The following is a 231,720-nucleotide window of genomic DNA, read 5'->3' as shown; positions in this document are numbered from 1 at the left end:
ATATATATATATATATATATATATATATATATATATATATATACTGTACATAATAAAAATTACGTAAAAATAAATATTAAAATAAAAAAATAAATAAAACAGTGTGTGTGTGTGTGTGTGTGTGTGTGTGAAATGTTAGAAAGTCGCTCCTTATAGAGTCACTGATCCAAAGTATAGCTGCCTTCTATCGCCATCATGTTGATATTATGTGGTATTGCAGGTTTCTTCATCAGACTTTGAACTTGAAACAAAAAGTAGTTTTAAAAAATAAATAAATAATGAAACATTCTTTTATTCACATTTATTTAATTACAGATGAATAAAAACATGTATATAACTGTTCTCTCCTTTCATCTATGTATACCAAAAGTAAGTACATTTACTCAAGTACTGTTCTTAAATATGATTTTTAGGTACTTGTCAGTGACAACTGTCATTTTATGCAAGTTTATACTTCATCATAAATTTCAGAGGCAAATATTGTGTATTTTATGCCTCTACATTTACTTCACAACTAGTTACTCTGCAAATTGAGATTTTACACACAAAACACATGATAAGTTCATAAAATTAGTAGTAGTACTACTCAGGCCCAAATAAGGAGTTTTATGTAGGATAATTTAGTATGCCTTGTACTTGACCCTAAATTAGATAAATCTGAATCAGCTACAGCATGAACTAGCACATGCATAAATGAATATGGAATAACAATCCCATAATGTAAAGATCAAGGGAAATTTTTCTGCAAATTACTACTTTTACTTTAGATGCCTTAATTACATTTTGATGAAATATTCTTAACTTTTACTTACTTAAATAAGGCTACCTAAATGATAAAAAACTAACAACAATTTCTAGGCTACAATAGCATTCACAAAACTGAAAATGCTGTTTTAAAATCTGTTTATTTTATTTATCATTTCTATATTTAACAGGGACTATAAAGATAAACATTGTCATATCTAAATAAGAAGCTCAACAGATGTATATGGGTTGTCCAGCTGAAGATAATTAGCAGACCCACTCCCTGGTTTGGCTAAAATTGTCAAACAAGTGAACTGATAAACTAGTATCAGATAAAATAGACTGCAAACAGTTGTATACGGTCTGTATATGTGTGTATGTATTGTACATGACAATGCATTGAAATATGGTTGCGTATAGTGTGTTTGAGTGGAAGTACTGCCTTCTATCGCCCTCATGTGGTATTGCAGATTTCATCATCAGAGTTTAAACCTGCAGTTCCAGCTTTGCACAAACCTGCTTTGTCCATGTTTGTTACAGGTCATTTGCATAGTGATTTTCTGTGAATCAGAGCAGGAGTGGTCTAATAGGAACTCACAAACATCGTAGTGTAACTGTAACTGTTCTTTTCATGTCTTGGGCTCCACCCTTAAGGCAGGGCACACGTCACAGGTGATGTGACAAGCAGGTTCAGCAACAGGACAGATGAAGCCAGTTTTGAGTTACACATCAGACAGGATTCTGTGAAGACGGTTTAGAAAGAGCACTTTGTATCTTTAATTTTATCTTACAAAAACCCTTAAAAAATTCAGTTGAAACTTGTTTGTTTATTGTTTGAATTGCTCTGGACATGGAGTGGAGTAAAGGCCTGCATGACAGCTGTTATTGTAGTTTTTTATTGGCTCCAGTCTACTGAAAATACTTTTTGTTTTAAATGCCTTGGAACTTATATTTTCAGTGTTTCATGACTTGCTCTGGAAATACTTGAGATCTGTGTTGACCAGTGGAAATGGGGACCTCTGCTTTGTTTGCAGTCAGGACTGAGAGAGGAGCCTGTTGTTTGCTTCTGCTCCTTGTGCTCTGCGGCGTGGGAGGGAAATGTGAGCTTCAGGAATCCAAACCTGCGGCCGGTGTCAAACATACTCACAAAGAACACCAGGCCTTCCCAAATAAGGAAAAGCCAAGCTTTCCTGTGTTCTCGATGAACTACCATCAGATCCAGGTCCCCTTTGAGTTTACACTTTGGATACTGCTGGCCTCTCTTGCCAAAATTGGTATGTTTGGATGAAACACATGTGTTGAGTTTTATGTTTGTGCATAAAGAAGGGTTTGTATCAGAATAATTGCAGAAACATTGCTTTGTATAACATATATAGCCTTAATATTGGGGGCTGAAGGCCATCACAAGAGCTCAGAGGTCAGTCTTTTCTTCTCTCCAGGTTTCCACATTTACCATAAAATCACTGTCTGGATCCCAGAGTCCTGCCTCATTATTGCCATCGGCCTCATCGTTGGTGGCATCATACACTCGGTCAAAGAGATACCCCCTGCTGTGCTAAGCTCAAACATCTTCATTCTCTTCATGCTCCCACCCATGGCCCTCGACAACAGCTACTTCATGCCCACAAGGCTGTTCTTCGAAAACGCCGGCACGGTGCTGTGGTACTCGGTGGTTGGAACTATGTGGAACAGTATCGGCATTGGGCTTTCCCTCTTCGCCATCTGCCAGTTTGAGGTGTTTGAAATTCAAGACATAACCCTGCAGGTCAGTTAAAGTCCCAGGAAGAGCAAGAGTGTGTGCATCAGTCTGATCCCAGCTCAAGACCCTGGGTTTTCACTAAGTGGTTTCCTCTGATTGAAATGTCAAAGGTGATGTTTGTGTGTTTTTGATGCAATGTGTGGTATTTACATGTGAGAATTGATCCATTTAGTAGCTGTTCTGGAGCTTTCAATCATGTCAGATCATCATTATATGTGATATAACTGAAAGCTGTTGTTTCCAAGGTCACAAATAAATGTTAAAACATCAAAGAAACTTGTTTAATGAAATGTATGGGGTTGATTGTTCTCATGTAGTATGTATGATGCTTTGGCAATATTGTTGTTACATATTCGTGCCAATAAAGCTAATTTGAATTGAATTGAAAACTGTTCTGAAAATGTGGAAATCTCTGACAGTAAAACCTAACTAAAGCCAGTCCTTACATGGTCAAAAACCACTTGCTGTGCGCCACACTTGAACCAATTATCCCCAACCTAAAATAATTACTCCAACGTGCACCTTGTGGAGAAACGTAGCAAATAATTGAGACATTTCAGTATCTCTTAAGAAAATGTTTTAATAAACTTGACTGCTTTGACATGATAGAAAAGGCACTCTAAATGTTAATTAATAATTTTGGTCCCAAAACCTGACAGAGGGAATAAACCTTTCCACTCACTTCCCTGCAGGACAACTTGCTGTTTGCCTCCATCATCTCAGCTGTGGACACCATGGCTGCGCTGAATGTGTTTGAGGATACTGGAGTCAATGAGCAGATATATATAGTCATATTTGGAGAGGGACTCTTCAACGATGCTGTCACTTTGGTGAGTTCAGGGTATGTGTGTTTTTGTTTGTGTGGATTGTTTCTATAAAACTAGACTGTGGAATAGTCATCAGAATCAGAATCAGCTTTATTGCCAGGTATGTGTACACATACGAGGAATTTGACTCTGGATTGTACAATGCTCACGATGTGCTTACTTATACAATAATACCATAGATACAGTAATCAAATCAAACACAGGCTAAAGTATAGAGAACACATATATACACACTATAAGCAAAAATAGACAAACAGATTGAGACAATAGTACAATGAGCAGAGTGCAAAGGATGCAGGAGAAAATTATTATTACCATTAATATTATTATTATGTACATGTCGGAGGTGGATGTAATACACAGGTGCACATACACATACAAGCATACATGTACACAGTGTGATGAGTTCAAAGAATGCTGGAATAAATAAGTATTATGTGCAGGTGTTATGTACATGAGGTAGGTAGATTTGGTATACAGTATATACAATATGACAATATGAACAGTATGAACAGCTTTGAAATGGAGAATGATGAATAAATAAATAAAAGGTAAGTGGTAGCCAGTAAACAGGAATCATTGCACAGGAATGGTTCCTGACATTGTGAGTCAGAGTCAGCTGTTCATCAGAGTGATGGCTTGTTGGAAGAAACTGTTCCTAAGTCTATTGGTCATAGATTACATATAAGCAGGGTAAAGAATTATTCTTGTGATTTGAGCCTAGAAGTCCACAGGATATTGTTATATCATCATCACAAGTTAAATATAACATCTTCCTCCCTGACAGAGACAGAGTGCATATAATGAATGCCTCCAGGTCATCATATTCACATTAACCACTAATAGTTTAGATGCAAAGTATAAAGTAAAACAAAGTAAACCGATTTTTTACTGGGCTACAATTTGAGCGCCAATTTGTTTATATAGGCTATATTTGTTTACAGTTTGATAAATTAGCACCATTAAAAACATGCTGAATTAGCTATCCGCATCATGTACGCATGGATTTACAGACAACTATCACCGGATTACCTTGATACTGAAGAAAACAAAAATTTTTATTATTCTCAGGCAAGTTCTGGAGTTATATGGTTATTATAAGGTTATATAGACCTTAATGGACATACACTTTGCAACGTGATGACATCCCCAGGACATGTAAGTCACACTGCAGGTAAAAACCTGCATCATGTCTGTGTCACAAGATTTGGATGAGTTTTGACTCTGAGAAGCCTCAGGTATATCCCTTTGCAAAACATTTAAATGCTGAAGACATCTGTTGTGGTATGATCACTAAAGTGATCTTTTAAAACAAAGAATGCAACATTATATCAGTAAATAACACATTTCTCTGATTATAACATAACCAAAAGGTGTGCATTTGTTAAAAGGGGGGGGGGGGGGGAGTGGATCTGAGTGCCCCTGCAGTTTTCCGTTAATCTAGTTTGGCCAGTTCAACATCTACTGTTGAATGGAACTATCAACAATAATAGGCCCGCCTTTGTGTTAGCTGGGTTTCACTTGATAAGAGTCACTCATTGCTTCACTGACCATCTAACCTTGCACTGCACTGTATGTAATCTTTTTTTCTGTCTTTGTCTCCCAGGCACTTTACAGCATGTCCTCCTTTTTGGCAGACTTGCATGTTGTCGAATCCACTGATGTGTTTTTGGAATTTGCCAAGTTCTTTGTGGCGGCAATCGGCGGTGTCGTCTTCGGCCTTCTGTTTGGATTCGTGGCTGCCTTCACCACACGTTTCACCTACAATGTCTGTCAGATCGAGCCCCTCTTTGTCTTCGTGTACAGCTACCTGGCATACTTGCTGGCCGAGTGTTTTGCCTTCTCCAGCATGTTGGCGTGAGTGCAGGCCACACACAATTGTCTACAAAATACCTATTAATTTGCATCCAACAGGCAGTGGTGGACAAAGTAATGAGATAAAAATCTTGCATTCAGAGTTTAACTTTTGCTAGTAAAAGCACAGAATTATTATAAGCAAAATATATTTAAAGTATCATAAGTTAAAACACTCATCAGGAAGACAATTCTGGGGTTATGAGGAGTGTCTTTTTTTCTTTGATTTGTAAGTGGATTTGTGGACATACACTTCCTGTGATAATGATGTCCTGGGGAAGTGTACTCTGCTCGTGCACACATTGAGCACAAAAATGTGTTTTCTGGGAGTGGCTTTGGAGAGAGGTCTGAAAGGAGGGGCTGTGGTTTCTTTGGTTGGATACTTTCAAAATCTAGCTGTCTCTTGCTAGTTTCTCTGACATTGTCTACCCAAGCTTTAAGTCGTTAAGTAAAAAGTATTGTTTTTTTCTCAAAATTAGTGGGGGGAAATATCTGACCTTGAATTATTTGAACCTGTTTCTGAAAGAAACTGTTTTGTTTCTAGAACTTTTTCAAAATTAGAGTGAGAATTGTGAAAGACAGAACAGGGGATTGCTGCTTTAGAATCAACAAAAAGTCACCTTAATGAGACAAATCCAGTTGACTCTTATCGAAACAGGTGGATGGATGTGTAGAAATGATGGAAGATTTTTTTTTTTAAAGAAAACTTTTAGGACTCAATCACAGACAAGAATTACTTAGTATTATGAATACTGTGTGCAGTATGCAAAATGTTAATCTAAGTAACTCCAGTAATCACATGTAGTGGAGTGGAAGTATAAAGTAACAGAAAATAAATGTAAGTAAAAAGAACAATATTTCCCTCTAAAATGTAGTGGGGTAGATGTAGAAAGTACCTGTGTTCTTAAGTAGAATATTTACAAAGTATAAAGTTATAATCCTTCACCATCAACAAGTGTAAAATCATATTATCATTACAACATGAGTGGTTGGAAAGTTAGAGCTTAGAGAAACAGCCTCATGACTAGAAGTTGGCAAATTCAAACAACCGAGAAATCAATCCTTTAATTTAGTTATTTTTTGCTTCCCTTATACAGTTAATTACAGTATAGCTTACAGACAAGAGAGACATGCTTGCTTGGCTTTTTTCCAGTAGCTACAGTACATAATGTGGTCAAGACTTTACACAAAGATATGGATCTTTATCCTCTGGACCTTTTAGACATCTGATGCCTGCCATTTGTGCAACTTGTAAAAACATGCTTCTTAACCTAGTGTGAGGTTATGCAAGTTCAAAACGTGTGACACGTGATTCACTTCCATGAAGTCCCAATTCTCTTCCATGAATTTGTAACAATGACAAAAAGTGCTCGGTCAACATTCCCGCATGGCTGTTAAAAGAACTATGTGAACACTAAAGCGGAAATGTGACAAGTTTAAATGCATTTGTTATTTAACAACGTTAAACATTATAGGCTCAAAATATTTCTACAAGTTACCAGGGCTGGGCAGTAACTCAAGTAACACAAATGAGTAAAGAAGTTTGTTGTTTTTTTAGGAATGGTAACTTTTCACATTCCTTTTTAAAACTGTATTTTTACTCTTCACTCGAGTATTCTTTTGGGCCAGTAATCTACTTTTAACCTTGCTACATTTGCCATTTATACCTTCAACACAACTAGTCTGTTATCTACAATTTTTACATTAACCAAATGAGCTGCCCTCCAAGTTGTGTTAGAGAGCTTTAACTGGTGCACTTGTACCAGATATTAATGAGCTGGACAGATGCAAACATTTAGAAAATCAGGCAAATACCTTTTCAACTCAAGGTCTGGTTTTTCACTGCTCACTGTGGTGCCACTGGAGGCTGTGTAGGAAAGCAGCCTGCACCAGAAGCAATAGAAATACTTTCACCTCCCATTAATAGCGTATTTAGTCTAGGCAGAACAAATGTAGTCTACGAGCTGTAACATCTAAGTCAGATGATTAGTGGATTGATTCTGACATATTTAACGAATCATCTTTTTTTCTCAGAGTGAGGCTTTCATTTGATGGAAATTATTTAATTTGCCTCAGTTGCTATTTGTTTTATAGCAATGTCTAGTGGCGAATGTCTTAATGTTGCCGGTGAAACTGATCTTGGCTTTCACTCAGCAGGCTACCAGCTGTACCAGCTGAACAATAATTTTTGAGAAGCATAGGTAGGGAGCAAATATGGGTGGATCGAACAGTGCTGTTGGGCTTGGCACATGGCGCACAGGTCTCCACTTTGTATGGATATATATAGGTGAAAGAATTAATTCTAACCATCTATGATGTTCAAATCTATTATGCTCATAGATGGGATAATCATATTATATTGGGCACCTCAGCTCTGGGAGAAGGCAAATATGCAGCGTCCTTCATATAAAGTGGTTTAGTTGTTTACATGTCCATATCAAGATAACAACAGGCCCAGACAATAATAGAAGGCTTAGGCAGCAAGTGAGTATGATATTTTAGTGATCTTAACAATGTCTTCATTTAGAAAAGAAAAGTTATAATTGCATTAAACAGAATGCTAAATAAAAAAGCAGGTGAACAGTTTCAGGTTCCTGGGAATCAGCATCACTGAGAACCTGACATGGTCATCTCACACCTCCACGCTGGTGAAGAAAGTTCAGAAACGACTGTATTTCTTGAGGAAATTCCCATGCCAAGTTCTTGTCAGCTTTTACAGAGGAGCAATAGAAAGCAACCAGACGAGAAACATCATAAACTTGCATGGGATGTGCACGGCCCAGGAACGGAGGGCTCTGCAGCGGGTGATTAAAACTGCTCAGAAGATCATTGGTACCCATCTCCCGAGCATCAGTGATATCAGTGAGCTGATGTGCCTACGCAGAGCCCAAAGGATAGTAAAGGACAGTACCCACCCAGCCACAGCCTGTTTACCCTGCTGCCTTCTGGGAAGAGACATGGAAGTTTCTGCTGCCACACCACCAGACTGCAGAACAGCTTTTTCCGACTTTCCGACTTTTAAACCCTAATTCATCCACAGCACTGCTCCAGTGATGATAGTTTATTTCATTTTTTGTGTGTTTTTCATTTTTCAGAATTGCTTCTATATTAATGTATATTGTCTGCTAAGTAGCAGAAGGGAGTTACAAAACTCAATTTCACTCTATAACTTGTTATATTGTGACTATAAACCTACCTACGTACCTAAAATGAGAGATAAACATGCAAAGCAAAGTGCATTCCCTAGAAATAACCCCGTTGCACAGTGGCTGTTTTTAACCTGATGCACAGAGAGAAAAAAAGAGAATCCTGACCAAAGATTTTGGGTTTATTTGCAGGGCTATAAGTAAATGCTTAACCACACACTTTTATCCCTCCTTACAGCATAACAACATGTGCCATAACCATGAAGTACTACGTGGAGGAGAATGTATCCCAGAGATCCTGCACCACCATCCACCATGTTGTCAAGATAATGGCCGCCATATCAGAAATCATTATCTTCTTCTTTCTGGGTGTTGTTACCATAACAGCTGAACACGAGTGGAACTGGGCATACATCCTGTTTACGCTGCTGTTTTCGTTCCTCTGGAGAGGAATTGGTGAGAACTAAGAAGATCCTAACAAACTCTGTCCCCTTCCCCTAAGTCATCTCACATCACTCTTATTTTCTTCACACTTTGTCTTGCAGGCATTCTGGTGCTGACGCAGATCATCAACCCGTTCCGCACCAGCCGGTTCTCTTTCAAGGACCAGTTCAGCTTCTCCTACGGAAGCCTGCGAGGGGCAATCTGCTTCGGCCTGGTCTTCACTTTGCCCAGTAACATCAGGAGAAAGAACCTGTTTGTCACTACTTCAGTTGTCATCATTATATTCAATGTTTTCATACAGGTGAGATCTTAGGCAGGAAACTCAACTTTGCTTAATATGGAAGATATGGAAGATTTAGATGGCTCAAATAAAAACAAATCAAACACAGAAGTAAAGTGAGCAATAATATACATTGTTATATGTATTTCTTTTTTAAGCTTGCATTTGATTAAATGAAAACCACAAGTTGAAAGGACAATTATTTAGTTTTGCTGGAAATTTTTGGAGAGTTATTAAAGACAAAAGCTAAATAATTCTCCTTATAACACATTTTTCATTTAATTATGACAGTAAATGTATACATAAAATGGAAATTAACAATGCACATTGCATTTCAGTTTATTTCTTTACTTGATTTTATTTTATTTAGGCATTTTAAATCTCCCGTATATGAGAGGACTTTGATGGGCAGTTTTTATAAGCTAAAAAAGTTCATAATGTGTGTTAGTCCTATGATATTGGTTACCTGTCCATGGCCCTTTCTCTTGCCCAAGGCATACTGGGATCGGCTAGTATCGCAATATGTTTCATATATGAATTTGAATTTGGTTTTGTCAAAATCCAAAAAGTAAACAATTACTGTAGCACCCCCTATGTTAAAAAGTGCAATTTGAAAAATGCTACATCTGGAGACATTCTTCTAATCAAATTAAGGGCAAATTCAGTTAAAGTTATTTTAGCAGCTAGAGAGCCAGATATTTCCCCCAGCAGATGGAGGAGACCAAAAACCGAGCTAAAAGAGAGAGAATGTTGGACACAAACACAACTCCAAATGAATGATCATCTTGCTTTGTGACTGTTGGCTGTGTAAATATTTCGCCACATCAACTTAAAGATGATGATGTGTTAATAATTGTGTTCACAACTTGTTTCTGTATAAACCAAACAAAATAACACAGTGGAAAACATTAAAACTGAATAACACAACACAGATCTTTTACAAACCCTTCTTAAATGTCCTATCTAAGTGCTAATAATTGGTGTATTTACATCTATACATGAATGAGCAGCTTCTGTGGCCCTTTATATATTTTGTTTTCTTTCCAGGGCATCAGCATCCGTCCCATAGTAGAATACATATACACCAGGAGAACCAAGAAAGACCTGAACATCAGCGCTGAGATTCACACCAGGGCAAGTATCAGCTCTCACTGTAATGCAGCTGTTTGTCCATTCATATACATTGCTTTCCCTTCTTACCTTTAAAATATTTTTAATTCTTATTTTTAATGGATTTTGTCTCCAGCTGGTGAATTACATTAACTGTTCCGGGATGTGTGTGTTTGCTTGTGTTTTGTCCAGCTGATGGAACACATTGCTTGTGGTCTTGAGGACGTGTGTGGACAATGGAGCCACCATTACTGGAAAGACAAGTAGGATCTACCTATCTGTCTGTTCAATAGTTAGATTTTAGAAAAACATCAACTTAAAAAAATGTATTAATTTTGATCAACATCAAGATCACAAAGCTTGATAGATCAGTGGTGTTTATTCCTTTGTCTTTGTGTCAGGTTAAAGAAGTTTAACGACCGTTTTTTGAGGCGCATTCTGCTCCGAGACAAGTCCAGCATGGTGTCTTTGTATAAGAAACTGGAGCTGCAGAATGCCATGGAGTTACTGGACACACCTATTGGAGACGTGAGCACAGCGCCATCTACTGTTTCTCCACAGTAAGTTCTACAGCCTGATTACTTAAGTAAAAGTTTTTAAGTATAATCAGGAAAGTGTACTCATTGTATTAAAAGTAAAAGTACTCAAAGCAGAAAAAATTTCCCTTGTGACTAATTGAATTATTTTTACTCATAAAAAAGCAGGATTGTACTGTTTACTGTGTAATACTTATTAAATTATTATTAAATGCAACAAATTTTCACATTTGGGAAGGTAGAACCATGAAACGTTTTAATAGTTAAATTGTTACATCCAAGCATATTTCATAAACTCTAAAAAGATTTTTGCAAAAGTACCTAAAGCTGACACATAAATAAAAATAATAATAATAAATAAAAAGTACAATATTAGAAGTAGCATGAATGGAAATACTCAAGTAAAGTACATCAAAATTGTACTTGTGTAATTGTACATTCCTCCACTGATAATGTCTGTATTTGCTAATATTTGCATAAATTGTTTTGAACTTTGAAACCAAAGAGCTACAACCTTTCAACCAAAAAGTTATACTTTTTATTGCTGCTTATTAGAGATGTACTAGTCAATGTACTGAAACTGTATCTGCTTACTAAGTGTCAGTATGACTGCATCAGCTAAATGCATGAAACTAAATCTAATTTGCCTGCAGCCGCTGATGATGCTGTTTTCCCATCAGATGGAAATCTTTATCCTCTCCTAATTGCCACCCATCTTAATGTCGATAGTAATTGCAAAACATTACATTCAAGCAATATCTCTTATTCACCGTTCATTGCGCTCGCCTCATATCAGCAGCGAGTGGAGGGAGGCGTCTCGACCGCGGAAAACGTTCCTGGCTGCTGACGTGAGGAAAATGTACGACATCCTGTCTAAGAACATGTACAAGGTCAGACAGAAGGTAAATACAACACTTGCAAGGACACCTATATGAGATGTGGCCAATTATATTAAGTCTTGTGCTGATTTAATAGGATTTAATACCATTTCACTACTTAAATTCCTGATGACTACAAGTTAGCGATAAGTAGTGATACATTTAACTTTGGTTGACAAATTCATGATTAAAGCAACCTCATGAAAAATAAACTTATTTTAAATTGGTCAGACTTAATAAAACAACACTGTCATGGTCACGGCCGTGACTGCAAGGGTCCTTGTGTTTTCTCTCCCTTCCCCTGCTATTCTTGTCTGTGTCTGTGTCTGTACGTGGGAGTGGTGATCTCCACTCTCTCTCCGGCCTCCCTGTCTGCTATTCAAGCACACCAGGTTCTCATCACGCTGCTGCTTATCTACACCGGTACTTCACCCTCTCATCGCCAGGCTGTTCAGTCTGCAATACTCTGGTAGCTACCTCTCAGGACTTCCTCACGTTTTTTGTAGCTTTACGCATGAATATTCTGTTGTGTTATTCAGCTACTTAATTCAGTGTTTCTTTGTGCTTTAGGAACACACTCACCTGAGTGCCTGCTAGTTCTCAACCTGCCTCTCCAAAGCAACGCCCGCAGGCCACGCCAACCTCTCTCATTCATCCAGCCTGCTCTTCCACTCACCTACTGCTTACAAGCTTCTGCCTTCCCCAGAAACATCTCAGCTCTCTCCATCTCCACTGCCCGCTCCTCTTTACAATAAAAATCTCTTTTTAATTATTATTCTCAGTTGCCTGTGTCTGCTTCTGGGTCCAACATCTGTAAAACCTAACAAATACATTTTTTAAACTAGTATTTTGTGTTATGTGAGCATGACTTTTTACAGTTTTGAGCAAACATCACTCAAACAAGACGAAATAGTGCATTTGTCGAAAATCACTATTTTCAGTGGCAGGTGAATCCACATTTGATGCTCTAGTGAGTATCTGGGGCAACAGGTCGGTGTATGTCGGATTGCGTCAAAATAATCTACAGTGTGTGTTTTTCTTTTCTTTCTTACAGTTATTTTTTGGGGTTTTTTGTGCCTTTATTTGAGATAGGACAGATGAGAGACAGGAAATGTGGGAGTGAGAGAGGGGACGACATGCAGCAAAGGGCTGCGAGTCAGTCTAAAACCTGGGCCGCTGCAGCAAGGACTCTGGTCTTTGTACATTGGTCACATGCTCTAGCGGTGAGCTACCCGCCTCAGTTCATTGGTTTTCAATTGAGCTCTGTGGCACAGAGGAAGAAGCTTTATCAGGCTTTGATACACAAGAAATACTTAGCTGGATCAATTAATTGTTGGTTTTGGTCTTTTAAATGGATTTGTTGACACAAGATCAATAAATGATTCATATTTAAAGGAGCACAGTTATTGTTATGTCAGGGCTTGTCAGCATGAATTCAATTTAATATTCCAACCTATGTATGTAGATAGCATTTATGTTCAGCTCTCACCAAATACGTTTCCATGTTTTCCAGACAATGACTTACACCAACAAATACAATCTGCCCGACAACAGCCAAACCAGGGAGATTCTGATTCGCCGTCACACGAGCATCCGAAGCAGCGTCCGTGCTGGAAGTTTCCGCCACCTGGTGGGTTTCTGTTATAGAAGACTTAAAAAATATGTTTTTTTTATCCCTACCTGTGTTACCTTCACTCTTTCTCCTCTTCCAGGCTGAACAAAACGTCCCCAGGTCTCAAAAGTACTATTCCCTCCAACCTGGACAAGATCTGGAGACTGGCTTTGCCCTTAGAAGGAATAGTCATGGTTAATACAAATTTAATTTGGTCAGATAAATAAATCACAGTCTTTGTTCACTTTAAATTAATTGGTTATAAAAAAAAAACAAAATCAAAAATTGTTTTACAATAAACTAAATGCTCAAATACTATTATTTTAGGTGGTGGTAGTGATGTGTCCCAACTCTCAGCCCGTCTCCAGTCCTCTGGTGTGACGCCACGCTCCTCATCCCGCGCTCAGCTTCCCATGAGGAGGTTGAACACCATCGAGGAGTCTGGAAGTGCAGGCGAGCTGTCAGCCATTTCGGCCAACCCACACTCACTCTCTCCGGGGGTAGATGAGGTGAGGGGTCCTGGAAGCCTGGAGTCTGAAGGCAGGAGAGCACCAGTTATTGCACCCAGGAGGCGCTCTTCGGCTCGGGTAGACGGAGACGAAGATCCCACTGACTCTGAATGTACAGGAGAACAGGAGCAACCAGTGCATCCTCCCCAGCTCCCACCACCTCGTGGCTGGGTACCCGAGAACCAGGATCCCAGAGAAAATGGGACAGGAAACGCCCTACTTAGACACTCGTCACAGGGGTCTCGAGGCTCAGAGAGACCATGAACAAGGACAAAATGATCTTAACACAAAGGTCAAATTAGCTAATTGTAAACTTTGAACTGTAAAACAGAGCGTGGTTGGAAAGAGTTTTTATAATTATAATCACATCATGTTTTCTGCCTCTTTCTTAACTATGTTGTTTTTCCCACTGATGTTTGACTCAAGCAGTGTTGTTATTTCTACCTCATAAAATCTTTCCCAGAGAAATTTGTATAGTAAAAACGACAATGCAATATGATGTGCAGTACAACTACCTATACATATTACCATGTTCTCCACTGGTACCAGAGATGGGCACTCAATTTAGACTCAAGTCGAGACTTGACTTGAGACTTGACTCGGACTCGAGATTTGGGAATCCTAAACAATCTTTATTTTTGTCTGACGAGCTGAATGTCATTACCTTCCTTATTATCGTGTGTGACCTTATGCATCCGGTGCGCTCAGCCATGTGAGCACACCCGCAGCTGCTGTGCCATTTGTCATAACTTTGGCTATAATAATGCTGCATTCATCTACTCCTCAGACGGTCCCATTTCCCGAGTTGGGAGATCGTTCTTAATGTGGAAACAACATGGACGTTTTTGTATAGTGTCTGGATGATTGGTTATGTATGTGATGTTGCTACCAAAGTATACAGAAACAGTTTAACGCTTAGTGATTTTGTCCCAGATTTGTTCCTGCACCAGTCTACTACATTTTCTAAAACCACGAAAATATTGCTTTACCTGACTTAGAATTTTGTTACTATGTTACTCTATGTGGGCAGCAACTAACTGTTATGATACTACATGATACGCAATACATGAATTAATAAAAAGAAATTACATGTTTCTGAGCATTATGACATAAACTCAGTAAGTCGTGTACCAAAATTTTCGCACAATTTCGGAGGTGTCATTCCAACTTGAGGGGGCATTCAAGTCAATTTACCGGAGGGGAACTAATTTTTCCCGATTATTCTGACACATGAACGCAGGGTTACTTCACACAAGGCCCAAACAAAACAGTTGCTAAATGCAACACCAAAATAAGCATGCTGGATCAAACACATCAAACTTTATCAGGCACCTGGAAACACACGCGGATAGGTGGGTCACCTGAACGGTTAGTAAACATCAGCTATCTAATGTTAGCTTGCTACCAGCTTTGTAGTTAAGCAAAGTTAACTTGATTAGACTGCTTTTCGCAGAATAGAAAGAAAAGAAGAGAGAGTGAGTTGCTTGCTGGCTTTGCCATGACTATAAAAATGTTCGGCTAATGTAATCATCCACGTTCTGCTGCCACCATCTGCTGGCTAATGTTAAAAGACAATGAAATTAAATTAAATTCATTAATTTAATGTAATTACTTTAATTTAAATAAATTGTACTGTTTGTACTGCTTAAGTACAATTTTGAGGTACTTGAGTCTTCCGATTTTATGCAAACCGTTTTACCATTGTTATGACCTGGCTTGTTAAGGAGAGCAGTAACATATGATTGGGATTGAAAATGGAGGTGGAAAACAACAACTGGAATGGTTCTGGTTAATGCTGACGAGTTTAATTAACCACGGGAGTGCTTGCACAAGAAATACAAAAAAAGAAGAGTTGTACAGGTGCTGACAAACAGCCGTTAAACAAAATAAAACAAAAGAGGGTCTTATCCCAAAGACAGTTAACACTAGAACCGCCAGGGTTCGTTGTAGCCTATAAATATAAGAGCAATAGCGGGTAAAATTTAGCGGTCCTTAATAAATAACTCAATGTCTTGAGTAGGCTAGAAATGCATTGATTTTGTGATTATTTCTGCTACATGTTGCTCCAACACACTTTGGGAAACATTCAGCACCTTGGCTGTGCATTTCCTATAAACACCATCCCCATATTTCAGGCATTTACAGAATGTTTATTCTATTTTATTCATTGTCTTCACCGTGCAGGTTGATCGCTTGGGCTGCGCATCTGTGAAGGGCACGTTCACACGCAGCGGCTCTTTTATAGATGTTATAGCCTGGTTATATTCTAAACACAGCTGAATTTAAATGCAGCATACAATTTACACATTTACAAAATATGACTGACTGTTGTAGTGTTTTATAGGCGGTAATAATAATAGCCTCATAATGTCAGCTAGTTCTTACTGTTCTGCTTGTTTTTTTGACTCCATCGGGCATCCAGAGAATAACACAAAAGTTTGAAAGTCCAAATAAAACGAAACGATTATTATCAATTCCAAAATTCATAGTAGATTTTTACCCAAAGGAAAAATGTTTAATGATCACTTTTACTAAAAAATACACAGCACTGGAAAAGTTATAGCTGGTCAAAAAGCACACGAGGGAGCCGCACGCTCTCTTGAAGGGACCGCAGAACACACCTCTATCACAGCGAAAAACTAGGCTACTGCAGCATTAGTTTTGATGATCATGTAGCCTACACAAAAGCTATAAGCAGCAGCTTTTATGCATGTTTACTTCATACAAGTGGATCGCTGTCAGATAATGACCCCTCAGATGCAGAATCAACCTAGGACACAGCGCTCAGCCCCCACTATCAGACTCTCCTTCACTCACTGCGCTGAGCAAGTGTAAGGCCTGTAGTGGAAAAGGCGTTTCCAATAGCAACACAGAATGTTTATCTAAATGCGTGAAATGAACAGCGCTAAAATGACGGTATTCATCTACAGGGGGCAATTATACCCACTGGCACTTATTATAAATGCCCATTTTTTAAATCTGGCTTTATCTTGACATTTTTTAACAATAGGGGGTGCTACATAACACACTTTTAGGAGAAGTCAAAGACTGGGGGACTTGAAAATTATATTGAAACAAAGATACATACAATCAAAAAACAGCCGCAGGTAAATTTGACCTGTTGGCTCTTGGCTCAAAATACACTTGTTATATTCGAGAACAAAATAACCATAAGAAGTCAGCACCCATAAGCTCACTAAAAACGAATAAAGACAACAAACTAGCAGTTAGCCTATTAGTGATGTGCAGATCGGTATTGATATTTCTGACATCAACGTTTCTTGCTCTAGGATCGATACTAATATAAAAGGTTCGATATCTAAACACAGTCATTTAGAGTGAGTGTGTTTTATCATAAATATCTTACGGTCACACAGATGGTCTAATTATACTCGGTTGATAGGAACTACCTCTCCTTCGGCCTGTCAAAGTCATACTTTTGCTACGGCTCTGTGACGGAGCTCCTTTGAAGTCAGCCGCTGCAGCCCTTTGCCTTTACATTTCCCACGATTGAAAACTGACTATGGCTCACTGTAAAAGCAGTCACGTCTTCCTGTATTTTAGCTGTGAAGGTAATAATGACGCTGTGAGTGATGTGTGTGCAAAGACGGCAAACTTCGCTAAACATCTGAGATTAAGTCAGTAATACAATGATGTTATGAAGCGGCAGTTCTGAGCAGGATATTTTTATTATAATTAAAGAATATGACAGTAGTTTGATGTCTTGTCATTATGCAGCCTACTCTTTATTTCCATCATAAATACAGAAGGGGGAGGAGGGGGGGTCCCATTAAACTAAAAAGTACACCTGGTAGCCAAACAAAACAAACAAACAAAACAAAGTGAATTACAAGGACCTCTGTACTGACTGAAGCCACTCTGACAGGCAACACTATGAAATATAAACACTTTCTAAACTAAACACGATGACATGCAACTCAACAGTAACACAGACTGATCACTGATTCACAGCCATGCTGAAATGTGGACACACAAGCTATTTAGCAGCTGGGGTTGATTGGAGACTTCTGATTGGTAGGTTTAGTCTGACCAAAAACCGACGCCCGCGAACATCAACCAAGAAGTAGGCGGTCTCATCTCCGGAGGGACCAATCCTCGACGGGGATTCACACAGCTAGGTTTGCATAAACAGCAGAATCTCTAACGGGAAGAATACAATTTATACTCTGCCTTAATACTCTGCCTAACACCATATCTTATTTCCATTATACAGTAGTTTCCAGTTGTGTTGTCACAGTATTATATAAATAATAATACATTTTCTTTTTTATCTGTGTGTTATTCCACATATGATCATCATATCGTTGTCTTATTTGTTTATGCTTCAGTCTTACATTAAACGATCTAAGATAGAGATTTCCTCTAGGATATACATAGATCCAGTTAGATTATCTGATGCAAATGGATATGAAGTTATATTACACTATTGTATTCTACCATTTACACAGTACATTTGAAACCAGGCAGATGACTCACGGGTACTATTAAACTCAGGAAAGAGGAGATAGAGCACTAAACGCTCTCTCCCTCATTGCTATAATGTCCTTTTTTATTAGTCCATCTGACTCTCTGACAGCCTTCCATGCCCGCTATCATCTTTCAACGTTTACATCTTTGAATCATCCAGGCACCAGAGAGCCAAAGCTATGAAATATCTATTTTCTTTCTGTACAGTGCTTTGTGATTTTCCTGTTTTTCTATGTGCTCCGAAGAAACTTGATTACACTTGAAATTCAGTCTTGAAACTGGAAAGAATGAGCAGGGCAAGGTGTTCAAAGTAATGAAATAGCACTTTGGAAACAATTTCCTAGCTTATCTGCTGACACACAGGAAATGCGTGACATTTAGTTATACATGAGTTGTATGGGTGGGCATTTTTTCAAGGTATTGGTTGGTCTCTATATTAAAAAAAACAAAACTAAAAATTGTAAAACAAGTTACTGTAATCAAGAAAATTTTGATTTAAAAAATACTTAATAGTTAAATAATTTATATAGATAATTAAATTAAAATTTGAGTTTTCAATTTAATTTAAGTTTGCGATGGACTGGCGACCTGTCCAGGGTGTACCCGCCTTGCGCCTGATGTCAGCTGGAATTGGCTCCAGCCCCTGTATGCAGGATAAGCGCTTGACGATGGATGGATGGATGGATTTAATTTCAGTAGTTTTGATTTAATGTAATTCAATGTATTTATTTATATTCAACTTACTTGATTTAATTGATTTATTTTAATTCAATGTATTGGATCATTTATTTGTTGATTATATTTGAATAGGCAAATTAACTAATGACTAAAGTTATCAAATAAATGTAGTGTAGTAAAAAGTACAATATTTGCTTTGAATTATAGTGGCAGAATTCTAAAGTAGCAGAAAGTGCAAATACGTTAGTAAATGTACTTAGTTACATTACTTTTGAAGTTTACTCTCCAGCATCTCTAGCCAAACTGATTATCCAAGAAGAAAGATCTAACTAAAATTAATTAATATGTAGATTTTTTGTAGTGTATTTCTGCTTGCAGGCATCATTTTCCTGGAGAAAAACACATTATTTTTCTTAAAAGAAAAAACATCTTGGCATTTCATGTGAAATCGAGTATATTAGCTAACATGGAGCAAAAGTAATTCCTCATTGACTTAACTAAGTGTAACTCCCCCTAATTGGCCAACAGGCTCATCACACACCACTCTTCTTTGGAAAAGTGTTTGTCTTGATTACACTCGGCTTCCTCACCTCCTGCACAGCTTATCTAATTAAAGATGTTCCACTGCGATTAGTCGCATTTCATTATTGCAATTACTGAAAATCACCACACTATGAAATTAACCATTTTTTGTAATGGGAAAAAGAAAACACAACACGCTTTTGATAAATGCACAAATTAGAAATGTTATGATTAGTGGAACTTATGGTGAAAATATGAAGATAAATATGCAGGTTAAACTAGTGGAGAGTGCAGCAGAAACACAGAGGCATGTTAGTAAATGATACATATGTGATTTTTGAACAGGTATTTTTCTGTATTTATATTTGTTTAATTTGTATTGCCTTTTTAATGTCAGCTAAATATCCACTCATTCACTCCACTTGTCTGGCACAAGGATCACGGTTCACTCCACATTTCGGGCCCTATCTTGTGTCATTAGGTGCGTTGATGACTGCGCCAGACAAACAAGGAGCTGGCAACTGAGTAAAAACCACAACATCAAGTCGGACACAACGTGAGCTTACGGCTTATGTATGATCTTACGGCATTTGTAAAGATAACTGCCCCGAGACCAGGCAAAAGGTGGTTCCAACCCTATGCAGCCGGAGAAAAGCAAGTGCTTGCTCCTGCAAGGTTTTAATGTCACGTGATATGGTGACGTTTTGCAGCGCTGGCGAAGGTCAGATACAATTTCCAACCAGCATGCCTCACGTTAAGTCAGCCCTGCAAAGTGCCGCATGAAGTCAAACTCACCTATTGCTAGTTTCCAACAGACGCAGTTGTCATTTTCACGCCAAGTACCCAAGTTGTTTACGGAGCAAATGCACTTGCGCTCATCTGTGCGCCCATGGGAGTGTTGGTCTTAAAATGAGGTGTGGTCAGGCAAATCGTTGCCTATCAGACCATAACTGACACTGATGTTTGGATCGAGAATCGGCGATCAAGTCTGAAGTTGCCTTACACATTAAAGAATGATTCCCAGTCTCTTCCCCACAGTGAGGAATACAGTTTATTAATTTTATATTAGTATCAGATCGGTATTCGGCATTGACCAATAGTTGAATGGAAAAAGTCAGATCATGCATCCCTAGTCGAGACTCCCGTTGTCTCTGTTAATAATTGGTGATTTCAGGAGCAAAGGGATTGACTTCATCAGAGGGATTTACAGAATTACAGGCATTAAAATATGATACATAATGTTGGTCCAAAGAGAAATGTGTATATGAGCATGATCATTATCACACATACTGGAGTATATATGTCCTAAAACAGAAGGATAACCTGTACGAGGAAGAGACACTGTGCAAAATTTAACAAATGAGCTCTTAAAAAATGTTCTGTATAGGCAGCTATTCATCAGAGTCATTCAAAGAAGGAAAAAATAACTATACCATACCACTAACAAATACAGTCATTGTGTAGATAGACATGGGTTATTATGACAATATTGCTTCTTTTGTTTTTGTGGACGGGGTTGTCTGTGTTTCAGGACAGTGTTGTTTGTATCACTAACTAGTACTGTGATTTCATTGTTTCCCCAAAACTAAATTCTGGAAAAAAGTGACAATCCAGTGGTTAAAATAAGTGAAGAAATCATCTTTAGTTGTGACCATTTTGGCGAAATTTAATTTATACCAATAGTATTTTGTATTGTATTTATAGTATTTATTTTTATTTTAATTACTATTTTAGAGTAGCTGTGGTGCTAATGGAGATCCAAGAAATCATTGCTGATATACACATCAGCTCTGGTCCCAACACTTGATGTGAATACTGAATTATGTCTACTTATCAACAATCAAATTAATACACAAATGTATTTTAATTGTTTTCTTATATGAACTGTATTTAAAACAGAAACCCAACTTTTTCACTTATCCTAAAATGACTGTGCCAGTGGTGTAAGGTAGTAACAACGGGCCCCAGTGCAGGCCGTTATGATGGGCCCTTGGGCTACACTGTTACGAAGTACACACGCACACATGTTCATGTCTAGAAGGGAACCCTTAATTGGCAAATTTATGTGCCTTGCTTCCTTGTTTTGCTACGGTTTAACAACTGATAAGATTAGATGCATTAAACACCTAACCTTGTTAATTTAAAGCTCCTTAAATCGATTTCTTTCCATATTAACACATTAAATTCAACAGTTCTCTTTGTGTGCGTCTCTCTCCAACGCGTGCTGCTGCTGCGGCTGAGTTGCAGTCTCAAGTACCATCATGTGATGTATTTTAGAATCAGACTGTGTCACCTAGACTTTTGTATTTGCAAAGTACACAAGTCAAAGAGAAAATTATAAGGAGCATGGCCAATGCTGTCACTGTGAAAACACAGTGTAGGGGGTGTCCACTGTGCTGAAATGACACAGACTTTTTCGGGCAATTTCAGTACAATAACCTCCCAAATCACGACAACCACATTCCTCTTCGACAGAGAGGCAAGACATTATGGTGAATAAGAAAGAAAAGTGGCCTACTCATAATACAACACCATGTTCTGAAAACAGGCCAGCTGAGGTGCACACACTGTTAAATACTCAGAGGCGACCTGTCCCCGAAATAATAACAACCTTTACTCACCTATTTGAAAGGCATCTGATGAGCCTGCATTGAGCGAAATCTTTGACAATGTCCTCAGTAAACAATCTAATTTGGGAGCTTTGCGACCCTCTGCTCCTGTTCTTTTCTCTCCTGCCTCTTCTTCAAACTACTTTTATGTGTGAATAGCATGACTGCTAGCTTGCACGTGTGCTCTGCTAGTCTACTGTCAGAATTTACGTTTCACCCTATTTCTGGAGTCTTGTCGTCTTGTCACATGATCAAATTGAAACTTAAGATAAGGCATTCATTTACATATTACCCAGCAATCATCACTGCATTTGTCGGCTACGTGACACGAATACCAAAGAAAATAAGACTAAATTCATTCTGTGGAATCTGTGGAATAATGTTTTTTATATTTCACCATATATCTTATAGCCTACTGCTTGCTACAGACTTTTGTGGGTAAAACTACTGACTCACGTCAAAGGGGGAAATGCACATGTTTACTATTGACTGATAAACTGCTTTGTTACTATGAAATTGTCAAAGACCAGTCCATAACTTGGCGGGGCTGCTCCCGTCAAGGGCCCTCAGTACAGTGGGGGCCGGGCCCCAGTGCAGCTACAGTGTCTGCACTGTCTATACCTACATCCCTAGGCTGAGGAAAGCAAGTGGCATCAGTGAAGCGTTAAGAAGCCCTATGCATACAAGAGGTAAAAACTTCAATAACACTTGTTGTATACAGAACAACTTCATTGCCTTATGGGCATAGAAATGAGCAGATCCAGGCAAAGAGGTGATAATGTCATGGTGACTTTTTCATTAGTTATTATAGTGGAGTTTTGAATATTTCCAAATCTCTTATTTATGTGGATAAATAATGGATCTTATGGCTATCGCTCTTTTCATTTTCATTTTTATATTTATTTTGTATTATATTTTATTTTAGCTTTTACATTTAGAAGGTACAATTTAGACCTTTGTAAAGCATTTTAAATATATGCCACAATAAACTGACACATTTTAGGTTAATACATCCTCTATATAAGCTTAAGTAGTGCCTCCTAAATGTACTTCTCCTGTTTATGGACCAAATATGATAATTTTATAATTTTAATACACATTTTATTTCAGTGCTCTTTTTTCAATGTGTTTTATGAGGCCTCCGATGAAGTCCACAAGCTGAAACAGGTTGGTCTGATAATAAAGTTGTCACTTTCCTTTACTCTTTATACTACAAGTGTTGCTGGAGCTCTTCAAACTACTATTCTATTCTCCATGCACCTTTAGAAGTCGGTGATGTGCCAGAAATCCCTACACTGCTTCCTATGCATGCAAAAAAAAATGGTGAAATTCTTTGTCCTTGCAAAAACAATGCTACATGGACACTCATATTGATCAAACACTCAGCAGTGCCTCACAATCATGAGCTTGAGTATACAGTTATTTTTGCGTCTTGCACATAAAGACTACATATCAGTGTCTAATAAATTAGCTGTTTTATCGATAAAGAGCATGAGCTGGAAATTGGCCTTTGTCTTTATAATCTTTGGTATTAAAGTGAATGAAAAACAAATAGAAACCTGGCCAGTGAGAGTTTATATGTTTAAACCTGTACCCGCTCAATGACAGCGATCATATTCGCAAATAAATATGACTGGTGGCATAGAAAGTAACCAGCTCATCAAATATGAATCATAGTCATACATTTTTAATGGGGACAACAGTTTACTGTAACAAATAACAACATGTCTGGGAAATGGGATGAAGATTTAACATATGTGTGAATATGAAGTCAGAACAAAATTCATACATTTTCACATCCTGTCAGGGACTGATGTATGACCTGCACATGAGGTGTTTTATTACAGAAGTGCATGCCCATTCTTTTAAATAAATCTCATTAATTCTTACAAAATGACTGATGGCACCAAATTAAGGCAACTTAGTACTAGTACTAAACTGTAAATATACTCTCTACAAGTAAAAGTCCTATATTCAAAACTTTACTTTATATACTAGTTTAACCTACAGCAATGCATATACTATATATCATCATGTGTTTGCCGGTGAGGTGAGGTGCCCACGCAGAACCCAAAGGATACTAGAGAACAGTCCCCACCCAGCCACAGTCTGTTCACCCTGCTGCCTTCTGGGAAGAGATATAGAAGTTGCTGCTGCCACACCACCATATTGCAGAGCAACTTTTTCCCCGACGCTATCAGACTCTTAAACTCTTATTCATCCTCAGCACTGCTCCAATGAAAAAAAGTTTATTTCTATTCACCATTTTCATAATTGCTTTAGGGCTGACCCTGAATAGTCGAAGATTCTATGCTTTGATGGGCGGAGCCTGATTCGACTGTCAATCTCACAGTCGAAGCTTTGCAGCAAAACAGGGATTGTGCCATTTTGCCGATATGGGTGTGCTCAACGTCTGATTTTACATAGAACTACCAGTTATCTCCCAATAAGTTAATATACTGCCTATTACAATATACATTTCAACATATAATGCTGTAAATAACAATGTAAGTATAAGCTTTTAATAAATGTGGTGAATAAATCCAAAATTGTAACCCTAACCCTTGAGGAAAAAGGGTATGTGTGTGTGTGGATGTAGGCTATGTGTGTAGTGACAGAAGAGGAACACCTGCTGAAGAGAAGCAGCCTCAGCTTCACCGATGTTGTGCCGCGGGACGTTCGGATCATTATCACCATTGATGAACAACATAAAGATTATATCATTTTTAAATAGTAGGACTTGAAATAGACCCACGAGGAACCGCGACGTGCCGCGAGTTGTCAGCCACACGGCATGCACGCAAAACTCTGCACAACACCAGTGGATGACAGGCGAGCAGAGAGAAAATGGTCAACAATAAGCCTCAGTTTAGCTGTATATGTACAGTGTAAGTTGCACTGACTAACAAACAGAGACTAAAGCTTCACAAGATAAAAGCGGACCTACAGTGTTAATTTGACAAATAAATCTACCTTGTACCGTATACTTTGTAGCATCGCTGTCCTGCGAGAATAAAGTATCTATAAAATCCAAGGGTTTTTTAAAAATAGTTTACTGTGAAACTTCAATTAAAAGTCTAGTCTCAATTAGATGCCTGCCCCTTTTACTGACCTGGAGATGGCTACACATTCTGACAAATAAATGCAGGTCTCAATAAGAATTAGGAATTAAAGGCCTGTCCAAAATATAGGCAGGGTGAGTTCTGTGATTGAAGCATATAAATGCCCAGTTAATTAAATTAAGTTTTACAGTATTTAGCTTAAGAAGTAGGATTATTTTCTCAATCGCAAAAAAAAAAGTCTGATGTCTGTCTGTAAAGCTTGCAGTTGTCTCAAGACAGAAATTTGTTTTCAGCCAGTCTGCTTCTCATCCTCTACATCTTTTTAAATAAAGTGGATTCTCCATATCGGGCTTTTGGAATGGAATAAACAGCAGCAGGTACCCGTAGGGTCAAAGTTGGAGCTTAACATTCATTCATCAATGTGAGTCCTTCAAAACAACAACACGTCTTGTCAAAATGCCTTTCAGACAACACTAAACCCCTGCTGTAAGCTTTGAATACGAAATGCTTTAGATCTAAAAGCTCCAACCAAATGCCCGCAATATCTTCGCCTCCAGCAAATTTGCATTCTGATGAAGAAACGTCCTCATATGTGGGAGGCACTGGCAAACATCCTGGTTTATGAACCGTCTGTCAGCAGCACATACTTGCTGAAGAAGAGAAGGGAAGAGGAGAGAGGTGGGGACGGCATTCAAATGTGGCATTGAGACCATTTATTGCCAGAGACAGAAACAAAGGAAGGAGAACAGAATGTGTATTTAAACGTATCGCCTCTGGTGTAGCTTCAATAACAACGAGGGGAGAGTGTTTCCAGTGCTGCAGCTCTGCAGGCTTCAGTATTATTAGAATCAGTTTGTGCTTTGGTCAGCTTGGAGACAAGAAGCAGCCAGTTGGAAGTCGGTGGAAACTTTAAAATTGAGCTGCTAGGAGTCTAGAGCAGTGTTGGGAATTTTATTTGAACAGAGCATTGAGTGAAACTGAGGAGCAAAGATGAACCAAACGGCATCCGTCTCTCATCAGATTGACTGTCAGCCACACAAGGATACCAAGGTAGGATGGCTTTGTCCTCTCTTGCTTTTTTCTCATGCTTTATAAAACAACTGAAACACTCTTCTTTCACTCAACTGACAGCACATTAATATGTAACAGTCACCAAACTTTTGAACATATTTTTTAAGCAGGAATTACTTTATTTGAGCTTTCACACTCTCATAATAAGTATGAGCTTTGTGTGCAGCAATACCTCAAACAGTCAAACAAATCTTTTTTTGACTGTTTGACTTTGTAATGTTAGTTTATAAGTGGAGTATCAGGTAATAGCAAGTAATATGTTTTCCAACACGTCCGTGTTTTCTGTTCCCCATTGCAGCAAAAAAAGGTTAACCCTACCTGCTAGCGCATTGGCCTTGACCAGCTGTAGGGTTAACCAGTCGACTTGCATACAATCACGGTTTAGGCACACACCCCTATGATGGTTAGGGTTAAAGCCCTGGATATACTTGCTTTTTAACAATGCGCAGGTGTAGACAAGTGTCGCCAACGCAAACGGCATTGTTCACATACTTGCCAGCGTACTTTGCATGTACCTGGAGGATTAAACCTGAATCCACTAGGGGGTAGACCAGGACCAGGACATCCCTCGCTGACACCGGATAATCTTCCTCCGACAACCTCCAAATTTGCACATCGTAAACAAACCAAACATAGTGACACTCGAGCAGGTTGTAATTTTAATGAGACATCATAACGATCTCGGTAATTGCGGATTAGCTCCAGGAGTTTTATTGTAAACATCCCGCCATAAATCTCCTTTTTTAAAGTCTGCTGCTGACCTTGTTCTTCTTTTGCGTTTAATGGCGGTTGGCAAACCAACTGCATACTGCCACCACCTGGGCTAGTGTGGAACAGTAGATTGCTGCTGACCTGCCGATCAGATCGACAAATGTTCATGTGCTGAATTGCATCTCACGGACGCATAGTGTTAATTCTTGGAGACATGCACAACCTGCGCTCCAAAGGGACGCAGCATACGCGTGGCTGCCATCTTGTGTATGCGAATGCGTACTTAAAAGCAAGTATATCCATGGCTTAAGGGCTTCTGGGGAGCTGTCAAAGCTTTTAAACAGTAACATAGTTAGCTAGAACTAATGGCAACGTTAGCTAACGCTAGAGCAAACAGTAGCTAATACTACACAAAAATCACTACCTAAACCACTAAAAATAAACACTACAAAACGCAAAAAAACCCACCAAAATTATTGCTAACACTAGCTAGTGAACACTAATAATACTTCAAAAACCATCCACCATACCCACCACCAAGTAGGAATTTTGTGGTTATTTATATCCTACACTAGTGATGTGCCATACCACGTAACAATCCAATACCAAGTAATAACCAGGTTGGTATTGCTGATACCAATACTTTTTACGTATTTTATTTCTAGTTTAATGTGACCTCACCCCTCCCGTTTCTGTATTTATGAGAGAATTAAGGAGTAGGCTGTAACCTTACCAATTCAAAATAATAGCTGCATAATGACAAGACATCAAACTACTGTGATTTTCTTTAATTATAATAAAAATATCCTGCTCAGACCTGCCGCTTCATAACATCATCCTATTATTGTGACAGACTTAATCTCAGATGTTTAGCGAAGTTTGCGGTGTTGCCAAAGTATTTCACTGTCACTGTCACATGACTTTGACAGGCGGAAATAAAAGTAGTTCCCATCAACCGAGTATAATTAGACCATTCTGGTGACAGTAAGATACTTATGATAAAACACACACTCACTCCAAATGATTGAATTTAGATATCGATCCTTTTATATGAGTATCGATACTAGAGCAGGAAATGTTGGTATCAGAAATATCGATACTTTAGGATTGATCTGCACATCACTATCCTACATTTGGTGTTATTTCACATGCACTGTCACACGGCCGCAAGAGGTTTCTTATAATGTAAAATTCGGTTGTTTTAAGCCCTTCAACTATGAACCCATGTTGTAATTTTGTGTGTGAGGACAGGCTGTGAGATTTGTGTATTACAGTACGGATATTTTCTTATATAGATATATGCAAAGTTTTTTTCAAGGTGTTTTTCTGTAGTAGCCAAAAGTTGCAGTTTTCTTTAAGATGCTTAGAATAGTGTAATGGTACTGTAACTGCATCCTGGGTTTGCCTAACTGTGTAAACTTAAAAAGGAAACAATAAACGGGGCGATACCTTCTGAATTTAAACATTCTTATTTATTTAAAACATTTTGTTGTAACCACCAAACAACACACAAATAAAAGCCCTCCCTCCCAAATAAAGAAGAGTTGAATCTCACGCATTTGTCCCTCCCAGCTCCCTTAGAGTCAAGTTTAAGGATTTATTCATCTTGTATTGTGCCTGACTTTAGTGGATCATAATCTTATCGGGTATGGAATTAATCTGCAGATGCTCCAGTTCAAGATGATACACAACTTTTCTGTGGATGTCTGTCAGGGTTTGGTGTGTAAGGAAGGTTGGTGGATCCAAATGCAGGACACTGAGTGGAGCAGGTACAGTTCAGAGGATTTATTGAAGCAACAAAAGGCGACCACACTTACTGGCAGAGTGGCTGAGTTCAATGTAAACCAAAAATAAACCGAGTCCAAATTAAACAAGGTAATCCAACAGAAATCCAAAAAGGGTGATAATCCAGACAGCAGGGAAAAAGGATGACGAGCAAGGCCGGGTAAACACTACAACACCAGACAGAGCATATACACGCTACAATGACCGGACACAGACTGAGGAAACAAGCAACCATATATACACACACACACACGGGCTAACAAGCTGGGAGGGGATACACAGGTGAAAGACATGAGGGACTAATCAAGCACAGTGACAGGTAGAGTGACAGCAGGGGAAAACAGACAGATTCTAACAGATGCAAAACACAAGACCATACACTAACTGGAACTCAAAGCACTTAGCGGACAAGCAGGCAGAGGAATTACTGGGGGGACAGACACAAGCAAATCTAAATGCAGAAATACACTAAACATAATAAGGCAAAACTAAAACAGGACAGACAGGCAAACTGAATAATAAACTTAATAAAAAGGACAGACTATAACAGAACAATCAGAATAATAATGAAACTAAATAGATCACAAACCGACCCCCCAACAAGACACACTTCAGACCAAAAAGCACGAGCACACAGTGTAAACTAGACACAAGACAACAGACGGACTGAACCCCAAAACAGAGACAAAATAACAGATACAGAAAAGACTAAAAAATAACCTAACTGACTAAGAACTAACTTAACAGAGCAGACACGCCCACAGTGTCACAGATGTCAGATTTTGAGCCATGACAAAGGCCTACAACAGACTTGGTAAGCTTTGTTTTTGGCATAACCAATTGCCAGAAATGCCTTTTGCTATTTCGTAACGCATATTGTAAAATGGCAACTGCTACTGAAAAAATTAAAGTCTAAGCTTTAGGACAGGCTCGGTCAATAAAATGGGTTTTTAAAAATGATTTCTGATGAGTCCATTAGTATGCGAGGTTACCTGCGGACAGATGCAAACACACACGTGCATAATAATAATATAATTATAATAATAATTATTATTATAATTATAATAATACAGTAAAACGTTGTTTGAGGGGGTTCCAGGAGGTCAAAAACAGGAATTATTTATTTTTGTTATTTATTTTATAACACAATGACTTATGACTATGTCGGTCATGGGTTTCATACACTTTCTGTAATAAAACATCTAAAAGTAAAAATCCTATCAGACTGGGGACCCTGGGACAAAATCTTATCAAACGGACTTCCTTGATGTAAAAAATACTGAGAACCACTGTTTTAAAAGATAACGCTAGCAATATTCTACATTTTTCTTATTGTGGGCAAACAATAACCATGGTGAAAAACCATGAAAAGACCAAAACCAATCTGTCACAATTTTTTACCCCCAGTCTGTTAGGCACTCAGCCCAAACCCATTTGTTCTGACTAAAGTTGTAAACTTTGGGTTACAAAATATACTTAGATTATTTAAATGCTTATCCTAAAACAGAGGGGCACTGTAGCCTACATTAGATCTAAACAATAAGGTTTTATTTTCTCAACAGTGTGTTAGTCTGTTTGTCATTATTCAATTCAATTCAATTCAATTTTATTTATATAGTGTTTGTTGCTAATGAAGATTAGCTAAGTTGCTAATGATCTTCAAAAATGAATCACAGCTTTATAGTTACTTGTGGGGTGGTGATGGTGCAGTGGATAAGACTTTGGTGTGAGAGAGCTGGGCTCAATTTCCACTGTGACACATCCCCCAATGTGTCTCTGAGCAAGACACTTAACCCCTAGTTGCTCCAGAGGCGTGCGACCTCTGACATACTTAGTAATTGTAAGTTGCTTTGGATGAAAGTGTCATCTAAATGAATTCAAATGTAATGCTTACAATTTTACTTTAAACAGCTAGGCACTAGTTTTAGAAAACATCACTCAAATATGAGTAAATAGTGCATTTGTCTGGGACTATTTGCAGCAACAGATTAATGCATATTTGAATTATACAGTAATATATTAACCATTTGATCTAAAATATGGATTTTTATTTGAAATGAACACCCCACTTGAAAACCTATATGATATGATGAATATTTTAAATACAAACGATATCTATGAACTATAAATCTGTCATATTGAAACATCAAAGTGCATTTATACCTCTTCATGTTTTACGGCTGATACCTACAGTAAAATACAAGGCAGAGACACGGTGACAGCAGCGATGAGGAATAAAGGCTCCAACATTAAGGAGCTTCATTATTGCCTGCAGTTTATGCAAAGCGGTACTTAGCTGCGAGCAGGCAGGGAGACCAACAGTCAAAGTATAATCCTGCACAATCATGTGTTGCTGCAGCACCACAGCAGCAGGATGGGAGTAATCTGGCAGGAGCCAGATTCCATAGTTTATGCAAAGAAAGGATGTGTCATTTTTTTTCAAGGTACCTCCACAGGTACATGAGATTCTGTGTTTCTCATATTGTCAGCTGAAAAGAATGTTTTTCCAGCTTGACCACTGTGACTTTGACCCAAAATCAACTTTACAGCCTACACTCGTTACACAACAACAGCAATATTTACTTTAAATGAACAGGGATGCTTTGTTGCTTTTCATTTGCATCATTGAGTGGTTTTAATTGTGTCATTGATCATAGCTCAGTAACCCACCGTCAAGTGCTGCCTGCTTCATAAACAAGCCGGTGCCTCCTGAGATGCATTAGCTGTATATGAGAATTTACCCACCACAAAGCTGCTGATTCTAATGGAGAGATAAAGCACAGCAACAGTTATTATTAGCTTTCAACATGAATACAGACACATTTCTTTTTGTTATCAAATTTGAAGCATTTTGTGCTGTTTAATCACCATCATGTGGACCATGTTTGCGCTGAAACATAACAGTACATAACAGTGTTGTCAGGGTGGAAAATATATCTAAAACTATGAGCTCATGCTTAAAGTTAAAAATTGAAATGCCTCATTTTATCTTTTTTAATGCTAGACTATGTAACTTTTGTTGAACAGTTGCCTGTTGCCACAAGAGACAAATACAGGTTAATGTTAACATGGTGCAACCATAGAAGAAGTGGACAAGAGTAAAAAGAAAATCAACAAACGGATCGAGGTAAGGTTTGCTAACATTAGCTAACATTTAGCAGGCAAAAGCTACTGTTCATACTGGTTTATTGAAGTGCGTGTGTTTTTTTGCTTATGAATTCAACATTTAAATTACTAAAAGAAAATTATTAATAATATAATTTTCTTCTTTCAAAAGTTATATAGTCTCCCTTTAAAGTCCAGGTACCGGTCTTTTCTGGAGTTGCAAACATTTGCTGATGGAGACTGTGAGATGCAGAGAAAACTCAAAAAATAGCCAGTAAGTGGAAGTCAAGATTATTTGTGTCAAACTGCTGTTCCCAAGGTAGGTACATAGGTATAAAGACGTTTTCCAATCAGGTGTGGACAATAGGGCAAATAAATACTTACAGTGAGGAAAATAAGTATTTGAACACCCTGCTATTTTGCAAGTTCTCCCACTTAGAAATCATGGAGGGGTCTGAAATTGTCATCGTAGGTGCATGTCCACTGTGAGAGACATAATCTAAAAAAAAAAAAATATCCAGAAATCACAATGTATGATTTTTTAACTATTTATTTGTATGATACAGCTGCAAATAAGTATTTGAACACCTGAGAAAATCAATGTTAATATTTGGTACAGTAGCCTTTGTTTGCAATTACAGAGGTCAAACGTTTCCTGTAGTTTTTCACCAGGTTTGCACACACTGCAGGAGGGATTTTGGCCCACTCCTCCACACAGATCTTCTCTAGATCAGTCAGGTTTCTGGGCTGCCGCTGAGAAACACGGAGTTTGAGCTCCCTCCAAAGATTCTCTATTGGGTTTAGGTCTGGAGACTGGCTATGCCACGCCAGAACCTTGATATGCTTCTTACAGAGCCACTCCTTGGTTATCCTGGCTGTGTGCTTCGGGTCATGTTGGAAGACCCAGCCTCGACCCATCTTCAATGCTCTAACTGAGGGAAGGAGGTTGTTCCCCAAAATCTCACAATACATGGCCCCGGTCATCCTCTCCTTAATACAGTGCAGTCGCCCTGTCCCATGTGCAGAAAAACACCCCCAAAGCATGAAGCTACCACCCCCATGCTTCACAGTAGGGATGGTGTTCTTGGGATGGTGCTCATCATTCTTCTTCCTCCAAACACGGTTAGTGGAATTATGACCAAAATGTTCTATTTTGGTCTCATCTGACCACATGACTTTCTCCCATGACTCCTCTGGATCATCCAAATGGTCATTGGCAAACTGAAGACGGGCCTTGACATGTGCTGGTTTAAGCAGGGGAACCTTCCGTGCCATGCGTGATTTCAAACCATGACGTCTTAGTGTATTACCAACAGTAACCTTGGAAACGGTGGTCCCAGCTCTTTTCAGGTCATTGACCAGCTCCTCCCGTGTAGTTCTGGGCTGATTTCTCACCTTTCTTAGGATCATTGAGACCCCACGAGGTGAGATCTTGCATGGAGCCCCAGTCCGAGGGAGATTGACAGTCATGTTTAGCTTCTTCCATTTTCTAATGATTGCTCCAACAGTGGACCTTTTTTCACCAAGCTGCTTGGCAATTTCCCCGTAGCCCTTTCCAGCCTTGAGGAAGTGTACAATTTTGTCTCTAGTGTCTTTGGACAGCTCTTTGGTCTTGGCCATGTTAGTAGTTGGATTCTTACTGATTGTATGGGGTGGACAGGTGTCTTTATGCAGCTAACAACCTCAAACAGGTGCATCTAATTTAGGATAATAAATGGAGTGGAGGTGGACATTTTGAAGGCAGACTAACAGGTCTTTGAGAATCAGAATTCTAGCTGATAGACAGGTGTTCAAATACTTATTTGCAGCTGTATCATACAAATAAATAGTTAAAAAATCATACATTGTGATTTCTGGATTTTTTTTTTTAGATTATGTCTCTCACAGTGGACATGCACCTACGATGACAATTTCAGACCCCTCCATGATTTCTAAGTGGGAGAACTTGCAAAATAGCAGGGTGTTCAAATACTTATTTTCCTCACTGTACATATAACAACTTCATTTCTGGTCAGTTTCTGGTGTTGCAGTAATTTCCAGCCCTGCTTCTTAAAAATTACATTAATATAAAACTAATCTGCATAATATGTTTTTTTAAAAAGGTATTTAAAGTATTTTCATATCCAATTTGACAATTTTCAAACCCTCATAATGATTAGTATTTAGGATTTACCCTGTTTGGTTCAAGACCTTTGAAATATCTCACGTTTTCCTCCAGTTTTGTTTGTAAAATGTACACGCCCTGTGCCCACTCTGATTGGAGTAGGACCGTAACAGGAGGCTCATGGAGCTTGTGATTGGCGAGCAGGTCTGTCACACAAGGATGAATGTCCAGAAGCCAAATATATTCAGTTTACATTGGTAAAAAACACAAAAGAAGAACAGAAAAGAAATTACAAAATTTGAGAGGCTGGAAGCAGCAAATATTTCATATGTTTCTTGCAAAATGACCTATTGGCGAAGGCGCAATGGATAAGACTATGCCTATGGTGTGAGAGACCCGGGTTCAATCCTCCACTGTGACCCATCCACCATTGTGTCCCTGAGCAAGACAGTTAACCCTAGTTGCTCCAGAGGCGTGCGACATCTGACATGTATAGCAATTGTAGGTCGCTTTGGATAAAAGTGTCAGCTAAATGAATAAATGTAAACGTAAAAAATCACTTGATTATTAAATTCTCTGTTATAGAAGCACTGATAGTAGTTTCTTCTGTAGTTTTTGAATTGCAATAACAAAATTTCAGGAGAACAGAAGCAGGTCAAAAATGTGACTTTTGCTGTTTCAAAAGCTTCCATCCAGGCATGAATTCTTGTATCCATCATGCCAGAGGGTTGATTTTTTAGTAATTTAAGGATTTTACATGACATATAAGGCTGTAAATGTCGTTTAACTGTGGGTCTGATTAACTGTGTGTTAAAATGATGGTTGTGGAGTATATATTTTATCTGAAGCTGTCATTTTTTTCTTTAATTTCTATTCCCTACAACATACAGCAGATGCAACATCAGAAAAGCAATGCATTTTTATTATGTTGAAGTAGAACAAAGTGGAAAAAGTGTTTCATTTCATCCCAATTTAGAGAAAATTTGATTCTTACTTGAGGAATATTTACAATTTCATCATCAATATCTTTATCTCTCCCTCTGTTTTCTCATATTCAGTTGCTGCTTTGATCATGCTGGTTGTTGCTAAGTAACTTGTTATTCCAGGACATTTTTATCATTATATATATATATATATATATATATATATATATATATATATATAAATATCTCAGTCAAATCCCATTTGCACGGGGTCAAGAAAGTGGGAGTGTGTTCATATATTTGGCAGTGAGTCAGTTGTAAGAGCAACAAGCGTCATTTTAAATAAGGCGTCTTCTGAAACGTCTTTTATCTCTAGAGCTAGCATTGATCAGTTGACATGCTTCTTCTTTTTTGTGTCAGTTCATCCAGCACATAACTGAAAACATCTAAATTGTTTTGGAAAAGTCTGACCTTGAACTCAAAGACTGAATCAGAAGAAATGTGATGTATGTAGGAGTTTCCAGATCTGCCACAGGAAGATTAAGATTGTCCACCTGCTGGTGCGCCCCTGACACTGGAACACTATTGCATACATTAAATCAGCCCTATTCAATTGAGCCCCGCCCCCTTAGTTACTGTTGCTAAGTCTGACAAACTGTCGAAGCTGCCACTGTCTATTACTGCACTCCCCAGAGAAATATTGTCAAATTTGTTGGAAAAAGCGACCACAGAAAGATGCAGACAGTTTTGCAGTTGCATTATACATTTGAAGGTTGTATTCAGGCTGTTGAACTATCATTAAAAAGCAGAACAGTAGGGCTTTATTACGTTTCACATGCACTGCACTGCCAATCAAGGCTCAAATGTCCGACGATGACAACAACTACGCTCGTCGAGTAGGCTACGTGGTGCACAAAGTCTGTTTCCAATGCACTTTATCACATTTCCATTTTGTCAATACACCAACTTATTAATGTGCATGGAGTAGAGGTCAACCGATATAGGTTTTTTTAATGGCCGATGCCGATATTTATCATAGATAGATATCAAAACAAAGAAAGTTATGTATAATCCTATTATTCCATGCAGAGTACAATCTAAAATACATGTGATCTTAGCCAGTAACATGTTGTTTTAGATGCAATATTTATTGATTAATGAAATATAATAAATGAAATATATAATAAAAATACATACAATAGGTCATTCTGTAGTTGTAGAATGTGACTGGTGTTTAAGGGACAGCGAGGTGCAGTTAAACAATATATAATTAAAGAGGTGGTATTATGCTTTTAGGCTTTTTCCCTATCCTTTATTGAGTTTCTGTCTTTTTGTGCATGTAATAGGTTTGCAAAGTGAAAAAGCCCGATGTCCACACCAAAGGGAGTTCCCATCTCCTGCAGAAAACTCTGAACTGCCTGAAAACAGCTCATTTGTAGTCCAGCCGTTTCCCTTTCATCCCTGTGACACCGCAAAATGTGTGTCATAATGCTCGCCTAGCGGCTAGTCAGACGCGCCCTCAAAAACACCGGTGAAAAAACACCCTGAGCTGCAGCACACAGTGACAAGATGTCCGTCTGCTGCCTCCCCTCTCCCTTCCAAACTACCCTCTAGGCAGTCAATGGACAGAAAGTTGTTACTGTGATGTAGAGATAGAGCTCAGTTAAAACTTTATGGATGAAAGATACTCTTGTTACAGATTAATAACCCAACAAAGATCATGTAGAGGAAAGATGTATCACTCCATAGCTAAAACAGAGCGTTCAACACACAGTGTGAAAAGAGGAGTTGCAGCAATGTGCAGTACAAAATATAGTGTTTTTTGAAAATGAAACCATGTAAACCTGTTCTGATACAACCCCTTAATAAGATTTTGAATAATACCACCTCTTTAGCACTATATATCCAGTAATGGTTTTAGATATGCTGTCATTTTGGATGATATATTGGCCTTGTGAGTGTAGGTATTGGCCGATGGCAAAATGCTACATATTTGGCTGACCGTTTATTGTATTGACTAAACAAACAAAATGCAACATCAGAATCAGAATCAGAATCAGAATCAGAAGGAGCTTTATTGCCAAGTAGTGTTTTACACATACGAGGAATTACATTCATCAAGTCCTCCGACCTAAACGACAATATAGGTCATTTTATCAATACCTCCCAAAATGACTTACATGAGATTATAAATTAGCATCCCTACCGGTGTCCATGCCTCCCAAAACTGCAATTTCAAACTCCATTTCTTGACCAGACATATGTTATGTAAATCACATGACCTACGTCACATGACATAAACACGAGGAGACCGCAGCAACACAAAGAAGGTTAACTGGTCAACATGCATACAATCACTGACTTAGGTTTAGGCACACACCCCTGTCAAGGTTAGGGTAAGGGGCTTCGAGGGGCTGTCAACTAAGGTAACATAGCAAACTTAGCTAATGCTAATACATAGCTTACGTAAGTTATGGAACCTACGTAATTTAACTAAAAACCTAAATTAATCTTGTTTCACATGGGTACCAAACACTCGTCTCCTGGGTGAAAGTCTGCAACATTTCTATCCACCCACCTAATCCACCACCTCCATAGTTTGGACTTTCTGGCTATTTACGTGACCTGTCTTTCTTATGTCATGTGGTCGCTGCCACAATAAATGTAAATATGGGTCATAATTTTGTGCTGCACAAATTACCTATATGGTTGTTTTTCTGGTGAGGACAGTCTCTCATATTAAGAGGCAGACATAAATGGTCTCAATCCCTCATCTACCACTTTGCCAGAAAGCAAAGCATATTTCTCAAAATGTCAAAACTTTTTCTTGAAGTTACAAACTAAAAATAAAAAAGATCTAAAACCAAATCTTCCTATAATACCGAAAACTGGGCTTTCAGCAAACATGATTCATTCTTTTTGAAGCAACAACAACTCAGAACTTTCACTGGGCTGAACTGCCAACCCTGAAACCTGTGAAACTGGACAGATTGCAGGGCTTAGCAGCCTCGTGCAGTTCCCCATCACAGTCAAACTCACTGAATATTAACTTTATCCCTGTGTCGTCACTGCCATCTGCTTCTGTGGAGATGGACATGGAGTAAAGAAGCTCATTAGCATGTGAGCGGTGAGGGAAGATGGCTAATCCTGTCTCAACTGTCATCATCACTGACTTTACTGAAGATGCTCATCAACCTGTGATTAGCATGTTAGCCTTTGAGCTACGCTTCAGAATCAAACTTCACTACCACCCACCCTAACCCAACTCAATAAAACAGATAGGCCTAAACAATATTACGATGTATACATATTTAAACTTTGATGATATATGACACTTAAAAAAAGAAGAAGGGGGCACTTTGAAAAACACAATTAGCTAGATGCACAGCTGAGCTGTTCGCACAGCCCACTGTTATCGTGTGAGATGAGAGCTCATGCTGCCAAGTTCTTGAGTATGTAGTGCACATGGTGGAAGAAGTATTCAGATACTTTCCTACAAGTAAAGTCCTACATTCAAAACCTTAATTAAGTAAAAGTATTTAAGTATTATCAGTAAGCAGAAAGGAATTGCCCTGTCAGTGTTTCTGGATGAATATTACTGCTGTGTATGTTGCATTTTACTGCTGCAACTGTTTAAGCTTGAGCTGATTTTAACTACTTGATGTATTGTTGGGCAGTTTAATCCACAGCAATGCATCAGAATCTATAAAATCATCATAATGTTTGTGGTATTGCTGTTCTGTGATAACCGTGTATTTCTAAAAAGTGAGCATGATCAGCAAAGGGATTTAAATAGTTTATTTAGCTTAAGAAGTAGGATCATTTTGCCATAAAGGAGTCAGAAACATTCACATTCAGGTATAAAAATTTGTAATCCAAAAAGTAACTAGTAACTATAACTGTCAGACAAATGTAGTGGAGTAAAAAGTACAACATTGCTTCTGAAATGTCGCATAATGTTATTTTCCTGCTGTATTGCTGTAAGAACTGCAATAACTACGACTACTACTACCATTAATATTACCAGCACTACTGCTGCTACTGCTAATACAACTATTAAATATGATATAGTTGCATAACCATTTACATATTAACCTGGTAAGTGGACCCAGGCCCTTATTTGGGTTGATACAGTGCGTATAGTCCCAAGTTTGAACAAATTTCTGTTAATTAAATGATCAAACTAATTGACTCACAATAAAAATACAGCTTTTGGGGCCCCTGACAGGAGGTACAAAGTGGCTGCATTTATTAAAAATTGGCATGAATATAAATGAATGCAAGTTTATTTTTTTGTCACTAGAGGACAGTCCTACACAAGGCTGCTCTGCTCGACGTCAAGGCTCATGAATGGATTTCTACTGTGATGTAAATAAGAAATGCTTGTGACCTTTAGTCGGTTCAGAGACAGAAATGTTTAACAGAAAAAGCATACCTTATTTCATATCACTTGTGATATTTAATCTTACATTTATACCACAGAGAAAAATAAATAAGACTATGAGATTAGGTTCCTACAGTTATAACCCATGGAGCCATAAAAGAAAATCCATAAAATAAAGCTTTACATTTCAGATTTGCTGCATGCTATCCGCCCTTATTCATCAGTTACCCGCTTGAGGAAATCTTTTAAATGCATCAGCTATTTATGTGAAATGCTCTTGTCCTTGTTGCACATGCCGGCATTTACTTTGATGTGTTTTATTTTTGGGTCAGTGAGTCACACTGGCTCATGAAGAATCATCTCAGGTTAGGCTGCTGTGAAATATAGTTTCCCAACCAAAGGCCACTGCTTAGAAGGCAGCAGCCCAGAGGCAAAAGGAGAAAATACTGTATTTCTCATCATTCAGCTACAGCTGCTACTAGCATATAGGAATACCAGGTCTGAAGACTGGGCAGTATTTATACAGATAATTCAAGCATAGAATCTAGCAACGAAGTCTATGTCAACTGGATAAGTAGGGTCTAAAAATGTAAGATACAAGAAGGCTTGTTGTTGCTGTTGCTCCAGCCAGGCCTTCATGACAAAGCACAGCGCAGAAATGTAGGAGGAAAACCACAATTGTACGTGAAAGCCTGTGTAAGAAACAGGGTATTGCTGAATTGTCTAGATCCCTACAAGAGTGAATGTAGAGTAAAATGTAAAACAACAACATTTGGAAGTACCTTTTTATTTAACTTAATGATATACACTTCATGTTGTCTGATATTTTGATGGGTGATTTTTGCTCACCAGCCATACATGTCATGACTTGTTGTGGATTTGTCACAGTTCTAATTTAATGAAGTTTGACTTGGAAAATTACACCGATGACCATGGGGAAGCCACCTTGACAGTGCTGATGAGGAAATGGGGAGCTAGATAGTCCAAAATGGAGGATGCTTTCGTATCTTAGCTGACTAATATACTATTGGAGTTAAACTGCTCAACAAAAGAGCAATGTTTTGTAGAGAGTTATGAGACAGGTGTTGGTACAAATATGCCTTTTTTAACATAAATTGTCTGAACTTTACTGTCCTGTTAGTGACCAAGTTAAGCTAACGAGCTTAAGAGCTTGCAAACTAGCTAGTTTTTTTGCCTCTTTAACTTTTTATTGAACGAAATGATGTACAATTGTGAACAGCACAGTCCAGAGAAAATAGAGAAGCTTGAAGAGCTGTGTAATTGACTAGTGCTAGCCCAATTAGCGGTTAGCTCGCAGATACAGTAGTAGTAGCTAGTTGTCGCATAAAAAAATGATGACCTTCAGAAAAAACATATGACATGCTTAGGACAATAAAGTATAACTGCCCTATAAAAAAACCCATACATTTTCGAATTGAACTTCCCTTCAGCCCTTTTTAAATAGCATATCTAAATATATGCGCCATGATGAATGATAGCTCATGGAAAATCATAAAATTAAAGACAATAATAAATAAGATTAAATTACCACAAAAATACATGTTGTATTTTTTTTTTTTACACATAATAGAATAGCATGCAGCGATTAACAGCCATTAGCATACAGCTAACAATCATCATTAGCATTGTTAGCGGTCATCACTGGAAACAGCAGGTACCATTAGTTTGTACCACACCGTCTTATCACCACAAAATAAACATTATGTCTTCACTTTCCAGTGGTGCTACTAAAACCAGCTGCATACTGTTAAGTAATGACACATTCTCCCCCTTTATTGGGTGTCAACTGAAATGATTATTATTTTGGAAAGGTTTTGCCCCTTTCACCCAGCTGTAGGTTTAAACTGCCACAGGCCTAAACACAAAAGATAATCAGACTTACAAACACAAATCAATGTGTTTGAACAAAAAACACAGTTGAAAGTCTTTAATGTTTATGTAAGTGTGGGGGCAAATAAAGAGAAAAGTTGAAAAAGAAAAAGCAGATGTTCAATTAATTGCTACTGGTGGCCAGTCACAGTTGGAGCTGAATAAAAAGCACTGAGAGAGACAGAGATAAGGAAGGGCTGAGCAGCTTCGTAAGGCCTCTGACTAATCAAAGCTTTTGTAATGAACTCTATGATCCATGGCTTCTCTCCAGGTGCTAATATGGGAGGTTAGAGAGAGTGCATATGTGTATGTGGAAACTGTAAAGAACTCTGAAAAACTATGAAAAAGTATTTTTAAACTTGTAAAACCACAAACAATTAATTCAGCCTATTCTATTCCCAGGGAATCACATTTGGGCACTTGGTCAAGACCATTTGGTGTTGCTTTTTGACACCCTTTCATGTTGTTCGTGCATGTGTAGAGCTCTGTGGTCAAGTTAGCAAAAATAAATATGCAACTCCCGGTCAAGTTATCAATAATAGCCACCCTGCCCAACCACCTCCTTACTCTTTAATCTGCACAAAACCTGTTATTAAACTACTACAGCTACACATTTTAGCACCTTTGAATTTGTGATTCATGTCTTGAACTATTAGGTTAGAGAGTGTCAAAGGAGAAACTGTGAAAAAGTCATTATTGAAGTTGTGGTTCACTCTCAAGCTTAAATTACACCTGAAATCTAATAATTTTTAAAGTTGCTTTAAAAATACGCTTATTTGTTTTCCTGCCGAAAGTTGACGAAGATTGTAAAAATGAATCTACAGCCATACGTCGGTAAGCTTACTTAGTTCGTTAACTTAATCAACAGCTAGGAAACGACTAGCTGGATTGTTACCAGCACCTCTAAATCTCACAAAATTATGTTAGTGTTTTATTACCCTGACTTGCACTGAATAAGGAGTGTACTTGCTTTGTTGTACAGTATCAATGACAATAATGAAATTCTATTCTATTCTTTTTAAATATTAATCCATACAAACAAGTTGTAGTTTAGCAAATCAGGTACATTTACAGCTACAGTAGGGCTCCAGCTAATTTAGCGTAATGCTGGCATAAAGACTGACCAGCCACCTGGAAGAGGAAGAGAAGACACTGCTGGCACCACCATGCCCTTTCATCCACATTAAGGACGTCCTTGTGACAGTAGAAGGATCTTTATGTTTCTGGATATTTTCCTACTGCCACACACAAACATCAAAAACCAACCCTTTTCACAATGACATTTTTTTCTTTTGATATACATTATACAAAAGAGAGCTTACTAGCTGAATTTTGATTCTTTAGACTACTATCATGCATATGTTTACTGTCAGTCAAGTGAAATATACATTTTCTAGGCAGTGTATGCCAGAGATGCTCAAATCCAAGTCAAGTCTCAAGTCTTTGAGCTAGAGTCCAAGTCAAGTCTCAAGTCTCTGAGCAAGAGTCCAAGTCAAGTCTCAAGTCTCTCGTGGTTATAATGAATGTTGTATCACCTGCTGCGTTCAATCCAGGTTGCTAATAAAACTGCATAGCTAAAAGGAATTCTGTAACTGTAACCTGTTTTTCATTTACAGAGCACAACCATGTAATGTACAATTAAATTATTGACGGCTTATTAAATACTGTAAGTCAAAACACTCACAAGACTCTTAAACCCAGTGTAACGTTAACTAAATAAAACTGCGATGTTGCATAATCAACAATAAACCTGTAACCTGTTTTTAACTTACAGAGCACAACCATGTAGCCTAATGTACAATGTGTCTACAATTAATGACAGCTTATAAACTACTGTAAGTCAACAAACCCTGTTGACTCTCAAACCCAGTGTAAAGTTAACTAAATAAAACTGTAAAGTTACATGGTCAACAATAAAGCCGTACCCTGTTTTTAACTTACAGAGCACAACCATGTAATGTTCAATGCAGTTAAAGACAGCTTATAAACTACTCTAAGTCAACACAACCCCCAGACTCTCAAAACAATAAAGCTGTAACCTGTTTTTAACTTATAGAGCACAACCATAATTTGCAATGCAGTCAATGGCAGCTTAAACTACTGTAAGTCAACACACCCTGCAGACTCTCAAACCAGTGTAATGTTATAACTAAATAAAACTGTAAGGTTACATGATCAACAATACAGAGTAGACACTAATATACACACTATGAACAAAACAATATAGACATATTGACAAATAGTGCAGTAATCAGAATGCAAAGTTGAAGGTGGATATGATATACAGGTACACATACATGCATACACATGTACACAGCGTGATGGAGCATAGTGCAAAGGTCGTTGCTGAAGCAAGAAGCAAGCTAACGTTAGATGGTCAATGCTGAGCTGGTGGTGTTTACTCACCACAGGTTACTAACTTATTTGCATTCAGCGCGTCTTTGTGTGGGTCTTGTTGTATGAAGTTCTAAAGCCAAAGTTTATGATGAATCGCACAGCAGCTGCCGGTGTTTTTTGTCCTCTCTCACGTGCAGCCGCGCGCAGCAGATGTTATGTGTTACGTAGGAAGGTTATAGGTAATGGAGGGAGGGGAATAACGGTAAGCTCATCAGACGTTTCCTAAAAATAAACATTGTTCACGAGTCCCGCACCACGAGTCCAAGTCGAGTCGAGTCCTGCTCGCAGTAAGATGCTGTTTCCAGCTATTGGTTAAGCAACAAACTAAGCTAAGCTAACTGGCTGCTGGCTTTACAGACAAATAAGTGGTACTATCTTCTCATGTAACTCTCAGCAAGACATAGAAAAGGTGTATTTACGCCCTGCCTACTAAACAAATGTTTACTTTTTCATATTTCACTGTTACACAGGTAGAAGAAATGTGGCTAATTTCAAGGCAAATGAATCACAAAGACTTAAATTTGCTCACAGCTTTACTACAAAGGGTGTAAATAAATGGAGTTTTATTGGCAACTTTAAAAGTCTAATGGGCTTTAATTCAGTTTCTCACTCTGTGACATTGCTTGGAAGTCAGCATCAGCCAAACACAAGTTCACTGAGTCTCCTCCAGCACAGCAGCACCTCTTACTTTAATTTTGATAATCTGTCTAAGCAGGTTGATTTGACTTTGAACTGCTGCTGCGGCAGAGTCGTCATCACACTTTGAATCCCTCCCTGTGGACTGAAACCCCTCGTAATTTTCCTTGCTGTCTGTCAACCTTCCTGCTCCTCGCGGATGCCTTGACTTATAGATGTCAGAAAATTGCAACTTTAAATCTTCTTACATGCAAATTTAAGATCTTTAACAACAAGCTTGTACTGCCTCAATGCTAGCTTTTGGTCTCTTATAGTAAAAAATTCACCCTAAAACACTCTCTGTTGGTGGATCTGTTTTTTTGTTTAGTGTATTTTGATTCCTCTTAATGGATTCATGGGCAAACATAGATGACTTGACATTATGTTGAGTTATTTCCAGCCACTACAGGTAAGTTTCATATCAGAAAATATTTAAGTAATATCAACAGGAAATGTCAGGTTTTATGGTCAATACCTCAGAATCAGAGGGTTTACCTCTTGATCCTCTATTGTGCTCCAGGGACCAATTTCTACAACTACAGTGTACTTAGAATGCAATGCCTTACTAGAACACATTTCTATATAGCATGCTCTACCTGCACATGTACCATACATTCAAATTCACTAACAATAGATAGGTAGACAAACACAAAACAAATACATGTATATGTGTGTGAAAAATAAAATACCTAAACTTTAAATGGTGCCACGTGTAATTCCTGGCAGCATACTTCAACCAAATAGGAGGCAGCATTTCACCTCCTCCTCCCCCAAATCCAGGCTACGCTCTCTGCTCTTTTCTAATCAACAGTTGAGTTAATTTTTTAGCCCCGGATGTTGCCGCTTGATTACCACACAGGAAAAGGCTGCTACCTATACCGTGAACAAATGGACCGCAGAAGAAGAAATTATTACAGCATAAGAATTTTGAGCTAACAGCAGCAGAACAGCAAAAACGTCTTGTTCTTTCATTGAGAGCTACTTGAGAAATAATCGTCGTTGGCTGAGCCAGTCAGAGGCAGAGTAGGATGGGTCATGCCTTCGCCATTATTGGAATCAAAAATGCATGGACAGCGGGTTTACATGCTAATTTCAGTAAACACATCGAGGTCTTTGAGATGACTTTCATCCAACTTAACTGTTGCAATTTCACAATCTGTTGAAAAGGTACAGTTTTTGAATGTTTTAAACCAACATTTCAGCCCATATCTCACACAATGTAGCTGAGCATTCGTTTGTTTCCCAACTTGCAAGTGCATTTTCTATCCAGATCACTAGGAAGGACATACCTGAATATTCTTGCTCGTTTTATACAATAAACAAATATACTAGCAAAAAATTAGATAATGTACAGTAACATCAATATAGATAAATATAACTGATAATAAAACTTTAATGAGATTTAGAAAAATAAACATATCCCACCTGACGCAGAATTAGAAACCTCTGTCAGTCTGATTGTCCTTTTAACACAGAAACCAAGTGAATTCAGCTCAGTGGGCCTCAGTGTCACCACCAGACAAATTCCCCCTGACGCAGAATTAGATTCAGACTAACGATGCCAAGTGAAACTGGGTTGACTGATTTTACTTATGAATGACACCATTTTTCAAGTAGTAAAATCAGAACAGAGTGTGAGTGTGTGCATGTGTGTGTGCCAGGCGTCTGTTTACTCTGAACAGAAAAGCCAGCCAGCCAGACGAGCTGGTGACAAGAGCAGGAGAGGAGGCTAGCTTTTACTTCCTTATTGTACTTTTTGACCACATTGCATTGCAAAACAAATGCATTTTTCATTGTTTTTGGACAATATTATACACTTGTGAGGCTGAGAAATATTTGGACTTGGGAAGAGGGAGCGTCTTGTTGCTGCCTGAGTTTGATGCTTCATATTTCATTGTTTTGACTGGAGAGACAACAAGATGGACCCAGAGCTCAGGTTCCTGGAGGTGAGGTGTCAATACTGTCTTATTTATAGAAACCATCACGCTGTGGTTCTTATGGAAGGTGTTGAGTGAGTGTCATGACATGCGGGCCTTCAGCTGTGGCTGAATATTTTAAACAAAAAACATCCTAAAGCTTCCTTTATAGCCGGAGAATCAATTGAGAAGAGTGACTTGAGTGTGTTTTATCATGAAGTCCCCAGAGTGTATGGTACCTCCTGGGAGAGTCGAGGCTCTGAGAAACAGAAACGCATCCTCTGGGACTCAAAGTGCGTCAGTACTCAGGCAGATGTTGTTGCATAAGAGAATGATGAATGGGCTGTAGGGTGTGCTTCTGTGAGATTTGAACACAGAATGCTTAGCCAATGGAAACACTCTTCACCAGATTTGTTTTTTTGTGGAGTTCCTAGCCTATAATGAAGCAAAGAAAGCTTGAAATACCTGAACAAAATAACAAATTATCTTTCAGAGGAGAGATTGTGTCTGTTGATGGTCTAAATCTGGTGTCAAAGGCTTTTCCACATGACAACAGCTAAACAGAAAAATATGTAATATTGGTTGGGTTGCAACTAACAATTTTTTTCATTATCATTTAGCTTCTGGTCATTTTCTTGATTACTGGATGAATGGTTTAATCTATAAAATACCCAAAACTTCCTAAAGCCCAATATCCATCCATCCTTTGTTGGGTGGCCATGGCTTTGCAAGGTAGTCCAGATGTCCCTCTCCCCAGCAAGGCTTCTGGCACAGCTTCTTCTGCACCACAGACAGTCCGGTACAACTCTGTATTACTGCTGACGCCGCACCAATCCGCCCTTTCCACCTTATGCTTTAAATAGTTTGTTTTGTCCGACCAACAGTCCAGTCAATGTCATACTCCATCTTATCATAACTCATAAACAAGACACCAAGGCACTTGATGAAAGTAAAAACCTCCAGGTCTGAGGCAGTTGTACTCACAGTGGATTGCCTCTTTTGGGTTGGTAAACAAGTTTCTGTTCAAACTGAACAGGTTCAAACATCTGGAGGTCTTCCTGAGTGAGGTAAGAAGAAGCTTTGGATCCAGAAAAAGTGGTTCATGTTCCCACTAGTTGGTTGACATTAGCTTAAAGGGGCTATATGTAAGTTTTTCAATGAAATTAATTACATTTTCATTGCCTTATTGTCAATGGGCTCAAAACTCACTTAGAAATGATGCACACGCCTGTTTTCTCCGTTGCTTGCATCAGCCACTATTCGGCTTTTTAATGTGAAGTCTTCAGCTCCGTGCGCGCTCCCGAGCCTCTCTCAGACTACAGCAACAACACGGCAGCTAACGACATGCAGTCCACTAACACCGTAAAACAACCGGCTCCCAGCAAAACACAGGCTCCACGTAAGGATACACAACAACAATAAAAGTTTATGTGCTGAAGCCCAAACAGGTTAAGATGATGTCGAGTAAGAACAAAGTGAACATTTGTAAAGCTGCAGAAACACAGAGAAAGTCACGTTAGCTCACAGGCTAACGCCGAGCAGTTGCTAATGTTATCCGGTGCACAGTTATATAACGTTCGCTTTCCATGTTACTTTACCAACTAACGCGACCTATGTTACTATCCTGTGTACCACTGTTGATTTAGCCTGCAAGAAAGGATCTAACGGTAAAAAGCAAATGTGGAGCGATTTGTTTACTAATGTTAGCCTACAGTTATGCAGCCAGGAGCAGCCAGCTAACGCTACAGTAGCTCAGACCTGCCGCTGATTGCTTCGTAACGTTCGGTTTAGGTTTATTGTGGTTTTTATATACAGTCTATGGGTTTTACCAATAACGTTACTCAGGGACACAACTTCTCCACCTCAGTCGCTGTAACTAACGTCACCCACATAAAACACTGAAACAAAACGGCCAGAACAACCCAGAGGAAGAGCCATCCACTATCACTAGTTACAGTAAAGTTACTTGCTGCGGTCTTGTTATTATAAAGTGTGACACAATCTCGTTTTAATATCCAGTCCAGCTCATTAACCGTTTCGTTATCATCCAATACATGTAGCTGTGCTGACATTGCTGAGCCTCCGGTGAGAGATTCACAGATAGTAATGATAGTCACTGAAAAGCAGCGGGCGAGCTAAAGATGTAGCATGTCGGCTAAATGCAGGAAATGTACCGTGATCATGTAACGAGCATGGATTAGTTCAACCTGCAGCTGATAAAACTATTACTGTAACGTTGCAGTGGGAGTTTACCTGAGTTTCCAGCTCTGTCTGATCTCCCTGCCTGCCTATAGCCGCTGTCACTCTGCCTTTTTTCGAGAGTATTGTGCCGATATGCGGCTGGCTGCGCTGAATGAAGTAACGTTACGGCGCCGGTGTTGATCTGCCTCTGAGACGGGACGGGAAAGTATCAGAGCCCGAACATGTCTGAGTGAAAAGCCACAGCCTGCGTGCTGGTGTTCCTGCGTTTATTGTGGTATTTCTGTATGAAACTGATTGTGTTTTGGATTCTGCTCGCTCATGAGTTCAAGCGAGCACGCATACGAGCACACACCTGGTTGCTACATAATGCCCCTTTAACCCTCTAGATGATCAACTCTGTTCTAGTCAGAAAAAACATGAACTGGCTTTTTACTGGTACATTCAGAACTTATGAAAGTCAGCATAATTCAGAAGATTTATTTTGTTGCAAATTTGTAGACATGTTCAGAGTCTTGCTCCTGCTGGGTAAACCAGAGCTGTGTCTAAATTGGGATACTGCCATTAGTTCACATGTAGTACACTGTGTACACTATGTACTCTAATTCGCTATGTAGTGCGTGAATTTTTACTGGGTAGTGTTGTCTAAAATCAAACACTGCTGTTGTGCAATAACCGGAAATGATGATCACAACATTCGACCGCTTCTTCTTTTTCTGCAGCTTCCTCGGTCACCATTTTCACAAGTTATGCACTCAAAATAGTAGATTTAATACTGAAAGAGTGTGAATTGAGACACAGCTCAGGTCTGACCTAATCTGCAGCCAACATTGACCACCCAGTTCTGGTTGGGTTGGATCCTAGAGGTCTTTGGGTGTAATGAAGAGATCTGCAGCTAAACTCTTATAATCTAATACGACTCGCGTCACATGGTGAAACCACAGTGGCAAGATTTACAACCGTGCAGTTTGTTTTTTGACGGTAAAGAGTCTTTCTCAGCATACTCGGTTGAATGAAGCCCAACCATTCTTGATCTAGAAACGTACTCTAAATATATAAAATATCCACGTGTATCATCATGGAGATGACTAATATGTTAAGCAGGTACATGGCTTTCATCTTCCAGCTGCACTACACTCCCACACACGTTTTTTGTGCCTGTGCTGTTTGTAATTTTGCATTTCTATAAATGGACATTTAGGCCTTGGGGACATTTAAAGCATTAACACAGTTCAGTTTTTAAAGCTCTTCTGCTGCAAAACACACTGAAATATAAATTAATATTCAAGAACGGGACTTTAAACATTGAGTATAACATTTATATTATTGTGATTATTTATAGGTTGGTCTTTGAGTAAATGTCTATCATTTATAACCAAATATGGAATAAGATCAAAAGATGATATGTAATGAATGTTTCTTTACTTTATGTAATGGGCCATTTTTGTTGTTGTTGAGAAAATAGTCACCTTTGTGGGTAAGTGAAGGACCCTGCTAATTTGAAATAATGAGAAATATTCAGAAACACACATCAGACAACTAAACATTTTCCTCTTAGTCTCTATTTGTGAAATGCTGCAGTCAAACAGTGTAATTAAAACTGCTAGGATGGCATTTTTATACATTATTTAAAGTGACTTTGAAATACTGAGTTATTTTAATGCATTGGTAGGCTACTACTACTACCCTGCATAATTTTTTTTATGGCTCCTGGGCTGAAACTTGTAAATATATAACAGGGACTCGGAATAACACCTAGCTCTCAACATGGATGCCCAACAACATCACATATCCAGAAAGAAATGGTACCCAGAGTTTGGAAAATTGTGATAGTGAACAATAATATGGAGCTCAGCAGCCACTTCACCACGGCTATGAGGCCTCAATAGATAACCATAACCCTGACCCTCACCCTATAAGGGTCCCTTTTATTGTGCCTTGGTAATGTCATATCATTTAGATCCTAATTATGAACAATCAAGTCGGAAACTGCATCTGCCCTCTAAGTGAAAATTCTATTAATTCTGAGATATTTCTGGCCGCAACTATATCTTCCACTTAATGAAAAGGTTACATTTAACTCCAATCTGATTCCAAAATAAGCTACATAGTTTATTTGTAACTGGTAGGTACAGTTAAATAGCTTATTTTGGCTTTTTTAAATGACATGAGTACAAGGCTAACAGTGGAGGTAACCACTTTGGAATAAATACCAGAATAACAGGTGGTTTTCCTGTTCTACCCATCCTGCCAACATTGCATGCAATACTGACCTGAAATCTAGAGTCAAGGAAAGACTGAAAGAAGTTACTGTAGGAAAAGACAGCCACATCCAACTAAAGTTACATTAGGCTATGTAATTAAGAGACTTGAGGGGCCAGCTGGATGTTTCATCCTTTAGTTAGGATTTAATGTATCCCAGAGAGGAAGAGAAGAAGTGAAGCACTTTTCCTCAGTGTTTCAGTCTTTAACTTACTCTTATCAGGACTTAGCCTCAGATCCTTCTGGGTCAATTAACCCACTTTGGAACCTGCCTTATCTAAATAAGTCTTTTCAACTGAACCTCAGTGGTTCCGAACTCAGAGCCCTGCAGGTTTCCATCCTGGCAGCAGGTTAATTACATTCACCTGACATCCCAGGTGTAAATCAGTCCCCGATTAGACAGCAGGAATGAAACCCAGAAGAGTTTGAGGACCTGAGGAGGAGAGATCTCGATAATTTGGCTCATGACCCATTAAAGCAAAGTGTTGCTTGCCTGCTGCCTCTGGTGCAGGCTACACAGCATTTGGTGCAGCGTGTTGAAGCTTTGCAAACACATAAAATAACAAACATTTCTCCCACTGAAAGCTGATTCATCCAGGTGTTGATCCCAGTGGTTTAAAGGCTAAGCAAAACTGGTGTTAGAAGGTCTTGACACAACCAAGGAAAGAAAAATCCTCAGGTTGTTGTGTTGGATTTTTAGAGGCTCAAAGGTACTTAATATTTTACAAGAAAAAAACACAAAAAAGAAATATATCAGAAAACTGTAATAGTACACGAAGATAAAACTGTTTAATACATTATCTTCTTATGCAATAAATCAAATCACAATAGCAATAAATATTTGGTTATGCAGTCTCTATATTAACAGTGGTAGTTGTTACAAGCCACACATAACAAATGCACATAGATGAACAACAGTGCACAATTTTAAACTCTGACAGAAAGGCATGAACGCTGCTGCACAGAAATATGCAAGCCCGGGAATGCAAACATGCAGGAATGCTAGAACTAGCAGTGCATGTGCACACACAAGCACAAATTCATGAACTAGGTTGTGGTCCGAAGACTGTGGAGGAGATTTTTGCCTCAGAGACATGAGTAAACTCCAGCAGAGGTCAGAGAGAGAGAGAGACAGAGATCATTTCCATGTGGTCTCTGATTCCACCTGTTAAATATTTAATGGATAAGGGAAGAGAGTCCAACCCAAGGTTTGAGGATCTTTAACTCCCTCTTTTCTACTACCTTCCTACTTCTCTTCCCCTACTCCATCTCCATCCTCCTACTCGCTTGTTACTGCTTCCCCTATGCTTTCCTCAGAATTTTCGATCCATTGCCATTTCCTGCCCTCGTTCCCTGCTCGTTGTTGACCTCGAGCCTTTCCCCCAGTCTTCATTCAAGCACTAACACTGCTCATTCAGCTTCCACCAAGCATACATACTTATGTTACTGCACATCAGTACTATCCTTTCTTAACCCCTTGAAGCTGAATTGTGAAGATCTCAATTGCCATGTTAAAGACTCTGAAACTGTAGAAGGCAGTTAGAGATAACTGTCTCCAACTGGAAAAGGTGAGGGTAGGTAATGGCTGTATTTCAGAAGCATTTTTTTTATCTGTTGAAATCTTTACATCCTGTGAAATAATCTGGTATCTCTGGCTGTCGCAGGCCTTTACCTATCTACCTACCTGCGCTTAGCGGCAACCTCCGGGTCTGTAAGTGCAGCCAATGCACAAGTACCTTAAACGGCCAGCAGACTCCACAGGTTGCTAAAAGAAGTCAGATTGCATTGGACCCAATGGCAAAATGAGGCTACTTCTCACCTGATTTATTACCTCAGTAAATACTTTGAGTTTATGGTCTCAGTCCGTAGTTTCAGTTCTTCTTAAACACAGCATGATGTTCATTTAGGAAATTAGGATGAAGAAAACATGAAGTCATTAACTAAACACAGCATGTCTTGTTTGCCAGCATGTCCACCTTTGATGTTTTATGAACGAATGGATGAATGAACAAAAGAAAAGTAGTAATTGGAGACCTTGTTACATTGTTTGTGTTAAAATGAGTCAACTTGAAACATTGATCAAGTAAACTAGAGACCGGTGGTGAAATGTAATTAAGTACATTTACATGAATTTAATTACAAATTTGAGATTACATTTATTCATTTAGCTGACGCTTTTATCCAAAGCAACTTACAATTGCTATATACAGGTGAAATACAGAAATGTCAGCCCTCTGAAAAGTATAATTATGCATATGTACTCAGTACTTGGTTTGGGCCCCTTTTGCATGAATTGCTGCCTCAATGCGGTGTGGCATGGATGCTATCAGCCTGTGGCACTGCTGAGGTGTTATGGAAGACCAGGATGCTTCAACAGTGGCCTTCAGCTCTTCTGCATTGTTCAGCTGGGTTAGGGTTAGGAACACATTTGTGGATGTGTCACAGTGGGGAATTGAACCTGGGTCTCTCACATCTCACCATTCCCACCCCACTACTTTATGTAAGTGTAAACTATACCTTTACATGTTGGAAGTCAATATTGTACTTTTTACTACATTTATCTGGAAACATTAGTCACCGTTTATTTTGCAGATTCCGATTCTTAATACAAAATATGAATCAGCTAATGAATCATGTTGTATTATTATGGATTAAGTTACCCGGCAATACTGTATATAGAAAAATCAGCTCCACCTTTAGTGTTGACTAATGCATCACTAATCCAAAATCCAGTGATGTGATATTTGTAATTCTGAAAGTCTGCATAATGAGTACTTTTTGGTACTTTTTCCACCACTGCATTTGGTCCTAAGAAGTATAGACATACAAGAAGAAACACACATCAAATGCACACAGGAGGAGACTAATATCCGCAGGCTGGTTTGTCTTTTGCTGTCTACTCCTCGATCTTCATTTCCCCACCTCCTGCTATCGTCATTATTTTTGGATGGGACAGTGTGTGTGTGTTGGTTAGGGGTTTGTGTCTTCAGGGCTCTCTCTGTGACACCTATCAGTTTGCATTCAGTCACGTGGCAGCAGGAATGGCCAGCTGGTCACTGATCTGCGCTATTGTCTCCCTTCGTTCCCCTCTGAATGGATTTCAGAGGACGCCTGGGTCCAGTTCATTCTCTGATGACACGCTGAGCTTTAATCCTATCCTTTATTTCTGAGTGATATTCTAATACTGGATATCACAGAAGAGCTTTTATTCCCTGAAGCGATACTGTAGGAGTAGAGTGACACCATGAGGGGTAAAAATACCTTTGGGAATATCACACTGCTATACAAATGATAAGTCACAGCAAAAGTATAAATACCAGTTCTTCATCATAGAAGCCGGTACTGTTAGGCTGTAGGTAAAAGATCAATGTGTTATTTTAGCTTTTAGCATTAGAAGTACCTTAAATAGGGTCACTGCAAGTCTATAATTTGCCTTTAGAGACATACTTAAAAGTTCTGTGAAAAGAAAGTGATGGGATGATTTAATATTCTCTTATTTAACCAAGGAATGTGCAGCGTAATCTGTAAGTAAAACGGATTAATTAAAATACAGAAATGTTTTTTAGTTTAATTAATGACTAAAATAATGACTGATTTCAAGTTTTTAAATTTCCTTCATTTCTAATTGCAGCTTTAATTAATAGGGGACTCACAGTGACCGTGTAATACACTGGCCCTGGGACTTCACGTAAATATTTGACATTTTCTGTGAGTCTATATAACACCGAAGGTACTTTGTTTAAATATTTCAATGTTCTGCTACTTTATCCTACTGCACTATATTTCAGAGGGAAATATTATATACAAAATAAAATCAACAAATAAATGATAATCTATTATTATACTTTATTTATCCTTACACATTAATTTATGAATAATTATAATAGCCTAATTAATATTTATATGTGAATCTGAAATAGGCCATTCTGTATAAGGAGTATTTTTATCTTTGGTTCTTTAAGTATATTTTGATGCTATTTTTTACTTAACTGTAGATGTGAGTACATCTGTGAGTACCACAGAGTGAGTACCACAGAGTGCCATCATTAGGATATAGCTCTTTCTCTGTACCTAGAATTTGCATGAATCATATTATTTTAATAATTTCTATAACTTTGAAATACCAGTAATACTACAGTAGGCCAATCGCACTACAGGCAGATAGATTTGTTTTTTAGCACCACGGACAGCGCTACATTCACTCAGGTTTGTGACATCGGATGTTTGCATTGATTAACAAAATAAAAGCCTATCACAAAAACAGTATGTAATATAACAGGATATATATATTGTTCTGCACAACAATTGCCCTCGGGTTAAAGCATCTTAAATCTTTCTTTATATATTTGTTTTGGATTTAATTTCCTTTTATCATTTGTTTTTATTGAAAAGCACTTTGTTTGGAAAGTTGCTATATAAATAAAGTTTTTATTAGAATATCTTATATTAATTTGGGGCTGCAAGGGAAAAAAATACAACATAATAATCAACTTAAATTTGTATAGTGCATTTCTTAACAAAGTTACAATGTGCTTGGCAATAAAAAACAAGAAAAAAAGCAAATATATAGAGTAAATTATTTGTTTGTACTCAAAATATTAACTTTCACTGAATATTGATGTTTGTAATCTACAGTATATGCTATATATGCTTACCGTTACCAGTCCTTACCGTTTACCTTTTAATATTTTAGGCAATATATTTTATATTTGGACTCGATATATTTCCTACTTAGTAGCCTACTGCAGCTGCTGCACATTTCTCTTGGGATAAATAATACAGTTGTTTCTTACTTAAATGGTGATTTGACTGAACAGAAGAACAACAAAACAAGAATCAGAAGAACAATGATGAATGAAACTTAGAGTAAAATATACAATGGCAACAAAGAGAGAGGTTAAACCAGAAGAAACACAATAAATATTCAAAAAAGGCTTCCCATATAAAACTGAAACCAGGCCTACAAGAAAAATACTCTAAATATAGCTTATGAAGCGGCCATTATTTTGAAGGTCGTCCGGGAAGTCTCCCTTGTCTTGACTCCGGCTAGCTTGCCGCTCCTGCTGCTAAATTGACGCGCCTTCAGGTCTGGATGTTATTACCGGGAGAGCCGCTGGATCCAGGCTGAGAGGAAGGATTCTGGCTTCGGCACAATGACAGCGTCCAAAGATCCGGTAAAGAAGAAACCGAAAGAGGCGCAGCAGGATGAGGTACACGCTCAAAACCAAAGAGACATGTTTGTTTATATTCATGCAGCTGTGAAGAGAGAAATCTGCTTTGGCGCCACAGTCCACCCTGTGAGTCAGTTTGGACAGACACTAGATGCGCTTCGCTGGTGCTGGTGCTCGGCTAGAATATGACTGGAATATTTTGGGGAGATTATTAAAATACAGAAATGCTTTGAAGTACAGTAGGTTACAAGGCTCATTATGGGAATATTTCGACAACTGTAATGATTTTTTTCTGATTTGTTCTGCGTCTTCGTTCTGCATTTGAACATTGATTTAAGGGTTGTGACTGTCAGTCGTGGAAGAAATACTCAGATATTTTACTTAAGTAAAGAGTAGCAATACCACAGTGTAAAAAAATACTCTTACAAGTAAAACTGCGTCAAAATCTTAGTATTGGGATAAGAAGTGCTCATAAAGCCCAATGTTCCATTTAAGAATCACGTTATCAATATTATTCCTGTATTACAATTAGTGATGCATTTATGTGTATGCCACTTTAATGTTGCAGCTGGTAAAGGTAGGACATAATATCAACTACTTTAGATACTGCTTTGTAGGGTAATCATTAATAACAGCCTGCACTTTATATTTTATATTAATAAATTGAATCTGATACATATAAATACATGTAATGGAGTAAAAAGTACAATATTGGCTTCCAAAATGTGCTGGAGTAAAAGTAGAAAGTAGCATATACTGGAAATACTCAAGTAAAGTACAAGTACCTCATAATTGTTCTTAAGTACAATACTTGCATAAATGTACTGTCCACCACTGCTGATTTATTCTTTTCTCACTTTGGATTATAAATCTTTGGAGTAAACTGAGTGATTTTTATTATCGTTACTGTCCATGCAAGCAGCCTCTTCTCTGGAATTAGTCTCAGAAGCTCAAGTCATTGTCCACCACAGAAGAAGAACTATGGGCTGCCTGGACATAGCAAAACCTTGAAATGACCATAATCACATGCAGTAGGCTGTTTCCAAAGCATGTTGTTGAACTATAATAATTCAGACATTACATAATTCTTTTTTAGAAAAAAAAATAATTTAAAACAGAAAATGTACATGGGATCTGATAGATTGACAATTAAATCAATAATTATGTTGATGGTGAGAGCAGTGGAAGGAAAAGAGAAAAACAATAACGAGGGTTTAGAGTTTGACGTGCTGTTTTGCTGGTTTTCCCTCTCTAGCTGTAACATGTTTCTGACACGTTTTTTGCTGCTTCCATAGGAAAATCAGTTCTTCCCCAAGTAAATACTGAATTCTGTTTCAGCCTGAGATTCAGCATCAACATTTCTTTTGCGAGAGAGACCAGCACAACAAAACCGACAAGTCATCACACACATTCAATAAATCACAACTTCGATTAAAATATTAGCAAGACAGGCTTTAAAGTCCCATTAGAGAAAACTGACCCTAGGGGTGTGTTTTCTCTGGGTTGCCAGGTTTGTGTATTGTGTCCACCAGTCTCAGTCTGTCAATATAGTTCATATTTTTCTTTCCTTTGTCTTCTAAATAGCATTTAGTATTTCTTTGAGTTTTTGTATCCAGCAGTTACTTTTTCTTTGACTTTAATTGGTCCAGATCGTGACAGCCGTGCAAAGAAGGTGTTTTCAGTATTATTGCTCTTTTTGGGATCCATTGTTTGTTTGTTTCTTTGGACCACTCATAGCCGATATGTTGTTCAGTAGAATTGGTTAAATTGTGGTTTTGAGTGTTTATAGCCAGGTTTAGGTTGCAACACGTCCTCATACCTACACAACAAAATAGGTTGATCGTCACTGATTCCCAAAACGACATACTGTATATTTCAAAAGTACCAGTCCTGTGACAAGCTTACTGGACCATATTTACATAAAGTACCATAAAACTTCAATTAAAAGCAGAATCCCATTTAGATGCCTGTCCTTTTTTTCTGGCCTGGTGTGGCTACACACTGTGAGAAATAAACGCAGGTCTCAATTTGACACCTATTCTAGTATTAATGAATGAATGTTCTCTGGAGGTATAAAACCACGTAAAGCCCACTGGGTCATCCTGTTGAGCTAGTTTTAAGCTGCTTAGATCACACATTTAAATATAAATTTTTAAACTTATGTAAATATGTACTTGATAGAAATTGTTACATTGGTCAGATTCTCCACGATTCATTCACTTAATTTTATGGAAACGATGAGCACAAGTATAATTCCTTCAGATTTACAGGCATGATATGGTAAACAAGAAAGTCAGGAAAAGAAGTTGTGACTCAAATTTTCATTAAGTAAGTAATTAAGTAATATTCATACTGGTTTAAATAAATAGTAACCTATTTCTCATCTTTGCTGAGCGAGAGCTTTGTGGGACAGAAATGAATGGCTTGTCGCAAATATAGGCAGGGTGAGGTCAGTGAATAAAGCAAATAAAAGTCCGGGCTATATTAATTCAAGTTTTACGGTTAGTCACGTGACATAAGTCAGATGACGTTAAATGTGGGATTAACGTTGTGAAATGGTCATAGTTTGGTTAGGTTTAGGCAACAAAACTTGCAAAACTTTAACTTAAAATAAGTCAACTTTGACGTTCTTTCACAAGGAACTCGAACCTCATCATCCATCCATCCGTCCATCCATCAACCCCACCCCCCACCTATACTATGTCACCTGACTTCCTCCTTTGCTACCGTCATACGGTCACTAGAGATTGTGGCCACAATAAACGTAAATATGGGTCATAATAAGCTGCTGCATAATCAACCTATATGGCTGTTTTTTCTGGTGAGGACATGCTGTTGGTGTAGACAATATGGGGATGTGTGCGTGTTTTATGACATAGACATAGACATTGTGTCTTAGGTCATTGACAGCCCAATTAAAGTAGCTTGTAGATGTATTTTTTTGTCTATTTCTGTGCTTGTTCAAGTAAAAATCGGTCTCCATTTTCTTGAAATGTTAGCTTTTTCTGAAAAATCAACATTATCCTCTCCAGATTCAGACTGTCGATATGCTTCTTTGTCTCTCACACACACACACACAAACACAAAAACACTCGTAAACAGAAACACTGACAAGCATACTTGATTTCCTCGCTTGCTTTACTTTCCACTGAAGTGAGTTTGATCAACAGACTGTTACAGTGAGGTGTGTCTGCTTGCTTACACACACACGCCCACCCATGCACGCACACACACACACACACACACACACACACACTGAGCATGCAGAGAATTAGTTCAGAGATGTTGAACTAATACTCAGAGAGGAGTCGATAGCCCAGTGGTGTGCAAAGAATGTGTGCGTGAATCAGTTTTTCCTGCTTCATTAATTAAACAGTTTCCACCTCACCAACAGTACATGTGATACAGATTATTCCGGACAGATTTGATCCTCCTATCCTCAGTGTCAGAGCAGTTATTTCCAAAAGGGTTTTATGATTATAATCCTTCAATTACATTAACTAACTCTAATATACAGAAGTGTAATGCAGTGAATCTACTGTTGTGGTTCGTCAATACATTTACATTTACTCATTTGGCAGACGCTTTTATCCAAAGCGACTTACATTTGAGGAACATCATACAAGCATCAACAGAGCATCAAATACAGATCTACAACTGACAATACATACTAGTAAGAGCAGCAGTAAATACTAGTAAGAGCTCATAGTACATATCACATCAATGGGGTAAATACCTAGGGAAGGAAGTAAGAGTTAACAAAAAGTGCAATCAAAACAAAAAAGTGCAATCAATACAAGATCATTGTAGGGGATAGAAGAAGAAGAGCACAGGAAGTACATGTTAGAGGTTAGAAGTTAGAGGTGTTATAAGAGGAAGTGTTCTCAGAAGAGATGAGTTTTCAAGAGCTTCTTGAAGTTAGAGCGGGACGCCCCTGCTCTGATGGCGTGTGGTAGCTCGTTCCACCATCGTGGTGTCTCAGATGAGAATAGCCGGGACTGGGATTGCTTTGTGTGAATGGATGGCAGAGCCAGGCGGCGTCCGTTGGAGAAGCGTAGCGGCCGAGAAGGAACGTAAGTTTGTATTATGGAGTTTAAAGTAGATGGGTGCAGACCCAGTAGTCACTCTGTATGCAAGCATTAGTGACTTGAATTTGATTCTGGAGGCCACGGGGAACCAGTGGAGGTCACTGAGTAATGGAGTGACATGAGTCCTTTTGGGCTGATCAAAAACCAGATGCGCTGCTGCGTTCTGAACCATTTGTAAAGGTTTCACCGCACAAGCTGGAAGACCTGCTAGGAGGGCTTTGCAATAGTCGATGCGAGAGATAACCATGGCCTGTACCAGAAGCTGGGTGGCGTACTGAGTGAGGTAGGGTCTGATTTTCCTTATGTTGTATAGAGCAAAGCGGCATGACCGAGAGACAGCAGCAACATGGTCTGAAAAGGACAGCTGGTCATCAATCCTGACACACAAGTTTGGTTGCGGAGTCAGCTTGTAGTTTGATGTTATGGTGGATAGATTGCTTGGCTGGAATGACCAAGAGTTCAGTCTTAGAGAGGTTTAGTTGAAGGTGGCAAGCCTTCATCCATGCAGATATGTCCGATAGACAGTCTGTGATCCGCACCGAGACGGTGGGATCGCCTGGCGGGAAGGATAGGTAGAGTTGCGTATCATCTGCGTAGCAGTGGTAAGAGAAGCCGTGCGAGCGAATGATCGGCCCCAGTGAGGTGGTGTAAATTGAGAAGAGAAGGGGCCCAAGCACTGAGCCTTGGGGCACCCCTGTGGAGAGGCAGTGGGAGGAGGATAATTGTCCTTGCCACAAAACATTGTAGGAACGCCCCGAGAGGTAGGATTCGAACCACAGGAGTGCTTTACTCGAGATGCCCATTGCTGAGAGAGCGGATAGCAGGATCCTATAGTTCACTGTGTCAAAGGCAGCTGATTGGTCAAGCAGGATAAGAACTGAGGATTGGGCTGCAGCTTTAGGGCTGACCTTAGGGCTTCTGTTACAGACAGAAGAGCCGTTTCAGTAGAGTGGGCACTCTTAAAACCAGACTGGTACGGATCTAGGATGTCATTCCGTGAGAAGAATTCTGAGACCTGTTTGAATACTGCCCGTTCAATCGTTTTGGATAAAAAAGGTATAAGAGACACTGGTCGATAGTTCTCAACTTGAGTTGGGTCAAGTGAGGGCTTTTTGACCAAGGGTGTAACCCGAGCCCTTTTGAAAGTGGTTGGGAAGATTCCTGAAGCCAGAGAAGTATTTATCACATGAGTGATTGTCGGGACCACAGTAGGAGATATGGCTTGGAGGAGATTCGTAGGAATCGGGTCCAGTGGGCATGTAGTTGGACGGCTACGGGTCAAGAGTTCTGATACTTCGCTCTCGAGAGGAGTAAACGAGGAGAGTGAACAACCACTGACCTGGGAGGGCAGAGGAAAAGATGTAGTAGGAATGCTACAATTGTTGAGTTTGAGTGTTTCAAAGAATTGGCTAGTTATAGCCTCCACTTTGCCTGTGAAGAAGGCAGCAAAGGTATCAGCAGACATGTTTGTGGGTGGTGGAGGTGGAGGAGGCTTTAGTAGCTCTTTAAAAGTGGAAAAGTGGAGTCAGTGGCACTGCTTATTCTGTCATTATAGAAAGCAGTTTTGGCAGCACTGATGCTTGTTGAGAAGGAAGATAGGAGCAATTGGTAGCCCTTAAGGTCGGCGGGGTCTTTGGTTTTTCGCCATTTTCTTTCAGGCGCTCTGAGATCAGTATGGAGCCCATGGATGGTATCAGTTTGCCACGGGTGGGACTGGTTTGGTCGAGCAGGCTTGGTGGATAGAGGACACAGGCTATCCAGGCATGAGCTTAGTGTAGAGCACAGAGATTGTGTGGTATCATTGACCTCAAGTGAGGAAAATGGGTTGAGGGAGGGTAGAGCGGAAGCAAAGTCAGTATCTTTGAAACCAAAAGGGTTCAGGCTGTTTCCAAAGACATTTTATGCTACTTTCTTCTTCTACATCACTTGAATTAATTTTTTTACAAATCGACTGATGGTTTTTATAATTCCTGGTTTTAGTGGGTGCCTCAGCACCTGAAACGGATGAAACATAGCTAATGTTGCCAATGGCCAAGTACATAATCAATCAGTATTTACTGCACACTGCCTACTAAATTAAAGATTATTACACCATTGTGAAGTAATTTAGGGGTACTGTGCTGAACTAAAGTAATCCAAAGATGGCAGCCAGGGACTCTTTAAAACAGTAGGTCAGACTCTGTCTCTCTACTCTCTGCCTGCTTGGTCGACTGACTGACGCAGCTGTCTTGATAATGATGCACTGCTATCCCTTTGTTAGGTAACCCAAGGTTAAGATAATCTTTTTCTTGTTTCATTACAGACAGACTGACTGACTCTATGTAGAAAGCGATGCATGTGGCTTAAATACACACAATGTGCTTTATGTTAAGTTAGGTAAGCATGTGTCTTGATTCAAACCAATATCCAATAGAATCTTCACACATGTATAGAGAGCTGAACAATAGCAATATTTGGACGCTTAGTGAATCTCTGGAGGTATAGGAAGGATATATATCCCCAGACAGGAAGTGTACTTCAGATTTGGTGTTGGCATTGCATATGTTCACACATAGTATGCCGGCACTGTATCTCCTCGGAGTATCAATAAGCCATGCTGTGTAGGCCTTCATCAGTCTTCGAAACTTCTTCATGACACCTGAACCAGCCTCACAATATTTCTTTAACAGCCATTACCAACAGACCGTTCACACTTCCTCTTCTCTGCATTCCATGACTGTATCATTCACAACATTACCGGTTTGAACTACCGTTCAAATGTAAATCAACATTACCTCTTCCTGTTGATGTTGTATCTTCCAGTATTATTTACTTAAATTAAAGAAAAGGGGTGTAAAAAACGGTAAAGGCTATTGTTTGTGGTTCACGTTTGATATAAAGAAGAACAAGAAAAACTAAGGTCAGGCAACGTTAGCAGCTACTGTTGGTATACTTTACCTAGAAGCAGAAGAGGAGGCTGCTGAGCTGAGGGTGCGACTTTGAGTAAGAAGAGCACGGATGAGGAGGAGAAGGATTATATTTTAAGGTTATATTTCTTAACATTTCGGGTGGTCATGGTGCAGTGGATAATGCCTTTGGTTTTAGAGACCTGGGTTCATTTCCCACTGCCAGACATCCACCAATGTGTCCCTGAGCAAGACACTTAACCCCTAGTTGCTCCATAGGCGTGCAACCTCTGACATATATAGCAATTGTAAGTTGCTTTGGATATAAATTCATAAATGTAAATGTAATGTAATGGCTATGTGCATTATCAATTTGATACTCCTTACTCAATTTGACGTCATGTTTAGTATGGATGGTACATTTGTATGTGATTTTGAACACAGCCTGTGAGAATAAAAAAAGTGTGATCAGTTGCCAAGCAAAAAGCGGACACTCCAGGAAGTCACTGCTCCTAGCCAAGAAACAGTCTGGCTCATGACCGCTCGTAAGATGGCAAATTTTTTTAATGCTTCAGCTTCTAAAATGGCTTAAACAAAAGAGATGCAACGTGTTAATTAGTGAGGATTTTTTCACTTTTGGAAAACCAGGTTAGCTGTTCCCCCTGTTTTCCAGTCTTTGTGCTAAACTAAGCTAACCGGTTGCTGGGCGGTAGCTTCATATTTAGCAGACAGGCATTGGAGTTGTCTTCTCATCTAACTCTCAGCAAGAAGTGATTAAACATATTTCTTAGGCTTTGTGTGAACAACCACAGTAGGAATCCCAGGTCAGACAAACTGACAAATGACAGTGTTGATGTTTTTTTCTTTACAGCAGGCGTCAATTAAAAGCAGGACAGGTGCAAGTTTAAAAACCAGAGACGTAATCATGTTTCATTTGTCTGGAAATATATCCCTATCACTGACAAAAGAGCTGCTTGTGATCAGGATTCATTTCTACAAGAACAAGTCACATACTTTGAAATTATCACGTGTTTCTTAACTACACAATAGTACAGCAGCAGTGTAGCCACCCCGCATTCAGGAGGTCTGGGTTTGAATCGTAGAAGGAACGTTCTTCCGGGGTGGTGATGGCATATAGATAAGATGCTTGCCTTTGCTGTGGGAGACCCAGGTTCGATTCCCACTGTGAAACATCCACCATTGTGTCCCTGAGTAAGACACTTCACCCCTCATTGCTTCAGAGGCGTGCGACCTCTGACATGTATAGCAATTGAAAGTTGCTTTGGATAAAAGTGTCAGGTAAATGTTTCTTGCTTGCCTCTAGCGTTGTATATGAGGGGTTTCTACTTGTAACTTTTACAGAGGAAACCAGTACTGGTGCTGGAAAAGTCAACACTCAGTCTGACACGTTTGATGTGTGAAAGAGGCTTCACACTGTCTCCCCTGATGTGTCTCTGTCTTACTCTAAAGCTTTGAAGAATGGTGAATTAAACACCATAGGACAGCTACCTATTACAGTTGCCTGCAGTGTCACTGCTGGGAACCTCTGAGCCTGAACCTCGTCCACGGCTGTTTTCTGGCCAAATCCGAGGTTGAACTAAAAGCCCTCCTTGCATTAGTTTCTCCTCTTTTCTCTCACTCCTTTTAAAGTCTTGGCTATAGGATACTTTCATCATCCTGGCCTGAAGTGAGAGTGACAAGATCAGTCTGGAGAAATGATGTAACTTCCTGACAGCCGGGTCAGAGATGCTGTCACATTAAAAGTTACAGTTTGTACAAGAGTCTTTAAGCAAACTGCTGAGTTTCTGCCTTTGGGACAGATAGCAGCATCTGAAAGGCTGTTATATGTGTCAAATCAAAAGCTCAGATTACATTCTTCAGGTCAAGCCCAAGTGTTTCATATTTATTTTATCGTGCAACTTCACTCTTAGAGCTGTTTTGGTGGATAATCACCGTTCTGTCTAGACAGGAGGAATGCAAGCTGCAGAGTCTGTCTCCTTTCACAGTTATAATAAGAGCTGGACTGCAGAATTCAAAAATCAATTCACCTGGTAGTTAGATGTTAGAGATGCTAACAAGTCTTCTTGAGTCGTCGATAAAATAGATTTTAATCTGTGTTTTATTGTAGCAGACCTAAATTTATTAGTTATGCATTTTAATAAATTTATGAGAATTGATACCCAATTATGAATTAAAATTCATAAAATCAAAATTTCCTCGTTAAGGGCACCACCAGAGTTGTTATAATCCTAGAGTCTCAGGACCTCTAGGTAGTTTTGAATAATTATACAATTATTACTAGTGATCAGTTAGTTAATAATCGCTCAATTATCTTAAATCAGTCAGTCAGTCTCATATCTAAAGGGACAATTCTCTTGGCAGGAACTAGAAATAGGCAACACACACAGCTCTTGATTATATTACAGTGAATTTATTCTCTAACTAAGGTGATAAAAAGATGGTTGGATACAGGGAACATAAACATTTGCTGAACAATGAGCCTGGAGGTTCGGTTGTTGGAAGCATTTGACTCATACGGCATAGAAGAACTAATGAAAGTAAACTAATGTCATAATTTAGGAGTTAAAATGGACATCTGATCACAGGATGTGTGTTAAGTCTTACTGCTTGTCGACAGCCTGCTTTTGGCCTGTTGCACGGGTCCCACGCTAGCTGGGTTTCCTGGCTTTTTGCTAGGGATTCTCCAGGGTTCTCCGTGTCTGATTGAAAACGCCTCCTCCGTCTGGCAATTCGGCTGTTTTCAGGTTTCCTTCGTTGTAGCTGGCGAGACCACGTGGCTTGGTCTGACCTCGGTGAAGTTGGCTCGACGAAAAAGGCTTAAAATGGAACTTGGTCGTTCCTGAATTAGTCCAGTGTAACTTAACGGACTGATAACTTTAACAAACAAAAGAAATAAAGAAAATAAAACAAACTGAAGGCAGATCGATGTCGCGGCACTTAAGGTGTGTAGCTTCAGGGCCTGTTTGTTTCGCTGGCCGAGTCTGGGCGTTGCCTGGCGAGGCACGCTGCGCGTGCCGAAGCGTCCAGAGGGCCGAGCAGGGTGGAAGAGAGCCAACAGCGAAGAGAAGAGCGCGAGCAGGTCGCGTGTCGCTCTTTTGTTGCCTGGGGCGTGGTTCCCCAGGGGGTGTCTCAGGTTTCCCAAGGGGCTGCCTTTCTAAACTTAATGTCTAAAGAAAAGAAATCTATTTGCACGTATTATAATCAAACATTTCACATCAATCGAACCTCAATGGTTGAACGGTTGTACTGTTCTAGGCATTTGGTAACAGGAAACAATTGTCACATTAGTGGTCAGGATATTTATACATTTAACGGCATTTCCGATGAGGGCATGTAATACTTATTTCGTCCACTTGGGGGAGCTCAGGTTACATGAGGAAAGCTTGGATTAAATCAAAGATCAAAGAAGTCTCTCCTTAGGAACCGGGGAATTTGTTGATTCATCCTTAAATTCAAGCTGGCGATTAAGAGTATAGTAAAACATTTCTTTGTCATCATTTCTAAAGGGATTTTGTAGGAAAGTATTATGAACAAGCATTGATTACATTAGATGAAGGAGTGTCTTGCTGAAAATAAAAACATTGCACAAGTAACTTCTTTTCAGCACTAATATCAACAACAGATAGCAACAACAGTTAACATAACTACTCAAATAGAGGCAAACGTAATCAGGTAACTAAAGATTTAATTAAATGCTTTGAGTCTTTGGAGACAGCAGTCCTATGTCATCCAAAGTTCAGTGTCTGGACCATGTCACACTTAGGTGAGACAGGGGTTTTCCTTTTTGATGTGGTAATAAAACAATTGCCACGGAAACGTGTGTGGGGGGCCAGTTTTGATAGGCTGTTCAGGGAGATGCCAATGGCTGGTTTGTGTCCCTTTGTCAGTTCAACAGTCAGGCCCCGCGTTATCAGCTTTGGAATCAAAAAGGTGCCAGTTTTATGGTCGGGATAGCACTTAGAGAAAGCAACTTTGACCCCTCCCCTTCTTCTCTGGGGAGGAGAAAGGAATTTAGGGTAGCAAATTTCCAAATTCCAAATTTATTCAATGTAAAATGCACAAATCCACACCGTTGTTCACTACATTATGTTTTCTATCCCATAAAAACATGAAATGTCGCCTCATATTACCCAGTTTATTCAGCCAATAGAAAATAATGAAGAAATAAAAAGTAGTTGTCAGTTTCCATCTGTTAATGTTTTCTTACAGAGTTGCCCTTTAGTTCTTCTTCTTTTTTTATTGTTTTATATTTTATTTTGAAAACAAACTGTTCATGCAGCGTGAGATCAGTCTGGTGAACTGAAGCAAGGACAGATAGAGGACACTGGCATTAAAATCAATACATTTTTGTAAATGATACAGAGACTGCTGAGGAGAATTAATACAAGATTACAGTTAGTAAAAGTAGCAGTGAATCAACTGTACAATCTGAAAAGAAAAAGAAAAGGAATACATGAGTTAATGCTCTAGATAATCAACCCTCGTGTACTAGGCACACCAGTGCTTTGAGCTAAACGCTAACATGTTAACAGTGACAGTGCTAACATGCAGATGCTTAGCAGCTATAATTTACTATGTTCACCATCTTAGTTTAGCATGTCATCATGCTATCATTTGCTACACAAAGTGCAGCTGAGGCTGATGGGATGTCATTAGTTCTGCAGGCATTTAGTCACAAACCAAACTATTGGATAAAATTATATTTGAACTTGATGCCGATAAAATTGGTCTTCACCAAGGTTATTAGAGTTCATCCTGTGTGGAACATATTAATAATGATAATAATAGCTTGATTTGTATAGCACTTTTCAATACAGGTAACACAGTGCTTTACACAATCAAAATAAAACAAGTCAAAATAAAATAGAGAGATAAAATCAATAGGTATCAATAGGTATAACACAGTGGTCTACAACAATCAATATAAAAACATGCATAAGTCAAAATAAAATAAAAGATAACAATTGTCATTACACAATCAATACATAAAACATAAACAAATCAATATTAAAATAAAGACAATAAATAAACTAGGCATCAAACAGTGAAAGCTTTATTTGTAGAAATGTGTCTTAAGAAGTGAGATGAATCCAGGAACAGACTGAGCCAGCTCTCCTCTGGTAGACCGTTCCACAGTGTAGGGTCCCTGACAGCAAAGGCCCTGTCTCCTTTAGTTTTTAGCCTGGACCTAGCAGCTATCTCAGTCTGTGTCTTGGCTCATTGAGAGATAAAAGCTCAGAGATATAGGAATGCCCATGCCTGGCCTTAAAAGTAATTAAAATATGTTTTAAATCAATCCTAAAAGAAACAGACAGCCAGTGCCAGTATGCTAAAAATGGGGTCATATAGTCAAATTACAGTTACATTAGTCGAGGCGGGAGGAGATAAACAAATGAATGAATGAGTTTCTCCAGATCTGTGGCTGAAATAAAAGACTAAACCATGACTACATTTCTCAAATGAAAAAAACATAGCTGGACAACTTCCTTTACATGGGATTCAAAACACAAGTATATTTCTGGCCGAGAGCTTTGCATAAGCTGCTTGTTCGCTTAGGTTTGCCATGATTTGACATCAGATTTTGTAAGGTTTAATTAGGGACATCCGGTGTTTTTGTACATATAGGTCAAATGTGCGGCGGGGGCTGCTTCGTTAAAGGTCAATTCCTGTTGCCAGCAGGTGGCGCTATAACTGTGGGTGAATGTCAGCATGTACATGTGTTCAGGGCGGGACTCTCATCCTACATGTACAGTTTGGTGCAGATGTGAGCATGTACACTGAACTTACAACAACTTCCTGTGTCATGGCGAATCATCAACGCCACAGACACGCCCATTGACGAAAACTCGCAAATAGCACAACTGTTCATCGTCAATGCCTTTAGAAGGCACAGCAGAAATTTGACGTCGATCCGACTAAATCCCTAGGAGGAGTTTGTTAAAGTACGAAGTGTGTAAATCATCCAAAAATGTGCCGTAATTCAAAATGGCCGACTTCCCGAAATGGTTTTCTTAGCTGTGACCTCAATCCCATCCAACACCTTTGGGACAAACTGGAACACTGGCTGTGTGCCAGACCTTATCACCTAACATCAGTGCTGGACCTCACTGATGCTCTTGTGGCTGAATGGGAGCAAATCCCTGCAGATGTTGAATCTGGTGGAAAGTCTGAAACCAGAAGAGTGGAGGCTGTTACAGCGAAGATTCATGAACATGGAAATGTTCAACAATCACATTTGGGTATTTTAACATTTGTAGTTCTTTACACCGGCCCAGTTGGTGGGATGCAACAATGATAACTTTTTTGTTTTCTTGTGTGCTTGCAGGAGTTTGTGGACGTCAGCCCCCCGCAGAGGAATTGGAAGGGCATTGCCATCTCTCTGTTGGTGATTGCAGTGGTCTGCTCACTAATCACCATGTCTGTGTTCGTCCTCACTCCCCGTATGCTAATTTACTGCTATTTCCTCTTCAGATCATCCTTTGTTCTCTAATGATAAAGCTGTAAGAATAATACTGGATTTGACTTGAGGTTACCGTGTTTTCCCAGCGGAAGTCCCCGGCAGCAGCAAGTCCAGTCTGAGTGTGGCAGATCTGTACAAAACTGAGTTCAGCGTTCACGACCCCGAGGCCACGTGGATCAGCGGTGAGTACAGCATGTTTGCTGCTGCAAGAGTCTTCATATTAAAGGAAAGTTTGCTAACATTAGCTAGCAACATATACTACTGGTCATAATAGACAGAGTAAGGCAGTACCAGCAAAGCCCCCCCCCCCCCGCAGAAGCTCCATTCTGTATCACCTGGAGACATGGAGGTGAAGTTATGTAGCTCAGGGAGAGAATCAGGAGGTGAGGATGGTGTGACATTGAGAGGAAAGTGTGGTGGTGATGTAACAGAGGAGAACAAAAACGTGTGACTTTGAGGAGAAACAGTGGGGAGGTGACGTTTGTGTGAAAGTTTGAAGGCTGACGAGACATGGTTTGGTATTTTTATCTTCCAAAAAATAAATATATGTGTGTACACTTCCGTCAGGGGTAGTTTGGTTTGAATGGAACAGCTGGTCATGTCTGGCTGCTTCGTTGCCTACAGAAATTTCAAAACAGTTTCAGGTTAGACAGCTGGTTTGAAAAAAGTGGGGTTTTAACACCTTCACGCTCCCTTTTTTTGAGAACTACTGCGCTTGTCAAGGTACATTTTTTGCTCCAAGTTGACGCCTTGAATATTTGAGGAGGTGGGAGTTAGAATTTAAACTCACCAAAATGACGGTAAAAACCAGATTCAACCTGATTAGTCATATTCTCATTTAAGGGTGTTTGTGTTTTCAGTGTGTCATTTAAAATAGTACTTATTTATTATTACTGAACTATTTAATGTATTATTGTTATAATATACACATATATATACATATACATATATATATATATATATATATATATATATATAGAGAGAGAGAGAGAGAGAGAGAGAGAGAGAGAGAGAATGTATGATACTTATTACCAACTAAGTTTTTACCGTATTCAAGTTTACCTTGGTGTTTGGTTCACACAATAAACAAGGCAAAGGCAACGTACTGCAACAGTCAGGAACAGTTAAATTATTGAATACCAACTCTCTTACGAGATGTTCGTATGCCTGACCCTCCAAAGTGCTTATATGAGCTCCAGTTCAGAATCAACATGAGCCTGATGGTGTTCAGTGATGTACCATATATCCAGGTAGAAATGTGGACTGGTTTGTTGTCTTTTTACCTTCTGACTGTTTGACCAATTATCAATCGACATTTCCACTCCATGACTTTTGCTTACATTTTCTGGACCGTTTGAGCTTTTGCCTTGACGCTGATGAGAGCAGTGAGAGTGAACACCAACATTAAAGTTTCGGGCCTGAAAACCAAAACAATGAGCCTTAAGATGCTATAAAGTTCTGCAAAGCTGAGGGGAGCTGCAGAGTTGGGCGATAATTCTCTGTAGGTCCGTCTTTATGATCGACCTCTTTCACTTTACACATATCATTTGATCTCTTGTCATTATAATATTATAATTATTTTGTAGGCACTTTATTGCTACTGTTGGGTTCACTCTCTCTGCTCTCGTAGTGTCGTTTTCAGGCGCAGTAAACCTCAGGATTGACATGGTCTTCCAGCCAGGGGAGGAAAAGCTAGTTCATAGAGCCGTGTGTAAAAAGTTCAGAGCACTTTGGGAAGTGCATTAGTAGAAAATGAGAATGTCTCCACCTGAGGTTTCATTACAGACTGCAAACATTTGTCAGTGAAGACAGGTGGCCACTATCATTTCCATATACTGTATATTAAAACCATTTATTCACCGAGATCACGGTCTCTAAAAGAAGCTGCTAACTGGGCTGTCTGCAGACTTACTGTCAATTCATCCAGGCCGAAGGCATCCTGATAAACTCGTGTAGAAGAAGAAGAAAACCTAATTATATATACAACTGGGACACTTTTGGGAAATTCATGATGAATTCAGGGCCACAGGCAGAAATACGGAGTGAATGGAAATGTCTGCAAAACATTCTATTTATTTATTTCTGTAATGCTTTAGTTGAAGAAACTGACCTGCCTACATTATGATCTAAAAATTGTTTAAATAAATAAAAAAAACTAATTACATCAAATAATAGATGACGTTACATTTAAATGAATGACATGAAATTCTGATTTGAAAATTAAAATAAATTACTAATTAAATATAAATTAAATTATATTTATTTAAAATTTTATTCGGAAAAATGAAAATTACATAAAAAAATGTATGATAGATAGTTAGATAGATAGATAGATAGATAGATAGATAGATAACAAAGTAAAACATTGACTTGTTTTTCTCTTAACTTAGCCACTTTTTGCCTTAGGATGTTTGTGACCATGGCCCCTGATCTTTTGTTTAGTTATTTATCACTACAGTGCACAGTGCATAAACACAGAAACATAATTGAAGCGACTCCCGCTGACCTGCATATCCAAACACAGATGGCCTCACAGTGTCACGTTGAATCGAGAGCAAGGCAGCCTACAGTGACTTCTGCCCTCCCACCCTCTGATAAATCACATTCAAGCAATATTAATAATAACACATAATAATGATAATAACACAGTGCTTATTTGGTACCAGTGTGCAATGTGCAATATGTAGTGCACAGTGCTAAGTCGTGTATGGAGAAGTGTAAGTAAGGACACTTACACATTCAATATTAGATCCCAGCCACTGGAATAATAAAAGCAAGCTAGTAAAAATAAATTGGATGAAAATGAAATGCATAATCTGATCTCTTCTGCAGCTCCTGCAGATGCAAGTAGTAAAAAATACTCAATAAAATATTTTAATCAACTCTAAATATTACTGGAAGCCAGAGGAAGACAGTATAGTAAACAGTATACTCCTGGTTTGGGTTAGAATACTGCAATAGAAAAGCACAAATTAGATAAACCTGCATGTTAGTGTAGCTGGACGGTGAATGCGCAGTTTTTTACCATAAGCTCCATCTCTTTTCTTTGTTTGTGATCCTGAAAACTTTCCTCCCACTAAGATGTTCACTGGATGGGTTATGTTGTGTTTCCGGTTGTGTTACCTCTCTGTTTAAACAGCTTCAATTCCCACTGCAAGTGTTTTAGAAGTGGAGCAACTTCAACAGTCTGTCCTTCAGCAGCCACATATCAGTACTTCCAATAATAGCTCTTGTAAAAACATTTGTGTTCAATAAGCAGATGGAATGCAAGTTTCAGCTCATGCTTTGTGGCTGTACTATTGAATTGTGTATATACTTCCTGAATAGTGTATGGCTTGATAATCGTCTCTGTTGCTTACTTATAAACACAGTTAAGTAAAGTATAATATATTATAATAAAGTATATGTATATATGTTAAGCAACCCTGTCTCCTAGAAATGATGCGGTATGAAAATGTAGGGCTTTCATCGCCTGCAAAAATGTCTGTATACATTTTCACGACTGTACCTATGATCTACTTGTGTTTATTACATAAACCTAAGTTCTAGGAGACAGGGTTTGCATCTGTCTTTCTTGATATTTACTTACAAAGAAGAAAAAAACTGTTTGGCTGTATGTGGAGGACAAAGCCGGTGACAAATCGAATGCATCACCAAATCTTTCCCATCAAAATCTTTGTAGCAGCTGTAGCTCAGGTTGGTAGAGTAGGTGTTTGAGTCAAAATGTCCTTGAGCAAGACACTTAAACCCAGCAATGACTGTATCTAAGTATAAATTCGAGGTACTTGTACTTTACAAAGTACAAGGTAGTTTATTTGTCATTATGCAACACAAGGTTGTATAATAAAAAGACAGTTTGTAGTCCCTTCATGCTACACACACAGCACCATGAAAACCATGTATCTTCAAATTTAGTGATTTGGAATGTGAATGTCTCTGATAAACTTAATGGCAAAGAGTTCCTTTATGGGTTGAGAAATTTCTCCTTCTTAAGCTAAATAAACTATTTAAGACAAAAAGAATCATCTCAAAGCTGAAAATAGAGCTTTCTGAGCTCAGGAGAGACGTGGTTCTCACAGGACAGCGATGATCTTATAGAATATGATGCATTGCTGTAGATTAAACTGCCCAACAGTATATAAATAATTAAAATCACCACAACCTTAAACACCTGCAGCAGTAATATTAATCCCGAAGCATCAGATAAAATAGTAAAACGCTGACAGGGAACATTTTACTGCACTATGAATACTGTTACTTTTGCTGATGATACTTACATACTTTTACTTAAGTAGGGTTTTGAATAGAGGACTTTGTTTCATGGTGTGGTATTGCTGCTTTTACTTAGATAAAGGATCTGAATAGTGATGCACGAGATGGATTTTTTTCACACCGATCCACTAACCAATAATTGTCTACTTCTCATGGCCGATACCGATCCAGTAACCAATAATTTCTTTATATTTTTATAAAAACCTCCCCTCCCTGATCACAATCACACCGTTACACATTCACACCTGGAAGCTGCCCAGTACAACCGCAGCCTAGTCTGCTGGCCACTGAGCAGATCCACTGGAGCAGTTGGGGTCATGGACCTTGCTGAAGGTCAAGGGCACCTCAGTGGTGGTACATGAGGGAGGGAAAGCACTGTTTGTTTTACTTTCCACACCCAGATTTATTCTTCAGGTCCGGGGATTGAACTGGTGACCTCCGTCACAAGCTCACATCTCTAACCTTTGGGCCACCCATTACTCTCTAGGCTAAGGTCAGAAGTCCAAATGTCCGTGGTAAAGCGTATCACTCACATTGGTATCGAGGAGACTATGAATGTGTGTGGCGACCAGATCATACAGAGCAGGAAGCGAAACATTCAAAGTCATGGCAGATTTGGACTATGTATGGGGGCTTCATATGTGCTATTAGCCGGCGAAATTCTTGGTCTTCAACCATGAAAAAGGGCTGGTTGTCTAGTGCTATAAATCCCATGACTTTGTCATTAATTGCTTTAGCTTTTGGGCTGTCTTTGGTGAACTTCCTGCAGTTTTCGAAGTTTCACACTGGTTTGGTAGTGCTAATCTTTGTCGCGATGACAAACTTTCAGGTGACTTTGTTGTGTTGAAAATCTCAGAAACCTTGCAGAACACAAATTGCATATTGCAGTAGTGTCTTTCTCTGAAACTGTGAAAAAACTTCCAAACGATCGACGACATGTTTGTTTGGCTCTTGCTGCCTGCACTGCGTCTGTGTGGCTCTATCCAGGTGCAGAAATATGACATCATGAGCACGACAACAGCAGCTACGTATTCAAGCTTTGTTTGATTGTTATTGGCTAAATTATCGGCCAAAATAAATTTGCCAATATGATTCCGATAATAAAAATACGCCCAATATCAGCTGACAGTTAATCGGATCGATAATTATTATGCAGCCCTAAATCTGAATACTTTGGCACTATGAACAAACGCAAATAGATGTAATGTTAACAGTAAATGCAGTAAATTCCCAGCTCTCCAAACGTTTTTTTTTCTTTCTGACAACTTAAGAAATGTGACCTCCATCACACCCTGCCACTGGAGTTCACTGACCTTTTCCTCCCCAATATTTCTCCTGGCAACATCAACACCTCATGATTTTCTTCCTATGTTACATAAGATGCAGTCTGCTGGAGGTGCAACAGCACAGCCTCCAGAGAGCCACATTCCTCCACATGTTCTCGTCCGTAAAACGTAGAGAATCCCAAATGTCTGTGTTGTTTAACTGGCATCTTGACAGTGGGACAGATTGTGTTTGCATTCGAGCTCGGAGAAGGGAAAAAAAATTAAGAAAGATAGAGAGAGAGGAAAGAAAATAGCAATTATAGCTGGAGGAGCTGAACACAAATAATAAAAATCATCATGACAACAATAAATTATGGCTTTAATGGTAAATTCTGGAAAGTAGATGACAAAATATATCCATAACACCTTTCTGGAGACTTGCTGGGAGTGACAGAAGGAGAAAGAGAGAGAGACACAAGGACAGAGGTGGAGGGAGAGATGGCCTTCTTGCTCTGGATATGAAACAGATCCATCGCCCGCTGCGTCCTTCCCTTCCACAGGGAGATAATACTAATGACTAGTCTTGTGGCCTGTGGCTTCTCATTATGGGCTCTGGTTGGGATGGCCTCTAACACACACACACACACACACTCAGATGTATGTAAGTGTGCTTGTGAGGACCTTATTTCACTCCCTAAAAGCGGGAAAAGTAATTTGATCTAAAAATGCGCCACAGCTGATGTGACTGAATTTATTTATTTATTTGTCAAGCAGTTAATAAAAATATGCAGTGTGTGATGTTTAAAGCAGCTGTAATAATTATTTTCTTAACAATGGATCACATGACTAATGCGGAAAGGATTACTCGTAGTGAGGAGCCCACAAAGAATTATCGCCTGACTCCACAGTTCAGTTCAGTTTTGTAGTGTCTTTCAGCTCATTGTTTTTATATTCAGGTCTGCAACCCTGAGACTAGTTAGTGAACAAAGTGTAGTATTTTGCATGTAAAGAGCCACATAGTTTTTTGCCAAATCAATTTAAAACTAATTGCACTAATAATCAGTTAGTGAGTGCATTTCCATACGCCTGTTTTCATGCACATTTTCAATTTGCCTTGTTTGGAAAATTGGAAAAACTCTAAATGTTGCACAAAAGTTTGGCTAAGGTATAAAAGATGGTGTATCGTAAAAGGAATTGTGACAAGGTGCAATGGAAACAGACTTGTAAATAATGATGTCAAAGAAAACTTAACTTAAACGTCACTCAAGCTTCTGCAGCACCAAAGACACGAAAGATGGTTTGTGTGGAGTGATTGGGGAAACTGGAGCCTTCTTCACATTGATACATAAAACAAACAGACATTTTAAAATTTTTTATGATCTGGCACCCATCTGGAGAAATAGCATCACCAGCTGTTTATCTTGATGAACCAACTCACAGTATTTTATTTAACATTTTATTTTACCAACTTTTTGGAAAGTGAGTGAAATGACTTTACGTTTGGCTGGAATCTTGACTAGTATATTTACAGCTTATTTACACTGCTTCCAGGTGGTCAAAAAGGTTTAAGAATTCTAATGCATTGTCTTTGTTAAGCAGGAAATGATGGTAACCAGATGGTACAAGCTGGGAAAATCTACGTCAGGAGGGTGTAAAGTAACAAAAAAGTGTTCTCTGCTAGAGAGTGTATTCTGCTAGAGAAATGTCTCATCCATTAAAATCAATCCAAAGTGTAAAAATTCTAGATGACACAGGACTCCTACTAAAAAACAACAGTCATCAACATTTTAATCTTACCTTACTACAGCTCAGTGCACTGACATGATATTTCCAGAAACATCTTCAAGGATTTATTCTTTCCTTCTGTAAAACGTGATTTAAGGCCAGACACTACAGGTGAATCAGGTATTAATAAATACCATGAAACTTCCCCAGTTGATTACTTACATTAAGACAATTGTTTTTGCAATTATATTTTGTGTCATGTTCAAAATGTATACATTCTGCAAGACCCTGCAGGTGAATGCAACTAATAGATACCACCATGTAACTTCCCCAGGTGATTACCAACATTAAGTACAATTCATTTTGTAATTCAAGTTTTTTGAAATGTTATATTTAAAAGTAAAAATGAGGTGCTGTCTGTGTTTTGGGCGTTTTCTTTCTTTCAGTCTCTGTCTGAAAGAAGACATGTAATGGGAGCAAAAAACAGCCCAAATCTCAAAATTTACCAGTGTCTGTAGTGTCTTCCACTGAAAACCTTCAATCCTAACATTTAAAATCCATTAAGATTTCATACCTCAAACTGACGAATCACTTTTTAACGCCCTAGTTGGTTTTGTTACCGAAACAGAGTGAGTGAGTAGTCTGTTCAGTAGACTTCTTTCTAACGTGACACAGTAGACTGTCTTGTCTTTAGGAAGGAAGGAAGGAATAGTTCAACATTTTTGCTTTCTTGTTACCACTCTTATGTCTGTATGCAATAGCTAAACTCAGCAACCAAGTTAGCTTAACTTAACAAAATCCTCGTCCGTCAGTTGCCAGTAAACCAACGGAGACTCCAGTAAGTTATTGTGCTTAGACAAGAAATAGTCTAGCAAATAACCCTGTGAAACCACAACATGACAATTTAACAAACGTGTTATAAAGTGTCACTGAGCTGTGGAAATGGTGGAAGGCAGGTTTTGTTAGCTTCAAAAGAGCCATGTTAGCAGTTTCCTCCCCCATTTCCAGTCTGTATGCTAAGCTAAGCTAACCGACTGCTGGTGGTGGCTTCATATTTAATGTATAGACAGACTAGAGCTCAGTTCCCCTCAATAAAGCACGCATTTAGCAAATAAAAGTCAGTCTAAACATCTGATACAACTTGTACTTTGTACATTGGTACTTAATCAGATCACATAGATCAATTAGTAAATAAATGATGGATTGACTGTATATTGTTAAAGTTAAAGAAACACAGTTAGCTGTTAGTTGCTCAGGCCTTACAGAAGCTGTATTATCACCTGGGAGAGTGAGACCTAACTTGTTTTGTAGAACCACAATAATGAATTTTTCCAACTCTACAGGGTCAGCTGTCTCATGAGCTGTTTTGTTGAGATTGATGATGAAGTTGGGAAATTACCAGCTGACATGTTGTGCGGTGTAAATCTAATGTAGACTGGGAGTGATGGGAGCCATGTAGACGAGCATGGTCTGAGCCTGAATTTACTGCTGGGCCTCCTGGAGGTGTTGTGGGTGTAATTCAAACACGTCTGTTATGGAAATTGCTTCCTTGACAACCTCCAACTCATTTCCTCTTCTCTCCTCTAACATCCGAGTCTGGCCTCACCTTAATATAATGGCACATGAGACACTTACATCAAATCTCTTGTAACAGCTCTTCACAAAGTACCAAGCTGAAACAAAGCAAGAGGAAGGGAATTCATGTTGAGCCTTGCGTGCCCTCGGGATGTCAAAATCACATCCAAACTAAATAAATTAAGAAACGAAGATTTGGGATTGCAGATCCTTGAGTTCAGCGGCTGCTAAACAAGAGCTGAATACCATTGAGAAGATATTCTCAAACCCATCAGAACAAAACAATCAAACTGAGCACTTTTAATTCCGCATGAACATAGATGAGTGATGAATGCAAATAAATAATGTCTTTAAGCTACACAGATTAGAGTATTGGTAGTGTGAAATTCAGTTTCCTGAGGATGTAAAACGACCTGTGTTTGAACATCAGATTTTGTGAGTGACAAGTTTAATTTAAAGGAATTGTTTCCACATTTTATTCACTTTCTTGCCAACAGTTATATGAGAAGATTGATACCACACTCATGTGTATTTGGTAATTATGAAGCTACCACCAGCTGTGGACTAACTTAGCTTAGCACAAAGACTAGAAACAAGGGGAAACGGCTATCCTCATGGTATCTGTAGTTTTTTCTGTACTCACTAGTGATCATTGTTGAACAGCTGCTGTAGCGGCTTATCTTAGACTGTCACAGTAAACCCTGGGAACAGGCTTTATTCTTTTAGAAAGACAGGTGAAAGAAACGCTAAATAATAAAATGCTCTGAGTTACAGAGGCTAGACTGAACACGACGTCATGACTTTGGCTTTCGTGTAATCTGCCAAACTATTCCATTGCCAGGACTATGGAAATCATTTTGTCTGTTAATAAAAATACAAAGAACCATTTGCTTGCTGAACAAAAGAAGAGAAGAGATTTGCTGTTTTGAAAACACATTAAACTTTTCCAGAATTGGCTGGCTGGCTTCGTTAGCATGGATGTAACTAACGAATGAGCTTGCTAGTGTTTGCTCACAATAAATGTTAGTAACTTGGAGTGCTGTAGACGTCAGCAGTCATGTTTCATAAATAAGTGACAAAAACTGACCCAAATAGTACATAGGGCCTGATTTACTAAAGGTTTACATGAGTAAAAACGTGTGCAAACTTGGTATCACCAGCAAATTAACATGTAAGCTGATCTGCTAACGGTGTGCACGCAGAATGACGTCTTTCAAAAGTGCAAGATAGCACCTGTTGTTCATTTACTACGTTTGCCTTAATAAATATGCAATTTGGGGCGTTTCAATTTTATTGTGCAAAGTAATGGGAGAGTAACAAGCAAATACATTTATTTACTACACGCAATGTGATCTAACAAGCCTACAAGCAATTTCATGTCAGTTCAACTGTATTCAATACATTTGAAAGGAAGGTGCAAACTGCCAAGTGTTGCGAAGAATCATTGATGAAAGTAGTGTTGTAGTCAAGACCGCCCAAACCGAGACCAAGTCAAGACCAAGACCAGAGTTTATCGAGACCGAGACAAGACCAACACAATAAAATTACTCTGCACAATAAAATTGAAACGCCCCAAATTGACTGGTCTTGAAATAAATGTCCTCAATGTCCGACAACCGAGACAAGACCGAATACAAAGGCGGTCGAGTCAGAGACGAGACCAAGACCATCAAAAAGTACTCGAGACCAAGACCGGTTTCGAGTACTACAACACTAGCTGACAGTAAAGGGGACAAAAATCTACCTTTAATAAGCTTAAAGTACGGGCGAATGATGCAGAAAATCAGTGATCCCCCGCAGGACATTCATTTTTATTTTTATTTTATGCATTGTGTAAGCTTTGTATTTAGTGTCTTTTATATTTTTATTTACTGTTTTACTGTACAGCACTTTGTGTCCACTTTGGATTTTTAAAGTGCTCTATAAATAAATTTTGATTGATTGATTGATTGACTCTCCATGGCGGAAACCATTAAAACCACCTCTGTTGTGTTTGCTCCTGTTGTCATTAACGCAGTAATTCTTAGTTGATCACTCATAACAGGTACTACAATTGCACGTGCAATATTTTAGAATGCACACGCAATTTAGTACTCTTTATTTGGGATGTTAGTAAATCCGGCCCATAGTGTTTTATGGTCAATGAATACACAGTACTTAAACCCTTGCATGACCAACTGTCTTGATGACATGAACGGTCAGAAGTCGTCTCTGTTGTTGTTATGAGGTCAGAAAGCTATTTGACCCCTAAGCCACATTATGGCAATAGTGTCAATATGGGATTCGACAAATTAGTTATTTATTGTCAAAAAAAGTAGCAGTCTGAAAAAAGAAATACATTTGTTTTTCCTTTTTATCACTTTAATAATCTTGTGACCCTTTCTCAGATATTGGGACTCTTTGGAGGTCTGGATCCCCAGGTTGGGAAACATTGTTCTCTCCTAAAAGAAGACAAAACCTGGTTATAGCCCCACGACGGACAAGATGTTAAAGTCCCGCCCAAACTTATATTGATGTCTGGTAGTTGCAGACAAAACAGAATAATAAGTCTTACTTTGTAGAGTCTGCAGGCAGTGCAAAAGCAGGAAGCCGTGTTGTCAGTATGCAGCTCTCTGTTGCATAATTTTTTTAGATGTTAGATGTTTAGATGATTTTAGATGTTACATCGGGAACCATTTTATCGTCTTTCAGTGGAGACGGCTTCATTACTTATGTCTATTTTGACATTCCAATATGCTGTGTATTCATAGGGTCATTGTTGTGATGTACAGTATGTACTGTACTGAATTATTCATCATGCTGTTGTTTACATTGTGTATTCTTAATGTTGATCATTAACATAAAGTACAGCTTGTTTATATCTGATGCCAGTACCTGACATCTAGGTATTTACATAAGAGAGAAGTATATTGTGTTATATATTGTGGTGTGTGTGTGTGTGTGTGTCCAATCAGAGCATGTTATGGATGAGTGCTTCACGCTGCTTGGCTCGTCATACATGATTGCTAATGAGGTTTGCACAAACAATAGGCTACATCTTTAGCAGTGACCCATATGAATAGAACAACATGAATTATGCATTATTTATGATGATATTATGTTAAATAAGTTAATCATGTGGAGCGAAAACAGCGAGAGCAGAATCATTTTTTCAATAATATATCCCCTATAAACCCCCACAAATCCTCTATTACGAAAACAAAGAAGATTCCAGAAAGACACTGCATGGCCAAAAGTATGTGGACACCCAGAAGGCCATATACTTTGAGCCATATAGTCTATGTACTAAGTCAGTGACCAAAATAACATTTGTCAGTTGTGACAAAGCTTAGAGGAGGTTTTCATATGGATGTTTGTTATGTCATTTTTTGATGAGCTGTATTCTATTAAACAGATGGCTGTCCTAACTGTGCATTATGGTCAAATTTCTAATTAAACCTTTTGCACAACAATCTGTAAACACTGATAATATCAATATCAATTTTATTTATATGGCACCCTTAAAACAACCAAGGTTTATCAATGTGCTTTACAAGCTAAAAATACAACAGTAAAACAGTAATTACAAGGTAAAAGTACAGCAATAAAACATGAATTACAGTATACAGTATATCATAGACTATATAATATATAATGATAATACAGTTGCCTGGGATAATAATTTTCTTAACTCAAAGAAAAGGCCAAAGGTGTTTTTATCAATGATTTAAAGTGTAAGAGAGTTGGGGCGGTTCTGATATGGATTGGCAGGTTGTTCCACAGGTTAGGGGCAGCTACACAAAAGGCTCGATCACCTCTGGTTTTGAGCCTGCTTTTTGGGAGAACGAGGAGGAGGAGATTAGCAGATCTCTGCACTCTAGCTGGAGTGTGGTCATGAAGAAGCTCTGTTAGATAAGGCAGCGCCAATCCATTAAACATTTAAAAGTTAAAAGTAAGATTTTAAAATCAATCCTGTAATGAACAGGAAGCCAGTGGAGGGAGCACAACCCAGGTGCGATGTGGTCCCTCTTTTTCTTTCAGTTGATTTGGTAAACAGATGCTTATTTACACATCCAGCAGACAATGAGAACCATGATCATTTATTTGGAGTCGTGTTTGTGTCTACCTGAGAAATGCCAAGTCCAATTTTCAATTTTTTTAGCTCTGTTTCTGGTCTCCACCAACTCTATAGATGGCTCGAGAGCATAGACTGTATAAAAGAAGTGGATGTAGTCATTGTGACGTCACCCGTTGAGTGAGCAATGTGACCATATTTGGACGAGACGGTGGAGCTAACGACCGTGTGTGGAGCTAGCTCGCTTGCTTAGCTAGGTGCATCTGTAATTCATTTTAACAGTGCTGACCATTTTGTCTACCGAACAACAGGCTTAAAACTAAGGGGCCTTTCACACCTACCTTGTTTGGTCTGGACTTTCGGACTTTTTAGTTTGGTTCGAACCAAAATTGCAGGTGTGAAACCTCCCCCAGACCACGGTCTGGACCAAACAGACGAAATTGGTCCAACGAAAAGATGTAGTCTCTGCAAACTGAACCATGGTTTGGTTCATTTCTGGTGTGAAAGCATTTTTTGAATGGTTTGGACTTTCAGACTATTTACAGGGAGTTTGGCGGTTGATGTGTAAACCAGAAACAAATAAATGCACGGAGAAATGCATTGAAATAAGGACACAATTCTCCCGTGACAGATCATCTTTTCAAACAGACGGCCACTATAGAAGCACACTGCCACATACATCTTTGGTTTCTCCTGAAACAGAGATGCAGAAGGATTGCTTGCTGTCTTCTCCTCCTTTCCTGTCGGCGACATTTTAATGTTCTAGTAGTAACGCCATACTAATAATATAGTGGCAAATATGCACATGTTAATTTTTTATTCATTCATTCTTGTCAAAGATACCCACTGAACTGTTTAATAAACCAATCAATGTCAAGTATAGGGAGATGCAGCCCACATAGATGATGACGACAGGACACAAGTATGTCATGTAAAGTAGTGCGGTCGCATAAATGCAGTGTGAAACCAAAATTAACCGAATGTATCAAAAAAATTAAAACTTTGGTTCGGACCTTGGTGCAGACTTTCTGGTGTGAAAGCCCCCTAAATGTACTGACCAGAGAAAGTGAACAGCCAACTGACTTGACTTGTGAAACTCATGCCTGAAACTCTTTATTTGTATATTACATGCTGTATACTTCCATTACTCAAGCATGTCATTGTAAATTAAGATAATTGACAGTGTCTACTGAAGAAGAGAAACTCACGACAGGGTCAAACACTCAAACACTTCACCAGCAAATGTTCAGAGGTCTTTGTAGTGCCAGAGGTCCCTTCTGAGAGGTTGGGGTAACAACGTTTCTGTGGGTTGTGGGAAGTAGAGCACCAGGTTTACCAGCAAGATGTTAAACGTAGATCTCAAATCAGCTTCATGCAAATTTCAGACATGTAAAGGAGAGCGTATACAGTTTCCCAGTGTTGGGAGCGATGTCACTGGATGCTCATTTTGTGACTTAAACATAATTACTTCTCAGAGATCAAGATAATCATCAAACATCATGTGTCACTATCAGCTTCAACATCATTTTTTTTACTCTAGCGATGTGATATTTATATATTTTTTACACTTCTTTAGCCTGAAAGCTGCCTGTTCTCATACAGCAGTGAGTGATTGCCTCCCCTGCAATCAGACACAAATTCACTCCAAATGAGTTTCAGTTCATCAGGGCCGACAGGGAGAGAGCGAGTGGAGGCACAGCTGCTTCTGGTTCAGTTTGATGAGCTTGTTCAGAATTTGAAACAATCAGTTTGGATTCAAGAATTTAAAGTAAGACATTACCTACTTACAGAAAGAGCTTAAATGTTAAGGAGATACTCTTGAACTAGAAAGCAGTCTTAGTTACACATTGATATTAAAAACTAAACACACTCTGGAAACAGGTAGAAGAAATGACTAGGGCATCTTTTACAGTGTAAATGCCTGTAAAGTGGAAGATTCTGACTTGTCACTAGTCTTACACCTTAGAAATTACAAAAAATTTGCAATTATATCCCAAAATGTGAAAAAATATGCCTACATGTGAAATTCTGAAGACTAAATGAGGACACTAATATGTATAGAAGAAATTCTTAAATGTCATGTATTGTATTTTGGTACTTGGAGTATAGTATTCATATATCAGTGTTGTGTGGTGTATTTTTCTAATGGCCAAAAGCCACTTTCCACTTGTTTTATTCTATTCTAAAATTATATAAATATACAATTTCATCCATAAACACATGAAATCCAAAGGAGTCCTCAAAGAAGATTTAAAGTATAATATGTAACTCTCACGTAAAAATGACTAAAAACCACTAGTAACGACATGTTATATTTTTTGTAGTGTTATCCTAATTGTTTACAACAATGTTAAAACCCAGTGAAATCCCAATTTTTTAAATGGCGTGTTTCATTTGGTCACCTGTCAATGGCGTCGTATCCCCTTTACCCCCTCTAGTTGCTATTCATTCCAGAGAAACACGGGTATAAAACTTCAATACATTACCTCATACATTAACATTAACATTGAAGACAACAACTCCCATGAGCCCATGCTACTTCATGACGTCACCAAACTGTCTTTCATTATTGGTTTGATGTAAGAGACCCCCAGCTGCAGAAATGACTTACTGTGAGTTTAAGTAATAAAGATAAAACGAAGAAAACAATTGACATTTTAATAAATACCAAAATATTTTAAGTTGGTCCAGTGTTGATTTTTTTTGGTGTCCAGCAAACAGGGCTAATTATTATTATACTATTATTTGAATATTCACTTAATGAGTTGGTGTATGAAATGTTAGAAAATAAAATATGAAGATCACAAGTTCTCCAATTCAAGTTTACACATTTATAAATAGATTTTTAAATCATTATAATAACTTCTCCCACCCCTTTCTCTATGCTGTTTCCTCATCTCGGTCTTCCTCTCTTTAGGATTAAGAGGGGGTCCGTTGTGCCCGGGTGCTACTTTGCATTTTTATGCCCGCATTTGCAGTAGCAAATCAAAGCTGTACAGCAAGTCCAAACCTTGCACCCAATGTTACATTTCATCAATAAATCATTTAAACGCATCTGTTGATAGTGTGGGCCTTGCTAGTGAAACAATTTATCAAAACTGCCCATATACGTTGTATTTGTGCAGCAGGGATATTTTGAAGAGCGAGGTGTTAGTGAAAGGTCATGTACTGTGTAAAGTTCATGCTCATATCTTGTGCTGGACATTTGTAATGAGTTTCTTTCTTGCTTGCACAAATGCAAAGTTCGATTTCATTTCAGGAACAGCATGCCTTTGTTGTTCTACAGGATCTCACAGACACACCAGGTGACTGAACAGCAGGTCTGGAAGTTGCAGCTATGACCTATGTAAGATAAGAGAAATCCAGGACAGGGGTGTGTGTGTGTGTGTGTGTGTGTGTGTGTGTGTGTGTGTGTGTGTGTGTGTGTGTGTGTGTGTGTGTGTGTGTGTGTCAGCTATCATGGCTGTTTGTGTGTTGCTGTGAATTACAAATGTTCCGGAGCGACGGATAATGAAATGGCAGACTCCCTGAATCCCCAGTGTAATGGAAACCTGAGAATCTGTGCTTCCTTTTCTTCTTCTGCAGAATGTGCTGCTCTTCCTGTGTTTTTTTTTATTTATTTTTTTGCCAGATAAGAAGAATGACACCCACAGGAATAACACTCATTATCATATGTCTGACCTCTCCTGCTGATTGATGTCATTTTTCATTTTCACATTTAGGTGATCAAGTCCTCACTATTGTGTTGTATTTTGAGTCTGTACATCTCATGAGTAGGCTACTGTGAGACGTAGATATTAGAAACCAAGATTAAACCCACATTTCTTGTCATTGTTAGACATTATAGCCTAGGCATTAGGACAGTCATTTAAACACCATTTAAATCAATGTTACATGGATTTATTTATCCTTAACATGGCACACTATTGTCAATCATTTGCTGAAGTAAAACTCTTGTTATTATGGAATTTGCTACTATCCTGGCATATATCTATTTTGTCAAGTGTTTAAGTGCAATGTAAAGGTCTTAAACAGTACCCACTCAGGTGTTTTTGCTAATTCTTAAACCTGTTTGTCTTCCTGACTGAACTTTTTTTTCCCATCAGGCTATTGTTGTAGAGACACATTCTGACATGTTCAGAGCAGGGAGATATATATTTGGATGGTGGGATTCTGCTAATAATAATATAAGCGTCCTCCATTTTGGACTGGTTCTCTTCATTCCTTCAAGACTCAGTCTGTCAAGACACGTTGCTAATTGTTGGAGAGGGGTCCAACTGCAGACCTCCACTGTCAGGTCACCTCCACTGTCCCACAGGACGTAACGTGATGCATTCTCGGTTGTTTCGCTACTCCACACATTGCAACAGCGGTAGGTGACTGGTTGGCATTATCCAAAACATTGAGTAAAGTCTGAATGCATTGCTCTTGGTATATGTATCACTGTCAATAATGTACATCTAAATCACACAAATTACAGAATGTTACACGTGTGTAAGTTAAGTTATTTGTCGTTCTACATAGGTAACGTTCAGCTACGCCAACGGTGGCTAGCGTTAGCTCCTGAAGTTGCAGGATTAGCTTTTTTTCCTTTGGATAACGTAAGCTACTCATAGACTGTATGTAGCTATAGTGTGTTCTTTTTTTGTAAAGTATTTTGCAAGGGCATAGGTTTGCATTTGTCTTAACATGTTGACGACACTCAGGTTATTTATTTGTCCAAAAGAAGATAAAATAAAAATCTGTATCGTTTAGACCGTTCGGTGTAGCTTTTCACACTTAATGTTAAACAGTGTGCAAAGACCTTGCTGGCTGTATTTTGATCTTAGTTGAATTTAAGTTTATGTACTACGACTGTGTTTCCCTTTCCTGGAGAAAGTTACCCCCTGTCCTGCATGATTTACTCTCTCCCTGCACAGCTGATTGAAGCAGCTTCAGGATTCATAACGAGCTGATAGTTTGAATCAGCTGTTTTGGAGGAGTGAGATGTTTAACATACACGGTTACTTAAACAGTTGTAGCATGACTACTATGTTTTAATACATTTATGAGAATTAATACCAAATTATGAATTTTAATATTCAGAAAATATTAATCCATAAATCTCTCGTTTCGGGGCACCACCAGAGATCCAATTCACCCAGAGTCTCCGGACCTCTGAGTATGGCTTTAATAATTATACAATTATTCACTAGTGATCAGTTAGTTAATAATCGCTCAATTATCTTAAAATCAGTCAGTCAGTCTCATATCGAAGGGGTAAATTCTCGTGGCAGGGACTTGGAGATAGGCAATACACACACAATTCCTTTGGTCACAGTGAAATTTATTAACTAAGGTGAATATAAATGCGGTTAAATATACATCAAAGAAATAAACAATGGCTAAACAATGACAATATGGGATTCTATTGTGGGGAGCATTTGATTCACATGGGCTGCTAATGAACGCAAGCTATGAGTTTTGAGGGTTAAAGATAATCTATTAACAACTATGGGACATGGTCTTACTGCTTGTGTTTCTCCCAGCCCGGTTGCTGGTAAACGGCCTCACACTGGCGAGTTCCGTGCGTTCTCGGTTAGGACAGCTTAAAACTGTCGGCCGGCCGCTTTCTCTGCCAGGGAATTGCTCCGGAGGTCCGTCTTTTGTCGGCTTATTGAAGAAACTTGCAGTGGGGGCCAACCCTGTCTCGGGTTAGAAGTTTGGTCGTCCTTTGTTACTGCTGGCGGGCCCACGTGGCTGGGTCGTCTGAGGGATCAGTGGAAGTTAGCTCGACAGATAAGGCTTAAAAAGAACTTGTTCGTTCTTGAATTAAAACTAGTGTAACTTAACGGGCTGGTAACTTTTGACAAACAAAACCAAAGAAAATAAAACGCAAGTAAAGTTGCTGGAAATGTCGCTGTCGCGGCACTGTTGAGTTGATATCCCAAACCCCCTCCTCCTTCTCTCAGGGAGAGAAAAGGATTTGGAGTAGTCCAAACTTATTTGATATAAAATGCACAAATCCACACAGTTATCCACATAAAGATACTACTCCTCACCACAGCCACTGTTGGCATATCCTAATTTGCGTCATTTAGATGTACAAATATTGATAGTGGTGGATATTTTGATATAACATGCCATGACCCATGCATTCAGACTTTTTAAAAATGTTTTGGATAATGAAAATCTAATCAATTCCTTTTCTAACTGTGTAATCTGTGTGTGTACAGTGAATAAAGTAAAAGTATTATTGCAGTAGGCTATTGTCCCTTAATTTTTAAAAAGTGGATATTTACAAAATTATCGATACAGGGGTGCATGTTGTATTGCATGCGTGTTCATTTTTAGGGATTGTAGAGTTTGATAGTCCACATAGTCCAGCAGGGTTCTAGTTACGGTCTGAGCTCTTAATCATGCATCTGTGGGGGTCAGTAATTCATTTACCAACAACCATTATTTTTAATGACAAATGTACAATATATTAATAAGATAAACACAAACACGTTTTCCAAACGAACTATGCTGCGCACCGCATGAATGTCATTACGACATGATTACGGGAGACCGGGTATGGTTGTAACACTTTTTGCTTCAGCAACTATAACTCACTGAATTTTTTAGCTAGAGTTCTCAAATTTTTATACAAAGTACCCACATATGTTCACTACAAATGGCACCAATTCAGTCCTCTACAAGAATATCACAGACCTTGTGAGTTGATGTCAAATGCAATGTGTTCCCTTGTTACAACCTACCCCAATAGCGGGGTAGGTTGTAACACATGCTGGGGTAAGTTGTAACAATCACACAAAAGAATAAAAAATAGACGCCACACTATATGATAAGCTTCCAAAACAGGTAGTGATATCAAAGAACAATGTTTCTCTCTTGCTGTAACAGACTTTGTCTGATGACTCACGCGCATGTACAGTATGTGTATGTAAATTTATCTATAGAATAAACTTACTTAAAATTATACTTAATAAACTTACTACTAAAATGTAATTAATTAAAGAACATCTCTGTACATCCTTAGGTCTAACTAAAAAGAGGTGTGTGTGTGCGTGTGTGTGTGTGTCAATGTGTGTATATTCTTATTCAGAGTCACATTCAGTGCTTGAAGTGGGCCAGTATTCACCAGTACGTATACCAGCACTTCTATATTTTATTCTTTGGCGTACCGGGACTTTTTCTTGCACACAGGCACTTCTCACAAGCTGCCCATACACTTTTCTACCCTCTCCTCCAGCGAAGACTGAGTATGGAAAAGGTCGAGTGACGATACATACGCCAACATGTGTACAGCATGTGAATGGAGAGTACTGGTCACAGTGCTAACAAATTAATGCTGGTAACCGTAGAGTGTGGGTTTGGTGGGCCCAGACTGCATAGGGCAATCTGGAAAATATTAAAATCAAGAAAGTATCTAGTTTTATGTATCATGGATGGTTGTAACACCCCTGTCAGCCAATGTTTAGCTAGCTAGCTGTATTACCACAGTGGTTTGAAATTAGAAAGGAAAAAATGCATCACATGTTGCCTAAGAAACTATATTTCAATCTGATATAAGTCAAACAATTCTATCTGCAATAGTATAGATACTAAACAAAAAGTAGTCTTGGTCAAAAACTTTACTTTCTTACCTCAAAATCAGTTTTTTCACTATATATTCTGAATGCACCTCTTTCCAGACTTGATAACCACCATGCCTGATTGGGGAGGAAGTAGGTAAATACTGAAATGATCACCTAACACCTATCTTATCTCTATTTGTTGTTTTGTTGGAATTGTTGTTGTTACAACTCTCCCCATGTTACAACCATACCCGGTCTCCCCTAATAATTAATATGATACCATAAAGGGCGGATTTGCGGTCTCTCCTTGAGCATTAGTCTTTGTTGGTTTGTTTCAGGCTTTTAAAACTTGAACTTTATGAGTATCACACACATCTGGGTCAAGTAGTGGGCTGCTGTGTGTGAGAGAAAGTGTTGACCACGTAATGAGCAATGAAGTCCGGTAACGTTCGTTATACTACAGACTCTCATGAAGCTCAAATTGTAGTCCAGTTTCCACAGTTGTCTGTTTTTCTTATTAAATTCAGCTGATAGCAGTAAAATGCCATAGTATATTACTCTTCAAAGGTAAATTATGAATGAGAAGTGTGTGTGTGTTTCTTTTAAGATGACTGGAAGAGAGGCTAATTACACTCTTAATCAATGACAATGTTTTTCTGTGAATGGATGTGGCTAGCTGTATGGACGGAGTTAACGTCATATTTTGACAGAATAAATAAGTAGTACCTGTAAAAAAGATACTGTTACTAGTTGAATGATTGAAGCGATATACAGTGGGCTTTGTTGCTACATTGGCACGTTAAGTGCTAAGTAGAATAGGCTCAAATCAATATGCTATATTTAAGAAATTAGCCTGCTAGTTTCCCGTTACGTCTACGTGCTTAAACTTTATAATTTTTTAATGCGTTTCCTGTCAAATCGCACACTTTTATTTTGTAGTTTTTGCGTGTATTTCCTGTCCTGACCGGCCTGACAGAGTAGGTCTGCAGCGGAAGTGGCCTGACAGTGGAGGTCTGCAGTTGGACCCTCTTGAATTATTGAGGGGCATAAATAAAAGCATGCAAACTCTCCATCATGAAAGCACTGTGCAAATTGTGTATTTGGTCTCTGCTAGTGAATCTGGTGATCACAGAAATTCCAGTTACACTAAATTGATTTCACTCACATTTTGCCATCATATGCGGTACTAGTCAAAAATTTGGACACACTGGACTGGTACTGTATATGCTAGCCTGACCAGATTATTTGATGAACTTTGATGATCTAATGTACATTTCCCAGCATTACTCCTCTCAACTTTCAACAGAGCAGAAGTTTAATCAGTCAAAATAACTGAAAACACCTGTGTGGGTTTGTTACAGATTCATTTGATACAGATGTTGAATGCCTGATTTTGTTTCTAATTGAAGTTTAATTAAGCAAGGATGAGTTTAATTTCATCCCCTGGAGTTTAGCTCCATCCCCTGAAATTATATTATCTATTAATTAAGCTATGGTTGGAGGCAGATTTGACCATGTGTGGTATGAGGAACTGTGTGTGTTTAGAAATGTAAGTTAGGGCTTATTTACCTTAGCAGACATGTTTACAGTTGTATTATTTAGATTCAAGTCGTGGATATGTATCGGCACTTTCAAAAAATGTGGGGAGAAAAAAGTAAGCATTTACAGGCAGAAACTGGTAAAGTAACTTCCACGTGACATGAACACAGCATTAGACTAAAATTCATTCAGACACGTTTACACCATAGCAGGAAAAGCATAATTAGCAGGTGGGTTTCCATCCACCTGTTTTTATGTACAATTTAAATTTGCAGATAAAAACCCCATCTTCATATTTCCATTGTGTTTTCTACATTGCTTTTCACTATTTAATGTTTGACATAATTGAAGTAGGTCATCCTGCTGCACCCTCTTCTTCTGCTATGGTTTAATGGCACCTGACTAGGGAATTAGCACCAGCAGCTGTCTATCTAATATTCGCGTAATAGTGGATGGAAACACGTGTATATATATATATATATATATAAAATATTTGGATAGAAACTTAGCAAATGACATTGACCTTAGTTGAACCAGGGCTCTGGTGTTGGCTTCCTGATAAATCTAAATGATCTAAGTTACACCTGTGATTTTCTTATCATGACAGGTCTAATGCTGGCCGCACACTATAAGGTAATTGGGCTGATTTTTTGGTCCGATTCGCCCCTCCTGACAATTGCTAGGATGTTTCCAAGCCGAGGCTTGTTGGAACTGATTATCGGCCCAAATGATCTGTAGTGTGAGGGGTTTACAGACATATTAAAGACACCAATTCAAAATCAAACAAACAGCCAATGAGAGGGAGCTGACCGGGAAGCGTCACCAGCCTGTTGTGTATTTGCTTGCGCTATAAAGTTCAACTAGGTGATGACGACTGCCTCCATGTTTGTGTATGTTTGAAAGCACATTTGATCATGCGAGTTTCTGTGAGATGCGCCATCATTTAATATAAACGCCAAGTGCGTGGTCCTGATTAAAAATCAGTTAATTCTAACTGTGGTATCCCATGTTTGTAAAATTGGTTAAGATTTGAAAAACCTCTCGTGTGCACCAGGCAGAGATTACCAGCTGAATAGTTTAACATGCACCTGCTCCTAAAGTGATTAGCCAGGTCTCAAGCATTAAACGCAGTATAATTTCAGTTCCCCTTCGAGGGAACTCGAACTGCGTCGGTGACGACACTATGGGAACACCTCTGGGCGTGGCAGGGCTGAAATCATGAATGAAACTACTCCAATCCTATTGCCGTTGCTAGAACGGTAGCGTGTGACGGCGTAACTGGAGGCGTATTTCAGCACGCCGGCACACCGGACACATTAGCTTTTTTCTATTCAGCAGGCACTCTGGCATGTTTGAGACTACTCAGAAGAAAGCAACCACAAGAAGATCTAGTTACCTGGAAGGAGAAGCAGAGGCGATGGCCGGTGAGCAGTTCAGACAGTGTGTCTTTCCATGCCCGCGCTACATCATGGCTGGGGAAACTCATGCCCTGTGTGTTTCCTGTCTGGGGATGCCGCATGCCCAGGCAGCTCTCGAGGGGGCTGCTTGCGGTCATTGCGAGGCCCTGCCCCTGAGGGTGCTGAGGTCCCATGCGGCTCTCTTTCCCGGAGACGGCCGGATGCGTTCTCCCCGTGGCTCGGGCCTGGCGGTCGCTGAGGCAGCGCAGCGGCTTCGGTCATGGGGCTCCCAGCGCGACATCTCCGAAGGCATCGGGACTGCCGAGGCTTTTTCCCGTTCCTCGTCTGCTGGCTCCGACTCCCCTCTTCCCCGTTCGGGAGCCCGCTTTTCGGCTTCTCCCGCTCGAGGTGTAAGCCCAGAGAGGCTGCAGCTGTCCGGCTCTGAGGAGCTGGATGTGCTCAGCATTATGGAGGAGGAAGACTTCCGGGAGCCGGAGCAACGTCATCAGTCAGCGCCAAGCTATGACGAGCTCTTGCAGGTGGTGACACGGGCATTGGGCAAGCTCCAGCTTGATTGGCCGCAGGCTGTGCCAGACACACAGGCTGCCAGTAAGCTGGATGAGCGCTTCCTGTGGCGCCGCGCAGACGTTGCGGGTGTTAAGGGTTTCGGTTATGGGACGATGCCCCGGGCTGAGGATGCTTTGGCCAGCTATCTCTCGCCCGGTCTTGCGTCGTCCCTTAAAGAGCCTACAAGCCATGACGCGTGACATCTGCTCTGGTGGGCAAGGCGTACATGGCGGCGGGCTTGGCTGGTGCGAGCCTGCACACGATGGCGGTTTTGCAGGCATACCAGGCCGACCTTCTGAAGGACATGGACTCAGGAGGGGGCCCCTCTGAGGAGGACATCGCTGAGCTCCGCAGAGCTATGGATTTGTCTCTCCGAGTCACAAAAGAGACGGCCCGCGCCATTGGCCACTCCATGTCGGCGCTGGTGGCCACGGAGCGGCACCAGTGGCTCAACCTATCGGGCATCCAGGTGAGGGAGAAGACCTTCCTGCTCGATGCACCGGTCGCGACCTCTGGCCTCTTTGGCGAGGTGGTGGACGCCGTCGTCAGCAGGTTTCAGCATGCCAGGACGCAAGGGGAGGCGTTCCAGCAGTATCTCCGGTGCTGGTCTGGGTCCAGGATGGCGACGGCTGCAGAGAGACGGTCCCAGCCGTCGTCCAGCTCTTACCGCCAGAGCCAGAGGCACAGTGTCGCTTCTCGGGGTCCCCCTCAGCGCACCCGGGACTCGAGGCGGCGTTCTCGCCCACAGCCCCCCGAGACAACGGCTCTCCGTTCTTCAGTCTCGCCGGGGTCGGGGGAAAAGGTCCTGAGAAGGTTCAGGATGCCCACCATCCCCACCATCGTCAGTCACATCCAATCCGAGGATTATTATTATTATTATTATTAGGACGCATATTTCCACATCTCCATACGTTCACCAAATGCATGGATGCAGCTCTGGCCCCGATGAGGCTCCAAGGCGTCCGCATACTGAACTACATCGACGACTGGCTCATCTTGGCTCAGTCTCGGGAGTTAGTGGTTCGGCATCGAGATGTCGTCCTCGCCCACCTTCAGCGTTTGGGGCTGCGGCTCAACGTGAAGAAGAGCGTGCTGACGCCCGCCCAACGGACTACGTTCCTAGGGGTGGTGTGGGACTCAACGATAATGCGGGCCCACCTGTCGCCTGCACACGTCGGGTCCATTTTGTCCTCAGTGACCAGAATGAAGCTAGGCTGCACCATCACTGTGAAACACTTTAAGAGGGTGTTGGGTCTCATGGCGGCAGCGTCCAGCGTAATCCCGTCTGGCCTGCTGCACATGAGAGCCCTGCAGTGGTGGTTAAAATCCAAGGGAATCTCCCCGAGGGGAAATCCGTTCTGTCTGATACGGGTTACGAGCAGGTGCCTTCGTTCCCTGTCAGTATGGAGGAAGCCTTGGTTTCTGTCCCAGGGTCCCGTGTTGGGAGCGTCATGTCGCCGGACAATTATTTCGACAGGGGTGGGGCACGGTCATGGACGGCCGCTTTGCGAGAGGCTCCTGGCAGGATCATCATTTCTCTTGGACCCAGAATCAGGGAGCAGACCGGTTGTCGAGACAGGGGCTGAGGCCCGGGGAATGGAGACTCCACCCCCACGTGGTGGAGTTATTATGCGAAAGGTTCGGCCCCATAGACGTGGACTTGTTTGTGTCTCGAGAGACTACGCACTGTCCCCTGTGGTTCTCCATCTCGCCCCCACCCCCACTAGGGCTGGATGCAATGGTGCAGACGTGGCCGAGGCTGCGTCTGTATGCCTTTCCCCCAGTCGCTCTGCTCCCGGGGGTTCTGGAGCGGGTCCATCAGGACGGTGTCAGCCTACTGCTAGTAGCCCCGTTTTCCCCGGTTCTCTGACATAATATCGCTCCTCGAGGGCCCGCCATGGCAGGTCCCCCTGAGGAGGGACCTGCTGTCTCAGGCGGAGGGCCAGGTCTTTCACCCTTGCCCCGCCCTGTGGAGACTGTGGGTCTGGCCCCTGAGAGGGCCCAGTTCCTTGAGGCGGGCCTGACGGCGGGAACAGTCGAGACGCTGTGAGAGCCCCGTCCAAGAGAAGGATGTACAGCCTGAAGTGGAATGTGTAGAGAACGGGCGGTGGACCCAGTTACCTGCCCGGTGACTATGGTACTGGAGTTCCTCCAGGACCGTTTCTCTGCTGGCCTTTCCCCATCCACACTCAAGGTATATGGCAGCGTTCCACGCCCCTCTGAGGGACGGGCCTCTGGGGAGGCTTCCACTGGTCGTGCGCTTCCTCCGTGGAGCCCGGAGGATGAGACCCGTGACTCGTTCCAGGTTTCCCACTTGGGACCTGGCAGTGGTTCTCGAAGCACTGGCTGAGGCCCCCTTCGAACCCCTGGAGTCGGCTGAGGCCAAGCACCTGACCCTTTCTCCTTTCTATCACCTTTCTGAGGAGTGAGGTTTCTCCTCAATGCCTGGAGTTTGCCCCGGGGAGGCAGCTGGCTGGGCCACTCCTCACACTTTCATCCGGTTTTACAGTCTGGACCTTCCTTCTGCACCCGGCACCCGTGCACTCTCCTCTTAGTCGTGCCTACGGGTTACTGCACGCTGGGGGGCAGTCGGAGGCGGAGGCGTGGCATAGTGGGTATCTCGTTCCCATAGTGTCGTGACCGACGCAGTTCGAGTTCCCTCGAAGGGGAACGTCTTGGGTTACGTATGTAACCCTTGTTCCCCGAGAAGGGGAACGAGACACTGCGTCGGTCCGCCACACCTCACCCCGCCTGGAGTGCCTTGCTTCATAGCAAAGAGCTAATGTGTCCGGTGTGCCGGCGTGCTTATATACGCCTCCAGTTACGCCGTCACACGCCGGCAGGGTGAAATCCAAGGGATCCCGAGGTTCTAGCAACGCCAATAGGATTGGAGTAGTTTCATTCATGATTTCAGCCCTGCCACGCCCAGAGGCGTTCCCATAGTGTTGTCACCGACTCAGTGTCTTGTTCCCCTTCTCGGGGAACAAGGGTTACATAAGTAACCTGAGACGTTTTCCTTATGTGAGTCTAAAACATGTTAGTTAGGTTTCAAACTTACAAACTCAACTAAAAGCAAGTCTAACCAGCACGAGTCTAATGAGCACAATTAGTACCACCTGTTGCAGTTCAGCCCTCTGCAGCTCTACTGAAATCTCATACTGCATTGGTACAAATTCACACATATCTATAATAATAATATTAATCCATAACTGTGACCTGGATAACTGACAACATTCACATACAAATTCACACATACATTTACACATACACCTGTATAGTAATGTAGTATTGCTTTTATTAGGTGAGATCACCTTCTGCAGCCTCACAGTTCAGTTCAGTTGGTCCTTATGTGCAGCTCCGTGATTTTGATGTGATATCCTGCTATTAATGTTTCTGTGTTTCCTCTCTCAGATTCCGAGTTGGTGTACAGGAACCGCGACGGCCACGTCATCAAGTTTAACTTCGCCTTGAACGAGACGGAAGTCATCCTGAGCAACAGCACATTTGTACGTTTTATACCCCCTTTTTCTAAGCTTTTGTTAATTATTACATCAACATGATATAATCTAATCCTATACGGAAGAGGATTAGAGCCACATAAAACACAAAATGTGTTTTGAGTTCTGAGTTATTCTGAAATACATTTTTCACATGTGGCCCTAATCCTCTTCTGTCATCTCATGATTATTTCACTACTTTAGAATTTGTGTCCAGTTGCTGCAAAGCAGTGAATTTAAGCACCTTTGCAACAGTTTTAGATGACGCGTGTGTGGGGTTGCATTACTTGTGATAGCGCATAAATGCTAACCTGATAAAATTCCAATTTCAGTGACAGTCATTTATTTAAACTCTGCCTGCTCAGTTACCTCTTCTGCCTTCCCTTAATATATAGCAGATCATATATCAGAAAAATAGTTTTTTCTTATTTATCATATTTTATATTCTTATTTTATTTCCCTGAGGGGAAAGTGTCTTGCAGTCAGGCATTAAATACAATGCATGCAGGCTTGAATATCCACAATACTACATAAAACATAATAAAACACGTAAAACTTGATATAGGTTGGTAAAACCTTTTCTAAAACTACTTGTGTACATCCATGCATCCATCTGATGTGACTGCTGCTGTAAAACCCGATCAATATTGGTAACTTTTTTTCACAGGATTATTGGTATTTTATATACTCTTCAAAACATAGCTATTTACAAGACTCTTCCAAAGATTTTAAAGTTACAAAATGATGAAAATAAAGTAGACAGCGCTCCAAAAGAGATTTGTATTTTTTTTATCTGGGGCTCCATAAAAAAGACAGAGGTATATGCATAGTATATGTGGGAACAGGCCTCTTAACATTGCTGCCGGCCAGTCCTCAGCACTATTCTTTAAAAGAAGAGACCGAGCTGCTCTCTCCTTGTCTTGCTGGTGTGATTGGATCCCCAGAGCTGCAGGAAACATGTCAGACCTGCCGGCGGTTACCTGCAGAATCAGAATATGATAATATCCTGCTGAGAGCGTTGTGTACCCAGCTGTCTGCACTGTCTGTGAGGTGCTCAGGCTTTAAGACCGCTCACCTAAACTCACCTCGTCTCAGCACAATTACCGGAAAGAGAGCGATTCAGTTTGAAACATTAATTTAGATTATGCCTGCTTGTAATGCAGCCAAATCACTTAACAGTTAGTAAAGTGATCACATTTGTGACCAACTTAAAGTAAACCGCAAAATGAATTTACTTTAATGAATTTACTTTAATGAATGTAAACCAGAACGTCCATTATGCAGCAGCTTATTACCACTCATATTTAAGTTTTGTGGCGGAAGAAGTCAGGTAACGTAGAATAAAGAGCAACTAAGTCAGTGTAAGGAGGGTGCATGGACGTGAGAAGGAAACTTAGGGCTTTCACTCAGAAGACTGAGGTTTCGAGTCCCGTTGAAAGAAAGTCAAAGTTGACATATTTAAAGTTTTAAGTGAAATAACATTTCATATGTGACTTTTGTTGTGTGACATACGTATTGTACGTACCACGATCTTTTCCTAAACCTAACCAAACTACAAGCGTTTCACAAGGTTTACCATGTTTTAAATATCATTTGACTTAGGTCACCTGACTTACATAAGGTCTGGTACGCCTTTCGCTGGACTGGTACTTGCCAACGTTTGTACTTGTCATTTTGGGGAACAGTTGTATACATCGTTGTGCTTTCTAACGGATGTATATGTCGTTTTGGGACAATCTACCTCTTTTGACGTTTAGGCGAGGACGTGGTGTTCAGGAACAACAAAATATGTCAGTATTTGTAAACTAAACATCCTTTAGATGCTTTACAATTTAACCAGGAATACTAACGTTTAATAAAAGCAGGACAAATTTAGCTGTTTTCTAATACATCATTATAATCCTGCAATTCCATGACACTCATACTCCATAAACCATAAACCTTTTACTCTCAGCCTCTTGCCTTCTCTGTAGAACACCTTTTTTAATAAAAATGTTTCTTTGAAGGGCTTTGGCTCCTTTCCTGCCTCCCTCTTTTCAGAATTGTCCCACACGATTATAGCTTGTGCTTTTAATGGTTGCATAAGGGGATTTGATGAGGATTTGAAGCCCCGCAGTAAGCTCGTCAAACTATGCAAGCGAATTCAAAAAGCAGAGGTGGGCTTATTGTTGGGAAGTCACTGATACGTCCCAACCCCAAAATTGCGAACTGAACACACTGTCTGGCTGCACAGCTTTCATCACTGCTGGAAAAATAGCTGGAGATTTGAGTTATTACACAAAAAACAAATAGGAGACATTTTCAGGCAACAAAAGAAGAGCGTCCAAGAGAGAAATAATCTCATTTTTAAATAACACATGTTTTTTAAGGTCTTACTAATTGTTCCGTCTCACTGCACAACAGTTGAAAAGTGACTCTGGACATCTTTTGAAATGTCGACCACCCCGTCCTCTCCCAGAAATGTCAAAACCCTCCGTGGCTCCCGCGTGGTTTTCTGGCCTTTAGTTGCAAGATTAGTTTCATGCTGCCTTTTTTGTCGTTGTCATGGGATGAAAGCTGGAAATATAAACAATGAAAGCAGACAGAAGAGCTTTATAAATCACCAAGATGCACCTCTTTCTTTTCTTATGATGTATTTCTCTTCCGTTCAGGAAGCATATATTTGATTCATCAGTGTTTTCTTTTTTGTCTATGAATTCTTCATATAAAAACATGACAAGACTCTGCTGCCAACCAGTCTTTCTCATTTGTACCCAAAGTGGTAAAACAATTCATGTTTTCTGACTAAATACCTGCAAAACTCATCAGCTGTACCTCGGTAGTACAAATGCTAACACTCTAAACTCAGTGGTAATTGTTATTTCTAAGTAGCTAATAAACATCTAACAGTGTGTCCTTGTTTGCTCACTTGCATATTTGTTCATTTATATAAGTTATCTACTTATCATTTACTTATTTATTGTACGTATTTGTTTGTAGTATTGCTTTCCACTTAATGTATCAGTTTCTTCTGTTTAACAAAATCATTGTGAAATAAAGAAAAGTCTACAAAGAAAAGTGTTGAGTCTAAAAATCTACGTTTTCCTTTGTAAGGTGGCCTTCAAGGTGGCAAAGTACTCGCTCTCTGCAGATCTGAAGTATGCGCTCTTTGCTTATGATGTCAAGCAGGTGAGTTTCAAATTAAAGTGCTTCTCCAACCCACAACAATAAATCAAAATCACTTGAACTTTGCCATTTTCTCTTTCTTAAATTCAAATAGACTTTAGTTTAAAAGATTAACTTTGATGCTTTGGCGTCAGATGCTGGACCGAACACTTAACTTAACAGTTCTCCCTGCATTGGACAGGTGTGTTTGTTGTGTTTCTGTTTTGTTGCCTTTACTTGTGGGGTTTGTGCTGCTTGTGCATTTGCTCTTTGTGTATTCTTGATAAATAGTGTTTTTTTGTGTGTGTGTCATACCATTCAGCTGTCCACCATGAGGCTCCTCAAAGTCAAGGTTTTTCCATTGATTTTTAGATTTGTTTGCAAACAGATGGATCCAGGCTCAGGTTTAGAAACACTGCAGCAGCTGAAACACCAGAGGAGGACGTTTGTGTGTCCTGCAGTATATTCTGTAAAAATTGCCAGATCCAAACCACATCTTAAGGGCATCTCAATGAAATGGACGCATGTTTAATTATAGAAAAAAGTCTGTATATACAGAAACACTGATTTCTTCTGCATTATCTTCTGCACATTTCACTCCACTTCTCTTCTGCATAATAAGGCTTAATTGATTGCACTCCAGTTGTATTTGTTGCCAGGGCATAGCAAAATCCCTCTGAGGTACAAGTAGCACAACTTCCTGAGATTTTTAGTGACTCTCAATTGAATTTCTTTCAGTTAATGCTTCGCCATGCGTGAAGGGAAATCAGCTGTGTGGGACACACATAGCACAGTTCACCTGGCAGTGAAGGAAAGGAGAAAGTCTTGGGGATTTGGGCCTTAAAAAAAGTGTTGATTTCTATAAATAGGTCAGGCTGAATATTTGATTGAGTGTAAACATATAGCTTTCATGCAGAGCTGGCACAAGCTGATACAGAATACATATGGAACTGTCAGACAGTGTTACAAAGCTACTTTGGGGGAAATAAAAGGGGAAATAAACACTGGATGTTAAGGGGTTGAGTAAAAGTTGTTTTTATCTGCAAAGCTTGAGACATTATCCTTTTGAGAAATAAAACCCATTTCACACAACTTTAAGCAATAATATATAATAAATATATATTTTTAAAAATTGTGTTTAAATTGTTGGTTCCATTGTTTTCTGTTTATATAAACCCAGTTTTGTTTTTGTTAGTTATTAGCTGCTCCAGTTCCTCCATGCGGACGTCTTAAGCTTCATGTCTTTTCTTGATTTAGAGAGGCTGACGCTGCCACGGGGGGTATCACAAATGGACTTTGCATTGTATGTGATGAGTTGAATTCTCGTTGCAGATGTACAGATATTCATACACGGCATCTTTCATCATTTACAACATATACACGAGGTGAGGTTTACCTTTGTCATGTTTGCAAGCACCTGATGCACACGGTGGCATTCAGAAGCAGATGGTGATTTCTAACATGTGTGCGTTTGTGTATCAGGGAGGTTTGGGAGCTGAACCCTCCGGAGGTTCAGAACGCAGTGCTCCAACACGCTGCTTGGGGAAGACAAGGACAACAGCTGGTAAGGCTGCGTGTTTGTGTTTATGTGATTCTTGCTGTTGCTTCTCCATCTTTTCCTCTCCTCACTGTCTGTTTATAAATTCATGCTGCCTCGTCTCTCCGGAGGGATTTGATCCAACAATGATCTTCTTTTCTTCCTGTTTTTACAGTATAGGCTCTGTTTACATCCTCACTGAGCTGTGTCTGCCTGTTTCTCTGCTTGTCTTAGAGTCAGTCTGCTCTGCCACTGACCTAATTCCAGCTTTACATTACACACATGATGTCTCGTATACAGATGAGTGAGGACTTCTGCACCAGATCTAGTGTTATTTGAGCCAAGAAAGTATAGGTGACACTTTATTTTACAGGTTTTCATAATAGTTTATTAAGGATCTCACTGCAATGAAAAATGAAGACTGTGTTTAACACATAAAATTTATCCCAACACTGTTTTTTATTTACCAAAGATTAGAAAATATATATAACTACTTTATTTGACCTCAGAACAACTTCTTGTTGAAAAAACTATTGAAAAAAAAACCCACAATAAAAGCCAGCCAGTGTGTTGCTAGTTTTAATGTGAAGGAGCAGCATTAGGAAAGTTCAGGTCTTCATTAGCAGTAACTAAATACAACTCTGATATGGAGTTGCAAGAGTGAACTGTATATAAACAAAGATCCAAATATAAAGAGAAGAAGGATTCCTGCACATACAAACACACACAGATGTTTTCTTTTTTGTTTGTCTTATGCTCAGGTCAAAAGTGAAAAACTCTGGGAAAAAGTTATTACACAAATTACACAATCTCTGCAAACTAATAAGACTAACATGTGCTAATGAGAATAATAAAGGTGTAATTGGTCTAACATGTACAACAGAGATTTAGAGAGGAGTCAATCAAACGCGGTCTGTACACAGAGCAGGATTACTCAAGCAAAGTAATCATCATCTCCTGGGTGGATGTGCAAGAACCTAATAAGGGTTTTCTGTCATTAAGAAGTCAATAACTGCTCATAAACATTCCCCCATTCTTATCTTCATTCCTAGAAGCTTAGTATAAAATTGTTCTTTCCAGGAAATTGTAATATAAACAAAAGAAATAAGGAGACATCACACTATCTAAAGTTTTCAATATCTTTGGAAGTACCCTCTCTTACAAAATTTGTTAGCTAATTGCTAAATACCAGTGTTATATTTCAGAATAAATATTTGGCCTAATCCATTTGTAATGGTAATCCATTGGTAATACTTCTGATTGTCAATCTGGGATCATTTATAATCTCAGAAGATAAATAGTTTTCATAGTTATTTAATAAAAGAAAGCTTTGTTGTTTCTGTCCTTTTATTAGCAGTTCCTTACGTTTGTGTGGCAGCTATTTTTATTCTAATATTTCTATGTTTGGGTTGCAGCATCCTTTTGAGGCTGACCTTTTATGTCTGATTGGATAACTGACTAAGATTCAGACATGTATCTTTTGGTACTCAGCAGTATGAAAGCTCAGTTTTCCAAAATGGCTGCTGTGTGACTAATGGATATTCAACAGAGCTGGGGGAAATAAATAAAAAAGGTGAAATGCTTTCCGTGCAGGAGAAAAATGATTTCAGGAGGATATTTGGCGAACATGCAGGATGTGTCGGGCTGATCGAATGCAAATATTAAAACACTGATGGAAGGAGTAGAGTAAACACACACACGTTTGCTGCGTGGTGAGATAACCATGCAGCGGCTTTAATATAAAAAAAAAAATCTCATCAGAGAGGAAATCAAAAACTAAAACAAATTGAACGGACGAGCAAAAACTCAGATTCAGGAAGTGAAAAAGAGCGGTGAGGAACACAACTAACAAAATAAACATAGGTATGTGCTCATGCATGACTGTGAGTGAACAACTGATATTTTCTTTGTCTTTAGATCTACATCTTTGAGAACAACATCTACTACCAGTCAGACGTGAGGAGTAACTCCCTGAGAATCACCTCCTCTGGGATGGAGGGAGTCATCTTCAATGGACTTGCCGACTGGTTGTACGAAGGTGAGTTCAGTCACAACAGCTCTGTACACAGGCTGTTTCTGCCGGGTTTTGGGGGTTTATTTCACAAATTAATTTTTATTTTTTTTAAACTGATTCTGACTCAATAGACTCAAGACCATATTTCTAAATGAATGGGTACCATCTGCCATTTCAACCTTTTTTCACTAATAAAATTGAAGGAAGTATTTGAGAAAGTACTTTGTACATAAAAACATGATGTGCTTAAATGATATGTAGTTCTATACTACTTATGTTTTATTACATACATTTTTCATCAGGGGCCCTGTACAAAAAGCATTCATAAAGAGTAGCCTACTAAATTGCGTGTGCATTCTAAAATTTTGCACGTGCAACCTGTTATGGGTGATTTACTAAGAATTATTGCGTAGATGACAACAGGAGCAAACACAATGGAGGTGGGAGTATTTAAATGAGGGTTTTGCGTGTTTTAATGATTTCTGCCATGGAGAGTCGGGAGGGAAAGCAGCCACTGCATAAAAACCTTGGTTTGTTTCATTCAGTGCGTCCCGAGTATGTGGAAATCGTATGTACCTGCCCATCCTGCTTGAGATTGAACTAAGTACTTGGGCCAGCCACCTGGAAAAACTGCTTTGGGAAACCTCAGCAGAAACAGATACAGTTTGCTGGAATGACCCAGACGTGAGGAAATGCAGCTCGTGCTTCTTCCAGCCAGAGGGAACAATCGCCAACTGTCCGCACCGTGTCCGGTCGCTCCGTGATCTCCTGGTCCTGACTCTGTACGCCCCATTCCTTCTGTGATACCTACAATGGGTTGTGTCGCTATTTAGACCGGCACGCTGTAAACAGTTGATGATCGTTCCCTCTGGCTGGATGAATTTTACGCGTGATCCGTGCACTACTGCAGTTGGGGGCTCGCCGCAGTGCCACGCAACTTTCTAAATTCTTCCATCTCACGGAGAAAAGAAGTCAGGTCTAAACGAAATTTGCTTTATTGGCATGAATGTTAATACAACAGTATTGCCAAAGCTAAAGGAAAATTAAAAAATAATTCTATTCATATAGTTCATTGAAAGAATGATTTTATTTCTATACATTGGATATAGAATAATATTATCTAATATTGTTCATACATATTCTTTCATTATGGCTGTGTCTCCTTCTGGCAACAATAACAGAAGCCATCTCTGCACAACACTTGGTGGTTTGCACCTTCCTTTCAAACGTATTAAATACAGAGGCTGTGTGAAATTGCGTTTAGGCTTGGTAGATCACATTGCATGTAGTAAATAAATGTATTTGCTTGTTACACCCCAAATTGCATATTCATCAAGACAAAAGTAGTAAATGAACAACAGGTGCTATCTTGTGCTTTTGAAAGACGTCATTCTGCGTGCACACCGTGATCAGATCAGCTTACATGCAAATTTACTGGTGATATCAAGTTTGCACACGTTTTCACTCACACAGACCTTTAGTAAATCAGGCCCTATGTACATTATTCTGGAAATACTTCCATGGTAGTTATTATTACTTCATCTTCATCAATAAAATCTTTCTGGTCATCGTCACCTCTTCCGCCAAGAAAACACCACCGTGCTGTTGATCATGGTGTGCTAGCTGACTTAGCCAGGTAAGCTGGGGAAAATCCTGGCTACAGCCCTGTCTCTGTCGGGCTGTTAGCTCGCTTACGAACAAGGGTCCCCTGATCTACGATCTTTTGCAGGACAACAAATTTGACTTCAGAATCAGAAATACATATATTGATCCCCGAAGGGAAATTCTGTGTTACAGTTGCCCACATTGCACAAGGGCAAATGAATATAATAAAGAGAGTGGTATATAGAGAAGTATATAAATATCAGAGTAAAAATATAAAATAATATAAGGAGTGTGGATATGTACAGTATTTACATAGTTAAAGGAATTGTTATGATACAGTATTTACATAATTAAGGAATTGTTATGGTGAACAGTAATAAGGCATAAATAGTAGCAGCAGAGTATTGCACATTACAGGTTATTTCAGTAATTCCATTCAAAAAGTGAAACTTGGGTATTATATTCATTCATTACAAACAGACTTATATTTAGGATTTTTAGAAATGTTGGCCAACTGAAAAGTATGAACATGAAAAGTATGAGCATGTACAGCACTCAACACTTAGTTGGGGGGCTCCTTTTTGCCTGAATTACTGCATATTCTAATTATATGACCAGCCCCTGTATAATTTAAGCAGGTGTTATTGCACAAAACGGATAATATTGTCCAGTTTAAAACTAACTAACTGTCCATGTGTCAGACACTTAGAGGGAGGAGTTATAAAGTTTGATGGCCACAGGCAGGAATGACTTCCTGTGGCGCTCTGTGGTGCATTTTGGGGGAATAAGTCTTGCACTGAAAGTGCTCCTGTGTTTGAGCAGCACGTCATGCAGTGGGTGGGAGACATTGTCCAAGATGACATGTAGCTTAGACAGCATCCTCCTCTCTGACACCACCAACAGAGAGTCCAGCTCCACCCCCACAACATCACTGGCCTTGCAGATCAGTTTGTTGAGTCTGTTAGTGTCCGCTACCCTCAGCCTGCTGCCCCAGCATGCAACAGCAAACAGGATAGCCACCACAGACTCATAAAACATCCTCTACATCGTCCTGCAGATGTTGAAGGACCTCAGCCTCCTCAGAAAATAGAGACGGCTTTGGCCCTTCCTGTAGAGGACTTGAGTGTTCTTGGCCCAGTCCAATTTATTGTCCAAGTGCACTCCCAGGTATTTATAATCTTCCACAATGTCCACAGGGACCCCCTGGATGGAAGCAGGGCTCACTGGTGCCTTGGCTCTCCTTAGATCCACAACTAGCTCCTTAGTCTTTGTCACGTTGAGCTGTAGATGGTTCTGCTCACACCTTGTGCCAGACTGAAACCTGGCAGCAGCAGAACTATTACGCACAACTCAACGAGGCTGTACCACCCGGGTTTGACATCTGTCAATCGCGCAGGTCAGGTCGAGGAGGCGGGTTTACAATACTTTTCAATGACAAATTGAAAGTGTCCTCTGCCACCACCCCTGCCTCCAATTCATTCGAATCCATAGTCCTGCAAATAAATGGGCCAGTCCCTAACATATTAGCAACTATCTATCGTCCACCCAAGTCTTGCAATAATACTTTTTTAACTGATTTTAATTTATTTCTAACATCCATCTGCTCCATTGCCCCCAATGTCATTATTCTGTCAATATTCATATGGACAACAGTAGCAACACTCACACAAAGGACTTCTCCTTTTGGACTACAACAGTATGTTGATTTTCCCACTCATAACAAAGGACACATCTTAGACCTCATCTGTTTCTCTGGTCTAACCCCTTTTAATTGCACTGCATCTGACTTGCCCATCTCTGACCATAAGTTAATTTCTTTTAATGTCAACTTACCACTACCCAAAATTAATCCACCCTGCTCCATCTCATTTTGAATTTCATTTCATTTCATTTTTCAAAAACAAAATTGACAACATCAATCAACAGCTACCCACCTCACATAATGGTGCACTTTATCCACCTACCTCTGCCCCCCCCTCTACTTTATTATCTAGTTTCCTACTCCCAACTGTCACTGAAATATCTGACCTTGTCCAGAAATCCAAGTCATCCACCTGCCAGCTTGACCCTCTCCCTACCTACCTAGTTAAAATCTGCCTACCCTCCCTCTCCTCTCTTATAACTAACATCATCCACTCCTCTCTTATTTCTGCTCATGTCCCCTCTTCTCTCAAAACTGATGCTATTACCCCTGTACTAATGAAACCTGGTGCAAATCCAAGCGACCTAAATAATTTCAGACCAATCTCCAACCTGCCATTTATTTCAAAAAACTGTTGCTGAGCAGGTCCATACTCATCTCATCAACAATAACCTCTATGAACAGTTTCAATCTAGTTTTTGCCCTCTCAGCACAGAAACAGCACTAATCAAGGTCACCAATGACCTACTAATGCCTGCTGATTCAGGTCTTCTTACCATACTTATCCTTCTTGATTTGACTGCTGCCTTTGATACCATCTCTCACAATATCCTCTTGCCTCCATTGGTATCATCAACACATCACCTCAACTTTTTCACATCATACCTATCTGGCCGTACTCAGTTTGTACAACTTAAAAATGTTCAAACACAACCCTCCCCAGTCACCAGTCATGTTCCCCAGGGATCAGTCCTGGGGCTACTCCTTTTTATAATTTATTTACTTCCCCTTGGTTCTATTCTCAGGAAATATCCAATGTCACTGCTACGCTGATGACACCCAGCTCTATTTGTCCACCAAACCTACGGTTATATTCCCTCCATCTTCTCTAACTGACTGCTTAGATGAAGTTAAAACCTGGTTCACTCAAAACTTCCTCAAACTAAACAGTGATAAAACTGAAATTCTCCTTGTTGGCTCCAAATCCACCCTAGCAAAATGTCCAAATTTTGCTTACCTCATAGACAATTCCACTGTCTCCTCCTCCCCCATGTCAAGAGTCTTGGTGTCATCCTTGACAGCACACTTTCCGTTGAAAAACACATTAATAATCTTACCTGGTCTGCTTATTTCCATTTACACACCATCAACCGCTTTCATCCTTCACTTACACAACATAACACTGCTACTCTCATCCACGCTCTTGTCACTTCCCATATTGATTACTGTAACTCCCTTCTCTCTGGTCTACTTCACAAGTCCTCCTTCAAAACTTCACTCAAAACCCACTTATTTCTAAAGGCCTACCCCACATAACTCCACCTTCCACCGGCTTCGTGATGAACTGCTTTCGTTTACTTTTACATTTTAATCTTCAAATTGTGTCTTGTTTTTTATTTATTGTATTTTTTATTTATTGTATTTGTCTCCTTGAAATGTATTTTAACTGTTTTAATCTGTAATGTGTCCGTGAGTGCTATGAACGGCGCCCACAAATAAAATGTAGTATTATTATTATCTCATTATACAACCCTGTGTTGTAAAATTATAAATAAAATCTACCTTGTAATAAGTAGTGTTTTGATGAATCTGTCTCGTGTCCTTTCAGTCGCCAGGAGGCACAGAGAAAGGTGTGATCAGAGGTCGAGAATATAGTTTTGGGAGTTCACTGTGCATCCTCACTTCAGCTCTATGAAGCGTTTCAAAGATTTGTCTTTTGCATTATAAATGCAGCAGCACAGAATAGACAAACTAGGCAGAATGGCGATGAAAAATCAACAACACGCCTCTACAATCCATTAAGTCGCTGCGTAAACAAATTCAGTAATGTGGTGATGGTCTGCGCCGTTTGTACAGAGAGCAGCACAAACACAGACTGGGGAACGATGGGGAACATTATAGACTCATTTCTGTTTGTAGATTTACTGCAAGCTGTGTATTTTCTCTTTTTGATTTGCTTTAGATTGTAACCATTTGGCTGATGTTTTGACAATGAAGGAAAGAGCAGAATACATGTTCACCAACACTATGAAAGAAAAAACAGCCAAATTTTTTTTTATTTTTACTGTTTTTTTAAAAGGTTTTTTTAACCTATTTGTATTTTCTATTAGATTGAAAATAACTTGTAGCACATTTGGCTGCTGATATCTAAACAACTTACAGGAAAAATAAAATGAAACCAACAAGTAAGCGGCACAAAAAGGAACATGTGTGATAATAAAACAAAGAAATTTTAATTAATAATTCGTACCTCTGAGCATTAAAGAGTCAGAATGAGAAGAAAAAAAGACCTCTATCATGTGTTGTTGTTTGTGGATATTTCTTTTCAGAGGAGATCCTGTGTTCACACTTGGCTCACTGGTGGTCGCCTGACGGAGAGAGACTGGCTTTCCTCACCATCAACGACACCCAGGTACCCAACATGGTTCTGCCCCAGTTCACCGGCAGCACCTACCCCAAAGGACTACAGTATCCATATCCCATGGTAAGTCTGAGAAAGAAAGTCCTCACATCATGTATTAAGTTACAGAGAAATACATAAAGACTTTTATTCTTACTTGTTTTCCTGCTTTATTCCATGCAAACCTTATATTTTCTCTTTTGTCTTTAACCCATTAGATACAGTAGATAACAACATGGCAGCGTCATAATATTTTGCCTTAAACCCCTGAAATCAACAAATACTATTTAGAGCTGGATCAACAGAAAATGTATGCAAATATTTCAGAATAATTGCTTCAGCTTCTCATATGTGAAGATTGATTCCTTTATCTTGTCATCTATGATAATAACCTCAATAGACTGTAGGGTGGAAAAAACAAGCAATTTGAACAAGTGACATTAGACATGTTTAATCTTTTCCCTAATTTGCAAAATTTTTAACCTTATTCAAAACAGACTAGACGAAAACCTACCTGAACACAACACACATGCATTGATATTTAATAGAGACAGACCCGAATAGCAACATAATGATAAGAAATAAATGTACCTTGCACCAACAATAAGAGATTCTGTAGTCAACTGGACTATATTTGTACAGAAGACAATACTTTTCGAATAAATTGTATATTTGTGAATGATTTGAACTGATTTTATACATCTGAAATATTAAAGGGTGCCCATAACAAGATATGATAACAGGATTAGTTGAAAATGCAGGACCTGTCAGTTTATATTGCACTTTTAGATGAGCAAATCCTAAATATATTACCTTAAACAAATTGCTATACAATGAGCATGTAACATTTGGGGGGCCCTTAGGTTCTGGAGCCCTGTTGCCCCATAGGTAATCCATCTCTTTCCCCAATCTTTAGGTTTCACAGTGAGTGTGAAAATCACATTCTTACAATAAATGAAGGTGATGAACTAAATTCAGAATCTGCTTCAGAAATTGAAGAGAGAAGAAGATATTTTAAAACAAACTGTTTATTTCAAACTGTACTTAATTATATATTTTTTAGACAAAATGTCTTGTTTTTGCAGTATTTATATGTAGAAAATGTGCTGGAAGACTTGCTTCCTGAAAAGCAGTTAAGAGTAGACTTTATTCAACATGGTGCTGTGTGGATTGTCAGGTTCACTAATGGACGGCAGGTCAGTACTCTGTAGTTTCAAAGAGAAACTTACTCGCCATCCTCCTGCTACTAAAATGGAAAACTTTTCAGGAAGCTTCTATTATTAGTGGAGGTGTGCTTACTGTTTGTGCATCTGTACAGCTCTTCAGGATGAAATCATTAAGGGGGGAGGCAATGATCTTAACTAGTTTAGTGCAACAATTCCCAACATGTTAAAAAAGCGCTCAACACTATTTAATACTGCACAAGAAAGAAAAGAAACAACTAAAATGATTAAACATCCAATAAAACTTTTCAACTGTTTTAATCAATAAAAAAGCTATAAAAGCCATAAGAAGCACCTGATTCTGTTTTCTTGAATCCCCCCAAAAGAAACTCCTTTTATGGCTAGTTGGGAGATACCTTTTAGCTAAAGCATTAACTGACACTTCTGCAAACTCTGACTTTAATTTAAAATGATATATTTAAATGTATTTAATTAAAGGTACACTTCTTAGTTCAAAAGAACAAGAAAGCTGCAAGAAAATATTTTGATGTTCCAACATAGAGTGCAATATTTGAATGTTTTAGGTTTTGTTCAAAGTTAGAACGATTAGTAATTTGCATAAAAGGCATAACATTAATTCAGTTAAATTGTATTTATAGAGTGCCGGTTAATAACAGAAGTTATCTTATTGCACTTTTCATAGAGCAGGTCAAGTCCGTACTCTTTGTAATGTTATTTAAAGAGACCCAACAATTCCCACCATGAGCAAGCATTTGGCAAAGGTGGCACAGAAAAATTTTAGTTTTACAACTTAAATATCTGCTACACAGTTTGACTCAGAGCCTAAAAACTGAGCTGTTTCTGTAGTTCCTGCTTAAGGGTAATTTTATCAAATATTTCCTCCCAACAACTTTGTATGGAATAATTATAGGTAAAAGGGAGACAGTGTTCAAGTGGTTTACTTAATTCCTGGTATAACTTTAACCTAACTGCAAGTCAACTGAACATGCAAGCATACTAGTTATCATATATGGAGAATAAAGTTTAAATGATACATTAATATTTATTAAGTAAAATTAAGTGTTAATTTAAAAGGTCAAAGTGCAAATCACAGCACATTTTGGTGCTGTTGCAGTTTTACTAAACTGATATTATTAATCAGTGGGATAATCTGCTCCCATCGCACTCACAGAAAATGTAGTGTAGTGATAACGATATTATCTGATTATAATCTCTCTGTGTCTGTCTTCAACGTTAAGGCCGGTCAGACAAACCCAGTTGTCAAGTTGTCGGTGGTCAACCTGTTTGGAGCAACACACACGCAGGAACTGCAGCCTCCAGATCAGCTCAGACTCAGGTAACATACACAAATAAATAAATAAATAAATACAGCAGTGGTGCACAAAGGAATTAAATCCTTTCTGATTCTCCTCTCTGCGTCTTCTCTGCAGGGATTTCTACATCACCATGGTGAAGTGGATCAGTAATACTCACCTCGCAGTGCGGTGGCTTAACCGGCCCCAGAATGCTTCACTGCTGACAGTGTGTGACGCCACCATAGGAATCTGTCTTCAGGTGGGTACGTTTTGATTGGACGACGGGGTCGAAGATTAAGATTAGGATGAGATATTTGCAACAACATCTGTAGCCACTGAGGCAGATAAGCACTTGTGGATGTACAACATTTAGCTACTTTACACATAAAAGTGAACAGTCAGAGTAGTTCTTTTCAAAATGTTGGATACTGGAGTCTCTACCATGTTCCTGTCTTCATTTTCAAGTCTCACGCCCAGTCTCTTAGGGCCAATAAGGCCCAAGTGAAGCCATAAATGGTAACAAACACTGGCTGCGTTTCAATGTAACTGACTCACATGGCCATGTGTACATTCAGAGTGCATACTGGTTGCAAAGAGACTCATTTTATGAAGCAATTTCAATGTAAGTGAAAGACAAAAATACATACCAAAGTTTATCTGAAGCTAAAATGAGCTGTCTAGGTTGGGTGTCTCCCAAAGTTATGTATGTTTTAGTACCAAGTTCCCTCTTTGTGTTTCTGCAGACAGTGTTCTTGAACTGTGGTGGAGGAACAGTAATACAAAGAAGGAATTTTGAAGCAAAAAGAGGAGGATACTCAGTTGATATGACTAAAACATTTTTACACAGAACTAGGGCCAGGGTTAGAGGTATAATCTGAGCTTCATGGGGGTCTCTAATATAACAATAAATAAATCCTAGACAGAGAGACAGACAGAGACTTCATTACTCATTACTTGGTCCAACACTTTCTCTCTCAGACACACACTCACACACAGCAGCTCAGTATTTACCCCAGATGTCTGCGATATTGCAACAAAGTTTCAATAGCCTGAAATATGCCAACAGAGACATATCGCACAAGAAAAGAACGCAATTCTGCCCTTTGTGTTGTTATTTTACACACTGCTCGCTTCTGGCACACAGTAGCAAGCAGATGATCATATGTAGCGCTCTACTAATTGGAGGATGCGTCATAAAGCCAATAATACAAAACAAACAAGCAGCAGTCAATAGAGAGTCTAATACAGTAGTAGACTACAACCAGTGTAAGAGCCCATGGATTTATAAATGCTCCGTACTTGTATAGCGCCTTTCTAGTCTTTTCGACCACTCAAATGCGCTACAGTGCAAAATGTTAACCAGCAGCTGTTCGGCAATTTTCATACACCACATAACACAATACTCTCAGGCTAGTAAACAATAAAGGCTGTTCTCTTACCATTACGGAGAAAAAATACACCAATGCGGTCTGTTTTCTGGAGGCTGCAGTCACATTCCTGAAACCCATGATGTTGAAGTCAGATGTCCTTTTTCTATCTAAGATTGTACGGAAGGGAGAGGTTCAAATTGGTCGATGGGAGGCCTATTTAGATCCACAAACAACAAGACTGTTGGCTCGCAACCAGCCCCTGGTTTTGCAGTCAGTGTCATTAGATGCAGAAAAACCCCTCTCACACTCTGCAGAAGTTGGGAGAACAGTGTTGCTCAAGGCTTTACTCTGATGGTGCTGACAGCTTCTTTGACAGATCGCTCCAAGGAGTTTAGCAAACTTCCCCACTACACAATCTCCAAATAAAACAAGCTCTGTCCTTTCGGCCCGAAGTGTTGATCCAGTGGCTTCAGCATAGCTAAAAGCTCACTATTGGGTAGACGCCTAGTAAGATTAGCAATGATGGACTGGTAAAATTGGGACTTGTTTATTTTAGTTTCAGTGAGGTCACATCCTTTGAAATGTTTGGTGTATGTGTCGGCTTACATTAACCAGGTACGTGTCACGTTTCTGTAATTTTAGGGAGAGACTTTGAAGTTCACGTAACACATCTTTCATGTCACTTGACCAGCGAGGAATCCAGTGGACGTCAGATGTTTATGTAAACCGGTGTACTTGGCTGTCTCTACACTGGAAAGGAAGCCATCCTCACTCACAGACTTAGTCATGTGCTAATACTGTGAAATCCTTCAGCACAGCTTTGACCGTGTTGAAAATCCTGGGCAGCCGTTTCTTTTAACTCCCTTGCATTTTGGGGGGACTGGTGACTGGTGAGAGAAAAAAACTCTAAATGATAACAGCCTGCCACCACCTTCAATGTGTATTTTACTGCTAATTCTAAGCAATTTGCAAGACAATAAACTGCCTGAAGTTGAGGAAAATCCTGTTTCAGTCGAGCTATGAGTCCAGTCGGTCTCCCAGTTAACACCGATGCCCCATCTGTGGCTATACTGATCAGGTTTTTTCGAAGACACTCCTCGTCCATTCCTGCTGCCAGGGGGCAGTTTTTGAATGCAGTACACAGCAACTCTGAATCTGTGCCCTGGTCCAGTACAGCAATGTCAAGAAAAACATTGTCCACATCTCCATTCCCAGTGACATCGCACCTGACATAAATAATCATGTATGAGCGTCCATTAATTGTGCTTTCATCAAGCGTTATGCTAATATGGGAATCAAGTGATTTGACAGTGGAAATAAATTTCTTTTTCATCTCTTGTGCAATTTGCTCTACAATCTGGGCATGAATGATCGGATCTGTGAGCAGGGCCGACTGTTGCACCATTCATCAAATTAAATTTTATAATGGGATTTAATTTTGTATAAGGCATCCTTTCTTTAGTGACAGTATAGGCTTCCCTGAACAAACTAGCTGTCTCCTTAAACTTAGTGGATCCGAATTCTGCAACTTTCCTTAGAAGCACATCTTTTTGTTTGATCTCTGCTATTTCAAAAGCTCATTTGTGAGCAATGCTGTCACGGTGTATGTAAAACTGCTTTTGGACAGGGCTTCTTCTTCTTCTTCAGGGCACTCCCATTGATCCAGGCCTCTGCCAAATGCACTCCAAGCCTTTTCTCAGACAGTAAAAGTGTCTTGGCTTTCTTACATACAAGGCCTCCAACACCATCCTCCTTTGCAAACAGGCAGGGGTTCCTTTCTTCCCAGGATCGCCACTGATTGTGCCCCCACTTCTGTGGTTGTCATTCCGTTGTAGCAGACCCTTCATTATGGGGCTGAGCTCCCACGTAGCGAACCCTGACTGGGGCTGTGGATTTGGTCCCCCATTACATTATATTATGCTTTAGAAAGGGATTTATTTGTGGCCAATATGGACATATGGAACACTTCCAAAGAACAGACAGGAGTATGAGACAATCCCTTAAGGTCACAATAAAATAGAAAAATTCATCCATGAACCCTTACCGTAATCCTATCTGTGTGATCTGCATCTTCAACATTTTTCTTATTCAATACACGAGACAAAGGTTTAACCATAAACTCTCACCTGATTGTCTTTATAAGTCAGTTAACCAGTTAATTGCATATAACGTACTTCTACAATACTGTATTTATCAGACACACACATCAGACTGAATCGTATGACAACAACACACAAAATTCAAGTGGAATGTACATTTGATATATTTAAATGTATTGAATTAAAGTTTAACTTAGTTCACAAGAACAAGAAAGAAAACATATTTTGATGTGCAAACAGTGTAAATTTTATTTTTTTGTTTTAGCTTTTGTGCATTAGAACAATGATAAGTAATTTGCATAAATGCATAACATTACTTCAATTCAATTGTATTTATATAGTGCCGGAAGTTATCTTGCACTTTTCAGCAGGTCTAAACCGTACTCTTTGTAATGTTATTTAAAGAGAACCAACAACTCCAACCATGAGCAAGCATTTGGCAACAGGTCTCCAGTGACATACTAGTGAAAACAAGGGACAGACAAAATTAAAGGCTGACTTTTTTTTTTAATTTCCCCAGCAACAACTACTCACAATGTCTTTGTATTGCACATGTAACCATGTTTTCTGCTCTTTTATTCAGAGGCACGAGGAGTCTTCAGAGACATGGCTATCCAGACAGGTAAACTTGAAAACAGACATTTTTCATAACCGTATTTAACAGCAATCTCCTAACAATCCTTATATAAGCATGTCTTCTCCAGTTATTATCCTCACAGCAATATACGATATTGAGGGAAGACTACAGCAGGACTCATTCATGCATGAAGTATGTCACCTCTGAGGTCTGTGTTTCTGTCTGCAGAGACAGGAGCCACTGTTCTCCAGCAACAGAAACAAGTTTTTCCTTACTCTGCCCGTTAAACAAGGAGGTCAGGGAGATTTTCATCACATCACGATGTTCAGCAAAAAGGTGACTCCAGAAGGACTCTTCTCTTTCCTCTTTATCCTCAACATCCTGTGTATCCTGTGATTCTTATTCTCTCACTGCAGAAAATGGCCACCTAATAAGACCTAAAAGGATAGGTTGTGTATTTTCTTGTGTTTCCAAATCTCCAAACTGATTCTCTTTCAGTTAAGAAGCGACCAGGACGAAGTTCGACACTTAACGTCAGGAGACTGGGAGGTGACACAAATCGTAGCTTATGATGAAAATAACCAGATCATGTAAGTTTAAGTTTTGTTTCTCACATTAAAAATTTTATTTCAATTAAAGGGGCATTATGTAGTTTACAGTGGCGAGTAGTGGTACTAAATTGCAGCCTGATGTGTGCTTGTACGTGTGCTTACCTCATGAATGAGCAAAATCTGCTCATGAGCTTCACACAAAGTGGCTGAAACTCATGTAAACTCCCACTGCAACGTTGCATGGTTGCATGGTAAGGTTACATTTACTGCATTGAGCCGACGGGCTACATCGGCGTTAGCTCGCTTGCCGCTTTTCAGTAACTATTTGTGCCCTCTTTTAACCAGAGAGGCTCAGCAATGTGAGCACAGCTAAATGTATTGCGTGATAATGAAAACGGTTAGTGAGCTGGACTGAATTTTATAAATGAGATCGTTGCCACATTTTATAACAGTTAGACCGCATTAAGTAATGTTACGGTAGTAAATGGGTCTTCCACTGTGTTGTCCTGTACCGTTATGTTGCATTATTGTAAGTAACAGTGACTGAGACGGGTGGGAAGCTGTGTACCTGAGTTTCAGTAAATCAACAATAAATATAAATTGACCGTCACAAAGCAAACAGTGGTGGAACTGTGCTAATGTAACGTCACCTCCCTCTGCCTTTCATCAGTATAGGTTAGTATAAAGAAATCGCTCCACATTTGCTTTGTACTAGGGGTGTGCATCTTAACTGGTCTCACAATTCGATTCGATTATGATAATCAGGTCAACTATTCGATTCAATATCTCGATGCATCACAATGCATCACCTCAAGGGTGGGAATTTCTGGCACCTCATTACCATAAAGTTGTATTTTTCTGACTGTGTGACTACTTGGTACTTTTAAAGCACAGTATTTCTAACAATCCAAGCAAGTAGGTAGTAATGAAATGCAGATATTTAATGTTACTTCTTATAAATATAGCTAGCATTGCATAGCATTATTACATTATTACAGCATTATTACTGACCTCTGCTGCTGCTATTTTTATTTCTGATGCTGCTGTTATTAGCATAGCAAGTCAGATGGGGGTTGAACCCACTTTACATTGCTCCAGCCAAACACGTTCACTCCACCTTAAAGAGGTGGTATTATGCTTTTTGGCTTTTTCCCTCTCCTTTACTGAGTTATATATCTTTTTTGTGCATGTACTAGGTTTGCAAAGTGAAAAAAGTCCAAAGTCCAGCCCAAAGGGAATTCCCATCTCCCACAGAAAGCTCTGCTCTGAACCGTTTGAAAACAGCGCGTTTGTAGTCCAGCCCTTTACTTGTGATGTCACAATGAAAACGCGTCATAAAGCTTGCAGAGCGGCTAGCGGGGTCAGGCACGCCCTCAAACCAAGCTAGTCTGAGCAGAGGCCCTTTGGCTCGACTCGCCTTTGTTTGGTTTTCCATTGTAGAAATGTTGTACCTGTACCTGCTTCCAGGAACTTTTTTCGTATCACCTCTGTCGAGGTTCCAAGCGAGCTGAGGGATACTAAAATGTAACGTGACTGCTACTCTGACTAACGTCAGACTGCTGATTGGTCAGAGAGACTATACACTATTCACTGCATCATCATTGCGTGCACCAGACAGAGGCCAGCAACAGAAAGTTATATATTTTACAGTTTTCAGATGTAATTTCATCAGCAAATCCACTTCTGAGAAGTTTTGAGGTGAGAAATCAACTGTGTAGATTTCGAATATTGACAGTTTTACGAGAAGTGATGGCGGAACAAAAATGTGCTTGAATATTTTCGGAGTTGAGGAGCTCTGCAATTGGCAACAGGGGATGCCTGTACCAACCAAGGAGCGTGTGAGGATTTGCGCTATGGTAGCATTTTTGGGCAAGGCAGCATAGATCGTTGGAACACCGGCAGCAGTTCAATGTTTAGTCCTAAAAGACGATGCAACTCCGACTCTGTTTGGGCCTGGAAATTCGCAACCTGCAAGTATGCTTTATTGGTTGTGAATTATATTTAAAATAAACACGGCAATGTAACTTCACAGACTTTTCAAGTGCGGAGTTGTTGTAAACGTTGAGCTTCAGCAATGTGCAGTATGAGAAAAATATGGTGTTTTTTGAAAATTAAACCATGTAAACCTGTTCTGGTACATCCCCTAAATAAGATTTTGAACCTGAAAATGAGCATAATACCAACTCTTTAATATATCTGTTCCTTTTTCTTTGTCTCATCTAGTGTAGTTGCTTGTTTATGTTTTGTCTTGTAAGTTGATTATAGTAATCTTGTATTGAGCACCATGGGCCTTGAGAAACGGCATTTTGTTAATTTGTGTACTCGATATGTGGATGAATGACAACAAATGAAATTGAACTAGCAGCCAAAAGATGTCCTGCTCAGCTTCCAGACTGCAGTCTGAAGAGATGTTAGCTAGTGCTGACTGTAGCACTCATGTTTTCCTCTTCTCCGCTTTCTTTCACGTCACCTACTGCCGCCTGTCACGTAGCTGTCTTTTGAAGAATGAGCAGAGAACATTAGCCAAGTATTGATCATGTGAAAGTTTAGTAGCAGCAGTCTTTCAATCAACCAATGGCTGTCGAACAGGGAGAACCACATGTCTCTGTTGTGTGCATAACGATGCATCACCTCGAGACCCGCCTTTTTGTTCCATCAATATTACGTTATCAATTAACCTGTAGATAATCGATTATTGACATTTGTTAATCGATTCATAATTGTCCAAGTCAGCATCACAATGCATCTAAAAATCAATAATTTTTAACACCCCTACATTGTACCATTACATTTTACTGTGACATAGCACCGGCGGTACACAGGAAAGTAATGAGTCGCGTTAGCTGGTGAAGTCATGTAGAAAGCCAAACAACTGCACCGGATAACGTTAGCAACTGCTCGGTGTTAGCTGGCGTGCTAACGTTATCTAACTTGAGCCAACTAAAGCAGAACATCACAATATATTTCACATGCTTTGCAGTAATTTTTGTTAACCTCTCCAATAGGATGAAAGTCAACTCTGTCGGTTTTAATATCCAAAAGAAAGCGGAGGTCTCTCCATGACTCAAGCCTTTCTGATTGTGCTTTCACTCAAACTCAACCGGATTATCGTTTGGCCCAAAGGGCTCCAGTACATAAAACTTTTGTGTTGGTTTTCATCCTTACATGGAGTTAGTTTTGGAGTCTGTGTAGTACTGGGAGCCGGTCTTTTCGTGGTCTTAGCGGACTCCATCTCGTTAGCTGCGGTGTTGTTGCTGTGTGTACGGTACAGATCCAGAAGGGAAGAGTCTCGGGAGCACACATGCATGGAACAGCCAAGGGATTTCATGGAAAATCACATAGAAATAGGCATACTAGCCATCAGAGATAACAGAAAAACCCAGTGAGTGGATCATATTTATGTGAGATTACAACCCCTTCACACACAGGCAAAATAAAAAGGATTCATTTCATTAAAAAAACTACATGTAGCCCCTTTAAATTGAAAATGATTGTTGTTACATACTTACTAAAGCTCCCAGCACCACTGTAGCTACTTACTTAAATAAATATGTTCATAATTATGATAAATATGTTACCATAATTATGCAGATGACACACAGATTTACATAACCATTTCACCAGGGGACTATGATCCCATACGGGTGCTGAGTAACTGTATTGAGCAGGTCAACGGCTGGATGTGCCAGAATTTTCTTCAATTGAACAAAGATAAAACTGAAGTTATTGTTTTTGGAGCCAGGGAGGAACAATTGAAAGTCAGCTCTTGACTTCAATCTGTAATGTTAAGAACCACAAATCAAGCCAGAAATCTTGGTGTAGTCATGGACTCAGACCTGAATTTGAGGAGCCACATTAAGACAATTACAAAGTCAGCCTACTATCACCTGAAGAATATATCACGGATTAAAGGACTTACGTCTCAGCAAGACCTGGAAAAACTTATCCATGCATTTATCTTCAGTCAACTCGACTACTGTAACGGTGTCTTTACAGGGCTCCCTAAGAAATCCATCAGACAGCTGCAGCTGATTCAGAACGCTGCTGCTCAAGTCCTCACTAAGACCAAAAAGGTGGATCACATCACTCCAGTTCTGAGGTCTTTACATGGCTTCCTGTATGTCAAAGAATTGATTTAAAAATCCTGCTGTTAGTTTATAAAGCACTAAATGGTTTAGGGCCAAAATACATTTCTGATCTTCTGCTTCGTTATGAACCATCCAGACCTCTCAGGTCATCTGGAGCAGGTCTGCATTCTGTCCCCAGAGTCAAATCTAAACAAGGAGAAGCAGCATTCAGTTATTATGCTCCGTATATCTGGAACAAACTCCCAGATAACTGCAGGTCTGCTGAAACTGTCAGTTCTTTTAAATTAATACTGAAGACTTTTCTTTTTACCATTGCTTTTAATTAAATATTTAAGATTTTTCTTTTTACCACTGCCTTTAACTAGTAGATTGATAACTTACACCGCACTGTAACTTTTACTTTCCTGTTTTCTTTTTCTTTGTTTTTAGCTTTTAACCATTGCTTTTAATTAAATATTTACACGGTGAGAAATGAGTAGGTAATTGAGTGAAAAGATAATGAGAGTGAGATTGAACAGAGTGAAGGAAGTGGTCTTAAATCTCGCGCCTGAGTGATTTGCAGGAACCTCTGTCCACCTGTAAACGCGCAGGTGGGTCCAGAGTATAACTGGATCAAAGCAGCCTGCGGACAGACATGTCCTGGTTTCTCTGTAGTGTCCGAGGGTTTTTGGAGTTTCAGTGGACCCAAAGATTGCTATGGACCTGAGTACAGACTAGCTAGAGAGAGTAGATTAAGTGTACTTCTCTGTTTATTCTCTTTTCAAAATAATTGTAACTCAATTATTTGCTCAACCCCTCAGCCTGTTTTTATGTTCCATTTAACTCTTTTAACACTGATTGTACACTGCACTGTAACTTTTATTATTTTTTAATGTGTATTTCCCTATGTTGCTTTTATGTTTTATGTAAAGCACTTTGAATTACCTTGTTGTTGAAATGTGCTATACAAATAAACTTGCCTTGCCTTCCGACACTATATATAACACTGTGAAAATACTCCATTGCACTGCGTTAGAAATATTGCTTATTTTTTAATTTTATTTAACCTTTATTTAACCAGGAGAGTCCCATTTAGATTAAGAACCTCTTTTGCAGGGGTGACCTGGCCAAGACAGGCAGCAGCATATAAAAAAAACCACATAGGTACAGACAAATAACACAGAAGACTAATAAGCTAACATTTCATAAAGTCATTTTAAATCATTTTTACAAACTAAGAGCATTTACACATTAAGGCATCTGCCTCTAAGTCTTTCATTTTGGAGCAGTTTAGCGAGATTAATTCAGTGACTTTCAAGTCCTTTTGCAACGTATTCCATGCTGAAGGTGCAGAAAACAGAGAAAAACTTGTAAGTGAAACTACATAGTGTGGAGCATGTAGTTAAAGTATTAAAAGTAAAAGTAACCCTGTGAGAGATACACAATTATATCCCATATTACTGGATTATACTTAAGGATTCTTAATGATCATTTATGTCTAAGTATTACTTTACTGTTATAGTTGTTTGAAGTGGAGCTAGTTTGAAGCATTGTAGATGCTGCGGAGTAGTTTAATCTGTCACAATACATTGTATATTACAAATTCATCATATTTTATAAGTAAAATCTTAATCTGCAAAGTAAATGGTAACTACAGTTGTCAGATAAATGAAAAGCTGTAAAAAAGTAAAATATTTTCCCCTGAAATGCAGTGGAGTGAAAGTTTAAAGTAACAGAAAAACAGTGCTTGAGTAAATGTACTTATTTGCTTTCCACTCCTGCTGATGCTACTACTCAAACATCAAAATTATTAAAAATACATTCAAATAATTAAAAAAATTAAAAGCAGCAAGTGTCATGAAAAGAAAAGACACAAGTAAAGTACCTTAAATATGTACTGAAGTACAAGACTTGAGTAAATGTACTTAGTTATATTTTACCACTGTTGCTGTACCTGAGAGGAAGATCTGCACACACTCTTAGCTGAAAAATACTTTGGAAAGAATTATTTAATATAGATTGTAATTTGTTGTTGCCATTGTGTAACTATGTGCCAGCTCCAAACTGATGAAAGAAAGAAAACACACTTTAGTTAGAAGCCACATTTTTATCTTGATTAAGGCATTTTTCCCATTTCCCAGGCTTTCATCAAGAACTTAAATGTTGTGCTTATTACATTTCTCTCTACCACTACGACTAATTTAACTCTATTCTGTAAATGCTGAAAATAAGTTTTTAAAAAATTCATGTTTTAGAACATCTACTGTCTCACACTTTGTGAGCCGCAGGGTTCATGACTGTATAAATCTGTGTTTATGGTTGGCCAGCCATGATGTGCAGTGATTAGTGAAGGCAGATGTATAATGGATTTGTGACCTTGGCCTACTTTAGCTGCTCTGCTTTCCTCTACACAGATACTTTCTGAGCACAGAGGACTCTGCACAACACAGACATTTATACAGGTAAAATACACTTTGCTATGCAATAAATTAACCATATTTGTGTTGTTACAAAGCCTTTTGTTCATTATTTCTCAATGTTTGCAATTTTCCACTGTTGTGTGTAATGCACGTTACACTCTTTTCTGTTTCCAGTAAACATGTCATGTGTTTCCTCTGGCAGTGTGTCCACCCTTGGCCTGTTTCCACGGCAATGCCTCACCTGTGGGCTGAAGGAGGAGTGTTCATTCTTCGACGCAAACGTCAGCCCGGTTGCACAGCATGCCATCCTGCACTGTAAAGGTCAGGGAGAGTCAAAGAATTAAATATATTATCCTTAACTTCTTCCAGTTTTAAAGATTTTAGGAAGACTATAATCTGGTCATATGTGTTACTGTAGACTAGTTTTTCTCAACGGGGGCGGTACCGCCCCCCCAGGGGGCGTTCTGAGGACGATGGGGGGACGCTGGAAGCAATATTTTGGACTGAGCTGCTTTTGGGGGGCGTTTGTTGGTTGGAAATTCTAAGGCGAGTTTACACCAAAGATTCACAACAATACAAGTTAAAACTTTAAACTACTTCCAAAAAAACTGTGCTCTGCAACATTAAAACCTACCAGTTTAGTCCACTGCACCAGGGTGAGACGGTGTATTTTTTCTCACACCAGTGAGTGACGTGGATCCACCTCGCGCTGTGAGTTGTGAGAGTTGCAGTTTGTGCCAAAGCGGACATATACAGGAGTTTCAGTAGGCTATAAAAATGCACTTTATCAGAGGTGCTGAAGTTAACATATTTTTACATTTGTCGTGAGATTTCTGCCTGATAATAGGTGTTGTCCCTTGTTGTGGCAATTCGGGATTCTTGCCCAAGGACACTTCAACATGCAGCCTGGAGGAGCTGGGGATTGAACCGCCAACCTACCGACTAACAGGCAACCCGCTCTACCTCCTGAACCACAGCCGCCCCCTTCTTTTTTTTCCTCTTTTTTATTTTCTTCTTTTCCCTTTAAATACATCGTTTCCTAATATGTCCAATATACGGTTTTCTGCTTGACACTGTGCAATAATAACTGCACAAGTCTATCTTAGTGAACATTTATTATAAGGATCTTATTATATATTTCTTATAGAAGTGCACTGCCTTTTTTGGCAAATTCTAATCCACCAAAATTTAAATAGGCTAATGACGTTAGTCACCTGTTACGACTTTTTTTCTTTACATGTTTTTTTTACTAGGCCTATTTAAAATTGTATTTGACTGCAGAGCTGCAGGCAGCGCGTATTCGCGGAGCACATCCTCTCGCTCGTCCCTCTCTCTCTCACCCGTCCCTCTCTCTCTCACCCGTCCCTTGATCTCTCGCTCTCTCCCTTGCTTCAGTGATGGTTGCGTGAGGATTAAAAATACTGATACTAAACATAGTTTATATAATACTACATCCATTAAATTTGGGTTGTACAACGTACTTTGGTATTTGCTTGATTATGAGAAACTTCCACATTATGAAGCAGTAAGTTGAATCTATCAGGTTGGATGTTGATGAGATAACTATTTACAAGCCAGATTCTCGTTTTACCAATTACCATAACTCTGTAATGACATGAACGTGACATGAGTACAGCCTCAGAGCCCCTAGCACGGCTGTAGACTGTGTTGTTTGGTGATAGGAGACTACTTGGTTTAAAAGTTCTTTTTAAAAGAATGAGTGAAACATTTAGTTTAGTCTTCTACTTCGTATAATGGTATAATGTCAGCTAAATGAATAAATGTAAATAATGATGTATGTAAAATTTTAGAAAAATGCCTCTTAAACCCCTAAATAAGTCATAAATGTTGCTTTAAATATCGAATTTCTAATGTGTTTTATCAACTTCTTGTGTTACGTTCATAAAAACAAGAATATTTGACTCCCTCCCACTGCAGGTCCTGGAGTTCCAGCTGTGCTGCTTCTAAGTTTTGATAATGTGGACTGTAAGTAGTCTTTATTCTACTTAAGATGAAACCATTTTGTGTTTCTGTTATGTTTGTGTGGGCAGGCAGATGTGCCTTTTCTCACACGCCTGCTCTGAAACGGGAAATAATTTGCCGTAATAAGGCATCCTCATCTTATTTGTTTGAAAACAAGACTTGATGCCACGTCGAGCTACACTGGCATTTTGTACGTTTAAAGAGGTTTCATTTGTTCCACACTTCGCTATGCATCCCCACAATTTATTTAAAGTAGCTAACAGTCAGTTCTCTTGACTAAAACAATTTCAAAAGAAAAAATGAGTTGAAAATGTACACAAAATGGAAATGTAAAAGTGCTGATTCTTATGATTAAATATTTCATTTTTATACCACTACTGCTATTCGTGTGTTCATAATGTGTAATTTACTGAGGCTAAGCTGTTTACCATCACACATGGGTAACATGGTTTCCCTAGTCCTGTTTAATTTTATTACTTAAATTTCATAATCTTTATTCCTGGTTTGGTAGATTTGCTAGGGTTTGGATCACTGCTATCACCAGAGCCTCGCCTTTGACTCGTGATTTATGGATTAGTGTAATAATTAGCTAGAGAGAGCTGAGAGAAGTCAACTTGTTCTATAAAGTGTTAAACATTGCAAGGACTATCACAGGGGAAACTTTACCCCATAGAAAAGCTGCTCCTTATCAGAGGTGGGGATGTTAGCAAAACGTACATTTACCAACCTAACTGGTTAGTCTTCATCTGGTTGGATGCACTGGTGCGCCTACATTTTTCATTTAGGTGCACTGCCACAAAATTTAGGTGCACTGAAGTTTTTCACAGCACCTTCCATTATATCCCATACATATTGATAGTTATGTAAATTATTGTAAACAGGAACACCTACAGGTGTACAAGTCGGATGAGTGCAGTAGCAGAGAATAGAGGTGTGGACCCAAATGCAGACTACAGCCAGCAGGATGCAATTCAATCTAAGATTTATTAAAGAAAACTAAGCAGGCTTACACTGGGAGCACAGCGGCAATTTTCCAAACAAAATTACGCCAAACAAAAACATAATCCAAAGGGAAAATCCAGAAACAAAGAACAAGGTGCAATCCAAAGGGTAATCCCAAAAAGCGCAGGGACAGGACAGAACGCTCAACACAGACGAGCACGTCACAAAGACTGAACAGAACAAGTAAAGCTTTAAACACTAGGTAACGAGCAGGGCGGGACCAAACTCCACATAAGGATGCAAAACAACAATAAAGATTTATGTGCTGAAGCCTGACAGGCCAAAATCAACATCAGAAAGGCTGGAGTCACGAAGAGAGTCACGTTTGCTCGCCGGCTAATGCCGAGCAGTTGCTAACATTATCCGGTGCAATTTATAATATGTCCTGTGTTCCACCAGTATTATGTCAAAATGTTGATTTAGTCTACAAGAAATGTAACGGTACAAAGCAAATGTGGAGTCATTTGTTTAGAGTAGCCTTTATACAAGGCAGGAGCAGCCTGCAATTTAGACTTATTGTGGTTTAACCGATACTTAGGTACAGAGATTCTCCACCATCAGTCGCTGTAACTTTCATGACCCACATAATATACAATACTGCAACAAAACTGCGCAGGACAACAACAAAGAGGAAGACCTATTCACTACAGTAAAGTTACTTAATTGCGGTCTAACTGTAAAGTGTGGTAACAATCTCATTTATAATATTCAGTTTAGCTCACTAAACGTTTCATTACCATCCGTTTAGCTGTGTTGACATGGCTGAGCCTCAGGTAAAAGATACAAAAAGCGGCAGGCAAGCTAACGCCTATGTATCACGTCGGCTATGTCTGTGTCTTTCCATGTTGATTGTGGGATCTCTGTATGAAAGCGGTTGTGTTTCGAATTGTGCTCGCTCATGAGTTCAAGTGAGCAAGCAGCGCTCCTTCTCTGATTTTGATTGCCCTCTCACCACGAGTGAGTTTTGGGGTAGACACACACAGTCACACATCAATGGTGGCAGTGATCCAAACCCCAGAAACTCCACCAAACCTGGTAATAAAGATGATAATATGTGATAATATGCTGTACTTTTTTTAATGAATGCCTCCTGTATGTGCTTGGTCTTTCTTGTCTACAAAAAAAGTTTAATTTAGAGCAAATAAATAGCAGCTCTTACTCAACTCTGATAAATATAATTTCTCATTTCACAGCGTATTTCATCTTGGAGAACAACCTCCCCCTGCGGTCTGTGCTGGAGGCTAAAAGGATGATTCAGACTGAAATTCGGATGATCACTAATGATAACTTTGGTACAAATGATCTGCACTTAACAGCTGTGTGTGTTTGTGTGTATTGATTTGCATCATCATGAGATAACTGAGTTATTCTGTCGTCTCTAATATTTCTCGTCCTCTCAGAGCTGCCGCTAAAGCTCATCTATCCTCCTGACTTCTCAGAGTCCTACATCTATGGCCTCCTCCTTATTGTGTAAGCTTATCCCGCTGTAATTACATTTACATTTTTTTCATTTATAAGACCAAGCTTAGTAAGGACAGCTTCACTCCTCTGTACCTGCATGCTGTTAAATACATTTTACAAATCAACAGGAGTAATAAATGAAAATAAAGAAATGTTAGATGAGAAAATGTAAATGTAGCAACCAATTTCTTATCTTAGCAACAATTTGAATGTCCTATAATCCTTTTTGTATGCATCAATAAATATCACAGTCTCACAATATGTGTTAACCTTGGGGGAAAATGTTGCTTCAACAAAATGGAGAAACCTGAAGTTGGAACCTGCCAGAGCTGTGCAGTTAATAGAAAATAATACACAGGTCTATCAACCTACTTTAGTAAAGGTACAGAAATATTCTCAGCAAAGTGTACTCATCGAATGCGACAGATGTATTATTTTATATGACATTCTTAGATTGTTAATGCTGATGCATCACAGTGTAAGCAACATTTTACTGTTGTAGCTGCTCAAGGTGGAGCTAGTTTTAACTACATTATATACAGTTAGCTAGTTTTAACTACTTTATATACCATTTGCTAGTTTTAACTACATTATATACAGTTAGCTAGTTTTAACTACATTATATACAGTTAGCTAGTTTTAATTACTTTATATACCATTTGCTAGTTTTAACTACATTATATACTGTTAGCTTGTTTTAAGTACTTTATATACAGTTAACTTAGACTAACCATGTTCCGTACACTTTGCGCACTTCACCGCACTCTACTGACCACTACTCTGTTAACAGCCTGACAAGCATTTTTGTGTGCTCATTCCCTGGGGGAATACCCATTGGATGTTTTTTTCTTTGATTGATGTCTTTTGGACCAATAGTATTTCAGAAAAGTGGGGGAAAGTACATCCTCTGCCTGTGTACGGATATTCATAAGGGTTAATGGTGTTCCGTAAAGACGGCATAACTTGATTTCAATGGCGAAAATTGACATTTCATGTACTATAATTTGTAACATAAGTTAATCACTGCTTTAACAAGCTAGAAGACCATGCGAGATATTAATTTTGGCACGGGTTTAGCATGACCATGTAAAATGGCAAAGTTTGCATTTGTTTTTTGTTTTTTTACTATTAACTTAATTGATCCTTTATAACATCACTGAACACAGGATGAAGTGCAAAAAGCATCTGTGTTGACAGAACAAATGGCAGGGGGGTTCTCTTTCTTGATCGGGGATAAAAAATGGAGAAATGATGATGACACACATATATATAGTTTATGTATAAGCTGGAAGTATTAATTCAGCAATCGGCGGGAAAAGGTCATCTGTACGGAATGTCATTGTGTACAGAACATGGTTAGTTTATGTTACGTTTACGTTAAACACATATTGGGGCAAGGAATCATAAATAAAATAACATTTAAAATATCTGTGTATTTTGGGTCTGTCCTGACAGCCGCAGCTCTCCAGGCGACCAGGTGGTGACAGAAGAGTTAAGGCCGGACTGGGAGTGGGTGATGGCAGGATCAGAGCAGGTCATCGTAGCACAACTTGATGGCAGAGGGTCAGGTTTCAGAGGTCAAAGGTAGTGAACATTCCCATAAATACTCAACGTGTTTTGTCTTTAGCTTCTGCTATTAATTCTTCCTGTACAGATTGACTCAATATGTGGAAGTGATGGTTCACACATAGACAAACTGGCCTTAAACACTCAAGAGCAATTTTCCTTCTATTCTTATGACCTCATTTCTGACCCTCATCCTTTATCGTTGTCACTTCACAGGGTTTTACAGCAGGTCCATGAGAGACTCGGCACAGTGGATGCAGAGGACCAGATAGCAGCTCTGGAGTATGTAACACATTTTGTCCAGTCTGTAGGCATAATTTTCGTGTTCGGTGAAAGTCACTTTGTGTGTGTGTGTGTGTGTGTGTGTGTGTGTGTGTGTGTGTGTGTCAGTATCTCTTTTGGATTTGGAAAGATAGAGTTTAGCAGGTGCTTTTCTGTGAGGAAAGATTTGTGATCACCTGTGAAGCTCATTAGAATTTCAGAGACGGCGTGTTTGAAGGAGGGTTTTATTAATGCAGCGTGGAGCATCCTTAGTTTGAGCAACTCACCATGAAAGGATGAAAAAAAAATTAAGACACAGAGAGAATGGCATAATTCTAGTTGTAGGTTTGCCAGTTTTTCCCAAAGCAAAACAAAATACAATTATGCCTTTTATCTAATGCACATTTAAATATGTGACTGAAAAGTTTTTTTAAGCAGAAATGATGAAATATTCTCTGGTTCCAGCTTGTTAACTGTGAATTTGCTCATTCCCTTAGTCTTCAATGTGCTTAAACTGATCATTTGGGCTTTTGCACTGTTGGTCTAAGAAAACATGAAATTTGAATACCGGTATGTCGATGTGGATTCTGATTCACTTTTTCACTCATTATCTTTTGTAAATCAAATGATTAATTGATTGAGAAAATAATGGTGAATATTTGTCACTGAAAATAATTAGTTACACCCCTAATGCTAACAATGAATTTCTTTAGGAGGTAATTTAAGGGAAAGAGTGTTTGTGTTTAAGATGAAAATAATTAATAGATTTATTCGGGGGTTTAGGGTAGAAAAGTCTGGAGGTTCCCTGTGGATAAAAGCACAACATAATTAACGTTGTGTGTCTATATAGTGTAATTTATCTGGGAACATTTTCAAATATAAAAGACCATTGTGCTGTATTTACTGGGTCTGCATCAGAGCAGTACTAATTCACTTGTAAAACACACTTATAATTAATATTTTAAATATAAAAACACAGTAGTTGGTGAGACAGCCCTTTCTTCCTGGTTTTCCCATTTAATTTATCTCTTTTCTTTCTATGATCAGACGAGGGATCACAGGAGTACTGTGAAACCTAAACTCTAATTCATCCTCAGCTTCACTGATTATAGTTATTTCTGTTTACCATTTTTTTATACTTGATTCTTTATTAATGTATATTGTCTGCTATGTAGCAGAAGGGAGTTACAAAACACAATGTCCCTCTATAACTTGTTATATTGTGACAATAAACTTACCTTCCTACTGTCGGTGATTCACCGCTGCTGTAACCTTTGACCTCCTTACAGTTGGTCACTTGATAGTCTTTGAATTGAAACTTCTCAGTCGCTTTGAGCTGAGAGTGTGATATGAAGTGAACAAATATAACTTAAGTCCACTTGTCATTTGCTTGTGTCGAAACGTTTCCTCTGTGCTCCCCAGGTACCTGGTGAAGCTGCCATTCATTGATCACACTCGTGTCGGAGTCTTCGGAGAGGTTCGTGTATCAGCCTGTGAATGAATCAAACCTTTCACCCTGATTTCTCAGCTGGCTGAATAAATGTGCAGCGTGTGAGAAATCTGTATTTGAAATGCTCAGTGAGGCTTTTTCAAACTGTCTGACAACTCATTAACGCACACAGGATAATTCATGAGGACGCTCATGATGACATATGAACTTTATGGCGATAATGCAGTGCTCTGCTAAAATCTGACTTTATTTCATTGCATTGTGTAAAAAGGCTGTTACATTCAGTTACAGTCTTTCTCCCACATAACACGGTGTGCTAGCCCCAGTTTGTGTCACCAGTGTATTAACATTACATTCAAATCACAGTGGAAAAACATAATCAGTTTCATCCTGATTTTCATCCTGTTTGCAAAACCGTTTCTTCTGTCTAAAAAAACAAAACAAATATAATCAGACAACTTATAACTGAACTTTTTTAAATTTTCTTCCATGTCGGACAAATAGAGCTTGGAAATATTTCCATCTTTGTTTGAATTAGGAAACACAGCGGGTAAAAAATATTTTCTCTTTTTTTTTTGTGCCACATTGACAGACTATTCTTTTCATCCAGATGGTCAGAAGAGTTGTTGAGGAAATACTTTCAGAACTGCATTAAGTGTTGTTAAATTATTTCTTTTTCGGCAAAATGGGTACTTAGTTCCAGTGACCAAAATTTAATGTTAACACCTGAGATTCACAAACTGGAGATAATGGCACTCCTATAGGACTGTGGTGATCAGAAATCTGTATAATGTGTTTACAAGCCACAATATGCTAGTTTTTAGAGTACTCCAGCTTAGTATTCTGAGGTTTCTCTAAACTGGGATAACTGGCTCATTCAGGTTTCTTAAACCAGGATACCCACAGGATAAAAAAACTGATAATATCTGGGATAATAATGTGTAAACACACTCAGTGTTGTTTTTAAGCTGTGAAGGAGACATTAAACGGACATCTTAAGAAAATCAGTGCTTTCTAGGAAGTATTTATATGATGACAAAGGTCCATACGAAGCAAAAATATTCAGTTAACTAAATAATTACACTTACTGAAAATGCAATAACTTGGATCCTGCACTCTCTGACACATTTGCATGAGATCCATTATATTCTTTCATTTCTTTTCGCAACTTTTTGTCTGGTGATGCCTTAAAACAAAGGAATATTTACTTGCAACCCCTCGTCACATGTTGACCGAAGAGTGATTTCTTTTCGTTGTTTTACCTGAATCGTTTTGTCGAGGCCTGAATAGGTAAAATAGTTGAGTAAAGACTAACATAACTGTGTAGTGGAAATGTGGGGGGGGGGTTTGTGTTGCTTTTCTGTCCTCTAAATCACATTTTTATATGATACTAAACAAGTGAAACTACTTTGTTAACAGGACTACGGTGGCTTCCTCACACTGACAATGCTGAAGTCGACAGAGAAGCTGATCAGATGTGCGGCAGCTCAGGCTCCTGTCATTGATTGGTCCATGTACGGTGAGCAGAGAGTAAAATCTCTTCTTTAATACAGCCTGCAGGGAAAGCAAGTATTTATTACTTCTGCTGCAGTGCTTATTCTCGTCTCGTTTCCTTAATGTCTTTATCCTAGGTGGTGTATTGTCTTGGTAATGTAACTTTAATTATCGGTAGGGTCTGCTTTCAGGAATTCAGGCTTATTGAATTTTTAGGATAAAAAACCATCCCTCATTTCTGGGAGCGTCGAGCAGGTATTAGAGCTACAGTACAGCTGAGGAGATACTGCTGTATGTGACTATAGTTTAATATACCGAAGTGTTTCTGTAAATCCTCTGGTTTCTAACAAGTGCAAGCAGAGCGGAGTAAGGATTTCACATGCTCAAAACACACAGTGCTTTCTCTTATGTTACTGTGAAACATGTCAAATCTCTTGAACAGAAAGAAGAAACCCTTCTGTTTTATTGAAGTTGTAAAGCTGTGAGCAGATTGTTGACTGTAGCTCTTCCATAAAACTCCTCATCTTTCTTATTTCACTTTGTAACTTCTTTTCTTCCAGCGTCTGCGTTCTCGGAGAGATACCTCGGCTCACCTTCAACCGATGAGAACAGATACCAAGTGAGCTGCTTTTACCAATCATCTGCTTTTTTTATTTGTTCTTTTTTTATGTCCCAAATTGTATCTTTTCCAGCAGCCAGACGCATAAAATAAAAAAAGAAGGTTGCTGACGCGGCAATAAAACCTCCCTAATCCGAAATAACTCCAAACCAACACATAACTGAAAAATCAAACAAAAAATGTTATAGTCTATGAATATATAATATAAAATCCTACAAACTCTTTTTTACCCGTCTCTCTGTTTCCTCCTGCCCTTGTCTCGTCATCACAGGACTAACTGCTCTGTTACTGTAAAAAAAAAATACATGTAAATGTAACCTGCGGGGTGGCTAATATCCCCTAAGCTTGCAGATATATCAGAAGATATCTAGGTTCTATGAGGAGGCTAATTACACGAGGAAACGGCAAAGCACCCAATTACACCATTTAACTCCCCGCTTAATGAAACACACACCAACTTAGATGCACTTAGTCCACCCTTAGTTAAGAAGTCCAGTCCGTCCAGGCTCCCAAGAGAGGGGCGACAAAAAGGGATGCACTGAAGGTGACGACAGTGATGGTGGCAAAAATCCAGATGGGCAGATGATGGTCACAGTGGAGTCCCAGGAACAATGGAATGATGGGGGCTCAGTCCGCTCAGTTCAAGTCTACAGTACAGTCTCACAAAAAAAAACAGCCGGAATACTCTGTTAACACACCGGTTTGGACCGGTTCGGCAGCTCCGTGGGCGTTGTGTAACCCCTCTTTCCACTCCAAGAGTCTCTGTTTCGTTATCTTCACTAACGTCTCGGGTTACGTATGTAACCCTGGTTCCCCGAGAAGGGGAACGAGACACTACGTCGGTTACGACAGTATGGGAACGCCTCTAGGCGTAGCAGGTCTGAAAGTGAATGAAATCACTCCAATCCTATTGGTTTGTTGCTAGAACGGTAAGGTGTGACGGAATAACCGGAGGAGTATAAAGCACACCTGTACACACTCATCATTAGCTTAAACTATGAAGCAGGCGCTTCAGGCGGGGAGAGAGGTGCGGCGGGCCGACGCAGTGTCTCGTTCCCCTTCGAGGGGAACCAGGGTTACATACGTAACCCAAGACGTTCCCCTTCGAGGGAACTCGAACTGCGTCGGTTACAACACTATGGGAACGAGATACCCACTAAACCGTGCCGAAAAACCCCGCCTGTCCCAGTGTGCAATAAAGTGGCACGACTAAGAGGAGAGCGCACAAGTGCCAGGTGCCGAAGGAAGGTCAAGACTGTAAAACCGAATGAATGTGTGCGGAGTGGCCCAGCCAGCCGCTAAACAAACATCTTGCAAAGAGGCCCCGGAAAGGAGGGCTCGAGAGGCCGCCATGCCTCTGGTAGAATGAGCCCTCACAGCCACAGGTGAAGGCAAACCGCGCACCTGATAGGCCAGGGAAATAGTCTGAACAATCCAGTTGCTAATAGTATGTTTGGATGCAGGGAGCCCAGCCCTGGGGGACCCAAAACACACTAGTAGCTGGTCAGCCCTGCCGCACAAGAAGGCACTTTAGGGATGTATCCTGGACGAGGGTGCAGGATAGCCCTAATATTCCCCGGGGCAAACTCCAGGCTTTGCGGGGAAACCGAAAGCGCTTGGAGATCCCCCACCCTCCTCAGAGAGGTGATAGCAAGGAGAAAGGCCATCTTGAGGGTCAAGTGCTTAGCCTCAGCTGACTCCAGGGGTTCGAAGGGGGCCTCAGCCAACGCCCCAAGAACCACCGCCAGATCCCAAGTGGGAACCTTGGACCGAGTCGCAGGTCTCATCCTCTGGGCACCACGGAGGAAACGTACAACCAAGGGAAGTTTCCCCAAAGACCCCTCCCTCAGAGGGGTGTGGAAAGATGAAATAGCTGCCACGTACACCTTGAGGGTGGAAGGGGAAAGACCAGCAGAGAACCGGTCCTAGAGGAACTCAAGTACCTGAATCACCGGGCAGGTAACAGGGTCCACCGACCGCTCCCTACACCAAGTGGAGAAAACACTCCACTTCAGGCCGTACATCCTCCGTGTGGACGGGGCCCTGGAGCTGAGGAGGGTCTTGACTGCTCCGGCTGCCCCCTCAGGGGCCAGACCCACAGTCGCCATACGGCGGGCAAGGGTGAAGAACCCGGCCCTGCGCCTGGGACAGCAGGTCTCGCAGCCTCGTCCACGAATGTACCATGGCGTCCAGACCCAACAGGGCTGGAGGAACGAGAGAAAACCATAGCGGGCAGTGCGTAGTCTCTTGAGACGCAAACAGATCCACGTCTATGGGGCCGAACTCTTCGCACAAGAGCTCCACCACTTCGGGGTGAAGTCTCCATTCCCCGGGCCTCAGCCCCTGCCTCGACAGCAGGTCTGCTCCTTGATTCTGCGTCCCTGGGAGATACATCGCCCTGAGCGATAGTAACCTCTGCTGGGACCACAGGAGGATCTGACGCGCCAGTCTGTACAGAGGGCGCAAGCGCAGACCGTCCTGGTGATTCAGATAGGCCACCACTGCTGTGTTGTCGGAACGAACCAGGACGTGGTGGCCTTGGAGATCGGGCAGGAAACTCCTTAGAGCCTGGAACACCGCCAACATCTCAAGACAGTTGATATGCCACTCGGACTGATGCACCTGCCAGGATCCCCTTGCAAAGCAGCCGCCCATGACCGCGCCCCAGCCCATGAGGGAGGCGTCTGTCGAAATGACCAGCCGGCGACAAGACCCTCCCAGCACAGGCCCCTGGGACAGGAACCAAGTTTCCTTCCAAACTGATAGGGAACGAAGACACTTGCGCGTAACCCAAATCAGATGGAGAGGATTTCCCCTCAGGGAAAAACCCTTGGTCCTTAGCCACCACTTCAGGGGTCTCATGTGCAGCAGTCCAGATGGTATTACGCTGGACACAGCCGCCAGGAGACCCAACACTCGTTGAAAGTGTTTTATAGTGATGGCGTGGCCTAACTTCACCCCTTTCACGGCAGCCAATATGGTGTCGACATGTGCCGGAGACAATTGTGCCCGCATCGTTGTCGAATCCCATACTAACCCTAAGAACGTAGTCCGTTGGGTGGGCGCCAGCACACTCTTCTTTGCGTTGAGCCTCAGCCCTAAACGCAGCAGATGAGCCAGAACGACATCTCGATGCCGAACCGCCAACTCTCAAGACTGGGCTAGGATGAGCCAGTCGTCGATTTAGTTGAAAATCCGGATGCCCTGGAGCCTCAGTGGGGCCAGTGCTGCATCCATACACTTGGTGAATGTGCGAGGGGAAAGTGCCAGGCCGAATGGAAGAACCCAATACTGGTAAGCCACACCCCCGAAGGCGAACCTCAGGAACTTCCTGTGAGAAGGATGGATGGAGACGTGGAAATAGGCGTCCTTTAGATCTATCGTGACGAACCAATCCTCAGATTGGATGTGCGTCACGATGGCGGGGATGGTGAGCATCTTGAACCTGAATCTCCTCAGAGAGCGGTTTAAAACCCGCAGATCCCAAATAGGGGGAGAAAAGACTCCCCTACCCCGGCCTTCAGGACCTCTTCCCTGAGCTCTGTCGGGACTGGATGACGGTCCTCAGATCGCGTCTCTCAGAAGGCTGAGGTTGAGAGCGCCGCCTCGCTGCCCCAGCTCCTCGGGGGGGCCCCTGAGAAGCGACACTCTGCCACACTAGTCAACCGAGGTTGAGCCATAGGTGACGCTCTGTGGCCACCAGAACCGACATGGACCGGCCAATGGAGCGGGCCGTTTCCTTGGTGGCCCGGAGAGACAGGTCCGTGGTTCTGCGAAGTTCCGCCAGATCTTCCTCAGAGGGACCCCCCCTCTGAACCATCTCCTGTAGCAGGTCGGCTTGGTAGGCTTGAAGCACCGCCATGGTGTGCAAGCTCGCACCTGCCTGGCCCGCTGCCATGTACGCCTTCCCCACGAGCGTGGATGTGGTGCGACATGGTTTGGATGGTAACGCCGGCTTCTCCAGGGAGGACGCAAGTCGAGGGGAGAGATAGCTCGCAAGTGCATCCTCCACCCGAGGCATCCTCCGATAACCACCATCACATTACTGTAGTCCAATGATCAGGGTGTGGAAAGCCGTGTAGAGAAGGGTCTGCCCCATGATTTACTCAGTTCATCATGTAAATCAGGAAAGAATGGCAGAGACCGGCGTGGAGGTGGCGCGTGGTGCTTAAGAAACCTTTCATCAAGCTTACCACAAGCCTGTGGTGTCTGCTCCTCCTGTGGCCAGTCGATATTGAGCTTAGCCACGGCTCTAGTCACCACCTCCAGCAGCTCGTCATATGACGCTGCCCTGACACCAGGAAGTCATCATCCACTACGCTGAGCATGTCCACCTCCTCGGAGTCGGATTGCTGCAGTGTCTCCGGATCCAAACCGCGAGCGGGAGAAGCCGAGAAACGGGCTCCCGAACGAGGAAAGGAAGCATCGGAGCCAGCGGATGAAGGTCGGGAAAAAGCCTCAGCCGTCCCAAAATCCTCCGACGCTGTGAACCCCATGAGTGAAGCCGCCGGGCCGCCTCAGCGGTCGCGGGACCCGCGCCACGGGGAGAACACATCCGGCCATCCTTGGAAAAGAGAGCCATGTGGGACCTCAGTACCCGCACGGAAAGGGCTTCGCAATGGCCGCAGCCCCCTCGAGAGCTGCCCGGGCGTGCTCCATCCCCAAACATGAGACACACATCTCATGAGAATCTCCATCCGTGATGTACCGAGGGCAAGGAAAAACACACCTTCTGTATTTCTGGTTGCCGAACATGCTGGTAGACTTCTTCTTTAGGTAAGACATTCACTGCTTGTAGGACTGGAGCTTTCTTCAAACAACATACAGAGCGCCTGCTGAATAGAAAAAAGCTAATGATGAGTGTGTACAGGTGTGCTTTATACTCCTCCGGTTATTCCGTCACACCTTACCGTTCTAGCAACAAACCAATAGGATTGGAGTGATTTCATTCACGTTCAGACTTGCTACGCCTAGAGGCGTTCCCATAGTGTCGTAACCGACACAGTTCGAGTTCCCTCGAAGGGGAACTTAAAATTTTAACCACGTAGTTAGCTTTGGTGAACTTCCTACACGAGGCTGTGTGCTAAGGCCACTAACGTGCTTGTGCCGCATGTGTCTCTACCGGGAAAAAAAACAGGAACTCGGCAAGAGGTAGTTTCAAGCACACTCCCTACAGAGCCACTAGGAGGCACCAACGGACTATAAAACTTAAAGTAGCTGTTCTAAGGATTTGGATCTGTCTGATTACCCTGATTACCCACAATGACTGCTGGAGACCATCAGGCAACATAAACAGAAATAAAACTAAATACTAATACTAATTAATAAAAGCTCGCAAACTTGGCAGTGGAGTGTAAAAGCCATGACCGGTATCTCTCTCTCCTCTACGACGTGTTTCATATCATCCCATCGCCATTTTAATCAAATCATATTATCTGATGCAGTGTGATAGTTGAGTCGTGCATTACTTTAGCATTTCCATGATTATATAAAGTAATGAAGTACATTTACATATACTGTACTAAACTTTTGACATTACTTGAGTATTTTCATTCTATGCTACTTCAAAGTTCTACTCTACTACATATATTTGACACATATAGTTACTTTTACATAAAACATGATATTCTTATACAGTATAATATGATGCAATAATGATACTATATAGTAATCCACCCAGTAGTATGCAAAGTCTTTCAAATTGGCTTCACATTAACAAACTACAACATTAAAAAGCTGTTACTTGTATTTGTAAGTTATAAAAACAGAATACTATAATATTCTAATAATATAACACAGTGGAAGGAGCATTTCTACATCATGAGTACTTTTACTTTTGATACTTTAAGTACATTTTGCTGATAATTCTGCTAAATCTGTATTTTTACTTGATTTTGAACTCAAGATTTTTACTTATGTAATGGAATATTTTCAGACCATGGTATTTCTAGTTTTACTTCAGTAAAGGATCTGAGTAGTTCTTCTTTTAGTATTCTTGGCAGCTTCCTGCTCCAGTGCTTTGTTTTAATGTGTTAAAGGGTTTCTCACCCTTTTACTTTAATATTTTAATCTCAGTCTTGTGTACAAGACGAGACATAGCAGGCATAACCTGTATATCTTGGAGCCAAATATAGTACTCTTTACTGTACTAAATTTATTTGACAGCTGAGGTTATGAGTTACTTTTCATTACATTAACAGATATGATAAGATTTTATGAAATACAACAAAATCTGCTGGGGCTCATTAACTTTTCAAATGTCTATGAGTTGTAAGCAGTGCCACCAGTGAGACATCACCAATCCAACCTTCTCACGCGCTTCCATTTAGATTATTGTTTGAGGCCTAAAGAGCTGAAATTATATTTTATAAAGAAAAGCAAGTTCAAAAATAAGACAAAAGTGTATGTGTGTGGGCTGGTGTAGTCGTCTGTATGTGGATTAGTTGATGCAAGATTTTGGCAACAGAACGATTAGAAAATCCATTTCTAAAATCAATTTTACTTCCAGACATGCACTGACTTTAATGGAGCCACAACTTAAGAGGCTGCTGGTGTGCAGCTTAAACATTAAAATAGTTTGTAAATGTACTGCATTTGGCAGGGTAGAGGTCATGCAGCTTTCTAAAGCAGGCCACGCACGTCTGCTTTGTTTCTCTTCACAAACAAAACCGTCCCCCATCTGTTTAAAATAAAAAATAAAATGTGGCCACGAGCATTTCAGGCAGCGCTCCAAATCTTGTCCTTTGGAGGAACACACAAACATAAAAAATAACAAAATGCCAGAGGTATAGGCTAAAATGAGATTACACAATTGTCCTCTAAGTGAAGGTTGCAGTCAAAGTGTGTTTTTCCTCCTAAGTGGGTTGCCTATAACTGGGCCAGAGTACGCTATTTTTGTGACTCTCATAGCAGGAGGTGGGGTCTGCTTTAAATGACATCCAAAGAAGGGAAATGTGGCACGATGTGATCAGACAATCAGCAGGCCGTCATCACTCGCCCCGTCCTCTGAGACTAAAAGGGAGAAAAAGAAAGAATTGGGTTATAAAATGTCCAGTTGTTGATGTGTGGTGACTGACAAGCTGGGAAATGTGTTCGTTTGAATCCCAGCTGGGAAAAACAGAATGATGAGCTTGAGATTTCCTCTAATTTAACAGCTTCTGTCCACACTCCCTTGAGCCATACATCTAAATGCAGCCTGGCTTCTTGATTTATTGTACTTAATTTGAGAATTTCTATGTTATACTGCTTTATACTTCTCCTCCACTGTATTTATTTGACAGCTGTAGTTAGTTTTCAGATTGGAAGAATAGTTTTACATTTTAGGAAAGCCTTATTTTACATTTACATTTACATTTACTCATTTGGCAGACGCTTTTATCCAAAGCGACTTACATTTGAGGAACACCATACAAGCATCAACAGAGCATCAACTACAGATCTACAACTGACAATACATACTAGTAAGAGCAGCAATAAATACTAGTAAGAGCTCACAGTACATATCACATCAATGGGGTAGATACCTAGGGAAGGAAGTAAGAGTTAGCAAAAAGTGCAATCAATACAAGATCATTGTAGGGGATAGAAGAAGAAGAGCACAGGAAGTGCATGTTAGAGGTTAGAAGTTAGAGGTGTTATAAGAGGAAGTGTTCTCGGAAGAGATGAATTTTCAAGAGCTTCTTGAAGTTAGAGCGGGACGCCCCTGCTCTGATGGCGTGTGGTAGCTCGTTCCACCATCGTGGTGTCACAGATGAGAATAGCCGGGACTGGGATTGCTTTGTGTGAAGGGATGGCAGAGCCAGGCGGCATTCGTTGGAGGAGCGTAGCGGCCGAGAAGGAACGTAAGTATGTATTATGGAGTTTAGGTAGATGGGTGCAGACCCAGTAGTCACTCTGTATGCAAGCATTAGTGACTTGAATTTGATTCTGGAGGCCACGGGGAGCCAGTGGAGGTCACTGAGTAATGGAGTGACATGAGTTCTTTTGGGCTGATCAAAAACCAGACGCGCTGCTGCGTTCTGAACCATTTGTAAGGGTTTCACCGCACAAGCTGGGAGACCTGCTAGGAGGGCATTGCAATAGTCGATGCGAGAGATAACCATGGCCTGTACCAGAAGCTGGGTGGCGTACTGAGTGAGGTAGGGCCTGATTTTTCTTATGTTGTATAGAGAAAAGCGGTATGACCGAGAGACAGTAGCAACATGGTCTGAAAAGGACAGCTGGTCATCAATCATGACACCCAAGTTTCTCACCACCTTGGTTGGAGTGATGGTTGCGGAGTCAATTTGTAGTTTGATGTTATGGTGGATAGATTGCTTGGCTGGAATGATCAAGAGTTCAGTCTTAGAGAGGTTTAGTTGAAGGTGGGAAGCCTTCATCCATGCAGATATGTCTGATAGACAGTCTGTGATCCGCACCGTGACAGTGGGATCGCCTGGCGGGAAGGATAGGTAGAGTTGCATGTCGTCTGCGTAGCAGTGGTAAGAGAAGCCGTGCGAGCGAATGATCGGCCCCAGTGAGGTGGTGTAAATTGAGAAGAGAAGGGGCCCAAGCACTGAGCCTTGGGGTACCCCCTGTGGAGAGGCAGTGGGAGGAGGATAATTGTCCTTGCCACAAAACATTGTAGGAACGCCCCGAGAGGTAGGATTCGAACCACAGGAGTGCTTTACTCGAGATGCCCATTGCTGAGAGAGCGGATAGCAGGATCCTATGGTTGACTGTGTCAAAGGCAGCTGATAGGTCAAGCAGGATAAGAACTGAGGATTGGGCTGCAGCTTTAGGGCTGACCTTAGGGCTTCTTTTACAGACTGAAGAGCCGTTTCAGTAGAGTGGGCACTCTTAAAACCAGACTGGTACGGATCTAGGAGGTCATTCCGTGAAAAGAATTCTGAGACCTGTTTGAATACTGCCCGTTCAATCGTTTTGGATAAAAAAGGTATAAGAGACACTGGTCGATAGTTCTCAACTTGAGTTGGGTCAAGTGAGGGCTTTTTGACCAAGGGTGTAACCCGAGCCCTTTTGAAAGTGGTTGGGAAGGTTCCTGAAGCCAGAGAAGTATTTATCACATGAGTGATTGTCGGGACTATAGTAGGAGATATGGCTTGGAGGAGATTCGTAGGAATCGGGTCCAGTGGGCATGTAGTTGGACGGCTACAGGTCAAGAGTTCTGATACTTCGCTCTCTGTGAGAGGAGTAAACGAGGAGAGTGAACAACCACTGACCTGGAAGGGCAGGGGAAAAGATGTAGTAGGACTGCTACAATGGTTGAGTTTGAGTGTTTCAAAGAATTGGCTAGTTATAGCCTCCACTTTGCCTGTGAAGAAGGCAGCAAAGGTATCAGCAGACATGTTTGTGGGTGGTGGAGGTGGAGGAGGCTTTAATAGCTCTTTAAAAGTGGAAAATAATTTCCTTGAGTTAGTGGCACTGCTTATTCTGTCATTATAGAACGCAGTTTTGGCAGCACTGATGCTTGTTGAGAAGGAGGATAGGAGCAATTGATAGCCCTTAAGGTCGGCGGGGTCTTTGGTTTTTCGCCATTTTCTTTCAGCCGCTCTGAGATCAGTACGGAGCCCACGGATGGTATCAGTTAGCCACGGATGGGGCTAGTTTGGGCGAGCAGGCTTGGTGGATAGAGGACACAGGCTATCCAGGCACGAGCCTGAATCTATAGCCGCTTAGTTTAGCTTAGCTTAGCATAAAGACTCAGCCTGTTTCTGTCAAAACAGCAGTACAAACACGACTGTCATTTTACAGGAGCTTAATGTGCGGGTCTATTTATAAGCTGGTACCATTAACTTACTGGAGTCTCTACTGTTTGCCTGGCAACTGGTCCTGGTCAAAAAATGGTTGCCCCGTAAAACAGCAAATTTCATTATTTAAGTTTTAGTACAGATTAAACTAATAAGATATAAAGTGTTAACTTTAGAGGTACTGGTTAGTGAATTTTGTTATGTTTAAACTGAGCCAGGCTAGCTGTTTCCTATCTATTCCTTTGAGATTTACAAACAAAACATATGATAAGCTTATAATACAATGTATTGATACAGAATGTGTCTTTATCTGTGTTTCCAGTCATCTAGAGTCCTGACCAACATGAAAGGTCTGCAGGGGGGAACTCTGTTTCTGGCTCACGGCACTGCTGACGGTATGCACATCTCCTCTATTCTTCACATGCGACATGTGTTTTCATTGCAAGCCAAACATAACATGTACTTTGCACAGTAACATGAAATGTGTGTTAAATTAAATCAAAGACCGTGAGTCTTTTCAGCTGGTGCGGTTGTCTTCTTTGGAAATGAGCCACTTCATGAATCAGAACATTAAAAACCTGACCTTGATGACAGCCGGTGCTTTATCCAGTGGAATTAACCCCATCAACTCTTATTTCCATGTTTTGTTTTTCTCTACAGCAAAGATTCATTTTCAGCACTCAGCAGAGCTCATCAAACACTTAATAAAGATTGGAGCCAACTATACTATGCAGGTAAATACTGCGCTCTTAAAAAGAATACATTTCAATCTTCACCTATTTTATGATGCTGTAAGACTGTTTTAATACACTTAATCATCCTCTATCATGGAAATGCAAGTTTGCAATCCTGACTTTCAAAAAATCCAAACTGCACTAGAAAAAAATACATTTAAGATGGTCCATAAAGAAAATAACCACTTGACACTATCCCCCTTTGTTTCCCTTTGTAGAAAGTTAAATGAGAAGATGAGATAGTTAGCTTAGCATGGTTTACGAAGAATTGTGGTACACATTGGCTTCAAAACAGAAGGCAGTCGCCTCGCTACCTCGCTACTGTAATAGACAGCTGCCTCAGAAGGCATAACTTTCAAGTGAAGGCATCTCTGTTTACATTGGTTTCGAACAGCCTTCTAGGGCAGTACTTACGGCAACATGTGACGTCAGCACGTCGTCTCTAGCCTTAGCATCAGCTAACTAGCCAAATGGGTAAAGATTATACTGAACAAACTTGGTTGGTTACACTCGCAGCCCTTTTCGAACACAGCCATTGAGTGAGCCATTACCTTTGCATAAAAGAAGTGGACGCAGTCATCGGATGATTAACAGGTCGCCATAGTAACGACTTGTCATCCCAAGGTAGGGCCACCCTAAAGCATACCCCGCTTTATGGTCTATTTTCCTCTAAATAGGACCATAATTTACTAAATGAACATTATGCTGTGTTGAAGAAGACTTGAAGCTAAAGATTGAGACTATAAACTCATTAGGAAAGTGTTTACTGAGGGAATAAATCAGGTATGAAGTAGCCTCATTTTACTATTATTTTTAATAGAAACAGACTTCTGTTTGCAACCAGAGAAGTTGCCCTCTGCTGGCCATTTGATAGAATGCAGGTTTAAGTTAATTCTGGGTATCCTCTTCAGACCTGGATGTTCCCGCTTGGTGATAAATAGCACTGTCTGAAACCGCAGAATGGTGTTTTTGCACTTTTTGAACAGATTAAATCAAAACATTTAAAGTCTTAGTGAGCTTTAGAGGTGCTGGTCGGTGTATTTTGTTACCTTTGCAAAGAGCCAGGCTAGCTGTTTCTCCGTATTTCCAGTCTTTATGCTAAGCTAAGCTAACTGCTGGCAGCAGCTTCATATTTACTGCACAGACTGTCAGAGTGGTACTGATCTTCACATCCAACTCAACAAAGCAAATACTCTTGTATTTCCCATATTGCCTCTTTAAGGAGTTTTAATGTTGTAAAAATAATCGTTATAACACTGTCTGACAGTATCAGCTTGTCATGAATGACACACTGGAGTCAGTAAGAGTTTTCAATCATACAGAAAGTACTGTAGATGCCAAACAGTGTGTATGTTTGTCTGGCACAGAAATTAAGAATCAATTACCTGATTTTCATGGGTTTTCACTTAAGCTGAAGTCTGACATTTCTGTATGATCTCAAATCAGTTGTGACCAAGGACCTAACTTTGTGTTGAAATGTGGTGGGGACATAGGCACTCAGACTAGGGGTGTGAAGAGACACTTACAATATGCAATATTAGTTTCAGGAAAATGAGAAGAAAACATCCTCGGACAGTGTTTTAAAGATATCCTCAATGCAGAGATAGATGAGCGGGGTGTCTGGGGGAGGTCAGGAAATTTTGATCATTAAACACTTCATTTCCTGCATTCTGGTGAAATGCACCAATATATGATGGAAATGTTTTTATTTGTGTAAAAGGAAACACAAAATTCAGGCAGCATGTGACATTTCAAAATATATAAATATAACAGAATAGAAAGCAGTACAGCTCTCAGGCATTCTGTGCTGCTTTCAGATCTGTTTCTCCTGTAGATCAACTTTTCTCATGTAATATCATCCTTGCTGGGTCAGCACACATGCCGGCATGATTTAGTCTTCTCTCTTCTTTTGTCATGTTCACAGGGAGAGAACAGAAAACTTGGCCAAAAAGGAACTGTGTCAAGAAGTTGTTAAAGTGACTGATTGCTGCTTTCATGTTTTTGTGTCATTTTATAATCAGCATCTTGTTTTTTTAGCTTAAGTTACTTTTTTTGGACAATGCACATTTGTTTCTTCTATATTTTAATTGCATGGCATGTTTTCTTAATGTGCAAATAAAGCTTTCTAAAGGCATTTTCATTTGTTATTTAACTGCAAGCTATTATATGTCATGTAGTTTTTTAACAAATTATGCTTCAAAAAAGTGGTGGGGACACACATGATTGGACACAAATGACGCCTAAGATTGTGATGTTTTTAACTTTATTTAAATAGACTCTTGTTCAGGAGCTTTTGACCATATGATGTGGTTTTCCTCTTCAGGTCGAGTGTGCTCAATTGTCACTGCACTGTAGATGTTAAAATGCATTTATTCTGAGCACTTTTGACATTTTGTCGTTTGAAATTTGAAAGTCTACAGTTACATCACATACTGATGAACACTGTGCGATACGGTCAAACCTCCAGAACAAACAACCCAGTAATGTGAATAACTCCAATATCCAAGAAATATATTGAAAAGAGTTCTGACAAAAAGTGCGAAAAACTTCACTTTTGAAGTTTTGGATGACCTTGTATGTTTGTATATCTCCTTTTACTCACACATCTCTTGTGTTTTTCGGGACAGATCTACCCAGACGAAGGGCACTTCCTGTCAAGACGCAGCCGGATTCAGCTGACTCACTCCCTAATTGGTTATTTTAGAGAATGTCTGCTTGACGCATCATCATTACTTGACCAACAACAACGGGACGACGAGTGAGAGGGAATGTGGTTATTACTGGGCCGAGTGTGTGTTTAGGAGTGTATGAGCCCCTGGTAGACTGAGTGTGTGTGTGTGTGTGTGTGTGTGTGTGTGTATGTGTGTGTGTGCGTGTGTTTTATACCTGTAGCACAACGTTTGATGGACAAAACAAGCTTCTTCTCAACATATCAGACTAGTTTCTTCGTTCATCACTTCAGTAGAATAAAGCTCCCACAGTCAGCTCTGTTGTTAAGTTTCATGATAGGTAGCAGTCTAATGGAGGTCTACCTGAAATATTGCCTCTCTCTTCCTGACAGAACAGGGAAAAGTACTTCATTTTTGCAAGATTTTTAAATTCTATAAAATGTGGTGGAGGTTTGGAGAAGGAGGTGATAACATGAGTCTCTCTGTGATGCCATAGGTAAACATGACAGGCTTCAAGCGGCACAGTCTCCACAAACTGTTGTGAAATTAGCACAAATTCTGATATACTTTGAAGATTACATCCCTCAGCAACATTTTTATGTGCTATTGTATATTAAGTAACTAGAAACTAAAGTTACGAGATCAATGTAGTGAAGTGAAAAGCACAATATTTCCCTCTGAGATGTAGTGGAGTAAAAGTATAATGCAGTATAAAATGTAAATACTCAAGTAAAGTACAAGTACCTCAATGCTTTTCACTACTAATTTCACAAAATTTTGTGAGACCTTTGCTAATTATCTTGTGCTGTCACCTGTCACCTTCAGTTCTTCCTGTTAGTATGTTTTTTAGAGGCCCATTATATTGATTATGTATCAAGCTCTTTCTCTAAACATTTCTTTTTTTATTCAAATTGCACCAATCTGGTCATTGGGACATTAAACTATTTGAAAACATGACAAAGCCTGACATCAGGGTCGTTTTCGTGGCATATTGCTTCTCTTGTATTCTCTTTACTATGGTTTTTCATTGCCTAATGCCAATATTTCTCAAGACTTTACCTGGAAGTGATTAAGGTGCACAGGGAAGCATAGTATAACTGGTATAACCAACCAAAAAGCAGACATGTCTGGCTCATTGTAAGACGGCCTCTACAGGCCCTTTATCATGTCGTGTTGTATATGTATGTGGGGCGGCTTGACTGTTTTCCAAGTATGGTTACAGATCTGTTAAGTTATCTAGCTCTTAAATAGACAGCAATAGTGCTCAACATACAGTGTGTACAGTAATTTACGTTTTTATTACACTCTGTCTCCTTGTCAGTATTTATTTATTTATGTATTTATTTATAAAAGTAGATATTTATCATTTCACACCAACTTTTTTGACAAATAATTAAAATGAACTTTTTTTCCTAAATATTTAGCTTAACGGTCATAATGGTCACTCTCTGTCTGCAGTAGCTTAATGAGACAGCTGATGACTTTACTACTCTTACTCTGGTCTTTATGGATACATCCTTTTTCTTAGAACAAAAGGTTTCAGTTTTTTACACATTTATTTACTGTATAACTTTGTCACTTGGAGTTTGCCTTTAATTTCCACTGTAATGTTCTCATTTCTTGTGCAAATGTCATGTTGTGTTTTGATAGTTTCCAGGCCATTTCATTTTTTTATGTTTTCTACTGGTTGCCAAAATGGTTTTAAACCACTTAAAGTTCTTTCAAAATATTATTTTTGCTTCATAAAACTTGGATATCCAAATTTATTAATTTTAAACGTGTCTAGCTGCTGTTAAATATTTCAGGTACAATTCCTCTTCACTTTGCAGCCGAGTTTGTACTCAAACTTTTTTTTTCCTCTGCTGCACCAAACAGTTTGAAAGTACTCCAAGGTTGTAGTGTTATCCATAAAGCATTGTAATAAAAGGCATCGTAAGTGTTTTGGTGCATGAGAGCGTTCCTCGCTGTGATTACGGGCGTGAGAGTGACTCTGACAGCACAAGTGCCATAAATCACAGTGTTGCACGTCCTCAGTGCTGTTTTCCCCTTGACCTTAGAGGTGCTCAGTGTCTGGAGTTTAATTTACAAACTGCTGTTAAGACGTACAAGTAAAAACATAAAAACAGTAGTGACGGCTGAAATATGTGATATGTTGTGATAATCCCCCTAACGCATGGCTATTGGTTCCCATGCCAACGTGCTTGGCAGCCTTGGAGACAGCTGTGGTAATTCCTTTAAAGATGACACATGGGGCGCTCTGCTGGTGATGCAGTATGCTGAACTGTCTCAATCTCTGTGCTTTGGAACATTGACGCCACATTTTGAGTCCAGTTTAAAGAGTATGTGAAGTCAGTTATTGTTTCTTTTGGGGTTTGTACAGTGAGTTTAACTTGACTTTGTTTTTCTTTGGGTGGACATGTGGGTGAGGGATGAATAAAGAAAAGCTTATTGTATTTTATGGCTGTTTTAATATTAAAGAACAACGAATGAGCTGTTTGTGAGTCTTCCTTTAATCCTGGAGAACTACGACGTGACTTTTCCTTCATGTCTTGCGTGATGGATGAAGTACTTTAGGAAGAAGATAATTTACTTGAGTAAAAGTAGAAATACCACAGCCCAAGAATATTCACATTACAAGTAGAAGTCCTGAATTCAAAATGTTACTTAAGTAAAAGTACATTAGTATTATCACCAAAATGTACTTAACTAGCGAAAGAATTGCTCCTTTCACAGTGTTATGTTAATATTATGTTATTCTGTTTTTATCATTGACAAATTCATGTAAGAGCACTTTAATGTTGGAGCTCATCAATGTGGAGCCAATTTTAGACACTTATGTACTGATAGTACTGTATACTACTGGGTAGATTTTCTGCTGTACATCTTTCCACTACGCAAACCTCCAATTTGTGTACTAAGACATAATGTTCAGCAGTTGTGGAAGAAGTATTCAGATCCTTTAGTTAAGTCAAAGTACAAGTACCACATTGTAAAACTACTTCATTACAACTAAAGTGGATTTTTCTGTTTGGGTCAAATTGGACAGATTTACAAGTTCTCTCTCTGAAAAATGTAGTTAATTTAATCTGATTGTTACAGTTATGTATTTTTTATCCACACATCAATCTATACTGTTCCCAGTCAAACTTGAGGAATTAGAAATGAATGGGTGAGACTACAATTAGTGTCTAAAAGTAGTGTAAAAAGAGTGTAGGCACATGCCCATTCATCAGATGGACACACTTCCTTTCTCAGACCCCCACATGTGTTTGTGCTCTGGACCCAGGGGCTGGGGGCATCGGGCTTCTGCTCATGACTGGGGCAGGTGGCATGTCCATGTGCCTGTACTCAAATATAGTCAAAATAATCCGTACATTAAACATTTCTTAATTCAAAAACCAGTTGTATGAGCTCGGGTCAATGAGGCCTGCAGGCCATAAATAGCAGAAGTTCAGAACTCGTAATGTTTACAAGAACTTCTGTTGATAAAAAGCAAAACATTAAGTGATAATATATGTATTATTATAGCTTTAATCTATGGTAATGCATCATATATGTCTAAGATCATCATGTTTGTAGTGTCACTGTCCTGTGAGAACCACGTATCTCTAAAAAGTCAACTTTTCATGAGCTCAGAGAACCAGCCCTTTTCTTAACCTGTAAAGGAATGATTAATCCTTCAGTCTGACCTCATACTGAGGAAGGTATGGCAGCGTGAAATCCTGTTAGCAGGCTGAAAATCTCACCATCATGTTCTTCGTTCATTCATACTGAGAACAAAATCTAACAGAAAAATCTGCCATAACAGGGACATTCATGAAACAGGCGGCTGAAAAAAACATTTATCTTTCTTTCTGACCTTCATGACCCTTTTAAATCCCCTGTCCACACAGCCTAGACTCTGCTCAAATTGAGCCTTAATTACATCAAAGCAATTACAGAGCCGATGTGAAGACTTCATCCGCTGAGAAAGGGAGGAAAAACTCCAGCAGCAACTTCAGAAACTATGAATTAAGACCTGAATTGGAGAATTAATCAGTCTCTGGTTCTCCACAGAACATCTAGTCTTTTGTAGTTTCTACTGTAGAAGAGAAATCCGCCTTAGTTTAAAAGAAATCTTGGCTTTCTTAGCACATTCACAGCAACTGGCACAACAAATAGGTCTAACAATATAACTATATTTAGGATGTTATATACAGTCAAAAGCATACACATTTCATCACTTAGCCAGGGCTGTCCACGTAGCGTAGGCCATGTAGTGCATGCATAAGTGTGTATGTGAAAACATTAGGCATGTTGTCTACCTCAGTGCCAAGCTGGTGGCCTGAGATTTCTCTGGACAAGTGGCTTTAAAGTCTGCAGTAATATGCTAATAGGTGAGTTTCCTCTCAGAGGAACACGACACTGCCATCTTGTGTCGGAACACCCACAACTCACCCAGGTGCATTACAAACAGTGCTAAACTAAATATCTTTGGATTGTCTATTGAACAAGAAATGAAAATTTACCTCTACTTAATTTTGAAGCATAGTACTCTTGAGAAAAGTAGGTGTAAATAGCTTTATTTAAAAGGAAATAAGGCAGTCTCTTATTGGAGAGTCATATTTTAATAAACCAAACACCATAGGAGTGAGCTTGAACAAATTGCTGCTCGGCAGTTACATTAGTGTTTATTAAAAGGTCTACATATCAGTCGTTAAACTGCACATTAACACATTAACACAGACTGCTTCTGGAGGAGACTTAAAATCATTTCTTTATGGGATTAAAAAAAAAAATTGTTGCAATCTGAGAGAACTTTAATACTCCTCCCCATCTTCATTTTCTTCATACGAGTCAACGTCAACCTCTTCGTAATCTTTCTCCAGGGCGGCCATGTCCTCTCTGGCCTCAGAGAACTCTCCCTCCTCCATCCCCTCTCCGACGTACCAGTGGACGAAGGCCCTCTTGGCGTACATCAGGTCAAACTTATGGTCAAGTCGAGCCCAGGCCTCTGCGATGGCGGTGGTGTTGCTCAGCATGCACACGGCCCTTTGCACCTTGGCCAGGTCTCCTCCAGGAACCACAGTGGGAGGCTGGTAGTTGATTCCCACCTTGAAGCCGGTGGGACACCAGTCCACAAACTGAATGCTGCGCTTGGTTTTGATATTGGCGATGGCCACGTTAACGTCTTTGGGCATCACGTCACCACGGTACAGGAGGCAGCAGGCCATGTACTTGCCGTGACGCGGGTCACATTTCACCATCTGATTGGCTGGCTCGAAACAGGAGTTGGTGATGTCAGCCACAGTGAGCTGCTCATGGTAAGCCTTCTCTGCGGAGATTACTGGGGCGTAGGTGGCAAGAGGGAAGTGGATACGAGGGTAGGGCACCAAGTTGGTCTGGAACTCAGTCAGGTCCACGTTCAAGGCGCCATCAAAGCGCAAAGAGACGGTGATGGAGGAGACGATCTGGCTGATGAGGCGATTCAGGTTGGTGTACGACGGGCGCTCAATGTCCAGGTTCCTGCGGCAGATATCATAGATGGCCTCGTTGTCCACCATGAAGGCACAATCGGAGTGCTCCAGGGTGGTGTGGGTAGTCAAGATGGCATTGTAGGGCTCCACCACTGCTGTAGACACCTGAGGAGCTGGGTAGATGGCAAACTCCAGCTTGGACTTCTTGCCAAAGTCTACAGAGAGTCGCTCCATCAGTAGAGAGGTGAAGCCAGAGCCGGTTCCTCCTCCAAAGGAGTGGAAGACCAGGAAACCTTGTAGTCCGAAGCAATTGTCAGACTGAACAAGAAAGGTAAAATTTACTGTTAAAGAAAGGTGTAAGATTGCTAATGAGAGTTTATAAAAGGTTAACTCACTCAAAGATTACACTGCTATTTTGTTCTATTAGTTAAAATTGTGGTTTCCAGTCATCTCACGATAGCAACAAATCACCACATACTCTGAAATCAACAGCTGACAAGGTTCTTTGCACTCAGACAGCATGACTAATGACATCTTCTGGATGTTATTAAACTGCTAAAAGCCTGGCCTTTCATTATTTATTATTATTATTAACGACTTCAAGAAAGAAAAAGTGTTTTAATTTTTGCCCCAAGCAGCCAAACCCTTCGGCTACTCTTCTTACCACTATGCGCATCTTCTCGAGGACAGAGTCAATGTGCTCCTTTCCGACGGTGTGGTGACCACGGGCGTAGTTGTTGGCAGCGTCCTCCTTTCCTGAGATCAGCCACTTGGGGTGGAAAAGCTGGCTGTATGTGCCTGTACGAACCTCATCTGGAAGAGAGAGAGAGGGGAGATAATTTTTTAGCATACTGTATGATGGGAATAGTTTTCTTAGTTTTTCCTCTACATGGTCTGATGTTCATGTTAAACATGTCAAAAGCTTCAAAAAATGAGGTACAAGTATTAATCCCTCTGTGACAAAACCTCAGATTTCCCAATGTTCTTAATACTGTGGTTTTAACAGTTTTTTCTAACTGCTTTCCATATATAGTAATTTGCTTCAGGCACAGAATGCCATCCACGCCCACAAAGTGAACGCACAGCCCCATCCTCCTGGCAACCTGTGGCGAGTTCAATCTCAAACCGGTTTGTAACGTTTTCTGATTGAACGACATGTTTCCTTGAAATGGTATGAACGTTACGCATCGGCCTTCGAGGAATGTTTTCTGCCGTTTGGTGGGAGTGTCCGAGGTGTTAACCAATCAAGAGCGAAAATTTGTAAACACAGCAGTTTTAAATAGGAAGGAAAATGCAGTTACACATACACAGTGGGGTGTTATGGGTAGGGGTGTGCCAAAAAAACAATACTGCAATCTATCGTTATACATTTTTCCATGATACTGTATCGATATTTCAGCACATCATATCGATACATAAAATAAATAAAAAATAGCACTTTATGTCATGTACATATTATACTTAGGTGGTACACAGCAATTTGTAGTTGCAGTAAAAACATCAGTAACTTAAGTGAATTTGCATTTTTATGTGCTTTTTATGAAGAAATGTTTTAATAATAATTTTTAATAGTTTTTTTCATTCATTAATATATAGACTGAAAAATGTGTGCTGTTTTCTAACAGTTTGGATTTGCAGCAAATAAATATAGAACTTTTTCACGGGTATTTTGTATTCATAGTTAGACAGATTTTGTGATGTTTCGTTTTAGGATTGTTTAGCGATATATCGATTATCGCATTGCTGTATCGTGATATTTTCATTATTGTGAGCCATGTATCGTGTATTGTATCGCAAGGTACCCCGCGACCTCTAGTTAAAGGCACCACTGTTTCCGATGAACTAAATGTTTTGCTTCATTTTGTCGGCGCTGAACTCTGGTAAACACAGACATTGGCCAATCAGGGGACAGTGGGGTTTCAGTTGGAGGCGGAGATTAAAGAGACAGGAGTATCTACAGCTCGTTTCAAACAGAGGCTGAAATGAGGGCCTACATAAAGTGCTAGTATAAGACAGAAAATGATTGAAAAACATTGAATCATGCAAGGCTACCATAAAGGAGTCACAGAACTACTAAAGCCTGAAAATGCAGTATAATAGGTCCCCTTTAAATCTTTATTGCAAAAAGAGAAATACATGGGACATAAAACACTATGCAGTATGATTTGTGCAAAATCACATATTGCTTTTGCAAACGTGTACTTTGTAACATGGTTACAATGGTTAGTTTACTGTCCACGTAGAGTGAACTGTACTGGTTTTATTAGATCTTAGTGCTGCATTTGATACCATTGACCATCTGGTCCTATTGCAGAGACTGGAACATTTCATTGGCATTAAAGGAACCGCTCTAAGCTGGTTTAAGTCCTATTTATCAGATCGATTTCGGTTTGTTCATGTTAACGATGAGTCCTCCATGCACGTCAAAGTTAGTCATGGAGTTCCTCAAGGATCTCGGACCAATCGTCTTCACTTTATATATGCTTCCTTTAGGCAATATTATCAGGAAATATTCCATAAACTTTCATTGTTATGCAGTACTCAGCATACTCAGTTATATCTATCGATCAAGCCAGATGAAACGTATCAGTTAGCTAAACTTCAAATGTGCCTTCAGGATGTTAAAACCTGGATGACCTGTAATTTTCTAATGTTAAACTCAGATAAAACTGAAGTTATTGTTCTGGGGCCCAAGCACCTCCGTGATGCATTATCTAAAGATATAGTTTCCCTTGATGGCATCGCCCTGGCCTCCAGCACCACCGTTAGGAATCTTGGAGTTATCTTTGATCAGGACATGTTGTTTAAGTCTCACATTAAGCAAATTTCAAGGACCGCCTTTTTTCACCTACTTAATATTGCGAAAATCTGGAATATCCTGTCTAAAAATGATGCAGAAAAACTAGTCCATGCATTTGTTACTTCTAGGATGGATTACTGCAATTCTTTATTATCATGCTGCTCGAAAAAGTCCATTAAGACTCTTCAGCTGATCCAGAATGCTGCAGCACGTGTTCTGACAGGAACCAGGAAAAGAGATCACATCTCTCCTGTCTTAGCTTCTCTGCATTGGCTTCCAGTAAAATCCAGAATAGAATTTAAAATCATTCTTCTCACATACAAAGCTCTTAATGGTCAGGCAGCATCTTATCTTAAAGAGCTCATAGTACCTTACTACCCCACCAGAGCACTGCGCTCCCAGAATGCAGGGTTACTTGTGGTTACTAGAGTCTCCAGAAGTAGAATGGGAGCCAGAGCATTCAGCTATCAAGCTCCTCTCCTGTGGAACCAGGTTCCAGTTTGGGTTCAGGAGGCAGACACCATCTCCACATTTAAGAGTAGGCTTAAGACTTTCCTCTTTGATAAAGCTTATAGTTAGGGCTGGCTCAGGTGAGTCCTGAACCATCCCTTAGTTATGCTGCTATAGGCATAGACTGCCGAGGGATTTCCCATGATGCACTGAGCTCCTCTCTCCTCTACGTTCTCTGCCTCTGTATGCAACCTCATCCCATTATTGCATGTTACTAACTCAACTTCTCCCCTTTCCGGTAGTCTTGTGCTTTCTCGTCCCTCTCCTCTCTCCTCCTATCACTTCCTGCAGGTGCTTCTGGCTCTGGAGCTGTGGAGTCTGGATCTGTGGCTGCGAGTCACCTGCTGCCCCCGTGTTCCTGCTCGACACCCTCTGCTACAACAACTATTGTTACTAGTCCTATTGTTATTATTGTTATTACGTATAATCATTACATTACGATTATTATCATTAACACTACTATAAATATCTATACCATTTTTCATTTAGTCATTTAGTCTATAGCAACATCACCTTTACTGTCTGTACCTCTGTGTGTATATTGTGTAGGCTGCCTCCCTCCCCTCTCTCTCCTTCCATCCCTCTCTCTTTCTCTCTGTTCCTCTCCTGCCCTCTTTCTCTCTGTTCATCTCTTGCCCTCTCTCTCTCTCTCTCGCTCTCTCTCTCTCCTTCACCCCCAACCGGTCGAAGCAGATGGCCGCCCACCCTGAGCCATGGTTCTACTCGAGGTTTCTGCCTCTTAAAAGGAAGTTTTTCCTTGCCTCTGTTGCCTAGTGCTTGCTCTTGGTGGGAATTGTTGGGCTTCTGTAAATAACATCACAGAGTATGGTATAGACCTGCTCTTTTATGAAAAGCGCTGTGAGATAACTGTTGTTGTGATTTGGTGCCATATAAATAAAATTTAATTGAATTGAACAAGATGTCTGCGTGTTGCTTATATGCTCCAATAATACTTATCCAACACATCTTTGTAGTATGCTGATTTGATGACTTCACAACTCAGAAAATGGGGCTATCCGAGGAGCATTTGAATGCACTGTGAGCCGTTTATCAAGTGGCATCACGTATAAATACCTCACCTCCACATGTCTACAAATAATAAAACAGAACACAGTTACATGGTGAGATGTGTGTGGAAAATCTAACACTTTAGAATATATAGGATCATATGTTGTGGCATCAAACAAAGCAGCTGTTTGTATTTTTTATTTTACAATACAGTCGACATGCATGTACATTCTTACACAGCAATGTGAAAAATGCAGCTACATTTGAAAAATGTATGTAAAATCATCTTCCCCTCAAGATGTGAGGAAGAGACGCGTGTGGGAAGCAGGGAGACAGGTTAGAATAAAGAAAAGCACCTATAGATAAATAATCTGGCTCTGGAGCCAAAAACAATCTGATTGGTTGATTCAAACTAAAGTGGGTGTGGCCACAGTTACATAAACAAAAATTAAAGCTGTCTTGCAAACTTGAAATTAAATTAGATTCATCACAGCTATGAAATCCATTGTCTGACTTATTAGTTAATACAGGTAATATACACCTAGTTTAATCTTTACAGTTTTACAGCTTCCTTCTCTCTAACCCTTTAGTATTTTCCTTAAATCTGAATAAAATTAACTAAAAGGTGGTTCTTTAGCTCTAACTTTTGAAGTTAGACTGAAAGTGTTTCCATAACTAAACTATCAGCTTCCATCAATCGTTCAACAGCGGTCGAGCAAGATCTTTAACTCCTCAACAACAGCTCCTATGTAATTTAGTCCAATGAAAAGAATGTTAAACTGCAGGATGCTACTGATTTCTTGTTTGTCCCGAGGCCTGAAGCAACTATACTAAAACTCACCAATAAGCGTGGACTCCAGGTCGACAAAGATGGCTCTGGGAATGTACTTCCCGTTGCAGGTCTCACTGAAGAAGGTGGAGGTGGAGTTCCCCTTCGAGGGAACTTGAACTGCGTCAGTGACGACACTATGGGAACGCCCCTGGGCGTGGCAGGGCTGAACTATGAATGAAACTACTCCAATCCTATTGGTGTTGCTAGAACAGTAGTGTGTGACGGCGTAACCGGAGGAGGTATATAAGCACGCCGGCACATAGGACATTAGCTTCTTTCTATTCAGCAGGCACTCTGGCACTCTATGTTTGGAAGCTCCATTTTCCTACCTGACATCGAGACGAAGCAGCAGAAGATCATGTCAAAGCGATTCCGACAGTGTGTCTTCCCTTGTGAGCGTTTCATCACCAAAGGTGATACCCATGGGATGTGCGTCTCATGCCTGGGGATGTAGCATGCTCAGGCGGCTCTCGAGGGGGCTGCCTGCGACCATTGCGAGGCCCTGCCCCTGAGGGTGCTGAGGTCTCGAGCGGCTCTCTTCCTAGAGGATGGTCGGATGCGCTCCCCTCGTGGCACAGGCCCCGCGGTCGCTGAGGCGTCGCGGCGGCTCCAATCCTGGGGATCACAACGCGAGATCGCCAAGGGTGCCGGAATGGCTGAGGCCTTTTTCCCTGGCAGGGTCCACGGTGCTGCAGGCGTTTCATCCCCCACCTCATGTGACGGCGGAGGACGGGAGACTTCATCTGCTCTGCCCTGTCAGAGCACTGAGTATTTACACTCTGAGGTCTTCCCGTTGGAGGAAAGCAGACCAGTTGCTGGTGTGTTTCGGGTCCCCCAAGGCTGGGCTCCCCGCTTCTAAACACACCATCAGCAACTGGATCGTTCAGACTATTTCCCTGGCCTATCAGGTGCGCAGTTTGCCTTCACCTATGGCCGTAAGGGCGCACTCTACTCGAGGCATGGCGGCTTCTAGGGCCCTCCTCGCAGGGGCGTCACTCCAGGATTTGTGTGATGCGGCTGGCTGGGCCACCCCTCACACTTTTATCCGGTTTTACAGTCTGGACCTGCCTTCTGCACCCGGCACCCGTGCGCTCTCTTCCTAGTCGTGCCGTCAGGTTCTGCACGCTGGGGGCAGGCGGGGTTTCGGTGCGGCCTAAGTGGGTATCTCGTTCCCATAGTGTCGTCACCAACGCAGTTCAAGTTCCCTCGAAGGGGAACGTCTCGGGTTACGTATGTAACACTTGTTCCCCGAGAAGGGGAACGAGACACTGCGTCGGTGCGTGCTTATATACCCCCTCCGGTTACGCCGTCACACACTACCGTTCTAGTAACACCAATAGGACTGGAGTAGTTTCATTCATAGTTCAGCCCTGCCACGCCCAGGGGCGTTCCCATAGTGTCGTCACCGACGCAGTGTCTCGTTCCCCTTCTCGGGGAACAAGGGTTACATACGTAACCCGAGACGTTGTTGTGGCTCTTCCAAGCAGCCATTTGGCCATCAGGCTGGATGCCATGCTCCAGGCAGTACAGCTCCCAGCAGCTGTTGCCCATCTGGACACCAGCCTGGCCAACATGGATAGAGATACACTCACGCTATGGTGGAAAAAGAGTTTTATATTTTATTATTATTCCCTCTATGATTAGGGATATTTAAAACATTTTCTCTTTTAACTTTATTTCCAGTTGCAAAATGGCAAAATCACTAAACTCGTCATGCAAACCAAATTTTTAAACATACTATTGTCAAACCATTTTGCTTTAAGCCAACATTTCTGCTTTTAAACCCATCTTGACCCGCTGAAGGTGATAGTTAAGCGTCAGAAAACACTGGGTTTTTCTGTATTTGCATCACAGCCTGATTTCCACATGCTCAAATTTGCAGGTCTGGATTTGAAAACTTTGCTGACAACTGTTTTCAGATATCCTTAGCGAGTAAGATGTGACAAATGAAGAGTCACTGATCTAAATAAAAAATTAGCAACCCCTGGTGATTAACACATCCTTGTCAGAGTGTCTGTAGGCGCCAACGTCCACACCCTGCTGAAGTATGTCTAGTTCATGTGGGGCAGGGGGGTGGAGGTAATGGGTCCAGACTTAGCTGAGAACTGAAACAAGTTTGTTCTCATCATTTGGAAGGGGAATTAGGCCTGAGGGGGTTTAAGACGCAATGTCCTTTGTTCTGTTTGGTTAATTGGCCCTGTGAGAGAAATTTGTCTGTCTGTCTGTCTGTCAACAAAAGTCCAGCTATCACAAACAAGTCAAGTGTGGCTGTCAAAATATGATGGTGCTACTGTCTTGTCATATCTGTCAAGACAAGAGTTTAGCTAAACTAACCTGTTTGGACTGCAGATTAGATAATGGAAATCATCATGCTTTACCTGCAGAGTGCTCCTAAAATAGGAGCATGTGACCAACTCTATGGAGCAAAGCCTGACAAAATAGTACACAATATTACTGTTATGAAGCATGAACTCCATTTTTGGCTGTTTTATTAGTCAGACAGCTTTGACTTTTCTTCTGGATATCAGAAAAGAGAATGCGGTGACCTGTTTGCTCCATGGTGTTGCAACATGCAACATCTGTTCATGTTTACAAGACACACAGCCTGTAAAAATTTGCCTCACAGGAAGAGGTGCGTAGTAACAAATTACATTTACTCCATTACATGTACTCAAGTAACTTTTTTGAGTAAATTGTACTTTTCAGAGTAGTAATTCATTGTACTTTTACTCTTGAGTAGTTTTTAAGAGATTTAAATTTAGCAGACCGTGCAGCCAGCCCATCTCATCCCAGGGCGTCCGATACTGATGCTTTGTCAGGCTTTCTCAAAGAATCAGTATCTGACACCCTGGGATGAGACCGTGTTGGTGCAGTGGGATCCGGTTGTGAAATCAGTATACGTTACACCGTGCTGACACTGAACAGAGAGCACTGTCTGTTGTGTTAATGCGAATATGTTTCACAATAAAATAGCTACACACTATATCATGCTTAATAACTTCTCTAGCTTTTTGCCTTAATGGAAATATTCAAGCTAGTGAACAAGCAGTCTGCATTTAACTAGGCATGCTTGTTGGTGTAGCCTGATGAAGACAGAACAAAAAAAGACAAACTACTCTTATTTCATGTGGACTGATGTAATGTTTGAACCACAGATGATCTTCCTCAGGTATATGTGAAGAAGTGAAACATGACAGACTTATCTCCTAATTTGATTTGTTTTTTATTTTGGGGACAACAAGAAAATAATTTATATTATATATCTTTACTTTTTGGAGTACTAACAGACTATAATATTAATGCAATATTTTGTAATCATACTTGGTGGATACACACTGGGAATATTTTCCTGGTGTAAATGTGGCAGGTTATCTAATCAAGAGATAATGACTTGTCATTTCATCACAAATAAATACAAGTGTACCTTTACCTGAGGAAGACCGTCTTAGTAATAATTCTAGTTACATCCACATCAAATAAAAGACGTGGAGAAAATGACTCATTGTTTTTTTTCTTAAGTTACTCACTACTCAAGTAATTATTTTAGCAAATACTTTTTTACTATTACTCAAGTAGTTATTTTGATGACCACTTTTCTTCTACTTGAGTACTTGTTTTTGCAAAGTAACAGTACTTTTACTTGAGTACAGTTTTGGACTGCTCTGCCCATCTCTGCTTACAGGCAACGGCGCTAAACTGAGTGATTATATACTTCTTGTCTCTTGTCCTGAAACTATGTCACATCTGATCATTGTATGTATGTTGTGCACCAAGATACAGATTTTTTTCTAGAAGATGCTAGTTATCTACATATAAACTCATAGTAAATATACTTTTTTAAAGGTGGAATAACTCCAGAAAGCGGGTGGACTTTTCACACCTCCTCCCTCTTTCACGGTGTAACCCAAATGGCCAAGCAGGAAGTGACTTCTTGTAAAACCTCAACAAACTGTTTTTATTCACCCCTTTCTTTCCAAATGACCTGCAAACATTACAACACGCTCACTGCTTGCACACACATAGTCAAGAGGGAAAGGTCGGTGTCCTGAACCCGTGCTGAAGAATGAACTTAAGACTCTTCTTAGCTTGTAGAAATATGTAGATCCAAAGTCTAGAGGGGTTTATCATCATGTGCCTTACCTTAGTTTGTATGTTTGTTTTGTGCTGAGGTTGTTGGGGTTTTTTTGCATTTCAAGTCTGACTGGTGTATTTAAGTTAATGTATTCAGAAGACCCCCCCAAAAAATATCAGCTTGAGTCCTAACACTGCAGGAATGCAGCAGCTTATCAGCACTGCTGTTGAGCAGCAGGAACAGAAATGTAAAAATGTAATACACATGTGGCCTGATGGGAGGCCACATCAGCATTCCCAACCAGCACAAGCAAACAAGCACGCCCTCCTGAAAGGCAGCCCTCCATGACACATATGGAAGCAGTTAAAGATAACTGGAGCTTAGTTACTTAGTTACTTTTTAACCTCTTTTGCGATTTGAGGGAAGTATGGAACAAAGCCATATCGTGCTTTGGATTTTAGTTTGTTTGACAGATACTTTGCCAAATCAATGGCGCAAAACAACGTTAGAGAAATTTTATGTTAAAATGAAAAGTTTTGAGAATGTTTTCACTGTATTATTATTATTAATAAAGTGGCAGGCCGCGCTGGACTGGGAAAATGGGAAAGACTGGACTGTATATGAAGTCATATCACTAGGCTATTTAAAGTAAAACAGGTGGTTATTTTAATATGTAATAAAGAACTAGTAAATAGCACGGTTAAAATGGTTAAAATCTGTAATTTTAGCCTAAATGTAACTCCGATTGGCATGATATAGCCTATTAATCACCCGGTTTTGACGCTATTATGAAGCTGCGCCGTTTTTGTGCATGGCACACCTGTAGTTACTGGTGGTAACAGCAGATGCCTTTCATACCACAGGGCACAGAAGTCTGGGGCAGCTAAACAAACTATTGTCAGGCGGTCATTGGTTTTTCATAATTCTGTGAGCAGTCATGATCTGACTTTATGCTGCACACAACCTGAGTCTGCGCACAACGAAATTGAAAGGAGTTGGTTACCTGGGTGGGAAGGTGGAGATGTGCAGCCTGTCGCCTGCAGCTCTTTATCTAACAGCTTACTGTGTCTGCTGCTGACTGTTGCATTACTCATTGCAATATTTCAAACTGGGCCGCTGTCTAAGAAACTGCTGAAAATGATCGTTGTCTTGTTGTGTAGAAGCATTTTTGATGAATAAAAGCACTCAGCGATGATCTCACTTACAAAAAGTTTGCATTTCCTGTGACTACTTCAAAATAAAAATCAACTTGTGTTTTGCCACTTAAATGCTTTTAAAGTGAAGCTGGAGCAGCAGGAAATATTCAGTTTGCATTAGCACTAACTTAACACAGAATTTTTTCATAGTTTACACTGTATCAAGCTGTTGTTCTGCTGCACTTGAAGACAAAGTGGTGGCGAGTTTTTCCTTGCACTTTTTTTTTACTCAGTAATGGATGTGCCTGAAAATGTAGCGAAGTACAATACTTTAAACAAAACACAGGCTACTTAACTAAAAGTAAAATTACAGATTTAAAAAGCGAAGTCACACTTCAGAGTTGACGCACCACTAACTTAGCACATATTGCTTTTTAGCTGTTAGCTAAGCAGTAATACCACCTGTTAATAGTTAACAGTAGTGATAGTAACAATGCCTGATTACTTACCATTGTGCTGTAATAAATAACAAATAAATGATTTGAAGTATATCTTTTATGAACGTTTAGAGTCGTTTATAATTAATTACACTTAGTAGAAGTAGCATAGCATTCAAAAGCATAGCCTATGATTCAACAAAATAGACTATGTGGTGATAACCGCGCTTGATCAATGAGCACAGCGAAGTGACTGAAAAGGACCGTAATAAGTGGATGCATAATTCGGCATAACAGCATCCACCTCTTTTCTCAGTATGAATTAGCGTTACCACCCGCGAGGCGCATTCAATTCTCGGCAGGCAGAATTCGGCACAACACCGGAAGCGACTTTCACTTTCCATTAACGGCGTTTTAAAAGCGTATTTACAATATAGCGATGTCCGAAACGAATCTTGGCTTTTACTTTATTCAGCAATCATTTTTGAGATGCAGAGAGAGAGAGAGAGAGTGAAATATGAGTGGATAACAGTCCTGTTGGGCTTTAGGCATCCTGCTTCAACAACGAGCTGCTCTCCAGTTACTGCCACAATAATTATTTGCGTTGTAAAGATTATGTTCACCGATGCCTTAGGAATAATTAGATTGTATTGGCTGCCTGCCTGCTACTGCAAAGCTGCTACTGCAAAACAAGTGGTTTGGTTGGCTACATGTCCATAATAAAAGACAGAGGCAATAAAAGTAGGCTGGGCAGCAAGCATGATATTTTAAAGTGATCTTATCAATACCTTCATGTAGATTTAAAAGGGAAAATATTTGTATCGAACAGAAATAGCTAAATTACAGATAATCAACAAGCGAAGCAAATTGCGTTCCCTATAAATAACCATGTAGCACTGCTGCTGTTTCTAACCTGATGCACAGCAGATGAAATATATTATTAAATATATTTTTATTTTACTTGATTGAATGTTTTATGGGAGTAATTGTACTTTTACTTGAGAAAAGATTTTCAGTAGCCTACTCTATTCACCACTGGCCAGCACCCCCAATAATAGAACTGACATGGTGAACACGAGACAGACAGCAGAGACATGGGCAATAGCAGAGTCAAAGCCAGCACAGTCCAAAGCACCAGTGATTGATGATGATGACATGGCTTATTTATTTATTTATTTATTGTACTCAAGGGGTCAGCTGAGGTGATTACCTGTTGGTCACTGCCACCTATTTCCAGGAAAAAAGCCTAAAATAACATAGCCAGAGTGAATCAGGAATAATTCTTCAACCATTTGGCCTAGATGTATTTCTGGTCTCCTTTGAAAGGTCAGAGGCTAAGGAATATAAATCCATTGTAAATTAAGATTAGCCTATATTTACCATTACAGACTAAATGGAGATGCAATAAAGAAAAATATGATATTTTCATCCTTGCTTGGTAAAAAAAAACCTATATTTTAAATCCATCATTAGATAGATTATAATGCAACTGAATATCTTCTAATACACCTGGAATGCAATTGTAACTGTAAATTTGATGAAAATAAACTAAAATACAACAGTTATTATATAATAATTTCAAATTATACCAGGCAAATGTCCATATTTTGGCAAAATTTACTGTTTAAATGTTGACTCTTATTGGGAGTTATCTTTAAAACACTATTTATATATTTATATTTATATCCATAGAACCACATTCCAAATAACATAACATTGAAAAATTGATTCATCAACATTCCCGTGACCAAAAGTACTCCCATGCTTTACAGGCATGCTTGAGAACGGAACATCCCACAGTCATGGGAGGTGGGCATCAATCGATCCGGAGTGAGCAGACCTTTCATTTGATACCCTGGATGTCTATGTAGCTACTACGGGTCGGCCACCAGACCGTGAAAAAGACGTGTGTTGCAAAGCGGCACTACTCCCCTTTCCAGAAAAATGCAAGAGACGGCAGGCACACCTCCCAGGTATTGCACAATAATCAAGATGGTGCCCGGCGATATTTTTAGCAAGAAATCAGCTGATTGCTGGACTGGAAAGGCAAAAATTGCATAAGTAAGTCAACGGTTTGACGATCACGTGCTACCCCTGGTACGTCGGTGTTCAACAGAGTTAGAGAGGTGTATAGGTTTGAAAGTGTATTTTAATGGCTCATTCAATTATGTAGCCTACTCTATTTGAATAAAATTCTCAAGAATGCAGGAATAAAGGTCTCTAAAGACCCAGAAGCCCCACATGCTTTGTCCGGAGAGTGGGCTCACCAGGGACAAACTCCTAGGACACTTTATTGCCCACCAACCATCCTTGACCTTAAAAACTTCCTGTACAACTTCCTACATCCTGTGCTATGTATGTGTCCATAAACAATTTAAAAGTAGGCCTAGTCAAAATGTTCACACAGAGATGAGCATCCTACAGTATTTTATCAGGAAGAGGACAGAGGTCACAGGAGAAAGAGCAGAAGAAACTGAGGAGGATGAGCTTATAAGTTGTATAGATAGCTAGTAGACATAGGCCTACTGTATAGTAACTTCTAAAATTCACATAATAAAAAGACTTTGTTAGGCCAACATCAGAGTTTGCATTGAAGACAGTTCTGCGTTAACAAACATTTGTTTCTTTCCTAGATATGAGATGAAGTGACAACAGAACAGGGAGAATCGGGGCCAAGTGAGACACAGGAAATATCACAGACAGCTCACAAGTGTAATGTTACCTGAATACATTTATGCTGTGGATAGCTACATTAAATGCTGTTCCTTGGTTTTTATGTAGTCTGTTTTGTAGTTACACTCCTCTCAGACTGTGCACCCGAGTCTTCATAATCTCCCCTCCCCAGTCTCTTCTCCAACTTCTATCACTGCAAATACCCTCCTTCCGCCACATTCTGTTTTCAAAAGTGAACCCCCCCTAACATTTCAGCATCCCACCCAGGTTCAAAGTCACTCCTAAGCAGTGTTGGGCAAGCTACTTGCTACTTGCAGTGTTGGGCAAGCTACTTGCTACTTGCTACTTGCTACTAAAATGTAGTGAGCTAAGCTACTTGCTACTCTACATTAAATGAAGCTTCACTACACAGAAGCTACCCCCCAGTGAAATGTAGCAAGCTAAGCTACAGCAACGTGGCAAAAAATCTAAGCAAACTAATAGCTTGGTCTAGTGACACCATATATATATATATATATAATATATATATATATATGTATTTACACACACACACGCACACATCTACAGTAGAGGCCTAGTTTATACTGAACCAACTTCATTCCACAGTAGCAATAGAAAAAAGACTAAAAACCTGCTCCAAACAGTGTGTGTGCGCGAGAGGGAGAGCTAAATCAGACACACAGAAACTCTCCACTTACTGCCATATCATTGCAGCTAAATGTATTTCCTCATGCAACAAACATGCAGGCTAGGTTAATTGGTGCGTCCGAAATTGTCCTTAGGTGTGGATTTGAGTGTTTGTTTGTCTATGTGTGGCCCTGCGATGGACTGGCGACCTGTCCAGGGTGTACCCCGCCTTTTCCCTGATGTGAGCTGGGATTGGCTCCAGCCCCCAGCAACCCTGTAGGCCTACGTAGGATAAGCAGTTGACGATGGATGTTAACATTCAAATTATTTTATTGATAGGCTAAAGCCCACATGTAATTATGGAGGTCCGGATCTCGGTGACCTCATAGCTGATTATGGCCATGGCAAGAGGATGACCCATATGGCGAATGGATAGTGCCAAAGCAGGGATTACCAGGAGAAGGAGCAGTCTACCCTGTCGTCACAGCCAGACCGTGTGGATTTTTGAATGGGAGTGATTGGAACTGCAGACGGGGAGACTTGGCGGCGAGTGCATGGAATGAACGTCTTCCGTATGTTAGAATTCCTGTATAAATATATGCCTAGAAAATACATCTGAACTAGGTACGTCGCCTTAAAACCGTGTGACACACACGTCGTCACTAAGTATGTCGCCACAAGTACACCATTGTCAGAGTAACTTTATTTTAACTATATTGAGTGAATTCAAGTCATGTTTTGTACAGCCTGTGTTAAATGCTTTTATTCTTGTGGCGACTGGGAACTCTGGAGTAGCCTACTGTGCATAGCCTGAGTTATGCTTTATTGTTTGGATTCACTGTTATTTTGTCCTATAAAATTCCACTGAAGAAGATAATGCTTTCACTTCCCCACAATGTGAAAATGGTTGAATTAGGCCTATAGTTACTTATAAAATGAATGATGAATTAAAGCATTAGAGCTGTTTCATGCTTATTCAGTTTCCATTATTAACTGTAGGCTATTTGTTATAGGCTATTGCCTTTATTTGGTTATTTTATTGGCAACATTGTATTTTAAATGTATATTTCTGCATAATGATTTGGATTATTTTGATCATGCTAATTCGTTACTAATCAATGTAATCCCAAAGGAGTTATAACATACTATGTTGCCTTATGTCTGCACATTTTTTTTTAGCAATTACATTGTTGTTGAAGTACAAGACAGCAAATTAAAAAGCTTAAGACCCTCAGTGAAGTTCTTCATTTTCCATCGGGATGCTACACTAAGAGAAACCAGCATACTATTATAAAATGATACGAACGTAATTTCCCACTCTGCATAGCTTATTGTTAATGCTCATAATATAAAGCTCCCATGACTCTATACCAAGAAGACCATTTAATGTTCAACTGCAGACAAATGTACAGGCAGTGTTGGGGAGTAACTAGTTTAGTTTAGATGTCTATGAAGATTCTCAGTCATCCAGGTCATAGTTATCCAACGAAGGTTAAAATCAAGGGCAACTGGACTTGGTTGAAGATACTGGAAGACGTCTTCCAGTATCTTCAACCAAGTCCAGTTGCCCTTCGTTGGATAGTTTAGTTTAATTACAAAATAAATGTGTTATATGTTACAGTTAGGCCTACTGGAAAAATATGTATTTAAATCACAATTGCTTATTAAAATGTTTTTGATTACATTGGGGGTTAAATCTGAATATTTTCTGTAAAAAGCTCAGCTATATGTTGAAAAATCACCTTACACATTAATGATATACTGCTGGTTATACTACAACACTTAGTTTGGGGGGAAAAAGACTTTTGCATACCTAATATTAGGTAGGCCTATTTTTAATATTCAATAACTACACTGTTAAAGGCTGTATGATTGGATGATGTGATTTTGGGGGTACTACATTGTATAAGTGTGAAGTTATTGAATATCTCTGCAGAATGTTTTTTCGGTGTTGCACTTTGTAGACGGTCCCTGCGCACTCGTCTCACAGCCGGCTGAACGTAGAGACCAATGTTATTTGTGCCGCTCCCAGGAAGACTCATCTAGGTGAAAATGTACTTGTAGCTTGTTGTCTACTTAACTACGATAATAAAGAGGCGTCGTTTGTGTATTAAACACATTCTACTTACGACTTATTGATCCCAGAAGCTGGAATCTGTTAATATAGGCTATTTCCAACTTTACCATCATCTAGTAATGATGTATGGAAGCCCATTTCCGCCACATGGATGAAAAAAAAACATTCTCAAAATTTTGACTTAGTATCTCAAAATAATGAGAAACATTCTCAAAATATTGACTTAGTATTTCAAAATAATGAGAAACGTTCTCAAAACATTGACATAGTATCTCAAAATATTGATTTAGTATCTCTAAATAATGAGTTGGTATCTCAAAATAATGACTTACTATCTAAAAATATTGAGAAACGTTCTCAATATTTTGATTTAGGCCTAGTGCTTAGGCTAAGTCCTGGTGCACTAGTTAGCAATCTGTTGCTGTTGGAATAAGAGCTAGTCAAGCATGGTTTTGGAACACTGATGCAACATTTGTTGTGCTCTCCACACCAAGCGAATGTGAGCTTCAGAAAGGTATGATGTACTTGTGCAAATGTCAAAATGTTGTAAAATAATGTTAATTGTGATGTTATAGGCCTACAAAATATTATCCAGATTAATGTTAATGATAGCATGCACCATGTGTGACTAATCAGTTTTAGATGCAAACTAAGTTATACCTAAAATTACATTAGATTTAGCTCATGTTAACCTTACTGGGTTTTACTGAGTGAATAAATTTTATTGAAATAACCTGCAAACTTTAAAACTATTGTAGGGCAATTCTGATTCATACTGATATTGTCCACATTAACATAAGAGATGACAGATTGGAGATTACCAACTATTTGTGAATTAACATGGGTTCTACAAGGGTGTTAAAGTATCCTCAGTTGACATTTTAATAATAAATACCAAGTGCAAACTGGAAGGTCTTAAAAGCACGGACTGTGTGAGCATCATCTCCTTTTGCAGTTATTTTTTTGGTTCATGCAGGCTATGTGCAGAAGTGCAACATGCAGAAGGGCTGGGTGAAAGTGAACATAGATCAGCAGATGTGGTGATTATTAAATATTATCTCAGTCAGTCACATCACTAGTCTCATGCTCTGAAACAGCTGTACCAAAGTAAACATGAAAACAACCAACAACAGCTCAGCAAGCTTTAAAGTTACCTCAGAAAATGTCTAGATCGTTCAGAGCGTCATGACATGAACACAAAACCAAATCTGCATCCAAACCGTAGTAGTCAGATGGAGTCTGATTTTTTCCGTGAGGTAGGCCCAAAACGATATAAATGAAAAGACTTTGATTGGATGAAACCGTTTGTGTGATTATGTCGGGCTATAATACGCTATTTTAGCAATCATTGTAATGTATTTCACTTTATGGTTAATAACATAGTTAAGTAATGAATAAATTACGTTAGTACTGCAATGTGTTTCAAGGATAAAACACGAGACGCTACTTTTGCTTAAAAAAAGTTGGAAAACAGGTATGAGCCCTGGTAACCGGACGTCTCCATAGAAATCTGAATATCGAGTTATAACCGACCAGTCTGACGTGTGTAGAGGTCTATCTGGTTATACTGTAGCAGCCTGTTGTTGTTTTCAGGCGAAGGCTAAAACTGGGGCAAGATTTGTGAAGCACATCCTAAGGGTTAGCGCAAGTGCCTCAGAAATCAAAACAATAATTAGTAACTTGGATTCTATATAGCCTACACATATAGTACATAACCTGTATGTGTCAGTGCATTTCAGATTTCATATGTGGTGTCACATATTTGAAATAAAAGAACTAGAGCATTTCAAATTTGGATTGACTGGAGTATTAGGACAGTTGAAATGCAAAGTTACAATGCCCACTTTCTTGCAAAATCATAGCACACCAGTAGCATCTTGTTCTGTATATATGATGTTTATATGATTAATGATAGCCTACAATAACTTTTCTTGTAACACATGCTCACAGGATGGATGATCTTAGTGGCTTTTTGAGACAGAGAAATGTTCCTGAGGAAACAATAAAGACACAGGAGCATGAAAAGGTACTTAAGTGCAAAAGCTAAATATTTTAGTCAAATAAATGTACGTTTCATGGAGACATTTTCAGTCTTTTCTTCAAAACATACACTTTCTTTTTTATTGTTGTTTCATTAAATCTAGATAATTGTATGGTATTAACAATTATATGGTTATCTAATCAGGATTGCTCTTTTTTAAATAATTGTCCATATTTAGATTGATGCCAGTACCATACAACTGATGACAGATGAAGATGAATTTGCCATCATATGGTGAAGGAAAACAGCCACAACAACACTCCAAAATCAAAGCTTTTTGAGCGCCTGAAGACAAAATTGGCCAAAAGAAAACCTTGTGATAAAGCAGGAAGCAGCCCAGACCAAGAGGAGCATGCCCAACCACCTCAGAAAAAATATGCTCTGAAGACAATGAGAAAAACAGAAATTGGATGGATGCAATATGATAGTGAAAAAGAGGCTTTCAAGCAAGTGAGACCTAAACGAGGAGGGGGGACACAAAAAGTCAACATCTCAAAGGATGCTCAGAAAAAAGATTTGATACAGGAAGCAATTATCCTGTTCTTTCCAGATGGGAGAAATAATCAGGGACACATAACAGATTTTGAGTTAGATCTCAAAGATTATCAAGAGGTAACAGTTGATGATGTAATCACAGTTGGACAATTATACACTGACACAAAACTTACTCTTCTTAGGTTTTATTTAACCACACAGAGAAAAAAAGACAGTCCACACAGTCACAGCGCAGGTTTGGCTCCATCTTTGGAGAGACAAGAAAGCTCTTGGAATCAGCCTTCCACTTCTCCTCTCAGTGTTGTTACAGCACAGCCACCTGCTACATTTGAAACAGTCAGCCCTGATGTGATATTTCTTGGGAACACTACAAGTGATGACAATTTAGAATTTTCACTATATTCTACAGAGTGGATGTTTTTGAGAGTAGCAATGTTGTTTTTATAGGAGACTTTTCTGAAAATGAGCAACCGAATTTGGACGATACACTGCCTGTTTCACCACAAACCATGCCATCCAGTGAGAGAGTGAAGAGAATATTAGTTGTTCGTAGAGGGCAGGTACTGCCTGAGCTCATAGCACATTTCTGTGATGATGGAATTCAAGAGGTTGACATCAAAATTCAGCTTGTACTGCCAGATGGAACACCTGAGATGGGTTATGATGATGGAGGAGTTGTGAGAGACTGTCTCTCAGAATTTTGGAATGAATTCTTCAACCAATGCACAACAGGAAATGCTTTCAAAGTGCCTTTCCTAAGACATGATTTTGGACAGCAGCAGTGGGAGAGTGTAGGACGAATTATTGCATTTGGATGGTCAAGGGAGAAATATCTTCCTGTGAAGATCACACCTGTCATATTAGAGCAAGCTTCCTTGGGATATGTGAAGAGCGATGTAGTGGAGAATTTCCTCAAATACATGCCTGAATCTGAGCGTACAGTGTTTGAAGCATGGAGATCAGATTTTAACAGCGCTGACCAAGAAGAATTTTGAAACCAGAATCAGAATCTTGATAACCACAGCTGCAGAAGGATACCAACAGCCAGCAATGTCAACGAAATCCTCCAGGAGCTTGCCCACAAAACACTCGTCCGAGAGCCTGCCTACGTTATTGAACAGTGGGCAAAAATACTCTGCACCTCCGGGAACAGCCTTCAGGACCTCACAGCAGTATACGAAACCCTGCAACCAACTGTGAGAAAGGTTTTGAAGTCCCTCACATTCCCAGAAACAATGAACATCCACAATGAACATCCACCAGAGGGACATTCAAAGTATCTCACCACATACTTGAGGAATGCTGATTTGCAGCATCTGTGTTTGTTCCTCAGGTTCAGTACAGGATCAGATCTCTTCCTGGGGAAGAATATTATTATTACCTTTACCCAGACTCAAGGTTTTCAGAGAAGACCTGTGGCCCACACGTGGCTATGTGCTGGAGCTGTCAATCCATTATGACAGCTATCCTGACTTCAGTTCTGAGATGAACAAGGTGCTGGAGTCTAATGTGTGGGTAATGGACATCATTTAATCTAGTCCAAGGAGTATGTGTGTGTTTATTGCTTTTCACACACAGTTTCAGTTTCACAAAATTAATCGTTTTATTTCCCTGTATAATGTCAGTGACAAAGCATCCCCATGTCAAACCTTGCAAAAGATTGAAACAGATAGCTCTACACAGTAATGGCAATGTATTCGTAGTTGATACATAGATTTGTTAAGGATAACACCATAGGACATAATAGTATCACCCTATTGAGACCAAGGAGGGCAACGATGTACATTTAAATAACTTTTGTTGGCAAAGAATCTGGTCTATCAAGGTCTATGAAAACAACGTGTTTAGCGTTTGTTTTTGAGCTAAGCGATTGTTATGTAAAGTTAATACTACCAAAGTAACATATTTGCTGGTATTAGTTAATGACACTCAAGGTTAAGATCTAATCACGCTGTAAATGGCAGACTGACCATTGTAAGATTTTTTGAAGTATACATGCCAAAAGTAAGCTTAGTCATGGTGTAAAGATCTAATAATATTCATAAGTAGAAGAAAGAGTGATTCTACAATTTCTACAGTGTTATCTTGCTCTGGAAGAATGTACACAACACGTTATGAAAAGTGCACCATCACAGCTCCACTGTGGTAGTACTTGCTGCTTGGCTACTGCAGTGAATCATAGTGTATTTTTCAGGAGTTAAGGATCCGCTTTGCATTAACTGTTTGAAACCAGACCAATGTAAACTAACCTGCTTTATGCTTGACACAAGTTCTGTTGTAACATTTGTTTTTATACAATGTTATGTTATATGTTTTTGAATGTTCAACTCTCAGGGTTAGTCACTCAAAAAAAACATCTTGTCTTGGTATTTCTAAGCAACATCATCAGACATATCAGTTTACACACAAAACCTACAGCAACATAATTTTGTCATTAGCGTATACAGTAGCATACATTTGTTGTTAGGTACAAAATAATCTTATTTGTTATACATAAGAGCTAAAAGGAAACAGGAATATGTGTTAGAATCATTACAAAAAAACTCACAATTCCTCCAAGTGAAATTGATGACTGTATGCCTTTTTTTGTTTTGCATGAGAAATTGCCATGTTACCATATTGTTGCTGTATGTGTTACCATTACAACGTTACCACATACTGTGTTGTCATGTTCTTTCATTGACAACGTATTGACAACGTATTGAACAATGCAGTACTGTACTGTAACAGTGTATATGGTGCACACTATTACAGATGCATCTCTACATGCATACAGGACATGTGGAAGGCAATCTGGCACTCTGGCAAAAAGTAATTGAAGCAATTGACTGTAAGATACTTTGTTGGGTTGTATAAGTCTATACAGACAGAGGGCTACAAAAACATCCTATAATTCACTTTTGTACCCACCATAAATGCCTGTATTTCAGATGTTGTGAAATAAACAATTCAGGGCATATTTATATACTGTGGTAGGCCTATTTAGCTTTTTCTCAAAGCATATACATTAATCCTCCAGCCCATCTATAATCATTTGACAAAGGTCAGTAATTTCAAACACATCATCAGACATTGCCAGGTTGTGCTCAGCCATAAGTTCCATACATAAGTGAAACACATCCTCATCACAAGGATAGTCCTTAAAACAACTGTCCTCGTGACATATTTCTACCTTCACTTTATCAGCTGGCTGCATGAAATTCTGAGCCCCATAAAGGTTGGGAACTGCATACATTATGGAAGGGCGACCGTGAGGAGACCGAGGATTGTGGGTTGTTATTATGCGATGGTCATTCCAGGCAGTTACAACATCATCAAGCTCCTCCTATACAACCGACAGAAAAAGAGTGAAAACGTTTTTTAGAAAGTAATTTGTGTGCCATATCTTTCACAGTTCTGTGTTGACAAGCAATAGATATTTAGGATTCTGTACCTGTATTGTATTTTGGAAGCAAAACCGGATCAGTGATTTATCAATGGAGCTGTCAACAAAATAGCCATCTGCTCTCAGCTGGTCGAAATGGTCCATCCAAAACTGGGTGCATTCTGTCCTCAAGGTGCACAACCAACGTTCAATCCTTTGATTGCCAGTACTTGGACATAAAGTGACACACTGTGTACCATTCTCATCCTCACAATTGTGCAGAAACTTTTGCATTACTGCAACATGGGTATTCTCAGTACCATGATCTAACCTGACTTTTTGTCGACATCCATTGTTTTTGGTCACAGCATCTATAAAATAACCTGCAATAATACGAGGGTCATTGTTGGTTTTGTATGCTTCTAGCCATATCATTTTCCTTGAGAAGCCATCAATGCAACCACTGATACATATGCCATAAGGCTTTAATTTGTCATACCCATCTACATGCCATACATAGTTTGGCCCACGACTGACTACGCCATCTCAAACAGTTGCGAGCACGCAGATCTACCCCGTTCTCGTCCATCAGTCGCATCAGTTGACGCACAGTTTCTCTGTCAGTAATTATCCCGGCCATCCAACATTTCTGGTGCATCCATCTGTAGTCATGCTGTTTGCCGATACTAACTCATTATTTTGATGTACTAACTCATTACATTGAGATACTAAATCATTATTTTGAGATACTAACTCATTATATTGAGATACTAACTCATTATTTTGAGATACTAACTCATTATATTGAGATACTAACTCATTATTTTGAGATATTAAATCATTATTTTGAGATACTAACTCATTATTTTTGAGATACTAAGTCAATATTTGGTGATATTAAGTCAATATTTTGAGATGCTAAGTCAATATTTTGAGATACTAAGTCAATATTTTGTGATATTAAGTCAATATTTAGAGATGCTAAGTTTCTCAGTATAATGACTCATAAGCAACTTTTTTTTACATCAAGTGGCGGAAATGGGATTCCATACATACACAAGTGACGCTCAGTTAAGAGCAGAGATCCAAACCCCATGATGAAGCATGACACTAAAGTACACACAAGTTTGCTGTACCTTTTATAATGAATACCTCCTGTATGCACTTGGTCTTTCTTGTCTACAAAATATATTTAATTTAGGGCAAATAAATAGCAGCTTTTCCTCAACTCTGATAAATATGATTTCTCTTTTCACAGCGTATTTCATCTTGGAGAACAACCTCCCCCTGCGTTCTGCACTGGAGGCTAAAAGGATGATTCAGACTGAAATTTGGATGATCACTAATGATAACTTTGGTACAAATGATCTGCACTGAACAGCTGTGTGTGTTTGTGTGTATTGATTTGCATCATCATGAGATAACTGAGCTATTTCGAGAGTATTTTGCACAGTCTTCTTGTTTATCTGTCTGTCCTCTCAAATGTTTCTCGTCCTCTCAGAGCTGCCACTGAAGCTCATCTATCCTCCTGACTTCTCTGAGTCCTACATCTACAGCCTCCTCCTTATTGTGTAAGCTTATCCCACTTTAATTACATTATTTTCATTTACACAAGGCCAAGCTTAGTAAGGACAGCTTCACTCCTCTGTACCTGCAGGCTGTTAAAAATGGAGAAACCTGAAGCTGAAACCTGCCAGAACAACAGAAAATAATACACTCCCTCTGGCCAATTGATCTACTTTAGTAAAAGCACGGATTCTCAGCAAACTGTACTTCAAAGTAAAAGTACTCATCCCATGTGATTGATATATTATTATATATGACATTATGATATTGTTAATGCTGATGCATCACTGTGTAAGCAGCATTTTACTGTTGCAGCTGGCTGCAGTGGAGGTAGTTTTTACTACACTAAATGCAGTTAGCAATTTTGTACTACTTTATATGGACTACAGTTACCTAGTTTCTATACTTTATATAGTTAGTTACTTGTAACTCATTTATATAGGCGAAAGTTAGGCGTAGTTAGCTAGTTTTAACTACTTTATTTACAGTTAGTAAGCTAGTTTCTAGTACTTGTTTTTTTTATTTGTTTATTTGAAAAGGGACAATGTACACTGATCAACGTTCAAGCAAATGTAAGCGTATCTGAGTTAGCCACAGGCTAGTTTTCATCGGCAGTCCCCTTGCCAGATGTTATTATGCATCCTAAAATAGTAAACTGTTATAATACAATAACATACATTATACAATTGACAAAAGGTAAGAATTACAAATAACACAAATAATCGAGTAAACAAGATGAGCAGATCAAATCAAAAATAGATAATACAGTTATTGTTGGTGGATGGGACCAGTGTCATTCTTGACAGTGTTGACTTTCAATAAGCCATTTCTTAACATTACTCTTAAATGAGTAATAGGTTGGAGACTCTCTAATTGATGGTGGTACTGAGTTCCACTGATGTGATGCTGTAAATGAAAAGACGGCCTGTCTGAATAGTTTTTTTGAGTGGGATTGTGCAGTCCCTCCTACCTGCACCTCTAGTAACTCCGTTTACAGTTGATTTAAAGTTGATGAGGCCAGACAAAGGAGGAGGAGCTAAACTGTACAAGATCTTATAAACTAAGCAGACATTTCTGTATTTTATGAAGTTTTCCCTGCACTTCATATAGTTATTGTTTTCCCTCCACATTTTTACTGCTAAAGTTACCACCTCCTGATGGAGTTAGCTACATTCACATATTGGGGCGATGAGACCATGGCCAGAGGGCCCTATGAAATCGGTTTTTATTTTTGCCAGGTTCTGTTTAATCCCCCCCCCCCCCCCACAGTCCATGTTTCTATTTAAATTTCTCTTTACAATTTAAGCATGTTTTGTCATCAGAAAGTGTGGAGCCTAATCATGTGGTAGGTGAACAAAAATTCCAAAAAGAAATTAAAAATTAAGACCGGAATTGGAGATTTAGTCAGTCTCTGGTTCTGCACAGAAAATCTAGTCTTGTAGTTTCTACTGTAGAAGAGAAATCCAACTTAATTTAAAAACAAATCTAGGCTCTCTTAGCACATTCACAGCAACAAATAGATAACTATTTAATTGGAACAACCGGACCAAAACCACACATCACTTAGCCAGGGTTGTCCACGTAGCATAGACCATTTACGAGTGTGTGTAAACCTTTATATACACGGTCTATGGTATAAACGTTAGGCATGTTGTCTACCTCAGTGCCAAGCCGGTGGCCTGAGATTTCTCTGGTCGAGTGGCTTTTTATGCCTGCAGTATGCTGCTTATAGGTGAGCTTCCTCTCAGGAACACCACACTGCCATCTTGTGTCGGCATACCCACAACTCACCCAAGTGCCTTACACACAACCTAAACTAAATATCTTTGGATTGTCTATTGAACAAGAAATGAAAATTTACCTCTACTTAATTTTGAAGCATAGTACACTTGAAAAGTAGGTGTAAATAGCTTTATTTAAAAGGAAATAAGGCAGTCTCTTATTGGAGAGTCATCTTTTAATAAACCAAACACCATAGGAGTGAGCTTGAACAAATTGCTGCTCGGCAGTTACATTAGTGTTTATTAAAAGGTCTACATATCAGTCGTTAAACTGCACATTAACACATTAACACAGACTGCTTCTGGAGGAGACTTAAAATCATTTCTTTATGGGATTAAAAAAAAACTGTTGCAATCTGAGAGAACTTTAATACTCCTCCCCATCTTCATTTTCTTCATACGAGTCAACGCCAACCTCTTCGTAATCTTTCTCCAGGGCGGCCATGTCCTCTCTGGCCTCAGAGAACTCGCCCTCCTCCATCCCCTCTCCGACGTACCAGTGGACGAAGGCCCTCTTGGCGTACATCAGGTCAAACTTATGGTCAAGTCGAGCCCAGGCCTCTGCGATGGCGGTGGTGTTGCTCAGCATGCACACGGCCCTTTGCACCTTGGCCAGGTCTCCTCCAGGAACCACAGTGGGAGGCTGGTAGTTGATTCCCACCTTGAAGCCGGTGGGACACCAGTCCACAAACTGGATGCTGCGCTTGGTTTTGATATTGGCGATGGCCACGTTAACGTCTTTGGGCATCACGTCACCACGGTACAGGAGGCAGCAGGCCATGTACTTGCCGTGACGCGGGTCACATTTCACCATCTGATTGGCTGGCTCGAAACAGGAGTTGGTGATGTCAGCCACAGTCAGCTGCTCATGGTAAGCCTTCTCTGCGGAGATTACTGGGGCGTAGGTGGCAAGAGGGAAGTGGATACGAGGGTAGGGCACCAAGTTGGTCTGGAACTCAGTCAGGTCCACGTTCAAGGCGCCATCAAAGCGCAAAGAGGCGGTGATGGAGGAGACGATCTGGCTGATGAGGCGATTCAGGTTGGTGTACGACGGGCGCTCAATGTCCAGGTTCCTGCGGCAGATATCATAGATGGCCTCGTTGTCCACCATGAAGGCACAATCGGAGTGCTCCAGGGTGGTGTGGGTAGTCAAGATGGCATTGTAGGGCTCCACCACTGCTGTAGACACCTGAGGAGCTGGGTAGATGGCAAATTCCAGCTTGGACTTCTTGCCAAAGTCTACTGAGAGTCGCTCCATCAGTAGAGAGGTGAAGCCAGAGCCGGTTCCTCCTCCAAAGGAGTGGAAGACCAGGAAACCTTGTAGTCCAGTGCACTGGTCAGACTGAACAAGAAAGTTAGAAGTTATTTAAGAAATCTGTAAGATCAAAACACACTGTAACACTTCTGGCCCTCTGTTCGGATTAGTAAATCAGGATTTATAAAGGGGTATGTCATTCAAAGATTATACTGCTTGGTGAAAGAGTAGCATTTCTGTGACTAATGACATCTTCTGCATGTTGTGAAGTTGCTGCAAAGCCTGGCCTTTTATTAATAACGACTTCAAAAAAAAAAAAAAAAAAAGGGGGGGGGGGGGAGAAATGAGTTTGAATTCTTGCCCCCAGACAGCCAAACCCCTCTTCAGCCCTTACCAGTTTGCGGATCCTGTCAAGTACAGAGTCAATGTGCTCCTTTCCAACGGTGTAGTGACCGCGGGCGTAGTTGTTGGCCGCATCCTCCTTTCCTGAGATCAGCTGCTCGGGGTGGAAAAGCTGGCGGTATGCGCCTGTACGAACCTCATCTGGAAGAGAGAGGGGAGATAGTTTGTTAGCATGATGATACTGTATGACGACATTGTTATTCCTTATCCAAATAGATGGGTACATACACAAAACACATCTAAAATGTATGCATTAAATGTGTAAAAATGTTTAAATTTCAATGTTTGCTGCTTGGTCAAGCACTTATCCAAATAGACCTCTCATAGTTTGTCATAGCACCGTCATGTCACAACTAACACAACCAGTGAGCCATTATGAATACCTGGGGTCTGACACTAAAATCTAACCTAGTTACACCTTTGTTTACCTGTGCTTGAGCAGTCGTTTCCAGACTTACAGGGTGCTTTTCATTATGCTAACTTATGCTTCCTTGCCTCCTCTCTCCTCCCGTGACCCGGAAATTGTTGCCCGTCTGCCACCATGGAGGATCTTCCAATCCCTTAAATGCACCTCAAGGAGATGAGGAGAGAGGAGGCTCCTGTAGAAGTTTAGAGCGAGGGAACGCAGGTGTGTCCTACGCGGAAGTCGTTTATCAAGTGCCGTCACGTATAAATGTGGCACCTCCACATGTCTAAAATAGAACACAGTTACATGGTGAGATGCGCAGTCACCTTTTGTGTGATAAGTCTGAAACTTTACAATATACAAGATCACTTAATTGCAAAGTGTTGTGGCATCACACAAAGCAGCAGTTTGTACAAACATACACATTCTTATGCAGCTATGTGGTGTATTATTGGTCAGATAATACTACCAGTACATAACCAATAACACTGATTTGTAAATAAAGTTAAACTTCTAGGAATGTAAATGAATAAAAACAATGGTAATAATACCAACAACACTACGTTACTGATGCTATGGAACCAAGGATGTCCGATTTGGCAGCCTTGGCTTCCTCGCATCTCTCCCTTCCCTCTTTCACATCCTCACTGGTACAAGCGAAGATGCGAGGAAGAATGTGAGTGAGGGAAGCGAGGACACATGTGCGCATAAAGAAAAGCACCCATAGTGAAAGGTTGAGATCTTGTGAGGCAAAAACAATGACTGATTCAAACTTAAGTGGGTGTGGCCACACTACAACAAAAAATAAAGCTGATTTACAAACTTGAAATTAAGTTCGATTCATCACAGCTATGACATTCATTAAAACAGGTAATATACACCTAGTTTAATCTTTACAGCTTCTCTCCAACCCTTTAAGGATTATTATGCTGATTTTCAGGTTCAAAATCCTATTTAGGGGTTGTACCAGAACAGGTTTACATGTTTTAATTTTCACAACACACCTTTCCCCCCTGTGACATCACAGGGATGACAAGGAAGCGACTGGACTACAAGTTTTTCAAGCAGTTCAGAGCAGCACTTTCTGTGGGAGATGGGAACTCCCTTTGGGCTGGACTTTTTCACTTTGAAAACCTATTACATGCACAAAGATACCTCAATAAAAGGAGAGGGGAAAAACTCCTAAAAGCATAATACCACCCCTTTAATATTTTCCTTAAGTCTGAAATAAATTTTCCAGGAAAGCCATTTCTTTAGCGCCAAGTAAAAAAGATTAACTGAAACTGTTTCCATAACTAAAAACAGCTTCCACCAAGTCTTCAACAGCGGTTGGCAAGATCTTTAACCCTTAAAAACACCAGCTCCTAGGTAATTTAGTCCAACAAAAAGAATGAAACTGGTTGCTGCTGAAATTTTGATTTCTGTTGTCACCATTTGCCCTGAGGGCCAGAAGAAATTCCCTAACACTCACCAATAACAGTGGGCTCCAGGTCGACAAAGATGGCTCTGGGGACGTACTTCCCGTTGCCAGTCTCACTGAAGAAGGTGGTGAAGGAGTCATCATGGTTTCCGCGGACCTTATCGGCGGGCATTCGGCCATCAGGCTGGATGCCGTGCTCCAGGCAGTACAGCTCCCAGCAGGTGTTGCCCATCTGGACACCAGCCTGGCCAACGTGGATGGAGATACACTCACGCTATGGAGGAAAAAGATTTTAGCTCATCATTCCTTTTGCCTGTAATCAGAGATTTTTCAAGAATCCAATACAACTCTATAGGGAAAGCCTGTACCGCTAAAGATGGCGTATATCCCGCACCTCCCGCTAGAAAGTCAATTGTCTGCTTTTAACAGCAAGGCGGGAAACATTCCAGCCAATTGTGTGGTTCCACTGACGTAAGGGTATACCACGCATGCGTAGTAAAAGTATAACCGGTGGGGAAAAAACGCTTTTTGAACCTTATGTGGGCCAAGTGCAACTTTCAGTGATTTTCATCAGATTTTACTGCCAAGTCTATACGTGCAGTTTTGATGTCAGTGACCAGTGAAAGTGCAGTTATGGATCTCTCCCGTTCATTAAGATAGGGGCCTGGTCTTGTTAGCCTGAAATAATTGCCGGGGAGGAGTTACCTAGATGGCTGCAGAGTGCCAGGACTTGCCTATAATGGTGCGTTCATTCACCTCAGAAGACGGAGCTGGGAATGACCACACACCCGAGTTGACGGCCTACCAGTATAAAAGTTGGAAAACCTCGCTTGGCCAGCCATTGTTTACAAATAGCCCCCCCCAAAAAAAGGGCAGTGTGCCGTATTTACACATAATGACATAGTAGCAACACGTCCACAGACAACACTTTACATACGAACATGTTTGAGACACAAGTACACAGAATTGCTAATAAACAGTAAACTACATCTTTCACTAAATCCCAAAGTCGGGGTAGTGTGGTTCTCCCGACTTTCCAAGTCTTACGGTGGCGGTCCCTTTGAAATTTCTGACTTTGAACTCGGAAATTCCGACTTCCCATGTCAAATGGAACGCAACATAAAAAGGACTTTGCCTGAATACAATTCAATTAATCGTTTTGCTTAATGCCAACATTTCTGCTTTTAAACCTGTCTTGACCTGCTGAAGATGAGAATTGGAGCATCAGAAAACAATGGGTGGAGGAGACCCGCTGATGACTGCTTTTGTATTTGCATTACAGCCTGATTTCTGCATATTCAAATTTGGATTTGTCTGGATTTGAAAACTTTGCCGAAAACAGTTTGATATCCTTAGCAAGTAAGAGGCTACTGGCTTTAACTGGAGAATGTTGGCTGTTTGTCTGCTACTGTTCCTCTTTTCCACCATTGCAAACCAATTAATCACAATCAGCAGTCAAATAGCACACGTCTTGCCACAGTCCGCCGTCTTGCCACAATAACTCCGTCTGTGCTGGAGTTATTGTGAACTTTATGGCTTTATCCAGTTTGTTATTAAATGTGTAACGAACTTTATCGCGTCTCCTCATAGCTCAAAAAAGCTGCTTTAATGGTCAAGCTAAGCCTGTAGTTTGTCATTATATTCCAGTCAAATTTGATGTTCATTTTTAAATGCTCATGGGTAGTGGTTACAAATGATACCTGTGCATCGCTGTACAGCGTACAGGCCTATGTCTGCTGGATAATTTGCCTAATCGTCGCAGGTTTTCAGACCACAGTGGAAACGCACACAGTCGGCTGAAGGGACTTTTTTTTTTTTTTTTTTTTTTTTTAGTTCCTTGAATACAGTCTCTGCCTTGCCTCTGTCGCCTAGTGCTTGCTCTTGGTGGGAACTGTTGGGCTTCTGTAAATAACGTCACAGAGTACGGTCTAGACCTGCTCTTTTATGAAAAGCGCTGAGAGATAACTGTTGTTGTGATTTGGCGCTATATAAATAAAATTGAATTGAATATAGACCTGGGGACTTAAAAGTCCCTGGTACTTTTGGTTGAAAAGCGCCTTATAGGGGCATAAGTGCCTCCACACCCTGCTGAAGTATTTCTAGTGGGGCAGGTGGGGTGGAGGCAATGGGTGCAGGCTTGGCTGAGGACTGAAACAAGTTTGGTCTCATCATTTGGAAGAGAAATTAGGCCTGAGGAGGATTAAGATGCAATGTCCTTTGTCCTGTTTGGCTAATTGGCCCTTATAAAGCACATAAAAGTGAGATAAATGCACATGTTGTGCGAGACACACGGTAAAGCCTTTCCTTTTTCAAAAAACAAAAAAAACACTGAGGATGAAACAATCATTCATGAATTACTAACTTGTGTTAAAAGTACAGGAAACAATTTCCTTTCTGCTGATCAAAAACTGCCCTGTGTCACTGCTGCCATTTCAGCAGTTAGTGTATCAACAAAAGTCCAGCTGTCACTGGTCATATGAGAACACAAACACGTCAAGTATGGCTGTCAAAATATGATGGTGCTCCTTTTGGTGTCTTGTCATACCTGCCAAGACAAGAGTTTAGCCAAAACAAACCCCGTTTTATTCATGTATAACATTATTTCATGTTTACAAGGTTACTTAGTGGTAAAAAGAGGCTGTAGCTGACCACAGCATCTGACCTCCCTTCTAGAGGGAACAAGAGAGCCAGTGAAATATCACTGGTGTGAAATTCTTGGGATGTCAGGCTCTCTTTGAGCTTAAAAACAACCTGACAGGGCAGCGCGTCATACTTATCCAGTGAGACGTCTTTAGCCAAACATACATCCAGGAACGGTCTGTCCAACACAAGAACAGTCAGTCTGATAAGCAGTCTTGAAGCATTTTTTTACTTTTAAGACAATCACGTTGCTTCACTTCAGTCTAAAGTCTTAACTGAAAGTGATGGAAAAACAATTTAATTGGGAAAACAGTTGAAATAGTTAGCTGTAAGTCATGGCTATGTGATTGAAACAACATTAAGCTGGTTAAAGATAATATGGTTGGGGTTTGAATAGCTAAAACTAGGCCAATTCATAAATGCTGGATTAGCTAAAAGTAATATTTTAGTCAGTTGAGATTGTTCACATCAAGTAATGATAAATAGTTCTAACATTAGCTAATTAATGGATAAAATATTGAGATTGTTAGCTAAATGTATCAGACATATGGTGAAACGGTTAAAGTAAGAAAACCACACACACACACACACACACACTAGATGGTTGAAATATAGCCAAAAATCATTGAAGAAATTGTCGACCGGCTTATGCAACAGTGGTATTACTACAAATAACCAAACTGACCTAAACATTGATAGTTTAGTTGTATCAATAGACAACTACCATAAACTACATCCTTAAGCCTAAATAGTGGATCAACTTGACATTAGTAGTTTTCAGCTTGTTTTGAATTTTGAACCCTTGAGCTGCCCCTCCCTCCAACAAAGCTAGTCATAAGGACGGAGGAGTGCTCATTGTGACATGGGAGTTGCCAAGTATGGCGTTAGCAGCCAGCTCAGCGGCCAGCTATTTTGAGTGAAGCTTCAATCATGCGACACACACACACACACACACACACACACTAAACTATACCCCACTAACTTGTTTGGACTGCAGATTAGGTCATGAAATAATAAGCTTCAACTGCATTGTGCATCTAAAATTAAAGCATCTGACCAACTCTGGAGCATTTACTGCCTCAGCAGATAAACTGCAATATAAAGTCTTAACAAAATACAGAATATTACTGTTATTACGCATGAACTTTGCATTATTTGTCCATTTTATGAGACAGACAGCTTTGACTTTTGTTGGCTGGATATCAGAAAAGTGGAAGTGGTGGCCTGTTTGCTCCATGGTGTTGCAACACCCGTTCAGGTTTACAAGACAGCCTGTGAAATGTAGCGTCACAGGCAAGGGCGGTAAACTGAGCGATTATCTACTTCCTGTATCTTGTCCTGGAACTACCTCACATACACAGTGGATTATTGTACTACAAGTCTGTTGTGCACCAAGATATGCACAAGAACACACTCTAATACATACATACCAATTGGAAATTAAGTTCAGGGGTTTCCGTGCTTTAATGTGTTTTTCCACACTGGGGACAGCCAACTAAAAAACCCCAAAAAACTATAACCATAATTTAATAAAATAAATCGAGAACATAAGATGCTAGTTATCATCTACATATAAACTCCTACTTTTTTCTTTTGGGGGGGGGGGGGGGGGGGGGAGAATAGCAACTCCAAAAGGCGGGAGGACTTTTCACAACTCCTCCCTCTTTCACGGTGGCCAAGCAGGAAGTGACTTAGTCTTGTGAAAACCTCAACAAACCGTATATATTTCCACTTTTCTTTCCAATGACCTGCAAACACAACACTCTCACTGCTTGCAAGTACAAGGCAAGAGCGAAGGGGCGGCATCCTGAACCCGTGCTGAGGAATGAACTTAAGACTCTTGATCCAAAGTCTAGAAGGATTTATCATCATGTGCCTTACCTCATGTTTGTCTATTGTGCTGGGGGGGAGGGGGGGTACATTTCAAGTCTGACTGGTGTATTTCCTTAAAGGTAATGTATTCAGAAGACCCCCCCCACACACACACACAAAAAAAACAAACCGCTTGAGGCCTAACTGCATCTTAACACAGCAAGAACATAAATGTAAAATACACATGCGGCCTGATGGGAGGCCACATCAGCATTCCCAACCAGCACAAGCAAACAAGCACGCCCTCCTGAAAGGCAACCGTCCAGGACTCATATGGAAACAGTTAACCTTTCCTGGAGCCACAGGCCTGCTAGTTTTTATTTAACATCCACCCCCCCCAACATTTCAGACAATATAAGTGAGATTTAAGAGTTGCAGCAAGGCCTAAAAAGTTATTTCAGAAGCACTAAAGTCGAAACAAATACACGATGAAGCGTCATGGAGTAAAGTATATAGATGTAACAGGAAGACTATGACTAACAGTAAAAGAGCATTTAGGCGAAGTCGCACTTCAGACGTGACGCACTACTAATTTAGCACATGTTGCTTTTTAGCTGTTAGCTAAGCAGTAATACCACCTTTTAATAGCTAACAGTAGTGATACAAGAATGGCTGGATACTCACCATTATGCTGTTAAGATTGTCCTTTTTTGGGGAGGGAATAAGTTCAAACTTGTAGATTCTCACAGGGTACCTATAATGAGATCTCTGTGAGCAGTGTCGCATCTGTGTGAGTGGCGCACATCGTTTTATAGCTACTACATGGGGCGGGGGAGGAGGCAGAGGAGGAGCCATTGACAACTGCCAGAGTTGGAACTGCGACATCATCTTTTTTTCTTCTCCTGCGTGTGAAACATGGCTTCCTGTTCCGGCTTTTTCAGAATAAAAGCAATGCCCGAAGCACTCATGATCACTGCGTCAAGTTTATTTTTAGTGGTGGAAATTGATTAAGTACTTAAAACTTGAAAACTAAAGGGGACAGAGCGTTTGCTGTCAGGGCCCCGAGGCTCTGGAACAGCCTGCCCGAGGAAATCAGGTCAGCTGAGTCAGTGAACTCTTTTAAGTCCCTTCTTAAAATATACTTTTATAGGAGAGCCTTTCCCGATCTTATTTGACTTTATTTTATCCCTTTTATTTTATTGTATTTTACTAATTTTATATTTATCTGTATTTTAGTCTTTTCAATGTTTTCATGCTTTTATCTTGTATTGTTTTTTGTATTATTGTCTCTTGGGTATTATTGTCTTTACACTTGTTAAAGCACTTTGTAACTTGTTTTTGAAAAGTGCTCTACAAATAAGGATTATTATTATTATTATTATTATTACTTACTTACTTAATGTAAGTAACATTCTAAGAGTGTTGAGGAGTAACTACTTACATGTAACTCAGTTACGTAATTTAATTACAAAACAAATGTAACTGTAATCGTTCCAGTTAGGCCTACTGGGAAAAACTGTGTAATTAAATTGCAGTTACTTGTTCGTGATTACATTGGGTATTCCATCAGAATATTTTCTGTAAAAAGCTAGGCTGTATGTTGAATAGTATTCATTTTGTTGCTTTGTCTTTTGCCATTTTCAGCCACAGCCGTTCATTAAAGTTTGATGCTGTTGTTTTTTTTCAGATTTATTGAAATTATAAACGCAAAACAATCAGGGGTACATGTATAAAAGAGAAAAATACATGAAAAAAAATAAAAGTAGGACATATCATAGCATAAGAAATAAAAAGAGTAGAGTGGATTCAAAATAATAAATCAACTGTCCAAAAGAAATTTGTCAAACACATAGTTAGTCTTGATTGCCTTGTTTTTCTTAATGTTTTTAATGAAGGTGCTATGCACTCTTGGAGTGATTTGGCCTTTTATTGTGGCCAGCCTAAGGCACACCTGTGCAATACCCATGCTGTCTGATCAGCATCTTGATATGCCACACCTGTGAGGTGGATGGATCTCGACAAAGGAGAAGTGCTCTCACTAACACATATTTTGACAGATTTGTGAACAATATTGAGAGAAATAGGCCTTTTGTGTACATAGATGAAGTCTTAGATCTTTGAGTTCAGCTCATGATGAATGGAGGCAAAAACAAACAAACAAAGTGTTTATAATTTTGTTCAGTGTATGTAGCTACCATTTACTACTAGTAATATAGCCTACTCAATTACAAATTCGAGGTACTTACTTAAGTATTTCCATTTAGGCTACTTTATACGTCCACTACACAGCATCTCAGAGGGAAATATTTGTTACTCCACTACATTACAGCTTTATTTACTATAGTTACTTTCCATATTCAGATTATTAACACAAAACATAAATTAAAGAGCAAATTATGTTGCATTATTAGGCTATAGATTAAGCAACCCGGCAGTAGGCCCTATATTAAAAATGTAAATATTAGCCCCAGTCCCTGAGATGGACTGGCGTCCTGTTCAAGGTCTACCCTGCCTTTCGCCCGATGTAAACTGGGATTGGATCCAGCCCCCCGCGACCCTGTACGCAGGATAAGCTGTTGACGATGGATGGATGGATATTAGCCCCACCTTTACTGTCATTGGTGCTATGTGGGCATTTCTGCAGTGATCCCCTTGTTGTAGTTCACAAATGGCACTGCAGGTTACAGCCACTAGATGGAGGCCTTACCATTTTCATTTTGCGTCCAGTTGATACTGCTGTTTAATTTGCACCATGTTGAAGAGGAAATATCCTCTGGTCGATTGTGAGCGACGTTGCTGCCACTCATCCTCACTGTCTTTCCTATGCAACTTCATCAAAATGTTTCAAGGTTTTTATAAACTTTATTACAATCCGACGCGGATCACCGGAAACACAGTGATGACAAATAACAAATAAACACAGCCTATCAATGTAAATTCTACAAATGTTTTGAATATTTTACTAATGTTTTACCAATAATTTTTGGACATTTATATTAAAAAACTTAAAATTTAAAAAATAGAAACACTGCTACCATCCTGTGTAAAAGAAGTGGAAAGTGATTAAAACCAATATAGAGCCAAATGTAATATGGTAGATAGAATTTATACATTTCCAATTGTAGTGTCAAGTAGATTGTTTTACTTCTATACTCCATCAAGCTGCAAGGTTTGTGCTTGATTTTTCTTTTCTGACTGAAAATCCAAATTTTGTCATGTTTTTTCCCTGTCGTGTGACACACATCTGATGGTTTTCCAATTAAAGTGACCAGCAAAAATTACACAAGTTCTGGTCCTGTCTGTGTACAATTTACATACAACTTAGCATTATCAGTGAGATTATACAGCTGCTATGAGGCTTGGGAATAAAGGAAGATGTATGTGTTTATTTGGAATAGCACAGTTCCTTTCTCAAATTCAGTTTTCACCCTACAAATGTTTTCCATTTATGGTCATTTGTGAACTTTACCTGTCCATCACGCTTTACAGGAATGCAGAGCTGATCCAGGAGCCTTCAGAGGCCTCAGCTCAACACACCAGGCCTTCGGCTCTGAACGTGAACATCCTCATAATCCTCAAACAACCCTCCGAGTACTCAGGAGCCCATAGCTTCATCCCCTGAACCTCCTATTCCTCTTCAAACGCTCCCATAAGTATCTTTTTTTTTTTGAGAAAGGAGAGATAGTTTGCGATAGACGGATAATGGAGATCTTTTTCAAGCGTTGTGTATCGTCCTCCTCCCCCATAGAGGTCCACAGATTACTTTTCTTTTACATTTTCCTCAGTGGTGAGACTGTAAACTATGTCTTTCTCCCGACAGCTTGGAAGCTTTTCTTTGTACTATTGTGCTTCTTTGCAATGGCTTGATTTTTATTTAAAAAGTCACCATCTTAAGTCATTCAGTCAAATCATTTATTTGCAAGAATAAGCAACACATGGTAACCATACAGATAGTTTTGCAGATGCAAATGCAAAAGAATAAAAATGGCCCTGGAGAGAGGATCTCAATTGGGGGTGACTTCTGTTTCAGTTGTCTTAGTGTGTTTTTACTGTACATGTTTTAAGTTTGTGTTTATGCTGCCCTTCTGCAAAAATAAATGACTTGACAGTAAATATCTGAACTGAACTGACACATGTCTCAGCCAGAGGTTTTCTTTTCTGCTTTGAAAAATCAGACATAAAAGCTTGAAATATAAGAAATTTAATAACTTGGTAAAAGGTATAAAGATCTGTGAAAACAGTTTTTATTATGTCCTGATGTCTTTAAATAACCTTAATGTTTAACCCTGCATTCATGTGGAGTCATAATAATCAGAAAAATGGCTTCCCTACTGGAAAAATTCACATGAGTGCCCCCTCAAGTCGGAACACAACTCAAAAAGTCAAAGAAAAGTTTGGTACATGACTTCCCGAGTTGATGTCATACCGTGCAGAAACATGGTGGACGAAAATAAATGTTGTTGATGATTGTGACACTTTTTATTGATTTATGTAGGCCTATTACTGCATATGCATTTTGTGCTCACATACTGGAAACATCTATCAATAAGTTGTTTATTGCTTAGACCAATAATATACAACACGTCAGCTTGGTCAGTGAATCCTTTAGTTATCAACTAGCCTATGAATTTACTATTTTGATAATCGATTCATTATTTTGAGTCATATTTTAAGACAAAAAGGCCACATTCTCTGGTTCCAGCTTCTTAAATGTGAATATTTTCTGATTTCTTTACTCCTCTATGACATTAAACTGAATGTCTTTGGGTTTTGGACAAAACAAGACATTTGAGGACGTAAGGTTTGGAAAACACTGCTCAACATTTTCTGACATTTCATGTACCAAACAACTAATTAATCGATTAGTTAGAGTCGAGAAAATGATGACAGATGACAGATTCTTCAATAATGAAAATAATCGCTGTAGCATCCATATTGTTTTCACAATACGACTTGATGCTCATGAATACACCTAAGTCGAAACAACAACTTCCCAACTCGGGAAATGGGACTATCCAAGGGGCACGTGAATGCACCGTAAGTGTGGAAATGCATTGTGGGAAGTACTCATTTAAAGGTACTTTAATGTACGATGATACAATTGCACTGATGGACACAGAATGCAGTCCATGCAGTGCTTTTACTGCTTATTTCTTTAGACTTTTCTGTAATAAATAGCCTACTGATTCAATATTTCTCATATCTGTTCTCAGGAAGTTGTAGATTCAACCCATCTGCGTCTAAATGTAATATCAGTTTTAAAATCAGTAAAAAAAAAATTTAAGAAAAAGAAGAAAAAAAAGAAAATTTATTGTTGTCCAAAACTTAACTCACTTTCTTGATTTGCTCGCCCTCCAAATACCAAATATAAATCAGAATCAGCTTTATTTGCCAGGTGTGTGTTCACATACAAGGAATATGATTCTGAATTATACATTGCTCACAATGTGCTTACTCAAAACCACTAATAAGAAAAATCCAAGTGTGATCTAGACAGAATTATGACGGGAATAGAAAAATGTATAACTGTACTTATATGTCAGACTTTGAGGTGTTGACGTGTTGACCAAATTAGTCAGGAGGCCAAGTATTAAATGCTTGAACTTTTATGTTTGCTTAACTGTTCATCAGGTTAAACTTTTGATGTGGTTCATGGCCAAATACCCACAAAACTAATGGCATCCCTATCAGCCTCAGCTGCACTATGTTTAGAGCTAATCTAGCTAGTTCATAGCTGTTAACATTAGCTATCATGATAAAAGAAGTTGGTCAGCATGGTAAATGCATTACCTGCTAGTGCTAAACATTTGCATGTTCGCATCTTCAATGTAAGCATGTTAGCATGGCGATGTGGACTCTCCTCTCCAAAGATAGGCTAGTTGTAGTTCTTGGATCCTACACATACTACTCTGGATGAATAGTAGCATTTTTATCCCTAAAACTGTAAAGACTTAACGTTAAATGGTTGAGCCTGCAGTGACTTTGCCATTGACAGCCAAACTTTATTTAGCAAAAAAAAAAAAAAAAAAGCATTCCCAGTAGAAATTGTGTAACTAAAGAAGCGTGTTGTGGATTGTTCTAATAATCCCTTCCACACAGTATTATCATACTCCTGTTAATAAATGAACTCTGGATTGGGGTTTAACAACTGAAGTGGGATATTTCAGGTACTTGAAGCATCGACTGGGATCCACTGTGCGTTTTCTGTCCTTTGTCTGTGGGCTGAAATTATCCAGTCCACTGACTCAAGTGTTTAGACAACAGTTAGATGTTAGCAGAAAATTGTAATTTCAGTTGTAACCAAGAGACTCCCTGAAGGGTTTAGCCTCACAATAGGATACTCTTAACCCTTCCAATTATTATCTGTAATATCGATGACAGGAAGATTTAGATCAAGAGTTGTATCAAGTGGACCCTTAAACCTGACAAAATTCTAAGCTGTTTTAATTCAAAATCCACTGATTGAAACAAATTAAGCTCTTGGACTAAGAGCCAGTTTCAAGCACACAATTTAAAAACAGCCATGTTGCTACTAAGCACTAAGTATGAAGAAAAAAGTTTTTTCTTCAGCTATCTTGTACATTTGCACTAATAGTTCATCTTTAATTAAATATATGTTGAATCAGAGTAGCAGAGAGTTACTGCTACTCTGCCAAGCTAGGCTAGTTAGCATTTAGCAGGACAGGTTAATCAGGTGCTCCTTTTTCTCCATTTAAGGTTTTGCTATTGTGTTATTTACAGCAATTAGCCACAACATTATGACCACTTGCTGGTCGGACCACACAGGCCAGCCTTCGCTCCCCACGTGCATCATTGAGCCTTGGCTGTCCATGACCCTGTTGCCGGTTCACAGCTTCTCCTTCCTTGGACCACTTCTGATAGGTACTGACCACTATAGATCATTTTGGAGATGCTCTGACCCAGTCGTCTAGCCATCACAATTTGACAATTTGACACACCACTGATAGGTGCCATGATAATGAGATAATCAGTGTTATTCACTTCTCCTGTAGTGGTCATAATGTTGATCAGTGTATATGGTATTGCAAGCTAAGCTACTGAGATTTTGGAGCATCCAAACTGGTTTTTCAATTCCAGGAAACAGTAAAAAGTGGGCAAATTAGCTTTGGCTAAGGTTATCTCACCAGCTAGCCTCAACTAGCCACTGTGCAGTCATCGCAGTTTGGTTTTTACCTCTGTCTTATGGTTGTTATGAATTTTGCTGCCCCCCAAATCAATAATAATTAATACCATATTTGAGGGTTTAGTGTCCCATATAATCATTTGGTAAATGATCCTTTGAGTGCAGCTTCAAAGGAGTCTAAATTGACTTTCTTTGCTGCCCCTAGCAAGTTTGAGGTCTCTTTCCACTGTTGAATTGCTTGATGTACGTAGGTACTCTCGGCCCTATAGCTTCAAATGATCATAGATAGAGATAGATATGCTTTTTCCAGTTGAGGACTATAGCCAAGGTAAAGGCTTATCTCCCTCCTTAAGAGTTAGAGATGGTGATTAATTAATGCCTTCATAGCTTCTTGACTATTGTAACTCTTTATATGTGGGCTTAGATAAGTCATCCATTCAACACCTGCATTTAGTCCAAAATGCTGCTGCCTGCCTTCTGACAGGAAAGAAAAAGAGGGAATAGCGCCTTTCTAGTCTTTTCGACCACTCAAAGCACTTTTACACTACATCTGCATTCACCAATCCATTCATACACTGAGCCTAAGTGCTCAAACGGAAACTAACATTCACACTCACTCATACACTGGCGGAATAGCCGCCAGGGGTAATTCGGGGTTCAGTATCTTGCCCAAGGACACTTCGACACGCAACTAGGGGGAGCCAGGGATTGAACCGCCTACCTTCCGATTAACGGCCAACCCGCTCTACCTCCTGAGCCACAGCCGCCCCACAACGCCCCACATCACACCTGTGTTGCGCTCCCTCTACTGGCTTCCTGTTTATTACAGGATTGATTTTAAAATCTTACTTTTAACTTTAAAATTTCTTAATGGATTGGCACTGCCTTACCTAACGGAGCTTCTTTGCGTTCACACTCCAGCTAGAGTGCTGAGATCTGCTAATCTCCTCCTCCTCAATCTCTCAAAAAGCAGGCTCAAAACCAGAGGTGATCGAGCCTTTTGTGTAGCTGCCCACAATCTGTGGAACAACCTGCCAATCCATATCAGAACCGCCCCAACTCTTTAAATCATTGATAAAAACACATCTCTTTCCTTTGGCCTTTCCTTCGAGTTAAGTCATTATCCTTGGTGATTTTAATATCATTATACATCATATACTGTATATGCTAATTAATGTTTTATTGCTGTTGATTGACTTTGTAATTACTGTTTTATAGTTGTTATTTTTACCCTGTAAAGCACCTTGGTGGTTGCTTTAAGTGTGCTATATAAATAAAATTGATTTTGATATTGATATTAATTTTGGGTAGCCTAGTGCGTACCGGTGCTTACCGACCCACTTCAAGCGCTGATTAGGCTATAAGTAAAGCTTTTGCAGCTCAATGAATACAATCATCTCAACATAAAGATATAAAAAGTGATTTAATTTTGGGTGAATGCATGTTGGATCTCGCATTTATGCTTCAAAAAAGCTAATTCCCTGTTTCTCAAATATTATTTTTTGTGCAGGCCTAAAAGCAGGTTGAACTGCTTTTCTAACAGTGGATGTTGAAGTGATTTTATTAGCTCATATTTATAAGAATAGATCAATCAAATGTTATATGTGTGACTGCCAACAAACTTGCTTATAATTACAACAACTATTGAAGCATCAGATCAGTAATCTGTAATTATCTGTAATGGATTACAAGTTGAAAGTACCTGGGGGTCTCTGCCTATAAATCCGTCTTGATGCTCGCAGTCTCTGTGCTGGCGGTGATAAGGGTTAAGCTGTATTGAAGCCGGATGGATGCAGAGATCAAAGTCAGCGGTCAGAGCTTCAGAAAAAACCCACAAGTCGTGCTCTTGAGATAAAATACTCGAGGTTCCTGTGTGGCCTCAACCAGCCTGAGGGCTAGGAGGCTTCAGGTACAACCCCCCTGTTTCTGGGGCAAGTTGAGGTGTTGATTGAGTCAATCAGCAAGACCTCAGAGGGGTGAGGATGTTACAGCAGCAGAGGTCTCTCTTCCCCTCCTGTAGATTTAATATCTTTATCTTTAATATTTCTTTAAGGATTCCACAATGGTGTCTGTGGTTGACAGCAGTGTTCTTTTGTACTTAATTTAACAGGGTATAGGGAACCAAAATGTGCAGGTAGCACATTACTGTAATGACTAGACATATGTTACATGTGGAAACCCGGGCCTCCGCTCTTCTGGTTTCAGGCTTTCCATCAGATTTCTTCTGTCTGTCTCTAACCTGGCTACAGGGATTTGCTCCCATTCAGCTGCAAGATCATTTGGGAAGTCCAACACTGATATTAGGTGATAAGGTCTGGCTCAGAGTTGGCGTTCCAGCTCATCCCAAAGATGGTTGTGGCTTTGAAATTAATCGCCCATAAAGTGTCAGAAAACAGACGAAAAAAAACGCAGCTTGCTTGCTATCACACAAGACTAAGAAGAGCAGCAAATCCTCACATTTGAAAGGCTGAACCAGAGAATATTATAACTTTTGCCTAAAAGATTATCTAAACAATTAATCAGTTATTAAAATCGAAGAATGGTGCCTCCAACAGAGTTTCAGTATTGCAGTTCCTCTGTGCTGCATCGACCTTGCAGACAGTGCTTGCTCTGTCTCTGCTTTTAACTGCTTCATCATCTTTTAGCATATCTCTTCTCCCTCTGTGTAAATATCATCCTTGAGTCTTGAGTCTTGCGTCTTGTCTAGTCGCTTCTCCTTCAAGGTCTTTGTGACACAGTGGAGTTTTTTTTTTTTGATCCATATATTCTTTACATTTGCTTGCACTTTATTTACAGTACATAATATTGTCTTTGTAACATCTTATAAAGACACTTTATGTTGTTTTTTCCTTTTATTTGTCACCTATCTGAATGTGAGGCTCAATAATTACAGTTAATTAGACGTACTTTCGACACTACAGTTCCTAATATTTCTATATTTCATCTTTCTGTGGAGTTACACTGGAGTCTTACTTTAGTACTCAGTAGCGACTTACCACACTTAATTAAGTCTTTTAATGTCCAAACATATAAAATTGCTATAGGAGCTAGCACTGTAGTTCTGCTGCGAAATATCTGATATTGTATTATACTCTCTATCTCTACCTGTCAATCACCATCATCATCAGAATAAATTGGACGTTTCACCAATACTGTTATAGATTTATTTCTATCTCGGCCCCACCATGCCGAACAGCATTGAACAGCCTCAGTTATTGATCTGCAGGCCTATTAAAACCTCCTTGGGAACGTCATCCATTTTTTTATAAGACCTTTTTCAAACCATAAAATCAATTCCTTCTGCCAGAAGAAAAAAACATGCGTCTCATTGTTGAGGACAAGGATGAGTACAAATCAGATGGGATGATTTATAATGATAATTAATTAATTTCCCCTTGTTAATCTGATAGTGATTTAATACATAATTTACACATATTTAGAGTCCTGTTTTAAGGATTTGGTTGCTGACTGGAGACTGTGAGTGTTAATTCTAATCATACTGACAGGCTTTAAGGATGAGCAACAGGAGGTCTTAGGTTGTATTTAACTCTGTGATCACCAGCTGTATGTTCATGTATTTCCCCTGTTTGACTTTTCTTGGTTCAGGAGCCTTTATCTTTACTAACAGCTACAGAAAATATCTTCTTTAATGCCAGATCTAACCAAAGGGCTGCAGAAATGTCAGGCAGCCAGCGGCCATTAAACACACGCACACGCGCACACACACACACACACACACACATATATTTTTTTACATCTATCTTCATGTCTTGCAAAATGATGTATGACGGTTGTCAGCTGTACCGCCTTTGTACTTTAATATATTGAGGGTACTATGACCTTTGACCTTGTCACACACATATACATGCACACATGCACCGTTGTAGATTATGGCCCTTCATATAAATTAAATTCTAAATATTTCACTCATCAGGTATAGCTTTAAACTTTCAGACAGCACAATAAAATGTGTTCAAAAGTAACTTTTACGTATGAAAACCTATTATTTCTCTATGCAACAGCCATCAAAACTGAGGTTTCAATGTTTTATGTGACAGCTTCCAAATAAGCCAATTTGCTTATAGACTACAACCTGCATGCAAAGTTACCAAAATGTAATTTGACTGTGAAAAAGTTGAAATAGGAATCTTATGTTAAGAAATAAATCTTTTAAAAGTAAAAATTAGTTTTTGAGTTTAAAGTTAAAAAAATAAAATAAAAACTTAAATGAATACAAATTCCAGCAGCAGTACATAACGGTCATATTTATTAAAATATGGACAATTACAGTTTACGCAGAGAACACAACAGTCTACTAGATATCGTTATATTAATCACTAATATATGTTATGAAAAACCTAAAAATGGTGTGACACACTCATATCAAATATGCCTCAAATAAGCAGAAAAAAATTAAAATTGGTTGAATTCTTAGTTTGGCTCTTCACCTGCCAAACATATAAAAATAATATAAAGTAGGACTGTAAATTAATTTATCCTTTCTTGGAGACAGCAATAAAATTGGTCCGTTTGATCACAATTATCGAGAATTCAAATTCTCATTTTCTTTTTATTCATTTTTTTGAGGAAAATGTGGTTTAACTCATTATTAGATTTTAAAATGTGTTTTTATGCAATGCACAGATGTCAGGAATGTCTTTTGGGATAAAGCAAGTCCAACAGTGCCATTGCAGAGAAAATACATCCTTATTTGTGTGCCCTTATGTCTCTAAAATGGCAGCGTGTCGAGGAATAACTTATCTATTATTGCAGGCGGGGGCACCAAATCCTCCAGCTTCAAATAGAAAATCCTCTGCAGGCCTTGGATGCACAGTGTGCGGAGTTCACGCAGCTTTTCTAAAAGTCTGGACAAGTGGTTGGACCAACAGTTTGAGCCTCCATCGCCGTCCTTCAAGCACTTTACGATGTTGTTCTGCAGCTCCTCCACTTTCTTTGGCTCCTTTAGTCCATGCCGCTCTGCAGTAAATCCGTAAAGCAGATTTCAAACAAAGATATTAGATAGTAAATAATGAGGCTAACTACTCCCTAAACATTGGCATTTCTTTAATTTTAAAGAAATAGTTGTAGGCTATTGGTGAGGGATTATTCATGTTTCTAATGCTGTATACACTGTGAGCTCTTATTTCAAACATTTTCAGTCATACATTTACAGGCATTTAATAGAAAAACAAAACTAGCCTGACACAAAACGTTTTATCTGTCCATCTATCTGGAAATTTCAGCCATTTATCCATGACGTTTTGCTATGTTACACCTTTATTGATTAGCCTACTTTTAGCTAACTTTTGAAACTGCTCCATCACCGTAGCTACCTTTTATCCATTAGCTAACCATTTCAACCTTTAATCTATTGCCTTTAGTTAACTTTTCTAACCATTTATCCATCACATTTAGCTAACTTTTATCCATTACTGTTTGCCATTTCAACCATTCATCTCTTACTTTTGGCTAACTATTCCAACTGTTTATCCATCACATTTCTCTAACTTTTATCCATTATTTTTAGCTAACTATTCCAACTGTTTATCTCTCATTTATAGTTAACCTTCATCCATTACTTTTAGCTAATGATTCCAGCCTGTTATGTATAACCTTTTGCTAACTTTTATCCATTACTTTTAACTAACCAATGTTATTTCAACTATTTATCCATTACTTATAACATACTTTTATCTATTACTGTTAGCTACCTATTTCAACCAAGACCTCTATGCTAGCTTGCTAACTAGCTTGCATTATGCACTCTAAATCATAACATAGAGGCTAGCGCTACAGCCATTAAATCCTGGAAAATGAATGCAGCATCAGTAGGAAATTATGCTCTGTATAGACAGAAATCATGAGGTGAGAACATATGTATTTTTGAGCATCTCACCAGTGACCAGGGCGAGGGTGCATATGCAAGAGAAGGTGGATACATCCAGGTTCATCCTTTTCAGATTAGCAGAGAATTCAACAATGCTGTCAATCCACTCCCCAAAGCCCCGCAGGCACTGGAGCCGGTGCCACACCGACCCGTCGCAGAAGATCAACTTCCCCTCCTCTGGGTTGGATCTGAAACAGTATGACAGCTTATGCTAAAAGTATAAAGCTGAAAGGCAGAGGTGACTATAAACTGGTTACACTTTTCAGATAGGTTCAAAGAAACCTCTCCAAATGAGGTCTCTCCAGCTGTTTACCCATTGTTCATTCATGCCAAAAAGTGCTAAAATAACAAATCCATTTACAGATTTTGCTGTGTTTATTGGCAGATCCATCAACAAACTTAAATGCTGTGGACTGACTAATTGGGGTGCATTGTCCAAATTTACTGATTGAATGGAAATGTCATGTCAGACAGATGAGTCCCTTTGTGTGCTCTTTACCTGTAAGACAGCCGTAAAACAAAGAGCTCAAGGAAAGCCGAGTAGAAGAGGAGGTCTTGGTCGTGTTTGGGCAGGGATGTAAAGCCTGGGATCTTCTGTGCCCAACCTCGAATCACCTCCATTGATCTGGTCAGGAGGTCATAAAACTGCCGCACATTCTGAGCGTCGTCTCCTAGTGGGCTTCCTGGACTCTCCTTTACCTAGTGAAAGGTCATCAGTGGGGTTAAGTAGAAAGATAGAAAATACAGCTCTAATATGACCTTATTTTGTGTCTACTTAAAAATGTATTTGTTTGAAAACTACATCACACTTCACTTAATGGTAAAGCAATTAAACGATGCCAACACTTCTTACTTTAAAGTAGTCAAGGAGAGAAAGTGGAGGGTTTGATTCCACATGCGCCCTGATGAGGGCATTCAAGAGGGTGCTAACTGGTGAAGACGAGTCCGGAACAGTTTTAGGTTTGGATGGCAGGCGACCCCTTCGACCTTTCAGACCATCTGTCCTCACCACTGCAGAACATGAGAAGAAACACAAGTCACTTTTCAGGGGTTTTTTCCTGTTGAAATCAGTTGAATTGGAATTACCACTACCTGACCACTAAAGTCAAATATAAAATGTAGTTTTAAGATTTATTGGTTTACCTTCTTTGACCATTCCCACGGCAAGGCACTTCTGGAAGCGACAATATTGGCATCGGTTCCTCCTGCGTTTGTCCACATGGCAGCTTTTGGCAGCCAAACACACGTACTTGGCTTGTTTTTGTACCGTACGCTGCATGGAGATAGAAAAAGATTTATATTTTTCACAAAATAAAGTTGAAAAAGAAAATACTAGAGCTCAAATAAGAATTGGCGTTTAAACTAATGCCTATCAGCCTGATTTCTGTTCTGAACCTCATTCCCTTCATCTCCTCTTGTCTATTTATTATGATAAAAAGGTTTTTTTGTTAAGCTGCATGAAACTTTACTGACTCAAAGAAACCAAAGACTAGGCTTATGTGTTGTAGTATTATATTGCTCTGAAAACCTCTCCAAATATTCCACTATAAGACAAACCACAATGACACCATTAAAACCATAAAACTGCATCCAGAATCATCTGGGTATCTGAAAGAGAATCCTTTTTGGACATATTCTTTGCCGCACTACTTTAAAGTGCATCTTGAAGAGCATTAAAGCACAACATTGGTCTCCGTAGAACCAAAATCATGGTGTAGAACAGTTCTCAAAAAGTAATATATATGGCAACAATTGGGGCTTTCTAAATGCGGTAGAGATGGCCTAATCGGGTGGTATGGAGAACCTCTTTAGAAGGATTCATCATGCCAAAACTGTTTTTGGTAGCTTAGGACCATTTTTCTTAAGACTAATGTAAAAAGCCTTAAATGGTCCTTTAAAAATGATCAGCAGCGCTCCTGCTCCTGTGGGCCATCTGAGGCAGTATAAGGCATTCAGAAGGCGACAGGGCAGTCTGGGTAAATACAGGGTCGTGGTCATTCATAATTCGGAGAATCGCCCCTGGGAATCTCCTTCTGAGAAAAGAAGGGGAAGTTTTTAATTCATGGCACGTTGGTGGCCATTTTCATACAAGACATTTGCCCCTAACAGGCATGTGTCAAGAGATCAAAACGTGTGTCTGAAGTCTAATATCCAATTTAGGAGGCTGGTCAGGGGTCCCAGTGGAATGTTTACATTATAGCTTAATACTCATAAGTTAGCATTTATTTAGGCTGCAGTGTGGCCATGCCATGTTTTCCAAAAAAAGTGAAAAGTGAATACATCCATTTTAAAAAGTCTGTTATGATCACATTGAAATGAAAGATACTTTCATTTGTGACATGTACTTCTGCTGCCTTACAACTGTATTAATTTAACCTAAATTGTTCAGCATAATAAATAGCCTATGCCTGCATCGTGTAAGGCCATCAGCTGCCTGCAAATATCCATTTTGAAATTGCAGTTTCCAATGCAGCTTAAAAATAAAGTTGCATTGAGAACAAACCTTGAAGAAACCCTTGCAGCCTTCGCAAGTGCGCACTCCGTAGTGCTGGCAGGCTGCGTTATCACCGCACACTGCGCACAACCCCTCCGCGCTCAGTGGTGCTCGGTTGGGAGCACAAGAAGTTTGGTAGTCCATAAAGTGGTGGCCGTGGGCGAGCTGGAGAGGGTGAGGAAATCCCACTCCGGGCTGCTTTCCGAGGCAGAGGAGCCCAAAGTTCCAGGGTTGTCTAGCGGCTGGTTCTCCCCGGCTGCGTCCAGGTTCAAGGGCACATGGAGAGATCGGTCATATTTAATTTGGCAACTGGACAAGCTCTGACCGCCGTGTTGCGCTTGTTTGAGGGAAAACAGGGAGAATCTGGATAGAGTGTTTTTCCTGTGCGCCGCCGCCAAATAGTCTTGTCGAAAATTGTACAGAGAGCTTGAGTCCTCCCATATGTGTCCAGTTAGAGGTTGGAAGTTGGATGTGATGGGGGTGTGCGGCGATGGAGACCGGTAATAATAAACAGACCCTGGGGAGGAGAGCAGCTCGTCGGACTGGTGCGGGTGATGCTGATTCGGCTGATACCGCGGACACCCGTGCGCATCCTCCACCTTGACGCACGGAAGCTCCCCCTGCACCGGCATTTGGAAGAGACACGGGGGCTTCACGTCGTACCCGCAGCCATAAGTGTCACCCAAAGGGCTAAAAGTAGGACCCGACGTTGCAGCTGAGATTTCACTGTTTGTGAGGTCCATGCTGAACTTGACAAACTCCGGGGTGAGGAAGTCGCCGCTGCGCTCTCCGCTGGAGCTCTGAGAGGCCGGGCTGGCTCCTTGTGGAGAGGAGCCGCACTGGGTCTGGATACACGGCATGGCCCCTGCAAACATAGGGAAAAGGCAGTCAGTCCAAAATGGACAAAGCAGGCAACTACATAGGCTATCACATTGCGTTCAAATGTTTTCTCGTGATTATTTTACAAACCCATTGGAAAGAAATTGCGCGCGCTATCTTAAGGGCGCAGAAATCCCCATTTATCTAAAGACAGTATGACCGTAAGACTATCATACATCCGACTTAAACGGGAAATATTTTCTAGTGTGCACTAGAAAACTAACTAATCGCATAGAGGGATGCATAGAGACCAAACTTTATTACCTTAAAACTTTAGTTGTCTTAATTTCCAGAGGATGTTATAGCTGCTAGATTGTGTCTAGAATGAAACAAAAAACAAAAACAAACATGGCATCACTTAGACTGACATGCAGCCATTGGCTTCATTATAAATTAGTGCAGAAAAAGTATAATAGGCCAATGCAATACCTCAGACCTCCATCCAGTGCAGGAAGACAGTGACAAGTAATCCCATCTCTGTTGCGTGTTGCTTGCAGATCTTTTAATTCTTTAGCTCCCACCAGAAAAGTCCACTCGCTGTCTGGAGAGCAAAGGAAATGACTGTTCACTTCTCCCACTCTTGGCTTGCAGATTGGCTGCCAATGCCACCGACAATGTGCTTTTGTTTATGTGGTGCGCACCCGTGTGCCAAACCGTATTACGCACAGGCCACAGAGGGGCGGGGAAGTGTGTGTGAATGTGAGTGAGCCATTGACTGGTCTGGGCACAGAAAATGGTTCATGTAATTTGGAAATAATGCTTGTGGCTCACTTTCTTGCATCATATGTAACGAATTTTATTGCGATTTTTAAAATAAACTATCAAAACTGAGGGTTGCTACACAAAGCAAATGTTTTTTGGTATTGATGGGGAACGATAAGCACCATCTTCATCAGCTGATCTTTAATCTGTGGTTGAACATAAATTGAAGAGCATCATTTTACATCTTAAAACACACGTAGGCCTATTTATATTTTTCCTCCATGCCTCCTCCTGTGCTGAAAGACAGAGAAAACGACAGCTGGTGGCACTTCTTTCTCTTTATTATTATCCTGAAGGAGGAGGATGGAGGGGAGACCGGCGTTGTGTAATCTTACACTCACGTTACGTCAACAACATGGGACCGCCTCTCCTCAAACGCTATTGGACGAGCCTATCCAAATGCTGCGTTTCGATTGGCTGTCCGCGGCGTCACTCCAAGCTGCTCGGCTTCCTGGTTGTAGCTGTCAAACACAGGCCACGGTTTGGATAGCAACCGATGTCATCAGTCGCCGCCCTGCATCGCCCCGAGCGAGTATTATCTTGCTAGAAAACAAGAAATCCTGTAAGTGTTTTGTATCACGGCGTGTTTTTTTGATTTTAGAATGTATATAACGAATGGTTAACCCTGTGATTTTTGGCGCTGAGCCAAAAAGCAGAGCAACATCTGCGAGTTGTTCTTTGCTAACTACAACGAAAGAATAACCTCTTCTCCTCAGTTGTTTTAGCTAAGGACCTCACCAAGTTAAAGTGTGTATTTTGGTTATTTAAAACCATAAAAAAAGCTTAAATTTTCTACAACGTTATCCTCTTCCTGTGGAGGTGTATAACTCGTCTTTTTTGTAGCATAACTAAAGAGCTTATTCGTGACTGTTAATACGAAGGTCGTTGCTGGTTTTCCTCAAACTGAGCTGACATTTTAATCCACAGCAAGATGTCAGTTTAAAATAAAAGCGACTTCCTCCTGTGTGGTGATAGACAACCGTACGACCTGACATCTTAAATCCATATACTAACGTTACTGTTTAAACGTTAAAAGCAAACCTGCTGTGTGGGATTTGTCACTACTACAAAGGGCTATCCTCCACAGGCCTAAAAAAGAGAAAAATGTCAATGGACCATCGCCATGTGTTTCTACAAAAAACAGCCTACATTACAGACAGGAACCCTCCCCTCCTCTGCTGACTCATAATGAGTCTGCATGTTGATGTAAGTTAAATTGGGTGTGATTTCCCAAAGTGTGAAGGAGGAGGAAAAGTTACATGTTCTACTTATGTCGCTGGCTTCGACAGTTTTCACTAAAAAGCAGCATGTGAGAGGTTGTGAAAGCCCTTGATATGCCACAGAGAAGATTTTGATAGTATGGGGTTTTGAAGGCCAATACACAAAGTAAGGCTGGATATTGATTAAAATTTTCAGTACAAGTGCTGATATAAGAGTATACCAACATTGTAGTTTTAACTAAAGAAGCCAAATCTAATATCTAATATCAAAGGAGAATCACCAGAGCCAAAATGATCAGAATTGAAAAAAAACCCAACAACCTTTCAAATCCTCTCCGAATGCGTTTTAATAGCCATTTATCAAACAACTGTTGAGCAAGCAAAACATAGACTTAAATACAACGTCTTGACTTTCAAACCAGCTGCTACGTCCCGCTATGAAGCTCGCGCTAATGACTTCCTGTTTTCTCACAATATACAAGCCGTTTGTGCTTCAGTATGTGACCTATCAGATTCTGTGACCCAAATGGGAAGTTAAGCGCCAGAGGCTTTGTTGACGATGTGAAGTGGCTGCAGTTTGGTTAGGTTTAGGTACTAAAAGTAGGGTTATGGTTATAAAAAAATCAGCGTATGGGTTTAGTCACATAATCCGATAGGTCACAGATTGTGGTGTTACACTGGTATTCACCGGTATTGTCACTTTTACATTTTACTATTCGGCGTGACGGTCATCGGGAGCCTTTCATCCAGCCATGTGCGTCGTCAAAGTCACTTTTCATGAACCGACCAATCACAGCCAGGAGTCGGCGGGACATTAAAAAAAACTTGAGGCACTACCATACAGTCTATGGGCACTACCTTTTATATATAGTCTATGGGCACTACAGCAAACTTTAGAAATGTTGAACTCATTGTTCTGTATGCACAGTTTTTATTACTGGCAAGTTAGAAATTTGCATAAACAAATCAGAGACTAACCACCATGTAGAGCATTTTTCTTGCACAATAATTTAATGACTAAAAACAACCCACAAAAATAAAACTGCTGTTTTGTCTGGAATTAAAGGGGCATTTTGTAGATGTCAGCGGCCACTAGCGGTGCGGTTTTAAGATTGCAACCAGGCGTGTGCTCGTACGCGTGCTTGCTTGAACTCGAGCGAGCATAATTCAAAATAACCGCTTTCAAACAGAAATCCTCCAATAAACGCAGAAACACCAGCATGCAGTCTGTGGCTTTTCAGACATGTTCAAAGTTCCCTGCTCAGAGGCAGCTCAACACCGGCTTCGTACCTTTCTTACAGCGCAGCGAGACACCGGCATATTGACACAGTAGGCCTACATCGGCTATAGAGACATAGGCCTACAGACAGGGTGACGGCTTCACACAACATGCTGGAAACTCGGGTAAACTCCCACTGCAACATTACAATAATATTGAGGTTGAACTAATCCATGCTCCTTTCATGATAACTGTACTTTTACTGCATTTAGCCGACATGCTACAGGGCCCTACGGTGCGACCATTTTGCTGGCATAACGTTAACATTATGCCACTAAAAATCGATATGTGCAAACCGGAAAAATGACTTAAGAGCACAATGTGCTGTTTTACTGAAGTTATTGTAATACTGTTCAGTAATCTTGTTTACATTAGGTGTGGGTTGTGTGGGTGCTGCTAGTTAAGTTGTGATGACATCTATTTCAATATTTTAAAAAGCTCCGACAAATTTTTAAGACCAATGCTGAGTGTACCTATCCAAGGGTCCTAACTTCCATAGTCCTCTAATGGTTTCACAGTTGACAAAAAGAGAAGGAGCAAACACGTATAAATATGTGTATAATAAATAGTTTGTTAAAATCTGTGTTACTTGAACATCTTTCACTGTGCTCCTAAAGTGCTTCTTGGGGGGAAACGTTAGCGTAGAGCCCTGTGCTAAAGCGTTGGCTCGCTTGCTGCTTTTCAGTAACTAGTTTACTATCTGTGTATCTTTCACCGGAGACTCAGCAATGTAAACACAGCTACATGTATTGGATGATAATGAAACGGGCTTCAATACATAAAACTTTATTGCTGTTTTGTATCCTTACGTGGAGTCGATGTTTTGCTGTGAGCTGGTTGTTTTATGGTGTTAGTGGACTGCATGTCGTTAACTGAGGTGTTGGCACTGTAGTCTGAGAGAGGCTCGGGAGCGCGCACAGGGCTGAATCCGAACTGGAACAAAGATGTGCTTCATTTCTAAGTGAGTTTTGAGCCCATTGACAATAATTGGAGTAATTTCATTGAAAAACTACATTATATATTTACATTTACTCATTTGACGCTTTTATCCAAAGCGACTCACATTTGAGGAACAACATTACATTGTTTAAGAGTACTGAGAATTTTATTTTTACACTGTGAAAAATTTTAGTCAGTATATATCCTGGTCACAATTTTAAAAATCTTGTTTTAATAGTTTGTTTAGGTTATGCCTTCATGTTAAAAATCTCGACCTAAAAATTCAGTATGTGCGGGCTACAGAACTTCTGCTTCTTTTATTAAAGAAAAAAGGGATTTTGTAGAAAAACGCGTTAATATGACTTATTATACTAATTAATTGAGAAAAATATAATTTTTATATCTGTACTGAACCTCAGGTATCAGAACTACCCTGATCTAAACCAAAAACTGTCTGTGTACCAAAAAAACACACCAAGGCTTGATATTTAGCCCCGACAGAAAAGGATCATTCATATAACTAGCCATATTACAGTATTAATGTCTTATTCACGTTTTTTTCTTGTTTCCTTTTTGTCAGTGTAGAATAGCCTTTAAAATGCCGACTATCACAAGACATTAAAACTCTCTGTCGTGCACACTCAATGACTATATATTTATATATCAGTCATAGACTGTAGCATTTAATGCAGTGTATGATATAAGTTCAGTGGAGAAGATGTTATACCGCCTTCATAACAGGTAATAAAAGAGGCTTAATTGTCTAAACCAAGGTACATTTAGTAATCAGATATCCCACAATCCTGCTCTGCAGTTTTATAGTCTTGCAGTTCAACGGTTGTATTAAGTGACATACTATTTATTATTTGGTCAAAAGTTGGCAGTGAAAATATGACACTGAATTTTGGTGCTAGTATTGGCAGACACAGTAGCATGCTGCCTGTAATAGGTCACATACCAAACTGGTTATTGACATTTGTGCCATCTGTAGCTGCGTTTTTATTAAAATGCATTAGAATCTGCTTCAGCGTATGCCACTCCCTGGAAACCTTTATTCAAAGCACTAAACACTTTTTTGGGCTGCCCCAGCTGCCAGAGCTGGTATCATGTTTTGCTCGTTATGTTACGCAGGGTCATTATGAAAATGTGGAAACAGGGTCCTCCTATCAGTTGCTTTGTCATAAACTGCAAATAAACTGTATGTTTATTTTAATGTCCATTTTAAAGAAAATTAGAAGAGTTATTTTACTGAATGGAGTTGAGTTGTAAAATCTGACCAACCTGTAGTTTTTTAACCTGTTTCAGTCATACCCTTTTTATTAGATGACTGAGTTGCTGCATTTTTGCCCTTTTAATGTATTGCCCCAACTTGGAAACTTCTTCAATTAGTGAATCAATATTTTATTTAGACGTGAATTAATTGGTCAATGAATTGTACGCAAAATATTTGAGAATTATTTGATGATTTAAGTCAGTTTTCACTGATCAATTTGTCTGATCATGTAGTGATTTAAATGTCAAAAATAATGGCTCAGAGCTGGACTCTCTGGTGACAGTGGCAGAAAGGACCCTGGACAAATTGCTGTCCATACTGGACAACGCCCACCACCCTCTGCAAAACACCTTCATCAGTCAGTGGAGTGTGTTCAGTGGCAGACTGCTGTCCCAGCCCAGCTCCACCAACAGATTTAAAAACTCTTTTGTCCCCCTGGCCATTAGACTGTACAACAGCTCCTAGTCATGGCAGGGAGGACAATAGGACAATTTCTACCTCCATCTGTACTCTTTACTTCCATTTGCACTGTTTACTGTTTTCCACTGTTTTCCACTGTTTACTGTGGCTACTGTGTAATAAGTTAATTTTATTTTGATTTTAAATTTTATTTTAATATAGGTTTAATGTATGTTTTAATGTATGTATGTTTCGTATGCTACTGGATACTTGAATTTCCCTCAGGACAAATAAAGTATCTATCTATCTATCTAATGACAAATGCCCATCACAAGTTACTGGAGCGAATGTGGTGTCCTCAGAGTGCTGATTTAGTCTGACCAGAGACATTTCATAATGAGAGGAAACAGGAGAAACTAAGCAATGATGCCATTAGTGATTATTTAATAATTACCTTTTAAAATGACAGAAAAAAGATTTTCAGCTAAAAATGCCAAACATTTGATGGTTCCAGCTTCTCAAATGTGAGCATTTTCTATTTTACATCAAAACAAGACAATTTTAACTTTTAAAAGGATATTTTATAGAAAGATATTTCATATATATTAGCAGAATTGTCAACATCTAAATAAGAGTTATTATAAGTATAAGTCTTTGAGTAATGAAAATTTTCTTCCTGTTCTGTGCAACAGGTAACAGCGTTCCTTCTTCAGGGGAACTTGTCTCCTGTTGTCTCATTTAGCCTAACATGCAGCTTTTTGATTCCTCCCACTCACCTTAATACCTCACCTAACTTCTCTCAGGCTTGCATACCTCCTTCATGTCGGAGCCTTGCAGCCCGGGCGTACCCGCTCCGTCTTCTCACTGCAATTTTCTTTCTCAGCAGGGCTGATGGCATTCAGGAAGGCTCTGAAACGGACAGCGATCATTGGCGGCGGGGCGGTCGCCACAGTTTTTGGCCTGTCACAGCTGATCGAGTACAGGAAGACCCAGGTAAGTTGATGAAAGATGTCACCACTCAGTTTGTGGCGCTCCATGAAATGTTTGCTTTGTTTCTCGCCGCATGAGTACAGTTTGCAAGAATTCCCCTTTTGCATGATTTGTATGGAGGCAAATATTTTTATTATATTATTTATTCTGTTTAGATGTTTATTCACTCCGGCATGTGTAAAATTAAGGGGCAAACATGGGCATGACAACAGTACAAGTTTGAGAATAGTATTTCCTTTATCCTGAAAACAGTCTGCTTAGCAGGGAGGGACTGCTTTCCATGGCATGTCCGATCTAGATGTTGGAATGTTCTTGCTTCTCGTTTTTTTTTTTTTTAGTGGATGCTTAGTAGCTGCATTCTCCTGCAAATACTGTATCAGCACAGGACCCTGCAATTGCTTTTCTTTCATTTCCTGGTCCGATAAAATATATCCTCTTCATGAATTTGAGTTCCTTCTTTAAAGGAAAAGTTGTACATTTTGGGAAATAAGTTTATTTGTTAGACAAGATACCTCTCTCATGTCTGTACGATAAATATGTAATGGGAGTCAGCAGCCAGTTAGCTTAGCTTAGCATAAAGACTGGAAACAGAGAGAAACAGCTAGCCTGACTCTGTCCAAAGCTAACAGAATATGCCCACCAGCAGCTCTAAAGCTCAGTAATATACATGTTGTATCTTGTTTGTTTAAACTCTCTCTTAAGTTGACACAGTAGTGTTGTCGTCACTGTGGGATTACCGGGGTAGAAGAAAGAATGAGGCTCCGCTAGCAGTTAGCTAACTTAGCTCAGCATTAAGACTGGAACCAGTTGCCATGCAGACAGTGTAGACTACAGGAAGTTACTGGTCTTATCCAAGAAAGAGTACGGCTGCAGTGAAACAGCTTTTTTACAAACGAGATACAATATCTTAAATAGTGTGCTCTAGAGGTGCTGGTAGGCAGATTTTGTACCTTTGGACACAGCCAGGCCAGCGGTTATGCCTTTTTCCAGTCTTTATACTAAGCTAAGCTAACTGGCTGTAGCCTCATACTTTGGGTACAGAAATGAGAGTGGTATCAATCCTCGCTGCAAGAAGACACAAGCGTAGTTTCTGTTAGTGACGGGTGCCTTAGCAACACAGTTGTATATCACCTAGCTCCCAGCCAAAGTCATTTATTATTGATTAGAAAAAAGGCTGAGCATGCCACACCTACCTCATGTCAAGAAACATGTTTTTATCTCAATTATTTGGCTTATTTTGAACATAAACAGTAAATTAACATTTTAGATTCATGTAGGTGTTTTATCCCTTTGATATATTGTACATTTTGTGTTTATTTACAGGCTACATAGACACTTAAATCCCCAAACTGTCATGTTAGCTGCTTGACAATGTATATAACACCATAATCTTGAGGAATGGCCAAAATGCAGGTGCTCAGAGAACAATAGGCAAAGTTTTAATGGTAGCTGAGGTTTGACGTGAGCGTCTCGCCTCATGACAGGTGAAGTGCCTTGAAGACAACAGTTTTTGTCTCACTTTCAAGCCTGGAAACTCTTCCTCATGAACACATAAATACCCACATGGCTCGGCTGTGTTTCCCCTCTGATCTTTGACCTTACCTGTGCCTATTTAAGACATGCTTCATCTACATACCAGACTTTATTTGACTGTACAACCTAATGTGAACTTTGTTTTGTGTCCTGGCGCGATAATGTCTTCTCTTGCCCATCGTCATCCTCTCAACCAAGCATGGATTGGTAAGCAAGAAGTCGACCCTGATGAAATATAATTATTTTCACAATAGTTTGTAATCATGCATGCCTCTAATCTCAGTAATTGCAACGCTGATGAGATGAATGTCCATCTTGTCTCCTTTAGCAAGGCTATATGGCTTGGCAAAGTTTTCAAGAAAGCGGCCGATTGGCTATTAGCATGGGCCTTGCTGTGCCATTCACTGACTTAACTTGATTACGGGGGGGGGCCTGCTGGCACTTAATTCTGTGGCGGTGTTTGTCTGTATGCATCATCAAAAATAGACAATGATTATATCATCGTCTTGTTCGCGGCTGCAGACCTAAATTACAAACCTGCTTCTATTTGCAAGTCAAATGCCACGTTTGCTTCAAAGCAGCTTGATGCAATCATTTAGCTTGAACTGCTAAATAGAGAAATGAATAAAGATTTCATTAGAAGTGAAATCCCACATCCTCATATCAGAGGGGAGCTGTGCTTTTTTCGATTATAGTTGTACCTATTTCTTTAAATTAATCATTTTTCTAATCAAACAATGGATGTACATGTTAAAAGAATGGAATGCGATTTATTTTTGCAAAGTTGAGCAGCATGTTGCGGCACACAGTAACCCTCTGTAAACTTTGCTTTGCTACTAATCACAGCACTTTTTTTTAGCAACACTTGAAAATTAGACATGTCATAATCTCACTTTTACTGCCAAGAATATCTTCAGCAAACCATTCTTGGATTTGAAATAAAAATTCCTGGATTTGTTAAATATTTGATAAAGTATTTCCCCTATGTTTGTACTACATTTGGTTGCCGTGTACTTGTAGTAAATTAGGAGGAGGCAGCAGAAGTATTCAAAGTAGCAATTCTATAAAGTACATATGCATTTACATACAAGTCCTGCATTTAAAGTAAAAGTATGTAACTGCTACTAGTAGCAATATACTTAAACTGTCAATAGTACACATTTTGCAGTGTTGTTATATCATTATCTTATACAAATCATATTTTATAGATTAGTATTACTGATGCATCACTGCTTAAGCAGCATTTTCATATTGTAACTGATGTAGCTGAAGCTAGTATTCGTATGAACTGCTTCATATACTGTTGGGTAGTTTAATAGACAACAAGGTATCATATTTTAACAAACTGATCACATGTTTCATTTGTAAAATTGGAATCTTCAAAGTAACTTTAGCTGTCAAATACAAATAATGGAGCAAAAAGAACAATATTTCTCTCTGAACTGTAGTGAACCAGAAGAGAGTTAAGTACCTGTACTTCAATTGTACTTAAGTACAGAACTTGAGTAAATGTTCTTATTTGGGTTACATTCTACCGCTGTAATACACAGTAGTAATTGCTCTTTCATTCTCATTTATAAAAATATACTGCATACAAAAAATATAAAGTAGGGTTTGTGTAACATTAAAATAATCAGTTGATATATCTTTGAATTACTTTTTTCTAGAGCTAGACTGATAAATTTGCTTCTAGCTCATACAGTATGTCCATAACACCAAATATGTCAGTGGCTGTTCAGAAACGCCATTTGTGTTGTTTATCCACCAGAACGCTTTGACATGTATATTTTTTCAACTCTAAAATGTCCAGATCAATAAATATCTCGGTTGTAATTCTTTAAAAAACAAACAGGGCATCCTTGTGGTGTGGTTGTTAAGTCGTATACCACTTAACCCCTCTCTTGGACATGTTTCTTGTCTGTTGGTATGTAATAAACCAAAAAAAAAATAAATCTTCAAAAAAATGCAAATGTACAGGATTATTATCAAATATTTATATATATTTAATTGATCAACTTCAAAAAATGAACACCAGTCTGGTTATATTGTCAACTAACTTTTCAGCCAATTAGGAATGCTAATATCTACGTGGTGATTTCTGGAAAGTCACTCAGACCGGAGATTACACTTGCTGCCATGTTTGAGGCACTGATCAATAACGCGGGCTTCCCATCACTCCCGTAATCACAGTAATAAATGCATGCTTCCGCACATACATTATATTCCATCCATTACAACACAATAATGCATATTATAAGCAAGCATACAGTAATCACACCAAATCCATAATGTATTAAAATGATTGCATGTCATTATGCATTATGTCACACTGCATTTTATGAGGCGCTTGGAATGTAAGAATAATGCATGAACACTACTTTGGGAATGCTTATAATGTTTCAAAATGCACCTCAAGTTGCTGTGTTTTCTGACATTTGTTTTGTTTTTAAATATTTATAAAGAGTTTAACATAAAGCTTTAACAGAATTTAAGGTAGAAACCTTTAGTTTTGCACAGTTTAGCCAACGCAAATGAATCTTTAATTCATTGTGTTTGTGTTTGTGTCACATCCAGGCTCGGTTAGCCCATGTGGCAGCAGAAGCAGAGCTGAAGGTTCCCTATGCGGACGAGCTTCCCTCTCGGCAGGCCCAGCTCACGGCGCTGCAGAACACTGAGGAGTTTGACGTTCTGGTCGTCGGAGGGGGGGCCACGGGTGTAGGATGTGCCTTAGACGCTGTCACACGCAGTAAGCTCACTCTGAAGTGCCCCACTTCTCTTGGGATGTAACAGGTTTCAAGCTCTGTAAGTGTCCTTTGTCATTTTTCCCCAGACCTCAAGACTGCTCTTGTAGAGAGAAGCGATTTCTCTTCAGGGACAAGCAGTCGGAGTACCAAGCTACTTCACGGTGGAGTCCGCTATCTCCAGAAGGCCATCATGCAGTTAGACTATGATCAGGTTCCTCTTTATCCTCTTAGTTTTTCATTTTCATCCAGTTGCGTTGCTCTTCTTTGTGCTCACCTTGTTATTTTCTCTACTGGAACAGTACATGATGGTGAAAGAGGCCCTCCACGAGCGAGCCAACCTCCTGGAGATTGCACCTCACCTATCTGCGCCGCTACCCATCATGCTCCCTGTTTACAAGTACGTGTAAGACACATACAATGTGGGGAAAATAGCACAAACAAGCAGGTGATAATTGGTTTATTCTATTAGCATGGTGCGAGTTGTTATTTAATTTTTCATCTGTATGGAAAATGAAATCTAGCTTTTTGAATGTTTTGAAGGGTCTTCAATATGTACTTTAATCACTGTTTTTCTTTTCCAAGATGGTGGCAGTTACCTTACTACTGGGCAGGGATCAAGATGTACGACCTGGTGGCTGGGATCCAGTGCCTGAAGAGCAGCTACGTCCTCAGTAAGAGCAAGGCCTTGGAGCTTTTCCCCATGCTGAAGAAGGACAAGCTGGTGGGAGCCATCGTCTACTATGATGGTGAGTCATGGCTCCGTAATGCTTTGTTTATGCCCACCGAAACTTTTTTTTGCTTTGCTTTAAATTGGATATTTGTGCATAGACACTGGTGTGTCAATAATCTAAAAGACACGCATTACTCATCTCTTTATTTTCTGAGTCACTGTTTTTGCTCTTGCTCTTAACCACTTCTTCTTGTTCCTTTCCAACGGTAATTAATTGTATCAGTTAGCCATGAAAATTAGTATGAACCATAAGAGTATGATATAAGACCAGCATTTCTGTGGTGTCATTACATAAAGAGTCTTGAAACCCTGTGAAACATGTATTTTGTGTTCAAAATTACTCAGTATCATTGGGAAAATAATGGTGTGTCAATGTTTGAAAAGCAACGGCAAAAGCACATTTTCCCTTGGATAGGGCTCTACGATTTATATAATCGCAATTGCAATCACTATGTCGTCATGTGCGATTGCATAACTGCAGAAAGTGTGTCTATTCTCTGTGTGCACTGCAGTCTGCTCATTATCCCTGCCCACATTGGGCTCTCACATGTGCTTCTAAAACAGATAACATTATGAGCAGTGTGCCAATAACTTTTAAGACAACAACCTACCGTAACCCAGTAACTTGGTTTGGTTCGCTGTATCGTGCCTTTTGTTGTTCAACATGTTGAACTTTTCATAAAGCTGACGTGCTTGTCAGTCTTTCTTTTCATCAACCAACCAATCACAGCCTACAGCAAACTTTACAGTGTTGAACAATATATTGATAATATCGATGATAATGTGATTATTGACAAGTTAGTACTGAGCATTAACAAATTAAAGACCAATTTACAGACTTTTGCTTGCACAAGGATTACATTTTTAAAAACAACCCACAGAAATGAAACGGCTGTAACTGGATATTATAATCAACTAGTGGTATAATAGTATAATATTATATGAAATTATAATGACTATTGTAATTTATATATTAATGTTATTCTAACAGTATAGGCTACTATTCACTGAACATTATACTCATTATTTAATGTTATAATTTTATACTAATACACTATTAATTCCTCCTCCAGGTTGTGGATAGTGTCTCTGCAGTGGACAGATGTAGATTTACCATGTACCATTTGTTCCATTATAATCGAATCGCAACATTATCTACAATAATCGCAATATGACTTTTTCTCCATATCGTGCAGCCCTACCCTTGGATCTGCAGAAGTTGCTGGGTATAAATAAGAGCCTGGTGGAACAGGGATGTAAAAGTTAAGAAATGTATGACGGGGCAGGACCTTGTAGGGCCGTGTATGTGATAAACAATATGTTAAGATAACAACTAGGGGTTAATTGTCTTGCTGAAGGACACATTGGTGGATGTTTTGCAGTGGGAATCGAACCCTGATCTCCCACACCAAAGGCATGTGTCAATGCGCCATCGTAACACTCTCCTCTTTAAATGAAAAAATTGTTGTTTAGAGGTTGTTTTTCTATGCGTGGCCCTGCGATGGACTGGCGACCTGTCTAGGATGTACCCCTCCTTTTGCCCGATGTCAGCTGACCCCGTGACCCTGTACGCAGGATAAGCAGTTGACGATGGATGGATGGATGGGCTGACTCAGGCCTGTAGTAACTCTGCTAAAGGAGTGGAAACCGAGCGTAAAAGCCAAGGGGTTCAAAAGGGGACACAAGGCAAAAATGTTGGGAACCAGTGTTTGGATAGTGGGATTGTATTATTAGACTAGGCCTGTGCCCAGTTTGTTAAAGCTTTTACGTTGCCTCTGAGTCTGGTAGAAAACTCATCTGACTAACAAATGTTAGATCAAAATCACAGAGCACTTTGAACATAAAAAAAAAGGATTTCAACAAGGCAAATTTTAAAAACACTAGAAAACTCTCAAACTACTTCTGGTTCTGAATTAACTATAAACATTATAGAAATTGCATGATTAAGCCAAAAACATGATAGAAGATTTCACCCTAAAATAGGCCTCAGATGTAAATCTTGCCCCATGGCCCTCACATCTCCACTGGTGCCTAACAAAATGTGTTGACAGGCTGGTAGGATGCCCTCTCTTCCCCATGGCAGTAAAGGTTGCGTGTTCCCTGGATGGGTACGGAGGAGAACCAGACATATGCTGAGTGTCCAGCTGAGTGTGAGGAGCTTCGTGCCGCGGGCATCCTTTCCTCTCCAACGCCGAAAATAACAACTTTGTGTCTGCGGGTGATGTGTCTGTTACTGTAGGCCTCAACCTGACATTTTTTGAGAACCGATGTTCCTTATAAAGGCTTTTAAGTGCTGTTATTTATTCCACAGTTAGACAAAATGAGATACCCATCATAATATGCATGTTGCTACAGTGAGATTGGTTGCAAAAAATAACAGGTATGCTGCTTTTTTAAGGATGTAACTTAACAGTATAGTTCAGTTTAGTGCAGATTTAGTAATGTGGCTCTCATTTTAGTTTATTTTGAAATTAAAATTTACCTAAATCCCTGTTTTGGAAGCAATTGTTTATAGCTATTGCACTGAATATTGAGCAGCATTATAAAAAACCAAAACAAACAGCATTTTACTCTCCAGATGTACAATGGAAGTGGCCACATGTAGCTGGATTTACTGCAGGCTGGAAGAAGCATATTCTTGGTGCAAAGCAGCATATGTTTGATTTCCACCCCCCACGCCATCATCTGCTCTGAGGGGGGACGGGGCTGGGATGGTGGAGGGGTGGGGCGTCTTTTCTCCAATTATGCCGTCTGGAACAATCACGCCGGTGACATTTCGAAATCTGACCTTCTCTCCCGGCGGTGTAAAGCGCAGAGGAGCATTGTAGACGGTCAGACTGGCTGAGCAACAGCTATTTCTCCCGCTGTCTTGGTTACTGCTGCTCCTGCTGCCACCAACAACAGCGGAGGCTCTCGTATTTTCACAGACACAGGACAACAAATGTGTAGGCCTAATGCCTTATTTTGAAGTGGCTGGGTGGTATATTTGTTTATGCAGCTCTGGGAAATGAACTACAGTATGTTAATGCCGCTGTAGGTACAACAGACACTTATACACTTCTCATGCAAAACAGCAGCAAGCCCACACACAAAACAGAGCATTTAGGGTAAGGGACTTACTTAGAGATTTTTTAAAACATCAATGATCCCTTCCTCTTATTTGACCACAAACCACCTTAATTTCTGTTTCAGCTCATTATTAAACATCAACATTTACATTTGAGACAAAAATCTGCCACATTTTCCACATTTCCATAGTGCAGCCCTATAAAATTTGGTTGTAGGGGGTAAAATGTTTTTAAAAATTGCTGTTAGATGTTAGATTAATGTTAGTCATTGATAGATGTTGACATGGCAGCTCTGGTAACCTGTGCATGAAGGAATCCATGGGAATTGAATGTAAAACTGTAAAAAGAGAACAATATGATACAAGGTACAAAGTTGTGTATTTGTCATTATACAGAACAAGGCTGAAACGAAATTTGTAGTTTCTTCATGCCATACACACAGCATACAATTCATTGTATATTAAAATATGGTAATGTAAAATAAAACTATATATATATATATATATATATATATATATATATATATATATATATATATATATATATATATATATATATATATATATATATATATATATATATATATATATATATATATATACACATACACATACACACATACACACACACACTCCAAGAACATTCCGCAGTCCATTCTTTGAATATGCGTCTGGGGTGAATATAAACAGCAGCACACGATGATAATATGCTTTCATCTTCAAAATAAACAGTCTGACATTTGGGAAACAGAGTCCATCTTGACTGAGTTTGACCACTACGCATCATCGATGTAAAAGTTGACGACCTCTTATCTCGCTGAAAGTCTGGCACTGACGGCTTGGAACATGGACCACCTGTCGAGTGCTTGATCCAGAATGTTGATGGGGTAGGTCTCGGTAACGATGTGGGCACAACAGTCTCTGAATTCAGAATGAGTCCCATTTTGTCCAGACTGGACCTTTAGGAGCAGAATTAAGTCCAAGCTGGGCCAGCATGGCTCCTATCCTGGCTCTCGTTCTATCGTTATATTATAATGGGCTGTTTACATTATAAATAATAGTATTAAACATGTGATCCTTTAACATAATGACATAGTTAATAGAACAACAATATAATTATAGAATTACATATCAATATCAAGTGAAAGAATTACAAATATGTGTATACAATAAACAAAAATGTCTAAAAAAGGGGGGGGGTTTAGATTAAAGACAGAACTGTGCATTTACTTTTGTAATAAAACAGCAAAAATGGTTTGCACTCACCCAGAGGTGCTAAATGGGTAATTATCTAATTAATTTAGTAAAATTAGAAAAAAGAAATCAAAGCTCCTGTGATACAAATTGTGTACTGGGACTGCCAGTTTGCATAATGAAGGAGGTGTCTGGCCTTACATACAGTTGTACATAAGAAAGTTGAATTTCATCACATTAAGAGATTCAGAACCCTGTTATGTTGCTATTATAGTGATATTATTTAGGAATAAAGTCTTGTGTCATTTTAAAGTGCTCCTGGCTTCCTTACTTGTTGTCTGGCCACAACTGTTTTTAAGTTTAACTTTGTCTACTTTATGAATCAATGTGGGTCAGAGATCCAGCTGAAGCCCTCCATCTTTCTCAAACCCATCTTCTCTGTCTCCTTCAGGGCAGCACAATGACGCCCGTATGAATCTGGCTATCGGCCTCACTGCCGCCCGCTACGGTGCCGCCATGGCCAACTACACCGAGGTGGTCCACCTGCTGAAAACTAAAGACCCACAAACCGGCAAGGAGAAGGTGTGTGGTGCCCACTGCAGGGACGTCATCACAGGTGAGGCGTGCAGTTTGTCGTTGCGTTATTTTAAAGTGCTGAACAACTAATTAAACACTGTCCCATATGTTTAAACATTCATTAGAAGGAGTCAAAGGGAACCAGCTGTTATTCCTTCTTTCTTCTATCTTGTTGGTGTTTGACGTAAACTGTAATGTAAGTTTAGCTGATTTAAAAGTCACTTGATGCTGCTGTCGTATTTTATAATAACAATTACTCATTTAGCTGACACTTTTATCTATAGTGACTTATAATTGCTATATATGTCAGAGGTCGCACGCCTCCTAGGGGTTAGGTGTCTTACTCAGGGACACAGTGGTAAATGTGTCACAGTGGGAATTGAACCCGGGTCTTCAACATCAGAAGAATGTGTCTTATCCACTGTACCATTGCATCGGCCATTTTAAGAGGGAGAGGAAAGTTAAAGGTGCCGTTTTGGAAAAAATGCTCTAATCATTTGACCAAATTTTCCAATAAGCTCTGAAAACAGAACTGTTTGAGTTTGGTGCCTACATTCAAATTAAAGTCATGAAAGAAAGTTGACTCTACAATTTCGGGTGCTGTGCCACTTCAGTACTTTAGTTCTCTATTAAAAGTTAATCATGTACTTTTTTACTCACACTTCACGCTTTCTCTCATCCTCCAAACTGAGTCAATGAAAAGACTGTTGAGCTTTCTGTCTTTTTAATACGATGCATGTTCTTTTCTCACAGGACAGGAATTTGACGTGAAGGCCAAGTGTGTGATCAACGCCACTGGACCGTTCACAGACTCACTGAGGAAGATGGACAACCAGGAGACCAAAAACATCTGCCAGCCCAGCGCTGGTGTTCACATCGTCATCCCCGGTTACTACAGGTGCTACATAACACTGTCATACATACAGCAAACACACTTACTTACGGTATATCTTTTAAAATAGTCATTTGTTTTTATTGAAAGTGTGGAGGTGTTTGATGTTTGTTTTTTTACTTCTCATCAGGTTTTTGGTATTTCAAATGCATAAAGAGTGTTTTCTCATTCTTATGTGTAAATACTGCTGGCTAAACTATTATCTGACCTATACCTGCATGCATGGGACAATCTTCTCTGGTTAAGATACAGCAGAGCAATAGAGTGGTTTTGTTGAAGTCAGGGGGTTTTAAAGTTCAGCCAAGCTTATTGAGCGAAACCCGAGGGAGCGCGAGCCCTTTGAACAGCGGCAGAAATGCCAACCACCTAATTCTCTTCCTCCCTTTTCTCTCGTCTCCCTCCCGCCGCTATCTTCCCCCTCCCCACCTCCTCTTCCTTCTCCATATCTGTGTTTTTCCATTTGTGCATCTTTTCTTCTCTACTGTTCCTCTCTAGCTCCTTAATTTGTCTCCTCTCTTCCTCACTTCTTCTCATTCCCACATTTTTTGGTGCCACCTCTTTTCTTTCTTTTCCTCCCTTCAACACTTCCTACTCTTCTTCACACTTTTTCAGCTGCCTTCCATTGTTTCCTCCTCACCTCTTCTTCCACATCATCCTTTATTTTTCTCTTACAAAAATGAGATTCATGAAGTTACAGATAAATCATCGATTGGATGGGAAAATGTGATTGTAAAGATCAGTAACGATAGAGCAAAATAGACATAATAACTAAGCTATTACTTATGCTACTACTACGGCTACCTCTACTTCTTCTTCTGCTACTTGTACTTGTGATAATAATGACCCCTCTTCCTGTATTTTCTGGCTTACAGCCCTGACAACATGGGTCTGCTCGATCCGGCGACAAGCGACGGACGTGTCATCTTCTTCCTGCCCTGGGAGAAGATGACCATCGCCGGGACAACCGACACTCCCACCAACGTGACGGCCCATCCAATCCCGGGGGAGGACGACATCAACTTCATCCTGAGTGAGGTCCGCAACTACCTTAGCCCCGATGTAGAAGGTATGGCTTTAACATTATTAATGTTCCAGGGCTGTACTTCACACAAACAGTGCGGTTTGTTTATGCGTCTGTAAGAGCCGACGTGAAATGGGAATTTCCAGATTTAAGAAAAGCTCATTCAAAGTTCCACTGATGTTTGTAATAATTCAAATAACTAAAAATTCAGCCTTGGACGGGAACCTTTCTCTACAGTATGTCGTATGGCTCGCTACATGTGTGTAGATTTAAAAAAACTAAATTAAATATCATTAGTATTTCACTTTAACAAACACCATTTCCCACACAGAGATGAGTAATAAGACAATAACTTGGACAGCGAACGCAGGGGACATTTTTAAACAGCAGAGAGAGTTTTATTTTGTAAACTTTAACAAAGTAATTGTTTAACTTTGTTGAAGGTAGGTAAAAGGAAGGTTTCAATTTCTAATATCAGCTGCTGTAGTGGATGCTGATTTGTCTTAGAATATAGAGAGTAAACCTCAGAATGACCGATGACAGAAAAGGTGAATGATAGATTGCTTTGAGTTACAGAAGCTGGTGGAACAGAGTCTGGCCCGGACCTGATGTGAGGATTTCAGCTCTCAGTAGCTGGCCTTGTTATCCAGAAATAATCCTACAACATAAAACATTTCTGCACCCTAGGACCTGGCAGACTGTTTGAAACAGCAAGTCTAAAAGCAAACAGAAACACCATATGCAATGGCTTAGGAGCCACAGACCAATATTATGTATTGAGTTTGTATTTTATGCCTAATAAAACCAAACCCCTCCTTACATAGCAAGGGTGCAATATGAGCTCAAGGAACAATTACAGGAAATAATATAAAGTTTTAACAATAACAAACAGTATAACGTGACTGTAAGCCACAAACAAGGATTGTAATAAGCCCAATACTGATGTATTCCAATTGAATATGTCCATGAATAATTAAAGTTCTTCACAGGTCACAAGTCAAAGAACAACCATTGTTCTAGTTAAGCATAACTATATGGATCAAGGATTTTTAAAGTCACTTTAAAATGGTCTACAGATGTACATGTCTGTGTACAGAAAGTAAAAACTTTAGCTGTTGATATGGTTTTAACCCAGAATTGCTGTCCTAAATCTGTCTTATCTTATTATTGGTACCCTTGGTACGACATTTAGCACTGGTTCAAAGTGAAGTATCTTGGTTGAAATATGACAATGTTTGTGTCGTCTGCAGTGCGCCGAGGAGACGTTTTGGCAGCGTGGAGTGGCATCCGTCCTCTGGTCACTGACCCTGACTCCAAAGACACTCAGTCCATCTGCAGAAACCACATCGTCAGCATCAGCGACAGCGGACTGGTCACCATCGCTGGTTAGTTGGCCTTTAGGACTAGCTTAGTGAAACTACTGCACAAGCTGTGTGTTAACCATATAAAGGTGCACATTTTGTGTGTCCAGGTGGGAAGTGGACCACCTACAGGTCCATGGCTGAGGAGACTCTGGACGCAGCAATCAAAGCCCACAGCCTCTCAGCCGGACCCTGTAAGACTGCGGGTCTGATGTTGGAGGGAGGCAAGGGCTGGACGCCAACCCTCTATATCCGCCTGGTGCAGGACTATGGACTGGAGAATGAGGTAAAACACATTTACATTATAAGCAGCATTAGTTTGCATTAGAATACACATTTGGGTTTTGTAGAGTAATTTTAAATACTTATTATGATGACTGTAATTTGACTAGTTGAGGTAAACATCAGTGGCTGGAGCCAGAAAACCACCATTTTTCTGGCAGTAACATCAGATTGAACCTTGTTGTAAAAGATGAGTAAAAAAAGGAGGTAGAAAACACAGTTTCAGATTAGTCAGGTCAGTTTTTATGCGTCTGAACTTGATTTAAACCTGAATATTCACTATAAACCTTATTTGTTTAGTGTCATACCATGGCAGATTTTTAAAACCTACAAATATATTTTACAATAAAGTCATTATAGTTCCAACCTTCCATTTTGTGAGGAACAAATAAATTCTCTTCTCTTTTGTTAATAAAAATCATCTCTGGAAAGCTCCTAAACTTCCTTCTTAAACTAATCCCGAATGGTTTCTGCATAAAGTTTTGTTGTTTTGCATAAAATTTATATTTTAAGCATCAATTTCTTCTCAATGAGCTGATTTACATTCAAAATCCCATTGAGGTTTCTTCTTTAAAGAAATATTTCAACATTTAGGAATACACACTTTCTTTCAGTGAGAAGAATCAATGTTATCATCAATCTAAAAAAACAACAGCAGGATTTTTTCTGTGTCTCTCTGCCCAGCACCTTTTATACAGAGTCTTTGTGAGGAGCGTGGATCACCAGATGCTATATAGTCAGCCAGCGCAGGTTTAGCTTTTGGTCTCCGTACAGGCACAGTTGTATTAAACTCGGTGTGACAATAAGAGCTCCCTGTTCCATGCAACACCACAAATTGTCAACTGTTACATTCCTTCTTTTAAGACACAATGTGTGAGCTTTATTTTTAAATGTTGAACTATTTCTCTAAACGCCTCAGCATGGTGAGGCGTAGAAAAGAGAAGAAAGAAAGTAGACCTTTAAGACCTTTAGCTACTGTATGCAGGACCAGACACAAATTCATCTAAAAACAAAGCTGGAAGAGCGCCCATATTCACTGTCTTCTTCACCAGCAGCAGTGACATTAAAGCTGCTGCTGTAACAATGCTGACATTTCTGCTACACAAAAGACTGGACACATGTTGAAATGCACTGTGTGCTGTACAATTTATCAATGGCATTAAGTAAGGGCGCATTGATTTACATCAGCTACACGCCATCTTTCCAATAATTAGGCTGTGCGTTTTCATTAAATCCAATAGGACATTGTTTCATGAAGAAAAAGCACTCCTGCACCGAGTGCCTGCAGTATACTTACTCCTCATTAGAGGCGTTCTGCACCGGCCCTGGTGTTCTCTCGAATATTCCTAAAAGGTCACTGTTGATATTTGGACAGCGTTTGCCCTTTCACATGATCGGAGAGCCAGCGATCTGAATAGCAAATAGCCGTCTTGCGTTCTGTAAACATGTGACACCTCATTGACAAAGTGGCGCTAACGCTCATCGCTTAACTCCAAAGAGGTGAAATCGATCATGTGAATACCAGCAGCTGCCACTGCGATCTACCCTGTCTAAGCTGTGATTTTATATTGTGTAAGCAGAAAAAAATAAACTTTAGATACCAGAGTGCTTTCTTTGAATAATTAATAAAAGCTTGTACTGCTACCTATGTTACAATTGTTAATAATTAATATAATTTAGACTACACACACATGCACAGTAATCCAGTTTCAATGAAAGTCCCAAGAATTTTAAATGACAAACGAGATTTGTAACTGTTCTTGTAGTTTGCAGTGTAGATCTGAGAAAGAAAAAAAAGTTGATTAACCAATTAGTCGATCAATAGAACATTCGTTTTTAATAGTTTGAATCATGTTTCGAGCAAAAATGCCAAACATGACTTCCAGCTTCACAAATGTGAGGATTGGCTGGTTTTCTTTGTTTTAGTTGATGTTTAAAGACCAAATGAATAATTGGTTGATTAAGAAAATTATCAGCAGACTAATCAACAATGAAAATAATCGTAAGGTGCAGCCCTTGTTCCGATTCAACAGAAATCGATTGAGAACAATATGCAGAGATCTTGACGCACTTTGACTGGTGGTGGATTTAAATAACAGATAATGGTGTAAACAACAACAGGCAAGCTCATTATGGGCATAGGCTGTGTAAAACAGTGCCTCTGTCTGTCTTCCAAAAGGTTAAAGTAAATTTCACAAAATGTTTTCATTTTCATGATATTAGCAGGAGGAAACAGGCAGGGTGGCCCAACATGAGGAAAAAAGGTTTTGAGAGTATAACATTTGTTGTTGTTTACCCACTGACAGGTCAAGATGAAATATTATATTTTATTAAAAGTTGGTGGTAATCTTGTTTTATAACAAATTCCAAATAAATATAGTATTTTGTTAAAACTATTTTAGAAAAGATTATTGTAATGTTGTTTTGATTGTGATTTGTATTTCCCTTGTAAGGTCATGATACCAATAATTGGACTATGTAGAGAAACCTAAAATAACCTCAGATGTCACTTTTAGAACTTGCTGAGTTGTTTCCAACAGTTACTGTTGCTGTAGTACTCTGAAGTAAAGTCCTGTAACTGACGATAAAAGCTTACTGGACTGGCTGTTTTCTGTTGCAAACTGGATGTCTTCCTTTTTTTCTTTCTGTCCGTCTTTCTTTCTTTCATATTGTATTTGGTACCTTTGTCTCGGTGCACAGGTTGCTCAGCACCTTGCCTCAACGTACGGAGGAAAGGCGTTTGACGTGGCCAAGATGGCTCAGGTTACTGGGCAAAGATGGCCAATTGTGGGGAAAAGATTGGTGTCTGAATTCCCTTACATTGAGAGCGAGGTAAAGTGGCATTTAATGCAAATAATGAATAATCTCAAGGATCAAATGCTTCAGGTTTAGTCTAATGTAAGTCTTCTTTCTCAGGTGCTGTATGCCATTAAGGAGTACGCCTGCACAGCCATTGACGTTATTGCCCGACGAACACGCTTAGGCTTCCTGAACGTGCAGGCGGCTGATGAAGCCCTCCCCCGCATCGTGCAGATCATGGGCAAAGAACTTGACTGGAGCCAGGACCGGAAGATGGTACAGTTTATTGTATAATCACATTTTGTGGAGAAAATCAGCCTAAAGGTGATATAAATACACCTTTTTTCCTGTCACAAACTGAGGATTTTGTGAAATTTTACCCATTTATCTCATTAGTGTGTGTAATATTTTTCCCTTCCCCAGAAAACCTACTGAATTGACATAACGCTTGAATCCCTGGCAGTGTTTCTTTTGTGACCAGTACACAATGGAAAGGTCCACACCCTTTATCCCTTTAGAGGAGAGGCTCTGCCTGTATGGAAGAGATGAAGTGATATGTGTGTATGAAAACTGAACTCCCAACTATTTGAAGCTGTTATTGTAAACCAGTACAGGAAGTCTTCCAGCAGCATTGTAAAACTCCATAAACAAGGCAGTACAGTATGGGGAATACGCTGAATACATGTTCTGGTTTTTAGGAAATGTTTTTATAGCCGTTGTCCTTTCCAGTCTTTGTTACTCACCTGTTTATCATTTCCTTTTTGAATTGTTTAAGAGAAACTGCTAATGCTAAGATAGCATTACAGACATCACCATGAATTCTGAGAAACTGTTTTCTACTTCCTTTTAGACATGTCATAGACTGTTAATTGATTTATTGAGAAAATAATATGAAAATAATCATTACAGCCTAAATAAAAACTAAAAGTAACAACTCAGAGTCAATTAAAAAAACAATCACTGTGTGCATCGTTACATCTTAGTTTTTTTTTTACTGTGGAAATGCTTTTGGATATATTTTAAATGAGAGAAAATGAGTCTGATCACATTGTGCCGTCCTTCATTCAGGCGGAGCTTGAAGCAGCTAGGAAGTTTCTGTACCACGAGATGGGATACAGGTCTCGTTCTGAGCAGCTGACCAAGACGTCTGAGATCAACCTGGACTACCAGGAAGTAGTCAGGTAATTATTCCACTTCCTTTTTCCTTTGTTCCTGTTAGACTTTTTACATTCTAAAATCCTGTTTGTTCCCCCTACTACAAAGTTTTATTTTACTCAGATCCATCCCTAACAAATCTATCTTGTACATGCATATATTCATCATATTCTTCATCTACATGATTGTTATAGGCAGTGTTTTTAATAAATGCTTGTGTGTGTTACAGATACAAGAAACGTTTCCATAAGTTTGACAGTGAGAACAAAGGATTCATCACCACAGTTGACGTCCAGCAAGTTTTGGAAGTGAGGCATCTGTCATCCCTTTCTCTCCCTTCTCTTTTCTTTGCTTCTGTCTTGGTCGCTGTCTTTCTGTTTGTCTTTCATCGTTACACACTTGTCTTCATTATATCTTATTGATCCCTGCTCTTGTTTTTCTTCTCTGCAGAGCATCAATGTCCACATTGATGAAAATGCTCTCCATGAAATCCTTAATGAGGTGGACCTCAACAAGAACGGACAAGTTGAAATTGATGAATTCCTGCAGGTACGTAACAAGCAGACAGTCAGTGAGGAGAGCGATGAGATGAAGACATCTGATATTTCACTTTTTACTTAAGTGCAGCCGTCATGCTTCTTTGCACTACTCACGTTTACGTGTAAAACTGTTAAACTGTGATGTTCGGTCAGGTTAATACAATTCAAGTGAAGAAAGTAATAATTGTTTTTTAACAATATTTTTAAGGCTTAGCTGCGAAATGAGTGTAATACGGCTAACTCAAGTTTTTATCTAAACCACCGTGGAAGAATATGCTTCCTTTAATCACTTCTCCAGTTTTTGGAAATGCATAGAAAATTAGAATTTCGACTGTAAATAAATACATTTTAAAAAAAAGTAGTTTTAGGAAGAATATTATCTCCATCTAAAATTTATAAGTGGTTAAATATTAAATATATCTAAAAGATGAAAAAGACAATGGAAACAAGGTACTGTCTCACTCCATTCATCCTTTACCACTGCAGAACATAGCCAGCTACTGTTCCTGTGGTCCACAGAAGAAAATTAAATTACAAATATTAAAATATATATTATTTGCATTCTTGTTCAATCTAAAATTAAGATTTTTTAAAAACAAGTGAAAAATATGGGGGATTATTTCAACATGTTTCCAATAGAAATGAATTGGTTTCAGGAATGTTCAAGGACTGAATTAAGCAGGTTGCTGCACAGAATTTATTTCATTGTAAACTGACACAAGTCTTATTGCACTGGCAAATTCTTTCACTTGTTCTAAGAAAATAGGACTTAAGACTGAATTCAGAACTAACTGACAATAAAAGTAAAATATATCTTGAGTGCACAAATGCACTGTGGTGTGGCTGCGACTGATGAGAGGGCCCATTAATGCCTAACACCTGTCAGTACCAGCAGAACAAACAGGACTGAGGACATGAAGGCTGGATAATAGAAGCCCAAGGGATTGCAATCCATTACACACACATTTTGCTACAGTTTTTTCCCTATTTTACAGTCTTTTCCTCTCAGATTTTCTTTGTGAACGGCAATATACCTGTTTTTAATCTGCTTTCAATCGCCTGCCCTGTCATGCTTTAGAAATGATTACAAAATTTGGCTTGAAAGGATTTTAATATATTACTCTGTCGTATTTTATGCTGGAATGTGCCATTAGTTAGGTATTTCTATGTCTATAAAACTAAATACTAAATCCTAAATATGTGTTTTTATATTGTAGATAAACTGTAGATATATAAGCGATCAAGTTACAGTCTTATGCTATAAATAGTCTGTCATTTTCAGAACGATTACCCAGATAAATACAACGTGTTCCTCCTACATACACACTGGACTGACCTACCCTGTTGTGAAAAAAAGCCACTGTCCACCTGAGACGTGAGAAGGGGAACATCCGTTCCTGCAAACAGAATGTGTGAAGTCTTAACTCGACTAGATAGAGCTAATTAGAAAGGAGAATCTCTGTCAGCGCCTTGTGTAATGAGGCCTGAAGTGTGTCCGGGGCTCCTGTGTCTGTCCGCTGCTAAATTACTTTCTCTTCTTTGAGTCCAGAAAAGAGTCATTATAGGAGAGCTTGATGACAGTCGATTATTTAGTCTTCATTAGTGTGCCGACTTTGATGCTGGCCGGAGAAACAACCTGATGGCTGGACAATAAATCTTTGAACTGGAACTTTTTGTTCTCCCCTGTGTGACAAAATCTGTGGCGGTCTGTCAGTAAAAAAAACAAAAAAAACACGAGATGAGCATTTAATCATGCCTGACATGGATATTATGATACTGAATATGTTTCTGCTTGTGTGCCTGACCTGCACGTGGATGTCTTAGGGACAACACGCAGGTAGTGTACAGATGGGAGAAAATACTGTAACCCTGTCAAGACCTACAAGGCCGACCTTAAAGGGGCTTCCTCTCACATTAAAGTTAACAATTGCAGTGATCAAACTGCTGAAGTTCTGAGAGACAGTCAGAAATAACACTTCGTCTTATAATCTTTGATGTTACCAGTCTGAAAGAAACGTTGCGAGTGCAGCATCAAGTCACATGCCTTTTTTGTCGCCAAGAGCGGTCTCCAGCGGTGGAAAGCCACGCCAGCATTCACTTTCTTTCTTTTTATATCGCTTCTTTTCTTTGCCATCTATATGTTTCTGTGATGCTCACCAGGGGCTATAAGTTTCCTTCAACTTAGACACGCATAGCCAGACGTGTCCCACAGCGCGCAGCTTGGCAGCTCCTCTTCTTCGTCTGCTCGTGACTAAGTGCCGGACGCTACAGTGACCTGCTATCGCATCTTTTACAGGACAGGCGGGGGCTAGCTGGTTAGCATGCAAACTTCCGTAGATATCTCTGCAACATAATACATAGACGTCTTTGGCATGACGTCAAAACTGTTACTTATTCACATCCTGTTGATCATATTAGTTCATTTTTTAAACTTCTGTCCAAATTTTACACATTGTACCTCTAACAAAAAGACAAACACACTGGTGAACACTGATGACTGTGGCTGAAGGTAAAAAACACACTAACAAGCATCCGAGAAGTGTTTGGGTGGTGATGCGCAGTGGAAAAGACACATGGCCTTTAGTGTGAGAGGCCCGGGTTTGAATCCAATGTGAGACACCAATGTGTCCCTGAGCAAGAAACTTAACCCCTAGTTGCTCCAGAGTAGGGCTGGCCGATGTAGACTGTTGGCTGGGGTGTGGTGGTGGTGGGGGCTTTAGGGGCATGTTTTACTATTTGGAGGAACTTAGCTTGTTTGCTATTTCACCGTTTTAAATATACTTCATACTTCACCTTATTAAGTAATTAATAAGTAAGTGTCACTCACTTATTGAATCTGCCTCCTTCAGTTCTCTTCACAGCACACCCCGCTTCTTTTCATCTCTCAGTAGGAGGATGTTGTATGAAGTCACCGAAAAAAAACTAACTCCTCTTCTGGACTTTTCCTCACGCAATTCCGTTCACAGCAGCAGCTACGCCCCAAAACAAAATCAACGTGGTAGCTAACGAATTACATCTACACTATAATATCGCTTTACCAGGTCTGTGCTTCTAAAATATCCACCATGTCGCGACTTGTAACGTAATGACTCCATGTTTCTCTGAAAAATGCTACAATGTGTCGCCAAATATACCTGGGCAGCCGTTAATATACCTGGGCGGCCCACAGAAGTAAACTGTATTTGTGGGAAACACTGACTGCCAGGTCTTCAGCAGCGCCGACGGCACTGTGTCTCCCTCCATGTTGTTAGAGAGTTTGTGAGTAGACAGCTGTGTGTAGACGCACATGGCTGTGCAAGGCTTTGTGGTGAGGGAGAGAGTGGAACAAACAGACTTTACGAAACATATTAATTAACTTGACATCAAACTGTATCGGTACAAACTGTATTGTCTAATTTTATATCTCTTTTGAAATGATATCTGTATGTATTTTATACCAATATGCCCAGCCCTACTCCAGAGGCGTGCGACCTCTGACATATATTGCAATTGTAAGTCGCTTTGGATAAAAGCGTCCGTTAAATGAATAAATATGTAAATGAGTTAAAGCACTAGCACTAAAGCACTAGAAAATCTGACATAAGATAAGTGTGGTGATATCATATATTTGTCTTATTGTCAACAAATCCACCGAAAAGACCAAAATCAAATCGGTACTGTCTAATATATCTGGTTTTATTATGTCATTATTATGCACTAAAGAAGATAATTCAAATCAGAAAACTTAGGAAACAACAGATTTTTTAATATTTTTTAACACAAGTACTTTCACTTGAACCAAGTGCAACAGCATGAAATCATTCAAGGAAAATGTGTGCAGATTCTTAGCGTCTCGCTCTGCCTGTTTCCATGACGGTTGACTTTTAACTCTGTAAACAGCCGTAAACACGTTCGCATTGTATGTTGTCGGACGACACTTTTTACAAAGTAGTTCCAGGCATACTGACACCTTAATAATGGAGTCATTTACTATAGAATGTACAATGGTCTTACAGAGATATCAAATTTGAATTCATTTTGCAGTTTGTATGCTTTATTTCCAGTCTTTGTGAGCTGAGATGTTAATCTTCAGTAAGAATTAATAGGTTTAGGGCTAAAGAGCCACAGAGAAGGTAGTGGACAGTGGACAGATGGACTAACACATAGATGTTGTTTTAACACAAGGTCAGTGGACAGTAGAATCTGCCTAAAATGGCTTCATTTCCACGTAGCTTTATTTTCTACCTCATGAAGTCCGAGATATGGAGGTGATCTGACGGCTCTAAAGCATTGGATATTTTTGCCGTCATACAGATAATTATTTTGATGGTTTGACAAGTTAACCTTTCCCCGCTGTCATCACACACACTGTATGTTCTCTGCCTGTTTCCTGTGTAGCTGATGAGCGCGGTGAAGAAGGGACAAGTGTCAGACAGTCGTCTGGCCATTCTGATGAAATCTGCAGAGGAAACTCTTGATATGAGAGGGCCGGTGACGGTGGACCGCAGCGGGGGTGGAGTCTGAGGCGAGCAGGACTTCATGGCCGCCAAAAAAGCCTTCAGCTACCGGTCCGTTTTTAAAGGTGGTGATGACAGAAAAAACGAACGTGTCTCAATGCAAATGGCGCTATTTGAATGACAATAACGCAATCAAGCATGCGGCTGGATGAATTTAGCCAAATCAAGTGTAGACCAGCATCACTCCTGAGTGTTTTGGGTGAAATAGTATCTAATGATTGAGACTGAGATTCGTTTTTCATGAAGTCACAGTAAATCTGTCTGTTTGTCTGCCTTTTGATTGCTTCTAATCATCAGGTGCCTCTGTATTACACAGCACACAATGTTCACAATGGATCTGTTTTATAGTGTCTTTTTAACAAACCCTTTGATACTTTAATCATTACATTAGCTTTGCAGTTTCTCCAACTCTCCTTTTAAAACTTAGTTCATTTTTAACATAATCGACAGCGATTGTTGAGGAAACAAAGTCCTCTATGCGAGGCAGCTTTTTCAGGTGGAAACTGAGCATTTGGTAATGCTTTATTTCACAGGTGCATTATATCCTAATAATTCCCTAAACGTTTTCTGGAAAGAACTTTGTAACCTGGAAAAAAGAGACGGCGTTCACAAAACCTAGAGAGTCTTTCAGGCCCCGTTAGCTAGTAATGATGGATCTTAAATGCTGAGAGCGTTTTCTACAGACACTCTTAATTTTTACACACTTTCCTCCAAAGAGCACATGCTTGGTGTTAAGAGCTTGTTTGATTGAAATAAATTTGAGTTTTAAAAGTATGCTTAACGTACCTTTTATCAGTTAGCTGCTGCGTGAGGCAGATGTAACTGTAAAGCACAAATATAACCTTTTGCAAGATTCATAAATAAGTACTTTCAGCCAGAAGAGATTAATATATTAAGCTGTAGGTTAACAGTTCACTGTGTAAGATTTAGTGGCATGTAGTGGTGTCTGTCCAGTCTACCACTGCCACCTACCCTTTCAAAGAGCGTAGGACAGCTACGGTGGCTGACACAGCACTAAAGGTGTCTCTTCTGAGAGAGCAGAGTTCCCAGTCAAGAAATGAGGTTTCTTTAGGTAGATATATTAAGAAATTACATTTACTTAATTATTCAGTAAAACCATATGTTATTGCCACTGACAGATAACATAGAAAATGTAAGCCAAGAGTGTGAAACAGTGTCACTGTTTCTGCACCACAGTCCATTATAAACCACATAATAGATAAAGTTTATACAAACAATACAAGGGAAACATGTTTTCTCTCTCTGACCCTCGGTAAAACTGCCTGCCAGCAATAATATCTGGCCCGCGGTCAGATTATGGTGCTTTCAAAGCGGCAAAAAATAAATAAATACTTTGATAGCGGTGCTGAAATAGATCTCAGTCATGACAGCAACAGTTATTCACATGATTACTTCCTGTTTAGTGGTTTTGCGTACAAAATAAAAGCGTGAGAAGCTTGTTTGCTGTAATGCTTTGCTTGGAGTTGAATAGAGCTTTTACTTTGAAAATTCTGAAGGACATTAAAAGAGTCTGTAGCCTGCTTGACACACCTCTGAAAGAGCCGTCAGAAAACTTAGATTCCCCTC

At 39.8% G+C, this 231,720-nt stretch overlaps 5 protein-coding genes and 1 pseudogene across 12 annotated transcripts; 3 read left to right on the top strand and 3 right to left on the bottom strand.

Moving 5' to 3' along the window:
* The first annotated feature begins 1,461 nt into the window (after positions 1–1,461).
* LOC119905043 (sodium/hydrogen exchanger 2-like) lies at positions 1,462–14,793 on the top strand. 4 transcript variants are annotated; one of them, XM_038721752.1, is made up of 13 exons: positions 1,462–2,018; positions 2,184–2,509; positions 3,196–3,333; positions 4,937–5,187; positions 8,569–8,786; positions 8,876–9,075; positions 10,102–10,188; positions 10,357–10,427; positions 10,566–10,724; positions 11,500–11,602; positions 13,092–13,208; positions 13,291–13,384; positions 13,518–14,793. In XM_038721752.1, exons 1-13 carry the CDS (start codon positions 1,754–1,756, stop codon positions 13,961–13,963), a joined length of 2,475 nt encoding a protein of 824 aa, XP_038577680.1. In that variant the 5' UTR covers positions 1,462–1,753; the 3' UTR covers positions 13,964–14,793. The 4 variants fall into 4 exon arrangements, with proteins under 4 accessions (XP_038577680.1, XP_038577672.1, XP_038577696.1 ...); XM_038721744.1 differs by having other exon boundaries at positions 11,497–11,602; XM_038721768.1 differs by lacking the exons at positions 13,092–13,208; positions 13,291–13,384; positions 13,518–14,793 and adding exons at positions 11,963–12,047; positions 12,149–12,354.
* A 10,998-nt stretch (positions 14,794–25,791) lies between these two features.
* Positions 25,792–148,154, top strand: LOC119905037 (inactive dipeptidyl peptidase 10-like). Of its 2 annotated transcripts, none has more exons than XM_038721724.1 (27): positions 25,792–26,108; positions 68,971–69,085; positions 69,192–69,287; positions 96,470–96,564; positions 99,649–99,723; positions 101,032–101,084; positions 101,182–101,263; positions 103,154–103,274; positions 109,047–109,201; positions 111,540–111,637; positions 111,732–111,855; positions 115,649–115,687; positions 115,871–115,978; positions 116,141–116,232; positions 122,675–122,722; positions 122,883–123,001; positions 124,619–124,666; positions 126,859–126,957; positions 127,066–127,135; positions 128,582–128,710; positions 128,909–128,974; positions 130,376–130,430; positions 131,823–131,922; positions 132,458–132,516; positions 142,588–142,660; positions 142,926–142,999; positions 145,627–148,154. In XM_038721724.1, exons 1-27 carry the CDS (start codon positions 26,049–26,051, stop codon positions 145,759–145,761), a joined length of 2,388 nt encoding a protein of 795 aa, XP_038577652.1. In that variant the 5' UTR covers positions 25,792–26,048; the 3' UTR covers positions 145,762–148,154. The 2 variants fall into 2 exon arrangements, with proteins under 2 accessions (XP_038577652.1, XP_038577657.1); XM_038721729.1 differs by lacking the exon at positions 25,792–26,108 and adding an exon at positions 55,561–55,690 and having other exon boundaries at positions 145,627–145,761.
* Positions 148,155–150,298: 2,144 nt separating this feature from the next.
* Positions 150,299–158,751, bottom strand: LOC119915733 (tubulin alpha-8 chain-like). The gene is made up of 5 exons (XM_038735453.1): positions 158,653–158,751; positions 157,727–157,867; positions 156,284–156,374; positions 151,789–151,937; positions 150,299–151,442 (listed from the first exon to the last, which is right to left on the bottom strand). The coding sequence occupies exons 1-5, from the start codon at positions 158,749–158,751 to the stop codon at positions 150,468–150,470; spliced, it is 1,455 nt and encodes a 484-aa protein (XP_038591381.1). The 3' UTR covers positions 150,299–150,467.
* Positions 158,752–176,659: 17,908 nt separating this feature from the next.
* LOC119905028 (tubulin alpha chain-like) lies at positions 176,660–185,367 on the bottom strand. Its single transcript, XM_038721714.1, has 4 exons — positions 185,163–185,367; positions 180,078–180,300; positions 178,193–178,341; positions 176,660–177,885 (listed from the first exon to the last, which is right to left on the bottom strand). Exons 1-4 carry the CDS (start codon positions 185,364–185,366, stop codon positions 176,911–176,913), a joined length of 1,551 nt encoding a protein of 516 aa, XP_038577642.1. The 5' UTR covers position 185,367; the 3' UTR covers positions 176,660–176,910.
* Positions 185,368–195,872: 10,505 nt separating this feature from the next.
* Positions 195,873–201,591, bottom strand: LOC119905022 (annotated as a pseudogene).
* Positions 201,592–202,055: 464 nt separating this feature from the next.
* Positions 202,056–231,176, top strand: gpd2 (glycerol-3-phosphate dehydrogenase 2 (mitochondrial)). Of its 4 annotated transcripts, none has more exons than XM_038721676.1 (18): positions 202,056–202,206; positions 207,641–207,747; positions 209,476–209,484; positions 211,852–212,023; positions 212,108–212,232; positions 212,321–212,418; positions 212,604–212,767; positions 217,464–217,628; positions 218,342–218,486; positions 219,353–219,546; positions 220,752–220,886; positions 220,973–221,148; positions 223,845–223,976; positions 224,061–224,219; positions 225,012–225,124; positions 225,328–225,406; positions 225,549–225,647; positions 230,015–231,176. In XM_038721676.1, exons 2-18 carry the CDS (start codon positions 207,646–207,648, stop codon positions 230,138–230,140), a joined length of 2,193 nt encoding a protein of 730 aa, XP_038577604.1. In that variant the 5' UTR covers positions 202,056–202,206; positions 207,641–207,645; the 3' UTR covers positions 230,141–231,176. The 4 variants fall into 4 exon arrangements, with proteins under 4 accessions (XP_038577604.1, XP_038577622.1, XP_038577614.1 ...); XM_038721665.1 differs by having other exon boundaries at positions 202,072–202,206; positions 207,638–207,747; XM_038721694.1 differs by lacking the exon at positions 209,476–209,484.
* Positions 231,177–231,720: the final 544 nt, after the last annotated feature.

The sequence above is a fragment of the Micropterus salmoides genome, unplaced genomic scaffold (assembly GCF_014851395.1).
Source record: "Micropterus salmoides isolate LMB-PRFRI ecotype aquatic unplaced genomic scaffold, ASM1485139v1 Ms_hic_scaffold_1, whole genome shotgun sequence".
NCBI classification, from domain to species: Eukaryota; Metazoa; Chordata; class Actinopteri; order Centrarchiformes; family Centrarchidae; genus Micropterus; species Micropterus salmoides.
This window is presented reverse-complemented; position numbering and strand designations above follow the sequence as displayed.

Excerpts from the sequence above, each read along its gene's own strand:
- LOC119905028 (XM_038721714.1), bottom strand. The coding sequence starts at position 185,366 with ATGATGTCGCAGTTCCAACTCTGGCAGTTGTCAATGGCTCCTCCTCTG. Across the intron at positions 180,301-185,162 it reads ACAATCTTAACAGCATAATG|CGTGAGTGTATCTCCATCCA; the intron begins GTGAGTATCCAG and ends TTTCCTCCATAG. Across the intron at positions 177,886-178,192 it reads TTGACAGGATCCGCAAACTG|TCTGACCAGTGCACTGGACT; the intron begins GTAAGGGCTGAA and ends TTTCTTGTTCAG.
- LOC119905043 (XM_038721744.1), top strand. The coding sequence starts at position 1,754 with ATGGGGACCTCTGCTTTGTTTGCAGTCAGGACTGAGAGAGGAGCCTGT. Across the intron at positions 2,510-3,195 it reads TTCAAGACATAACCCTGCAG|GACAACTTGCTGTTTGCCTC; the intron begins GTCAGTTAAAGT and ends ACTTCCCTGCAG. Across the intron at positions 9,076-10,101 it reads TATTCAATGTTTTCATACAG|GGCATCAGCATCCGTCCCAT; the intron begins GTGAGATCTTAG and ends TTTTCTTTCCAG.
- LOC119905037 (XM_038721724.1), top strand. The coding sequence starts at position 26,049 with ATGAACCAAACGGCATCCGTCTCTCATCAGATTGACTGTCAGCCACAC. Across the intron at positions 69,288-96,469 it reads CGAGGCCACGTGGATCAGCG|ATTCCGAGTTGGTGTACAGG; the intron begins GTGAGTACAGCA and ends TTCCTCTCTCAG. Across the intron at positions 101,085-101,181 it reads ATTTACAACATATACACGAG|GGAGGTTTGGGAGCTGAACC; the intron begins GTGAGGTTTACC and ends TTTGTGTATCAG.
- gpd2 (XM_038721676.1), top strand. The coding sequence starts at position 207,646 with ATGGCATTCAGGAAGGCTCTGAAACGGACAGCGATCATTGGCGGCGGG. Across the intron at positions 212,024-212,107 it reads CTTAGACGCTGTCACACGCA|ACCTCAAGACTGCTCTTGTA; the intron begins GTAAGCTCACTC and ends ATTTTTCCCCAG. Across the intron at positions 219,547-220,751 it reads CCTTAGCCCCGATGTAGAAG|TGCGCCGAGGAGACGTTTTG; the intron begins GTATGGCTTTAA and ends TGTCGTCTGCAG.
- LOC119915733 (XM_038735453.1), bottom strand. The coding sequence starts at position 158,751 with ATGGAGTTCATGCTTCATAACAGTAATATTGTGTACTATTTTGTCAGG. Across the intron at positions 157,868-158,652 it reads ATTTTAGGAGCACTCTGCAG|CGTGAGTGTATCTCTATCCA; the intron begins GTAAAGCATGAT and ends TTTCCACCATAG. Across the intron at positions 151,443-151,788 it reads TCGAGAAGATGCGCATAGTG|TCTGACAATTGCTTCGGACT; the intron begins GTAAGAAGAGTA and ends TTTCTTGTTCAG.